Source organism: Molossus molossus, unplaced genomic scaffold, assembly GCF_014108415.1.
Source record: "Molossus molossus isolate mMolMol1 unplaced genomic scaffold, mMolMol1.p scaffold_m16_p_2, whole genome shotgun sequence".
NCBI lineage: Eukaryota > Metazoa > Chordata > Mammalia > Chiroptera > Molossidae > Molossus > Molossus molossus.
The window spans coordinates 11155855-11444212 of record NW_023425355.1 but is presented as its reverse complement, the minus strand read 5'-3'; the positions used below and the strand labels follow the sequence as shown (position 1 = coordinate 11444212).

Here is a 288358-nt window from a genome sequence, read left to right as displayed (position 1 = left end):
TTAATGGTAATAACTGAAGATAAGATCAAAGTAGAAGAATTGAAATCTGATATTGAGCACTGTCATCATTCCAGTCCCTCATTAGTAATTACTGCATTGTAGTAGATACCTAACACAACTGGGAGAATGTGACTTTGATCTCAAGTCTTAGGATTCATTGAGAATATGGGCAAATAATAGAAATGTATAGAACTATGAGAAAGAATTGAAATCCCTAAGTTATTTTGTACCCATTTTTCTATATAGATTCTTGACATTACTGAAGACTTAAATAGTTTGTCAACTTATTTTCATAGTAGTTTTATTGTTTGGAAAGAGGGAAGAAAAACTTATGAAAATGGACATAGACCACTCCATGGCGAGTAACTATATGTTAGCTATAGCCTGAAAAATAGTGAACACTAATCTGTCACTGGCTTCATTCTTCCACTCTACACCCTGTGATTACTTGTCTCTCCAGTAGTCTTTCAGTTTTGCATTATTTTCAATTCATTCTGATGATATATAAAATCCAACCTTAACATGAATTTAACTTGCAAAATCAAAATCATAAGAGAAACTTTCTCTACAGTAAAAGAGAAAATATGGAAAAGAAACATGGAGATCAAGCTCAGTTCTGTTTAGTATCAGGTCAAGTTTCATGTAATAAAGACAAGTAGATTATTTATAATTCATTGTGGCATTAAAACAAATACTTTTTTAAGTACCATATTCACTGCCTTAAACATTTTTTTATCTCCAATGTTGTCAGGTATTAAAATGTTTATTGTGTCTTATGAATTCATTGTTGTGCATTTTTAAAACCCTGGAAAACAACAGATAAGTAGAATAATGATCCACTATAACACATGCTAATAATTGTAATTAATTGAATGCAATTAATTAATGAGCATTGTAATGCATTAACATAGCTGTATGTATATGGTGACACCACTGAATACTGTGTATGCCAGACAGAATTATGGTAAACATATGAACATTAAATGTTTTCATGCTTATGATCTCAATTAATGTTCCATATTCCATATTTCTTTAAATTCATTTCTTAGCTTTATGAAAAATGTACATTGGAGAAGCTTTGGAAGAAGAAAATAACTGCAGAAAATTATGCACTAGTATTTGTATATGCCATAGAGAAGATACCATAAACTCATTGGGTCTTAAAAGAATAAAATGCATGATTAGCATGAAAGAATCTTCATTACTCAAAATGTCAACACACACATACATTGAAAGGTGTCCATGTCATGTATCCAAATGAATTTATTTCTGAAGCTATTCACAGAGAAAAACACCTCTGATCTTTCAGTCTGTCCCATTTTTTCATGACTGTGGTCCTATTTTGTTTATCAGTTTATTTTGTTCATTAGACTGACAAATCTTTGAGGGAAGGTAGGAGGGAGTGCTGTAAGAGTTTAGTCAAATAACTTATATGCAGCCCTGGTCAGTTTGGATCAGTGGTTACAGCATTGGCCTGCGGACCAATGAGTCATGGGTTCGATTCCAATCAAGGACACATACCTCAATTACTGTTCAGCCCTGGCATTGGTCAGGGTCGTGCAGGAGGCAATCAGTCGATGTGTCCCCCTCACATCATTGTTTCTCTCTCCCTTTTCCTCCCTCCCTGCCATTCTATCTGAAGATAAATGAAAAAGATATCCTCAGGTGAGGATTAAAAAAAAAGAACTTATATACATATATGCATAGCCCATGGACACAGACAATAGGCAGATGAAGGCCTGGGATGGGGTGAGGGATTGGTGGAGGAGGGAAAATGGGGAAAAATGGGGTACATCTGTAATACTCTCAAAAATAAAATACATTAAACCCTGGCCGGTTTGGCTCAGCAGTTAGAGCATTGACCTGCGGTCCAGAGAGGCCTGGGTTCGGTTCCCGCTAAGGGCACGTACCTCGGTTGCGGTCTGTCCCCGGCCCTGGATGAGTCGTGCGGGTTGCAACCACTTGATGTGTCCCTTTCACATCGTTGTTTCTCTCTCTCTCTCCCTCCTACTCTATCTGAACAAAATATGAAATAATGCCCTCGGGTGAGGATTAAAAAATATAAAAATAAAAAAAAAATACATTAAAAAAAAAAGCACACATTCTGTGAGAGAGCCGCATTATTTTCAATTTCCTTGATTGTAACAAGTCATAATCTTTTGAGGATGAAATTGATTTTCATTTAAAATGCTATAAAAAACCGCCCTGGCTGGTTTGGCTCAGTAGTTAGAGCGCTGTCCCTTGGACCAGAGAGACCCGGGTTTGGTTCCCGCTAAGGGCATGTACCTTGGCTGCAGTTTGTCCCCAGCCCTGGTTGGGGTCCTGTGGATGGCAACCAGTTGATGTGTCTCTCTCACATTGATGTCTCTCTATCTCTTCCTCCCTCCCACTCTATCTGAAGATAAATGCAAAAATGTACTCAGGTGAGAATAAAAACAACAACAAATAAAATACTATAAAAAACCTGAAGAAGATAACTACAGTCCCGAATAAGTTGTCTAATACATTTTTAGGCTAACAAATGAAGTTTTCAAATACAGTAATATGGTTAACTTATAGTGTAGTTAATATTTATCCAATAAACATTTTACTGAGTGTGTGATATATATGACATACTTTGTTTCAGATGCTAGAGAGAATTGTTCTTAATGGATGTGCAATAAAATTAATTGAGAAGATTTTAAAATACTGAGTGCTGTTCCTATAAATGATTAATCTGAGGTGAGGTCTACATATCGATGTAAAATTTTTAAAAATAATCTCAGGTGATTGTGATGTGCACCATATTTATAAATAAAAGAGGTTAAAACTCTAGAGATAAGTAAAACAAATAGCAGAATACAACTTAGGGAAAATTGCTTCTGACTCCCAATTCTAATGAGCTTCCTTATGAGGTCACAATCTGTGGAGCAAGATTAAAGAATGAAAGTAAAGTACCGTTTACTGAGTGTTTACTCTGTACCAAGCATTTTACTTGAGTCTCTGTATGTTATCCAGTATTTAATCCTCACAACAATTATATGAAGTATATAATTGCTATGGTCTGAATGTTTGTGTGCTCAAAATTCATATTTTGAAAACCTAACCCTCAATGGTGACATTATTATTAAGTAGGGGCTTCAGGAGATGCTTAAATCATGAGGACAGAACCCTCATATTTGGGATTAGAGCTTTATAAAAGAGGCTCCAGAGAGATCTTTAGTAACTTTTACCTTGTGAGGACACAGCGAGAAGGTGTCATGGATAATTCTGAATGTGCTCATGCCTTGATTTTGGATTTTCAATCTCCAAAACTGAGAAATAAATTTCTCTTGCTTATAAACCACCAAGTCTGTGGTATTTTGTCAGTACTCTGAACATACTAAAATAATAATTGTCTCCCTTTTGTATTAATGAGAAAAAGAAACTTCAGATAGGTTATATGATTTGCATGCTGTTAAACAGATAGTAAATAGAAGAGCCAAGATTCAAACCCAGGCCTGTCTGGTTTCAAAACTCTTGTTCTTCGACTCTACAAAATTGCTTCAAGTAACAACAACAACAACAACAACAACAATAATAATATAAAGTTTGACATATTAAGTATTGGAGGAAAGGCACTTTCTTGCCGAGGATAGTAAATAAGACTTTGTAAAATATAACATTTAAGTTAGAGTTTAAAGATTGATAGGATTTTTATAGGTGAAAACGAAGAAACGGGTATTTCAAGTATGAGCAAAAGCATACAGAAAGGAAACCATGAAGTATATTTGAGTGATTAGTAATCATGCAGTTGCTTGTTTATTTGTTGTTTTCAGTTTTATACTACATTTATGAGTGAAATCATATAGTTCTTGACTTTTCCTGTCTGACTTATTTTGCTTAGCATGATATTCTCAAGGTGGATTCATCCTTGTTGACACAAATGGCAGTAGTTCATCTTTTCTTACAGCTGAGTAGTATTCCATTGTATATATGTACCACATCTTCTTTATCCAAACATCTGTCGAATGACACCAGTTATTTTTATGTCTTAGCCACAGTGGGGGTAGTCAAGGGTAAAGGGGTCAAATATATGGTGACGGAAGATGATTTGTCTTTGGGTGGTGGGCACACAATGCTATATACAGATCATGTATCATAGAATTGTACACTTGAAACCTATATATCTTATTAACCAATGCCATCCCAATAAATTTAATGGAAAGAAAATAAATGATCTAATTAAAAGTAATCATGGCAATAATGCTATGGTGTTTAAAAATGAGTGAGGATAACTTTGGTCCTCTCCAAATGAGGGAACTCTACAATACCCACAACAATCTTTCAAAATGAACAATACATTGAAAATAACAATAGTGCCTTCATTGAAATTTGTGCATGTGGTTTATGAGGAAAGTAGCAGGAGATAAGCCATGTTAGATAACACTAGTATGTACCAATACTTGCAGTCCCACTTTCTTTCTGGACACATGAGAAGATTGAATCTCCTTGCATCCTTGAAGCTAGGTGTAGCCAGTGAGAGATAAGTGTCATGATTTATTTGCTGGCAGAAGCATTTACAAGCAGGTATACAACTCTAATTTCTCTTCCCCTGCTGATTTAAACCCTGAAGCCCAGTAATAAAAAGGTGGTGCTGTAAAATCAAAGTACTCTATATGACTGAGCCATCACAGGGAAGACAGCTATCCTGAAGAGATGGCTGAGGTCATAAAATTATACCATATATTTTAGTTACTTTAAGCCACTGAGATTTAGGTATTTTTTCTTTGTCATAACCTAGCTTATATTGACTGATAATAAGGTTAGGTAGATGAGTTAAAAATTGTTTGCAAAAGTACTTGAATATTACAATATGGAGATTGGACATGGTTCTGAAAGCCCTTCAAATATAGAATTTCTGCCAATTTTCAGTGCATTGATAGCATAATTATATTACATGTGTAGACTTCCAATTTAAATGATTTGACGGATGGCATTCATTTAGAAGTACATATCTGGTATTTTAAAATAATCACTCTCATTTCCTTTTAGTCACAGAGCATGCAAATGATTAGAACACCTAGATATGTCTGATACTAGCCATCAAGAACAACTGTAATGGCGAATAAAGTAGAAAACTGCTATTGAGATGCAACTGAATCTTACCAGTAAATACAATTGTCCAGCACAAGGATAAGAAAGCTGGCCTTAATGCATGCTTGGAAGTGCTTAACAATTAGAAGCATTTATCACTATTGTATCCTTTATATAAAGAGCCAGCCTGGGTTTCTTTTTTAAAATAAAGTGTCCATCTTCTTAACAAACAGAGATGCTAACAGTCTGGCTTTCTACAGTAATGAGACATGCCAAGAAATGTTAAAGTGCTCATGTGCTCAGATACAGCCTTCTCTAGCTCTGGATTAAGTTAAGTAAAAATAAACTATAACTGTTTTAAGGCAATTTAGCAACATTTAATAAGGGATTATACAATGATTATATCTTTCAATTGAGTAATTCAATTTTAGGGAATTTAGCCTAGGAAAATAATAACAAAATACAAACAAAATTTAAACATAAAACTACTTAATGCAGCACTATTTATCATAGCAAAAGATTATAAGCATACTATATGTCTAGCAATAGAAATTTACTGAAGTACATTGTTATACATACATATTATAAAATATTATACAGCTATTGATATAATCTTAATAATTTTATTAAATATATACCCTTTTATATTTCTAAAACAAAAAATATAATACAGTGTATAATATACTATGCAATATAGATTTATTTGAAAAAGGTAAGATAGACGTTTATAAAAATTGTTAAGTGATCAATTTAGGATAGTAGGAGTTTGAGTCCTATTTACCATATTTAGTTTTTTCTATATTTTGTAAAGTTTTTATACTAAACATTATTTATTTTAAAACATTATAAATATCTTAAATGATGCAAAAGTTTCAGCCCAATCAAGAGCATCACAAGAAGAGAGAAAAGAGGTTTGTATAGTTCATCTAGCTCCATTTCTAAAATATATCACTCCACTTTACTCTAACTATCCATCTAGCATTTTATTTATAATTAGAATATTAAATAACACTGCTGCAATTCCAGACTATGTGATTTCATAAATGGCTACTCAGCACAAGGCTAGATTACTGACACTAACACACACACATATGAATTTGTAAATTATAAGAAATACTTCCTTTTATGTATACATATGTATGCATATTGAGTACAAATATAAACATATATGTATACATATATTTCTACACCAGGCACACATTCAAGAGAGAGAAATGGGAGATATATTATTCCATGCATCACTGCTTATCTGTGTCTAAATTTTTAATAGTCTTATGAGAACAAAATGGCTTTTTTCTCTTTTATAATGTTATACTTAAAGATTTATATTGAACGCTTCCCTTTTCTTCTCTTTGGTGTTAATTTTATTTGGTAAAGAAATTGTGTCAATATGTAGATGTTTTTCTTTTTTAAGTTTCTGTTTAGTAAAAATATAAACAACTCTATGTATGGGATCAGTAAAATTAACATTCTCTAGTATGGTCATTTATCTCTGCAGCGATATTTTAAAAAATGCATTTTGCCAAACAGAGAAAGACAAGTATCATATGATCTCACTTATTTGTGGAATATAATGAACATAACAGTCTGAGGAATGGGGTTGTCCCAGAGATGTGGAAGTGGGGTACAGACTGACAATTCTCAGTAGAGGGGGTGGTGGTGGGTGACAGATAAACCACAGAATTTATATGCATGTATGCATGAACAATGGACATGGACAACAAAGCTGGGGACAGGGTGGGGAGGGAGGGGGAGGGGGGAATCAGTGGGGGGAAAAGGAGAAACATCTGTAACAAAAATAAATTAATTAATTTAAAATAAATAAATAAATAAAAATTTAAAAAATGCATTTTGAAGCTAGAGAGTCTTTCTGATCCTTTTCCATTCAGATCTTGTAAGTATCTGCTTATATGAGACTGGCCTTGGCTAGAAGTCTTAGAAGGTAAAACTCATTTTTTTTAAGCAGGGTTTATAGCAGTATTAAAGTTCAAAAACAAAAGCAAGTTTCATATACTACCCTATTCCAATCTTATGCACAAAAAAGAACATCTTTCTCATTGGGGTCAGAGCCTTGGGAAATACGATGGAAATTAATAAAATGGGAAATCCAAGATGGCGGTGGAGTAAGTGGAAGCTACACTCACCTCCTCCCAGGACCAAACTGGAATTATAACTAAAATATACAACAATCAACCCAAATAACCAACTGAAGGCTGGCTGAAGAGAAATCTTATTAAAAATTATCTATAGAAGAAGCCACATTGAGGCTGGTAGAAAGTGTAGAGACCAAAAAAAAAAAAAAAGGTCTGGCCACACTCCTATGGGCAATGGCTGAGGTTCTGGAGGGATTTCTCAGCTGTAAAATTTCTCCCTGAGAAACATGGAATCTCACCCCAAGCCAGGCTCCCCAATCCAGGACTCTAGAGCCAGGAAGAGGTATCACATAGCATTATCATGTGAATATCTGTGGGGATTCTTTCCACAAAGAAAAGACAGGAGTCTGCAAGAGACAAAGGCACAATCTTAAAGCGCCAACATATTAAATCTTGCTATCTGCCACTCACCTTGGGGAGGGTGGAGCAGACTAGAGTTGTGAAAAGAGAGATTAGAGTTTCTGACTATGGGGAGAGAGCTGAGGGGAAAACTTCCAGGATTCCCTGTGCTGAGTCACTCTATAGCACAGCAGGCACCAGCTTTCTTAGGTGGATCACACCCCTCCTTACAACATTAGCCTGGGGAAATGTAGTAGCCCCACCCTCTGGACACCCTATAACCCACTCTGTGGAGCTTTCTCCCTGCTGAAGTATCAGCTGCCTGGGCCAATGTTTAGAAATATGGGCAAACTCAGGAGGTATCAGTGACTGAGTTGTGTGGATATGAGGTTTGAGCCATTCTCTCCACTTTCCTGTTAAACTGACATGCACCTTCTCTACACTGGAGACCCAATAGCCCCACTCTCTGGGGTCCCTGTAGCCCTGCCTTCTTGACTCTTGGTAACTTCACCTGGCAAGGTCTAGGCAGAATCCAGGACAGATTGAATTGTGGGGCTCTGGGGTGGGGTTCACATCATCACCTTTCCCCATGCCTGCCCAGCACCACCCTCTCTCCTGACTCCCAACTGTCCCAACCTGCTGATATTGGACTCCTGGCAGAATCTTGGAAAGACTGAGTTTTGTTGCTCTAAGATGAAGGAAATTTTTCTATCTTATGCCCGACTGTTGAAGAACCTTTTTTTCACCCTATGATATCTTGGTCTGTTTGGGTCTGATAAATTTCTGGCTTACTCTGATGGCTCTGTGAAACCCAGCTCAACCACAAAGTTGTGAAAGTACTCATAGTGTGGCAGCTAGACATGTAATACCCTGGGATATTTGCTGAGTGGCCTCAGACCCAGCACTGGCACCACGTTTGAATTTATATAGATCTGGTGAACACCTCTCAACCATACTTGGTGACTCACTGAGAATCTATCTCATAAAACTTGAGCACTATCAGAAACTCTTTCAGTGATGGAAGTAAAAGGCAGCAGGCAAGAGGAGACAGGTGAAGGCAGATCTCAGAGTTCTTTGTGACCTTTGCTGGCCTACCCTTGGGCCTAGTGCTGCTAAAGCCAATTTAGGTGCTCAGCTTGACCTTTCCTGAACACACACACAGAGCCAACAAAGACAAGCATAAACTATAGATTGCTTTGAAACTCTAAACCTGTTTTCTAGGGCCAGTCACAGGCAGCATTTGACATTGGCTTGTACCACAGTACCATTCAAGAAGCCCCAGAACCAACACACCCAGGGGCCAGTTTCAGACAACATCAGGTTAGGACCCAATTAGCTTCACAAGCTGTGTATGTAAAGGGAGATCTCACCAGGCACCAGACCCTACTAAAGGTAATCCTACACTGTGTGGTAAACACCTAAACAGGAGCTTATACACTGTGGTCAGCAATGATCCTCACAGTCAGCCAGCCTGAAGGTCAACCCTATATGTGTATGAGCCAATAGCAATCATGACTCAATTGCAACAGGAGTGCCAATACAACCCACACAAAGGACATTCCTGAAGCACCCAGGACAGGTGAACTAGGAGACTGAATCATGAGGCTTCACAGGACACCAACTACATAAGGCCACCTTATCAAGACTGGCACACAAAGCATATCTACCCAACACATAGAAACAAATATGAAGAGGCAAAACAAACAAAAAAAAATGTAAGAGACAAAGAAACATGCCCCAAATGAAAGCAGAGAAAAAATATCCAGGAAAAGATAAATAAAATGGAGGCAAGCAATTTACCAGATATAAAGTTCAAAAATTGGATATAAGAATGCTTGAGGAACTTAGTGAGAACTTCAACGGCATGAAATAACATAGAATCTATACAAAAGTACCAGTCATAAGTGAACAATACAATCACTGAAATGATGAATACACTAGAAGGAATAAATAGCAGGCTAAATGAACTAGAGAATCAAATCAGTGATTTGGAATGCAGGGTAGCAGAAAACACCAAAACAGAGAAGGAACTAGAAAAAAAAAAAATATGAGGATAATTTAAGGGACCTTTTGGACTACGTGAAGCATAACAACTTCTGCATCACAACAGTACCAGAAGAAGAGAGTGAGCAAAGGATTGAGAATTTATGTGAAGAAACAATGAATGAAAACTTTCCTAACTCATGAAGAAAACATAGATACAAGTCCAAGAAGCACAAAGTGTCCAAAACAAGGTGAACCCCAAAAGGCGTACACCTACTTCAAAACACATCCTAATTAAAATGGCAAAGGTTAAAGACAAAGAAAGAATCTTAAAAGCTGCAAGACAAAGGCAGTTAGTTACGAACAAGGGAGCTCCCATAAGGATGTCAGCTAACTTCTCAACAGAAATGTTACAGGCCAGAAGGGATTGGCATGACATATTCAAAGTGATGAAAAACAAGGACCTACAACCAAGACTATAATTTAAAACTAGAGGAGAAATAAAGAACTTTACAGGCAGGAAAAAGCTAAAGTTTGTTACCACCAAAGCAGCATTACAAGAAATGTAAAATGATCTCTAATGAGCAGGAAAAAAAGAAGAAGAAATAGAGGAACATAGTTAAAAGAATAAAATGGCAATAAATATGTGCCTTTCAAGAATCACTTTACATGTAAATGGCTTAAATGCTCGAATCAAAACACATAGGAAAGCTGAATGGAAGAAAAAAAAAAAAAAAACATATATATGCCATCTACACGAGACAGACCTCACAATGAAAGATGCACAGAGACCAAAAGTAAAAGAATGGAAAAAGATATTTCTTCTTCTTCTTTTTTTAATCCTCACCGGAGGACATTTTTCCATTTTTTGTTCAGATAGAGTGGAAGGGAGAGAGAGAGAGAGAGAAACATCGATGTGAAAGGGACACATCAAGTGGCTGCCACCCACACGACCAACCAGGGCTGGGGACAAACCGCAACCGAGGTATGCACCCTTAGTGGGAACCAAACCCGGATCTCTCTGGACCACAGGCCGACACTCTAACCGCTGAGCCAAACTGGCCAGGGCTATTTCTTCTTTTTTAAACAGTATTATTTTTAAAAAAATATATATATGTTTTTATTGATATTTTAGAGGAAGAAGGAGAGAGAGTGAAATTTTGATAAGAGAGAGAGAGACATTGATCAGCTGCTTCCTGCACTCTCCCTACTGGAGACTGAGCCTGCAACTTGGGCACATGCCTTGGTCTGGAATAGAACCAGTGACCTCTGGGTGCATAGGTCAATGCTCAACCAACTGAAACATGCCAGACAGGGAAACAATATTTTATGCAAATGAAAATTTTTTGAAAAAGCTAGAGTATAAATACATATAGCTGACAAAATAGACTTTGAAACAAGGGCTATAGTAAGAGACAAAGCAGGACACTACATAATGATAAAAGTAGCAATCCATTAAAAATATAACCCTTGTAATCATTTAGGCACCCAGAATAAGAGCACCTAAATATATCAAGAAAATCTTGATGGTCATAAAAGGAGAGATTGACAGTAATACCGCCATAGTAGGGAACTTTAACACCCCTTTGTTATAAATAGATAAATATTCCAGGCAGGAAATTAACAAGGAAATAGCAGCCTTAAATGTCACACTAGACCAAATGGATTTAATCGGTATCCTCAGAGCATTTCACACTGAAGAAGCAGAATATAGAATATTTTCAAGTGAACACGGGATATTTTCTAGCATAGACCACATGTTAGGCCACAGAATGAGTGTAAATAAGTTTAAGGAGATTGAAATCATATCAATTTTCTCTGACCACAACAGTATACAATCAGAAAACAATCACAAGTAAAAACCCCAAAACACACAAAGACATGAGGGCTAATTAATATGTTAACAAACAATGAATGGGTTAACAATGAGGTCAAGGAAGAAAACAAAGGATATATTGAAACAAATGAAAATGAGGACACAGCAATCCAAAATCTATGGGAAACAGCAAAAGCAGTCCAAAGAGGGAAATTCATAGCATTACAGACCTACATTAGGAAACAAAGAAAATCTCTAAAAATAATTTCACTTTACACTTAAAGGAAATAAAAAAGAAACAAAGAACAAAGTGAGTAGAAGAAAGAACATAATAAAGACCAGATCGGACATAAAAAAGAATATTAAAAAATCAATTTAATAAAGCCCTGGGAAGGAGATGGCAGTGGGCAGGAACAGAGGGAAGGTGAGTGTGTGAAAGAGTGAGTGAGTGTGTGAGAGAGTGTGAGTGGACGTGAAGGTGGACAATCAAACCTGAGCAGTGCAGAGGCATGGAACAGAAAGTTCCTGTGCTGTGGACATAAGCAGCCAGCTACCACAGTAAGCAGTCCTTCAGGGTGCTTCTCCCTGCACCACTGGGAAGTCTCATATTTTTGGAAGATCCCGGTCTTCCCTGGGAGGAGCAGTGGGAGCTGTTGGGCCCAGCAACCCCAGCCCACTAGCACACCTGGCACAATCAATACAGACCAGTGCACAGTAGTGGAGCTCCCAAGGTGCTGGTCTCAAAAGTCGCAGACAACCCGGAGCCCAGCACCATCCCTCATAGTAGCAGCCTGATCAGAGTCAAGATATACCCCCAGCAACAGAGGCTGGGGGGCAGACATCCATCCCCAGGCAACAGAAGCACAGACCAGCAGCTGAGACCCATCCCCCAAAATTACAGCAAAAGCAGAGCAGGAATTGAGCCCCATGGGGCAGCAGCAATCCCCAGCCACCAGTGGTGGGACCTGGGCTCCACAGAGGCCTGTTCAGTCCAGTAGCTTACAAGAGCAGTGGGAAGCCTGAGCCCTAGAGAGATTGGGGTGATCCAGCTGCTTGCCAATGGGAACTGCAGGGTGCAGGGGCACCAGAGAGCCCTGTGCAACCCAGCAGGGAATGTGCCATCCAATTACCCTCAGGAACAGGGGGGTGTTAAAGCACCAGAGAGGCCTGTGAGACCCAGCAGCACATAACATAGGCATAGAGCCAGGTCCCCAAAGGGACTGTGCAATCCAATTACCCACAGGACCTGCAGGGTGCAGAGGCACCAAAAAGGCCTGTGGGATCCAGCTGCACACAAGATAGGCATAGAGGATGTGAAAATAAATGCAGAGTGAATGAAAGCTACACAGACGATCTCCCAGGACCAAACAGAAATTACAACTAAAATAAAAACAAATCCTCAGAAAGAAAAAAAACAAAAAAACAGAAAAGCAGCAGGACAGAACCATATAACCAGGGAAACTGGTAGGATCTGCAGGGGCGCAAGAAGGTGGTGGGCTGGGAGCCCACGGACAGCAGCAGTCTCAGCTGTGAACAGCGCCCTTGGGGAATAAAGACCAAGCCAACTCTACAGCACAGAGAGCCTGGACAGAGCTCTAAAATAGTCACAGCCACTCACTTGGGGGCTATGGCACAGGGAGGGCAGACTAGGATGGAACTCTGTGGGGACACCTGGAATTTGGAAGGCACTCAGAGTTTTTGCTGAGTTGCAGCCACAAAGGACGGTGGCCAGTGTGCTCCTTTGCAGAGCTGTAGAGAAAAGCAGCAGCCACCCCCTTGGAGATTCAGCCTTTCCCAGGTGAAGCAAAGAAATGCAAATTGAGGCTCATTCATAACCAACATCTATCCCACCTTCTGGAAATCTTCTTATGCAGAACACCAGGGCTACTTTCCAAGGCACTGTGTAACTGAGACTAATAGCTTCCAGGAAAATGCAAGAGGATAATTGAACGTTTCCTGGGCTTGCAAATCTACCCAGAACAGTAATACTTGACAGTGGTGTTTAGCGTGGGCCCACCCAGGCCCATCCAAACCCAGTGGAGGGAGCCACAAACACTCACAGGGAAAATTTGGCAGACTCCAAAACCTACTAATATAGCCAAAATGGCGAAACAAAGAAAAAAAAAAAAAAAAAACAAATGAAAGAACAAGAGAACTCTATTGAAGATGAGATCAGTGAAATGCACCTAAGCAAATTATCAGAGGTAGAGTTCAGAGCCATGATCTTGAGGAAGCTAAACAGCATGAGTAAGAACATCAGCACCATGACTAAAGATATAGAAACATTGACAACCAACCAAGTGGAAATGAAGAATGACATAGCAGAAATTAAAACACATTGGAAGGACTAACCAGCAGAGTAGAGGAAGCTGAGGACTGGATCAGTGAATTAGAAGACAGAGTAGAAAAAAATCAACCAATCAGAAAACCAAAAGGAAAAAAAAACAATTAAAAAACAGGAAGACAGCTTAAGAATGTGGAACAACTGGAAATGCAATAACATTCACATCTTAGGAGTCCCCGAAGGGGAAGAAAATGGGCAAGAGTTAGAGAATATATTTGAAGAAATAGTGACAGAAAACTTTCCTAACTTGGTGAAGGAAGAAGGCATTCAGGTTCAAGAAGCACAGAGAGGCCCTGGCTGGTTTGGCTCAGCGGTTAGAGCGTCGGCCTGTGGTCCAGAGAGACCCGGGTTCGGTTCCCGCTAAGGGCACGTACCTCGGTTGCAGTTTGTCCCCGGCCCTGGTTGGTCGTGCGGGTGGCAGCCACTCGATGTGTCCCTTCACATCGATGTTTCTCTCTCTCTTTCTTCCTCTCTCTCCCTCCCGCTCTGTCTGAACAAAAAATGGAAAAATGTCCTCGGGTGAGGATAAAAAAAAAAGAAGCACAGAGAGCCCCAAGTAAGAAGAACCCAAACAGGCCCACAACAAGACACATAGTAATTAAAATGCCAAAAATTAGCCCTGGCCGGTTTGGCTCAGCGGTTAGAGCATTGGCCTGCAGTCTGGAGAGACCCAGGTTCAGTTCCCGCTAAGGGCACATACCTCGGTTGTGGTTTGTCCTCAGCCCTGGTTGGGTTGTGCAGGTGGCAGCCACTCGATGTGCCCCTTTCACATTGATTTTTCTCTTTCTCTCTCTCCCTCTCTTTCCCTCTCACTCTATTTGAACAAAAAATGGAAAAATGTTCTCGGGTAAGGATAAAAATAAATACATAAATACATAAATACATAAATACATAAATAAATAAATACATAAATACATAAATACATAAATACATAAATACATAAATATAAATAAGCAAAATGCCAAAAATTAAAGACAAAGAGAGAATCCTAAAGGCAGCAAGAGAAAAGCAACAGGTAACCCACAAAGGAAACCCCATAAGGCTCTCAGCTGATTTCTCAACAGAAACACTACAGGCCAGAAGAAAATGGCATGAGGTAATTAAGGTAATGAAAAACAGGGATCTGAATCCAAGACTACTCTACCCAGCAAGGCTATCATTCAAAATAGGTCAAATAAAGAGTTTTCCAGACAAAACAAAAGGCTAAGGAAATATATTAACACCAAAACAGCGCTGCAAGATATGCTAAATTGACTGCTGTAATTAGTAGAAGAAATAGGAAGAAGAATTGAACCACACTAAACAAAAATGGCAATAAATTAGAACATATCAATTATCACCTTTAATGTGAATGGTTTGAATGCTTCGATAAAAAGACATGGAGCAGCTGACTGGATAAGAAAGCATGACTCACATGTATGTTGTTTACAAGAGACCCACCTCACAACAAAAGACTCACATAGGTTGAAAGTGAAGGGATGGGAAAAAAATCTTTCAAGCAAATAGAAAGCATAAAAAAAAGCTGGAGTAGCAATACTCATATCTGATAAAGTAGATTTCAAAATGAAGTCCATAACTAGATACAAAGAAGGCCACCACATAATATTGAAAAGATCTATCCAATAGGAAGATATAACCTTGGTGAACATATATGCACCCAATTTAGGAGCACCAACATATATTAAAAATCTTTTGGAGAATTTCAAAGGAGAAATCTACAGCAATACAATCATAGCAGGGGACTTCAATACCCTGCTGACATCACTGGATATATCTTCTAGACAAAAAAATTAACAAGGAAACACAAACTCTAAATAAAGCGCTAGATCAAATGGATTTAATAGATATCTACAGAGAATACACCCCAAAACCGCAGAATTCACATTTTTCTCCAGTGCACATGGGACATTCTCAAAGATAGACCACATGTTAGGGCACAAACTAAGCCTCTACAAGTTCAAGAAGACTGAAATCATATCAAGCATGTTCTCAGATCACAATGGCATGAAACTAGAAATCAATTGCAACAAGAACATGCAAAGACATTTGAATACATGGAAGCTAAATAGCATGTTATTAAACAATGAATGGGTCACCGAGGAGATCAAGGAAGAAATTAAAAACTTCTGGGAAACCAATGAAAATGAAGTCAAAACAACACAAAATCTATGGAATGCAGAGAAAGCAGTTCTGAGAGGGAAGTTCATAGCACTACAGGCCTTCCTCAAAAAGCAAGAAAAATTTCCAATAGACTATCTAACCTCACAACTTAAAGAACTAGACAGCAAACAAAAAGAAAACCCCAGGGCAAGTAGAAGGAAGGAAATAGTACAGATCAGAGCAGAAATAAATGACATGGATCCCCAAAACACAATTCAAAGGATCAATGAAACAGCTGATTTTTTGAAAAGATAAACAAGATTGATGGACCCTTAGCTAGACTCACCAAGATACAAAGAGAGAGAACCCAAATACACAAAATCAGAAATGAAAAAGGAGAAATAATAACTGACACCACAGAAGTACAAAGGATTGTAAACAGATATTATGAACAATTATATGTCAACAAATTCGACAATCTAAGCAAAATGGACAAGTTTCTAGAAACACATAGTCTCCCAAAACTGGACCAGGAAGAGATAGCAAACTTGAACAGACCAATAAGAACAAAAAAAAATTGAAGATGTAATCAAAACTCTCCCAGCAAACAAAAGCACGGGCCCGGACGACTTCACGGGGAAATTTTACCGAACATGCAAAGAAGACCTAATACTCATTCTCCTCAAATAATTTCAAAAAATTGAAGAAGAAGGAAGATTTCCAAACTCGTTTTATGAGGCCAGCATAATTTGAGTTCCAAAACCAGAAAAAGACACAACAGAGAAAGAAAACTACAGGACAATATCCTTGAGGATCATAGATCATAGCAAATCGAATCCAGCAATACATCAAAAAAAAAAATTATTCACCATGACCAAGTGAGATTCATACCAGGGATGCAAGGTTGGTACAATAAATCAGTAATCAATAAATGTCATACACCACATAAACAAAATGAAAGATAAAATCATATGATCATATAAATAGACGCTTAAAAAGCATTCAGCAAAATCCAGCACCCATTTCTGATAAAAACACTCAGCAACCTGGGAATAGAGGGATCATACCTCGACATAATAAAAGCCATATATAAAAGATCTACAGCCAACATCATACTCAAAGGGCACACATTAAAAACATTTCTCTTAAAAACAGGAACAAGAAAAGGATGCCCTGTTTTGCCACTCTTATTTAACATAGTATTGGAAGTCTTAGCCACAGCAATCAGAGAGGAAGAAAAAATAAAAGGGATCCAATTTGGACAGGAGGAATTGACACTGTCCTTATTCACAGATGACATGATACTATATGTAGAAAACCCCCATAGACTCCCTCAAAAATGTACTAGACTTAATAAATGAATTTGGCAAAGTAGCGGGATACAAAGTTAACGTCAAGAAATGGATGGTATTCTTATACACCAATGATGAACTCACAGAAAGAGAAACTAAAAAAAAAAATCCCATTTACCATTCTGGCAAAAAATTAAGATACCTAGGAATAAACTTAAACAAAGAAATAAAGGACCTATTCGCAGAAAATTACAGGTCATTAAAAAAAAAGAAATAGAGAAAGATATAAAAAAAGTGGAAGCACATACCTTGTTCATGGATTGGAATAATTAACATCATTAAAATATCCATACTACCCAAAGCAATCTATATATTCAATGCAATCCACATCGAAATACCAACCACATACTTCACAGGACTAGATCAAATACTTCAAAAATTCATAAGGAACCAAAAAAGACCTCGAATAGCCACAGCAATCTTGAAAATGAAGAACTAACTTGGAGGGATCACATTACCAGATTTCAGATTATATTACAAAATCACTGTAATCAAAACAGCCTGGTAGTGGCATAAAAACAGGCATATAAACCAGTAAAACAGAACAGAGAACCCAGAAATGGACCCAAGGCAAAATGCTCAATTAATATTTGACAAAGGTGGCAACAGCATACGGTGGAGTAAAGACAGTCTCTTTAATAAATGGTGTTGGGGAAATTGGACAGCTACATGCAAAAAAATTAAACTAGACTATCAACTTAAACCACACAAGAAAAGACTCAAAATGAATAAAAGACTTAAATGTTTCTCATGAATCCATAAAAATCCTAGAAGAAAATGTAGGCAACAAAATTTTAGACACCAAACGCAGCAGAATTTTCACTGATACATCCCCAAAAAAGCAACAGAAACAAAGGAGAAAATGAACACATGGGACTACAGCAACCTCAAAGCTTCTGCACAGCAAAAGATACAATCATCAAAATAGAAAGGCAACCCACTGTATGGGAGGGCATAATTGCCAATGATATATCAGATAAGGGGTTAATTTCCAATATATATAGAGTGCTCATACAACTCAACAAAAGAAAAACAAAGAACCCAATTAAAAAATGGGCAGAGGAACTAAATAGATACCTCTCCAAATAGGACATACAAAAGGCTAAGAGACATATGAAAGAAATACCCAATATCACTAATCATCAGAGAGATGCAAATTAAAACAACAATGAGGTATCACCTCACACCTGTCAGAATGGCCGCCATCAACAAATCATCAAACAAGAGTTGGCGAGGGTGTAGAGAAAAGGGGCCTCTAGTACACTGCTGGTGGGAATGCAGACTGGTGCAGCCACTATGGAAAACAATATGGTGTTACCTCACAAAAGTAAAAATTGAACTTCCATTTGACCCAGTGATCCCACTTCTAAGAATATACCCTAAGTAGCTTGACACACCAATCAGAAAGAATATATGTACCCCCATGTTCATAGCAGCACTATTTACAATAACTAAGATCTGGAAACAGCCCAAATGTCCATCACTAGGTGAATGGATAAAAAAGTGGTGGTGCATATACACAATGCAGTACTATATAGCTGTAAGAAAGAAAGACCTCTTATCCTTTGAGATGAGATGGAGGACCTGGAAAGTATTATTCTAAGTGAAACAAGCTAAACAGAGAAAGGCAAGTATCATATGATGTCACTTATTTGTGGAATATAATGAACATTGTCTGAGGAATGGGGTAGTCCCAGCGATGTGGAAGTGGTAACTTCCTAGATTGATAACTCCTAGAAGAGGGGGTGGTGAGGGAGTGATAAACCACAGAAATTATATGCATGGATGCATGAACAATGGACATGGACAACAAAGCTGGGGACAGGGCTGGAAGGGAGGGAGATGGGGAAATCAGTGGGAGAAAAGGAGAAACATCTGTAACACAAATAATAAATTAATTGATAAAAAGATAAATAAAAAATCAATTTAAAATTTCAATGAAGCCAAAAGCTGGTTATTTTAAGTTAAATAAGATTGTCAAATGTTTACCCAGATTCCTGAGGAAAAATAAATGAATCCAAATTAGTAAATCTGAAATGAAAAGGAGAAAGAATTACTGAATCTACATAAATACAAGGAATTGTATGAAAATATTATGACCAACTACATGGCAACAAACTGGACAATCTGAAAAATGTGGATAAATTTCTGGAATCATAAAATCTTTCAAAACTGAATTAGGAAGATTCAGAGAATCTGAATAGACATATTACAACAAGTGAGATTAAAACAGTAAAAAACAAACAAACAAAAAAACTCATAACAAACAAAATTCTTGGACTGGATGGTGTCAGAGGAAAACCTTACCAAAAAAAAAAAAAAATCAAGGAAGTAACACCTATCCATTTCAAACTATTTCAAAAAATTCAAAAGGAAGGAAGACTCACAAGCTTATTTTATGAGGCCAGTATTATCCTAAATCCAAAGCTAAGTAAAGACAGTACAAAAAGAAAATTATAGATCAATATCCATGATGAACATAGATGCTAAAATCCTGAAACAAATATTAATACTACAGATGCAGCAATAGATTAAAATGGTCAGACATAAGCCTAACCACTGTGGCTCATCTGGTTGAGCATTGTCCCATGCACTAGGAGGTTGCTGGTTTGATTCCCATTAAGGGCATATGCCTGGATTGTGGACTCGATCCCCAATAAGGGTTGTGCAGGAGGCAGCTGATTGATAGTTCTCTCTTATCCATGTTTCTGTCTCTCCCTTCCTCTCTCTGAAATCAATAAAAACATATTTAATGAAAAAAGATCATGTAACCTTTTCAAGTGTGATTATTTTAGGGATTCAAGGTTGGTACAATTTCTGCAAATCATTAAGCATAATACCACAGAAATAAAATGAAGGATAAAAGTCACATGATCATATCAATAGATAAAGAAAAATAATTTGAAAAAATTCAGTACACATTCATATTAAAACTTTCAGCACAGTGAGAATAGAGAAACATTCCTCAACATAATAAAGGCTATATTGACATACTAACAGCCAAAATCACACTCAGTGGGCCAATATTAAAAGTGTTTCTCTAAGATTGGGAACAAGACAGGGATGTCTGCTTTCACCACTCTTGTTCAGTGTGGTACTGGAATTCCTATCCATAGCATTCAGACAAGAAGAAGAAATAAAAGGCATTCAAATAGAAAGAAAGAAGTAAAATTGTTATTATTTGTAGATGACATGATAATGTATAGTGGGAACTCTAAAGTTTCCACCAAAAAACTACAAGAACTGATAACTGAATTCAGTAAGTGACAAGATATTAAATATATATCCAGAAATCAGTTGCATGTCTATGCACCAATAATGAGCTCTCAGGAAAATAAATATGCAAACAACACTATTTACAATTGCATAAAAGAATACTCGGAAATAAAATTAACCAAAGATGCAAAAGACCTGTGCATAGAAAATTATACAATGCTGAGCACACTGAAGAAGATACAAATTAGTAGAAGAATGTACCATGTTTATGGATAGGAAGAATTATCATCATTAAAAGGTCTGTACTACCTAAAGCAGTCTGTAGATTCAATGCAATTCCTGTCAAGATCCCAATGGTATATTTCACAGAACTATAAAAATGTTCCCAAAATATATATGGAACCACAAAAGACTCCAAATAGCCACAGCTATCTTGCGAAAGGAGACAATGTGAAGGAATCATGTTACCTGATATCAAACTATACTACAAGGCCATAGTCATTCAAACAACATGGTCATTAAAACATTGATATAAATCAATGAAACAGAATCAAGAGCCCAGAAATGAACCCACACCCTTACGGTAAATTAATATTTGACAAAGGAGGCAAGAACATACAATGGGTTAAAGAAAATCCATTCAATAAATGGTATTGAGATTATTAGACATATACATACAAAAATGAAGGTAGACCACCTTCTTACACCATACACAAGAATAAACTCAAAATGCATCAAAGGCTTAAATGTTAGACTCAAAACTATAAAAATTCTAGAGGAAAACATAAGCGATTCAATCTTGGACATTTCTCATAGCAATATATTTTCTAATATAGCTCCTTGGGCAAGGGAAACACAAGAAAAAATAAACAAATGGGAATATATGGAACTGAAAAGTTTTTACATGGCAAATAAAACCATCAACAAAATGAAAAGACAACTCACTGAATGGGAGAACATGTTTGCTAATGATACATCTGATAAGGAGTTAATATCTAACATTTATAAAATACCTATAAAACTGAACACAAAAATCCCCCAACAATTCAATTATAAAATTGGCAAAGTATCTTAACAGACACTTCTCCATAAAGGACCTACAGATGGCCAATAAGCACATGAAAAGATGCTCAATGTCACTAGTCATCAGAGAAATGCAAATTAAAACCACAATGAGATCTTACCCTACAACTGTCAAAATGGCTATCATCAATAAACCAGCAAACAAGTACTGGGGTGGATGTGGATAGAAGGGAACCTTCCTGCACTATTGGTTGGAATGCAGATTGTTGCAGCCACTGTGAAGAGCAGTGTGGAATTTCCTTAAAAATTAAAAATAGAACTGACTTATGACCCAGTGAATATATTTCTGGGAATATATCTGAAAAAACTGAAAACACTAATTCAAAAGAATATATGTAGCCCTATGTTCATTGCAGTATTATATATAATAGCCAAGATTTGGAAGCAGGCAAAGTGCTGATCAGTAGATGAGTGGCTAAAAGACCTGTGATACATCTACACAATGGAATACTATTCAGCCACAAAAAAGAAAAGAAATCTTACCTTTTGTGAGAGCATGGATGGACGTGGAGAGTATTATACTAAGTGAAATAAGCCGTCAGATAAAGACAAATACCATGTGATTTCACACATATATGGTATCTAATGAACAAAATTAACTAACAAATGAAATGAAAACAGAGAACAGACTGACAGCTGTCAGATGGGAGGGATAGTGGGGCTGGGAAACAAAGGTAAAGGGCTGAAACACACACACACACACACACACACAAACCTGATAGACAGCAGTATGTTCATTTCGAGAAGGAAATATGCATGGTAGGGTAGGAGAGGGTAAAGGAGGTATAAATGGTGATGGAAGGAGACTTGAGTTGAATTGATGAACACACAATACAATATACAGATGATGTATTATAAAATTGTACCACTGAAACTTATATAATATTTTCAACCAATGTAACCCCATTAATTTAATTTAAAAAATAAATCGAGGAGAGAACCAAGTTTGAACAGTGAACAATTAGTACTGCAAACAATAGCCACCTATTTTCTGGGGGCTTCTGAATTTGAGTAATAAAGTGTGTTCTTCTCACCCCTCACCCCAACACATACAGGGCGGGGCAGAAGTAGGTTTACAGTTGTGAGTAAACAAAACAGAATTTATTCTTGTATTATTATTATTATATATTTTTAAAAATATTTTTATTGAAGTTTTAGAGAGAGAGGGAGAGGGAGAAAGATAGAAACATCAATGTAAGAGAGAGACATCAATCGGCTGCCTCCTGCACACCCCCTACTGGGGATCGAGCCCACAACCCAGGCATGTGGCCTGACAGGGAATCGAACTGGGTCCTCTCAGTCCATGGGATGACGCTTAATCTACTGATCCACACCAGCTGGGCAAGAGTGCTAATTTTATTCATGACCTAATAACTTCCCAAAAAATCTCACATCCTGATACCATTATATTGGGACTTCAGTACATAACACCTGGCCTTTTTTAAGAGTCTTCTGGTTCTATTCCCAGAAAGAGCTTAGTAAGTCTAAGTTTGAACACATGCTTCTGACTTGACACCTCAGTTCTCTTTGTCTGCTGGCCATGGAGCCAAGGGCAATCGTAGGTAGCAACTGTAGTTGTGGCATCTGGAAGAAAATCAGGGGCTTAACTAATTTGGCTTCTTTCCTTATGTGACACAGCCAATCTTCGTTTCATTTATTTTTCAATATTGACATTAGTAGAAAACACCACCAAAAGAAAAAAGAAGGAAAAATATTTTATGTCATCCCCATCGTGTGCTAGGCAAAGAAAACATTGTGCTCAGTTATTTTGGCAAAGGGCAACTGGCCATGCTCTGTTTGAAAGAAATTGACACAAACAAAATACACATAAATGACACAGGCTATATATGGCAAGCCGAACACACCCAATGTCTGTGTGGTTGCTGGTTCCAGTAAGGCAAGACTTGGGGGCTGCTGTTGTGGGTGTGAAATGTGAGAAAAATGGGCAAGGCCACAGGCCTTTAAATGCTCTTTTTCTGCAAGTAAAATTGAGGCTTTTCAGGAAAAAGGAGCCTCTTTGTCTGATTAATAAGGGTTTATTCCCCCTCCTTTGGTCATAAAAATTACTTCTTGTTACCAACTCTAATTTTAGGACCTACTTCTAATACTATACTTCTAACTCTTGCCACGTTGTGGGGAATAGAGGCTTCTATACATTTTATTTAACCAAGTCTTGGGTCGGTGACACTCAAACCCTTGCATCATGTATGCTTATGAACAGAACACAGGGCTTTGATAGTGATCAACTCCTATTTCTGGCTCATTGCCACTCAGACAATGAATATGTGGGCAAGAAGCAGAGAAAATGACTTCTATGGCTGAGAGTGGACACTGTAACAGCTGGGGCTCTATATTGCTCACATTAGAGGAGAAAGGATACTGCACATAGGCGATTTCCTTCAAATATACAAACTCACTAGAAGGTGAATTTCTGTGGAAATGCAACTGGACTTTAATATATATTATGAAACTTACTGGCTTTTTCAGACATTATTTTTTTTTATTTTATTTAAAGTGATAGTGCCCTCATGATATCACTCGAGAAAAGAGAAAAATATGATTTTTTAATTTAAAAAAATGTTTTCTTTATTGATTTGAGAGAGAGAGGAAGGGAAAGGGAGAGAGAGATAGAAACATTGATGAGAACATTGATTGGCCCACAACCTCGGCATGTGCCCTGACCAGGAATCGAACCGGGAACCTTTTGGTGCATAGGTTAAAGCTCAACCACTGAGCCACGCCGGCCATGTGAGAAAAATATGATTTTTATTTGAGGTGTTCATATAATCAACGGATTCATTGCCATCTCTGATATCCAATTATTACTTATTGAAAATAAAGTAAAACTATTTTAGTCTAGTAATTTGACTACTTTGTTATGTTTCATAAGATATGCCTAATATTCCAGTTTATTTTTTGTGAAAGTATTTTATCCCATCAACTCTTAAATGATTTTTCTAAAGCAAAGTAAACACGACTATTCTCTTTTTCACAAATTTAATACAAATCATAAATATGTCATTGAAATACTTAATACTGGAAATCGGAGACATTGTTAAACATTTCCAAATGATTTTACTTGTCAAGTTGTGACATTTATGCTTATGCTATAATTTAGTATATGTCAACTCTACTTAAATTACAGTATCACAGAATTAACAGAGGATATTTCAAAATTTATTTCTCCCAAAATAAGTAAGTATGAGATCTTAGCAATCACCCAATGTTTATATGCTGATAAGCACCACTGTGTTTACTTTCTACTAAAATTTTGTGATTAGATACTACAGGAATAATTATAGAGAGGATTTTTGTGCTAAGACCGAATATCAACAATATATTTTAATGGCGCTGTTCAACTTTGCAGGGTAAAAAAGAAAAATATCCATTGATTTATTTTTTTCTAAAATTGATTTAAAGAAACTTTGGATTATCTGTACATATTATTTTTGAATTTCAAACACTTGAAACTATTCACATTTTCTACCTCACAACTCTAATAAATTAACTCTGCCAAAGATAAACCAAAGAACCAAGTTTTAAACAAAGGCCTTCTCCCTCTAGTGGCTACATGGGAAAACTAAAAAGTTTAATAATTTCACCTGTAAGAACTGGGCGTCTTATAAGATTACCATGCAAAAAATTGGTAATTGTTAATGGAAGCCTTTAAATATACTCAGGTGAACAAAATAAAATGAGTTTGTAGATTGGAAGAATATAGATTACCTATTTGCAGGGACCAAAAGCATTGGTTTTTTCTTAAATACTTTATGTACTTCATATACTTTGACTGAAAAAGGAAATACTATTCATTCTTTGTTGACTTCAGAGACAAGTTACTTATTTCCCATAACAAAAAAGATACTTTGATTCATTTTCCTGAACAACCTTCTTTCCTTTTCTCAGCCTTTGTCTATGTGTATGAATTTGAAAAGGCCCAATTAACCCTTATTATCATCATCAAATTTCCCATTAGATCAGTATAACTTCCATTTTCTACAATCTTTTGTTGATGTTATATTAAACTTTTCAATTAAAATATATTAACTATCCAATAAAATTATAAATACTTTGAAGCTAAGGGATCTTAGAAATGACAAACCTCAGGCCCTGGCCGGTTTGGCTAAGCGGTAGAGCGGCAGCCTGAGGTCCAGAGAGACCAGGGTTCAGTCCCCGCTAAGGGCGCATACCTCGGTTGCGGTTTGTCCCCGGCCCTGGTTGGGTCGTGCGGGTGGCAACTCTCGATGTGTCCCTTTCAGGTCGATGTTTCTCTCTCTCTCTCTCTCCCTCCCCACTCTATCTGAACAAAAAATGGAAAAATGTCCTCTGGTGAGGATGAAAAAAAAAAAAAGAAGAAATGACACACCTCAGAGGGAAGGGGGTTGGGGGGTGGGAAGAGATAAACAAAATAACTTATATGTATATATGCATAATCAATAGACATAGACAACAATACTGTGAAGGTAAAGTGGGAAAGGGGAGGAGGATGCCAATGGGCGAAAAAGGAGAAACATCTGAAACAAAAATAAATTAATTAAGAAAAAATAAAATAAATGTCTTTATATCTTTTCACATATGCTTTCTGGGCTCTTTATTTATAAATATTTATGAACAAAGAGCCCAGAAATAAACCTTCACATATAGGGTCAATTGATTTTTAAAAAGGGCACCAAGATTATTCAATGGGTAAAAACTCTCTTGGAAACAAATAAAGCTGGAAAAGCTGGATATTCAATATAACATGAAGTTGGACTGTTATGTTTTTCCATATACAAAAATTTAACTCAGAATAGAGCAAAGACCTAAACTTAGTAGCTAAAACAAACAGTCTTTGAAGACAACATAGGGAGAAATTTCATAACATTGGAATTGGAAACAATTCATTGGATATGACACCAAAAGTACAGGAAACAAACCAAAAATAAATTAGACTTCATTGAAATTAAATTTTTTGCCTCTGAGGACACAGTCAACAAAGTGAAAAGTTCATCCATAGAATGGAAGAAACCATTTGTAAATTTTGTATCTGATAAGGGATTAATATCCAGAATGTATAAATAACTCTTACAACTCAACAGCAACAACAAAACTACATATATATATATATATATATATATATGCTATGTATATTTTATAAAAATAAAAAAAGACATGCATTAGACTGAAACAATATTATATCAAAATTTATTTGATAAACCAGTTAAATTATGTGGCTGACATGTTTTACTGTCCCAAATTTGGCACCGTATGAAGGCACTAAATTAGCTTTGTTCCTGTCTCTTCGTTTTTCTTTTTATTATATTTTCATCCTGCTCCCCTAGTACTACTTCACAGAAGTTACCCTCAGCTCATGAGGGAATATCTCAATTGCAGAATATCAGACTAAACAATCCTAATAAAACATGTAATCCAAACTTACTTTAAAGATTAGGAAATTAAGATAAAGAAAGGCTGAGAGTTTGTCAACATTTTCAGAGCTACCTGGAAACACGGGAAGGACTGGAAAGCAATTAACGTAGGATGTATCAGTAGTAAGATACACAAGAGTATTGATAGTTTCAGATGGAATGGCTTAAATGCAGTTTAAGTTTTATGCTGAGGTTTTTACTTTCAAGCAGTTGCATGACAGTCCATGCATAATCTCCAATCCAGGTCATCCAACAGCAAACAAAACAACCATTTCTTGGATCTAGATTTATTCAGAATGGTGAAGTGTAACAAATATATATTTTTTGAAAGAGAAATTCACATGGCTTCATAGCTAACTCTTTCCTCTTTAAATCGCATCCAAAATGTCCTCCCTTCACACAACTCTTCTTGGCTTTACTAAACTATCCCCATGGCTTTATATTATATTATCTTCTTTATTTTCTTCATAGTACACATTGTACTCAGAAACTTAAATTACTTACTTATTGTTCTTCTCTCCCTATTGGAACATACAATACTCCTAGTTTACTTTTTTCACCATTATGTACCTGGTTCCTAATATGGCATCTGGTACAGAAAAGCATTCAGTAGATGTCTGAATAAGTAGATACAGCCAAATCCAGATAGCAAGTGGAAGGAAATGAAATGGAATGCCTATAGAAAACTGCTGCATTTATATAGGAGGGTGAGGAAGGCAGAGCATTAAATTGGCCTTTCTGACAATGAGGCAAAAACCTAATGGAATATGAGAAGTTGAGAAAAGGATAGCAGCAGAAGGCAGCATTATGGGTGGACTGAACACACACAGAGTGAAATATGGGCCAGTACAAAGCCTCATGTGGAAGGCCTGTGAGCTGAACTTTTCCTGATTCAATTGGGTGCATTTCGTCTAGGGAAATGTTATGCAGTTTGATCTTCATTTAGACTATAAGTAAAAATGTTTTGGGACCATCAAGAAAGATCCCACATCACCTGTTATATATAGACAGATAACAACAGTCACATATTCTCTTTGCTGTGATGTACAATTGACCTCAGACCTAAGAAGTCTGGTAATTAATAACGGAAAATGATTATTTGAATGTATATAATAACTTCTCCAAAAAATGAAGTAATAGACTTTCTCACACTGACAAGGAGTGGGAGAATGCAAACAAGTAATTGGTGGTGTGTCTTGGTGAAATTATTGTCTTCAGATATTGTGGATCCAGGTACCAGATTGGTGAAGTTTACGACAATCCCACTGGGGCAATCTGTAAACTAACTACGAATCAGAAAAGCTCACAGTGGTGCCCTGGAGACAAATAGCATGGCTTTATTATTCAAGCTCTGTTAAAGCAGATATAAAAATATGTATGAAGTCTTGAGGCCCTAACTCTTCTTTAGATGTGGGAGCCTAGAATTTGGTCCCTATTCTGTGCATAGAAAATGAAATCCTATTGACAGAGATGACACAGAATGTGACAGAAGCGTGCATTTCTTCTCTAAGCATATGCATTTCCAAAAAGTCCAAACTTTGGTATATTTTGTATTATGTTCATTTCTTCTGTTGTCACAGTATTGTCCAAAACATTGTCTATTTGAATAAGGAAAGATCATAAATTTTCCTTTCCTGATTTTCCTTTTTCTATTTTTCTTTTAACATTGTAAAAAGAGAAGGGACTTCTGGTCAACATGGTGGCATAGGTAAACACGGTATTGCCTCCTCCCACAACCACATCAAAATTACATCTAAACTACAGAACCACCATCATACAGAACTACCTGAAATCGAGCTGAAGGGAAGTCCTACGACTATGAGATTAAACAAGAAGCCACATGGAGCCCTGGCTGGTTTGGTTCAGCGGTTAGAGCATCGGCCTGCGGTCCTGAGAGACCCGGGTTCAGTTCCCACTAAGGGCGCGTACCTCGGTTGCAGTTTGTCCCCAGCCCTGGTCGGTTGTGCAGGTGGCAGCCACTCGATGTGTTCCTTTCACATCGATGTTTCTCTCTCTCTCTCTGTTCCTCTCTCTCCCTCCCACTCTACCTGAACAAAACATGGAAAAATGTCCTTGGGTGAGGATAAAAAAAAAAAAAAAAAGAAGCCACATGGAGACTGGTAGTGGTAGGAGAGGTGGAGGCAGACGGGCTGGTCCCACACCCACGTATGGCAGATAAAATCAGGAAGATACCTGGACTGGGAAGGTCCACCCTGAGGAGTGAGGGGTCCCTGTACCACACCAGCCTCTCAGCTCAGGGTTCCAGTGCCAGGAAGAGAAATCCACATAACTTCTGCCTGCTGAGTCCACTTCTTCAATGTGTCCTTTATAGAGGTGGTTAGGTGTTGCCTTGAGATGGTCTGACTCTGTCCACTGGGTACTGGCTCTGGAGCCTCCTGAGAGGTACAAGTCAAGGTCAACTCCCACCTGTGCCCTGCCCAGGGCCACCTGAAATGAACAACAAAGTGATCTGCAGATGGCTGCTTCTTGTGTTGGGCTTGTAGGTGGCCAAGATAGGCCAACCTGTGAACCAAAGCTGGTTACTGCTAATGCTGGGCCTGAAGCCACTTAGGAAAAGGTACATGGCATGCTGAGGCCAGATGCTGCTTGTTTGAGAGATTTGGGGAAAGTCTGGAGCAGGAGCCCAACCAGAATTTTTGTAAGGAGAAGCCACTGGAAACAGCTTGGGTGGTTCCAAAATATGGGTGAAGTGGGATTTCAGGGAATCATCAGGGCAAGGTAAATAGTGTTAGCCAGATTGATGGAGAACCAGATATGTTGTCTGCCTGCTGGCTCTGCGGGGAGGGACCAGAAACGGAGCAATGGACTCCTCCAACACTTTAGTCTGGGAGAAAGCTGCCCCTCCAGCTCCAAGCCCAATGCCAGACAACTCAATTACTTCCAGTATGTCCCTTGTGCCCCAGCAATGGAATTTAGAGTTTGTCCCAATAAATCTGTGCATGAGCCCTATTAGAGGGACTCAGGGAATCCAGAAGCCCTCTATTTCCTTCAGCCACATTCTGAGCTGGGTTTTACAGCCAAAACTTATGGGGATGTCTATTCGTGCCACTGAAACCCAGTTACTAGGGGCCTGGTGAGAGCCTGGGACCCTTTCTTCCTCAGGGGGAACCTCTGTATCTAAAATATCCTTCCTGCTTTTTAACAGCTAGTGTGGGGCCAGGCCATTCTGTGTCTTTGCGCTTACTGCTATTCTTGATGTGACTTCTTCTTTATATCTTTGTTTTTAGGACTTCTGTTCAGATAGATTTCAGGTGGTTCTGAATTATGTGTTTTTTTTTTCCATAGTTTAGTTGTAATTTTGATGTGGTTGGGAGAGGATTCAAGTACTAGATGTACCTATACCACCATCTTGAATGGAACCCCCTGCATTTAATATTTTATGTTACTTTAACTGAAGAACATGAAGAAAATATGGGCTCATGCAGATATGTAATTTGAAAATGGAGGAATATTCTTTTTTGATACTACACCAAAATTGGATAGTAGTATTTTCTTAAGGATTACTTAAAGTTTGGAATTTGAAATTCTCAGTGTAATTTTTTACATCTGTTATTTCAAATTTTATTTCTCTATCTTGCACTTAAGGTAGAAGTTTGTTACTGCGTGAGTTTCTATATCATACAGTGGTCATTTGAAAAATATAATTTTTCACAGAATTAAGCAGCACTCCTAAAATACAAATTTCATTACAGAATATAAAATAATGTTATTATCACCCTGAAGTTATTTTAAAAGTCTTTATGTAGGGCAAGTTATCATGTTCATGGTAAAATGTGCAAGTTCTGCTAAATTCTAACTTTTCTTGAATTTTTGTCGATGGGTAAACATAGTCTCAATTGTTTTTCTTTGAAGTGAAAGACTCACTGTAATTTTTGAGACTATATCTGCAATATGCCCACACTGAATGATTGTAGTCTCATTGTTAGTCAGTCCCTTAAGGAAAAATGATTTCATGAAAAACAGTGCATCTTTGTTTTCTTTCTAACTGGACAGCATTGCCTTTTTCCTAATATTTAAGAAAAAAGCTTTCATCTTTTCATTGTTGTGTATGTTAGCTATAGGCTTCTCATATGTGATGTTTGTTATGTTGAATTATATATATTCTATATCTACTTTGTTGAGAGATTTTTTTTATCATAAAAAGATTTTTTATATTTTCAAATTCTATTTCTGTATCTACTGAGGTGATAATATGATGTTATCCTTTGTATTGTTATTGTAGTGTGTTATATTGATTAATTTGCACATGTTGAACCATTTGTGCGTCAGTGGGATAAGTTCCGCTTGATAATAGTGTATGATCTTTTAAATATATTGTTGAATTTAATTTGCCATTATTTTGTTGAGAAATTTTACATCTATATTCACCAAGGATATTGGCCTGTAATTTTCTTGTAGTGTCTTTTTTCTGACTTTAATATCAGAGTAATGCTGGACTCATAAAATGAAATTGAAAATGTTCTCTTTGCTTAAATTTTCTTGAATTGTTTCAGAAAGATTGCTGATATCTCTTATTTTATTTATTTTATTGTAGTCTTCTCTGTTTTTGTCTTAGTCGGTCTAGCAAAAAGTTTTTCAGTTTTGTTTATCTTTCAAACAACCATCTCTTAATTTTCTTGATTTGTTTTTTTTTTTTTTTTGATTTTATTATTTATGCTCTGATCCTAGTTATTTACTTCCTTCTGTTAACTTTGGGTTTAATATATTCTTCTTTCTGCAGTTCCTTGAGGTAAGAAGTTAATTTATTTGAGATATTTCTTTTTTCTAAATCTAGTATTTTATGACAATAAACTTCCCTTTTAAAATTGTTTGGCAGACTAGTTGGTGTGGCTCAGTGGTTGAGCATTGACCCATGCACCAGGAGGTTGCAGGGCCCGATCCCCATTGGGGGGCATGCAGGAGGGAGCCAATTGCTGTTCTCTCTCTTCAATGCTTCTATCTTTCTCTCCTTCTCCCTTCTTCTCTCTCTAAAATTAATAAAGAAAAAAATTAAAAATATAAAATAAAATTGTTTTGCAGCATTTAGTAGGTACTGTTATGTTGTGTTTTCATTTTTGTTTGTTTCAAGACATTTTTTGGTTTCTATTTTGAGCTATTGATTGTGAAGGAGCAAGTTGTTTAATTTCCACGTATTTATAAAATTTTCAGCTTTCTTTCAGTTATTGATTTGTATTTTAATTGTCATTATGTTCTGAAAAGGTATTTGGTATAATTTCAATCTTGTTAAATTTATTGACTTGTTTTTACTATCTTTATTGTTGAAAGTATTACAGATGTACCCCTTTTTCTCCCATTGACCCCTTCCTTCCTGCTCTAACATATGATCTATCCTGGAGAATTTTTCATTGGTGCTTGAGAAGAATGTGTATTCTGCAGCTGTTGGATGGCATATTGTGTATATATCTATTAAGTTCATATGGACTAAAGTATGCTTCTTATGGTTCTAATCCTATTTATTTATTTATTTTACTGATTTTCTGTCTAGCTTATCTCTCCACTGCTGAAATTGGATTATTAAAGTTGTTCACTAGTACAGTTCTCTGTATCTTCCCTCAAATCTGTTAGTATTAGCTTAGCACACTTTAGGGGCTCCAATTTTGGAGATATATACATATATAGATATAGAGATAGATATATATATACATACACACACTTAACAGTTATATATACATAATGAATGTATAATATATTACATATATATTATATAATATATTATATATATTATATGATATATAACATACACCTCATATAACATACACATCATATAATATATAACATACACATTATATACTATAAACTATAGTTATACACATATTTATGTGTATGTGGAAATATATATATGTATATACGTAATAGGCACATCTTCTTCATGGATTCACACTTTTATCTTTACATATTGACCTTATTTTATTCTTGTTAATGTTTTTGGCTTATCATGTATTTTTTTCTGATTTAAGTACATCTTTCCTTGCTCACCTGTTGGTTTCCACTTGCATGAAGTATGTTTCTCCATCTCTTCATTTTGAACCTACTCTTGTCTTTAAAGCTGAAGTGAACCTCTTATAGGTAGCATATAGTTGGGCCATATTTTTTTTTTATCCATCTACCAACTCAATGTCTTTTGATTAGAGTATTCAATCAATTTACATTTAAGGTAGTTATTGACAGTAAAGGACTTACTTAAGCTATAGTAGTATTTGTTATCTGGATATTTTGTAGAACTTATATTTTCTTTCTTTCTCTCCTGTTGCCTTCCTTTTAAAATCAATTATTTTCTATAGTGGTATGTTTTATTTTTTCTATATGTTTTATTAATTTAGTTAATGTTTTAGCTTTATGGTTGCCATTAGGCTCACATAAAACATCTTATAGATATAATAGTCTATTTTATGTTGATAAAAATGTAACTTGATCATATTTTTTAAATTACCCTTTTATTACCCCTGTGGCTTGTTTGGTTTACAATTTATTTTTTAATTTGTATAATTATTAACACATTTTATATCTATGGTTATTTTTAGTGCTCCTGTCCTTTAATAATTTAACTAGATTTGCATGGTTAATATTCTACCATACTACAGTATTAAATTATTCTGAATTTGACTATATACTTACCTTTACCAGGGTGTTTTGTATTTCCAGGTGAGTAATTAACATCCTTTCATTTTAGCTTCAATAACTCCTTTTAGAAATTCTTGTAAGGCTGCTTTAGTGATAATGAATTCCCTCAGCTTTAGTAATTCAGGGAAAGTCTTTATCTCTCCTTCATTTTTGAAAGACAGCTTTACTGTGTAAAGTATTCTTAGGAGATTTTTTTTCACTAAGCACGTTGAATATAGCATCCTACTGTCTTTTGTTCTTTAAGGTTTCTACTGAGAAATCCACTAATAGCATTTTGGAGGTTCCCTTATAATTTACCAACTTTTTTTCTTCTTGCTGATCTTAAGATTCTAACAGTTTTATAGTGTGTCTTGGAGTGAATCTTTTTACGTTGATTTAGTTTGGTGATTCTTGAGTGTCATAAACTGACATATCCAAATATCTTCCCAGATTTGAGAATTTCTCAGCCAATTTTAATTTAAATAAGCTTTCTGCCCCCTTTGTCTGTCCTTTTTCTGGAACTCAATGATTCACAAATTAGTTCTTTAAATGATATCTCAGAGCCCATGTGAGCTTTCTTCATCTTTTTTTTTTCTTTGTTATCCTCTGCATAATTCCAGAGTCCCTGTGTTCAATCTCACTGATTCTTCTATTGATATTCTCTATTGTACTTTTCATATCATTCATTTTATTATTTATCTCTAGAATTTTGTTTGATTCTGTTTTATGATTTTTATCTTTTAAAGTCACTCATTACATGTACTGTTTTCCTAATTTTTTTGAATTATTTTTCTGTGTCTTTTGTAATTCATGGAGTTTTCTTAAAACAGATATTTAAAACTAGTTTGCTGTTAAGTTGGATATCTCCATGTCTTTGAGTCTGGTTCAAGATTATTTGTGATCTTTTTAGTTTAATGGTTCTTTATTTTGTTCATGTTCCACGGTGTTTTGTGTAGATTTTTGTACCTTTAAAGTACCAGCCATCTCCTTCAGTTTCTACCAACTACCATCAAGGGAGAAATATACACCTGATCCACACTTCTTTCTTCCTTTTATGGCAGAGTTCTTAAGATTGTATGACTTCTCTGAAACACATCAGGCTTAAGGCTGACAGCCTCTATGTATTTACTTACTTACTTATTTTTTTTACTAAATCATGATAAATCTTAAGTTTATGTTCTCTCCCTGGACCACAGATTTGGCTGACTTTCTGCATGTACTCATAGCCTTTTGCCAAAGTCTGCTCATGCCACAGTTGGAAGCATGCACAGGGAGATAGTTACAGAGTGTGAGAATATTTGGGTGAGTAATGTTAGGCATTGGAGTTGCCCATGAACCAGATGAATGGATGTTTGGAAGAGGTATTTCAACTGACTCGGGGGTGGGCTTCCTGATGGAATCCATAACTTAGTTAGGATCCATGTCCATTAAATGCCTTCCAAAATCCCTTTCTGCCATTCTCTCAGACACTTGTTTGCTCCACAGTATTAAAACTTCTGATTTAGAGCTCTAAATGGGGAAAGAAACAAATGAGGATACTGCCAAAGGAGATTCTGGGGGCTAACTCACACTATCTCCCTTCTCCCCTCAAAATGAACCACAAGTCAGAAAATATCTTTCTTACCTAAGCTATGCCATCTTGGAGGGTGGTTGATGCAGGTAAAGTTAAATTGTTCCGTTTAACAACTCCAATGCATCAAAACTTATATCTTTTAAAAAAGTGCTGGAATTGTCCTTTGTATTCTTGGACTTCCACAGAGGCAGGTGGAAGTGATTGTCTAAGTTAGTGTTTTCTTGGCACTCCCAGACAATGGCCAAAAGAGAATTGAGCCAGTTAATGGGCCACTCCAGGGTCTACAGCCAGGAAAAAAGTATGTTTGCCTGTTACCTAATGCATGGAAGGACACAGCTTCTCTCTGACCGCTGGGCATATAGTACTATATTTACAACTCCCTTACAATCACTTTTGTTCACATATGTTATATATGTCATTGAGCATAAAGACAAAAATGAAGAATAACTTATGGCACCATGATACTAACCTCACACCACTCTGTAGTTTTTAACTTTCAAACTTGTTCACATGAAGACTCCAGAACTTCATCAACTGCAGTTCAACATTTTTCTACCCCACAAATTGTTCCCATGACAGTTGCCACTTTTGAGTCTCTGCTTGGGTAAGTCATAGGTTTCTGTATTCACCTGTCTCTCTCTAAACTTGATTGCCCTGTGTCCTCTCTTCTCTTGCAGATATAAGAAGAATATTTAATTTTAAAAATTCTATTCAGCTTTATCATGTTGTTAGCTTGGAGTGACCACATTAAAGTTCTTTTATGCAGAACCAGAAATCAAATGTGATTGAGTTAAATCTTTACCAATACATAATGTCTTTATTTATTTCATGTAACAATTCCTTACACAAATTAGATTTAGTCTGATATTAGTACAGCCACCCCAGCTCCCTTGGTTATGATTTGCTCATAGTATCTTTTTATATACTTTTTTTCTTTCAATCTACTTATGTTCTTATATGTAAAGTGAGTCTCTAATGAACAGGATATAGTTGTATTATCTTAAATTAAATTTATTCAATATATACATTTTATTAAGTAGTTTAATTAATTTCAATTTAAAATAAATACCAACATATAGGGGTTTGCTTTTGCCACTTGTTATTTTGTTCATGTGAGTTTTTAACTTTTTTGAGCCTTATCTCTTCCGTTATAGTCTTCCATTGTGTTTAGTTGAATTTTTGGAGTGATACAGTTTTCTCCCCTTCACACTCACTTACTTTTGTGTATATCCCATAAGTATTTGGGCAGTTACTATGGAGATAACTTACAGTATTAAAAAACATAACAAAATAATTAGAATTGATATTTAATTCCAATCACATGCAAAAGTTCTACTAAACATCTCAGTTCCCCTTTCTTTATTTTTTATTAAGTCATAGTATGGGACTTTAACACACTGCTGACAGTGGTTAGATCTTCCAGACAAAAAAAAAAAAAAATCAACAAGGAAACACTGGCCTTAAATGACACACTAGATGAGATGGGTCTAATTCAGTGGTTCTCAACCTTCCTAATGCCGTGACCCTTTAATACAGTTCCTCATATTGTGGTGACCTCCAACCATAAAACTATTTTCATTGCTACTTCATAACTGTAATTTTGCTACTGTTATGAATCACCATTGGAAATATGTGTTTTTCTATGGCCTTAGGTTACCCCTGTGAAAGGGTTGTCCGACCCCCAAAGGGGTCAGGACCCACAGGTTGAGAACCACTGGTCTAATCGATATTTACCAAACATTTCACCTCAAAGCAGCAGAATATACTTTCTTCTCAGGTGCACATAAAACATTCCCAAAAATAGACCATATATCAGGACACAAAGATGTCTGTACAAATTCAAGAAGTTCAATATCAAACCAAGCATCTTCATGATTCCCAATGGCATGAAATTTGAAATCAAAGACAATAAAACAACGCAAATACATGGAAGCTACTAGATTTAATAAATGAATTCAGCACACTAACAGGATAAACATCCAGAAATTGATGACATTTTTATACACCAATATTGAACTCCAAGAAAGAGAAACTAAAAAAAAAAAAAGTCCCATTTACCACTGTAACATCAAAAGAGATTCCTAGAAATAAACTTAACAAGGAGGTAAAAGACCTGTACTTGGAAAACTAGAACTACAGGACATTAAAAAAAGAGAGAGATAGGGGAAGATATAAGCAAGAAAGAGATAGGGGAAAATATAAACAAGTGGGAGTATATACCATGTTCATGGATTGGAAGAATTAACATCATTAAAATGTCCATACTACCCAAAGCAATCTATAGATTGAATGCAATCCCTATTAAAATACAAACTACATACTTCACAGAATTGGAACTAATACTAAAAAAAGGTGTAGGTAACCAAAAAATACCCCAAATAACTGCAGAAATGTTGAAAAGAATAAAGTTTGAGGGATCACAATACTAGATAGAAAACTACAAAAGCATTGTGATCAAAACAGTCTGGTTCTGACACAAAAACAGGTATATAGATCAATAGAACAGAACAGAGACCCCAGAAATAGACCCACACCATTACAGTCAATTAATATTTAACAAAGGAGACAAGAGCATACAATGAAGTAAAGACAGTCTCTTCAACAAATGGTGTTGGGAAAACTGGACAAGCCCATGCAAATATTTAATACTAGACCACCAACTTGCACCATACACAAGAATGAACTGAAAATGGATAAAATACTTAAAGGTAAGTTATGAAACCATAAAAATCCTAGAATAAAACATAAGCAGTAAAATCTCAGACATCTCACATGCAGAATTTTCACTGATACATCTTCTAAGGCCAGAGAAACAAAAGAAATAATAAACAATAATGCATTAAGAAAAATAAACAATGATAAACAAATGAGACTATATCAACAGCTTCTGGACAGCAAAATTAACCACTCTCAAAATGAAAAAGGAAGTAATTGTATGGGAGAACATATTTGCCAATGGTAGATCTAATAATGTGTTAATTCCCAAAATACATAAAGTTTTCATACAACTCAACAAAAAGGCAAACAATCCAATTATATAATGGGCAAAAGACCTGAATAAACACTTCTCCAAAAAGGACATACCGATGGCCAATAGACATATATAAAAAAAAAGCTCAATGTCACTAATCATCAGAAAAATTCAAATTAAAAGCACAATGGGATATCTCCTCACACCTGTCAGAATGGCTACCATCAATAAATCAGCAAACAACAAGTGATGGGCAGGATGTAGAGAAAAGAGAACAGTATTTCACTGCTGGTAGGAATGCAGACTTATTTAGCCACTGTGGAGAACAGTTTGGAATTTTCTCAAAAAATTCAAAAAAATGAAACTTTCATTTGACCCAATAATCCCACTTCTTGGAATATATCCTAAAAACCCTGAAATACCAATCATAAACTATATGTGCACCCCTATGTTTGTAGCAGCATGATTTACAATACCTAAGATTTAAAAACAGCCCAAGTGCCCATCAGTAGATGAATGGATAAAAAAGCTGTGGTACATATATACAATAAAATACTATGCAGCTGTAAGAAAGAAAGATATCTTATCCTTTGAGACAACATGGAGGAACCTGGAGAGCATTATGCTAAACAAAATAAGCCAATCAGAGAAAGATAAATGTCACACTATTTAAGTTATTTGTGGAATATAATGAAAAAAATGTATTGAACAACAAAATAGTTCCAAAGCATAGAGGCATGGAACAGACTGCTATATATCAGGGGGCAGTGTGGGATGAGAAGAGATAAACCAAAGAACTCATATACTTATTTGCATAGCCCACGGACACAGAGATAGTGTGATGATGACCTGGGGATTAAGAAAAAGAGACTACATAAAACTAAAAATGAAAACAGAATACCCTTGTCCTGGCCAGTGTGGCTCAGTTGGTTGGAGTATTGTCCTATACACCAAAAGGTGGCAGGTTAGATTTTTGGTGAGGGCACAATCCCAAATTCCAGTTATCATCCCAGGTCTGGGCATGTGCGGGAGGCAACTGATCAATGTTTCTCTCTCACGTTGAAGTTTCTTCTCTCTGTCTCTTTCCCTCCCCCCCTTTCAACCTCCTTTCTTCTCTGTAAGACTTTAAAAAGAAAGAAAAAGGTTAAACTGTGTGAGAGAACATATTTGCAGTGATATATCTGAAAGAGGTTAATTTCCAAAATGTATAAAGAATTTACGTAACCCAACACTAGGAAATAATCCAATGGAAAAAAATTGCAAAGGATCTGAATAGATACTTCTCTATATAGGACATACAGATGACCAATAGACATATGACAAAATGCTCAACCTCACTAATCATTAGAGAGATGCAAATTAAAACCAAAATGACATATCACCTCACACCTTCCAGAAATACTACCATCTATAAATTAACAAACAAGTGCTGGCGAGGATGCGGAAAAAAGGGAACCTTAGTGCACTGATGGTAGAAATGTGGACTGGTGCAGCCACTGTAGAAAATATTATGTAGTTTCCTGAAAAAATTTAAAATGGACTGCCTTATGACCCAGATACTCCACTTCTTGCAATATATCTTAAGAATCATGAAACATCAATTTAAAAGAATATATGCAACCCTGTGTTCGTAGCATCGTTAATTACGGTAGCAAAAATTTGGCAATGGCCGAAGTGCCCATTGGTAGATGAGTGGATTAAAACCCTGTGGCACATTTACACAATGGAATAATATGTGGCCTTAAAAAGAAGGAAATTGTACCTTTTGTGACAACATGGGTTTATCTTGAGATTATTATGCTAAGTGAAATAAGCCAGTCAGAAAAAGAAAATTTCCTTATGATCTCACTTATATATGGAACCTAATGAACAAAATAAACTGAATAACAAAATAGTAACAGAGGCATGTATACATAGAACAGCCTGACAGCTGTCAGGTGGGTGTGGGAAGGGGGGAGTAGATGACAGAAGGGAAGGGATTAGCTAAAGAATATTCATGCATAACCTATAGACACAAACAACATTGTGGTAATGTCCAAAGGGTAGAGGGGCAAGGGTTGGGTGGAGGTGGAAAAATTGAGGGGAAAATGGGACATCTGTAATAGTGTAAATAATAAAAATAAAGTTAATTTTTAAAAATATGTTTAATACATGAGAAATTTATCACTAAGACTTCGTATGTTTGTTTTGTTTTGTTTTTGTCCAGCAGTAAGAAGCGTAGAAATTGACATTCCATTCTAACAACAATGAAGAAGTTCAGCAACTTGTAAAATCAACTCCTCTTAGGTCCTTCTGAGAAGACAAATGATCGGGCTGATCACTGCTCTCAAAATTGGAAAGCCAGACAGGTTAGTACAGAGAATCCAAAGTATCAGAGCAAAATTTTATGTGCAGAAATATCCACAGGAACTAATAACAAGGAAGGATAACTTAAGCCGTACTTGACCAATTTCTAGAGGCTCAGTATGAACAAACCTAATAGTTACTGGCATAAAAACAATCAAATATACCAGAGGAATAGAATAGAGAGAACATAAATAAAGCCTTGCATTCACAGTCAAATGGTCTTTGACAAGATGGCCAACGCCTCTATGTAGGCAAAGTACAATATCTTCTACAAATTTTGAAAAAGTAGATATCCTCATGTAAAAAAGTGAAGTTGAACTCTTATATTTTAATAAAAAATTAACTCAGAATGGATTAAAGACAATAAATCAAAACATATTGTTATACTTCTTACACCCATTGGTAGGATTGTAAAATGGTGTAACCACTATGGAAAACAGTATGCAAGTTTCTAAATAAACTAATAGTAGAACTATCATATGTTCCAGCAATCTCACTTCTGGGTACATATCCAAAATAATTAAAAGCTGGATATTGGAGAGATATTTATACACCCATTTTTATAACAGCCAAAAGGAGGAAAAAATCAAATGCTCAATAATGTATGAATAAATAAATAAAATGTAGTATATACAAACAATAGAAATATCTTCAGCCTTAAAATGAAGGAAAACCAGTCATATGCTACATGGATAAACATTGCAGACATTATGCTAAATGAATAAGTTGGTCACAGAAAACATACTGTATTTATCTACTTATATGAAATATCTGAAGTAGTCAAATTTATAGACTACGTTTTACAACTCCAAATTACAATGTTGCTTACCAGGTGATAGGTGTTGGGGAAAATGAGGAGTTGTTGTAAAATGGGTATACGGTTCCTGATTTCAAGATAAAAAATATTTGGAAATTTGTTTCAATACAATGTGAATATACTTTACATGACTAAATTGTATACTTACACTTACAAATTTTTTAAGTGGTAAATTTTTTGTTATATATGTTTAACATAACAATAGAAAAATGGGACTACTCTCATTCTTGACTACTAGGGACAAACTTTGTAAAATATTTTCTGTTGCTGTCTTCTATTTGATCCTTTCATAGATACCATGTGCATTTTGTACCTAAACACTGACCTTTAGAATCCTATGGAACATTGCAAGGTTCTGTTAGATACTTCTCTGTGTACCCTTCTTATGGTATAAAGCACCATAATAATATCAGAATAGAAAAAAATTAGAAGAAGAATACATTTGGAAAACATTCAAGTAAATTTATTTCATTTGAATAGATGAGTAAACTGAGGACTTAACATTGGAAAGAGTAGTGAATAATTCAAGGTCACCCAACAAATTAAAGGTAAAGCTAGAAAAGGTATCTACATCTCCTGACAACAAATGTTATCATTAGGACTCTAGTAGCCTAAACGCTGGCTCGTCAAAATAAGTGTTCACATCATAATTCTTATAAATTATAAATGTTACCATGTTTAAAAAATATTATTTTCAGATTAATTTAGGGATCTTGAAATGAGGAGGCCTTCCTGGATTATCTTGACTATCCTTATATCCAATAACATAAATCTTTATGAGAGACATGCAGATAAGGCACAGATACACAGAAGAAACAATGATGTTAAGACAGAGGCAGAGACTGGAGTGATATAGCTACCAGCCAAGATACATCAGTGATTGTCAGCATCCACAGTAACCTAGGAGAGAAGCAAGGAACAGAGTGAGCACAGCTTTGCTGTTTGTTTGGACTTCTTGTCTCAAGAACTCTGAAAGAATAAATTGGTGTTGCTTTAGGCCACCAAGTTGGTGAAAAGTTGTGTCATGGCAGTAATCAAAAGCTAATATAAGGACACACATCACATTGTTGACTAATAAAATAAAGATTTTGCCATCCATTAGTGATACAGAAAGAGTTATAAAAAGATTGCCAAAATTGTCAGGCACTGTTTCTAAAAATCATTATGATTATTAAAACTGAAATAGGCAAGTAAATTAGACAACAAAAACAAAAGGATTTATCACACAAAGGAAATCCAGAGGTAGGATAACAACAGTATTGGTTAATTCAGCTACTCAATGATGCCATCAGGGAGTCAATGGCTTTTCTTCTTTCCACTCTCTCCTCAGTAGTGTGAATAATGTGTTAGCTTAGCTCATCTCATAATCATAAGATATAGTCACAATTCCAGTCTTCACATACAGAGAAGATATTATTTAGCCAGATAGGGTTGACTCTTTCTTCCATGATCTTTTTAAGTGAAAAGCAACCATTCTCAGAAACCCTGAAGCAGATTTCCTCTCAGGTTTATGTGTCTATAACTGGATAATATAGTATTGCATCAACCAATTTCTGGTAATTAAAATGAGACTAATATGATTGATTTAGAGTAATAAGTATTTATTTTTAATATTTTATTATAGTTAACATACATTATTATATTAATTTCAGGTGTACACCCCAGTGATTAGACATTATATAACTTACTAAGTGATTATCCCAATAAATCTTATACCCATCTGATACCACACATAGTTATTAGAATATAATTGACTATATTCCCTATGCTATATTTAACATCCCCATGACTATTCTATAGCAACCAATTTGTACTTCTTAATCTCTTCACCTTTTCACTCATCCCACCAATAACCCTTCCATCTGGCAACCATTAAAATGCTCTCTGTATCTGGGTCTGTTTTTGTTCTGCTTGTTCATTATTTTGTTTCTTAGATTCAATTGTTAATAAATATGTTTTTATTGCCATTTTATTGTTTATATTTTTTTATCTTTTTTTTTTTTTTTTTTACTTCGTATTCTTTTTAAAGAAGACCTTTTACCATTTCATGTAACATTGGTTTGGTGGTAATGAATTCCTTTAGGTTTTTCTTCTCTCAGAAGTTATTTATCTGTCCCTCAATTCTAAATGGTAGCTTTGCTGGATAGAGTAATCTCAGTTGTAGGTTCTTGGCTTTCATCACTTTGAATATTTCTTGCCAATCCCTTCTGGCCTGCAAAATTTCTGTTGAGAAATCAGCTATCAGTCTTATGGGAGGAAGCTCCCTTTTAGGTAAGTAGCTGTTTTTCTCTTGCTGCTTTTAAGATTCTCTCATTGTTTTTAACCTTTTTCATTTGAATTATAGTGTGTCTTAGTATAGGCCTCTTTGTGTTCATCTTATTTGGGATTCTCTGTGCTTCTTGGACTTGCATGTCTGTCATCATGTTTTCAAATACGTTTTCAATTTCTTGCTCTTTTTCTTCTTCCAGCATTCCATGATGCAAATATTGGCACACTTGAGGTTGTCCTGGATGCTCCTACACTATATTCATTTTTTGGATAAATTTTGTTTTCTTTCTGCTGTTCTGGTTGTATGATTTTTGTTTTCTTATTTTCCAAATTGTGATTTGATTCTCAGCTTGATTTACTCTACTGTTGATTCTCTGTAAATTAATCTTCATTTCAGTTAGCGTATCCATCATTTCTGAATAGTTCTTTTTGTTTATTCACTTGATTTCTGTGTACTTTTTCATGCTGTGGATGTTCTCACTAAGTTTCTTGAAGTTCACACTAAGTTCTTTGAGCATTCTTATAATAATTGTTTTGAACTCTGCTTGCCTACATTCTAGTTAGTTCTTTTTCTGGAGATTTCTCCAATTCTTTCATTTGGGACCTGTTTCTTTGTCTAACTGCTTCCCTATGTTTGTTCCCATGTATTAGGTGGGCTGCTATATATTCCAGACTTGATGGCATGGCCTTGGGCAGTAGGTGTCCTTTAAGTAGTGCAGCCCTGGCTGGTTTGGCTCAGCGATTAGAGCGTCGGCCTGTGGACCAGAGAGTCCTGGGTTCGGTTCCCACTAAGGGAACATACCTCGGTTGCAGTTTGTCCCTAGCCCCAGTTAGGGTCATGTGGGTGGCAGCCACTCGATGTGTCTCTCTCACATTGATGTTTCTCTCTCCCTCTCTTCCTCCCTCTCTCCTTCCCACTCTATCTGACGATAAATGCAAAACATGTCCTCTGGTGAGGATAAAATAAAAATAAAAAAAAGACATAATAGTGCAGTCTTACCAAGCCCCTTAAGATGGACACCCCAGGAGCCCCCCCCACCCCTTATAGGCTATGTGCACTGTACTATTGTAGATGACCCTTGATTAATGTTGGTGTCACTGTAAGTGATTGACTCCCAGGCCTATCAGCTGCAAGGACCAGCTGCAACTGCAGTGAAGGAGCTGCTGTGCAGGAGCTGATCCTGCAGAATAAGACTTGCTTCAAATAAGGTTTGGTGCTCACTGAATCCTCCCCTTGAGTCTTACTCATGGAGGTGGTAGGATTGTAACCAGCATGGTCTGAAGGATGCACTGGCATAGAGACCTCCCAGGAGGTGCAAGGTCAGTCACCACCTGTGCTCTGACTGGGGCCACTGGGCATGAGCTACAGAGCAATCTGGGGATGGCTGCTACTTGTGCTGGGATTCAAGATAACCAGGAGAGGCCAAGCTGTGAACCAAGATTGGCTGCCACTTGTGGTGGGCCTTTGGTCACATAGCAAATGGTGTATGTATTATGCAGAGGCCTGATGCTGCTTGTTTGAGTGATGTTAAGAAAGTCCAAAGCATGAAGCAAGAGAGGCCATTCGTATGGAAAAGCCACTGGAAATTGCTTGGGTGGGTACACATATTGAGTGTTGCAGAGTCTCACAGAATCATCAGGGTGTGACAAACAGTGTTAGTCAGGTTGGAGACAGACATATAGTGCCTGATTGTGGGCTTTTGGGGGCTCTTAGAAGAGGAACAATGGCCTCTGCCAGCACTTATGTCTGGGAGAAAGCTGACCCCCAACTCTCATGATGCCAGATAATTCAGTTGCTCCCTGTATGACTGTGGTTCCTTTCAAGCTGATGTCCCAGTGCTGGAGCTCAGAGGGAATAAGCCCAAGTAAGTCTGTGCATTGACCCTTTAAGAGAAACTGCTTGGGACTCTAGAAATACTCCTCATCAGCCTCAATCACCACTTGTTTTACAGCCCAAAGTTATGAGGACTTCTCTTTCTGGCTCTGGAACCCTGGACTGGGAGGCCTGATGTGGGGCTGCAAACCCTCGGTCCTCGGGGAGGTACCTCCAAAGCTGAGATATTTCTCCTGATTTTTATCTGGCACACATAGGTGTGGGACCAGCCTGTTCCCTGTCTCCACCCCTTTGACCACTCTAGATGTGGCTTACTTTTTTTTTTTCCTTCACTGATTTTTTTTAGAGAGAGAAGAAGGGAGAGGGAGAGGGAGATAGGAACATCTATGAGAGAGAACATTGATTGGCTGCCTCCTACAAGCTTCCCACTGAGGATTTGGCCCACAACCTGGGCATGTGCCTTGACCAGGAATTAAACTAGCGACCTCTTGGTGCATGGGCTAGATGTGGCTCGTTTTTAAATCCTCAGTTGTAGGACTTCCATTCAGCTAGATTTCAGACACTTCTGAATGATGGTTGTTCTGTAATTTAGTTGTAATTTGATGTGGTTGTGGGAAGACTCAAGTATCACATTTATCTACCACACCACCTTCATTGGACATCGCCTAATCAATGTTTATTAATTAGATATTAGAACAAATTTAAGATTCAGCTAACACAAAATAAATGGAAATTGAATATTGATAGGCAATCAAATGAACTATCTACTCTGTTTGAATAAACTTGAAGAAAGGAAAAAAAGAAGAAAGACTATATAAATCCTAATAAGTAACGACAGAAATCACAAGTCATTCTGAATATGGATTGAACTATTTTCTGATCTAAAATTTATAGTCTCAACAGAACCATAAACTTGGCCTACTTCATTGTTTCTCAAACCTCACTGACCAGTAGAATAACCCATGAAGATTGTGAAAATATAGATTTTGTAGCTTATCTCTACATTTTCCGAATAAAAATATCTAGGAGTGGGCACCAGTTAACTGCATTTCTATGTTTACTGGATGGTTTCACTGATCTAATAAGTTTGGGCACTACTCACATAATCATTTCTCTAGTTCTTTTTGAAGTGAAAATATATAAGAAAATGCGCGGTACATATTTCCTCATATTGAAACACAATACATGAAGGATATTAGAAAGAGAAAACCAGATTATTATATAATTCTAATTTTAATTAAGGAATAAGTATTTATGTGAACCTGCTTGTTTCATATATATTTTGTCTTGCATTAATATTCTTTCTAGGAAGCTGGGATATTTTATTATTCGGGTGAAGTATCCAAAATGTGAGCATTATCAATTTGTATGCATTTTGCTTTGTTTTGATGCTCCATCTGGGGAGCAGAAAGGTTAATTTGCCACAGAAGGTCAACCTGCTCCATCATCACACACTACAGTCTAAAGCTGACATGGGCTCAAATGCTTAGGCTTAATGAAAAAATCAATACACAATGTTAAATTTGTACTGTGGAATTTTTGCAAAGGTCTTTCTGCTTTAAGCTTTAAAATAATGTACAGCACATATGTTCCAAAGGTGAAGCTCATAAGGTCATCTACACTATCATTAATACCACTGTAACTAGGCTTCATAGATTGAACAGGATCAGATTATTCTTATTGATTGCATTTTGACAAACTTCTTAACTCTTTTCAAAGTAGTATGTTCTAGAAAATGAGTATTAGTTGAAGCAAATTACAACTGAATTCTTTCTAATATTGTATGTACCCTGAAAAAATGTTTTATTACATGCTGTATTTCAGAATGTTATAACATAGCATTCCCAATCTTAAAAACAAAACTCAACAGAAATATTTAGTCTGATAATTATTAAATTATTTTCCAAGTTTTATAAATACATTAAAATCACAATTTTTAAAAGGATAGGTCTTGACTCAAATTTGGGAAAAATCTATAATCGTTTTGTCAGTCATATAGGGTCTGGTAGTTCTTGGCCTGATGAATTGCTTATAAAAGGAATAGTAGAAAAAGCATGATTATGGAACCATTTGTAAATCCCACCATTTTAAGTAACTTAAAGCTAAAATTAGAAGAGCTCTATGTATTAATCTAGATTAAACATCCAAATGGGATATTTTGTCCATACCACAGTAAAATGAAAGCTATGTACCACAACTGAGAGAAACATATATGTTATGGATTTCAAAATGTCCTTATATAAGGCAAAATTTCAATGAACACAACATAAATATTTGTATTGCTTTAGACAACATGATCTATTATTGGTTAGGCATTTAGACTGCAGTAACATAAACTCAGTTCAAAGCAGTTCCATTTTGAAAATGTCTTCACAACCAATGTGCTCTGCATAAAGCCTATGCCCTTTTGGACTAATAATTATAACTATCAAAAAGCTCTGTAAGAAGGTGGCATTACGTATTTGAGCTAAGAACTTGAAAGGAATATATCTAAGCAAGAGAGTGGTTGTTTGAATGGCTGCTGTTCCTAGAAGAAATGGTGACAGAAAAAAATGTATACTGTTCTGCTCTCTGTTGAACATTACTTGAGTATTTTTATGACAGTCATTTTGCTAAGTACTTTGCAATGTGAGGCACAATATAAAAATACATACCGTGTACATTGTCTTCCAGGAGGTGACTATCTAAAAAAAAAAAAAATTGAAATTTGATTGAGGTCAACTTTATATGTTTTTTCTGATATTCTAATATTATTAAACACTTTTCTATAGAATCAAAATGTATTTCTTCTTTAGTTATTAATGCATCTTTTAAAATACTGTCCATGACTATTATCATTTAGATGCAGGTGTGCTGTTGTCATATAAGGGACAAAAGCTTAAACTGAGCATTAATAAAATTCTTACTTCTTTTTATACCCATAATATTTTCACTTTTTATTATCTTGCACTATGAAAGGTAAATTTTAGGGTGATGGCTAAGCCTAGTTTAATACTATCAACCATGTTTTGCAATAGAGTGAATGCTCTGCCAGTGAAATCTGAAAGCATCTCAAAGTTAGGTGAAAGGACTTTTATAGGGAGTGATAGGAAAGGCTACAAAGAATTGAGTGTGGGGAAGTTGTATGGTGGGATTAACAGGTCTAGGAGTTTTCAGGAGACAGATAAGAGAAAGTTTACCCTGAGTTCAACCTGTTCACTGTAAGGATCATTATGGAGGGATTGGAGGTGGGATTAGGCTGAGAACAAACCAAAATTTAGGGGCATGGGTGAAGTAGAGAATCTTAACCAAGTTTGGTTGATAAGTATTTTGTTCCAATTCAACAGTCAGGACCAGCACTTCAACTAATTATTTATGAGGCAAATAGAATTTAGACACTGGGTTTAGATATAAAAAATAATCAGATGACTCTACAAACAACATTTTACTTTAATGAAGTACTATACATGTGTAATGAAGTAGGTAATATATATAGGTAAAAACTTAGAGGTGGAAACATATTAAAAAGGCCTATTAGTTTTCTTTGTTTCTCTTATTTGTTTATCTGTTGCTTTTGGTTTTATATCCTATATATGACTGAAATCATACGGTTCATAACTTTCCCTGTTTGACTTACTTTACTTAGCATGATATTCTCAAGATCCATCTATGTTTTCACAAATGTCAGTATTTCATCTCTTCTTATAGCTGAGTAGTATTCCACTGTATGCAAGTACCACATTTTCTTTATCCAATCATCTATGGGAGGACCCTTCAGTTGTTTCCGTGTCTTGGCCACCATGAATAATCTTCAATGAACATAGGGGTGCATATACCTTTGCGAATAAGTGTTTTCAAAATTTTTAGGCAGATAACTAGGAGAAAGATTGCTGGGTTAAATGGTAACTGTATTCTTACTTTGTAAGGAATCTCCATACTGTTTTCCATAGTAGCTGTACTAGTTGACATTCCCACAAACAGTAACAAAGGTTCCTTTTTCTCCAACACTTGTTAGTAATTTTCTTCTTGATAATTGCCATTCTAATATGAGTGAGATGGCATCTCATTGTATTTTTGAATTGCATTTTCTTACTAACAAGTGAAGTTGATTGTATGTATAAATAATCTGTTGGCCATTTGCATGTCTTCTTGGGAGAAGTGTCTGTTCAGGTCCTCTGCCCATTCTTAAATTGGATATTTTTTGATGTTTATTTGCATGAATTATTTATATAGAGCTCTTGTTTGCAAATATTTCCTGCCATTCAGTTGGTTGCTTTTTTGTTTGCTGGCAGTTTCTTTTGCTGGACAGATACTTTTTAGTTTGATATAGTCCCATTCATTTAATTTTGCCTTTACTTCCTTCGCCTTTGAAGTCAAATTCATAAAATTCACTTTAGCACAAAGGCCCATTAGTTTCGTACCTATGTTTTCTTCTAAGTATTGTATTGTTTCAGGTCTCATATTTAGGTCTGTGATTCACTTTTTAATATGTTTTCATTGATTCTTTAGATAAAGAGGAATGGAGAGAATGACAGAAACATCGATGTGACAGACGTTCGTGGATCGGCTGCCTCCTGTATGTCCCCTACTGGGGATCAAGCCCTCAAACCAGGCATGTGTCCTGAGGGGGAATCAAACCAGGACCTCTCAGTCCATGGGACGATGCTCAATCCATTGAGACACACTGGTGAGGCCATTTTTAGTTAATGTTTAAATATAGGACACACAATGTTATAGTTTTATTATTTTACATGTATCTTTCCAATTTTCCCTGCACCATTTATTGAAAATGCTTTTTTTCCCTCTATTGCATGTTTTTGACATCTTTGTCAAAAATTATTTGCCCATATACAAGTGGGTTTCTTTCTTGGTTCTCATTTCTGTTCCACTGGTCTGTGTGTCTGTTTTTCTGCCAATAACATAATGTGTTTTTGTTTGTTTGTTTGTTTGTTTTTTGGCACGTGCTCCTAGTGGGAACCAAACCCAGGACTCTCTGGTCCGCAGGCCGATGTTCCAACTGCTGAGCCAAACCGTCCAGGGCAACATGATGTTTTATTTATTGTAATATAATTTGAAGAGAGGTAGTATGATATCTCTAGCTTTATTCTTTTTTCTCATAACTGCTTTGGATATGTGTGGTCTTTTGTGGTTCTATACAAATCTGATAACTTTTTCCTCCATTTCTTTAAGAAATTTCATTGAGATTTTTATAGGAATTGCATGAAATCTGTACCTTGCTATCATTACAGGCCTATCTTAAGAAATAAGAAAAATCCCAAGTAAACAACCTAGCATTACATCATAAATAACCAGAAAAAAAAAGCAGCTCAAAGTTAGCAGAAGAAAATTAATAATACAAATTAGAACAGAATTAAATTAAAGTTTGTAAAATAAAACTAATGCAACAAGAGCTGCTTTTTAAAAAAGTAATAAAATTGAAAAAAACCTCTGGCTAGATTAAGAAAAGGAGAAAAAACTCAAATAAATAAAATCAGAAAAGAGAGAGAAGAAGTTACCACAGACATCACAGAACTAAAAAGATCATACAAGAATATTATGAAAGATTATAAGCCACCAATTTCAATAACCTAGAAGAATAAATAATTTACTAGAAATATATAACTTCCCTAGACTATATAATGAAGATTTGGGAAATCAAAGTAGAGAAATCATCAGTGAGAAAATTGAAGCAATCATCAAAAACCTTCCAAAAAGTAAGAGTCTATGGTCAATGGCCTCACTAGTGAATTCTACCAAATATTCAAAAATAACTGATACCTATCCTTCTCAAACTCTTCAAAAAATTGAAGAAGCAGTACTTTCTAACACATTTTGTGAGTCCAGCATAACTTTGATACCAAAACCTGGCAAGGATAACACACACACACTATGGACCAGTATCTTTGGTGAAAATAGATGTAAAAATTTTAAACAAAATATTAATAAATCAAAATAAAGTATAAAAGCATGTGATCTTATCAAAAGATGAAGAAAAAGCATTTGATATGATACAACATCCATTTATAGTTAAACATTCAATAAAATGGTTATAGAAGGAAAGTATGTCAAAAAATGAAAGGTCATATATGACAACCCCTCAGCTAATATCATACTCAATGGTATAAATTGAAAGGATTTCCTCTAAGATTTGAAACAAGACAAGGATGTCCACTCTCACCACTGTTATTCAACATAGAACTGAAAGTCCTTAACAGAACAATTAGACAAGAGAAATAAATAAATAGCTTTTTGATAAAAGCTATTAAAATTGGGAATGAAGAAGTAAAATTGTCAGTTTTTGAAGATGACATGATTCTTTATATAGAAAATCCTAAAGACTCTACTAAAAAAAATTAGAAACAATAAACAAATACAGTAAAATTTTAGGATACAAAATCAATGTTCAAAAATCCATTGCACTCTTATATACTAACAATAATATTTCAGAAAAAGAAATGGAAAAATGAATTTCTCTTGCAATTGCAACAAAAATAATAAAATACCTAAGAATAAAGTCCACAAATTGTATAAAAGATCTATATACTGAAAGCTACAAAACATTATTAAAAGATTGAAAAAGGTGCAATGAAATGGAAAAATATTCCATGTTCAACATACATAAAAATATACTTATTACCCAAAGCAATATAAAGATCAAAAATTTTGTTTGCATTTCTCTAATTATTATTGATGTTCAGCACCTTTCATTTACCAGTTGGCCATTGGAGTATAATTTTCGGGGGGGTAAACACATGTCTAGGCAGGTTCTTTGCTCATTTTTAATTGGATTTTTATTTCTTAGCTGTTGAATTGTATGAATTCCTCATATATTTTTAATATAAACCTCTCAACAGATATGTGGTTTGCAATAAATTTATCTCATTCTGTATGTTGCCTTTTTATTTAGTTTCTTGTTTCTTTTGTTTTGCAGAAAATTTTTAGTGCCAAGTAAGTCCCAATGTTTGATTTTTTACTGATGTTTCTTGTGCTTTTGTTGTCCTATAAATAAATTAATTTCTAACACACATATCAAGGAGCTTTCTTCCTATTTTTAAGGAGTTTTGTGGTATGAGGTCTTACATTTAGGTCTGTAATCAACTTTGAGTTAAAATCTATGAATGTGGTAAGTTAAATGTTCAGGTGTGTTTATTTTCATGTGGATATCAAGTATTCCTAGCACCATTTATTGATGAAGTCATTCATTTCCCATTGAATATTCTTGGCTCCCTTGTAAAACTCAAACATTAAGAGACTATGTGTGTGTGTATATATTTCTGAGCTCTTGATTCTGTCCCATTGTTATATATGGAACAATGTCTGTTTTTATGCCAATACCATATTACTTTGATTATTATAGCTTTGTAATATATATTGCAATCAGGAAGTATGATGCCTCCAGCTTTGTATTTTTTTCTCCAGATTGTTCTGGCTATTTGGGGTCTTCTCTGCTTCCATACAAATTTTAGGGTTTGTTCTTTCTACATTTGTTTTTTTTTTATAATTTATCTTTATTGTTGAAAGTTTTACAGATATACCCCACTTTTTCTCCATTGACCCCTCCATCCTGCTCCTGCCCCCCCTCCTGCCTTCCCCACATTATCGTCTACATGCATTGATTATGCATATATGCATATTAGATCTTTGGTGTATCTCTTCCTGCCACCCCCCCTTCCCTCTGAGGTTCATCAGTCTAACAACCAATTTGTACTTCTTAATTCTTTCACTTGTTTCACCCATCTCCCAACCACCCTCCTATCTGGCAACCAACAAGAAGTTCTCTGTATCTATGTGTCTGTTTCTGTTTTGCTTGTTCATTTGGTTTGTACATTCAATTGTTGATAGATATGCATTTATTGCCATTTTATTGTTCATATATTTTTATCTTATTCTTCAAGAAAAACCCTCAACATTTCATATAATACTGGTTTGGTGGTGATGAACTCCTTTAGCTTTTCTGTCTGGGAAGCTATTTACATGTCTATCCATTCTAAATGATGGATTTATATAACAGAATAATCTTGGTTGTAGGGCTTTGTGAAAAATGCCAAAGGGATCTTTATAGGGATTGCATTAAATCTATGGATGACTTTGGGTAGTATGGATATTTTAACAATATGAATTCTAATCTGTGAACACAAGATATCAATTTGTATCTTCTTCATTTACTTCATTGATATCTTATAGTTTTCAGTATACAAATCTTTCACCTCTTGGTGAATTTTTTTCCTAAGTAATGTAAATGGAAATTATTTTAAATTTATTTTTCAGATACATTGTTGCCAGTATATAAATCATAATTTATTTTAGTATGATGATTTTATTTTCTGTAACTTTACTGGATTTATTTGTTCTAGCAGCCTCTTGGTGCCATCTTTACAATTTTATAAATTATATGACCTGTAAACATAAACAGTTGCACTTTTTTCTATTTTGTATAATTTTTTTGACTTGCCAGATTGCTCTGGCTAAGATTTTCATTACTATGTTGAATAGGAAGGTGAGAGTGGGTTCTCTTGTCTTGTTCCTCATCTTAGATATAAAATTTTCCAATTTTTACTATTGAGTATAATGTTCTCTGTGGGTTTGTCATATGCAGGTTTCTTTTATTTGTTGAGATATGTTTCTTCTACATTCAATTTGTTGAAACTTTTATCATGAAATAACATTGAATTGTATTAAATGCTTTTAGTATATCTATTGAGATGATAGTATGTTTTTTATATTTTATTCTATTAATTTTATATATCACATTTATCAATTTTTACATGTTAAACCGTCCTTGCATACCTGAAATAAATCCCACTGTATTACAGTGTGTGATACTTTTAGTGTGCCGTTGAATTCAGTTTGCCAGTATTTGGTAGAAAAGTTTTACATCTATATTAATTAAATATGTTGTCTTGTGGTTGTTTTTCTTCTTCTTCTTTTTTTTTTTTATCTAGCTTTTTTAAGTCAGAGAAATCCTAGCCCCATAAAAATAATATTGAAGGTGTTTGTTTATTTTATTTAAATGTCTGGTAGAATTTACCAATTAAACCATCTTGTCCTGGGCTTTTATTTATTGAGAGGTTTTTGATTACTGAATTATTCCTTTTACTCATTATAGCTCTGTACAGATTTCTCTTTCTTTGTGTTTGAATCTAATTGATTGTGAGATTCTAGGAATTTATCCATTGTTACTAAGTAGTTCAATATGTTCCATGTAATTGTTCATAGTAGTTTTTTATAATCTTTTTTATTGCTGTGATATCAGATGTAATATTTCCTCCTTCATTTTTAATTTTATTTATTTGGGTCGTCTCTTTTTTCTTAAAATTAATAATCATTTTGTTTTTCTCTTTCTCATTTATTTATTTTTGATCAATTTTATTATGTTCTTTCTTTTGTTAATTTTATGTCTAGTTCCACTATTTGTAAATTTAGTTGTTTGAAATCTTTCTCTTTTTTCAATATACACATTTATCACTATAAACTTCCATCTTAGAACTGCTATTGCTACATCTCATAAGTTTTGATATGTTATGTTTTAATTTTCTTTTCTTATGATATTGATTTTTTATTTTACTTTTTCTTTGATCCTTTGGTGATTCGGAAGTGTATTGTATAATTTCCATGTATTTGTGCATTTTTCAACTTTTCTATTATTATTGTGTTTTTTTTTTATTTCATCCCACTGTGGTCAGAAAAGTTATTTGATATAATTTCTATCTTCTTTAGCTTGTTGAAACATGTTTCATGATCTAATATATGATGTATTCTAAAAATTTTTTATATTTTCAGTTGAGAATGTGTATTCCTCTGCTGCTTAATAAAATGTTCTATGTATGGTTGTTAGGTACATTTAGTCTATAATGTTTCTCAAATTCACTGTTTTCTTATTGATTCTCCATCTAGATGATCTTTCTATTTTTGAGAGTTGGTAATTAACAGTCCCAATTATTACTGTATTGTTCTTTATCTCTTTTCGTTCTGTTAATACATACTTTATTTACTTAGGTCCTGTGATATTGGGTTCATAAAAATTTATAATTGATTTGTCTTCTTGATGGATTTAACTTTTATCATTATATAATAATCTTTATTTCTTTTTATCATTTTTACCTCTAAGTCTACTTGCCTGATATAAGTATAAGCTACCCTTGCTTTCTTTTGATTACTATTTACATGAAATATTGTTTACAATGTCTTCACTCTCAGTCTATATGCATCTTGAAGCTAAATTGAAAATTATTTTATTTGATTTATTAATTTATTTTTGTTACAGATGTTTCTCTTTCTCGCCCACTGATGCCCCCTCCCCCTCCCTCCTTGCCCTGTCTTCGGCTTTGTTGTCCATGTCCATTGTTCATGCAAACATGCATATAACTTCTGTGGTTAATCTCTCCCTCAACACACCCTCTTCTGGGGATTGTCACTCTGTACCCCACTTCCATGTCTCTGGGACAACCCCATTCTTCAGACTGTTATGTTCATTATATTCTACAAATAAGTAAGATCATATGATACTTGTCTTTCTCTTTTTGGCTTGTTTCACTTAGGATGACACTTTCCAGGTCCCTCCGTGTCACCTCAAAGGTAAAGAGATATTTCTTTCTTACAGCAGCATAATACTCCATTGTGTATATGTACCACCGCTTTTTTATCCATTTGTCTACTGATGGACATTTGGGCTGTTTCCAGATCTCAGCTATTGTAAGTAGTGCTGCTACAATCATGGGGGTACATATATTCTTTTGGATTGGTGTTTCAGGCTTCTTAGGGTATATTCTTAGAAACAAAATCACTGGGTCGAATGGAAGTTCAATTTTTAATTTGTTGAGGTAACACCATAGTTTTCCATAGTGGCTGCACCAGTCTGCATTTCCACCAGCAGTGTACTAGAGTCCCCTTTTCTTCACACCCTCGCCAACACTTGTTGTTTGATGATTTGTTGATGGCAGCCATCCTGACAGGTGTGAGGTGATACCTCATAGTTGTTTTAATTTGCATCTCTCTGATGATTAGTGATGTTGAGCATTTCTTCATATGTCTCTTAGCCATTTGTATGTCCTGTTTGCAGAGGTGTCTATTTAGTTCCTCTGCCCATTTTTTAATTGGGTTCTTTGTCTTCCTTTTGTTGAGTTGTATGAGCACTCTATATATATTGGAAATTAACCCCTTATCTGATATATCATTGGCAATTATGCTTGTCCATACAATGGGTAGCTTTTCCGTTTTCATGATTGTATCTTTTGCTGTGCGGAAGGTTTTGAGTTTGATGTAGTTCCATGTGTTCATTTTCTCCTTTGTTTCTGTTGCCTTAGGGGATGTATCAATAAAAATTTTTCTGCATATAATGTCTGAAATTTTGTTGCCTACAGTTTCATCTAGGATTTTTATGGATTCATAAGTCACATTTAAGTCTTTTATCCATTTTGAGTTTCTTCTTGTGTATGGTGTAAGTTGATAGTCTACTTTCATTTCTTTGCATATAATTGTGCAATTTTCCCAACACCATTTATTAAAGAGGCTGTCTGTATTCCACAGTATGTTCTTGCCATCTTTGTCAAATATTAATTGAGCCTTGGGTCCATTTCTGGTTTCTCTGTTCTGTTCCACTGGTCTATATACCTGTTCTTTATCCAGTACCAGGCTGTTTTGATTACAGTGGCTTTGTAGTATAACCTGAAATCTGGCAATGTGATCCCTCCTACTTTGTTCTTCTTTTTCAAGATTGCTGTGGCTATTTCAGGTGTTTTTTTTGTTCCATATGAACTTTTGAAGTATTTGTTCCAGTTCTGTGAAGTATGTCATTGGTATTTTGATGGGGATTGCAATGAAAATATAGACTGTTTTGGGTAGTATGGACATTTTAATGATGTTAATTCTTCCAATCCATGAACAAGGTATGTGCTTCCATGTTTTTATAACTTCTATTTCTTTTTTCAATGACTTTTAGTTTTCTGAGAATAGGTCCTTTATTTTTTTTTTGGTTAAGTTTATTCCTAGGTATCTTGAGGTTTTTTGCCACAATGGTAAATGGGATTGTTTTCTTAGTTTGTCTTTATGTGACTTCATCATTGCTGTATAAGAATGCCATTGATTTCTTCACATTAATTTTGTATCCTGTTACTTAGCCAAATTCATTTATTAAGTCTATTAAATTTTTCATGGCGTCTTTGGGGTTTTCTGTGTATAGTATCATATCATCTGCAAATAATGACAGTTTCACTTCCTCCTTTCCAATTTGCATCCCTTTTATTTTTTCTTCCTGTCTGATTGCTGTGGCAAAGACTTCCAGTACTATATTAAATAAGAGTGGTGAAAGTGGGCATCTTTGTCTTGTTCCTGTTTTTAAGGGAAATGCTTTAATTTTTGCCCATTGAGTATGATGTTGGCTGTAGGTCTCTCATATATGGCCTGTATTCTGTCGGGATATAATCCCTCTATTCCCACATTGCTGAGAGTTTTTATCAGAAATGGATGCTGGATTTTGATGAAGGTTTTTTCATCATCTACTAATATGATCATGCGGTTTTTATTCTTTATTTTATTTATGTGGTGTATCACATTTATTGATTTGCACACATTGTACCAGCCTTGCATCCCTGGGATGCATCCCACTTGGTCATGGTGAATAATTTTTTTGATGTATTGTTGTATTTGATTTTTAGTATTTTGTTCAGGATTTTGGCATCTATGTTCATCAGGGATATTGGCCTGTAGTTTTCTTTCTTTTTAATGTCTTTTTCTGGTTTTAAAATAAGAATTATTCTGGCTTCATAAAACGAGTTTGGAAGTCTGCTTTCTTCTTGAAATTTTTGAAATAGTTTGAGGAGAATGGGTGTTAGTTCTTCTTTGAACGTTCAGTAAAACTCCCCCATGAAGCCATCTCGGCCTGGGCTTTTGTTTGCTGGGAGAGTCTTGATTACATCTTCAATTTCCTTAGTTGTTATTGGTCTGTTCAAGTTCTCATCCAGGTCCATTTTTGGGAGACTATGTGTTTCTAGAAATTTGTCCATTTTGTTTAGATTGTCGAATTTGTTGCCATATTATTGTTGATGGTACTTGTTAACAATCTTTTGTATTTCTGTGGTGTCAGCTGTTACTTCTCTTTCATTTCTGATTTTGTGTACTTGAATTCTTTCTCTTTGTTTCTTGGTAACTCTAACTAAGGGTCCATCAATCTTCTTTACCTTTTGGAAAAACGAGCTCTTTGTTTCATTGATACTTTGAATTGTTTTTTGGTCTCTATGTCATTCATTTCTGCTCTGATCTTTACTATTTTCTTCCTTCTACTTGCTCTGTGGTTTTCTTTTTGTTTGCTCTATAGTTCTTTAAGTTGTGAGGTTAGATAGTCTATTAGAGATTTTTCTTGTTTCTTGAGATAGGCCTGTAGTGCTATGAACTTCCCTCTCAGAACTGCTTTCGCTGCATTCTATAGATTTTGTGTTGTTGTGTGTTCATTTTCATTGGTTTCCAGGAAGTTTTTAATTTCTTCCTTGATCTCCTCGGTAACCAATTCATTGTTTCATAACATGCTATTTAGCTTCCATGTGTTCAAATGTCTTTGCATGTTCTTGTTGCAATTGACTTCTAGTTTCATCCCATTGTGATCTGAGAAGATGCTTGATATGATTTCAGTCTTCTTGAACTTGTAGAGGCTTAGTTTGTGCCCTAACATGTGGTCTATCTTTGAGAATGTCCCATGTGCACTTGAAAAGAATGTGAATTCTGTGGTTTTGTGGTGTAATTCTCTGTAGATATCTATTAAATCCATTTGGTCTAGTGCTTCATTTACAGTCTCTGTTTTATTGTTAATTTTTTTGTCTAGAGTATTTATCCATTGATGTCAGCGGGGTGTTGAATTCCCCTGCTATGATTGTATTGCTGTATGGTTTCTCCTTTGAAGTCTTCCTGAAGATTTTTAATATATTTTGGTGCTCCTATATTGGGTGCATATATGTTTACCAAGGTTATATCTTCCTGTTGGATAGATCCTTTCAATATTATGTAGTGGCCTTCTTTGTCTCTAGTTATGGCATTCATTTTGAAATCTATTTCATCAGATATGAGTATTGCTACCACAGCTTTTTTTTTTTTTCCTTTCCATTTGCTTGGAAGATTTTTTTCCATCCCTTCACTTTCAACCTATGTGAGTCATTTGTTGTGAATTGTGTCTCTTGTAAACAACATATAGATGAGTCATTCTTTCTTATCCAATCAGCTACTCTGTGTTTTTTTATTGGAGCATTCAATCCATTTTTATTTAAGGTGATTATTGATATGTACTTATTTATTGCCATTTTTGCTTAGTGTGGTTCTATTTTTCTTCCTATTTCTCCTGCTAATGACAGCAGTCCTTTTAACATTTGTTGCAGTGCTGGTTTTGTGCTAATGTATTCCCTTAGCCTTTTTTGTCTGAGAAGTTTTTTATTGACCTTCTATTTTGAATAATAGCCTTGCTGGGTAGAGTAGTCTTGGATTCAGATCCTTGTTTTTCATGACCTTGATTACCTTATGCCATTCCCTTCTGGCCTGTATTGTTTCTGTTAAGAAGCAAGCTGGGAGCCTAATGGAGTTTCCTTTGTAGGTAACCTGTTGCTTATCTCTTGCTGCTTTTAGGATTCTCTCTTTGTCTTTATTTTTTGGGATTTTGATTACTCTGTGTCTTGGTGTGGGCCTGTTTGGGTTCTTCTTACTTGGGGCCCTCTGTGCTTCTTGAACTTGAATGCCTTCTTCCTTCACCAAATTAGGGAAGTTTTCTGTCACTACTTCTTCAAATACATTCTCTAACCCTTGCTCATTTTCTTCTTCTTCAGGGACTCCTATGATGCAAATGTTATTACGTTTCCAGTTGTCCCACAGTTCTCTTAAGCTGTCTTCCTGTTTTTTAATTATTTTTCCTTTGGTTTTCTGATTGGTTAATTTTTTTCTACCCTATCTTCTAACTCGCTGATCCAGTGCTCAGCTTTCTCTACTCTGCTATTTAGACCTTCCCATGTGATCTTTATTTCTCATATGTCATTCTTCATTTCTTCTTGTTTTTTGTTTTTTGTTTTTTAATTTCCAACTGGTTGATTTTCAACATTTCTTTGTCTTTACTCATGGTGCTCATGTCCTTACACATGTTGTTGAGCTCTGAATTCTAGTTCTGTTATCTTGCTTAAATGCACCTCATTTATCTCACCTTTGGTAGAGTCCTCTTGTTGTTTCATTTGGCTTTTGTTTCTGTGTTTCACCATTTTGGCTATCACAGTGGGCTTTGAAGCCTGCCAAATTTTCCTTGTTGGTGTTGGTGTTCTGTTGTTTGTGGCTCCCTCTCCTGGGTTTGGATGAGCCAGGGAGGACCCATGTTAAACACCACTGTCAAGTCTTACTTTCTTGGTTAGAATTGCTAGCCCAGGGATGGTACTGTTATCCTCTAGCTTTTTGCCTGGAGGCTATCAGTTGAGGTTACCTGAAGAGCCTTGGTTTCTCAGTTGAATGAAAAACTCCCTCAGGTTTTCAGTGTAAGGGGATTTCCTGAGGGGTGGGGCAAATGCTGGTTGTTAATGGGCCTCAATTTGCATTTCAATGGCCACCAGGTGGGGTTGAATCTCTGAGGGAGGGGCAACCACCTGTCCCCAGAGCCCTGGGGAGCAGTAAGATGACCACTGTCCTGTGTGGCTGTAACTCAACAAAAGCTCTGAGTGCCCTCCAAATCCTGAGTGTCCCCACACAATTCCAGTCTTGTCTTCCCTCCCTGTGCCAGAGGCCAAGGTGAGTGGCTGTGGCTATTTTAGCCTCTGTCCCTGCTCTGCGCTGTGGAGTCGCTTGGGACTTTAACCCGAGGGTGCTGCTCATAGCTAAGGCCGCTGCTCACATTTAAGGCCTCTGTTCACAGTTAAGGCTGCTGCTGACCATGGTCTCCCAGCCCCAGTCTCCGCAAGCCTACCAGGATTGAGTCAGTATCCCTGGTTATGTAGTTCTCCAAGCTGTTTTTCTGTTGCTTTTTCCCGATGGTTTATTTTTATTTTTGTTGTAATTCCAGTTTGGTCCTGGGAGATGGTCTGTGTAGCTTCCATTCACTCTACCGCCATTTTGGAATTCTTCTAAATTAAATATCTTGTAAACAGTGTATTTCTGGTTCTTGGTGTTACATTCATTCAGCTTATCCATGTTTCTTTATTGAAAAATGTAATTAAATTATATTTGAAGTCATTACTATTATTCTATAATGAATTACTATTGTCTTTTTATTTTTCTTACTGGTTTTTGTATCTTTGCTTTTTTGCTTCCTCTCTTGTCCTCATTTGTGATTTGATTAATTTTTGTGGCAGTATGTATTCACAACTTCATATAAATATGTTGTATATCTATTACTCTGCAATTGGGCTCTGGGTTGAGCTCCATAGTTGTTCCTTGTTGGGTGAGGACTTAGGTTATGCTCTTTGACTGGATGATGATGCTGGCTAGACTTCATGTTTAAGCATGGATGAAGGTAGTACTGTGATCAGACGGCTTCAGGCAGTACTCTGTGTTCACATGGAGGTATAGACTGTGACTTAAAATTGGGAGGAGTGGTTTCCAGTTGGGCTTCCCAATCATGTAGGTTACTGTCTGTGCTCTGCTGTTGGTCAAGGTGGCTGGTATAAAGGGACATACAATTATATCTAAAAGTTGAGTGGGAATAGAGGCTGTTTTATGGTTGGGTTTAAAGCACAGGCTATGTATGCTCCAAGATAAAGAATGGTTAATGGCTTGTTTTCATGCCCGCATGAGGCTGAATGCTGTGTTCAGCTATTGGTATGGGCCATAGGCTGAGCTCTGCTATGTGGTGGGGCTCCACATCTGGTCAGTACTGTAGGCTTGGCTCCAAGGCTGTCCATTGTCACTATTCAGGTACCCGATTATGTGAAGCCAGATGTTACCCTTAACAATTGGTCCGGACTGCCGATTTGAATCCCTGTTTAAGTGGAGTCGTGAGATGGACTCCACAGATTCCCAGGCTATCTGGTCATGCTGTCTATTCTTGCAGGACTGGAGGCTATACTCAGCCACTGGGTAAGGCTGAGAATGTACTTTCCACTGTGGTAGGGGCTATAGAATGGGTTCCGTGGCTGGTATGGCTCATTGGCTAAGGACCGAACTCAGATAGAAGTGCCAGCTGAATCCATGGCCAGAAAAGGCCCATGACTTGGCTGTGAATTTGGAAAATATGCTGGTTGGTGTTTCTGCTTGGGTGTTGCTAAAAGAAGGAATTTGGTTTCATGGTATCTGAGCCCTGGTTGCTCATTATCCATCTCAGTCTGAACCCCACAGATTGTCCCTGTGATCCCCATAAAGTGAGACCTGAGTGGCTTCCCAGGAAGCTTTACACAATGCTAGGGGAGCTGAAAGTCCACCTGGAGCTCCCTTGTTATGACTAGAGAAATGATATGCCCAGGGTGTACCTCTTGCATTTTCATTCTGCCAGCAAGAGTGGGGTAAAGTGATCAGAGTGCATTCACTTATTTTACCACTGTAATGCAGTATTTCTTGGTCTCTTTGGTCTAGGGATATGCATTAGCCCTTAATTCTTGGATTTTCACAGTGATGTCTTGTCTATGGATAGTTACTAGTTGGTCTTCTTGTGATAGAGACTAAAATAGGGAACAATGTAAGTCGCCATCTTAATGATGTTATTCCTTTACAATCTTTTAAAACTAATCTTAAAATAAATGAATTTTCATTGAGAGAGCACCTAATTTGGTCCTAGGAATATTATTTTTGAATGCTATTCTTAATTCAAACCATGGGAGTGGATATTATGAAAATTGCTAGGGCTTATTAAATTATGTTTATGGCCCAGCCAGTGTAGCTCAGTGGATTGAGCATTGTTCCATGGACTGAAATGTCCTGGTTTGATTCTCGGTCAGAGTACATGCCCAGATTGCAGGCTCCATCCCCAGTAGGGGGTACAAGAGGCAGCTGATTGATGTTTCTTTCTCACATTGATGTTTCTGTCTCTCTCTGCCTTTCTCTTTCTCTAAAAATATTAATGAAACATTTTTAAAAAATTATGTTTATGATGGCTAAGATCTAGTTCTGTATACAATGCACCTGAGATTATCCTCTGGTCCTATGTTCAAATTGTGTACCTGTCTTATAAAAGTTAATAAAATCCACATTTTGAAATGAACTTTATAAAATATTTTAATCTAATTAGGTTCTTAATTAGTTTATCAGTTTTTCCTGCCAAAATATCTTATGACGATCCTCAAAGTATGGAAAGGTACATTTTTCCCACTGCAAAAATTATTTTCTTTGCCCATATTTCAATATTATTGGGTCTGGTCTTGGCAATAGGTGAGTTTTAATTATATATAACTCTAAATGGAGGGATGTTTTATTAGTATATTGCTTTAAGTCTGCCTAATATGATGTTTTGCATTGTATTTGATCAACAATTGTGCCCTCCCAAAGAAAGTACACAAAAATGCTTATAAAGAAACTGCAGCTCAGTGTAATGAGGTGAGTATAGAGTTTGTTAATGTGGCCCAAATATAACAGCAAATGATTCAATGCAAGGAAAGTGTTCGGTAAGAGTAAAGGGATGATTAAATTGAAGACTAGAAAAAATGATTTTTGAAAAAGAAACAGGACCCTAAGAAAATAATTTCAAGGGTAAGAAATGGTCCAAATTATTCTCTTAAAAAGATGAAAAATGAGCCCTCTTAACTCTTGATATATCATGATATGAGCAATTATCTATCTAACTTTCATCTCTATATCTAGCAAATAATTTATCTATTAGCTTTTCTTAGCAGATTGTGAGTTCTCTAAGAACAGAACTAATCACTTTGTGTGTGTGCATGTGTTTCATATATATATATATATATATATATATATATATATATATATATATAGATATAATGTCATATATATTTATATACATATAATTATATATATATAGATATATATCTACATATATCTATATATATATATAATTTCAGTCCTAAAAAAGGAAATATAGCCATTATTAACATCTGAATAAACCTTACGGTTATTAAACTCAGTACAATATGTCAGGTGTTGAAAGATAAATACCGTATGCTTTTATTTATATGTAAATCTAAAAAAATTTCTACCATACAAAAAAATTGTAACTATGTGACAAGATGAATGTGATAACTGAAACTATTTCCTAATTATTTCACAATATATGCATATATTAAATTATTGCATTGTACAAATTAAAATTACACACTTTTATTTGTCAATTATATATCAATAAATATGCTAAAATATTGAGGGAATGAAATACTATAGTAATAGAATAAAAACTTTATAGAAAACATATGGTAATAAAAATCTATTAACAAAATTAGAGGTGTAATAAGGAGATATTTACCTTTTCTATGGTAAATATTACCATAAACATATTTAAAAGATTCAATTTTACCAATATATAGAAAATGTAAATCATATCTTTCTTGAAAAAAGAAGACCTTATCATGTATGTTTACTACAAGCAAAAAGGATGATTAATAATAATTATGATGTAAGGTAATATTACTTCATGACCCATACTCTTTTCCAAAATAGAGATGAAAATGCTGACCCTGAATTACATCATTTGTTGTGGCAGGTGAAAAAGTAAGATAATTACTAACAACTTTCCACATTTAAAGCCATCAATGAAAAATGATGAAAATATTGCTTATTCCATTTTTTCCTGATTTACCTGGTTTTCATTAATGTAAATAAGAGGGAACTTTAAAATTATATCTTGTTTAGTTAAAAAGCTAAGGCCAGGAGTCAGAACTTTTGGACATATTTTAGACTCTGTGCCTTGCTGTCCATGAATATCTGGCTATCTCTCTTTTCTAGGTTTCAGTTTTCTTAGTATAAAATAAATTATGAGCACGTAGGATGTTATCTTAGTGATTAGAGAGGAACTTGAAAGAATCAAATCATTTTAAATTTATTCTATGAAATAATTTATTCTATCAAGCATTCCATTTTAGTTATACCTACATAAAATTTCTTTTCAGTTAATATAATGGCATTTGTATATAAATAATCCACTAATAAATCTACATAAACCCAAGCCTAAAAGGAATATTAAACATTAAATGTGGAAAACTGAGAGTTCCTCTCCCTGTTGTGATTTAATGATGAAATATATTACAGTGAATGAAAGGAAGTTGAACAACTGTGTTTTAATTTGGTTAGTCTTATCCTTTGCATGTCAGTGATACTCAGCCCCCTTGCATTCCTGAGTCTTTAGGAAAGCACTGAAGGTAATTCCTACTGCTGTTGCATAACTTTTCTCTGCCTATTTTAAACATAGTAGTACTGTTCTTTACTTTTTAACAATTTGATGATATAGACATATTACATGTATGCATGACCAATGTCCATGGACAACAAAGCTGGGGACAGGGTGGAGGAGGAGGATGTCAATGGGGGGAAAAGGAGAAACATCTGTAACAAAAATAAATAAATTATAATAATTAAAAATATTTTTATTAATTTGTTTTTGTTATGGATGTTTCTCCTTTTTCCTCCATTGATACCCTCTTCCTCATCCCCCCCATTCCCAGCTTTGTTGTCTATGTCCATTGGTTATGCATACATGCATATAAGCTCTGTGGTTTAGCTCTCCCCAAAAAAACCCCCTTTTCTGAGGTTTATCAGTCTGTACCCTACCTCTATGTCTCTGGGTCAATTTTGTTCATCAGTTTGTTTAGTTCTTTATATTCCACAAATAAGTGAGATCATGTGATATCTTTCTTTCTCTGCTTGGCTTGTTTCACTTAGCATAATACTCTCCAGGTCCCTCCATGTCATCTCAAAGGATAAGAGATCTTTCTTTCTTACAGCTGCATAGTATTCCATTGTGTACATGTACCAGGGCTTTTTTATCCACACTTGGGTTTTTTCCAGATCTTAACTATAGTAAATAGTGCTAATATTAACATAGGGGTATGTATATGTTTTCTGATTGCTATTTCAGGCTTCTTAGGGTATATTCCTAGAAGTGGGATCACTGGGTCAAATGGCAGTTCAATTTTTAATTTTTTGAAGAAGTGCCATATTGTTTTCCATAGTGGCTACACCAATCTGCATTCCCACCAGCAGTGTACTAGAGGTCCCTTTTCTCTACAACTTCGCCAACACTTGTTGTTTGATGATTTGTTGATGGCGGCTATTCTGACAGGTGTGAAGTGATACCTCATTGTTGTTTTAATTTGCATCTCTCTGATGATTATTGACGTTGAGCATTTGTTTATATGTCTCTTGGCTATTTGTATGTCCTGTTTGGAGAGGTGTCTATTTATGTCCTGTTCCCATTTTTTAATTGAGTTCTTTGTCTTCCTTTTGTTGAGTTTTACTATTTCTCTACACTTTTTAAATGGATGTTTATATTTATAGCTACATGTGATTTAAAAAAAAAACCTCTGCTATCTTTCTTCATGTATTTTCTGTGCCATATTATTATTATTATTTTTTGACACCATTACAAAAGTTTTTCATTACCCCCCCCCCCACATCCCTACCCTCTTTACCCACCTCCATCTAACCAAACTGCACCTACCTCTGGCCATCACCACACTGTTGGCTGTGTCCATTGACTATGCATACATGATCTTTAGTTAATCTCTTTCCCTCCTTTCATCCAAACCCTGCATTACACTCCCTTCCGACCACTGTTAGTCTGTTTCATGTATCTATGCCTCTGGTTCTATTTTTTTCATCAGTTTTTTTGTTCATTAGATTCCACATATAAGTGAGATCATATGGCATTTGTCTTTCTCTGACTGGTTTGTTTCACTTAGCACAATAATCTCCAGGTCCATCCATGCTGTTACAGAAGGTAAGAGTTCCTTCATTTTTACAGCTATGTAGTTTTCCATTGTGTAAATGTACAACAGCATCTTTATCCACTAATCTACAGATGGGCACTTGGGTTGTTCCAATTCTTGGCTATTGTAAATAATGCTGCTATGAACATAAGGGTGCATATATTTCTTCTGATGGGTATTTCAGGGTACTTAGGATATATTTCCAGAAGTGGAATTACTGGGTCAAAAGGCAGTTCCATTTATTAATATTTGAGGAAACTTCATATTGTTTTCCACAGTGGCTGCACCAGGCTGCTTGCCCACAAAAAGTGCACCAGGGTTCCCTTTTCTGCATATCATCACCAGCACTTGTTGTTTGTCAGTTTATTGATTGTAGTCATTCTGACAGGTGTGGGGAAATATCTCCTTGTGGTTTTTGCTAGCATCTCTCTGATGATTAGAGACATTGAGCAGTTTTTGATATGTCTATTGGCCATCTGTCTGTCCTCCATGGAGAAATGTTTATTCAGGTACTTTGCCAATTTTTTACTTGGATTGTTTGTCTTCATGGTGTTGAGTGCTATAAATTATTCATATATTTTGCAAATTAACTCCTTATAGAATGTATCATTGACAAATAGTTTCTTCCATCAAGTGGGTTCACTTTTCATTTTGTTATGGTATTTTTTTCTGTGCAGAAGCTTTCTGTTTGATGTAGTCCCATTTGTTAATTTTTTTTCCTTTGTTTCTCTTGCCCTAAGAGATATATCGGCAAAATTATTTCTGTAAGAGATGTGTGAGATTTTACTGCCTATGTTTGTTTTGTCAGCTTTTTATGGTTTTACAAGTTATATGTAAGTCTTTTATCCATTTTGAGTTTATTCTTGTGTATGGTATAAGTTGGTGGTCCAGTTTCATTTTTTTACATGTGCCTCACCAGTTATTCCAACACCATTTATTGAAGAGACTCTCTTTATTCCAGTGTATGCTCTTGTGTTGTTTGTCAAATATTAATTGACCATAAAGACATGGGTTGATTTCTGGGCTCTCCATTCTGTTCTATTGATATGCCTGTTTTTATGCCAGTCACAGGTTGTTTTGATTAAAATGGCTTTGTAGTATAGTTTCATATCAAGTATTGTGATACCTCCAACTTTGTTCTTCTATCACAATATTGCTGAAGATATTTGGGTCTTTTTGGGTTCCATAAAATTTTTGGTATATTTGTTCTAGATCTGTGAAATATGTCATGGTATATTAATAGAAAATGTACTGAATTCAAATAATTTATATACATATATGCATTGCCCATGGACACAGAAAATAGGATAGTCAAGGCCTGGGACAGGGTGGGAACCAGTTAGAGAAAGGTAATAGGGGAAAAAAGACAGATAACTGTAATATTCTCAACAATAAAGATAAAAATGCATTGAACTTATAGGTTACTTTGGGTAGTATGGACATTGTAATTATGTTAATTATTCCAGTACGTGAACACTGTATATGCTTCCACTTATTTGTATCTTCCTCAATTTCTTTCTTCATTGTCAGAAAGATTTCTGAGTGTAGGTCTTTTACCTTCTTGGTTAAATTTATTCTTAGGTATCTTTTTTTTTTATGTAATAGTAAATGGGATTATTTTCTTTGTTTCTCTTTCTGATAGTTCATTATCAATGTATAAATATGCCACTGATTTTTTATTACCCATTTTGTATCCTGATAATTTGCTGAATTTATTTATTAGTTCTGGTAGTTTTTGGGTGGAGTCTACAGTTTTCTGTGTACAATATCGTGTCATTTGTGAATAATGACAGAGTTACTATTTCTAATTTGGATACCTTTTATTTTTTCTTCTTTCCAATTGCTATGCCTAGAACTTCCAGTACTATGTTGAATAAGAATGGTGAAAGCAGACATCCCAGTCTTGTTTCAGATCTTAAGGGAAACACTTTTAGCTTTTCCCCGTTGATTATGATGTCAGCTGTAGGTATTTCATATATGGCCTTTATTAAGTTAAGGTATGGTCCCTCTATTTCAACTTTGCTGAGAGATTCTATAATAAATGAGTGCTGTATTTTATTGAATGATTTTTCTGTATCTATTGATATGATCATGTGATATTTATCATTCATTTTGTTTAAGTGGTGTATCACATTTATTGATTTGCAAATATTGTACTAACCTAGCATCCCTGGAATGAATCCCACTTGGTCTTGGTGTATGATTTTTTTAATGCATCGCTGGCTCCAATTTGCTAATGTTTTTTAGGATTTATCATCTATTTTCATCAAAAATATTGGTCTATAATTTTCTTTCTTTGTAGTGTCTTTATCTGGTTTTGGAATCAGGATAATGCTGGCCTCATAAAAAGAGCTTGGAAGTCTACCAAAATCTTGAATTTTTTGGAATATTTTGAGTAGGATAGGTGTTACTTATTTTATTTATTTATTTATTTTTAATGAATGTTTTGTAAAATTTGTCTATGAAGCCATCCAGACCAGGACTAGGACCAGGACTTTTGTTTGCTAGGAGGTTTTTATTTTTTTAAAATACATATTTTATTGATTTAGAGTGAGAGATCAATGTGAGAGAGATACATCTATTGGCCTCTTCCTGCATGCCCCCCACTGGAGATTGAGACCTCAATCTGAGCATGTGGCTTGACCAGGAATTGAACTGGAACTTCTCAGTCCATACTGGCCAGGCTATGGTTTTATTGTTTATATTTGAAAGATTTTACAATATGAGCAGGGAAGTCACTGTCACAGAAATTATTTGGACCATCAATGTTATTTACAAATAAAGACAGCTTATTCACCTGCTTTTTGTTTATGCTGCTAATTATCAGAACTAATTGAGACTTTTTTCTTTACACATCTCCTGATTCCCAAGTCTCCTGTGGGCAGATTTTGAATACCAGAAATTTTTTCCAGCAACTATAAGAATAAAGAATTTAGCTTAATTTTTAACTACTGTATTGCGATTCCTGCCCCCACCCCCATCTTTCCCTAATCTCATAGAATCAACATAAAATATAAGAACATTTTAAATCCAATCGAACAAACACTAGATAAGTTCATGTGCCAGGTCTGTGCTAGCCATTTAGAGTATAAAAAATAAATACAGTCTCTGGTCTATTTGGAGATGAAAGGAAACCAGGGGGCTCACAGATGTTGGCCTCTAAAAATCAAAACAATTGTTAAGAGTAGACAACCATGAAGAATGAAAGAAGGTTCAAGAAGGGGACATAAGAAGTGAAGCACAGTTTAGCATTTGCCATTAAGAGAAAGTTAGCATTAATTATTATGTGTTCTGGGAGTTTTTTGATTATTTCTTCAATTTCCATAGTTTTTATTCCATGCCATATTCTTATGTTGACTGTAGTTTTATTGTCAGTTTGGTTTTTAATCCTTTACACTCATACACAAATCTATCTTACATGTGCACTACCTTGTGGCTACTCTGGGACGTGGGTAATGATCTGCTTAGTGAGTCATTTCTCAAAATTATTTATATGCTATTTTTGCTCATATGCCCAACATCTGCAGCTAGGGAATGATTTCAGTTTATATATCACTCTTTGAGATTGCTGTCTTTACATTTTTTTTCTTGGATAGTTTCTGATTTCCTAAAACCCATTTCATAGTCTTCCAAAAATAGCCAGGATTGTTTTATGCCACTTTTGCATGCAATTCCTGTGACTGCATCTGCATTCTGGAAAAACTTGGGAGGATATAAATGAAAAATGCAGCAACTGGGATTCCTCCATATTTTCCTTGGGCTCACACCTTCTTCAATTCAAGTGAAAATTTTGCATCCTTCCGAGATTTAGGCATCTAACCAGACACCACTGCTCCTACATCATCATAAGATTTCTTGGTAACTGGAGAAAGAAAGAATTATGATGCCATCTGGGTACTTGAAATATTAGGGAATCATTCTGTAAAGTAAATGACTATCTAACCACTATGCTGTATATCTGAAACTAATATAATAATACTAATATAATAAATTGCAATTGATACCAAAATTTAAAAGGAAAGAATACAAGGGATAAGGATATTTTTCACTGCCTTTAAAAATTGTCTTTAAAAATTCTAAGGTCTTTAAATTCTAAGGTCTTTAAATTCTAAAATTCTAAGGTCAGAAAATGAGAGCTTTTTTAGAAGCAATTTTGTCCACACCCCTTTTATACATCTGAATTTCTGACTGCTTGTGAGTCTACTATGAATGATACCAAAAAAGAAAAATGGTAAATTCACCACCATCTGATGTTACTTCAATTCAGCTCTTTTTCCCTGATGAGACTGTTCACTATTTACTTTTATTATTTCTTTGGTAGCTTTCCCTGTATTCGGTCCAGATTTGTATTTTATTTATTAGCTTTAAGACCTTGTGCACATGTATAATGCTATTTTTATTAGTCTTATCTGTATTATAAGAATAATGATAATATCTTCTTCCATAGGAGTATTGTACATATTAAAGAGAAATTCAATAGGGTCAGCAAAAGTCTGAATATTAAGTAATACATACTTGTTGGATGATTACATTTATATGTATTCCTAACAATGCTATCACCAGAGAACAATCATCAATATTTTCATATAGTCATTTAAAATACATTTTTCTATGCATACATATTTATAAGGAAACCATACTGTACATACTGTTTAACACCCTGCTTTATTACCTTAAATATCCTTACATGTCAATAAATATAATACAATTTTAGTTTATTAAAAAAAAAATTTTCTTTATTGATTTTTATAGAGAGAGGAAGGGAGAGGGAGAGAGAAAGAAGCATCGATGAGAGAGAACATCAATTGGCCGCCTCCTGCACGCCCCCCACTGGGGATCGGGCCCACAACTTGGACATGTGCCTTGACTGGGAATAGAACCGGTAACCTCTTGATGCATGGGTCATAGCTCTACCACCGAACCACGCCGGTAGGGCATAATATTTATTTTTAAACCTTGTATTCCACACTAGAAGTGTGCCATCATTAATTTAACTTGTTATTTATATTTTTGAAAATATTATAACAACAATGAATATCATTGTAAAACATCACTGCTATCCTACTTTTTATTATCTTTTTTTTTAGAGGTTTTATTTATTTTCTTTTCTATTAATTAATTTTTGTTACAGATATTTCTCCTTTTTCCCCCACTATTCCTCCCTCCCCCTCACTCCCTGCCCTTTCCCCAGATTTTTGTCCATGTCCACTGTTCATGCATACATGCATATAAGTTCTGTGGTTTATCTTTCCCCCACCACCCCCCTCTTTAGGGGATTGATAGTCTGTAACCCACTTCCACATCTCTGGGACTACCCCATTCCTCAGACTGTTATGTTCATTATATTCCACAAATAAGTAAGATCATACAAAACTTGTCTTTCTCTGTTTGGCTTGTTTCACTTAGGATGATACTTTTCAGGTCCATCCATGTCATCTCAAAGGATAAGAGATCTTTCTTTCATACAGCTGCGTAGTACTCCATTGTGTATATGTACCACAGCTTTTTTATCCATTCATCTACTGATGGACATTTGGGCTGTTTCCAGATCTTAGCGATTGTAAATAGTGCTGCTACAAACATGGGGGTACATATATTCTTTCTGATCGGTGTTTTAGGCTTCTTAGGGTATATTCCTAGTAGTGGGATCACAGGGTTAAATGGAAGTTGAATTTTTAATTTTTTGAGATAACACCATATTGTTTTCCATAGTGGCTGCACCAGTCTGCATTCCCACCAGCAGTGCACTAGAGTCCCCTTACCAACACTTGTTGTTTGATGATTTGTTGATGGCGGCCATTCTGACAGTTGTGAGGTGATACCTCATTGTTGTTTTAATTTGCATCTCTCTAATGATTAGTGATGATGAGCATTTCTTCATATGTTTCTTAGCCATTTGTATGTCCTGTTTGGAGAGGTGTCTATTTAGTTCCTCTGCCTATTTTTTTATTGGATTATTTGTCTTCCTTTTGTGGAGTTGTATGAGCACTCTATATGTATTGGAAATTAACCCTTTATCTGATATATCATTGGCAATTATGCTCTCCCATACAGTGGGTAGCCTTTCCGTTTTGATGATTGTATCTTTCGCTGTGCAGAAGCTTTTGAGTTTGATGTAGTCCCATGTGTTCATTTTCTCCTTTGTTTCTATTGCCTTAGGTGATGTGTCAGTAAAAATCCAGCTGCATATGATGTCTGAAATTTTGTTGCCTACAGTCTCTTCTAGGATTTTTATGAATTCATGAGTTACATTTAAGCCTTTTATCCATTTTGAGTTTATTCTCGTGTACGGTGTAAGTTGATGGTCTAGTTGCATTTTTCTGCAAGTAGCTGTCCAATTTTCCCAGCACCATTTATTAAAGAGGCTGTCCTTACTCCACTGTATGCTCTCGCCACCTTTGTCAAATATTAATTGAGCATATTGCCTTGGCTCCATTTCTGGGTTCTCTGTTCTGTTCCACTGGTCTTGATGCCTGTTCTTGTGCCAGTACCAGGCTGTTTTGATTACAGTGGCTTTGTAGTATTACCTGAAATCTGGTATTGTGATCCCTCCAACTTTGTTCTTTCTTTTCAAGATTGCTGTGGCTATTCGAGGCCTTTTTTGGTTCCATATGAACTTTTGAAGTAATTGTTCTAATTCTGTGAAGTATGCCATTGGTATTTTGATGGGTATTGCGTTGAATCTATAGATTGCTTTGGGTAATATGGACATTTTAATGATGTTAATTCTCCCAATCCATGAACAGGGTATGTGCTTCCACTTTTTTATATCTTCCTCTATTTCTTTTTACAATGACCTATAGTTTTCTGCAAATAGGTCCTTTATTTCTTTGGTTAAGTTCATTCCTAGGTATCTTAATTTTTTTGCCGCAATGGTAAATGGGATGTTTTCTTAGTTTCTCTTTCTGTGAGTTCATCATTGGTGTATAAGAATACCATCGATTTCTTAACGTTAATTTTGTATCCTGCTACTTTGCCAAATTCATTTATTAAGTCTAGTAAACGTTTGATGGAGTCTTTGGGGTTTTCTATTTATAGTATCATGTCATCTGCAAATAATGACAATTTCACTTCCTTCTTTCCAATTTGGATCCCTTTTATTTTTTCTTCCTGTCTGATTGCTGTGGCTAAGACTTCCAGTACTATGTTAAATAGGAGTGGCGAAAGTGGGCATCCTTGCCTTGTTCCTGTTCTTAAGGGAAATGCTTTTAGTTTTTGCCCATTGAGTATGATGTTGGCTGTAGGTCTTTCATATGTGGCCTTTATTATGTCTAGATATGATCCCTCTATTCCCACACTGCTGAGCGTTTTTATCAGAAATGGATGCTGGATTTTGTCAACGGCTTTTTCAGCATCTATTGATATTATCATGTGGTTTTTATTCCTCATTTTATTTATGTGGTGTATCACATTCATGGATTTGCGAATATTGTACCAGCCTTGTATCCCTGGGATGAATCCCACTTGGTCATGGTGGATCATTTTTTTGGTGTATTGCTGGATTCGATTTGCTAGTATTTTGTTCAGGATTTTGGTATCTATGTTCATCAGGGATATTGGCCTGTAGTTTTCTTTCTTTGTTGTGTCTTTTTCTGGTTTTGGAATTAGAATTATGCTGGCTTCATAAAACTAGTTTGGAAGTCTTCCTTCTTCTTGAATTTTTTGAAATAGTTTGAGGAGAGTGGGTATTAGTTCTTCTTTGAATGTTCGGTAAAACTCCCCTGTGAAGCCACCCGGGCCTGGGCTTTTGTTTGTTGGGAGAGTCTTGATTACATCTTCAATTTCTTCTGTTGTTTTTGGTCTGTTCAAGTTTTCTATCTCTTCCTGATCCAGTTTTGGGAGACTATGTGTTTCTAGAAATTTGTCCATTTCGATTACATTGTTGAATTTGTTGCCATATAATTGCATAGTAGTTGTTAATGATCTTTTGTATTTCTGTGGTGTCAGTTGTTATCTCTTCCCTGTCATTTCTGATTTTGTGTATTTGGGTTCTCTCTCTTTGTTTCATGGTGAGTCTAGCTTAGGGTCCATCAATCTTATTTATCTTTTCAAAAAACCAACTCTTTGTTTTATTGATCCTTTGAAATGTTTTTTTGGTCTCTATGTCATTCATTTCTGCTCTGATCCTTACTATTTCCTTCCTCCTACTTGCTCTGGGGTTTTCTTTTTGTTTGCTCTAGTTCTTTAAGTTGTGAGGTTAGATAGTCTATTAGAGATTTTTCTTCTTTTTTGACGTAGGCCTGTAGTGCTATCAACTTCCCTCTCAGATCTGCTTTCGCTGCATCCCATAGATTTTTTTTTGTTCTGTCTTCATTTTCATTGGTTTCCAGGAAGTTTTTGATTTCTTCCTTGATCTCCTCGGTGACCCATTCATTGTTTAATAACATGCTATTTAGCTTCCATGTGTTGAAATGTCTTTGTATGTTCTTCTTGCAATTGATTTCTAGTTTCATGCCATTGTGATCTGAGAAGATGCTTCATATAATTTCACTCTTCTTGAACTTGTAGAGACTTAGTTTGTACCTTAACATGTGGTCTATCTTTGAGAATGTCCCATGTGCACTTGAGAAGAATGTGAATTCTGTAGTTTTGAGGTGTAGTTCTCTGTAGATATCTATTAAATCTATTTGGTCTAGTGCTTCATTTAGCGTCTCTGTTTCTTTGCTAATTTTTTATCTACAGGATCTATCCAGTGATGTCAGCGGGGTGTTGAAGTCCCCTGCTATGATTGCATTGCTATCGATTTCTCCTTTGAAGTCCTCCAGTAGTTTTTTAATATATTTTGGTGCTCCTATATTGGGGGCATATATGTTAATCAAGGTTATATCTTTCTGTTGGATAGATCCTTCCAATATTACGTAGTGGCCTTCTTTGTCTCTAATTATGGCCTTCATTCTGAAATCTATTTTATCAGATATGAGTATTGCTACCCCAGCTTTTTTTTTCTTTTCCATTTGCTTGGAAGTTTTTCCATCCCTTCTCTTTCAATCTATGTGAGTCTTTTGTTGTGAGTTGTGTCTCTTGTAAACAACATATAGATGAGTCATGCTTTCTTATCCAATCAGTTACTCTGTGTCTTTTTATGGGAGTATTCCGTCCCTTTGCATTTAAGGTGATTATTGATATGTACTTATTTATTGCCATTTTTGTTTACTGTGGTTCTATTTTCCTTCCCATTTCTCCTGGTAATTACAGCAGTCCTTTTAACATTTCTTGCAGTGCTGGTTTGGTGCTAATGTATTCCCTTAGCCTTTTTTTGTCTGGGAAGCTCTTTATTTGACCTTCTATTTTGAATGTTAGCCTCCCTGGGTAGAGTAGTCTTGGATTCAGATCCTTGTTTTTCATGACCTTCATTACTTCATGCCATTCCCTTCTGGCCTGTAGTGTTTCTTGTGAGAAGTCAGCTGAGAGCCTTATGGGGTTTCCTTTGTAGGTAACCTGTTGCTTATCTCTTGCTGCTTTTAGGATTCTCTCTTTGTCTTTAATTTTTGGCAGTTTGATTACTATGTATCTTGGTGTGGGCCTGTTTTGGTTCTTCTTACATGGGGCCTTCTGTGCTTCTTGAACTTGAATGCCTTCTTCCTTCACCAAATTAGGGAAGTTTTCTGTCACTCTTTCTATGAATATATTCTCTAACCCTTGCTTATTTTCTTCTTCTTCAGAGACTCCTATGATGCGAATAGAATTCCGTTTTCAGTTGTCCCACAGTTCTCTTAAGCTGTCTTCCTGTTTTTTAATCATTTTTTCCTTTTGGTTTCCCGATTGGTTGATTTCTTCTAGCCTGTCTTCTAATTCACTGAACCGGTCCTCAGCTTCCTCTACTCTGATTTTTAGACCTTCTAATGTGTTTTTCATTTCTGATATGTCATTCTTCATTTCTTACTGTTGGTTTTTAATTTCCAACTGGTTGATTTTCAACATTTCTATGTGTTTCCTCATGGTGCTCATATCCTTACACATGCTTTTGAGCCTCCTCCACATGATGGCTCTAAATTCTAGTTCTGTTAACTTGCTTAACTGCACCTTATTTATCTCATCTTCTGTAGAGGTCTCTTGTTCTTTTATTTGGCTTTTGTTTCTGTTTTTCACCATTTCGACTATCACAGTGGGCTTTGGAGTCTGCCAAAGTTTCCCTGTGGGTGTTGGTGTTCTGCTGTTTGTGGCTCCCTCTCCTGGGTTTGGATTAGGCAGGGAGGACCCACTTTAAACCCCACTGTCAAGTCTTAGCTTTTCTGGTTAGTGTTGCTAGCCCAGGGAATGGTAGTTATCCTCTAGCTTTTTTTTGCCTGGAGGCTATTAGTAGAGGTCACCTGAAGAACCTTGGTTTCTGAGTTGCCTGAAAAACTCCCTCTGGTGCTCAGTGTAAGAGGATTTCCCTAGGGTGGGTCAGCTGATGGTTGTTAATGGGCCTCAATTAGCATTTCAATGGCCACCAGGTGGGGTTGAATCTCTGAGGGAGGGGCCACAGCATCTCCCCAGGGCCCTGGGAAGGAGTAAAATGACCACAGTCCTGTGTGACTGCACTCAGAGGAAGCTCTTAGCACCCTCCAAAACCCGAGTGTCCCCATACAGTTCTAGTCCAGACTGCCTTCCCTATGCCGGAGCCCAACGTGAGTGGCTGCTGCCAATTTAACCTCTGTCCGGACTCTGCGTCGTCGAGACGCCTGGGACTTTTAACACGAGGGCGCTTCTTCCAGCCAAGGGCGGCCCAGCTGTAGGTGTAGCTAAGGGCGTTGCACTCAGCAGAAAACCCAGGACTGAGCCGCAGTAGCGGGACACTGCAGAGGTGGCAGCAGCTTCTAGCAGAGTCCCCTGGTCCCTGCGAGTTAGTGTGGCACCAGCCGAGGGCTTAGCACGCAGAGTTCGCAGTACTCAGCCTTGGTAGCAGCATCCCGCCGAGTCCCTTGGTCCCAGCCAGTCCGTGCCAGTCCATGTGGCACCAACCAAGGGCTTAGCAGGCAACAGAGTTCCCAGGACCTGTTCAGGGTCGCAAGGGAGGTGGTAACAGCAACTTCCCGACGAGCCCCCTGGTCCCGCTGACTCCCCTGGTCCCAGAGAGTCCATGCGGCACCAGCGGATGGCTTAGCGGGCAACAGAGTTTGCAGGACTCATGTTGGGTCTCAGGGGAGGCGGTAGCAGCAACTTCCTGCGGAGTCCCCTGGTCCTGCCGAGTCCCCTGGTCCCAGTGAGTCTGTGCGGCACCAGCCGAGGGCTTAGCAGGCAACAGAGTTCACAGGACTCAGGCGGGGTTGCAAGGGAGGCGGTAGCAGCAACTTCCTGCCGAGTTCCCTGGTCCCTTCCCAGGCCCCTGTGGACTGTGGGCTCCCGGCTCCCTCTCGGGTCCTCGCAAGCCTACCAGGATTGAGTCGGTGTTTCTGGTTATGTGGTCCTCCAAGGTTTCTTTTGGTTGCCCTTTCCTGACGATTTGCCTTTATTTTCGTTGTAGATCCAGTTTGATCCTGGGAGATGGTCTGTGTAGCTCCATTCACTTTGCCGTCATTTCCCTCTATCTCCTACTTTGTTATTTTCATAAAAATTATTTTAGCCTAATTTTTGACATTATATTATTTATTCATTTAAAACTTATTAAATGCTTATATATATTTAGAGATTGTTTTTTGTTTACTTAGTTTAAAGTATTTTTTCATTGTGGTAAAATATACCATCATAACAATTTTTAACTGCACAACTAATTGACATTTGTCACATTTACACGGTTGTGCAATTATTATTACTGTCAATTTCTAGAAAGTTATCATCATCCTAAATAGAAACTTTGTACCCATTAAAGAATAAATTCCCATTTTCCCCTTCTTCTGTCCCTTGATAACCTCTATTCCATGTTCATTATTTGTGAATGTTTTATTATTCTAGGTACCTTATATAAATAAAACTATGAAATATATTTATATATTTATCTGGCTTATTTCATTTAGCATAATGCTTTAAAGGTTTATCTATGTTGTAATATGTAAAAATATTTCATTTCTTTCTATGTTGAATTATATTCTATTATATGTAGATAAACCATTTTGTTTATCTGTTCATCTACTGATAAATATTTTTATTGTTTTTACCTTTTGGCTTTTATAAATAATGTTGCTATAAGCATTAGTATACAAATATCTGTTTAATTTTATGCATCCAGTTCTTTTATGTTTATACCTAGAAACTGAATTGCTAAATCATATGGTAATTCTATTTAAATTTTTACTAAATGCAAACTATTTTCTACAATAGTTACATTATTTGCATCTCTGCTAGCAATTCACAATGCTCCTAATTTCTCAACATTTTAGCCAACATTTACTATTATCTTTTTTTTTTATAGTATCGGTCTACTGTGATATTCTAATGACTAGCGATGTTGAACATCTTTTTATGTGTTTATTAACCATTTGTACATTGTCTTGGAGAAACATCTATTCAAATTCTTTCTCTACTTTAGACTTTGATGGTGCTGGTTATTGGTTTTTCAGTTGTAGAAATTTTTCTATATAGTCTGGATATAAATTTCTTATCAGATATATGATTTGAAAATATTTTCTTTCATTCTGTATGTTTTCTCTTCATTCTCTTGATTGTAAACTTTGATTTATACAAGTTTTTCATTTAAATAAAATTTAATTTACCTATTTTCTTTTTTGTTGCTTGTGCTTTTGGTTTCATATCCAAGAAACTGCCAAATTCAATGACGTAAAAAGTTTTCTCCTATACTTTTTACTTAGTTTAGGAGTTTTGCCTCTCATATTTAGATCTTAGATCAATTTTGAATTAGCTTTTCTATATGGTGTGAGGAAAGAGTTGTTTCACCTTTTTTTGTATGTATATATCCAGTTGTTCCAGTATTACTTATTGAATTGTCTATTATTTCCTCTGTTAAATGATCTTGTCAAAATTTGAGGCATCTTTGTTAAAAATCAATGTCACAGATGTATTGGTTTATTTATGGGCTCTCAATTATAGTTCACTGGTCTATATTGCTATCTTTATACTAGTGACACATCAGGTTGATTGATGTAGCTTTATAATAAGTTTTGAAATCAAGAAGAGTGCATCTTCCAAAATTTGCTCTCTTTTAAGACTGTTTTGGCTATTTGGTATCACTTGAAATTCCATATGGATTTTAAGATTTGTTTTTCTTTTGCTGTAGATTACTTTTGGTAATATTACTATCGTAACATTATGAGATCTTCCAATCGATAAACACTGGATCTTTTTCCATTTGTTAAAGTCATCTTTAATTTCTTTTAGTAGTGTTTTACAATTTTTGTGTATTAGTTATTCATCTTATTGGTTAGAATAGTGCTAAATATTTTATTTTGTTTTATTTATACCTATTATAAATAAAATTATTCTAATTTACTTTGTGGATTATTCATTTCTGGTATATAGAAATGTAACTTACTTATTATACATTGGCTTTATGTGGTTAAGGTTAATATAAAGAATGATGATAAATCATGTATGTACCTTTGCTCTGATGTGATAAGAATGGGACTTTACCTTTCTAGTCTTACTTCCAAAAAAGCCATAACTTCCATTTAATCATGAAAAAATACCAGATAAACACCAGTTGAAGGATATGCATAATACAAAATGCCTCATCATTTCTACTTAAAACTCTTACAGTCATAAAAAAAACAAGGAGAGTCTGAGATATTATCACAGCCATGGGCAGCCTAAAGATACATAACTACTAAATATAATGTGGTTCCTAGTAGGGAAGTCTGGAACAGTAAAAGAGCATTAGATCAAAACTAAGGCAATCTGAATAAAATATGGAATAGTTAATAATAATGCACAAATATTAGATCATTAGTTCTGACAAATATACAGAACTAATTTAAGATATTTAGATAACTGAATATGGGTTATATGGGAATTCTGTATTATCTTTACAAATTTTATGTAAATCTAAAACTATTCTAAAATTTAAAAATATGTTAACTCATCTACTGATAGACATTTGAGTTGCTTCTAAATCTTGGCTATTGTAAATAATGCTGTAATAAACATAGGGGTGCATATATTCTTTCAAATTAGTGTTTCAGGTTTCTTTCGATATGTTCCAAGAAGTGGAATTGTGTACCTGAAACCTGTATAATTTTTTTAACCATCATCTCCCAAATAAATTCTATTATAAGAAAAAAATATATAGTGATGAATTAAAAAATTAAAGTGTAAATTAAATCACTCCCTTCTTAAAACTCTTTACAAAAAAAGTATATTAACTAATAGTTATGAAAATTGGTATATCTGTATTATTACTGATAACCTGGACGACTTGATGTAAGTTCCAGATAAATCATCACTAAAGCTCATGCATGAACAATCTTTATGTCTGTTGTTTATGTGGCCACTCAGAAAGGTCACCACAGACATTCAAATTACTAACCAGGGAAATTTGTTTGATTGCCACTATTTGTCCTAACTCCATCTGAAGATCCTCTGAATCTGACATCTAGAAATTTTCTCAAGTGGCTGCTCTCCAACTCAGAAAATAAAAGTACAATTTGCTTGAACTATTAACTTTTGTTTTTTCTTTTGTTTCCATAGAAATGTTTTTCATTAAATTATTTAAATTGTTCACACCATTAGAAGTCTAATCTAGATAGAAGTTTACCTACAACACCACATTCTGAAATAAAACATCCTTGCATTTATCCTATCCTAAATCATCATGAAAATATGTTTGCTAATCCATCATGTACTTATGTAAATAGCAAAAAAGGAGAGAGAGAGAGAGAGAGAGAGAGAGAGAGAGAGAGAGAGAGAGAGAACTATTTGATTTATTTAAGTGGTTAAATCATGGTTCATGAGAATCTCTGTTCTGGGGAATTATTTAATCCTTGGCTATTGTTCTTATAGTCATTATATTAACTTCTCTAGTGCATTATATAATCTCAAGGGTTTTAAATGCCTGTCAGCATCCACTCATATGCCAAAAAGTATCTATCAGACAACTGGATTAAACAAAAAATAACCACATAAATGTTGAAGATAGTGACTACATGGCTCTCCAGTCTGACAATTTAATGGAAAAAAGGAATATGTGACTCTTCATCCTGACTGCATTAATGATGATAACAAAGAATAATGCTATTCTGGTTAAACAGGTTGAAAGTATTATTAAAAGGGGGAAATTATGAAAATAAAAAATAAATGGAACATGGACAACAAAGCCGGGGACAGGACGGGGGTGGGGGATGGGGAGGAGGGTGTCAATGGGGCAAAAAAGGAGAAACATCTGTAACACAAATAAAATTTAAAAATAAATAAATAAATAAAAATAAAATAAAAGGAAACTGGCCTTGAAAATTCCCTGCGCAGATACAACTGGTTTAGTCATACAAGGAAAGCTTAATTTAGCTTATTTTGCAAAACTAACATAACCTCAGTCATTTTTTGCTTATTGCAGTTTATATTTGCTTTGGGTTTAACATAGATAGACTTTATAATTGTTAAAATATTTTTTGTGTTATGTACACTCTTTCTAATGTTGCTGTTTTGTAGTAATAATAGATTTTGGAATTTTGATATGCCCTTTATAAAACCATAGTTATTTTAATGGTGATTTGCTGAATTAAATATATCTGCCTAGTTCCACATGTAGCAGCCTATTTCATGTTTGACACTCAGTAGGTGTTCAATAAATGTGGACTGAATTTAAATATTTATGAATAACGTGTTTGAACACAGGAAGATGACAAATAAAGTGTTTGAACACAGTCAGTTTTCTTTTAGAGAACTAAACTCTGATTAACTTTAACATCTTCTTTGGCAACTTTCCCTGTTCAAAGGACAGAGAAACAATGCAAAAAAGAATTGCTGTTGTATATTGAAAATACCTAATTTATGTAGATGCAGACTCTCTCTACATCACCAATAATAAAGATCAGTAAGTATTAATAACTTATCTTTCCCCCAAATTGAATAAATTCTCTATTAGCAGGCCTGGAGTTCTTTACTAGCCAGAACTTCTGCATATCCAGTGTTAAATTGAAATACAGGCTCATAATGAAGACATTTCAAGAGCCTTTTGAAATACTGAATTATTGCTGTATGATAAATCTACATTAGCAAAATATTTTATTAAACAGAACTTCTCATTCTGAAGTATGTCAGACAGTTTCATGTGCCTCAATAACTAAATATTAATTGAGCGCTCTAGGTGTGTTAATCTTCATGAAAATTATAATGTATTTTGTGTCAGAAAAAAAATTTACCATAAGCAAATGGGAAAGATTCGGTCTTATATTTTGGTATAATTATATTAATATTTGCATAATTTGATTTTAAATAATGTCACCAAAAGATTATTACCACCCTGGCTGTTTTGGCTTGGTGGTTAGATCATCAGCCCACAGACCTGAGAGTCCTGGGTTTGGTTCCTGCTAAGGGCACGTACCCCGGTTGCAGTTTGTTCCTGACCCTGATTGGGGTAGTGTGGGTGGCAAGCAATCAATATGTCTCTCTCACATCGATGTTTCTCTCTCTCTCTCTTCTTCCCTTCCTCTCTCCCACTGTATCTGAAGATAAATGCAAAAATGTCCTTGGGTGAGGATTTTACAAAAAGATCATTACCAAGGTGATAATATAAAAATAGAAAAAACATCAGGTAGTTCCCGTCAAGATGGAGGCGTAGGTAAGCATGGTACATGGAACCTCCCACAACCACATTAAAATTACAAAATAAATTACAGAACAACCATTATTCATAAGTGTCTGGAATCTCGTTGAACTGAAGTCTTACAACTAAAGATATACAGAAGAATTCACCTCAAGACTGGTAGGACAGGTAGAGACAGGGAATGAGCTGGTCATGTGTGGGTGTTAAAAAAACAGGAGGTAAATTTTGAATACAGAGGTCCCCCCTAAGGAATGAAGAGTCCCAGCCCCACAACAGAATCCCCAGCCCAGGATTCTGTTGCCATGAAGAGAAGTCCCCATAACTTCTGGCTGTAAAAACCAGCAGGGGATTTGGCTGAGTAAGACAGAGTGCTCTTGTGTCCCAGGCAGCTCCTCTTAAAGGACCTGCATGTGAACTTACTCAGATTCACTCACTCTGAACTCCAGCACTGAGGCAGCAGCTAGAAAGACACTAGGAACCTACAGGGAGGAACTGAATAGTCTGGCTTCATGATTAAGGCTTGAGAATTAGCTTTCTCCCAGATAGAAGTAATGGCAGAAGTTGTTGTTCCTTTGCTGAGCCCTTCCCCACAGAGCTAGCAGGCAGGCTCCATATCTCAGTCTCCATCAACTTGGCTAACACTGTTAGCCCCACCCTGATGATTCCCTGAAAAGCCACTTCTCCAACTAGAGGGCCCACCCAAGCCATTTCCAGAGGCTTTTCCATACAAATGGCCTCTCTTACCTCATGCTCCAGACTTTCCTAAAATATTTCAAACAAGCAACATCTGGACTCAGTGTGCCCCATACCTCTTACTTAGTGGCCCCAGGCTTGGGCCTAGCAGCAACTGGCCTTGGTTTATATCTATGCCTATCCTAAACATCTCAAAGCCTGGCACAAGTTGCAGATATCTGAAGATTGCTCTGTAGCTTGTGCCAGGTGGCCCCAGACAGAGCAGAGGTGGTGGCTGACATTGTACTTCCTGAGAGGTCCCAGAGCCAGTGCACTCGGTGGAACGCGTCAGACCACACCGAATTGCAACTTTACCAACTCCAGAGTGACGTATTCAAGGGGTGGACTCGGTGATCACCAAAGCCTCACTGAAGCAAGTCTTGCTAAATAAGGTTAACCCCTGCATAGCAGTTCCTCTGTTATAGTCACACCCAGTCCTTACAGCCCACTTGCCTAGAGGGCAATCCTTCCCACTGATGAGCCAACAACAGTCACGGGTCAAATATAACAGGACAGTGTACACAACCCACACATGGGTGACAAATGAAGCACCGCCTCAAGTGACTGGGGAGGCTGTGCTTCTGGGCCTATAGGACACATAGAATATAAGGCCACTATTTTAAGATTGGAAGATTGAGTATTTTTCCCTAACACACAGAAACAAACTCAGGAAAACATCCCAAATGAAGAGGCAAAGAAACACATCCCAAATGAAAGATCAGGAGAAATCTTGAGAAAAAGAACTAAGTAAAATGGAGGCAAACAAACTACCAGATATAGATGTCAAAACTATGGTTATAAGGATGCTCAAGGAACTTAGTGAGAACTTCAATAGCATAAAAAAATGACATGGAAACTATACAAAAAAAGACCAGTTAAAAATAAAGAATCTACTAACTAAAATGGAGAATAAATTACAGGAAATCAATAGTAGAGTAGATGAAGCAGATAATAAAATCAGTGACTTAGAATGTAAAAAAAGAAAAGCAGAAAAAATCAGAACAACAAAAAGAAAAAATAATTTTAAAAATTAGGATAGTATAAGGAGCCTCTGGGACAATTTCAAACACATCTACATTCACATCATATGGATGCCAGAAGGAGAAGAGAGAGAGCAAGGAACTGAAAATCAATTTGAAAAACAAAAACAGAAAACTTCCCTAACCTGGTGAAAGAAATAAATATATAAGCCCAGGAAGCACAAAGCATCCTAAACAAGATGAACACAGAGAGATTCACACCAAGACACACTGTACTTCAAATGCAAAAGATTAAAGACAAAGACATAATTTAAAAATGGCAAAAGAGCCCTGGCTGGTTTGGCTCAGCAGTTAGAACATCGGCAGCAGACCAGAGAGCCCCGGGTTCGGTTCCCACTAAGGGCACATACCTGGGTTGTGGTTCGTCCCTGGCCCCAGTTGGGGTAGTGTGGGTGGCAGCTAGTCAATGTGTCTCTCTCACATTGATGCTCCTCTCTTCTTCCTGCTCTATCTGAAGATAAATGCAAAAAATGTCCTTGGGTGAAGATAACAAAATAAATATAAATAGCAAAAGAAAAGCAGTTAGTTATCTGCAAGGGAGTTACCATTAGACTACAAGGTAATTTATGACAGAAACTTTTCAGGCCAGAAGGCATCGGCACAAATTATTCAAAATGATGAAAAACAAAGACCTACGACCAAGATTATTCTACCTAGTAAAGCTATCATTTAGAATTGAAGGACAGATAAAGTCCTTCCCAGCCAAGAAAAACCTAAAGGTGTTTATCATCACCAAGCAGTATTATAAGAAATGGTAAAGGGTCTTTTTTTAAGAAAACAAAAAATAAAAGATAAAAAATATGAGTAATAAACAGTCATCAAAAAAATGAAATCTTACCACTTGCAACAGCATGGATGGAGCCAAGGGGGTATATTGCTAAGTGAAATAATCAGTCAGAGAAAGACAAATACCATATGATTTCACTTATATGTGGAATTTCAAGAACAACATAAAGGACCAAACAAAACAGAAACAGACCCATAGTTACAAAGATCAGAGGAAAAAAGGGGGTGGGGAATTGGGTGGAAAAGGTAAAGAAATTGAGAAGTACAGTTTACAAAATAGTCATGGGAATGTAAAGCACAGCATAGGGAGTATAGTCAATAATATTGTAATAACTATGTATAGGGACAGGATGGTTCTTAAAATATCAGGGGGAACATTTTGTAAAGTAGGTTATTGTCTAACCACTATGCTGTACACTTTAAACTAATAAAGACTAATACTGACTATAAACTGTTACTGAAAAAAATTAAATATAAAAATATAAAATAAAAATAGAAAACATCACTGTTGTAAATTTTTATTTTTGATTTCAAAGACTTGAAATTACATTCTTCAAAAAATGATTAATTATAGATGCAAAGAAGGACTATCTCTCAAGTATAATCTTTTATCAAGAGATCAATTTAAACTTTCAACAAAAAGAGGCAGAAGTCTGTTTACTCAGTCCAGGGATGTCGGGGAAGATTTTAATGGAAGGTAAAACATGAGCAGAGAGCTTTAAAAAGAATCTATGTCTTGGAGAATCCCTTTTCCCTCAACAATGGAATTCCCAACCAACTGTCGAAAACAATTGAATTACTGGCATCCTGGCAACAACATTTGATAGTACAGACTGGTTAGCAAAAGTGTAGCAATTAGTTTAGTAATTGACCCAGTAAATTAAGGAAATCATTTGAACATGCTAATTATAAAATACTTAGATTTTTATTTAATCTAAAGCAAATTTTATTTGTACAGTAGCTGAAAATTCTCCTTAATATTTTTTCATCATTGAGTAAGCATTTATTAATTACCTATTGTATGAATATCTGTGTACTGAATCAATACAATATGTCAAAACACAAGTACCCAAGGGACTGGGAGTGTCTATAAAGATAAATTTTTTAAGTATTATTAATAAAATTAGTGTATAATTTCTAGAAAAAAGTGGGAAATCTAGAAAGGCAACATAATTATAATCAGGATAATATCAATCATAACCATATATACTAACTGAAAATGTATTTCTTTGAATAAATTTATTTATACCATTTCAGGAAATAAAGGTACTGCAATCAAACAAAAAAGACTAATTTATGGGAAGATAAGGGAAGCCTTAGGAAGTGATGTGATTTGATGATGAACACTGAGGAAGTCTTTATGAAAAATACCTTCTTGTTCTTAAAATATTAGAATTAGAAATATGTCTTTTATTCTCTGTCTTAAAACTCAAGTGCAGCTGAAAATTAATATAGTGTGGCACTCTTCATAATTTACATCTTAGTATGGTTGGTTTTGTCAACTCTCATACAAGATTAGGCTTGGAAAAGGTTAATGGTGAAAGGTCATCTAAATAAGAGATAAAAATAAAGAGAAAGAAATTGAGATGGTGACCGTTAAACTCACATCCTTATTTTGCTTAGAATTAGCATTATGAATAGGTTATAAGATTTGATTATTATATTTTTAGCACTTAGCATCCATTTCTACATCCATTGCCCAGACATACCTTATGGGACCACTGCATACAAATTTGAAGTGATGTTGGCTCTCAAGGAAACCTCCAAACTCCATTATTCACCTCTTCTCTGAAATCAATTTTCTATCTTATGGGTCTTTCCATGTCTTCTTTATCTAACATGCAAGCCCATCCAGCTCTGAGAAAATCTATGCTATTAAATATCAGTTATCTAAACCCCCTTAAGTTATTTACTTCACCTAGAAGACAGATGGTGAGGATAGGGGCAAGGGGCAAGAAACAGGGAGGAGAAAGGAAAAGAGGTCAGCTTCTAGGAACCAAGATTGGTCTCTTCTTCCTGAATAGGGGAATAAAAGTTAAAGGAGATAGTGAGTGTACAGGAACAAGTGAGTTTTCTTTTCTGTTGAATTTATTGGAGTGACACTGGTTAATAAAGTTTTATAGGTTTCAGGTGTGCAATTCTATAATAAAACATCTATTTATAATGTATTGCGTGTTCACCATCCCAAGTAGTCTCCTTCCATCACCATTTATCCTCCCTTTACCCCTCTACCTTCCTCAACCTACCATTTCCCTAGGTAATCACCATACTCTTGTTTTCATCTATGAGTTGTTGTTTTTTGCTTAAGCCCTTCACCTTTTATATGCAGCCCAGCAAACCCCTCCCCTCCAAGAAATGTCAGTCTGCTCTCTATCGGTCTGTTTCTGTTTTGTTTTTTATATATTTAGTTTATTTTTTTCCATTAGAGTCCACATATAAGTGAAATTGTATGGTACTTGTCTTTCTCTGACTGGCTTATTTCACTTAGCATAATATTCTCCACGTCCACCCATGCTGTCAAAAAGGGTAAGATTTCCTTCTTTTTTTTATGGCAGAGTCATATTCTATTGTGTAAATGTACAACAGTTTTCTTATCCAATGCAGATTGGTGCAGGCATTGTGAAAGGCAGTATGGAGTTACTTTATTTTTTCCAATAATTCACCTATTGCATATGATATTTGAGAAAGGAGAATTTGGTCTTCTAGTCCATGGGGAATGATTCTGAAATTTTGAATTAAATGTACATTATTTAAATTAGTCTCATTTATTTTATAATTTGAGATATAATTGAGATATATTATAAATATTTTTCTTCATTGATTTTAGAAAGAGAAGGGAGAGGAAAAGGGATGAAAACATTTATGAGAGAGAACATTGACTGGCCACCTCCTGCATGCCCCATACTGGGGATTTGGCCCAAAACCTGGGCATGTGCCCTGACTGGGAATCGAACTCACGACCTCTTGGTTCATGGGTGGATACTCAACCACTGAGTGACACTGGCCGGCCTATAGTCAAGATTTATCATTGTATAGTTTTAAGTGTGCAAAATGATGATTTGAATTGTGTATATATTATGAATCAATTGCCACAAGTTTATTTAATATCCATCAATAAACATACAGTTACCAATATTTCCCTCTTGTGAAGAAAAATTTTAAGATTTACTTTTTAAATAACTTTCAAATACTCAATATAGATGTTTAACTACAGTTACCAGGATTTATATAATATGCCCAGGACATAATTATCTTATAATTACAATTATCTTACAATTGGAATTATTTTATAATTATTACCTTCACCTATTTTATGCCCCATTTCACCTCTGGAATCTACCAATCTGTCTTCTTTATCTATGAAGTTTTACATGGTGATGGAAAATGATTTGACTTTGGGTGATGAGCACACAATGTAATATAAAGATTATGTATCATAGAAACGTACACTTGAACCTATATAAGCTTATTAACCAATGTCACCTCAGTAAACTTAATAAAAATAAAATCTATGTGTTCAGATTCTACACATAAGCTCATACAATATTTGTTTCTCTGCCTGATTTACCTTGCTTAGCATAATGCCGCTCAAAGTCTATCCAGGTTGTCACAAAGGGAAGGATTTATTTCTTTTTATATATATTGCAATTTATTTATCACTTTATCTGTTAATGGACAAATAGGTTGTTTCCATGTCTAAGCTGTAGTAAATAATACTGCAATGAACAAAGGGGTCCAGAGATCATTTCAAGATAATAATTTTGATTCCTTTGGATAAATACACAAAAGTGAAATTTCTGGATCATAAGAAATTTGTTTTTTTTTAATTTTTGAAAAACTTGCATACTGTTTCTCATAGTGGCTATTCTGATTTACATTTCCCCCTACAGTGTACCAGGATTTTTTTTGTCCACATTTTAAACAATATATGCTGTTGTTGTTGTTGTTGTTTTCTTTTGATCATAGTCATTCTGACAGGTATGAGGGGATATATCATTGTGAATTTAGTTTGCACTTCTCAGATATTAGTAATGTTGAGCACATTTTCATGTACTTGTTGACCATTTGTATGCCTGCTTTGAAAAAATATCTATTCAGCTTCTCTACCTATATTTTATTGAAATTTTTCTTATTGAATTATTATATATTTTGTATATTTAAACTCATTAAATATGTGATTTGAAAATATTTCTCCCATTCCATACATTTTTTATTTTCTTTATGATGAGCCAACAGCAATTAAATATCAAATACAACATGAGGGCACACAACCTACAGAATGAACACTCCTGGAGCACACATTTCATGTAAAAAGTAAAATGTGCCACTGGATCCACAGAATACCTACTATATAAGGCTACTATGCTAAGACTAAGGGTAGCAGCATATCTACCTAATCCATAGGGACACAAAGACACAGGCAAAATTGGGAGACAAGAAAATATGTCCCAAATGAAAGATTAGGAGAAAACTACAAAAATAAATAAATCAATAACTAAACAAAATTATGGAATGCAATCTATCAGATACATAGTTAAAAATCACTGTTTATGAGGATATTAAAGGAAATTAGTAAGAATGTCAACAAAGAGATAGTGAGCATAAAAAAAGGATGCAGAAAACATAAAGAACAAATCAGAAATAGAGAATACAATAACTGAAGTGAAGAATACAGCTAATTAGATGAAGCAGATGACCTAATCATAAATTTGGAAGACAAGGTACTAAAAAACACATTTGGAAGAGCAAACAGAAAAATAAAATTAAAAATAATAACTTAAGATGCCTCTGGGACAACATCAAGTGTAAAAGTATTCACATCATACAAGTACCAGACGAAGAAGAGAAAGAGTAAAGGATTGGGAATGTATTTCAAGAAATAATGACTGAAAACTTCCCTAACCTGGCAAACATAATAGACATACAAGGCCAGAAAGACAAGAGAGTTACCCAAAAGGATAAAACCAAATAGGCCCACACCAAGATACATCATAATTAAAATGGCATAGTTTAAAGACAAAGAAAGAATCTTTAATGTAGCAAGAAAAAGACAGTTATCTAAAAGGAAGCTCCAATAAGACTGTTAGTAGATTTCTCGTCATAAACTTGGCAAGCCAGAAGAGATTGGCATAAAACATTCCAAGCGATTAGAAGCAATGCTCTACTCTATGCAGCAAAACTATCATTTAGAATTGAAGGAGTGATAAACAGCGTCAAGTACAAGAAAAATCTCAAGGAGTTAATCACCACCAAACCAGTATTACAAGAAAGGTGAGAGGAACTTCTATAAGAATAAAAAGGGAAGAAATAACATAAATATGAATAATAAAAGAACATGTTCTATGTACCTGCCCATATTGATTTCAAACAGAATGTTCCGATTAAATGACATACTATAACTGAATGAATATGGAAATAAGACCCATATATATGGTGTCTACAATAGAACAACTTAATTCAGACCAAAAGACAAAAAAAAAAAAAAAAATGAAAATAAAGGGATGGGAAAACTATTTAATGCAACTGGCAATTTAAAAAAAAAAGCTGAGGTAGCAATACTTATATCCAATAAAATAGAATTTAAAACAAAAGCTATAATAAGAGACATTAAATAAAGATAAATGTATCAATGCAACAAGTGGGCATAACCATTGTAAATATGTATGCATACAACTTAGAAGCACATAAATATGAATGACAAAAATGGAATAATTAGCAGTAATACAGCCATAGCAGGAGTCATTAATACCGCATTGACATCAAAAGATATAACTTCCAGACAGAAAATCAACAAGGAAACAGTTGCCATAAATGATACATTGATCAGAAAGATTTAGTTGATCTTTTACCCCAAAGCAGTAGAATATGTATTGTTTTCAAGTGCACAGGGAAGATTATTGAAGACAGACCATACGTTCTGCCACAAAATGAATCTCCATGACTCTAAGAGGTTTGAAATCATCAAGTATTTTTTTTTCTGACCACAAAGGTATGAAACTAGAAACCAATTACATGAAAAACAAAACAAAACAAAAAACACATAAAAGTTGAGGCTAAATATCTTGCTACTAAGCAATGGACAGGTTAACAATGAGATCAATGAAGAAATAAAAAGATGTCTTGAGACAAATAAAAATGAAAACACAAAAATCTAGGAGACACAGCAATGGCAGTTCTAGCGGTGAAATTTGTAACAAAACAGGCCTACACAAGAAACAAGAAAAATCTGAAAAAAACAATATAACCTTACACCAAAGAGAACTAGAAATAGAAGAAAAGCCCAAATTAAGTAGAAGGAAGGGAATAATAAAAATCAGAGTAGAAATATATGGAACAGTATCTAAAAAATTTAAAAAATATATAATGAACAAAATAAGCTGTGGAACAAAATAGACCCAGAGACATGGAAGTAGGGAACAGACTGACAAACCTCAGAGGGAAGGGAGGTGGAGGTGAGAAGAGATAACCAAAGAACTTATATGCATATATGTATAACCAGTGGACACAGACAACAGGGTGATGAAGAGGGGTTACTGGGGGGCTTGGAGGGCGGGAGGAGGATGTCAATGAGGGAAAAACTGAGGGACATCTGTAATGCTTTCAACAATAAAGATAAATCCTAAAAATATTAATTAAATCAAAAGCCGGTTCTTTGAAAAAATAAACAAGATTGATAAACCCTTAAGCAGACTCATTAAGAAACAGAGAGGACCTAAATAAATAAAATCAGAAATGAGAGTAGAAATTATAACTGACACCAAAAAAAAATGATTATAAGAAAATGTGAAATATATTTGCCAACACATTATACAATTTGAAAGATATGAATAAATTCCTAGAAAAATATAGTCTTCCAAGAATAAATCAAGAAGAAACAAAAACCTAAACAGACTGATTACTACTAACAATATCAAATCGGTAATGAAAAAAACTCCCAAATAACAAAAGTGTTGTATAAGATGGCTTCACAGGTGAATTTTCCAAAATATTCAAAGAAGAATTAACATGTGTTCTTCTCTAACAATTCCAAAATATTAAAGAGGAAAGAAGGCTCCTGAGCACATTTTAAGAGATCAGAATTATACTAAATTCCAAATCCTGGCAAAGACAGTACCAAAAAAAGAAAATTATAGGCCAATATCCTTGATGAACAGAGATGCAAACTTCATTAACAAAATATTAGCCACATGAATCCAGCAATATATTAAAATGGTCATACACCATGACCAAAGGGGATTCATTCCTGGTTCGCAGATTGGTTCACTGTCTGTAAATCAATTAACATGATACACCACATAAACAAACTAAAGGACAAAAATCATATGATCTTATCAATATATGGAGAAAAGGCAATTGAAAAAAATCCAGCACCTATTATTGATTTTTAACAATATCTCTCCAAAGTGAGACTAGAAGGAACATTCTGTAATATAAAGGCCATATATGTCAAATCTATAGCTAACATCATACATAAAAAGGTAATGTAAAAGCATTTCCCTTGAGATCAGGTACAAAACAAAGGTGTCCACTTTCATCACTCTTATTTAATATAGTACTGAAGTCTTAGCCATAACAACCAGAGAAAAAGAAGAAATAAAAGACATCCAAATTGGAAATGAAGAAATAAAACTGTCATTATTTGCAGATGACATGGCACTATATATAAAGAATCCTAAAGATCCCACCAAAATACTGCTAAAGCTGATAAATGAATTCAGTAAAATAGCAGAATATGTAATTAATATTCAGAAATTGGTTGCATTTTTATACACCAATAACAAACTATCAGAAAGATAAATTAAGAAAACAATCACATTTACAATTGCATCAAAAGAATGCCTAAGAATAAACTTAACCAGGGAGGTAAAATTGACTCCAAAATCATAAGACACTGAAGAAAGAATTTAAAGATACAAATAAATAAAAGTATAGATCATGCTCATGGATAGAAAGAATGAATACCATTAAAATGTCCATACCACCCAAAGAAATCCATAGATTTCATGCAATTCCTTAAAAATACCACTGGCATTTTCCACAGAACTAAAACAAATAATTCTAAAATTAATATGGATCTACAAAAGAATCCAAATAACCACAGTATCTTGAGAAGGAAAAACAAAATTGGAGGTATCACACCACCTAATATCTAACTATATTACAAGGCTATAATAATGAAAACAGCATGGTACTGGCATAAAAACAGATAGATCAGTGGAACAGAATAGAGAGCACAGAAATAAATCCATGCCTATACTGTCTGTTAATCTATGACAAAAGAGACAAGAATATACAATGAGGTTTAAACAGTCTATTCAATAAGTTATTTGGGGAAAATTGAACAGATACAAGCAAAAAAATAAAACTAGACCACTTCCTTCCACCATATACAAGAATAAACTCAGAATGAATTAAGTACCTAAGTATAAGGCTCAAAATTATGAAACTTCTAAAGAAAACATAGGCAATAAACTTTCTGACATTGGGCTCAGTAATGTTTTTATCTGTAATATATTTTTAGGCAGGGGAAGCAAAAGAAAAAATAAACAAAAGAGACTCCAACAAACTAAAATGTTTTGCACAGCAAAGTAAATTATTTACAAAACTAAAAACACAACCTATCAATTAGGAAAATATATTTACCAATGATATATTCAATAAGGGGTTTATATTTAAAGTTTATAAAGAACTCATACAACTCAAGAGCAAATAAACAAGCAATCCAATTTAAAAATGGGCAGAAGACCTGAATAGTCATTTCTCCAAAGAGAATATACAGATGGCCAGTAGATACATGAAAAGATGCTCAATGTAACTAATTATCAGAGCAAAGCAAATTAAAACCACAATGAGATATCACCTCACACCTGTCAGAATGGCTATCGTCAATAACTCAACAAACCACAAATGTCAACAAGGATGTGGACAAAAGGAGACTCTCACACATTTTTGCTGGGAATGCAAATTTGTGTAACCACTATGGAAAACAGTATGGAGGTTCCTCCAAAAACTAAAAACAAAGCTACTTTATGACCCAGCAGTTCCACTTACTGGTATTTATCTAAAGAATTCCAAACACTAATTTGGAAAGGCATGTGTACCCCTATGTTAATTGCAACTATATTTGAAATAACCAAGATATATAAGCAACTTAAGTGCCCATCCATAGAAGATTGGATAAATAAGTGGTATATATTTACAATGGAATATTACTCAGCCATAAAAAATGAAGTCTTATGATTTGTGACAACATAAATAAACCTAGAGAGTATTATGATAAGTGAAATATGTCATACAAAGAAAGACAAATGCCGTATGATTTCATCTGTGTGGAATCTGAAGAATAAAATTTAGGAAGAAGCTAAACTGAATCAGACTCATAGATACAGAGAACAAACTGATGTTTACCAGACGGGTGGGGGGAATTGGGGCTTGGTAAAACAATTTTGAAGGGATTAAGAAGTACAAATTGGCACTTACAAAATATTCACAAAGTTGTAAAGTATAGCATAATAAATATAGTCAATAATATTTTAATAACTATGTATGGTGTCAGCTGGGTACTAGACTTATCAAGAGGAAAACTTCATAAATGATATAATTATTTAATCACTGTGCTGTACATCTGAAACAAATATGATATTAAATGTCAACTGCGATTTGAAATACAAAATATTTAAAAGGATGTTATTTGGTCAGGTTTGTGTAATAGAAAGATTACCCTGGTGTCAGTGTGAGCATATAAGACACTGTCAAGAATGCATATTGAAGGAATAGTTAGAAAGGTAATGTAATAGTAACGAAGAGTGATAAAGAGGATTTGAAATACAGAAAACATTTTAAGAATAGACTCAAAAGATTTTATGAATGTAGAAGCAGTAAGACACAGTGATTAATTAGATGTAGAAAACTACAGAGAGAAAGAGTCAGAGGTTATATTCTCAGTTTACTTGAGTTATAGAATAGAATAGGAAGGGCAATTTCAGGTAAAGGAGTAGAGAAAATAACATTCAGTTTTAGACAAGGAGATTAGCAAGTTCCTGTTGACATTAATAGTTTCCATTGACTATCATATAAAGGTTTAAGCGAGAGAAGACTTGAACATTCACCTGGTTGACACATTTCACCTATGAAAACTTTGAGGCCCAGATAAAACAAAATCATACAAATCATATACCTAGGTAGTGACAACAAAGACTAAAATCTTAAATTAGTAACTTCCAAATTTTTCATCATAACACGCTGCCAACAGTTTTGACCTTTAGGGATATTAAATTTCGTAAGTAATAATGAAGACAGATATTTCAGGATTCACTTTTTATTTTTAGTTTAGTTTTTCTTTATTGATTTTTGAGAGAGAGGAAAGGACAAGGAGAGAGAGATAGAAACATCAATGAGGGAGAACATCGATTGGCTGCCTCCTCCATGCACCCCACTGGGGATCTGACCCACAACTTGAGCATATGCCCAGACCGGGAATCAAACTGTTAAACTCTTGGTGCATGGGTCGATGCTCAACCACTGAGCCACATTGGCCAGGCTCAGGATTCACTTTTGCATTTACTTTGTATTCAGAAAATATTCCAAATAATCTAATAATAATAATAAATTAATTTTAAAAGTAAATTAGCATAGTACTAGAAGATAGTGACTTCCCTTTTTAACTTACCTAATAACCTTTCCACTGGAATTCATCCCTATGATTTTAGTGAGAAGATTTTAAATTTCATCTGTTATCTAGCTTGTGTGTGTGTGTGTGTGTTGTTTCCTTCCTCAATTAAGTATTTGATCTCTGATGAGAGGCATTGTTGTAAGCAGTATAGAGCACAGATTAAGGAATAAAAACATCAATATCTGCACCATATTAGGTATGAAATAACTAAAATGGAGATAATAACATCATCTTTTTCATAGAAAAATCATGAGTATTAAGTGAAATAGTATACACAAAGTGGTTAGCACCATACCTAGCACAGAGTAAATCTTCCTATTAGTAGCTATTACTGTTCGTGGATGCTTGGCAAATATCTGTTGATAGTAAATAAATAATTTTCAAATTAAAATAAAGTTATAAGACAGTCTTGCTCAGCTATTTTATCACTTGCAGCCTGTGAATACCACTTCTATAAAATGAAATGCAGCCCTGGTTGGTATGGTTCAGATGGTTGAGCATCTTTCTGTGAACCAAGAAGTTGCCAGTTCTATTCCAGATCAGGGTACATGCCCAGGTTGTGGGCCAAATCCCCAATTGGGGGCATGCAGGAGGTGGCTAATTGATGTTCTCTCTCATTGATGTTTCTACTTTTCTCTCTCTGTATCCCGTCCTCTCTTTCTAAAACCAATAAAGAACAAAAATGCATTTAATTGGACAAAAGACATTACATTCAAATGTAAAGTCTAATACAAACAAAAATTATCTTTAAAAGTATAGGTTTCAAAGTTGACAGTGATGCTTAAACAGAAAATTCAATATGTTGTTTTCTTAAACCATTTTGAAATTGTTATAGGAATAAGCTTATTTTAAAGAATGTTAACATTGCCATGACCTGGTGGCTCAATAGGTTGGAGCATCATCCCATACACCAAAATCTTGTGGGTTTGATGCCTGGCCAGAGCATATACCTAGGTTCCAGGTTTGATCCCCATAACAGAGCAGGCGGGAGGCAACCAATAGATGTTCTTCTCTCACATAGATGTTTCCCTCTCTCTCTAATTAATGAACATATCTTCGGGTGAGGCTAAAAAAAACATGTTAGCATAATCAATTGCAATATTGTTATTAGGAAAACATGCTCTAATTCTTAAGACAACATATTATCAGTTCATAAATCAGAAAATCATATTGCAATAATAACAATTTTTCTTGAAAGTTGATGTTAAAAATAGTCTAGCATCAAATATTAATCTGTTATGTATATGCTGGAAACTCCATTACAAGTTGTAAAAGCACAACTGATTGTCATGAAATTGGTAAATGATTAGGAGAATGTTTAGTCTTCTGAGGTATCCTTGCTGGCTCATGGTAATGGCCACTGAGGAAACAGGGCTATGTTTCAGGTAAAAATGTCTCATGGTATCGTGAGGAATCTTTATCAAATAAACAGCAATCTAGTAGTCCAGTGTTCTAAGTAAGGTATATGGTGGAGTAAAGAAAGGTTTATCTAGATGAAAATATTCTGAGAGAAATGAAGTACAAATTGGTAGTCACAAAATAGTCATGGGGATGTAACGTATACCATAGGGAATAAGGTAAATACTATTGTGATAATTATGTATGGTCCAGGTGGATACTGAAAATATTGGGAGGGGAATGGATTGTGAAGTATATAATTGTATAACTGGAAAAGTATATAACTGTATAACCAGCATTTTGCAAACTGAAACTATAACAAAATAATATTGAATGTAAAATGTAATTGAAAAATAAAAAATAGTGTAACATATGTATTACAAGAAGATATATAGTGTATTTTACTACTATTGTTCCTTCCAACACAAAAATACAGCTTTGAATTTTCAGTGAATACTTGAGAAGAGTGGTAAAGATACCCTAGAGTGGTTAGTAAATGAACTAACTTGACTAATATAAAGCGAACATATTTACCATAGCCAACTTTCCAGTTCTTAAAGACTTGTAATACAATGACATACAATTAAAACAAAATCTATACTGAATGTAAATGAGCCTTGCTTGGATTATTCTGAAGACACTTCAAGGCTTTCAGTGTTCCAGGATCATTATTATGAACATCAGTTCTTATTAATATGTAGAAGTACCAGTTAATAAAGTTTTCCAATTAATACAAGGCTGGACAGATAATACATAACTAGATTTAGGTATCTAAACAGCAGACATATTATTTCTATACTTTTTCCTGTGCTGGATCTAATAGGAGAACGATTTTGTGAAGGACATGGTTTTGTTAAATAAACAAATGTAATTATTTAATTATTCAAATAGATTTCCTGAGAACTCACTATGTGTCAGTTTCTGTGACAATAGTAGAGTAATAAAAATGAGTCTTTGTAATGTGTGCACTCAGACTAGCCCAAAATAAGTAAAATAGTATGTTGCAAGAAAGACTGCTTATTTGTTTATTTAATCTGTTCTAGGCACAGGAATTTTGGCTTTGATTTAATTAGGAAAGATCTGCCTGTTCTAGGGAACAAAATATCATTGGGACTTTATGAAAACTGCAAAAATGTCTGTTATGGTTGATAAAAAATTGTTTTAAGGTTGATAATTTTTTTATCTTTGCCACAGAAAATATACTCTATGTACCATATGATTAATCACAATATTAATATGAAATCTGTACAGTGAAGTTTTGAGATGAGCTTCCATTTACTTGTTTTCTTCTAAAGATCAAGAAAGAGTTTTATTTGACTATGTTGATAGGATCTGTTCTGTTACTTCATGGATAGGTTTCTTCTAGGTACTTCTAAGCTGTGTTATTGTCTCACACAATTTGTGCTCTGATACCTTTACTATTTATGGATCTTTATATAAATATTTACATTTCCAGTATTTAATTATGTCATTTCAAGTTTATTTCAACTATATATTGTATTACTAACTCCTGAGATTTTGTTTAACTTCAACAGCTCCTGCAAAACTTTAGTTTCCTTATCTTCTTGCTAAATATGGGAGTAGTTTTATTATTTGTTTTCTGGGTTTTGGAGTTTTTTGTCTTAACCAAATTACACCTTCTTGCTTGAGTTCTGTTTTTCTTTTTTAATATATTTGTATTCCTTCTCAAACATTTATAATATAGATTCCAGGGATTTATAGCTCTATTCTGTTCCCTTTGGTGATAAGGTACAAGTTGAAAACGGTTTCTAAATTTTAAAAGAAAAAAAAAATCTAAATAACCTCCACTTCTTATTGGCAAGACTTATTGTAAAGAGTTTACCTAATCTATTCCATGTTATTGCTGCCTCAGCAATGTAAGTTCCTGATATGACTTTCCCAACAGCCCTTGTGATCAGTAGTCTTTTTCATCTACCAGGGCCTTTCCCTTGTGTATACCTTAGAAAATACATGTAAACACTGGAGATAATGTACTTACTAAGAAAGACTACTTGTGGTTAAATGGGTCCAAATTCATAATCATTGTCTAGCAACCATTGTTTACAAAGGCCTTTTATGCTTGCTACATTTCAGTAAAAAGCCACAGACTGGGCTGCCAAGTCTCTTGCCAACTGAGCGAACCCTTATAAAGAAATTCATGGAATTGTATGTTGACCAGCAGGAATGAGACCTTCCTCATTTAACCAGAACTGTGCAACTATATCTACATTTGCATCTTTACTGACCCATCAGAGTGGCTCTACAAAATCCAATCAGAATATATGGAGCCTGCCAATAAAAACAGTTCTATTTGGACCAATTAAATTGTGTGAATTTGAAATCCACATTTGCATACAAATGAACTAATCAGGGACCCAGTGTGGGAACTTCTTTCTCTATAAGCCAGGCACCTATGTCTCGATGGAGTGAATTTTTAACTTCATGTTCCTGATTTGAGCTGTAATACAGACAATGGAGCTCTAGAGCTGTAGCACTGGAAATGTAGCACTTGAGCTACAACACTAACTAAAATTGTAACAGTTGGGCTGCATGAATTGAGCAGCTTTGCTTGTGCAATTTCACTTGAACTACTTTATTTGAGCCATATCACTTGAGCCATTTTACTCAAGCCATTTCACTTGAATAAAGTCTCTCCCTTAACCACTACCCAGATTGGGGACTCCTGGTGATAGTGAATTAGTGGTAGTGACCTTTTGTTGACATTAAAAGGTGGCAACAAGAAGGGATCCCAGATGGTGAAAGAGTGGATGAAAGTTACACTCACCTCCTCCCAGGACCAAATTGAAATTACAACTACATTATAAAACAATCAACCTGAATAAGAACTGAAGATGAATTGAACATAAGTCTTACAATCAAGGATGTACAAAAGAAGTCACATTGAGACTGGTAGGAAGGGCAAAGGTACCAAAAGGGCTGATCTTTCATACACATACAATGGTTGAGAATCCAGAGTAATACTTCACCTGCATAGAGACACCCTGCGAAGTGAAGGGCTAAACCCTATGCTAAACTCTTCATCTCTGAGCACCAGTGCTGGGAAGAAGAGCCCGCAAACATCTGCCTGTGAAAATCAACAGAAATTCTATCCGCCCAAGTGAGGAGGGACTCTGCTAGAAACCCAGGCACATTCTTAGAGGGCCAGGACAAAAAATCTTATTCATATCCACATACCATGGTTTCTGGTAGAGAAATGGCAGCTCAGAGGGAACTGACATCATACAGGGAGAGAGTGGGTTGTTTGGTTTTGTGGGGATGACTGGAGGGATAGCTGCCAATGTCCCTGTGCTGATACCATCTATCCTGGGTTCAGCACACCCCTCCATATTAAATCATCCTGAGGAGATACACTACCCCAAATTCCCATATCTCTGTGGTGTTGTCCTGCCAAGCTTATGTCCTATAAAGGAATCAGCTAGCTTTGGCCAGCCTGGGCACATGGTGCAGTCTTGAAAAGCTCTGAAAGAGGTCCAGGAAAACTACAGAGGTGTCAGGGACTGAGTTGTGTAGCTTTGAGACAAGGACCATTTTCCCAGTTGATTGACCAGTGCCTCCCTGACACAGTGTCAGTCTGGGGAGATACATAAACTTCACCTTGCTGAATCCCTGTGGCCTCACCTCATCAAGCTCTCACCCTGGGGAGGAATTAGCTAGCTGTGGCCAGCCTTAGCCTGTGGTGCAGACATCTTTGGAAGGTTCCTGCAGAGGTGCAGGCAAACCCAGGGAATGTGAGAGATGTACAGGAAGACACTTAGTTGTGAAGTCTAGGGCAACTGCCATTTTCTCTCATGCCCCCCAACTGGTGCCACCACTCCTGTGCAGAGTCAGTTGTCCACGCAGCAAAATCTTAATCTCTTTTAACCTGACATACTGTACTGGCTTCACCCTGATGAATCTAAGAGACTTTACTCCACCACAAAGGACCTCAAGCCCCAAGCAGGAGACAGATGGACTAGGTATTCCCTGAGACTTTTGCTGAGTGCCCTCAGACCCAGCACTAGTGCTGAGGTTGAACCTGTGTCAACCTGATGAATAACAATCAACCTTTCCTGGTGGCTCATGAGAATCAAACTCATTCACCTCACAGACTGCAAAGACTCTTTCAGTGATAGAACCTAATAGGCAGAAGGCAGCTGGAGATGGATCTCAGTGACCTTGGGCCTTTTTATGACTTGTACCAGGCTCAATACTGGTAGAAGCCAGTGTTGGTACTCAGCATGGGCCCTCCTCCATGCATCTAGGCCCAGTACAGGCAGCCACAAACTGGGGATCACTTTGTAGCTCTGAACAGGTAGACCAGGACCAGTCACAGTGAGCATCTGTTATTGACCTGAATCAGAGAATTTCCCAAGAGTCCCCAGAACAAACATAAATTGTGGAAGCCTTCAGAATGCTTCAGAGCACACACATCCCAATTAGTTTCCCAAGCAGCAAACCCAAAAGGAGATATTGAAAACCACTAAAGCATGGTTGGGCATGGGATCAGTCCCTGAAGAGCACCTCTTACATTGTGATTGGGGTCAATATTCACAGTTATCTAGCTTGAGTATTAATCCCAGCCACAAATGGGCCAACAGCAATCAAGACTTAACCACAACAGGAAGGTACACACAAACAACATAAGGTACATTCCTGAGCACCTAACTTATGTGATTGGAGAGACTATGCCACTGAAACCCACAGGACACCTAAAATATAAGACCACCATACCAAGGCTGGAAAACATAGCAAATCTATCTAACACACATGAAAAATATTGAGGCAGCCATAATAAATACATAAAAAAAATGACACAAATGCAAGAACAGAATACCCAGAAAAAGAACTAAATTAAATGGGACAAGCTATCTACCAGATGCAGAGTACAAATCAATGTTTATAAGGATGTTTAAAGAAGTTAGGAAAGGAATTTATGAAATCAGTGAGAAACTAAATACAGAAATAGCATTTAAAAATACATAGAAACAAACAAGCAAAAAAAAAAAAAGATGAAGCAGAAGATCAAAATAGTAAATTGGATTACAAGGTAGTAGAAAACATGCAATCAAAGCAGCAAAAAGGTTTTCTTTTTAAATAAAGATAGTTTAAGAGACCTCTAGAACAACATCAAGTGTGACAACATCTGCATCTTATAGGCACCAGAAGGAAGAGAGAGAGAGAGAGAGAGAGAGAGAGAGAGAGAGAGAGAGAGAGAGAGAAATGAGAACCTAGTTAAAGAAATAATGACTAAAATTTCCCCGAACCTTGTAAAGAAGAAAATCAAAAATTTCCAGAAAGCACACAGAATCCCAAGCAAGATGAAACCAAAAAGACCCACACTAAGACACATCATAATTAAAATGGCAAAGATTATAGACAAAGAGAGAATCTTAAAAGCAGCAAGAGAAAAACAGTGAATTACCTATAAGGGTGCTCCTATAAGACTATGAGATCATTTCTAAACAGGAACATTTCATGTCAGAAGGGATGGGCAGAGAGAGAATCTTAAAAGCAGCAAGAGAAAAGCAGTTAGTTAACTACAAGGGAGTTTCCATAAGGCTGTCAGCTGATTTCTCAAAAGAAACTTTGCAGGCCAGAAGGGAGTGGCAAGAAATATTTAGAGTGATGAAAAGCAAGAACCTACAACCAAGATTACTCTATCCTGCAAAGCTGTCATTTAGAATCAATGGCCATAAAAAGAGTTTCCCATACAAGGAAAAGCTAAAGGAGTTCATCACCACCAAACCATTATTATATGAAATGTTGAAGGGTCTTCTTGAAGAAAAATATAAAAAAATATGAACAAACAAAATGACAATGAATATATATCTATCGACAATTGAATCTACAAACAAAATGAACAAGCAGAACATAAACATTCTCATAGACACAGAGAACATTTTTTTGGTTGCCAGATGGGAGGGGGTTTGAGGGAATGTGTGAACAAGGTGAAGGTATTAAGAAGTACAAATTGGTTGCTAGACTGACAAACCTCAAAGGGAAGGGGGGTTGGAGGGTGGGAAGAAATAAACCAAATAACTTATATGCATATATGCATAACCAATGGACACAGACAACAGTGTGGGGAAAGGCAGGAGGGGGACGGGAGTGGGCAGGAGGGGGTCAATGGGGGGAAATGAGGAGCATCTGTAATACACTCAACAATAAAGATAAATAAATAAATACATAAATTAAAACTAATTAAAAAAAAAAAGAAATCTTTAAAGGGAACCTGTAACTTAGACTATAAGAACCTACAACCAAGACTATTTCATTCAGCAAGATATTCATTAAAATTGAGGTTAAGCCCAGTCAGTGTGGCTCAATGGTTGAACATCGACCCATGCACCAGGGGGTCCCTGGTTTGATTCCTGGTCAGGGCACATAACTAGGTTCTGGGCCCAATCCCCAGTTGGGGGCATGCAGGAGGCGGCCAGTAGATGTTCTCTCTCATTGATGTTTCTATATCTCTCTCCCTCTCCTTTCCTCTCTCTCTCTCAAATCAATAAAGAAAAAAAAAAGAAGATATTCATCCATAATTATTCCCATGAGGGGTTCATATCCAAAATTTATAAAGAACTCATAGCACTCAGCACTGAAAAAGCAAACAATTCAATTAAAACATGGGTTAAAGCCTGGCCAGATTGTTCAGTTAGTCGAGCGTCATCCTGTACACCACAAATTTTGCAGGACTGATTCTTGGTCAGGGAATATACCTAGGTTGTCAGTTTGATCCCCAATCGGGACTCTTACAGGAGGCAATCAATTGATATTTCTGTCGAACATCTCTCTCTCTCTCTCTCTCTCTCTCTCTCTCTCTCTCTCCCTCTCTCTGTCTCCCTCTCTCTCTCCCCTTTTCTCTCTCAAAAAGTCAATAAAATATATCCTCCATTGAGGATTAAAGAAGAAAAAAGTGGGCTGAGTAGACACTTCTCTAAAAAGGAAATATAGACAATAGACATATGAAAAGATACCCAGATACTCAATGCCACTAATCATCACAGAGATGCAAATTAAAACCACAATGAGATATCACTTCGCACATATCAGAACGGCTATCATCAATAAATCAACAAACAACTAGTGTTAATGAGGATAGGGTAAAAAGGGAACCTTAATACACAATTGGTAGAAATGCAGTTTAGTGCAGCCACTATGGAAACTATTATGGATCTTCCTCAAAAAATTAAAAATTAAAAATGGAACTTGCCTTATGACCCAGCTATTCTACTTCTGGGTATATATCCACAGAAACCCCAAACACTGATTCAAAAGAACATGTGCACTCCCTATGTTCATTGCAACATTATTTACAATAGCCAAAATATGGAAGCATCCCAAGTGGCCATTGATAGATGAGTGGATAAAATAGCTGTGGTATATATATACAATGGAATATTACTTGGCAATAAAAAAGAAGAAAATTTTACCATTTGCAACCACATGGATGGACTAGAAGGTATGATGTTCAGTGAAATAAATCAATCAGACAAAGACAAATACCATATGATTGCACTTATATGTGGAATCTATTGAACAGAATAAATGAACACACAATAGAAGCAGACTGATATACAGAGAACAGTGTGATTGTTACCAGAGTGAAGAGGTGTAGGAAGACTGGTTGAAAAACTGAAGAGATTACTAAGTACAGAATAGTAGTAACAAAATAGTCACAAGGCTGTAAAATACAGTATAGGGAATATAGTTAATAATAGTATAATAACTATGTATGGTACATTGTGGATACTGGAAATACCTGGTGGAACATTGTGAAAAGCATATGATTGTCTTACCCCTGTGTTGCACACCTGGAACTAACACAAAATAATTTTGAATGTAAACTGTGATTGAAAAATATAATTTATATTAAAGAAATAAAATATTTTAAATGTGAATGGTGGTAGCAGTAAGATCTGAAATGATAGCTCAGTATTTTTCCCCTGACACTTTCCTGAACCAATTCATCATTGCCTGCATCAGCCACTTGCACTCAGTTGTTTACTTGGAGGTGCCAGAATATTTCTGGTAGGTCCTCTCAGATCCATGATCTCTCATGCTATCCATCAGTTGATCCTTCAGAGACTTTTTTACTCTAGCTAGGGGACGTTCATTTAATTTTGGTTTTAGTCTGTATGGTTGGAATAGAAAAGGACCCTCCGTATGATTCATGTTTGGTACCAAGAGAAGATCTCCTCCACTTCAGAGAAAGATTCCTCCAAGGAGGGACTCCTCCAGGCACTTTGAAGTGTCACCCTGATAAAAGGAAGTTGCAGTGAAAAACCCATGTTCTAAATTCTCATGCTAATAAGCCACCTCCAGGGAGCAACAGTAGAGACATTGTTTGATTACATTCACAAAATGTACAGTCCAGAAATATGTAATTGGCTAGGTCTGTGGACAAAAACAGATCAGAGGAAATAGTGTACTTCCTAGAAATAATGGGAAATATTTTTATATTAATCAGTACTTATCTCTAAGTTAAAACAAACTCAAGTAACAATATAATTGATGAACAAAGGAAAAAATAAACACTTGTGACTACATCAAACTAAAAAGCTTTAGCACAGCAAAAAAAGAAAAAAAACCACAAAATTGTCAACAAAATAGAAAGGAAACCTACTGTACAGGAGAATATATTTGCCAATGATACATCTGACAATGGGTTAATATCTAAAATATTTAAAGTACTTATACAATTCCACACCAGGAAGACAAACAACCCAATTAAAAAATGGGCAGGTGACCTGAGTAGACACTTCTTTAAAAAGGACATACAAATGGCCAACAGACATATGAAAAATGCTCAACTTCACTAATCATCAGAGAAATGCCAGTTAAAACTACAATGAAGTATCACTTCACACCTGCCAGAATGGCTACCATCAATAAATTTAAAAATCAAGTACTTGAGAGGATGTGAAGAAGAGGAAACCCTCCTGTACTGTTAGTAGAAATGAAGATTGGTGCAGCCACTGTGGATAACAGTATGGATATTCCTCAAGAAAATTAAAAATAGAACTGCCTTTTGACCCAGTGATCTCACTTCTGGGACTATATTGTAAGAATCTCAAAAGACCAATCAGAAAAAATATATGCACCCCTATGTTCATACCAGCATTACTTGCACTAGCTAAGATCTGGAAACAGCCCAAGTGCCCATCTGAGTGAATAAAAAAGTCATGGTACAGTTATATAATGAAGTACCATGCAGCTGTAAAAAAGAAGGAACTCTTACCCTTTGAGACACCATGAATAAATCTGGAGACTATTATGCTCAGTGAGATAAGCCAGTCAGAGAAAGACACATACCATATGATGTCACTTATATGTGGTATATAATGCACACAATAAACTGATGAACAACATAGACCCAGAAGCATGGATACATGGAACAGACTGGCAGAGGGGAGGGGCTGTGGGGGACTGGAAGAGATTAGCCAAAGAACATACATGTATAGCCCAGGGACACAGACATAGGGTGGTGATGGCCAGGTGAGTGAGGGGCGGGGGGGGGGTGGAGGTGGGCAAACGAGGGATGGAAATGGTGGACATCTGTAATAGTGTCAACAATAATTTTTTTTTCAAAAAAGATATGATGTTAGAGTAGTTAATTAACCTTTGCTTGTATACAATAAGCTACAACCTGCAGATAGCTTCACTTATGTCTTAAATATTGCTGGATTTATTCTTAATAAATGTTAATATTAAAAAATTAAAGTGTACAATGAATTGTATTTATAATTGTACTTTAAACACACACACACACACACACACACACACACACACACATTGATGTACTAAGAAAAACCTGAATGGCATACATATTGTAAATGGCTTCTGTTGCATTTTCCTCCCCACTCCATCTCCGTTTTCTCTATCTCTGGGGGGGAGGAGGGCCTGCGGAATTCTTGAGCGCTGGATCCATCTTTCATGCCAGTTATTTTCTCTCAATCTCCAGGAACGTTTACATCCTTTATTTTTAAAAAATTTTTATTAATTAATTTATTTTTGTTATGGTTGTTTCTCCTTTTTCCCTGCAGACACTCTCCTCCCTATCCCGCCCTGCTCTCCTAAGCATTGTTGTCTATGTCCATTGGTTATGCATTCATGCATATAAGTCCTTTGGTTTACCTCTTTCCTCTCCCCTATCTCTATCCTTTGAGGTTTCCATCTGAACCTTACACATTTCTATGTCTCTGGGTCTGTTTTGTTCATCAGCTTTTTTTTGTTCATTATATTCCACAAATAAGTGAGATCATGTGGTATTTGTCTTTCTCTGATAGGCTTATTTCACTTAGCATAATACTCTCCTGGTCCCTCCATGTCATCTCAAAGGATAAGAGATCTTTCTTTTTTTATACCTGCATTGTGTTCCATTGTGTATACGTACCACGGTTTTTTTATCCACTCATCTACTGATAGACACTTGGGCTGTTTCCAGATCATAGAATTGTAAATAGTGCTGCTATGAACATAGCGGGACATATATTCATTCTGATTGGTGTTTCAGGCTTCTTAGGATATATTTATAGATGTGGGATCACTGGGTCAAATGGTAGTTCAATTTTTCATTTTTTGAGAAAATGCCATATTGTTTTCCATAGTGGCTGCACCAGTCTGCATTCCCACCAGCAGTGTGCCAGAGTCCCCTTAACTCCACACCCTCGCCAACACTTGTTTGATGATTTGTTGATAGCAGCCATTCTTGCAGGTGTGATGTGATACCTCATAGTCATTTTATTTTGCATCTCTGATGATTGGTGATGTTGAGCATTTTTTCACATGGCTCTTAGCCATTTTTTTAATTAATTATTTTCTTTATTTTTTATTGATTTTAGAGAGAGAGAAAGGGAGAGGAAGAAAGAGACAGAAATATCAATGAGAGAGAACATGAACTGGCCACCTCTTGCATGCCCCCACTAGGGATCGGATTGGCTGACAACCTGGGCATGTGCCCTGACTGGGAATCGAACCAAAGACCTCTTGGTGCATGGGTTCACGCCCAACCACTGAGCCACACCAGCCTGTGGCCCTTAGCCATTTGTATGTCCTGTTTGGAGAGGTATTTATTTAGGTCCTCTGCCCATTTTTTAATTGGGTTCTTTGCCTTTCTTTTCTTGCATTGTATGAGCATTCTATATATTTAGGAAATTAACCCCTTATCTGATGTATTGTTGACAATTATCCTCTCCCATACAATGGATTACCTTTCCATTTTGATGGTTGTTTCTTTTGCTGTGTAGAAGTTTTTGAGTTTGATGTAGTCCCATGTGTTCATTTTTTCCTCTGTTTCTGTTGCCTTTGGTGAAGTATCAGTGAAAATTCAGCTGCAGATGATTTCTGAAATTTTGTTGCCTACGTTTTCTTCTAAGATTTTTTTTTTTTTATCCTCACCCGAGGATATTTTTCCATTTTTTGTACAGATAGAGTGGGAGAGAGAGAGAGGAAGGGAGAGAGAGACAGAGAAACATCGACGTGAAGGGACACATCGAGTGGCTGCCACCCGCACGACCAACCAGGGCCGGGGACAAAGTGCAACCGAAGTACGTGCCCTTAGCGGGAACCGAACCCGGGTCTCTCCGGACCGCAGGCCGACGCTCTAACCACTGAGCCAAACTGGCCAGGGCTCTTCTAAGATTTTTATGGATTCACGAATCACATTTCAGTCTTTTATCTACTTTGAGTTTATTCTCATGTATGGCATAAGTCGGTTGTCTAGTTTCATTTTTTCTGCATGTAGCTTTCCAATTTTCCCAACACCATTTATTAAAGAGGCTGCCTTTACCCCACTGTATGCTCTTGCCACCTTTGTCAAATATTAATTGAGCATAATGTCTTGGGTCCATTTCTGGGTTCTCTGTTCTGTTCCATTGGTCTTGATGCCTGTTCTTGTGCCAGTACCAGGCTGTTTTGATTACAGTGGCTTTGTAGTATAACCTGATATCTGGTATCGTGATCCGTCTTACTTTTTTCTTCTTTTTCAAGACTGCTGTGGCTATTCCGGGTCTTTTTTGGTTCCATATGAACTTTTGAAGTATTTGTTCCAGTTCTATGAAATATGTCGTTGGTATTTTTATGGGGATTGCATTGAGTCTATAGATTGCTTTGGGTAGTATGTGCATGTTAATGAAGTTAATTTTTCCAATCCATGAGCAAAGTATATGCTTCCACTTTTCTTATATTTTCCTTCATTTCTTTTTTCAATGTCCTATAGTTTTTGTTAATAGGTCCTTTACTTCTTTGGTTAAGTTTATTCCTAGGTATCTTAATTTTTTTTTTTTTTTTCTGCAATGGTAAATGGGATTTTTTTTACGATCTCTTTCTGTAAGTTCATTGTTGGGATATAAGCATGCCATTAATTTCTTGATGTTAATTTTGTATCCTCCTACCTTGCCAAATTTGTTTATTAAATCTAGTAGGATTTTGATGGAGTCTTTAGGGTTTTCATGTATAATATCATGTCATCTGCAAATAATGACATTTTCACTTCCTCCTTTCCAATTTGGATCCCTTTTATTTTTTCTTCATGTCTGATTGCTGTGGCTAAGATTTCCAATACTGTGTTAAATTAAATAAGAGTGGTAAAAGTGGGCACTTCTATCTCGTTCCTGTTCTTAAAAAAATGCTTTCAATTTTGCCCATTGAGTATGCTTTTGCCTGTAGGCTTCTCATATATGGCCTTTATTATATCCCTCTATTCCCACATTGTTGAGCTTTTTTTTTTTTAATCAGAAATGGGTGCTGGATTTTGTTGAATGCTTTTTCAGCATCTACTGATATGATCACATGGTTTTTATCTTCCCTTTTTTTTTATGTGGTGTATCACATTTATTGTTTGTGGATATTGTACCAGCCTTGCTTCCCTAAGAAGAATCCCACTTAGTAATGGTGAATAAGTTTTTACTGTATTGCTGGATTCGATTTGTTAATATTTTGTTAAGGATTTTGGCATCTGTATTCATCAGGGATATTGGCCTGTAGTTTTCTCTCTTTGTAGTGTCTTTTTCTGGTTTTGAAATTAGAATTATGTTGGCCTCATAAAACAAGTTTAAAAATATTTCTACTTCTTGAATTACTTGGAATAGTTTGACGAGAATGGGTGTTAGCTCTTTTTTGAATGTTCGGTAAAACTCCCCCATGAGGCCGTTTGAGCCCAGGCTTTTGTTTGCTGGGAGAGTCTTGATTACATGTTCAGTTTTCTTAGTTGTTATTGGTCTGTTAAAGTATTCTATTTCTTCCAAGTTTAGTTTTGGGAGAGTATATGTTTCTAAAATTTGTCCATTTCACCTAGATTGTCCAAATTGTTCATAGTATTTATTAACAATCCTTTGTATTTCTCTGGTGTCAGTTGTTCCTTCCCCTCTTTCATTTCTGATTTTGTTTACTTGGGTCCTCTTTCTTTGTTTCTTGGTGAATCTAGCTAAAGGTTCATCAATCTTCTTTATCTTTTCAAAGAACCAGCTCCTAGTTTCATTGAGCTTTTGAATTGTTTGTTGTTGTTGTTGTTGTTGTTGTTGTTGTTGTTGTTGTTGTTAGCCTCTATGTCGATTATTTCTGCTCTGATATTTACTATTTATTTCCTTCTACTTGCTCTGGGGTTTTCCTTTTGTTTACTTTCCAGTTTTTTAAGTTGTGAGGTTATATAATCACTTAGAATTTTTTCTTGTTTCTTGAGGTAGGCCTGTAGTGCAATGAACTTCCCTTTCAGGATAACTTTCGCTGTGTCCCATAGATTTTGTATTGTTTTGTGTTCATTTTCATTGGTTTCCAGGAAGTTTTTATTTCTTCCTTGATCTCCTTGCTAACTAATTCATTGTTTAATAACATGCTATTTAGCCTCCATATGTTTAAATGTTTTTTATGTGTTTTTGTTGTAAGTGACTTCTAGTTTCATGCCATTGTGATCTGAGATGATGCTTGATATGATTTCAATCTTTTTAAACTTGTAGAGACTTAGTTTGTATCCTAACATGTGGTCTATCTTTGAGAATGTTCCATGAGCACTTAAGATAATTGTGAATTCTGTAGTTTTGGGGTGGAATTCTCTGTAGCTATCTACTAAATCCATTTTATCTAGTGCATCAATTAGAGTCTCAGTATCCTTGTTAATTTTTTGTCTAGAGAATCTATCCAGTGATGTCAGTGGGGTGTTGAAGTCCCCTGCTATGATTATAGGGTTGTTGATTTCTCCTTTGAATTCCTCCAGAAGTTTTTAAATATATTTTGGTGCTCCTATGTTCAGTGCATATATATTTACCAAGGTTATATCTTCCTGTTGGATAGATCATTTCAATATTCTATAGTGGCCTTCTTTGTCTCTAGTTATGACATTCATTTTGAAATCTATTTTATCAAATATGAGTATTGCTACACCAGCTTTTTTCTTTTTTGTTTTCTTGGAAATTTTTTTTTCCATCCCTTCACTTTCAACCTATGTGAGTCTTTTGTTGTAAGGTTGGTCTCTTGTGAGCAACATATATATGAGTCATGCTTTCTTATCCAGTCAGCTACTCTGTGTCTTTTGATCGAGTGTTCAATCCATTTACATTTAAGGTTATTTTTGATATGTAATTATTTATTGCCATTTTTGTGTATTGTGGTTATATTTGTCTTCCTATTTCTTCTACTAATTACAGCAGTGCTTTTAACATTTCTTGCAGGGTCAGTTTAGTGCTAATATATTTCCTTAGCCTTTTTTTTTTTTTTTTTTTTTTTTTTTTTTTTTTTTGTCTGTGAAGCTCTTTATTTGACCTTCTATTTTGGATGATAGCCTTGCTGGATAGAGTAGTCTTGGATTCAGATCCTTGTTTTTCATTACCTTAATTACTTCATGCCATTTCCTTCTGGCATGTAGTGTTTTTGTTGAGAAGTCAGCTCATAGCCTTATGAGGGTGCCTTTGTAGGTAACCTGTTGCTTATCTCTTGCTGCCTTTAGAATTCTTTCTTTGTCTTTAATTTTGGGCATTTTAAGTATTATGTGTCTCGGTGTGGGCCTATTTGGGTTCTTCTTACTTGAGGCTCTTTGTGCTTCTTGTACTTGTATGCCTTTTTCCTTCACCACATTAGGGAAGCTTTCTGTCACTATTTCTTCAAATATATTCTCTAACCTTTGCTCATTTTCTTCTTCTCATGGAAATCCTATGATGCAGATGTTGTTACGTTTCATATTGTCTCACAGTTCTCTTAAGCTGTCTTCTGTTTTTTAATTTTTTTTTCTCTTTGTTTCTCTGATTGGGCTATATTTTCTACCCTGTTTTTCCATTCACTGATCCAATCCTCAGCCTCCTCTACTCTGCTGATTATGCCTACCAATGTGTTCTTTGTTTCTGCTATGTCATTCTTTATGTCCAATTGGTTGGTTTTCAGTGCTTCCATATCTTTACTCATGCTGTTGAGCTTCCTCATGATTATTACTCTGAACTCTCCCTTTAATATCTTACTCAATTCCCTTTCATTTATTTTGTCGTCTGTTGAATTACCTTGTTCTTTCATTAGGATTTGTTTTTTTGTTTCACCTTTTTGGCTGCCTCAGTTGGTTTTGGAGCCTGCCAAGTTTTTCCTGTGGGTGTTGGTGTTCTGCTGTTTGTGGCTTCCTCTGCTGGTTTTGGAATAGTGTGGGAATACCCACGTTAAACACCACTGTCAAGTCCACTTTCCTGGGTAGAGTTGCAAGCCCAGGAAAGGTTCAGTTATCCTCTAGCTTTTTGCCTGGAGGCTATTAGTCTTGGTTACTTGATGAGCCTTGAGTTGTAGCCCTCAACTGAATGAAAAATTCCTCAGTTGTTCAGGGTAAAAAGATTTCCAGTGGCTGGGGTAGATGCTTGTTAATGAGCCTCAATTTGCATTTCTCTGGCCTCACAGCTGGTGTTAAATTCCTGAGGGAGGGGCTCTTTGAGTAATATGGCTGCTGTCCTGTGAGGGGGTGATTCAGCACAAAATTTCCATTGCCATCCCAGCACTCCAAATTCCCATGTCTCTCCACACAATTCCAGTGCAGTCTCCCTTCCCTCTGCCAGAGCCCAAGGTGAGTGGCTGTAGCTAATTTAGTGCTCTGTCCCAGACTTCTGTGCTATGGAGCTGGCTTGGGATTTTAACCCTGAGGGAGCTGCTCACAGCTAAAACAGCTGCTGTCCATGGGCTCACAGCCCACCCTCTCATGCCTCCACACTTCCTACCAGGCTTGATTTTGTGTCCTCTTTCTTACTGTGGTTATATGGGTCCTCTCCAGCTGTTTTTTTGTTGGTTTTTCCTGACAATTTGTCTTTATTTTAGTTGTAATTCTAGTTTGGTCCTGGGAGATGGTCAGTGTAGCTTCCATTCACACTGCTGCCATTTTGGAAAACGAAATTTTGCATCCTTTAAATTCAAGCTTTCTGAGGCTACCTTCACTGCTTCCTGAGGTTTTCAGTATTATTATGAACACTTACTTTCCATTTTCTTGTGTGTTTGTCAACAAGTCCACATTAAGGGGAATACTTAAAGAAAATGTTTTCAATCCTCTTGGAGATAATGGAATATATTCTTCAATTGATTATAAATTGGTTTCAAAAATTGCTTTAAAATTATTTTAGTGTACAAAATCTTTGAGCATGAGATCAAAACTTTAACTTAGTCTATCTATTAAAATCATAATTTAGGTCTTGTTTTCCTTTTGAGTTTTGTGTTCTTGTGCCTGGGATATAAAATCTAACATTTTAAAATTAAAGCTATGCAATTTCTCTGTGTGTTTATCTCTATGTTTATGTCTCTCTAGGTGTGTATGTTATAAACATAATGTATTTCTACTGCTGGTAGTATTGCAAAGATTGAATTATATTTTTAGAACTGAGTTTTAAAGGAATTTTTTGGATTAAAAGAAATGGGTACCTATATGAATCAGATAAGTAACAGAAACTAACTCAATTGTTTTTCAACTGCTCTTAATCTAGGATTAATTTCAGTGAATAAAAGCTAGCTTAAGGTTATTGGTTTAATTTAAAAAGATATAAGTTGTCCAGTGCTCTGCTATCTTTGGGGCTAGCAGACTAATAAAGAAAGCACACCAGGAAGTTTGAAAATCTTAGTGTGCTATTTTACAAGGCTAAAAAGGCACAAGCTATCTCAGGTTAAAATCCACCCTTTTGTGAAAATGCCTAAGTAGGCTGTTAAGGGAATTTAAAATGATTAGAAATAGAAAATAAGAGATGTGTGTTTGGTAAAAGAAGGTATGAGGAATTAAAATACATTTTGTTGAATGCTAAATGACTCTATTTTTAAGGGAAAAAAATGTGCTCGACGTATAGTCTCATTGGGTATAAGCATTCCCATGTGCAAGGTCTACAACAGCATTAGCTACTAAAATACTTTATACTTATTAAATGATAATTATTTTTTATGCTTTGAAAATCCTCAAAGAACTCCATAGCATCTGAGGGACCCATTTAACAAGGCAAATTCTACAGCAGGTATGAAAAATGTGGCTAATATTGCATCATTTTCATTGCACTTGTTATCCCCAGGCCTCTGGCTTTACAAACAAATTGCTGAAGTAGTTAAAATTCAGTTTGTAAAAATTATTAAATCTTGCTGTATAAAAAAAAAATATATTAAATCTTTTATTTACCTTGTCCAAAAGTATATCACTTGGTAAACATCAATTGTCTCCTTTTAAAATTGTTGCCAGAAGACCTATATGGCTAGACCAGAAAATGTACAAACCTGCCTTATGAAGAATTCCCAGCTTATTGCAAAGGAGTTATATATCTCTTGAAGTTATTTTACAGTTTGTTGAACAAGTTTTCCGTAGTGTGCTCCTGGAAAACAATAACCTCAAACATCATAGCCTGAAGATGGTCCTTTAAAAAGGATATCTCCACAAGGTCTCCCTCCAGCCTTGTTTAAAGGAGTTATACTATGTATTGTTGTTACTTAATCCCTGTGCCTTAGTTAAAAGGTATTGATTCACAGATTTATGTTTCTCATTTACAAAGCTTCTCATACTTGCACTTCCTTTACATAACTGTACATCTCAGCCTGTAGAAGACCTCAAATTAAAGTTATCCTGGGTGGACCACCACTTGGGCAAAAGGCAGGTGGCACTTGAATCAGAAGGTCTTTTTCAAGATCTGGAACCAGGCTAGTAAAGTCAATTAGTTACTGGCTATGCAAAATCCTTATGTTTATTTAATAGTTGTGATGGTGTTTATCTTCCTAGGTATATTAGTAATCTTAAATTTCTTGTAACAAATAAGTCACCATTCATATGCTTTAAATTGTATATTCTGGTTACTTCATATCATTAACCCTCAATTAACCTCAATTATACTTCCTGATTTTTGTTGTTTTCACCCTTGTAAAAGGAAAACCTTGTACATGTACGTATTACAATGCAATGTTTTCAAACCTTAGCCTCCTCAGGAAAACTGTCTGAATTCTGGATTTTTCATCTGATGCTTGCCTCTACCTTTTGTAAATCTTATGATGCCATAGTTATTCCTGTTAATAATTTCTTGACCATCATTAACCTTACTTTTGATTTTACAAAAACCCTCTTTCTGAGATAACTATAGCAGGAAACAGCCATATTTAACATGTACCTGCCTCTCTACAATTGAAGTTGATATTTTAGTAATTTCACATACAACCTAATGAAGGAATAAGTAGATATTAAAACTAGATCGTAGCCTCACATATCTTTGTATAAGTAGTTGGTTTGGACATACATGCATTTTCCCTTGTTTCTGACTTATCAATGAAGCCAAATGTGTTTGCACTGGTAGAATGAAGTCCTGCTGGTTTATGAAACATACAATTTTCAATGTTAATAATTCTTTTTATCTTGTTAAAAAGATTTTTAACTCCTATTTTGATATTCGATTAGTTATTCAACTAGAAATAACCTGTATATTAATAGAGATGATTTAGAACAACACAGTAAGATAAAAATTGATGGATGTGAAAAATTGATGTGTGAAATTTTTATGAATAATTTACAATATATATTGTTTTTCCCAAAGCCTTAAACTAAAATTAAGAAGGAATAATTTTAAACATAAGAAATATATAAGAAATACACCCTCATTCATGTTTAATATCCAGTAGTCAGTCTGCCAGCTTAAGGCTCTAACTTCACTTACTTCACTCTTGGGGCTAATTGTATTGAATAGAATTCAGTATTTTAAGGTAATTTCCCTTTGTGAGTTCCTTATCTTCACATCATGTCAGTGTTTAAAAACTGAAATGTGATGTACTTTAAGTGATATATTTTAAGCCTAACATATAAATCTCTATTAGTACGAATACCATCCTTCATAATTTTAAAACTTGGAGATTCTATAAATTGTCTTATAGTATTTAAAGTGTGCCATGTCATGTGTTAGTGTTTTCTTTGAGACAGAGATACTCTTTTCCAGTTATTATCCATCAAATGGTACCTATGTCCTCAACATTTTAATAGGTGCAAGAGACAATACAGTAAAATAATAAGAACTGGGCCCAGCTGGTGTGGCTCACTGGCTGAGCATCAACCCATGCACCAAGAGGTCGCCGGTTCAATTCCTGGTCAGGGCGCATGCCTGGGTTGTGGGCCCAATCCCCAGTGGGGGATGTGCAGGAGGCCGCCAATTAATGTTCTCTCTCATCAATGTTACTATCTCTCTCTCCCTCTCCCTTCCTCTCTCTCTAAAAAAAAATATAGAAAAGAAAAAAATAATAACTGGTTCTATTTCCTGAGAATTTTTAATTTTATAGAAAAAAAATCAAACTATTATCTGAAAATTGGAAAACAATCTGTCTTTATTTGACAGATGAACTTAGCCTTTCAATTGTTGATCAGAAAATGTTTCAGAGACATTGCTTTATGGCAAACAGGTTTATTGTACTTTACCAGCAACATTGTGGATTCTAGAAAAATCAATTAATTTGATTTTCTAAATCACCTAGTTTAGCCTAAATGCTGTAATATCAGATTAATTAATATAAGTAAAAGTGATAGAGAAATTGAATTGTTTTCTTTCCACCTCTGAAAGTATGATGATGTATTGGAAGGGGAATAATATTTAAAATTTTTCTTCTGATGGAATAACTTTTAGATGAAGTCAAGTTGACACTGACATAATGCTTAGACATTTAGGGATATTGGATTTTTACCTTTATAAATTTGAGCCGTTTGCTTAATTGATATAACTTGCCATATATCAGTACTGTGTTCATAAATATTTTGTATTATTTTCCATTACAAATTATACAAACTACTTGTTACAAATTATTATGCCTCATTGTAAACCTAAAAATAATTCTGGACTTCTGGGAAGTAAATGTTATTTTGTCTGAATTATAATAATAGTTTATATACAGAGCAAAAATCCAGTAATATACTTTTTAATTGCCATCAATAGAAAACATGTAAAGCATGTGAGATTATGTTTTCACTTATAACATCTCACTTCCATCAGTCCCATTCGTCTTAAGGTTTCTGAGATGTAGCTTAATCTTGGTCATTTCAAGATAAGGCCAGATAGAATTTTGAGATTAGTATGAGAACAGCTACCTCCTTAGAACTGTAGGTGAATAGACTGGTGTTGACATTACTCAGTTAGATAAATGATGTGAAATCTAACCAGAAGCATTAACAGAATAGACTGCTCTATTGCTAGAACCATTCAAGCACAACAAACATTTTTAGATTCCCTAGCTTTAGTAGTTTTTGACAACAAGATTGCTTGATTATTTGCTTGCAGCCCAAAAGGGAGTTTGTGCTATAGCTGTGCCTGGATAAAGACCTTTTTCCAAGTAGACTTAGAAACAACCAAACCCCTTATACTTGCAAATTCTCTTATGGGGCATTCCTATTGTGCCTCTAGCATCACTTACTGGTTAGAATCTAGATTTGCCAATATTTTTAGCTGGCTTCCAATTGGGCTTAGAGTTATTTTTAGGTCTGAATGGCAAATTACTTTACTCATTGCTATTCTAATTTGTTCAGTCTATTTCATTGTCAGGCTATTGTGTAATGTATAAACACATGTTTAAATTCCCCTACAAGAATTCAAGCAATGTTTTAAGGAAGGATGAAAATTATCTATAACATATCTGCATCTCTTCCATGTTTATAATTCGTAACAGTTAAAACCTTTACTCCTGATGTCAAATACCCTTTTTGTCAATTATGCCTCATTTCTCTATGTGGTACTAAATAAGTGCCTTTGTTTGCTCTTTAACTCTCCCCAAGTTGTTCAAGTTGTTTTGTAAGAGTAGAGACTGCAAATTTATTTAAATCTGGCAGGTGCCAGAGATAGCTCTTGTGAACAAATGGCCTAGTTGTTCCGTTGGCTTATTCTCAATCACAGGAGTTCCACTCAGGAACTAGATGGACCCAGAGCAGTTAACCAAATGACTCTAGCATGCACGAAGGACAAACTGACCTGATTGACTATTAATGATTTCTGTCAACATGTTTTGACAGAAAGGGGAAAATGCTAACCCTAAGAAAAAAAATGTACCTACTAAGAAGGACTCCTTGTGGCTAACTGGGACCAAATTAATAATCACAGTATGACAGTCATTGTTTATGGAAGCCACACACAGCACACTACATTTCACTAAAAAACCACAGATTGGGCTGCCAAGCCTCCTACTCTATGTTCCTGCCTCCTGAACTAACCTTTATAAAAGTAGTTACTGAAATAATACTTTAACCAATTGGATTGAGACTTTCTCTGTCCAGTTGAAACTCTGCAGTTATGCTATCATAGTTCATTTTCACTAACCAATCAGAGGGGTTACACAACAGCCAGACAACGTGTTGAGTTGGCTAATAAGGGCAGTGCTATTTGGACCCATAAAACTCTGTGGATTTGGAATTCTTATTTGCACAGAAATGGATCAGTCAGGGACCGAGGGTGGGAACTTCACCAAATGTAAGTTGGGGTCCCCTATATCTCAGTGGAGTTCACTTTCAGCTGTGTTTACCTAGCTTGAGCTGTAACACGGGAGCTGTAGCATTTGAGTTGCAACATTAAGAGCTACAACACTTGGGCTCCTTCACTTGTGCATCATCACCTGAGCCATTACACTAAAGCTGTTTTACTTGAAATAAGTTTCTGTCTTCACCACACCCCAAATTAGGGAGTCTTGATGACACTGAATTGTTGGCAGCAAACTTTGTTGACAAACACATAAATCATACCAATTTCATGCACTTTGGTTTGACTTCACCAATCTGGCCTTATCTCTGGAACCCCAAAGCACTCTACCCATATGAACGCCTGTGATGTAGATCCTGCCTCTCTTTCTGCCTTGACCTTCCTGCATGACCCCTTGAGGGATGTCATGTATTTTCTCAAGAACCTGTCAGTAATAAACTTATGTATTTCAATTTTTAGTAATTATTATTTATGAAAGTATAGTTGACATAAAATATGAGTTTAAGGTGTACAACATAAGGATTAGATATTTATATACCTTACAGTGTCATCACCATAATAATTTTACTAACCATCTGTCATTATACGAAGTTTTATGATTTTTTACTATTTTCACTATGCTGTATTTTACATCTAGATGACTCATTTTATAACTGGAAGTTTATACAAAAATTTAATGATAATTTATATTAAATATAATTTTATATTAGTTGCAGGTGTACAGAGTAGTGCTTAGACAAGTATATACTTTATAAGGTGATCCCCACAATATTTACCCACCAGGCAACTTACATAATTATTAAAGTATTATTTACAATATTCCTTATGCTGTACTTTACATCCCTGTGACTAGTTTGTGACTACCAATTTGTACTTCTTAATACCTTCATCTTTTTCACCCAGTCCCCAGGGGAAACTATCACTCTGATTTCTGTGTCTATGAAGCTGATTCTCTTTTTGTTTTTAGTCTATTTCTATTTTGTTTGCTTGCTCATTATATTCCATATATAAGTGAAATCATGTGGTATTTGTCTTTCTCTGACTGACTGATCTCACTGAGCATAATATTTTCTAGGTCCATTCATGCGGTTGGAAATGGTCAGATTTCATTCTTTTTTATGGCCAAGTAATATGCCAGTGCATAAATGTACCACTGTTTTTTGTTTTTTGTTTTTAAATCTAATCATCTATTGATGGGCACTAAGGTTGGTTCCATAGCTTGGCTATTGTAAATAATGCTACAATAAACATAAGGGTGCATATAGGGTGAGGCAAAGGTAGGTTCATAGTTGTGAATATGCAAAAAATAGAATATAGTCTTGAATTATTCATTAATTATTATATTACTTTCCATAGAAACAACTATAAACATACTTTTCCGCATTCTGTATATTCTTTGGAATTAGTGTTTTGGGTTTCTTTGGATATATATGCAAAAGTGGAATCACTGGGTTGTAAGGCATTTCCATTTTGAATATTTTGAGAAACCTTCATTCTGTTTTCCATAGTGGCTGCACCCATCTGCACTCGCACCAACAGTATTTGAGGGCTCCCTTCATCCACATTCTCACCAGTATTTATTGTGTATATATTTACTGATGATGACTATCCTGACAGGTGTAAGGTGATTTCTCATTGTGAATTTAATTTGCATTTCTCTAGTTATTAGTGTTATTGAGCATCTTTTCGTATGACTATTGGCCATCTCTGTTTATTCTTGTTAATATTGACTATTTGGGTCCTTCACTCACATTTATTTGGGTTTTTTGTATGTGTAAATAAAATTGTATGAGTGTTTTGAAATACAGTTTGGATATTAATTCCTTAACAGATGGATCATTGGTGAATTGTTCTTTCATTCAGTAAATTATCCTTACATTTTGTTGATGGTCTCAATTTTTAGTTTCATGTAGTCCCATTTGTTTAATTTTTCTTTTGTTTTACTTGCCTGATGAGATATATCAGAAAAAAATATTTCTAAAAGAATTGTCAGAGGTTTTACTGCCTATGTTTTTCTGTAGAAATTTTATAATTTTGAGCCTTATATTTAACTCTTTAATTCTTTTTAAATTTATTCTTGTATATGGTGTAAGAAGATGGTCTAGTTTCATTTTTTGCATGTATCTGTCCAATTATCCAACACCACTTACTAAATAAACTTTCTTTATCCCATTGTATGTTCTTACCACCATTGTTATATATTAATTAAACATATAGGCCTGGATTTATTTCTGGACTCTCTATTCTGTAATATTGATATATGTATCAGTTTTTATGCCAGTGCCAAACTGCTTTGATTATGATAGCCTTGTAGTATAGTTTGATAAATGGTAGCATGTTACCTCTGACTTTGTTATTTTTTCTCAAGAATTCTGTGTCTATTTGGGTTATTTTGTGGTTTCATATAAATTTTTGGATGATTTATTCCAGTTCTGTGAAAAACACTATTGCAATTTTGATTGGAATTGCATTGAATCTGTAATTTGTTTCGGGTAGTATGAACATTTTAATGATGCTAATTCTTTCTCTTCATGAGCACAGTTTATATTCTTCAATTTATTTGTATCTTCTTCAAATAAATTTGAATTTATTTTTGAATAAATTTGAATATATTTTATAATTTTTCCAGTATAGGTCTATTATGTTCTTGGTTATATATATTTCTAGGTATTTTATATGTATATGTATATGTATATGTATATGTGTATGTGTATGTGTATGTGTATGTATGTAGATATATGTGTATATATGTGTGTGTGTATATATATATATTTACATCTATGTTAATCAGGGTTATATGTATGTGTGTGTGTGTGTATTTGAAATATATATATATGTATATATATATGTATATGTATATATACATTTTAAACTTTAAATGGGATTATTTTCTTAGTTTCCCTTTCTGATAGCTCAATATATTTGTATAAAAATACAACCGATTTCAGAATATTTATTTTGTATCCTTCTACTTTATTGACTTCATTTATTAGTTCCAGTAGATTTTTAGTAAAATTATTAAGGTTCTCTATATAAGTATTATGTCATCTGTAAATAATAAGTTTTCTTTTTTTTTCCCCAATTTAGAAGTATTTTATTTCTTCTTCTGGTCTGATTGATGTGGCTAAGACTTACAGTACTATGTTGAATAAGAGTGGTGAAACGACTTGTATCTCTTGTGCCTGTTTTTAAGAAAACACTTTTAGTTTTGCCCATTGGTATGATGTTGACTGTAGGTCTGTCATATATGGCCTTTATTGTGTTGAGGTATATTCTCTTTATTCTGACTTTGCTGAGAGTTTTTCTCATAAATCGGTGCTGGATTTTATCAAATGCTTTTTCTACATCTATTGATATAATCATATGATTTTTATCCAACATTTGATTTGTGTGGCATATCACATTTATTGATTTGCAAATATTGTACTAGCCTTTCATCCCAGGTATAAATAACTCTTGATTATGATGTATGAACTTGTTAAAGTATTTGTGGAATTAGTTTTATAATATTTTGTTGAGGATTTTTACATCTATGTTTATCAGGGTTATTGGCCTGTAATCATTTTTTTGTAGTCCCTTTATATGGTTTTGGTATTAGAATAATGCTGGCCTTGTATAAATGAGTTTGGGAACCTTTCTTCTTTTTTAATTTCTTGGAATGGTTTGAGAAGAATCAGTTTTAGTGCCTCTTGGAATGATTTATATAATTCTCCTGTAAAGCCATCTGGTCCAAGACATTGTCAGTTTTTTATTTTTTATTTTTATTACTGCTTTAATTTATTTGGTTGTAATTAGTATGGTCAGATTTTTTTAATTGATTTATTTATTCTTAGAAGAAGGTATATGTCCTTGAATTAATCTGGTTCTTTTTCCAGATAGTCTAATTTGTTGGTGCATAGTTTTGTATGATTTCTTATTGTTTATTGTGTTTCTGTGGTGTCAGTTGTTACTTTGCATCCTTTAAGTTTTATTTATTGATTCCTCTTTGTTACTTTTCTTGATAAGTCTCGTTAAAGGTTTTTCAATCTTGGCTATTTTTTCAAAGAACCAGTTCTTGGTTTCATTGACCTTTTGTGTTTTTTACACTTTATTTTGATTATTTCCACTCTAATCTTTATTCTCATTTTTTCATTCTACTCAATTTAGACTTTTTTAGTGTTCTTTAGTAGTTCCTTTCAGTGTAAGGTTAGATTGTTTGTTCAAGTTTTTTCTTGTCTATTGAAGCAGCTCTGTAATGCTATGAATTTCCCTTTTAGAACTGCTTTTGTTGTGTTCTATGTATTTTAGGTTGTTATGTTTTCATTTTTCTCAAGGTATATTTCGATTTTTTCCTTGATATTATTGTTGTCATTCATTTTTAGTAAGATGTTCTTTAACCTTCATGTGTGTGTGTGTTTCTTATAACTGATTTTTACTTTGATATAATTGTGGTTGGAGAAGATGCTTAGCATGATTTCAATCTTCTAAAATTTGTTGAGATCTGTTTTGTGTTCCAACATGTGGTCTCTCATAGAAAATGTTCCATGTGCATTAAAAAATGTATAATCTTCTGCTTTGGGGCAAAATGCTCTGAAACTTTTAATTGACTTTAATTGGTCTATTGTGTTACTTGAAAATTGTTATTTCTTGTTGATACACTTTTAAAATATCTATCCATTGATGTCTATGGGGTGTTAAAATCTCATATTATGATTGTATTTTTTTTTATGTTCACTTGAGGACATTTTTTTTTGCATTTATCTTCAGATAGAGTGGGAGGGAGAGAGGGAGAAAGAGAGAGAGAGAACGTCGATGTGAGAGAGACACATTGGGTGGTTGCCACCGACACGACCCCAACCGGGGCCGGGAACAAACTGCAACTGAGATATGTGCCCTTAATGGGAACTGAACCCAGGACTCTCTGGTTCATGGGCCAATGCTCTAACCACTGAGGTCAACTGGCCAAGGTGATTGTATTATTTTTATCTCCCCTTTATGTCCATCAATTACTGATTTATATATTTAGGTGGTGCTATATTGGGTGCATACATTTTTACAATATTTATATACTCCTTTTTGTCTCTGAAAATAGTATTTGTTTTAAATCTATTTTGGAGTAACATCAGAGAAAGTGTGGCATAAAATATTTCCTTGTACTCTCCCCCAGAACTTACAACAATCTGTACAGTCATATCTAAACAAAGGATTCCCTGCTCAATGCACACATATTCCTGAGAGATCTGTGCATTAAAACATATAAAGGTAAATAAGCAGATCAAAAGGGGCAGGCAAAAGGGGAGTGGGGTTGATATGAGCCAGAAACACAGCCCAGCAGCCTGGAGCTCATGGGGGGCTCAGCATAGGAAGGGAAGGAATCTGCTTATCTCTGACAGCCACGTCAGGGATATTAGGTGGGCACTCCTACAGGAGTGAGCAGCAATAGCTGAGACTGAGCTCAGTGACCTGAGCAAGAACACATCATGGGAGAGTGACCACAATTGTCAAGCATTTGGTCTGCAATTCAGACAATGAAATAAAGCCAAAAACCCTGGCTGCCTCCCCTTAACCTCCCAAAGATTGCCTCACTTTGCCCTTGATGTGAGGTTGTGGACCACATTAACTATATGTCTAAGAACTTGTGCCTGATATCTAATACTGCAGAATCATATCTCTCCCTGAGCAAAGTATATGTTCTGTGACTGGAACACAGGGAGGACTCTGGTGGAGAACCAAGGCCAACATTACCAAGCATATAACAATGAAGAACCTGGAGGGATCCCATGGCTCAGCCCCACCTGGACATATCACAGCTACACTGACTGCAGAGGCCACAGGAGACAGCACTGAGATATCATAGAGTTCAGAGCAAAACAAAACAAAAACAAAACAAAAAACAACTTGTGATTCAACTCCACCTACTGGAAAATAATAGAAAGACCTCTTCATGTTAATCTGCTAGGGAAGTGCAATATACACAGTGATGCCTAGACATGGGAATCCATGAATAATCAGGGTAAAGAGGCAGCTCAAAAGGGGAATTGAAAATCTTCAGAAAACAAACTTAGAGACATGGAACTATGTGAGATAAATAACAGAAATTCAAGTTTGCAGTTCTGAAAATACTCAGCAAAATATGAGAAAATACAGACAGGCAATTTGTCAAACTCATAAATCAACAAACAAAGTAAGTACTTTATCAAAGGGATTAAAACTTTAAACAAAAGACCAAACAGAAGTAATAGAGATGAAGACTTCAATTAAAGTGATGAAAAAAAAAATGAACGAATGAACATAAGAAACAGAGCAAACCAAATAGAGGAAAGGATCAGTGATATCAAAGAGAAAAATCTAGAAATGATGCAGAGGGAAGAAGATAGACACTTAAGCATAAAAAATTGAAAGATCTCTATGAAAAGTATCTGACTCTATCAGAACGTAATATAAGAATAATAGGCACACCATGAGAAGAAGAGAGGGAGAAGGAAGTGGAGAACCTATTCAAAAAAAAAATTGATAAGAACTTCCCAAAGCTATGGAAATAACTAGATCATTGAATCCTGGAAGCAAACAGAACACCTAGTTACCTTAATCCAAAAAGGCCCTCTCTAAGGCATATTGTATTAAAACTGTCCAAAATTAATGACCAAGAAAGAATCCTCAAAACAGTCAGGAAAAAAAGTAATCTATAAAGTAAAACTCATTAGGTTATCATCAGACTTCTCAACAGAAACTGAAGATAATGGAATCAAATATTCAAACAACCGAAAGAGAGAAATTACCAGCCAAGAATAATATGTCCAGAAAAATTATTCTTTGAATATGAAGGAGAAATAAAGACTTCTTCAGACACAAAATGTTGAAGGAATTCATCTTCAGAAGACCTCATTGTCCAAAATACTCAGAGAGGTCATTCTACCTGAAACAAAGAACAAATCAAATAGTAAGATTACCAACAAACTTAGAGCATAAACAGAAATAATTTGTGACAACCAAAACATAAAAGGGGAGGGGAAATCATCTCAATTGGCAAAGGAGGATGGAGGCCAGATTCATTCAAAAGAAAAAGGATCACCGTATATATGAACCTTTCTATTTCATAAATCTGATTGAAATCACACACACACACACACACACAAACTGAGACACTTAGTATAAAAAATGGATAAACAGAGGAAAGAAGTTTGGAATACCACAAAACAAAAAACAACAGACAGAAAGACAAGAGGAAAGAACCAATGGAGGCACAGAGCTACCAGAAAACAGAAGATAAAAAGGATATAGGAAATCTTCATACATCAATAATTACATTAAATGTAAATGGACTGAATTCACCAATAAAGAGGCACAGAGTAGCAGATTATATTAAAAATCAAAACCCAACTATATACTGCCTTTGGGAGACAAATCTAAGCTGCAAAGACAAAAGTAGATTTAAAGTGAAAGGGTGGAAAATGATTCTCCAAGAAAATAATATCCACAAAAAAGCAGGAATAGCCATAGTTATGTCTGACAAAACAGATCTCAATATAACAAAGGTATCAGGAGACAAATGTAGACATTTTATAATGGTAAAGGGGTCACTACATCAAGAAGATACAACAATTCTCAGTATATATGCACCCAATCAGGAAGCATCAAAATAGGTAAAACAACTACTCACAGAACTAAAGAGAGAATCAGAGAAAAACACAATCATAGTTGGAGACCTTGATACACCATTGACAGCTCTAGATAGATCATCTAAACAGAAAATCAATAAAGAAATATTGGTCTTAAATGCCACATTAAACCAAATAGACATAATTCACATTTACAGAGCCTTTCATTGCAGAACATCAGATTATACATTCTTTTCTAGTGCACATGGAACATTCTCAAGGATAGGCCATATGTTGGGTCACAAAACTAACCTTAACAAATTCAAGAAGATTGAAATTATACAAAGCATATTTTCTGACCATGGTGTCCTGAAGTTAGAAATCACCTGTAAAAAGGAAGTAAAGAAACCTACGAATGTGTGGATATTCAACAACATGCTGTTAAAAAAATAAGTGAGTAAAGAGGAAATAAAAGGTGAGATCAAACGATATATAGAGACAAGTGAGAATGACATATGACATATATAAACTTCTGGGATGCAGAAAAGGGAGTAATAAGAGGAAAGTTTATATCATTACAGGTGTATCTCAAGAAACAAAAGAAATCCCAAGTAAACAACTTAACATTATATCTTAAAGAACTAGAAAAAGAACAAAAGCAACCCAAAGTCAGAAAGAGAAAGGAAATAATGAAAATAAGAGCAGAATAGAATGAGATAGAAAACTAAAAAGCTATACAGAAAGTTAATACAACAAAGAAGTAGTTCTTTGAAAAGACTAATAAAATTGACAAAACCCTGGCTAGGTCACTAAGAAAAAAAAAAGACTCATATAAACAATAAAAAGTGAAAGAATAGTTACCACATACATAACACATATACAAAAGATTATACTAGAAAACTATGGTAGACTACATGCCACCAAATTCAATAACCTAGAAGAATAAGTTCCTAGAAATATACAACCTTCGTAGAATGAATCTGGAACAACTGGAAAATCTAAATAGACTGATCAACAATGAGGAAATTAAAACAAACTTCCATAACTTCACCAAAAATAAAAGTCCAGGACCAGATGGTTTCACCAGTGAATTCTATCAAACCTCCAAAAAAGATTTTGAAACCTATCCTTTTCGATCTTTAAAAAAAAAAAAAAAAAAAAATGAAGAGGTAATACTTCCTAACACATTTAATGAGGCCAACATAATCCTGATACAAAAATCTGAGAAGGATAACACATACAAAAGAAAACTCTAGACCAATGTATTGGATGAATACAGATGCAAAAATCCTAAACAAAACACTAGAAAATCTAATACAACAATACATTTAAAAAATAATACATCACGATCAAGGGGAGTTCATTCCAGGGGCACAAGGTCAGTACCACATACTCAAATTGATCAATGTAATACACCACATTAACAAAATAAAGGATACAAATTATATGATCAATAGATACATAAAAAGCATTTTATAAGATACAACATCCATTCATGATCAAAACAGTCAATAAAATAGGTATAGAAGCAAAATATTTCGAAGCAAAATATTTCAACATAATAAAGGCCATATATGACAAACTTTTGACTAATATACTCAATGATAAAAAACTGAAAGCTTTTCCTCTAACATCAGGAAAAAGACAAGGATGTGTACTCTCACGACTCTTATTCCACATGGTTTTGGAAGTCCTAGCCAGAGCAATCAAGCAAGAGAACAAAATAAAAGGCATCCAAATTGGGAAGGCAGTACAAGTGTCACTATTTGCAGATGACATGATTCTGTACATAGAAAACCCTAAAGACGTTATTTTTTTAAAAAGTATTAGAAACAATAAACAAATACAGTAAAGTTGCAGGGTATAATATCAATGTGCAAAAATCCATTGCTTTTCTATATATTAAAAACAAAGCTTCAGAAAAAAAAATTTAATTACATTTACAATTGCAACCAAAAGAATTAAATGCCTAGGAATAAACTTAACAAAGGATGTGACAGACCTATATACTGAAAACTTCAAAACATTGATAAAAGAGATTGAAGAAGACACAACAACATTGAAAGATATTCTGAGTTCACAGATTGGAAGAATCAACATAATTAATATAGCCATATTATCCAAAGTAATATACAGATTCAATGCAGTCCCCATCAAAATTCCAATGTCATTTTAATATTTTTTCCCTTTATCAATTTTAAAAAGAAAGGAAGGGAGAGGGAGAGAGAGAGAGAAACATCAATGAGAGAGAACATTGATTGGCCACCTCCTGCATGCCCCCCACTGGGGATTTGGCCCACAACCTGGGCATGTGCTCTGACTGGGAATTGAACCAGTGACCTCTTGGTGCATGGGTTGATGCTCAACCACTGAGCCATATAGACTGGGCCCAAAGTCATTTTATAAAAAAGAACAAAAAATCATCAGAATTGTATGGAACCACAAAAGACCTGAAAAGCCAAAATAATCTTGAGAAAAGATAACGAAGCCAGAGGTATCACACTACCTGACTTCACATTATACCACAAAACTACGATACTCAAAACTACATGGCATTCACAGAAAAAAACAGATACATCAATCAATGGAACAGAATTGAGAGACCAGAAATAAAACCACATGTGTATAGGCAGATGATTTTCAACAAAGGAGCCAAAAATATACAATGGAGAAAAAAAAAAAAAAAAAAAAAAAACTTCTTCAATAAATGCTATTGGGAAATTTGGGAATCCACATGCAAAAGATTGAAAATAGATTATAATTTGTCCCCATGTACCAAACTTAATTCAAAATGGATCAAAGACCTAAATATAAGATCTAAAACAATAAATTATGTAGAAGAAAACATAGGTACTAAAGTTACGAACCTTGATCACAGAGAATATTTTATGAATTGACCCTAAGGGCAAGAGAAATAAAGGCAAAAATAATTGAATGGGCCTATATCAAAGTACAAATCTTCTGCATAGCAAAAGAAACAACAAAACAAAAAGGCAACCAATCAAATGGGAGATGATATTTGCAGAACGAGGTGAGTAGTGTAAGCCAAGTTGATACAGATTTAAACTCAGTATAATTGTTGAGTCAGAAGCTACTCAGCAAGAGTCTTAGGATGCACTAAGGTCAACCACTATCCACCTGGGTCCTGTGGGAAATTTACAGTGGAGCATGTTCTCAGGGAGTCATAATGGTGGGGCCAGTAGAATTCATCAAGCTAAAACAGATTAAATTTGGCTCTGTCCAGGGATAGCACTACACAGAAATGTTGCACCAATCTGGTCATGTGGAGAAATATGGCTCTTTCCCCAAAGCTACACATCTCAGTCTCTACTTGTGTGTCTCTTACACTTTCTGTGTCTGTCTGGACCTCCTTCACATCTTTACAAGAAGTACTGCAAAGAAGCCTAAGGCTGGTTACAACCAGCAGACCACTCTGCAATGTTTGAGCTTGGTGTTGTGGGGCCATAGTGAGTTGGGAGTGTGGAGCTAGTTCATCTCCTAAGGGCTATGCTGTGGGAAGGGGAGCTGGCAGTGCTCATGAGAAAATTGACCCTTTTTTCTAAAGCCACTTCATTTAGTCTCTCCTTGTGCATTTCGGACACTTCCTGAGTCTGCCTGGACCTCCTTGAAAGTTTTCCAAGAAAGACTGCAATGCAGGGCAAGGCTGGCCACAGCTAGAAGACTCCTCTGCAGGGCATGAGATTGACAGGGTGGGATCACAATGAGTCAAGAAGGTAGGGCTATTGCACCTCCTCCAGCAGATACTGTGATACAGAAGCACCAATCAGATGCATGGGAAAATTGGCCCTTGTCTAAAGCTATCCCCCCTTCTTTCTTTGTGTATGTCTGACACCCTGTGAGTCTACCCAGACCTCCTGGAGAGTTTTCCGAGAAATTCTGCAGTGTAGTCTCAGGATGTCCATTGTTGATTCCTCCACATGCTAGGAGCTTGAAAGGGTGGGGCCGCAGGTTGTAGTTTGGTGGAGCTAGTGCATTTCCCAGGCTGATGCCTTATGGAGGTGTATGTACAACCCAGGAAAGATGGCATATATGTGCAGTGGGGCAGAAAGACTCAGCACAGGAAATTTGGTGACTGTTTCTCCAGCCTTCTCCTTGAAGCCACAAATCCAATCTCTCTCTATGTGACTCCGGGCTGCTCTGACCCAAACTTCCTCTGCCAGATCCCCGGGTGAGTGAAAACAAATGAGATTTTGTGTGTTGCCCCTTTCAAAGAGTGCCTGCATTTCTAGCAGACTCTCTCCTCACCCAGGCAGATATATTCCCTACTGACTTTCACAGTCAGATATTATGATGGCTCCTTTCATAGGCACTGAATTTCTGGGCTAGGGACCCAGCATGGGGTTGAGACCCCTTGCTCCTCAGGGGGAACTTTGCAGCTGAGATATTCTTCTGGATTCTCAACAGCCACACATGGATTTGGGCTAGCCATTTTTGAGTGTCTCTGCCCTTCCTAGGAGACTTGATATGGCTTCTTCTGCATATCCTTTATTATAAGACTTGTATTCAGCTAGTCTTCAGTTGGTTATTAAGATTGACTGTTCTACAATTTAGTTGTAATTTTGGTTTGGTCCTGAAAGGACATGAGTGTAACTTCCACCTACTCTGACGTTATCTTGAATCTTGAAATTTGTAAATCTTATTCTTTTCACCATTTTCACCCATTTGGATACCCCTCATGTGGATACCCTCAGTTTATTCTCTATATGCATGAATGTGTTTCTTTTTTTTTTTTTTTTTTGGTTTGTTTATTTGGTTTGTTTTCTAGATTCCACATGTAAGTTAAATCATATGATATTTGTCTTTCTCTGTCTCATTTACTTACTTAGCATAATACCCTCTAGGTCTATCCATATTGTGAATGGCAATATTTTATATTTTTTGTCTGAGTAATATGCCATTGTGTGTGTGTGTGTGTGTGTGTGTATCAATCACATGTTTTATCCATTCATCTACTATTGGATACCTAGGTTGTTTCCATATGTTGGCTGTTGTAAATATAAGATGCAATGAACATAGGGTTGCATATATCTTTTTGAATTAGTGCTTTTGTTTTCTTTGTATAAATACCCAGAAGTGGAACCGCTGGGTCATATGGTAGTTAAGTTTTCCAATTTTTTGAGTAATTGTCATCCTGTATTCCATGGTGGTAACACCAATTTACAATCCCACCAACAGAGCACAAGAGTTTCGATTTCTCCACATCCCTGCCGACTCTTGTTACTTGTAGACATTTTGATAATAGACATTCTGAGAATTGTGAGGTGACATCTCATTGATTTGATTTGAATTTCCCTGATGATGATTTTGAGCATCTTTTTATATATCTGTTAGTCATCTATATGACTTCCGTGGAGAAATGTTTATTCTAGCCCTCTGCCCATACTATAATAGGGTAGTTTGTTTTTGGTTTTTCATTTGTTTGATATTGAGTTGTATGTATTCTTTATATATGTTTTGATATTAGCCCCTTATGGTTTATACCATTTGCAAACAACTTGCTCCATTCAGTTGGTCATCTTTTTATTTGTTGATGGTTTCCTTCAACAGATGTAGTATCATTTGTTTATTTCTGCATTTGTTGCTTTTGCTTGAGAAGTTATATCAAAAATAAATATGTATTGTTAAGACCAATATCAAAAAGTTTACTGGCTATGTTTTCTTTTAGGACTTTTATAGTTTTAGATTTTACATTTCAGTATTAATTCCATTTTGAGTTTATTTCTATATATGGTGTAAGAAAGTACTCCAGCTTTATTTTTTGTCACTGCAGTCTATTGTTGAACTGTGACTTACATCTGGCACACTATGCTCTAGTTAACAAATGTCAATTTAATAAAGTCATAATGCTTATCTTCTGCATCACACAATTAAATATTAAGTTGTAGCTCAGTACATTCCTATGTAACCATGTCACTTTGAAAACAATGTATGATTTATATGACTGTTCTTTTATTCTAAGAAAGAATAAAATTTATATCTAATATTAGTTGTAGTTAGCTACTTTGAGTACATACAGATAGATGTAAAAGTGAATCTTATTTTTTACCTAATAAAGCATGATATGATAAAGAAAATTCTTTTTAGTTTCCTTATTAGTAAAAACATGAGTAATACTAGTATTACTTCATAAGATAATTTGATTTATCTTGAAAGAAATCAAGGTAGAAAACTGTGGAATAAATATATTTTTTGGATTGATTTATAAACTGTCCTGTAGTAGTTGATTTACCATTGATCACAGAGAAACATGGGATGTTACAAAACTTTTTGTTCATTAACAAGTTCTGGGACACTGCCCAAGTCAAAGGAATTCACAGTGAGACTTATACTATAAGAGTTAAAAGCACACATTCTGAAGTCAGACTTTATTTGGATTCTAAAACTGCCACTTACTGTGGGACCTGTACTTAACTCTCCGTAAAAAAGAAGAAATAATATTTTCCACATAGGATTTTCGAAATGATTCAATTACTTAATATAAACAAAGTAATTTGCACATTGATAAACATTTAGTTGTTGCTCAATAAATAGTAACTGTATTATTCCTATGTAGTCAATAAGGAATGAGATTTAAAATGATAAAAAGAAAAGTTTGTCATTTTGCTTTTACTACAGACCCAAAGCATAGGGATCGGAACAAGTAAAATGGGAAATTTCAGCCTACAAGGAGAGAGTAGTATGACCCCAAAATTATTCCCTTCCAATTGTCTGCTTTTGTGTCATAAAAACAAAGAATGTATTTATGTATGTAAGTATTGGTTCACTCATTAATTCACTTTTTTACTCATTTAGGAAATATTTATTAAGAATATACTTTGTGTATATATATGCATAACCAGTGGACACAGACAACAGTGCGGTGAAGGTGAGGAGGTTGGACAGGAGCGAGGAGGAGGGTAACAATGTGGGGAAATTTTTTTTTAAATCTGTAATAAAAAATAAATTAGTAAAAGTAAAATAAAAAGAAAAGAATATACTTTGGGAAACTACTATACTTGGTATAAACACCTAGCCTGTAGCAGCACAAGACCAGTATTATCATTACTATCATAAAACTTAGAGTCTACTGAGAGAAAATATATTAGAACTTAGAATATTTTAAAAGATTTATCTAGGCTAATATTTTCCAAACTATATGTGACAAAATTCTGGTTCCACATGAGATATTAATATATATTTAATTTAAAATATGTTTTAATGATCAAATTGAGAAATGTTATATATTATATGACACTAATTAAAAGTATATAAAGCATATTAATATATTAAATATGCCAAGAATACATGCAGTAAACATATATGTCTACCTTGGTTTACTCCAGAATTTTCAGTGTATTTGACCACAGAAACCCTTCTTTATGCAAAATTGTTAAAATCACATCAGATGTAATAGACCCATGGAACACAATTTGAGAGACTCTGGTCTAATTCAACCTTCTTGTTTTGCAGATGAAGATCAGAGAACAAAACTAACCTCTTTTATATTACAGTTTCTCATCAGATAATTAAAGGATGAGAGGCTCACTCAAGTGTTTTTTCTACCTCACCATGAAGGTTTCAAGGAATGGAATTATCTTTATTTTTCTCTCTTAAAGACTATTGGAAACAGATTGTACAATGTTATGATGTATTTTGTGAATGCTCAAACCACAAGTTTAGCTTTAAATGATTTAGAGGATAAATTTCATAATCACATCATATTTGTATTGAAATCCATAAAGGTATCAATTACCATTTATGCATATAGATTTGTTATAGTTTGATTAATAAACTTTATTTTATGATAATATAATTATAAAGTATCACAATAGCTTGATCAATAATCCCATACTAATATTCCTATACAGATCACCTGGCCATCTAAAATATGGGTTTATAAACCAAACAAAAGTAGTTTTTTGTCTTATTATTTTGAGATGAAATCCTTTCTGCACGTTATTGTTTTTAGTTATCTTAATGAGGACTTAGCAAAAGTCATCACCTCTCACAGTACTCCCCCAAGTACAAGTAGAGTTACTAGTAAAGGGAATTTGTTTACTTTAGTTTTTATTTTGTTCTTTTATAGACAGTGGAGAGAAAATATAAATGGTAGCTACTGGGTGCAAAGGTGCACAACTGAGTTATTTTCCCTTCTTTGTTTTCTGACCTCCTTCTACAAATACTAGTTAAAAAGGACAAAAATAATTTGGTTAACTTCTTATTTATAAATACCAAAAATATAGAAAATAAAATAAAATAGAATGGGAATATAAAATATCTCAGTAATAAAGAGAACAGAACAAACTGTTACTGCTCTTTGGAATGAGTAGTTTTAACAAAGTATGCAAGAATCATTTTCTCTGGTTGAGTGTTGATTCCCCAGTGTGCTCTCAGTAAGTAATTAGAATGGCCCAGTGAATGTCAGCATCAGCTTGTTTATTCTCATTATTTTATCATTTTAAAAACCCTCTAGGTGATGAGACATGCAGTATAGAACATAATTACCATTATTAGCATACTAATTGGACACAAAAATAGGCCAACTACAAGGTAGCCAACTGAATAATTTCACATTAATCAAACACCATAGTGAATAAGCCTATTGTTAAATTGACAGCTTCCATAATTGGCAATATTTTGCAGTGAAATATCAGAATTTTCTTCTAATATCTCTCTAGTGTCAGATAATTTAGTAAATTTCCATGTTCTCATCTTCAAGTGTAAGCACCTAGCTCAAGTTAAAAAAATTATAATGAAAATGCTAGTGTTTTTAACAACTGGTCTATGTATTTAAAGAGAAGTCTGTTGGCCATCAGCAAGAGGTGTGAATGACAACCAAAAAAAAAAAAAAAAGCTATCAATTTACTCACTTGTTGCTGTGCATTGTGTTTTATTTATAAATATATATTCTGCTGAACTTAAAAGACAATTGACTGTGCTAACAGTCTCTTGGAGCCGGTCTACCTTATAAGAGTACAAATATGACACCCTGCGGTAATCCCCTCCTTAACGATGTAATTTTTTATGCATAGGCAGTTATAAACTCTAACTGTTCCATGCCAGCAGTGTTTTTGTTTTCTTTTGTTTTTCTTTTCTGCAGGTATGTAGAGCTAGTCTAGAGTGAAATTCTTTTTCAGTAAAAAAAGAATCATTAAGAAATCTCAGTGATGCCCTTTTTCTGACTTTCGTTATATTACCTGCCTATTTAAAAATCACAATTGACCACCAGCTGCCCTCAAGATCCAACTCTCAAGTGAGAACCATTTTAAGGTTTTCTACTATCTGACTTCAGCAGGTCTTTTTTACTGATCTCCAAAATAATTCTGTCCCAGGCAGTCAGTGTCCTCTGTGTCACGTATCCATGCCATTTATAATTCTCTTTGGCATGTTTTCTACTCCTAGATTACCTGCTCTTTCTTTAACACTTATCCCTTCTTTCATACTTATAACTTTTCTAAAAATGTAAACTCAAATCTCTCTTTCATGAAGTTTTTCTTGACTATTGCAACTGAAGTTAGTTCTCCTCTTGCTAAGTTTATATTATGTTTACTATTTACTTTGAACATATTCACTTTCTCTGTTAACACTGAACACATATTAAATGCCAGTCCATCATTTGACAACAAATAGACAAAGATGACCCTAACATGGTTCCCCCTTAAAACTTCATAGTTATGGCTCTATCACATAACTATATTGTATGTTTTTGAGAGTAGAAATCCTGAGCTTTATTCTTGTTGTGTACCTCATTAGTAAGCACATAATAGATCATCTAGAAAAAATTAATGGAATAATTTATGTTACCTTTCCTTTCGTATCAGTCTTATTAAAGATACATGTCATTGTCTTTCAGAGCCCCCTTGTACTTATTTCAAATTCACTAATTTTATTTTCTCAGATATAATACTCTTGTCTAGTAACACTTTCACTGACTTTTCTATAGCATGTTAGAATGAAGTAAGTGATGAACTAGGAAATCAATTTCTATATGGACTTCTAGATCTGGGCCTTTCACCTAACTTGATTTCATTACTTAATTTATCTGTATCTTCATTTTGTTATCTATAGAACAAAGAGGATGGACTACATTAATAATCCATATAAGTAGCATTAGGCAAGTACTATTTTTAACACACAACTATGGGTTGGATTAGATCACTGGTTCCCAAGCATGATTGCACATTAGAGTTCTATGAGAAGCTTTCAAAAATTGCTGCTAACTCACCTTTCTTCTACAAAGCAATGTACTCACTTTCTGATGGTGTAGATTAGATATTAGTATTGATAAAAGCCTACCCAGTGAATATAATGTACTGCCAGAGTTGAAAACAGCTGAATTTTCCAACTCTGATTTTATATGACTTTATAGTTTAGAAACGTCATAAAAGTGACTTTTAGAAAGACAGAAACATTTACATCAAGACATTTTTAAGAATCTAATTTAAGACTTGGTGAAAATATAATCTATGATAATTTAGAAAGAGGTAAATTCAACATTACGTGTATCAGCAGCTTGAATTGGAATGGCACTTTTTACAGTTCATACATGATTTGCTTCAGTTAGAGGAATAAATAGAGACAGAACAATGAATTATTGCTTATGAAGGTAAAAAAAGATAGGACTTTTGAATAAGCACATGTCCCAATCCTATCAGAGAGGATGAGAACTTTGCAACATTTCACTCTTGTGTTTTTCTTTTTGTTATCTGTTTGTGCTGTATCAAGAGAGTCCTTAGCCCTTTAGCTCTGCAACTAGAGCAATTTAACGTGTGAGCCTCAGATGAGAGAACTCTGGAATGCAGCCCAAAGCTAGCTGTGGAAAGTGTACTAATTACAATACTGCTTCCCCTACTATAATAGAGATCAAAAATCAAAATAATAGTCGATTAACAGCAATAGAAGTTTGCTTTAATCTCACACAAAATCTGGGTTGTAATTCAGGATTGATATGGTAACTCCACAACTATCAGGAAGCCAACATACTTCTACATTGTTGCATTAACATCTTCAAAATGCAAGTTTCATCTTTTGATCAAAAATGGCTACATCACCCTGGCCACTTTGCTCAGCGGTTAGAGCATCGGCCTGCGGTCCAGAGAGACCGTGGTTTGGTTCCCACTAAGGGCAGGTACCTCGGTTGTAGTTTGTCCCTGGCCCTGGTTGGGTTGTGCGAGTGGCAACCACTCGATGTGTCCCTTTCACATCAATATTTTTCTCTATCTCTCCCTCCCATTCTATCTGAACAAAAAATGGAAAAATGTCCTCGGGTGAGAATAAAAATGAAAAGATACCAGGAATGTTTTTATAGTTAAGTGGAAAACCCTAGGTAATGCACACACCACTTTTCTCACACTCTATTAGCCAATACTTAACCATATGGCCACAGCTTGCTGCAAGTTATGCTTGGAACTATAATCTTCAGCTAAGATATGTAGTCTTCAGAAAATACCAACAAGTTTGTTAGTACATTGAAAAGGCTACTTTTATGAGGAAAGCTATCAGTGATTGTCAAAGGTAGGATGCTGTGATAACCTGCCAAATTCTCTTCCTTTACTAAGGTCCTTCAGTGTCCATGGGTGAAGAAAAACTAATTCTGCCTTCCCTTCCCAACTGTGCTTTCAACTCTCCACATCTATATTAATATCATCTGTAGAATCAATTCCACTCCAGTTGCTGAGACTAATCTTAAATCAGGCTGAAGAGGAGTGGACAACTTTAACCTTTTTTTGTTTTAGCTACTTACTTATCAAACTCTTTTCTTCTCTGGTGCAATTCAGTATTGTGTATGCCACTCTACCTTGTATTATTGAAGCTATCAACTCTAAATATCTTGCCATGTTTCTTGTTTTTCTTGGTTTGGCTTCAGCCCTTTATCATACCTTGGTAATGGAAAGTTATATTTTAATGGATACAGTTTTTCAGTTTTACTGTTACGGAAAAGACTCAGACCAAACACCGGAGGAAGCGAAGAGGTTCCTTCATTCATGCATGCGGACCCAGAGGACACAGTCTCCAAATTCTGGGCCTCGAGTTGAAGGGTGCACCTGGGCAGACATTCTTTAGATGGGAGAGTGGTAAGCAGCTTACAGAAGCAGGAAGCAAAAAGGTCTGGTTATCTCCTGGGAAGCAAAAGGGTCTGATTATCTCCTGGGTGCTTGCTTTTTCTAAAATGGCAGTTTACTTTCTCTATCATTCCCCCCTTTTGTTGCTATTAGCTGCTATTGCTGCCAATTGCATCATGATACAAATCTCTATAATCTGGGTCTTCAGATCTTTGTAGGAGTTGATATCTATACTGATACTGTTGGAGGGCCAATATTTTGGCTTTGGCCTGCCTGGTTACAGTGGACTCTAAAGTTTGGACGATGGTCTGTATTATGCATGGTCCGAGGCTTATTCCTAGGAGAATAATGGCTAACAGTCCAATTAGTGGAAGTAGCCATTGGAACCAGCCCTGTGAGTCTGTTCCCCAATTCCAAGTTTCTAATTCTTTGGCTCCGCATTTTATGTTTTCTCTGAGTTCTTTGATCTTTTGTGTTGATTCCAGACTGGTTTACAAAGTAGCAGCATTCTTCCCCTAAGAACATGCAAGTTCCTCCTTTTTCTGCTGTTACAGGTCTAGAGCCCAGGGGTTCTGTAAGGTTACTTCTGCTAGTGAATTAATCCGTTGTTGGGTGGCGGTCAAGGAGTCTGCTACTGTAGTCATGTCTGCATTAAGTTAGGCAGACAACTTATAATAGGTAGAGGCAGAGAACCCTAGGCCCCCTACTCCTGTCCCTATCCCAGCTGCAATGCCACTTCTGGCTGCAACTGTTATGTCTACCCCCTTTTGATTCGGATAGGTCCCTTTTGGCTCAGTCAGAGTAGGAATAGGGTCAATATTTCCTGGGGGGTTCAGATGCTGAGGCTAGGGGTAAGGAAGACCTCTAGACATCTCTCAGTCCAGTTGGTAGGGAGGCACCTATAGGCCTCCCGTCTACACAGGAGGAATAATCCTGGATCAGTACATAAACTGCTGTTATTGGGGATACTGAGGTTACTGGCACAAAGCTCTGGGTTAAGAGACCCTACTGGGTTTCCTTCTGGGGAGACCTTCTCTGGCTCTAGGCAGGTTACATTTGATCCTCTAGTGTCTATGAATACATTGGCTGTTATGGGCCATTGGGCTAGGGTCTGACTGGGACCAGGATGTGCCCTAGTATGACCCCAGGTACATGGAACAGGTATTCCTAGGAGTCCTTTCCCCTGGAACAACAAAAAAAAAGTATCATATTATCTCACTTTTTTGTGGAATATAATTAACATAACAGTCTGAGGAACGGGGTAGTCCCAGAGATGTGGAAGTGGGGTACAGACTAACAATCCCCAGAAGAGGGGGTGGGGGGGGAATAAACCACAGAACTTATATGCATGTGTGCATGAACAATGGACATGGACAACAAAGCTGGGGACAGGGTGGGGAGGGAGGGGGAGGAAGAAATCAGGGGTGGAAAAAGGAGAAAGATCTGTAACAAAAATAAATTAATTAATAAAAAAAAAAAAAGGCAAATCCAACATTCCTGAGTGGAGTTGCTAATATTCTGGTATGCTGAGTACATGGTTTGTACTAGTTCCTGAACCTGTACTATGGGGTTGATTTTCTGTAGTGCCTCCTGGAAAGTAGTAAGTTTGGCACCCTTATATATTATCTTTTCCTCCTGTTTCCTCAGCCGTCTGGCTATTTCTCTAACAGCTTATTCCCGGACCATCTCAAATTCTTCCTGGGTTAAATCACTTAATTGGCGGTAGGTACTCCAACAAACCTGTCTACCCAGGGGCCCGTATGCCTGACACTTTTGACTCTAGTATCCAATGGTCCCTCTCAATTTCCCCGTCATGTATAATTTATTGTCTCAGACACATGTAGGGGGCCCAGCCTGGTCACTACCTGGGAGACAGCATTGTAGGCATTCCGCGGGCATAGCAGTGGCATATGTGAAGGGCGATGCAAAGAATCTATAGGTTGTTACTCCTCCTGCAAGTTGTATCCTTTCTGCAGGTGTGCTACGTTTACATGCAGGGGCTTGAATCGGGTCAGGGTCTGTTAAGCAAAGCACACTAAGTATCCAAAAGCACAGACAAGCCCAAGATATGTTCCTTCGAGAGCCAGTCACTCCAAGGTGTTTCATTAGTTGGGCCTACAGTCATCAGTCCAATTCCTAAGAATGTAGCAAAACTTCCCACTGCAGTCAGGTACCATCCTGGGCAATTGTCCATTCCTCTGAGCCTCCATAAATGCCTGGTTTCCTTTTCATCTTCAGGGTCAGCAACTGTGGCGGCTGGTCCTCTGGGTCCCTGTCCACCCTCCTAGAATCCGCTGGGTCTGTTGCTCTCTTGGCTCAGCTGTGATGGATCCAGGGGTTGATTCCTGCAACCTTAAGTGCAGTAGGGGTTGTTAGTATGACAAGGTGGGGCTCAGTCCATGTGGGTTGGAGGGGTTCCTTTTCCCAGTCTTTAATCCCCTGGTTTACGTGAGTGGGCTGGCCCCCCTTGTGGTAAGTGTTCTTGGCCTAATCCAGCCTGATGTATCTGGCTGAGTGTTTACCCTAACTTCTGGAGGGACTCAGTCTGCCCTGCTTCCCTTATAATCCAAAGCTCTCCTCTAGGTAGGAGTAGTATGGCTGGCGGCCTACCATAAAGTAACTCAAACGGTGTATACCCTGTGGCATTAAGGGCATTTCATACCCTGAATAATGCTAAGGTAGCAGGTCTGGCCAGGGCAGGTCGGTCTCCTGATGGAACTTTGCAAGAGTTTCTTTTAAAGTTCAATTCATGCGTTCTACTTTTCCTGAGCTCTGAGGGTGCTAGGCAGTGTGTAGCTTCCAAGTAATTTATAATTGTGCTGCTAGTTCCTGGAGCACTTTTGCAACAAACACTGGCCGGTTGTTGCTGCCAGTGGTCATAGGCAACCCAAAGAGGGGGATAATTTCTCTGAGGAGGGTTTTCACTACCTCTGCTTTTTTCTGTCCTGGTGGGGAATGCTTCTACCCATCCAGAGAAAGTACAGCCTAATACGAGTAAGTATCTGTATCCTCAGCTTGGCCTGATCTCAGTAAAATCAATCTGTATGTCCTCAAAAGGCTGTTGCCCCCTATGTTGTATTCCGGGAAGCCTTTTCGAGTGACCTTCAGCATTGTTCCTGGCACAGGCCAGACATTGAGTAGCTGCTGCTGCACATAGTTCAAACATGTTAGGGAAGTAGTAACACCTCCCGAGTGAGGCCTCTAGAGTTGTTTCCCCTAGGTGTGTTAGGGCCTTTCATTGCCTGACGAGACTGCTGGCCTGTCCTTGGGTATGTAGAGCCGTTCATCCGGCAGTTTCCATATGCCGGTGGGCTTTCGGAAGCAGTTTTCTTGTATGGCCCATTTCTGTTCTTCCGGGGTGTAGTCTGGCTGATTGAGGTTCAGTTCTAATAGGATACCTTCTATACCTGGGGTATTTGTTAGGACCTCCCTTTCTTGTTTTTAATTTCTTTCCCCTCAGCTGTTAAGAGTCCTCTCTCAGTAGATTTCCCCATGGATATGTATAGTGGTGAAGGCATATCAAGAGTCTGTGTAAATATTGACCCTTTTCCCCTCTGCTATTTTGAGCGCCCTAATTAATGCCCAGAGTTCTGCCCTTTGGGTGGACCAGCCAGTTGGCAGGGACTTTGCTTCAATTATTTTCTCATTGTCCACGACAGCGTACCCCACCATTAATTTTCCCTCAGTCATGTAACTGCTCCCATTGGTGTAGAGCGGTAGGTCTGGCTTGTCCAGAGGCTGGTCCCGCAGGTCTGGGCGGCTGGCAGGCACCTCTGCAGCTATCTCGGGGCAGTCGTGGTCTGGTTCTCCCAGCTCAGCAGGGAGGAACGTAACCAGGTTTATTCGCCGGGGAGTACTGACTTTCACTCAGGGATTCTCATGGAAAAGCCCCTGGTACTGTGCCAGTCTCAGGTTGGAGAGCCATTTGTGACCCTGTCCAGCCAGAAGGCCAGATATCGTGTGGGGAACAAATATGTTGATCTCTTGCCCAAGTATTAGTTTGTCTGCCTCCTGTAAGAGAGTGACAGCTGCAGCTATGGCCCTCAGGCAGGGCAGCCATCCTGCTGCTACGTTGTCCAGTTGCTTAGACAGGTATGCAACTGGCCTTTGCCATGGTCCCCTTGGTTGCGTAAGTACCCCCTAATGCTATTTTCGGCCTTTCATGTAGAGATCGAAAGACCGACTACGGTCTAGCAGCCCTAGGGCCAGCACGCATGCCCAAGATGATCTTTTATGGCCTGGAAGGCTTTCTCCTGTTCAGTTTCCCATAGGACGGGTGCTGTGTCTGGGCCTTTCAGCACTTGGTAAGTTGGTTTAGCTAATGCTGCATACTCCAGTATCCAGATTCAGCAGAACCTAGCCGCCCCTAAGAACTCTCTAAGTTTTCTCCATGTGGCTGGAGTTGGTAGGGCCATTATGACCTGCTTCCTTTCCTGGCCCAGAACCCATTTCCCTTGAAGAGTGAGGAATCCCGGATATTTTACCTGGGCCTGGCATACCTGTGCTTTCTTCCATGAGTCCCAGTACTCTGCCTTTGATAGCAGTTCAAGGAGCTGGCAGGTACCCTCCCAGCACCGGTCCAATGTGGGGGCGGCTAATAGGAGATCATCTACATATTGTAGCAGCACTAGGTCTATTTCTGTATCAGTAAACAGTTTTAAGTCTCTGGCCAGGGCCTCTCCGAAGAGAGTGGACAAATTTTTAAATCCAGTGGCAATCTGTTCTCATTTAGCTGGGTCTTCACCACAGTGTGGGGGGCTTCCCATTCGAAAGCAAAGAGTGGCTGGCTTGCCTTCACAAATCAGAGGCAGAAAAAGGTGTCCTTTGAGTCCAAACAGGTGAACTGGCCGCCTCTGGTGGGAGCTGGCTAAGGAGCGTGTATGGGTTTGGTACCAGGGGGTGCAGTGCGATTGTTGCCTCGTTCACTGCTTGCAGGTCCTGTACTGGTCTGTGTCCGCGCCCATCTGGTTTCTTCACTGGCAGTAAGGGAGTGTTCCAGGGGGACTGGAATGGAACAAGTATACCTTCCCTCAGATGCTCTGGATGACCTCTGTGATGCCTAGCCTGGCCTTCCTGGGTGTGGGGTACTGGCGGATCTGTTTCAATCTGGCTCCCAGCTTCAGTTCAATAATTATAGGTGGATGGTTCCATGCCAATCCTAGGGGGTTGTCTTCTGCTCAGACCTTTGGGTATCTCTTTCAAAGGTCACTCCTACTTCCCTTTGTGGGCTCCCGTTGGCTTTTCTCTGCTTCCTTATATAGTCGATATTCTTCTTCTTGGGGAACTAAGACTGATATGAGGTGTGGGGTGCCAACATATAAGTGAGCCTCTCCCAATGGGCGAAAGGAGATCTGGGCTCCTAGCTTAGAAAGCAGGTCGCATCCCAGGAGCAGAACTGGGCACTCTGGCATGTACAATAATCCGTGCTTTACCTGGTGGCCCCCGAGTTCTGCAGTTCAGGCTTGACAAAACTATTTGGGGCCACTAGGCTGTCCAATGGCGCCAATGATAGAGATCTTGCACCCGGAGGGAGGTGCAACCACAGTCATTACTATTGAATGTTCTGCCCAAGTATCTACCAAAAAGGGGAGGATTTGGCCCCCTACTGTCATTTGAACCATGGGCGCATGGGAGCCGAGGTGTAGTGAGCCCAGTCTTCCCTAGTCTGAGTCTAGGCCTGTCAGACTGAGGATGGTCGGCGCCTGGGTCTCAGGTCCTGATTGCCTATCGGCCTGCCTTTTCTTCTTTTGGTTGGGACATTCTCTTTTCCAGTGTCCCCTTTCTTTGCACTATGCACTTTGGTCTGATTCCACACTCCAGTGTGTAGGCTTGTTTTTTCCTTCTGACCACTGGCCTTTCCTGGGTGGCAGGGGCTTTCCTTGTACAGCTGCTAGGAGGGCTGCCTTTTTCTCCATTCTTTTTCGAGCCTCCCGCTCAGCCGCCTCCTCTCTGTTATTGTATACCTTGTTGACAATCTCTGTTAGTTCGCTTATGTTCATTCTGGCAAAACCCTCAAGTTTCTGAAGCTTCTTCCTGATGTCCAAGGCCAATTGGAAGATGAATGCTGTGTTGACCATTCTCTGGTTGTCTGGCCCTTCAGGATCAAATGGAGTGTATATCTGATAGGCCTCACAGAGACATTCATAAAAATCCCCAGGTCATTCATCAAGCTGCTGAGTCACATTAGCTACCTTTGACATGTCAGTAGGCCGTTGGGGCCCCACCCGGATTCTGCGGAGAAAGGCATCCCTGTATCTCTGAAGCACAGCCCTTCCTTCTTCTGAGTGGTGGTCCCAGTCAGGTTGGGCCTCAAGTGCTGTTGCTCTTGCCCATTGGGCTGAGTCTGAAGTACCCATGGGCGCCATGGTCTCTAGATATTGGTGGGCTTCCTGCAGAATGCACCTTCGCTCCTCGGTGTTGAATAGTGCGAGGAGTAGCTGTAAGCAGTTGTACCAGGTGGGATGATGTATCTGCATGATAGATTCCATTAGGTCAATCAGGGCCTACTCTCCAAGTAGGACGAAGTATGGTGCTTCAAGTATAAGAGATCAGTGGTGGTGAATGATTGGTTATAAACGATGCTCCATCCTGACTGCTTGATACCAACTGGCCCAATTTGTGGCAGGGCCTCAGTCTTCCTGAGAGGCATCTGGTGTGGCTGCTGTTGCCAGCACCTCGTCAAGACAGGGGAGGCCGGGGGCATTTCTGGGGCTGGTGCTGGCAAGACAGATGGTGATAGTGTTTCAATTTTGGGGGACCATCTCAGGTGCACATGGTGGGGGGTAAGTGGAGTAAGTGGACGGGCAGTTCTTCCTCTGGGTCACATTTCAGAATGGGGGGTCAGCATGCTTCCTTAGATTGAGCCAGGAGGATGTGGGCAGGGACTGCCCACATATGGCAAGGTGAGGTCTATTTCTTTGTTCCAGTCACCCCTGCAAATTTCGGCTTCTGCCCAGCACAGCGTTGGAGCCACTTTGGCATGTCCTGAGCTAGTTCCTGCCATCTACCTATGTAGATGTACTGGTCTGGGTGTCCTGGCCTCCCTGTTACTATCAGATGTACTACCCATATGATTCCTAGGTTGAGGGTTCCCTCAGGGGGCCAGCCTACCCCAAAACTAGGACATTCAGCTAAATAGAAGGTTTCCGATTGGCTCAGGGTCATGCTCAGATCCTGGCCCTAAAACCGATCAAAGTTCTGCAACGCAGTTGAGTACTGTTGATGGGCCTCCTCCCATGGTTTCTCCTCCCAATGGTGCAGACAGACAAAGGGTGGGGATTTTCAGTTTGCCCACCTGGCCACTCCCCTCATGGGTATTTAGGTGCCTCTTAGCTTTGGCAGGTCAGTACAAACCCCTGACTCAGATCAGGTTCACAGGGAGGGACTGTGTCCCCAGAACCTGATACTTCCCTGAGCCATATGAGGTCACCATGGTACCACAGGTTGGGGACCACTCAGACTCTGTAGTTTTGCACTGGTGGAGCCACACAGACATTCACACTCATTTACGCACTGGCATTCAAATGAGTTTAAACATTCCCTCCCGTTAGGGCTTGTCCTACCTGGAAGCCAGAAGGCCTGAGAGGTGATTGCTCTCTCCTTCCACCACAAGGGTAGGCCTGTACTTGGGTTCCCGGTAGGCCCGGGGCACTCACCAGTCCTGAAGCTGTGCAGTCCCTGACTGGTTCATTTCCCATTGCTGCCCAGGTGGGGCATGAACCTCATCTACAGCTGTCTGCAGAGCTCAGAACAGGCAAGAACCCGAAATCACCAGGCTGTCCGCTTCCCTCTGTCACAGAGCTCCATGGAACACCCGCGGGGCCACCTCATTGGTGGCAATCGCCTGCTCGTGTGAATCGATTCCTGGTCAGGGAACCAAAATGTTACGGAAAAGACTCAGACCGAACACTGGAGGAAGTGAAGAGGTTTCTTTATTCATGCATGTGGACCCAGAGGAGGCAGTCTCCAAATTCTGGGCCCTGAGTTACAGGGTGTGCCTAGCTTTATAGTAGGCTCGGTGGACATTCTTTAGATGTGAGAGCAGTAAACAGCTTATAGAAGCAGGAAGCAAAAAGGCCTGGTTATCTCTAGGAAGCAGAAGGATCTGCTTATCTCCTGGGAAGCAAAAGGGTCTGGTTATCTCTTGGGTGCTTGCTTTTCCTAAAATGGCAGTTTACTTCCTCTATCATTACAAGATGAAAAGACAAGATGAATGGTGGTAATGGATGTTTAGCAATGTAAATATACTTATTGCACTACATTGCACACTTTAAAAAGTTAATTGCTAAATGTTATATGTATTTTACCACCTTTAAAAAATATGTTTTTATTTGATTTTTTGAGAGGAAGGGATAGAGAGAGAGAAACATTGATGTGAGAGAGAAACATCAGTCTGCTCCCTCTTGCATGCCCCCTACTTGGAATCAAACCTGCAATCCGGGCATATACCCTGACCAAGAATGGAACCAGAACCTCTCAACCCATGAGACAATGCTCAATTCACTGAGCCACACCAGCTGGGATATTTTACCACATTTTTTTTTTTAAACAATGGAGAAAGTAAGACATTCTCAGATAAAACTTGAAAGAATTTTTTACCAATCAACCATTTCAAAAAAAAAAAAAAAAAATGTTACAGTCCTTGAAGTTTAAATGAATGGATACCAGACAGTAACTCTGCAAAAAATAAAAATGTTCACTAGAGGTAACTACATAAGTAAATACAAAAGCCACTATTACTGTACTTTTGGTTTATAACTCCACTTTTTATTTTTTACACACGATATAAAAGTCAAACATACAAAAAATCATAATGAATCTATGTTATTGGGCATATAATGTATAGAGACACAATTTGTGACAAAAAGAAGAACATAATGATGATCAAAGGTGATGAGGATTAAAGTGTTTGTATGCTATTGAAGCAATGTTGATAATCAACTTAACATGGATAGTTGTAAATTTAGGATGTTAATTGTAAACCTCAGGCAACTATAAAGAAAATATCTGAAAATATATACTCAAAAGGAAAAGTTAAAAGACAATAAAAATATTACACTGCAAAAAGTCAGTTAAACAACAATAAAACAAGCCATAATTAAAGGAATGAGGAACTAAATAAAAGTACAACACTCAGAAAACAAAAAGCAAAAGAGTGAAAGTAAACTCTTCCTCCTTATAATTTATTTATTTATTTAGATATTAAGAAATTAAATTATCCAGTCAAAATGCACAAACTAGCATAAGATATTACTAAATACATATGATTCAACTACATGTTGTCTATGAGTTACTAACTTTAAATACTAGGTATAAATACTGAAAGTGAAAGAATGTGAAAAGTAGTCCAAGAAAATGGCCATCAAAAGAAAACTGGAATACTCTATTAATATCAGATAAAAAGACTTTAAGCCAAAAGCAGTTGCAAGAGCAAAGAATAACATTATATATTATAAAAGGGTCATACACTAAGAAGATATAATGGTTATAAACATATACATCAAAAATCAGAACCCCAAATTATGGGAAGTAAAAATTGACAAGATCAAAGGGAGAAAAGTCAATTCTACAATAATAGCTGGAGATTTCAATGTCCCATTTTTCATAATGGATAAAACATTCATATAGAAAATCAAAGAGGAAATAGCATATTTATTTATTTATTTATTTATTTATTTTTTAATCCTCACCCGAGGATATTTTTCCATTTTTTGTACAGATAGAGTGGGAGGGAGAGAGAGGAAGGGAGAGAGAGAGAGAAACATCGATGTGAAGGGACACATCTAGTGGCTGCCACCCGCACGACCAACTAGGGCCAGGGACAAACTGCAACCGAAGTACGTGCCCTTAGCGGGAACCGAACCCGGGTCTCTCCGGACCGCAGCCCGACGCTCTAACCGCTGAGCCAAACTGGCCAAGGCGGAAATAGAATATTTAAACAACATTATAAACTAATCAGATCTAAAAGACATATCACTTATCAAACAATAGAAGATACACAATATTAGATGCATATTAGATATTCTCTAAGACAAGCTATATGTTAGGCCAAAGAAAAGTCTGATTAGATTTTAAATAGTAAATATAAAAGAAAGTATCTTCTACCATGATGAAATGAATCTAGAAATTGAATACGAAGAAAAACTTGAAAATTCTTAAGTATGTGGAAATTAGACAACATACTCTTGAAAACCAATGGATCAAAGAAGTTATCATAAGTGAAATTAGAAAAAACTTAGAGATAAATAAAAACTAAAACACAACATACCAAAACTTATGAGACATAGTTGAAGGCAGTGGGCAGAGGGAATTTAAAACAGTAAACTCCTACTTTAAGCAAGTATAAAGATCTCAAATCAATAACCAACTATGCAGCTTACAAAACTAGAAAAGAGCAAAGTAGACACAAAGTTATGGGCAGGGAAAATTTAAAATTAAAATAAATGAAATAAATAAAATAAAAATGATTTAAAAAATAAATGTAACCAAAAGTTGTTTCTTAAAAACTTCAATAAAATTCGCAAATTTCTAGCTAAACTGAAGGAGAAAAAGATAGAGAAGACACAGACAAATAAAAATCAGAAATAAATGTGCGAACAATACTATTGACCTTATAGAAATGGAAAGGAATTTAAGAATAGATTATATACAGATATGCATGAACTAATTAGATAACCTAGATGAAATGTACTCATTCCTTGAAACACACCATTACCGAAACTGACTCAAGGAGAAATAGAAATCTGAGCATAAAATTTTTTTTTTTTAATAAATAACAACTGCTCATTGCAAAAGAAAAGTTCAAGACCATGTGGCTTCACTGGTGAATTCAAAGAATGGACATCAATCCTTCTTAATCTCTTGCAAAAATTAGAAAGGGGGATACTTCGAACTTAATTCTACGAAACTAATGTTACCTTGGTTCAAAAACCAGATAAGGTGGTTATAAGACAGAAAAAAAAAAAAAAATTACACGGTAGTATCCCTTACAAATAGAGATAAAAATTCTTCAAAAAAAAAGAAACCATTAAAGAGGATCCTACACCATAATCAAGTTAGATGTATCCCAAGAATACAGTGGTGTTTCAATATGAGAAAATTAATCAATTCCTGGTTGAAGGAAACAAAACAGGATCATTTTGACTGATGGGAAAAAGAAAATAAAAACATTCGACAGCATCCAACACATTTTAATGATAAAGATACTCAGAAGGAAATTTTTTCAACATAATAAATGCCTTTATGAAACCCCACATCTAACATAATATTCAAAGTTGAAATAGAGAAAGTATTCCTTAGATCAGGAATAAGACAAGGATGTCCACTTTTACCATTGTAATTCAACATTTCACTTAAAGTACTAGACAGAAAATTAGATAAGACAGAGACATGAAAGGTCTTCTAAATCAAAATAGAAGTAATATTATCATATGTACTTATAAATCTGATTTCAAAGTATACACAAAAAAAGCCACTAAGACTAATTAAGAAAATATGCAAATTTGCGAGATGCAAGAAAAACACACAAAAATTAGTCATGTTTCTATACACTAATAAAGAACAATAAAAAATAGTTTTGTAAAAATTACATTTACAATAGCACCCAAAGAAGAAAATACCTAAGAAAAAATGTAACCACAAAGTTGAAATATTTGTACACATAAAACAACAAAATATTGCAGAAAAAAATTTACAAAGAATTAAAGGTGCCCAAAGAATTCTACATATTTAACCTAATGGTTTTAAAAATCCTGTTGGCCCTATCCCAGAAATTAAAAAAAAAACACACAAAAAACTGATCTTCAAATTCATATGTAATTATGGTGGTCCATGAATAACAAAAACAATCTTGAAAAAAGGTTAAAATTTTGGAGGATCCATACTCCCCAACTTCAAAACTTACCTTAAAGTTACAGTATTTTAAAAAAATATGTGCGCTGCCATAAGGAAGACATCTCAACTCACGGAATATAATTGAGTGTCCAGAAACAAATCCATATATTTATAGCCACTGACTTTTGACAAGAATGCCAAGTTCATTAAATGGAGAAATTTCTATGCAATGAGTTTTTACATGAAAACTCAATATCCACATGATGCAATACATTGGACATTTATGCCATATTATATACATATATTAATTCAAAATGTATAAATGATCCAAACTTAAGAGTTAAACAATAAAAATCTTAGAAGAAAACATAGGGATATATCTTAATAACCTTGGTTTTGACAATGGATTCTTAAATATGACACTAGAAGCACTGGCAACAAAATAATTAAGTATATAATTTTGACTTTATAAAACATTAAAATCATTGTGTATCAAAGGATATTATTAAGAAAGTGAAAAGACAACCTAATGATTGAAGATATTTTCAAATCATGTATCTCTTACGAGTCTAGTAGCAAAAATATATAAAAATATACTTACAAAGCAACAATAAAACAACCCAATTTATTTTTTTTTCTTTTTATTGGATTTATTGGGATGATACTAGTTAACAAAACTATACAGAATTCAAATGCACAATTTCACAACATATCATCTGTTCACTGTGTTTTCACTATCCTAAGTCAAGTCTTCTATCACCACTTGTCCCCCCATATAATCCTCCCATTTAAATGTGCAAATATTTAAATAGAAATTTATTTTTAAAAGATATACAAATTGCTAATGAACACATGATGAGATGCTCAACATCATTAATCATCAGAGAAATGCAAATCACAACCAAAGTAGGTATTACTTCACTTCCACTAGGATGGCTATAATGAAAAAATAAAAATAGAAAGGTATTGGTAAGGATGTGGAAATAGAACACTCATGAATTCTTGTTAGGAATGTAAAAAGGTTTAGCCACTGTGGAAAACAATTTGTCAGTTCTTCAAAAAAATAAACATACAATTACCATATGACCACGTAATTCCACTCCTAGATATATACCAAAATAATTTTTAAAGGTACTCAAATGAGTACATATACATGCATGTTCATATCAACACTATTTACAATCGCCAATATGAGAAAACATCCCAAATGTCCATTAACTGAAGAATAAAAAACTAATTGTTATATACACACAATGAGATGTTATTCAGCCATATAAATTAGTTAAATACTGACACCTGCTACAACATGAATGAACCTCCAAAAAACTATGCCATGTGATAGAAGTCAGGCCAAAATGGTCATACATTGTAGTATTCATTTGTTATAAAATATCAATAATAGATAAATCCATAGACAAAACATTATTTTTGGTTGCTAGGGTTTGGGGAAAGAAGGAATGAAGAGAAACTACTTAATGGATAAGATATTTACATTTGGAGTGGAGGAAATATTTTGGTAGTAAAAGTGGTGGTTGCACATGGTGAATTGTGCTTGATGCCATGGAGTCATTGTTTAAAATTATTAATTTTATGTTATGTGTATTTAATCTCAAATTATTTTAAGAAATGACTTAATATTTACAGGAAGAGATCTTCCACCATTATTTATAATAACAATTCCATTGAATTGGAAGAGAAAAATTCCACCTGAATATTTCAGGCTTCCCATGTCACTGGGTTAAGTAAGCAGGTAAAACCAAGTATTCTGATATTGCCTAAAATAATTGACCTTGAGTATCAATAGATACTTGAATTGCTACTGCTTAATGAATGCAAGAAGTATGATTGGAATGCAAATGATATCATGTAGAATTTTATTTTATTTAAATTTTTTTCTTTATTGATTTTAGAGAGAGAGGAAGGGAGAGATAGAAACATCGATGAGAGAGAACATCGATTGGCCGCCTCCTGAATGCCTTGCACTGGGGATTGGGCCCACAACCTGGGCATGTGCCCTGACTGGGAATTGAACCAGAGACCTTTTGGTGCATGGGTGGACACTCAACTGATGAGCTACACTGGCCGGGCTAGAATTTTATTTTAGAAAGTCACAACCAGTGATAAAAAAAATAGTGGAAAATGACTCTAACAATACAAGTCCTATGAAAATACAGTGATATAAAAAGTACGAAAAATGTATGATTCATTTCAGCGTTAAAGAACACATAATGCAGTATTTAACAACAGTAGCAGTGGCACCCTAAACATACTGTTTAAATGGTATGACATAGCCTGGCCAATGTGACTCACTGGTTGAGCATTGACCCATGCACCAAGAGGTCGCCGGTTGATTCCTGGCCAGGGTAAATGCCCAGGTTATGGGCCCAGTCCTCAGTGGGGGGCATGAAGAAGGCAGCCAATCAATGTTCTCTCTCTCTCCCCCCTTTCTTCTGTCTCTAAAATCAATAAAGAAAAAATATTAAAAATAAATATATAAATAAATAAGTGGTATGACCTAGCCTATAGTTCCTGTCACCTTTCCTCTTTTGGTACCTACCTCTTCTTCTAAGTATAATTCCTCAATCTTTAAAATGTTTTTTGCTTACAATGGCCAAAACAACTTTCTATTGTTTACCACGAAGCAATCTGATTGATAAATAGTACCTCCACTTTGGACACTAGCCTTACATCAAACTGTGGATTTGGGGTTTAACTTCCCTCATTGCATTTCCTTTAGTCAGTTACCCACTTTCCTTCCTTACACACACATTTCCCATTATACCCTTATATCCTTACTTTTATATGAGCACTGTTCAAATAATTTTTTTAAATTTCTTTCTTCAATTTTTATTGAATTAATTACAGTGATAGTAGTTAGTAAAATTACATAGGTTTCAAGGGTACAATTCTACAATACATCATTTGTATATTGAAATAATTTATTTTATGTCCTCTGGTCCTCCTAAGTGAGCAGAAGGTAGTATGGTAGTGAATATAGAAACATAGATCCCTTCCTTCCTACATGCAATCCTACACAGCAGAAAAGCTACTGATCTGTACTTCTCCAACATACATATATATTTTTGAGGGTATTTTGTACACTGTCCAAACTCTATTAAAAGAATTATGTGTCTTTCAAATAACTATTAGTTGTCACAGAAGGCTGGCAATATTTTAAACACTTAAGATCCATTACAATAAAGCAATGCCATTAAAAAAAGAGCAAAAACAGTTCTAAAAACAGTGCCTCATCCATTTATAGACTGAAACTTAGATCTAACCAACACATGAGCAGATCACAGAAAAATTACTTACTTAGTTATCTTGGTGTAAAGAAAACTATGTCTATATCAGGGTCTCCCCCAAAGAGTGGTGTTCTGCAAAATGTTGATTGGTGTATAAAAGGAAAAAAAAGTGGTAAGTCTCAAACTTTTTAAAGAAATTTTGGGTTAAATACTTAAAACACATTTTATTCTGTATTGATTTTAGAAAAAGAGGAAGGGAGAAACAGATAGAAACATCAATGAGAGAGAACATTGATTGGCTGCCTCCTGCATGCCCCCCCCCCCCACTGGGGATTGGGCCCACAACCTGAGCATGTGCCCTAACTGGGAATTGAACCAGTGACCTCTTGGTGCATGGGTTGATGTTCAACCAGTGAGCCACACCGGCCAGGCAAAACAGTTATTTTTGTAGTACTTCCTTGAGCCTTTAACATATAAATCTATAATGTAAATACCAAAAATGGAAGCATAATATCCAGCTATTTTTTTAGTGTATTTGGGAATATTTTTATTCCACAGAAAAATTATTGAGATCTATTGAAAACATCTCTGGTCTAAGGAATATTATTTGTAAATATTTTGCCTATGTTGTTTTAAAACACCTAGACAGTATGTTTCTATATTGAAATAAATTTCTCTCTCTCTCTCTTGCAACTAGGGAGAAACAAATTTAGAGCTTTATTTAAGTTTTCCCCTTTAACAGATGAAACAGAGCCAGGTCCTCCACTCTGAGTATCTCCCTTGATCTACTGCACTCAGAGGTTACTGTGGTGGAATTTCTGCAAAAAATAAAAAATAATAATAAAATATCTTCCATTTCTATATTCTCATATTGTTCCTCCTATCAAGTTGTAGAGTCTTATCTCCCTTTTTATACTTTAGGTCCCCTTTTCACTTTCTGTACCCAATAGAACATAGTGTAAGTAATTGCTGTACCAGTTATGAACCTAAATATTAAGAGGCCCGCTAGCTCTGCTTTCCCTCTCTTGGAAGCTAACTATTATTAAGAGAAGTCACCCTGGCCAGTTTGGCTCAGTGGTTAGAGCGTCACCTGTGGTCCCGAGAGACCTGGGTTCGGTTCCCGCTAAGGGCATGTACCTCAGTTGCCGTTTGTCCCCAGCCCTGGTTCGGTCGTGCAGGTGGCAGCCACTCGATGTGTCCCTTTCACGTCCATGTTTTTCTCTCTTCCTCACTCTCCCTCCCACTCTGTCTGAAGAAAAAAAAAAAAGAGAGAAGTCATAGGACATTGTTAAAGAGAGAAGGTAGTTCAGGAAAAATAAGCCCTTGAGGATTAGAGACTACAGTGGAAGAGTGAGAGTCCCAGGCAGTCTCCAGACATGCTATCCAGCTCAGCTGAGGCACCAAATATATGGGTAAGACCATCTTGAATCTTCCATCTAAAATTGAGCTGTATAGCCGATACCATGTGAACAGAGACAAATTATTCCTGAGCTCTGCCCAAAATCCAGAATCATAAGTAACCAAATATATGTTGTTTTAAGATACTAAATTTTAGGTTAAATTTTTATGCAATACATAGCTGAGATAGTTACCTTTTCTTAAAATTAAGTGGACTCACCAGCAGCGAGCCCTTTATAATATTCACTATTTTACCTGAGATTACCTAACTTAGTGTTTTGTCATATAATGACTAAAATTTAAATATTATGAGGAGTAATATGCTTCTTTAATAGAAAGTAACAATGTCCAATGACAAATAAAATCTTTAAGTGAAAATATTGAAAACAGGCATAGGAACATGTATTTGTCTGTATGTTTTTCATCTTTAAAGAGCTTAGCAGTTATGTGTGGTCTAGAACAAAGAAAACATTTAAATGCCATTTCACATAACATTTAAGTCCATAAGAAACAAAAAATTCACAAGAACCATGTCCTCAGAAAATTCAAAAATATGTGCACTAACAAAAAATCCAGAAGGAAAATAATACTCTTTTAAGTAAATGCTTTTCCCATGTCAGGATATTCCTAAGATCTGTGCTAAATTTATAAAATCAATCTCCTTCATTATTTTAGTATGTAGGTTGACCCACAGTGTAAAATCTAGAAACATCAATGAGATTCTCAAATTTGGGCAAGAAAAGCCATCACAATTCTTTTACTGTCCCACTGTCAGTAGGAAGCTCATGAAAAGTTAAGTCAAATCTCTCCAAAATGCTAAGTAAAAATTTATTTAGCTAATGGGAGAAATAAGGACTCGTGGACTTGGAAAAAGATAATAGGACATATAAGGTTAACCTCAGAGAGATGGCAGATCATTTTTTCCATGAAGAGGAAATATGAGCTTATGAGGGTGTTCATCTCTTTTTATAAACTAAGTTAATCAAAGGTCCCTTGTTCAAGACTTTCACCAATGTAAATGCCATCTCTGGAGATGGAGAGTTGTTCAAGGTGCTATAGGAATTAACTTGTTTAAGCAAGTGAATCAGTTGGCTTTCTTAGACCAATTGTTTCTGTTCCACAGTACTTTACATAGTTGGTAGTCAGTGGGGAACTACTTGCTAGAAAAATGTACATATAAACATGCCCAATTTTTATTTGATTGTAGAAAATTCACAGATTATAAGAACTCCATCCATAGACCCCTTTAGTTATCCATGGAACTTGGGAGGGTTTATGAACAATAAATTAGAGCCCCTTTCGAAGTTTCAAGGGGAATCTTACTTAAGTATATTTTTATAAATTAAAACAAAATGAGAAAACATGAACATGTTAAGTGGAACAATTCTTACAGAAGATAATTGACAATATACATAAAAATTTTTAGAATTTCTAGTAATAAATACAGTTCTGAAAATCAATACTGTACGTGCAATTAGTAATTTCATAAAAATTTATATAAAACAAACATCACAAGCCCAAAATGTTGAAAATGTAGTAAATATTCAATAAAATGCAAATAAAAGGTATCTATATGAGGTGATAAATGTGTTCATTAGCTTAATTGTGGTGACCATTTTGTAATGTACATGTATATCAAAATATGAAGTACACTTAAAAATAAATAATTTTTATTTGTCAGATATACTTCAATAAGCTTAAAAGAGTATGAAAAAAGAAGAACAGCAAGAGAAATAAAGGAAAAAAATGAACACATGGGACTACATAAAAAAAAAAAAAGCTTCTGCACAGCAAAATAAACAATCATCAAAATGGAAAGGGAACCCACCATATGGGATACTATAATTGCCAATGATGCATCAGATAAGAGATTAATTTCCAAAATATGTAGAGTACTCATATAAGTCAACAAAAGGAAAACAAAGAACCCAATTAAAAAATAGGCAGAGGACTTAAATAGACACCTCTCCAAACAGGACATACAAATGGCCAAGAGACATATGAAAAAATGTTCAACGTCACTAATCATCAGAGAGATAAAAATTAAAAGAACTATGTAGAGTCACTTTAAATCTGTCAGAATGGCCACCATGAACAATTCATCAAACAACAAGTGTTGGCGAGGGTGTGGAGAAAAGGGGCCTTTAGTACACTGCTGGTGGGAATGCAGACTGGTGCAGCCACTATGGAAAACACTATGGTGTTACGTCAAAACGTTAAAAATTGAACTGCCATTTGACCCAGTGATCCCACTTCTAGGAATATACCCTAAGAATCCTGAAACACCAATCAGAAAGAATATATGTACCCCTACATTTATAGCAGCACTATTTACAATAGCTGAGATCTGGAAACAGCCCATGTTCATCAACAGATGAGTGGATAAAAAAAGCTGTGGTACATGTACACAGTGGATTACTATGCAGCTATAAGAAAGAAAGTTCTCCTACTCTTTAAGACAACATGGAGGGACATGGAGAGCAGTATGCTAAGCGAAACAAGCCAAGCAGAGAAAGACAAATATCACATGATCTCACTTACTTGTGGAATATTATGAACTAAACAAACTGATGATCAAAATTGATTCAGAGACATAGAGGTAGGGTACAGACTGATAAACCCAGAAGAGGGGATGTTGGGGAGGAAGAGATAAACCACAGAACTTATATGCATGTATGCATAACCAACGGACATAGACAAAGCTGGGGAAAGGGTGATAGGAATGGGGAGGAGGGTGTCAATGGGAGAAAAAGGAGAAACATCTGTAACAAAAACAAATTAATAAAAATAATAAAAAGAAAAACAATACAATTGCTTCAACAAATTATGACATATTTACACCATGAATTATAACATAGCCATTAAAGTAATACTTTGTGAAGTATTTTAAATATCATGGGGAAAATATTTACAATATATTGTTAAGTGAATAAAGACATAAAAATTTAAATGTGTTATAATGTACACTATGATATATGTATTATTTTTTTCTTCACCTGTAACTCTTTTATTTTTTATTTTTTTATTTAATCAATTCATTTACTTTTGTTACATATGTTTCTCCTTTTTCACCCAACAATACCCCCCTCTCCCTCCCTCCTGCCCTTTGCCCAGCTTTGTTGTCCATGTCCATTGTTCATGCATACATGCATGTAAGTTTTGTGGTTTATCTCCCCCCACCCCCTCTTCTGGGGATTGTCAGTCTGTACCCCACTTCCACATCTCTGGGACTACCCCATTCCTCAGACTATTATGTTGATTATATTCTACAAATAAGTGAGATCATGTGATATTTGTCTTTCTCTACTTGGCTTGTTTCACTTAGGATAATCCCTCCATGTCGTCTCAAAGGATAGGAGATCTTTCTTTCTTACAGCTGCATAGTACTCCATTGTGTATATATACCACTGCTTTTTTATCCATTTGTCTATTGATGGGCATTTGGGCTGTTTCCAGATCTTAGCTATTGTAAATAGTGCTGCTATGAACATGAGGGTACATATATTCTTTCTGATTGGTGTTTCATGCTTCTTAGGGTATATTCCTAGAAGTGGTACATCACCTAAGGCAACAGAAACAAAGGAGAAAATGAACACATGGGACTACATCAAACTCAAAAGCTTCTGCACAGCAAAAGAAACAACCACCAAAATGGAAAGACAACTCACTTCATGGGAGAGCATAATTGCCAATGATATATCAGATAAGGGGTTAATTTCCAAAATATATAGAGTACTCATACAACTCAACAAAACGAAGACAAAGAACCCAATTAAAAAATGGGCAGAGGAACTAAATAGACCCCTCTCCAAACAGGACATACAAATGGCTAAGAGACATAAGAAAAAATGCTCAACATCACTAATCATCAGAGAGATGCAAATTAAAACAACAATGAGGCATCACCTCACACCTGTCAGAACGGCCACCATCAACAAATCTTCAAACAACAAGTGTTGGCGAGGGTGTGGACAAAAGGGGACTCTAGTACATTGCTGGTGGGCATCAGGCAGGATTTAGTCCATCAGTTCACTGTATGGGTCCCACATGACTTTAAGCTATGTGGGCAAATGCAAGCACAGGAGCCCTATAAACCAGGAGTCTGGCAAAGGCAGCAAGGGAGAGGGCCAAGAGAGTAAGAAAGAGCCTTCCTTTGTTCAGGAGATTAAATAGTCAGGCAACGCATGCTTACAGTGGCCACACTTATTCTGGCCACTTACTCGCTCCCAGGTGTGACTGACAAGCAAACAGCTCCCCATGTCACTCGTACCTTACTAGGCATACATCGAATCTGCCTTCGTCCAGAACCTTCCCCCATTGGTTTGTAGGATCTAGAGTGTTAAAATGATAGTCTCTACTTTACTCCTTTCCTGTTAAATAATAAGCAGATTATTCCAAGTGTATCATTCCCCCCTGAGAAAAATGGAACCTTTTCATAATCATATAAAGGAGAAATGGGCAAAGGTCTCTATCTTCTGTAACTGCTTCCTGCTATTAAGGGGCATAAACCTGCCCATCCCAAGGCTTAGAGATTTTCTCTATTTGACAGAGGAAATGGAAAAAAAAAAAGAAATGTAGTCTTTATGTAGGGAAGAGGGAATTTGCAAAGTCCAGGGCAATCTGATGTCCCTGAAGGGTGATGTAGTTAATGTCCAGAAGGATGAGGCATCAGACAAGCACCCTTGTTGTATTCTAAAATGACAAACTTGACAAGAAGATTAAAAGGCACAACTCAAAAGTGAGGAGACTTATAACAACTAAAGATCTAGTGAGAGGCAATAACCCATGTGATAAAGGGATGATTAACTTACAGTGTCCCCAATTAGGACGCAAGAGTGGCTTTTCTGGAGGTAGGTGTGTCACACCTATTAGAAGCCCTTTTGTCTACCATACCTCAACTAAATTAAGGTAAGGGAAATCTTTTAAGATTTTCCCCAAGAGAAACTGTGGGCCTTTTATGTCTGACCTGTTTGGGCAGAAAAGGAAAAGCAGTTTCCAGTGAAGCCGATAGACCATCCACATCTCATTGACTCGACCATAAGTCCAAGCTATTGAGTCTCATTTTGGAAGACCAGAAAATGGTAATGCAGATGGCTTATATAATGAGGCCTATATGGTATGTACTAGCAATCAAGTAAGCAAGGACTTAGACATACATTCTATGGAAATAGAAGCAAACAAAAAATAAAGGTTAATGTACTTAGCAAATCATAAACCAATTGAGAAGACTTTTAAATGTAAGGCCTTAGCTGGAATGAGAGCAACCAGCACTCTGATAAGTCAGCAGCCATCAACATTGAGGCAAGATCCTCCACTGGAAGAATGATTATGAATCACTGAAATCTCAGATGACAGCAATTTATAGCAATAAAGTTCTTCTAATTAAGGTTTGCACATTGTCTTTTATATATAATTTTATTGCACACTTAAAAAACTATACCATAATGTAAATATAACTCTTATATGCATTTGGGGGAAAAAAAAGTGTGACTTACTTTATTGTGATTATTTGCTTTATTGCAGTGGTTTAGAACCAAACCTGCAATATCTCTGCAGTATTATTGTAATCTGTATGTTTCTCTTCATCTTACATGCTAACTCAGTTAAATCCAGACTGGAATTTAAGACTTGAAACCTGGAATGTATGTTTGCTTCACCCCAGGTATTTAGACACATGATAAGTGTAGATATTTATCCTTTTTTTCCCCCAACATAGTAAGAATGGCATTCTTAACATCACTTTTTATCATAGCATTGCAATCATGGGAGACAGCTTTAGGCAGTGGAGAATTTGTTCATTAATATATTCTGTTACAAGAAATGTGTTTTATTTAACAATCAAGTAAATTCAACTATTTTATTACTTTTTGGAAAATATTGAAAGGCTCTAGATTCTGCAAGCTTTCTCTTTTTTTCTGAAGGAGATAAGTCAATTTCAAATATATTAAAATCTTTAAAATTAAAATACTTCATTTGACTTATGCTGATGCATAATTTTATATATAGCCTAGAAAACTATACATCATCTATAATATATGTATGTGATCTGGTTCATTTGTAGATTCATTTTTTTTCTTTGATATTTTTACCTTTTTTCTTCTCAGAAACATGCATCAAAAAAGTAAATTAAATGCCTTAGAAAAAAAAAGACCAACCTCTGTGATAAAAGTGATGGCAGCCTGTGTAGAATTTGATGGACTCAAAAACAGACACAATATGCCTTGATGTACTTTCTGACTTCAAAGTCTTTCAGGGAGTTTGAGCATTAAAGGATTCTGTTTTGCAGATAGTCATACTGTGCCTATGCCCCTCCAAATTTTCTCCTTCCCCAAACAGATCAATTGTTCTAGAGCAACTATCTAAATGCACAAAATCTTGTGTCCTATATTTTGGCCTAAAAGGACTATATCCCCCAGTCTCCCTTACAGTTACGCTGAGATAATGTGACTAACTTCTGGCCTATGAACTCTACAGGCAGTATTCAAAATGGATAGAGCCATGAAATGGAATAAGTTCTTCGAGGCAAGGCTGGAAGAGCTGAACAAGAGAGACTCCCCATCTGATGTGAGGAAGAAACACATTGTTATATTAAGTCCCTGAGATTTGTTCAAATGATTTTAAAGACTCACAAGTCTGAAATTTGTAGTGCTAGCTGATTGGAAACTCAAACAGGAATTGGTGCTTCAAACTTGAGCAAGAATATTTCTTCTATGAAAAAAACTGTTTTTGTCATCAAGCATTTGAAATGCGTGGATGTGGCCTATCCACATTACCCAGGGTAATCTCCTTTACTTACAGTGAACTGATTGTAGATTTTAACACAAAACTACAAAATACCTTCATAGCAACATTTGGATTAGTGCTTGGTAAATAACTGGGAACTATAGGCTAGCCTAGTTGACACAAAACTAATTATCACATCCCACTCCCCAACAAACTGATAGTTCTTTAAGGTCTGAATATGTAGCTTGGTATGCAATTTTTTAATGTTAAATATTTTATTACTTTAGGTACAGCTACACTAATAGCCATAGGGCAATGACCAAGATATAGATCTTAAATCTTGTTCAGTTGTGCTTTATTTATTTATTTATTTATTTATTTATTTATTTTTAAATGTTTTTATTAATTATTATTTTTTAGAGGGTGAAGAAGGACGAGGGGGAGAGAGAGAGAAAAATCAATGAGAAAGAAACATCAATTGGCTGCCTCCTTCATGCCCCATACTGGGGATCAAGCGTGCAACCTGGGTATTTGTCCTGACTGGGAATTGAACCTGTGACCTCCTGGTTCCTGGAACAGAGCCACATCAGCTAGCCACGTGTGCTGTATTTAAACCACACCCATCTCTTACTAACCTCATAAAATACAGAATTCTGTCATCCTGAATATCACAATGATAAAGCATGCTTACCCCACAGCCCCACAGGGATATCACACATATTTTAATATGCCAGGACTCTAATTTTTGTGTAGATAGGGAATAAAATTACAGAACAGTTCACAATTTCTAAGCATTTGTATTTTTTGCATCATTGACATTTATTTCTAAAAAAATATTTAAGCTGGATAGACTTTTTACAAAGCACCATTATCACTCCAATTTGGACATAAATATTTATTTTCCATTGTCATGATTCTTTTGTTGTTGTTGTTGTTATTCCTCATTTAAGAATATGTTTTTCATTGATTTTTAGAGAGATTGGAAGGGAGGGAGAGAGACAGAGACAGAGACATCCATGTGAGAGAGACACATAGGTCCCACACATGCCCCGACCAGGGCTGGGGATCAAACCTGCAACCCAGGTATGTGCCTTGACCAGGAATCAAACCCATGACCCTTTGGTCTGTGGGTCCATGCTCTAACCACTAGGCCATACCAGCCAGGACCATTGTCATGATTCTTTTTCCTCTTCTCCAATCATCAAAGTTTACATGCTTATTATTAATATGAGAAAAATTTGAAAGTTATCAATTATTTTGGGGTTTATTCTAACAACAAAGTCTGATCCAAGTGTCATTTGATTATAAGGACTGACTAGAACATAAAATAATTTTTTGTAAAACCATGGCTTTTCAAAGTAATTTTAATTGTTAAGTAATTATTTAATTTACCATTTTGCCAATGCACTTTGGAAAATCGGTTCTCTAAGAATAAGTGTAGGAATGAACCATGTTGATTCTCTACTTCACCAGTCACAACTTTTCTGAGAAGGATGCTAAATATCAATATATTTTACTTAATAAATTATATTTTTCTGAAAATTATTTAATACTCATTCATAGAAAAAAAATCAGCACTTACAAGTCAGTACAAAACTACAGCAAGAATTGAGTGTAGCTAATTAATATGTTGTTGCAACATCAACCAAAATGTTTTATTATTTACAAATAAGAAACTAAAAAGATAAAGGAACCCAGAATTTTTCCAGGGAGAACAACCTAATAAGGAAAGAATTTGACTGAATACTAAGTAACAATCTCATACTTATTTTGAAGAGGAAAAAATTAAATCATTTCTTTCAGCCCGGGCCAGTTAGAGTATCGACCCATGAACCAGAGGGCCGTGGGTTTGATTCCCACTCAAGCGCACATTCCTGGGTTGTACAGGAGGTAACTGATCGATGTGTCTCTCTCACATTGATGTCTCTCTCTCTCTCTCTTTCTCTCTCTCTCTCTCTCTCTCTCGCTCTCTCCTTCTCCCTTCCTCTCTATCTAAAACTCAATAGAAAAATATCCTCAGGTGAGGATTAACAGGAAAAAAAACATTGTTTTCACACATTCATATAATAGTCAATCACATAGAGAAGTGGCAAATTAAATCTTTTTTTCCATTAGTTGTATTTCCTGCTATTGCTTCTTTTTGAAGTATGTTTGAATAAGTGCAAAATCTATATGAAATTCAGCTTTTATATTATTCGGTCATTCAAATAATAAAATAGAAAAGTCCAAGCATTATTTTAATATTTTTATATATGTGATTCTTTTAGAAAAAGTAAGTAATATATATTTTAACTTTTAAATTAAGATAAAATTAACATACATTATATTTGTTTCAGTTATACAACCTAATGATTTGATTTTTGTATATATGGTAAAATGACTACCACAAAAGTCCAGTTAAAATCTGTCACTATACATACTCACGATTTCTTACTTCTGTGATTAGAATTTTACAATGTACTCTCTTAGCCATTTACTAATATACAATATACTGTCATTGACTATTTTTATGATACTGAACATGATATCTTCACAACTTACATGTTTTATAACTGGAAGTTTATATATTTTGATCACCTATAACTATTTTGCCCACCGAACACCCCATGCCTCTGACAACAACCATTTTTAAATTAAATTTATTGAGGTGACATTAGTGATGACATTGTATACATTTCAAGTGTACAATTCCATAATACATCATCTGTATATTACGCTGTGTGCTCACCACCCAACATCTAGTCTCCTTCTATCATCATACATTTTACCCTTTTACTATTTTCAATCTCCCCCGACCCCTCTTTCTTTCTCATAACCACCATATAGAACAATCACCAATTTTTTCTCTGTATCTGAGTTCAGTTTTCTTCTTTTTATTTCATATATAAGGGAGATCATACATTACTTGTCTTCCACTGTCTGACTTATTTCACTTGGCATAATACAGTCAAAGCCCATCAATATTGTCACAAATGGCAAAGTGTATATATATTTGACACAAAACTAACCACCACATCCCATTTTCTGTATTTATTCATTCTTTGATGGACACCTTGTGTTCCTTCATGTTTTGGCTATTGTAAATAATGCTGGAATAAATGTACCAATAAATAAAACCCAGAAGTGAAAATAACAGATCATATGGTAGGCCTATCTTTAAATATTCAAGGTCCCTCCATACAGTTTTTCATAATGGTTGTACCAATTTAGGTGCCCTCCACCAGTGCACAAGGGTTTCTTTTTTCTCCACATCCCTGCCAAAAATTGATATTGCTTTTACTTTTTATAATAGGCATTGTAACAGGCTTGGAGTGATGGCACGTTGTGGTTTTGATTGGCATTTTCCTGATTATTACAAATATTGAGCATCTTTTCATATAACTGTTGACCATCTCTATATCTTTTTGAAAAACTGTATATTTAGATCCATATCCTCTGCCTGCTTTTTAATTAGGTTGTTTGTTTTTTACTTATTGAGTTGTATGAGTTCTTTACATATATTTTGTGTGTGTGTGTGTGTATATATAAGTATTATATATAAGTGTGTGTGTATATATATATATATATAATTTGAAATAATTTTTTTTCACCTGGTAGGTGGTCTTTTTATTTTATTGATAGTTTTGTTTTCTGTGAAAAAGCTTTTGAGTTTTATGTAGTTCCATTCATTTATTTTTGACTTTGTTGCCTTTGATTTAGGTGTCAAAAAAAAAAAAGCCAAGATTCATGTCAAGAAGCTTACTACATATATGTTCTTCTAGGTAGTTTATGCTTTTAGTAGGTACATTTAAGTCTTTCATTCATTTTGAGTTAATTGTTTTAAGTTTGTTTTTTATTGTTGACATTATTACAGATGTCACCTCTCTTCCCCACTCTTCCCACCTCCATCCAGCTCCCACCACATTCCTGTCTTCACCACACTATTGTCTGTGACCCTTGGCTATGGATATATGGATATAAGTTATTTGGTTAATCTCTTCCTCTCCCCGCCCCAACCCTCCCCTCTGAGATCTGTCAGTCTGTCCCATGCATCCATGGCTCTGGACCTATTTTGTTTGACAGTTTATTTTGTTCATTAGATTCCACATATAATTGAGATCTTGTGATATTTGCCTTTCTCTGACTGGCTTGTTTCACTTAGCAAAACAGTCTCCAGGGCCATCCATTCTATTACAGAGGGTAAGAGATCCTTCAACTCTAGAGGCACATAGTATTCCATTGTGTAAAGGTACCACAACTTTTTTATCCACTCTTCTACTGATAGGCAATTAAGCCGTTTCCAGACCTTAGCTTTGTAAATAACAGTGCTTTGAAATTAGGGTGCATATATTCTTTCTTATTGGTGTTTCGGGAAATATTACCAGAAGTGGTAATACTGGGTCACAAGACAGTGCCATTTTTAATTTTTTGAGGAGAACCCATACTGTTTTCCATAGTAGCTGCACCAGTCTGCATTCCCACAAGCAGTGTACTAGGGTTCTCTGTTCACATCCTCTCCAGCACTTGTTTGATGATTTGTTGATGGCAGCCATTCTGGCAGGTGTGAGGTGATACGTTATTTACATCTCTGATGATTAGTGACATTAAACATTTTTTTCATATGTCTGGTGGCCATGTATATGTCCTCTTTGGATAAGTGTTTATTCAGGTCCTTTGCCCTCTTAATTAGATTGTCTTCCTTTTGTTTAGTTGTATGAATTCTTTATATATTTTGGAAATTAATCCCTTATCAGATGTATCATTGCTGAATATCTTCTACCATGCTGTGGGTTCTCTTTTCATGTTTGTGATGGTTTATTTTGCTGTGCAGAAACGTTTTAGTTTGATGTAGTCCCATTTGTTTATTTTTTTCCTTTGTTTTTCTTGCCCTAGGCGATGTATCCATGAAAATTCTGCTAAGTGAGATATCTGAGATTTTACTGCCTATGTTTTATTCTAAAACTTTTCTGGTTTCACAAGTTACATTTAAGTATTTTATTCATTTTAAGTTTATTCTTGTGTGTGGTATAAGTTGGTATGGCCCCTCCCACAGACACCAGCCATGGTAAACTTTCCAGGCTGGTGTTGTAACCAAACACTCACTTTTTGCCTGGAATATTGTACTCTGAGTTTTCCAGGTGAACCGAATCACCATTGATTCCCACTGCATGATGTTACTTAAGTAGGCACCCCTTCTCTTCTCCCTTGCTCTGCTTTGGTGATCCCTGCATGTGGTTGAGATCCCATGCTCCATGGGCACATGGGTTGTGCTGCCACAATTTCCTTCCAGCTTTCCAGCCACTTTGCACAGCTGTGGGAGTTCATGTGGGCTCCTGTCTCCTCTCTGCTCTACCCACTTACAATATTTCAGATCAGCTATTTTAAGGCTGTTTTTCAAGTTGAATGTTCTTCAGTTTAGCCACAGATCCGTTCCAGTGCTGGGAGCAAGTGGATGGAACTTCCTTAGACTGCAGCCATCTTGCCTCTCTCCATTTTGAGTTAATTTTTGTGTATGGTGTAAGATAGTGTTCTAGTTTCATTCTTTTGTATGTGGCTGTCCAGTTATTCCAACAGCATTTATTGAACTAACTGTTCTCCATTGTATGTTTTTGGCTCTTGTGTCATAAATTAATTAACCATGTAGGTGTTGGTTTATTTCTGGGTTCTCAATTCTGTACTCTGTTCCATTGACCTGTGTGCCTATTTGTATGCAATTATCATTGTGATATAATTAGTATAGCTTTGTAGAAGAGTTTCAAATCAGGGAGTGTTATATCTCTGGCTTGGTTCTTTTCTCTCAAGATTGATTTGGTTATTTGGGGTCTATTGTGATTCCATTCAAATTTTAAGATTGTTTGTTTTAGTTTGTGAAAAGTGTCATTGAAATTTTTATATGGATTTTAATGAATCTGTAGAGGACTTTGTGTAGTATGGAAAATTTAAGAATATTAATTCTTCAAATTTATGAGCATGAAATAGCTTTCCATTTATTCGTGACTTCTTCCATTTGTTTTGATAAATTTTTTAAAGTTTTTCAATTACAGTTTACATTTAATACTATTATGTATTATTATTGGGTGTCCAGCATAGAGATTATACAATTATATACTTTACAAAGTATTCCCCCCAATATTTCTGGTACACACCTGGCACCATACACAGTTATTACAATATATTGACTATATTTCCTATGCTCTACTTTGCATCCCCATGACTATTTTGTAACTACCAATACGTACTTCACAATCCCTTTACCTTTTTTACCCAGTCTCCATCCCATTCCTCTCTGGCAACCATCAGACTGTTCTCTCTATCTATGTGTAAAAGTATTTCATCTCCTTAATTAAATATATTTTGAAGTATTTTATTTTAATACTCCTATAAATAAGATAGTTTCTAAAATTTTCTTTCTGATAGTTTATTGTTAGTGTGTAAAAACACACTGATATTTGTGTGTTGATTTTGTATCCTGAAAATTTTCTGAATCTATTTATTGTCTCTAACAGATTTTGCTGGAGTCTTTAATATCTAGGTAGGTAGGTAGATAGATAGATAGATAGATGATATAGATAGATGATAGATAGATAGATAGATAGATAGATAGATAGATAGATAGATAGATAGATAGATGATCACTAGCTAGATAGATCACTATGGCCAATGTTGGGTACATAAATATTAGCAAATGTTATATCCTTTTGTTGGATTGACATCTTTATCATTAGTAATACTATATATAGAGAGAGATATATACATATTATAATAGTAATATACAATGTGGCGCAAAAAGAGGTTTACAGTTGTTTGTATGGAAAATAATACAATAACTAATTAATAATAATAGAAGAATAAATTCTGCATTTTATCTACTCACAACTGTAAATCTACTTTTGCTCCATGTTGCATATACATATAATCATGCCACCTTTAATAGAGACAGTTTTTCATCCTCATTTCCAATTTGAATGACTTTGATTTCTCTGTCTTGCCTAATTGAACTGTTTGCACGTCCAATATTATATTTAATAAAAGTAGCAAGAGTAGGCATCCTTGTATTGTTTCTGAATTTAGAAAGCTTTCAGCTTTTTACCTTTGGATATAATTTTAGCCATGGCTTTGCTGTATATGGCTTTTATTATGTTTAAAGGTGTTCCTCTATACACACTTTGCTGAGAGATTTGACATGAGTGGATGTTGAATTTTATCAAATGCTTTTTCTGCATCTATTGAGATGATTATATAATTTTATCTTTTTTTGTTAATATGAAGTGTCACAGTGATTGACTTGTTGATGTTGAACCACCCTTGTATCACTGGAATAAACCAGGGTTCATCATGGTACATGAACTTTTTAAAGTATTCTTGAATTTACTATACTAATATTTTGTTAAATTTTTTTGCAAATGATTTAACAAAATTTTATTTTCTTTATTCATTTTAGAGAGAGAGGAAGGCAGAGGGAGATAGAGATAGAAACATCGATGAGAGATAGCATCGACTGGCTGCCTCCTGCATGCCCCCGACTGGGGATTTGGCTCACAACTTGGGCATATGCTTGCCCTGATTGAGAATCAAACTGGCAACCTCTTGGTGCATGAGTAGACACTCAACCACTGAGCCACACTGACCGGGCTATAGATGATTTTTTAAACTTTATTTTTATTGTTGACCTATAGGGCTTTTTATGATGGTATACTTAATTATCGTATTATATAGAAGATTCTGGTAGCATGCAATGTAAATAAGATATAGAATCAAACAGACTTGAGGTTAAATGTAAGTACCAACTCTTATTTACATAAGTTTAGACATATTTATTAAAGTTGCTACTTCTAAAATGTTGCATATATAATTGTAAAAGTTGTGGTTAATGTTTTCATTAATCTTAGATGACATTGAATGCAAGCTTCATACAGGGGTCCAATTATTCATTTCACATAGATCAAAGTATTCTCATGTTTCTTATGTTTCTCTTAGTTAATTTCTGCTTCTGAATTCCTCCTTCTACTGAATTTGTTCAATTTCCAGATCATTTCACTTTTCTGTGTTGTTCCTTTTGTGTGCAGTTTGTGTCCATGGTAGATTGTATCTTAATTTATTTGCTCCCTAAAATAAGTTTATACAATTTGTACAAGGGAAGAACATATATTCTGAAGTGTAATAAGAAACTTAAAATTGAATTAAAGATATTTCCATTCTTACCAAATCTTTGGTTATTCCAGTCACAGCAATTTCTTACTGGATATTTTACTTTATCTCTGGCTCAGCCTGTTACCTTATTGCTAAATCTTGACTATGCCTTCACTGATTCTTTCCCTCTCTTGTGCCTTGCTCCACAAAATACTTGTTGGTAGTGCTAAAAAAAGGCACCACATGTTAAACCAGTGGAGTCAGACTAGACCTCGGTTCAGCAAACTTAATGCTTGTGTTTGGCTATCAGAGCCAAGACTCAAACTATCAGAGAAAGTTTATCTAGAATATCACAGAGGGAGAAGAAGTGAATTATAGAAAATATGGACTCAGGAAACAAGTTACAGAGGCAAAAGAAGAGGCCCTGGGAGCTTAGGAGATAGAAGAGTAAAGATAACTTGCCTGGGGGGAAGAGGAGTGGAACAGGAAAGGTGCAGACATGCTCCCTATAGGGAGAGTCCCACTGGGTCCTGTGTCTTGAGGGTATTTATCTGTAGGTTGCAGGGTAGAATTCAAATAGAGTATTCATCATTTTCCTGGTGTGTCCTTTCAGAGTTATGGTCTGGTCATGCTCACCACTGATGAGTTGGTGTCAGGAAAAGGGTTCATTAGTCTCTTTCTTTGATTTTGGTGCTTTTCTGGGCCTAGAGCTGAAACACAACAGAGGTGTAGATGTATTTGATGCAGGTCAGAACCTCATTGTCCTGGAGGATAAATGCTTAATGGCTATTCTCCTGTCCCCTTGTATTTTCCACTCTAAGGGGTCTAACACGTGTGATAAGCAACATGCCAGGGGAAGAAAGGTCAGGGGAGGGTCTGAGCCACATGACCAGCTTTATGAAAGGTCAAGGGGTGCAAACCACATGAATAGCAATATGCTAGGGGAGGAAAGTTCACCCTGGAGTCAAGGTCTCACCCTACAATTGTCCTTTGCTGGGCACCCAAGGCTTTCCTCCCTGGTGATGTTCTGTACCTGGCTCATCCCCCTTGCTCTGCTCATGTCTGTCTAGCTGCCTTCCACATACTGAAGATTTTTAAGAGAAATAATTGCTCATTTTTCTCTTTCTCTTTAGGGCTTTATTTTCTATCTCTAATCCTGACTATCAAGTTATTTTCCCAAGTAAACAGTTCTATCAGAGGAAGAAATATTTTCAGTAGCTATTAAAATAACACTTTTTACTATCTATGTAATAATATTAATCCATACTTGTGAAATGATATTTTAGTTAGGATTAAACAAAATACATATGGAAGTATTTTGTAAGGCATTTAATAAACTGTAAGACATTGTATGAAGTTAGATATTGAGGGGAATCTTGTCTTAATGCCAATGGTTGTTTATCAATGTTTTTAACCCTTTATCCAAAATATGTCTTTAGAATTTAGTTTACCTTGCCAGGTCAGGTAATGTCTTCGGGTGTCCAAGAGTTTAAGAATAGAAATTCTTAATTTTTTATCTTTTGGGTGAAAGAAAGAATCCCCTCATTTGGAAAGAATAGGTCTTGTAAAGCTCCATGAATAAACACATCTCAGCATATCTGTTTCAAAACAAAATGCTCTCACAGCTGCCCACTCTTTCTTTGCCTTTCACTTCTTTTCAGTTCTCCTGATTACATATGGAGGAGAGAGGCATTTAAGTGCAAATGATATAAATCACCACCTTTTATCTATTGTTAATTTCCCTTGTGACTGGAAGGGTAAATGGAAGCATCAGTAGAAACAGGCAGGAGATAGGGTCACAAAAGGGCAGTGCTATGGTTATTGAAAACTAAGAATTTGAATTTTCAAACAGTAGCATTGCCAAGAGTGCTCACCATTTCTTTGGCATAAAAAGGTTTGGACAATCATATACGTTACAAAGTTTTCCCCCTGATACTTCCAGTACTCTATTGCCACCATACATAGTTATTACAGTATTATTCACTGTATTTCCTATGCCGTACTTTATATTCCCCTGACTGTTTTGTAACTACCAGTCTGTACTTCTTGATTCCTTCACCTTTTTCACTTACTCTCCCTCTCCTCCTCCCCTCTGGAAACCATCAGTCTGCATTTATGGACTGTTTCTATTTTGTTTGTTCATTTATATTGTTCTTTATATGCCACATATAACCTATAGGCTGTACACCTGAAACCAATCCAAATAATATCAAATATAAAGTGTAACTGAAAGAAAGTTTTAAAAATTTTTAAAAAGGTTCAATGAGTAGATTTCAGTAAAAGATCACAAAGACACAGTTTGTATCATATTAGCTTGAGTTAATAAACTATGTCTAAAAACATACAGAAAGTATAGAACCATCTTAATAATTGTATACATCATAAACTTGCAAAGATTAAAAAATCTACCAAAATTCATAAAATTCTACCACTCAAATGTTCTTGTGAACAGCTATGGGGATCTCAAAGCCACACAATATTGCTAGTTCCTTAAGAGACTAGTTTGAGACTTTGGATAGAGAACACTATCAGTTCATTTGGCTCTATGTGCACCCAGGGAAACGAAGCTAAAAAGAGAATGGTAACAAAGGCTGTCATCTGTTATTCTTACTTTTCTACCATTACTTTTACCAATTCTCCAGGCAGAACAAAACCACCTGAGCCATTGGGTCATTAAAGCTTGGGAGCACCCTCCAAAAACAGAATGTTGTGTGGTACAGAAAAAATATCATAAACTTTGAAACTAGACAGCCATATGTTTCACCCTTGGATCAAATAAGTGTTAGTGGTATAACCTTAGATAAGTGGTTTAACTGAGACTTTATTTCACAATTTGAATAATAATACTTCAGCCTTAGGCTCATAGCATGTACCAATAAACAAAATTATCTTCTCTCATTTATATATATTAGGGATCTCCCTTTTACATACTCTTTATTTATTAGCTCTATGATAATTTGTGTATGTTCATTTCTTAATTTCAATTTCTAAAATTGTTTTGAGTCAATATACTTTATTCTTGTGTTTTCAATTATAGTTTGTGTGGCTTTAATCTTCTTGTTTTTCTCTTTAATTTCTTGAACTCTTCCAGTTTGATTTTATTATTTTACATTTTTAAGTCCTTTTTGGAGCTAATTTTGAGGGAGACAATGCTATGCATAATTTCTTTGAGACTGTGAAGGATTGTCAAGATTCTTGCATTGTCTTGGGCAGGTTCTTTTACAGTGCATGTTCGTATGCTTATTTTCTCATGCTTTCTTTTTTCTTTATCTATGCAGTTTGTGAGTAAATGTTATATATCTCATGTATTCTATGCATACTTCTAAATTCACTCAGTCAAGTAAATATATATATATAATCTTTCAGTATGATTTCTAAGTTTGGAAACATCTGTGTTTCCTCTTTGAGGTCCAAGAAGGCATTTTTCTTAATGGCAGCAACAAGGTCAATTTTTTTTTCACCATATTCTTAGCCACTATCATAGTGCCTGATGAAAAACAGATACTCAATATGTAATTTTAAGTGAATGAATAATTAAGTGTGTCATTGCTCAGTATGCTACATTTTCAACGTAGATGTCCTCTTATTTGTTAGTTATTTCATATTTATGGCTTGAGCTTTTACCAGTTTCATTGTTTAAGTGAAGGTGAACTTTATTTTTTCAGAATGTTTCTATTTTACTCAATGTATTTCAAAAGAAAAAAATTTTGTAAAAAAACACCTTTACTCCTTCATTTTTAGCCAGAAGTTTCACCCATTTTTTAATATCAAAATGTTATCAGGCATTAAATGCTACTCTACATGCATTATCATTTTTAATATTTATAACTCTATTGGGTAGATACTATTTTTGGGGAAACTAAGCCCAAAAGAGGCTAAGCAATTTGCTAAATGTTGCAGTATTAGTAAGCTTTGAAACCAAAATTCAAACTTACATTTGCTTGTTTCTAAACATTCAGTCCTACACTTATGCCTAGTAGGACATTGCTATGCTGCCTCTTTTAATCAACTTCATCAAAGAGCATAGGAAGCTGAAGATGGCAGCAAGCAGGACCGGAGGGAGGTAAGAATGTGAGACAGTGAGCGAGTGTGAGAGAGTTTGTGAGAGGACATGAAGGTGGACAACCAAACCCAAGAAATACAGAGCCATGGAGCAGAAAGTTCCTGTGCTGTGGACTGGAGCAGCCTGCTACCTCTGTAAGTGGCCATTCTGGGCGCTTCTCCCTGCATCTCAGGGAGGTCCCATCATTTTGGAAGATCCCTGGTCTTCCTGGAAAGAGGCAGTGGGAGCAGCTAGGGCCCAGCAACCTTAGTCCACCAGCACACTTGGCACCATCATACAAGTGGACGCTCTGTGTCAACACAGCCCACCAGCACACCTGAAACACCAATCAGAAAGAATATATATACCCCATGTTCGTAGTAGCACTATCTACAATAGCTAAGATCTGGAAACAGCCCAAATGTCCATCAGTAGACAAATGGATAAAAAATCTGTGGTACATATACACAGTGGAGTACTATGCAGCTGTAAAAAGGAAAGATCTCTTATCCTTTGAGACTACATGGAGGGACCTGGAAAGTATCATCCTAAGTGAAACAAACCAAACAGAAAAAGACAAGTATCATATGATCTCACTTATCTGTGGAATATAATGAACATAACAGTCTGAGGAATGGGGTAGTCCCAGAGACGTGGAAGTAGGGTACAGACTGACAATCCCCAGAAGAGGGGGTGGGAGGGAGAGATAAACCACAGAACTTATATGCATGTATGCATGAACAATGGACACGGACAACAGAGCTGGGGACAGGGCGGGAGAGAGGGGAATCAGTGGGGGGAAAAGGAGAAACATCTGTAACAAAAATAAATAAATTAATTTTAAATAAAATAGCATAGGAAGCATGGAATCATGAGAAAGACACCCTTTCCTCTAAGAACTTATAACCTAGTTAAAGAGATAAGCATCTTTGTTCAGAATGAACTAAGCTACAAAACAGTAGATGTCCATTGACATAAGAACAGTGCTATGTAAATTCTCTAGACAACATGATCACTTCCAAATGAAGTAGTCCAGAAAAGCCCATTAAAGAGAAAGGATGCTTAAACTATAGCTTAGTTGCAAAGCAAGTACCAGGTACAAGCACAGTGTACTTTGTCAGCTTAAAGTTATCTGAAACCACTAGAAGAATGTAGTTCTTATTTTGAGGGAAGGGGATTGTTGTGAGATAAAAAGTATAAGTATAATTATGTTTTTCTCTTAAACTGAGTGTGTGTGTGTGTGTGTGTGTGTGTGTGTATGTGTATGAAATATTTCTGCATTTATATTAAAATGCTTAGGGAAATTTGCATAGTTATGACATAAAAGCAATGATATTTGAATGTCAGCAGTAATTGTCAGTACAACTGTAATAGAAGCTTGGATCTCTTTGAGTGATTATTTTTTTCTCCACTTAGATTGCCTGAATTTAGATATGGCATGTATGTTTGTCTCCATGTTGGATGCTTGGAACTTAAAGCCTTCAGATTCCATTTTCCTAGGAATATAGAAATGATCACAGAATACAAAAGAATACTCTACTTCCAGTAGTGAAGCTGTTTGAAACCATTAAATTTTGTGTCAGTTAACATGGACGCTAATTCTAGTAACATATCATGGAATGTATGGTGATTTCAGATGACCTTAGGTTATAAATATCACTGAGCCTTGGCTTCCTCAGCTATGCAATGATAAGAATACCTGCTTTTCATTGTCATTATAAATGAAATAATTTATAAGTCAATATTTAGCATTATGACTAGGTCATAGGTATTGAATGTGTCAGTTTTCTTCTTTTCTTGGCTTGTTCAGTCTCTTTTGTACCACTATTTTCATCCCCTTAATTATAATATTTTAATTCTTTTAACATAGATATATAACATAATACTTATAATTTTATCTATTTGTAAGTGTATTATTTAGTGACATAAAATGCATTTCAAAATTTTGTGTAACTGTCATTATTATCTATTTTCAAAACATTTAATCAACTACAGTAAAAATTCCATACCCATAAAATAATGCATTTCACTTTCCCCATCCTCCCAGGCCCTGGAAATCTCTATTTTATTTTCTGACTATAAAATTACCATTTTATTTATTTTTATTTTTAATTAATTAATTTACTTTTGTGACAGATGTTTCTCCTTTTTCCCCCCACTGATTCCCCTCTCCCCCTCCCTCCCTGCCATGTCCCCAGCTTTGTTGTCCATGTTCATTGTTCATGCATACATGCATATAAGTTCTGTGGTTTATCTCTCCCTCCCACCCCCTCTTCTGGGGATTGTCAGCCTGTACCCCACTTCCACATCTCTGGGAGTACCCCATTCCTCAGACTGTTATGTTCATTATATTCCACAGATAAGTGAGATCATATGATACTTGTCTTTCTCGATTTGGCTTGTTTTGCTTATGATAATACTTTCCAGGTCCCTCTATGTCATCTCAAAGGATAAGAGATCTTTCTTTTTACAGCTGCATAGTACTCCATTGTGTATATGTACCACTGCTTTTTTATCCATTCGTCTACTGATGGATATTTGGGCTGTTTCCAGATCTTAGCTATTGTAAATAGTACTGCTACAAACATGGGAGTACATATATTCTTTCTGATTGGTGTTTCAGGCTTCTTAGGGTACATTACTAGAAGTGGGATCACTAGGTCAAATGGCAGTTCAATTTTTAATTTTTTGAGGTAACACCATATTGTTTTCCATAGTGGCTGCACCAGTCTGCATTCCCACAAGCAATGTACTAGAGTCCCCTTTTGTCCACACCCTCACCAACATTTGTTGTTTGATGATTTGTTGATGGTGGCCATTCTGACAGGTATGAGGTGATACCTCAGTGTTGTTTTAATTTACATCTCTCTGATGATTAGTGATGTTGAGCATTTCTTCATGTCTCTTAACCATTTGTGTGTCCTGTTTGGAGAGGTGTCTATTTAGTTCCTCTGCCCATTTTTTAATTGGGTTCTTTGTCTTCGTTTTGTTGAGTTGTATGAGCACTCTATATATTTTGGAAATTAACCCCTTATCTGATGTATCATTGGCAATGAAATTATCATTTTAGGCATATCATAAGTAGATTCACACAATATGAGACCTTCTGTTCCTGGCCTATTTAATGAAACTTAATGTTTGTCAGGTCCATCTATTTTGTAACATATATTTCACTTTTCTATTTTTAAAGAAAGAGGCATGTTACATGACATTGCTTACTGTGTGATTATCTGTGTATATGTAGTAGTAGTAGCATTAGTTAGAGTGGATAAATGAAGGTAAAAACATTAACCCTTATTATCTGGGTAGTGAGATTATGGGAGAGTTTTATTTATTAATATTTTAAATTTTATTTTTAAAAATGTTTTTTATCACCATTTATCCCTCCTCAAAATTTCACTTTTTTAAGACTAAAGAATATTCCATTGTGTATGTGTGTGTCACATTTTGTTCATCCATTTATCTTGGATAAGTGGGTTGTATTTACCTTTGGTTATTATGAATAATGTTACTATTATAAAGATAGCTGTTCAAGTATCTGTTTGAGTCCCTGTTTCCAATTCTTTTGCATTTATATACCAAAGAATAAAATTGTTAGGTCATTTGGTAGTAAACAATTTTACATAAATTTTACATAATTTTATTCAACTTGTTTGATTTGTAGATTTCTATATGTGAGCAAATTTTGGAAATTTCAACTATTATTTTTGAAGTATTCTTTTTGCCCTTTTATCTCCTCTCCTCCTCATATCTTTTTCTTTTTGTAACTTAGACTCAATTATTTCAATTTTCCTTCTTCAAGTTCACCAATTTCTTTGTTCTGCTTGCTTAAATCTTCTTTTGTGCCCTCTATTGTAATTTTCATTCAAGTTATTGTACTTTTCAGCTCCAGAATTTATTTATGATTCATTTTTATGAAACCTACCTCTTTACTGGTATTCTAATTTTTTCATACATTGTTTTCCTGTCTTTGTCTATGTCTTCCTTTCACTCTCTGAGAATCTTTTAGTTAGTTATTTTAAATTTGCATTCTGTAACTCTAATATATTGTCTTCCTCAGGTATATTTTTCCTCAATTTACTTTGTTTCTTTGAGTGGACTGTACTTTACTGTTTCTTTGTATACCTCATGATTTTGTTGTTGTAAACAAAGCATTTGCGTTTTATAACATATTAATTCTTAGAACCAGATTCTTTCCTTTCACTAGAGTTTGTTGCTGTTACTGTTGTCATTCTTGCTATTATTGTAGTGTGTTACTGTGCCAAAGATCAACCTGAGGTTAAAACTTTGTATCTTTTCAGATCTTTTTTGAGTTTATGTTTTTCCAGAGCATATTTGGTAGAGTCTCTAAATACCCCCATATATACAATTGTTTTTTATAGTTAAAAAAAAAAAAGCAAAACAACAATATCGATAAACAGATACATCTACTTTAAATTCCCTGGATGCTTCTTTAGCAACTTGGGGATGAAACTATATCAAGCAGTCAGTTTTTGTGTCTGCATTTCAAGGAATAGAATCAGGAATCCTTAATCAGAACACAGAACCGAAGTATCTGTAGGACAAGGTCCTTCATTCCTACTATGGCTTTGGCAAGACACACCAGAACTATGTGTCATTATCGTCACTGCTGCCTGGCACAGGCCGAGGGAGAGATAGGTAGCCACTGAGGGTTAAAACTGACCAACATTAAACCATAATTTGCCAGTCAAGCTTTCCCTTGAGAACTGCATGGATTCAAGTAAATGCCAAAATTTCAAAATAGTTGTTCCAGAAGATTGTGCCAGTACAATTGTCTTTGTGGAGAGACAGATTCCTGGTTCTTTCTACTTGCCATCTTCCATAGTGTCACCTCCTGTGTCACACTGTAATTATCTTAATTCTTCTTGCTTCTTCATTATAACTAAAAAAATAAAATCTACAAGGCTGTATTTCAAGAGCTCCCTGTAATTACGATCATGTGCTCTTATCTTAAATCAGCTCTTTCTCACCTACATATTGTCATAACTATTACTTACATGCATATGGTCTTGTATTTTATAAAGCTTTAACACATGAATTATGGTTCTCCTATTAACTTTTTCCTGTATATATAAAAACTTCTATCTCATAGGGCAGAAACTGAAGTTTAGAGAGTAATGATTTGTTCAATATAATATAACCAATAAGAGTGCAAGGCAGGCTAGAGGGAATATCAGTTATTGCTTAAACAAGGGCTTGACAAATGGAGAAGGATTCAGATTTTACCTATTAAACCACAGTCTATAACTAGGATGAATGGGAGAAGTTGCAGATTTATCAGATATAACTGGTCATCCCTAAATACACTGTCCTCCCTCAAACCTCTGCTGGGCTTTTCCATAGATTTATATAATTACCTTAGCTACCTTATTCACTGAAAAATCTTCTACTCCTCCTTCAAGACTGAGGTCTCATATCATATAGTTTATCAAACTTTTTTTGAAATACAGAAGAATTTGTTTTCTTCTTTATACTCCTCATTGTTATTTTTGCAATTTGTTTTTCAGATTATATCATATTTTATGATAATTATCTGTCACATGTCTGTCCTCCTACTATATAGTAAAATTCTTGAGAGCAGCAACAATGTCTTACTCATCTTTGAATCTTCAATGCTTATTGTTGTGTCTTGTATGTAATATATGGTGAATAAATAATTAATGTGTCTTAGTTTCCTCATCTATATATAGGGATTAAAATTGTACATACATTTTATGACTACTGTGAAGAATAAATAAAATAATGTGTATGCAAAGTGCTTAGAACAGTGCCTAAATTATAGTTATCGAATAACAAATTTTAAATGTTATTTTAATAAATTTTAACATAATTATTTAATTGATGTCCAATTATGCTGTAAAAGTAAAGTAGAATTTTATTCTTAAAGTTTGATGTGAATTCTATTATTTCAGCTTCCTGAGCTATCTCTAGCTGCCCATGGCTATTTAATCTTCCCATCACTACTCTCTTGTGATACCTTAGCTGAGTACAGTCTCTTTAGGCAATGCATCATGTTCAAAATCTTTCTTAATTATGTTGTCTCTATTAATTAAGCCAAGATCAATCTCATTTACTCAAAGTTTTTATCTCTATTAAGAAAAATGGATATCAATAAGACTTATTGTATCAAAAATAATGTGACTATAAGACATTGTTGAAAGAAGTTAAAGAAGACAAGAAGAAATACTCTGTGCTCAAGGATTGAAAGAATTAACATTGTTAAATGTCCATATTATCTAAAGTAATCTACAGATTTAATACAATCTCTATAAAAATCTCAATGGCATTTTTTTCCACACAAGTACAAAAAAAAAAAAAAATTAAAATATATATAAACCTACAAAAGACCCAAGATAGCCACAATAGTCCTGAGGAAAAAATTAACAAAAGGTATTATACTCCCTGATATTGTAACCAAAACGCACGTTTAACTACCTGTTACAAGAAAAGCCAAACTCGTGAGACAGGTGCTGATGCAAAAAGAAAGATGTTTTATTCATGTGCTGCAACCTGAGAGAATGGTGGACTCCTGTCTCAAAGACCATCTCCCCTTCCTGATCAAGTCCACAGTTTTTATAGTGATAGGGAGGGGTAAGCTTTTTTTTTCTATCCAATTATCTTGCTAGCTTTTGTCACTCTCAGGCTATGTCCTTTCCCCTTTCTAGCTTTTGGCATGCTTGGGCTCTATCTATTTATTTTTCTAGCTTTTGGCATGTGCTCAGTATAAAAACCTCCCTCTATGCTGTCTTGGCAAATGGGGGAGACTCTTAGTACTCCCTGAATATCTATGGTAGTAGACACAGCCAGACTGCAGGGTCCTCCATCAGAAAACCTGGAGATGCTGTATCTGTCAGCCCACCTCTTGATGTTTGACATGCAGGAGAGGTGGTTGGAGTCTGTGGGGCACCCCTGTATCCCAGCTTGCCACCGTCCTCTGCACAGCTTTCATGCATCTGCCCCTCTGAAGTAGACAACTGGGCCTACCCTCTGACTGATGAATAGCTAAGGTAACAACTTCAGACTATGCTACAAAGCTATAATAATCAAAACAGAATTTTATTTCTATAAAACTGACACTAAAATTATCCTCACCCGAGGACATTTTTTTCCATTTTTTGTTCATATAGAATGGGGAGGGGGAGAGAGAGAGAGAAACATTGACGTGAAAGGGACACATCGGGTGGTTGCCACCCTCACGACCCAACCAGAGCTGGGGACAAACTTCAACCAAGGTACATGCCCTTAGCGGGAACCAAACCCTGGTCTCTCTGGACCGCAGGCCAACGCTCTACCACTGAGCCAAACTGGCCAGGGCCTGACACTAAAATTAATAGAACAGAATTGAGAGCCAGAAATAAACCCACAAACATATGGGCAACTAACTTACAACAAAGGAGCCAAAGGCATACAATGGAAAATAAGAAGACCCTTTAATAAATTGTGTTGATAAAACTAGATTGCCACATGCAAAACAATGAGACTAAACCACTGACACCATATAGGAAGATTAACTCAAAATGGATCAAAGACTTGAATGTAAGACCTAAAACCATAAATCTAGGAGAAAAAAAATAGGTGGTAAGCTCCTTGACATCAGCATTAGAAATGTTTTATGGACTTGACACAAAGGAAAAGTAAACAATGGCAAAATAAACAGATGGGACTATATCAAACTAAAAAGCATTGCACAGCAAAAGAAACCATCAATAAAATGAAAGGCAACCAACTGAGTAAGAAGATATTTGCATTTGATACTTCTGATAAGGGGTTAGTATCCAAAATATATACATACAACTCAACAAGAAGAACACAACCCAATTTAAAAATGGGCAGAAGACCTGAATAAACATTTCCCAAAGTTTGCATACAGATGGTCAATAGGCACATGAAAATAATGTTCAATATCACTGATTATTACGAAAATGCAAATCAAAACCACGAGGTATCACCTCACAAGATTAGAATATTTATTATAAAGAAAAAAGAATTAAGAAGTTTTAGTGGGAATGGGGAGAAAAGGAAAATTTAGCACACTATAGTTGGGAATGTAAATTGGTGCAACCACTATGGAAAGCAATATGGATGTTCTTCAAAATTAAGTAAAAAACTACCATTTGATCCAACTATTTTACTTCAGCTTATTTATCCAAAGAATACAAAAACACAAATTGAAAATATATATGTACTTTTATGCCTATTGCAGCATTATTTACAATAGCCAAGTTACAGAAACAACCTAAATGTTTGTTGGCAGAAAAATGGATAAAGATAATGTGGTACATATAAACAATGAGATACTACTTAGCCATAAAAAGGAAATACTGTCATTTACAACAACATGGGTGGAACTTGAAGGTATTTTGCTAGGTTAAATAAGTGTGGCAGAAAAGTACAAAAATCTTATGATTTCACTCATATATGGAATACAAAAAGCAAAAAAAGCAAACATAAACCAACAAAACAAAAAATAAACTAATAGATGAAAATAACATATCGGTGCTTATCAGTGGAGAAGAATGGTGTAGGGATGGCAATATGAGTGAAGGCGGTTAAATGTATGGTGACTAATGGGAACTAGACTTTGGGATGTGAGTGTGATATGGTGTATAAAGTTATTGAATTATAATGTTGTACACCTGACACATATAATATTATAAGCCAATGTCACCTAAATAAAATGTCATAAAAAAAGAAACAGCGATATCAATTAGGCTTTATCAGCTAAAGAGTATCTCTTCATTAGCCCTTATTCATTTATTTATTTTTATCAACAGCAACATGTAAAATGACATGATACTTTGACCTAGAAAGCACAGTTCCTCCAGAAGACCCATTGGGACAAAATATCAAATAGAAAATTTATAAAATATTTAAAAAATTAGATTCCCCAGCCCCCCAGTTCAGGGGCTTTGAAAGTTTTTTTTTACAGCATTACTCACTATAAAATATATGTACCCACTATACAATATGAAGATGCATGTGTAGTTAAAAAAAAAAAAAGAGGTTTCACAAAATTGTATAATCTTCAATCTTGATGTCTTATTTTCAACTCAATTCTATTTTGTTAAAAAAAATGCCAGTCATTCCTTCTTATACAAAATGTTATGACTCAGTGTTGTATGGCTGTCTGTTTCTCAAAAGAATGCTGTTCTTTTTTAATCACATTAACCTCTGTTATATATATAATAAAACTGAGTCCAAGGATATTAGTTTATTATTGAACAACTAATAATAGTAGAATCATGTCAATATATCAGAACAGTAAATTCTGATCACTTCCCTAAGATGTGGGAACCCTTGTCTAATACTTTGATTAAATATTTAAAATGTGTTTAATGTCTAACATAGTTGTCACTTAATAACTGAATGCCTTTTTGAATCAATGAATACTGTGTAGGTAACCACTTGCTAACACTACTAACAGAGTAAGGCATACTGGGGAGAACTGGAACAGGAGTTTCATGAAATTTAATGAAAGGAGTAATTATTAGAAGTATGATTAGAAAACACTGCGGTGGATCCCAATTTCAATACAACATAAATCGTGTGTGCAAAATCTGGAAGTCATCAAAAACAACTTTGTTAAATCCAGGGAGGTGGAAAACAGAAATGTAGAATGTTAATGGATATTGAAATGTTACACATTTTGGAGGAATTTAGAGTACCCCAGAAGTACTGCCTAAAAGACATCTTTATTTTTTGAGGCTTCATCACAAGTGTTATAGGTTTTCAGTTTATGGTTTCCTCATTTTCAGTATTGCATCAACTGCTTCTGTCATAGAAGTGTTTCCCTTGTTTTTATGGCATTTACACCACAAAAAAAATTATCCCAGGGTTCAGTGTCTGGGACCAGGTTGCAAGGTTTTTAATACTTAAAATATAACAATGGCAGTGACTAACAGGTAAGAACTTGTTTTAGTCAACTCATCTTTTGGAATTTTGTTTTATACATTTGACTGGATTATTTATTATGTTGAAATGTTTTAAATATTTCTAATGGGCAACTTAGTTACTTAAAATAAGTAGTTGTTTGCAAGATATGACAGAGTTTTTGTTGTGATGATATTTTTTGTGTGTGAAAGTAAACATGAAGATGCCTCTAACAGACTGAGTTAAATGATTAAATTAACTTTTTAAAAAATATGTTTTTATTGATTTTTTTAGAGGGAGAGAGAGATAGAAACATTGATGTGAGCCATCCCATGTGGCTCAGTGGATTGAGCATCATCCCATGGACTGAGAGGTACTGTTTCAATTCCTGGTCAGGACACGCACCCGGGTTGCAACTGGATCCCCAGTGGCGGGTGTGCAGGAGGGAGCAAATCAATGTTTCTCCCTCATATTGATGTTTCTTTTTTCTTCTTCTTCCTTTATTAATTTATTTTTGTTACAGATGTTTCCTCTTTTTCCCCACAGACACTCTTCTTAAAAGTCACTGAATATTAATTTTTCACAATAATGTAGCACTCAACAAACTCCCAAGAAAATTAATTTATCTAAAAATAATAAATGAGAACAATTCATTGAGAATGGTGTGCCTGTGAAAATGGCCACTAAGCCAGAATATTCAGATGTTTCTGGATGCCAACTGCACCTAGGGAGAACTTTTTAAATCTCCTAGTGCCTGTATGTTCTTAGTTCAGCACTTATAATCTTTTCTTTATAATAATTTCTACTTGTATATAATCTGCATCTTTTCATCTTAAAAAAGAAAACAACACTTCTCTTTCAAATCATATTTCAAAAAGGATTTCATGATAAAACTAAAAGTGGACTTGGTGAATGACATATGGGAAAGGAAGTATAAATAATCATAATAATGGCAACCGAATTAATTTCCTTGTGTGATTGTCTGATTTTTTTAAATTTTTCTTTGTGATACATGTCTAGAGCTGAACCTATCTCCCTGCATGTTTCCAAGAGCAGAGACAGCATAATTTTGAATTAGCCAGTGTATTTTTACATTTTTTTTATTAATTTATTTTTGTTACAGATGTTTCTCCTTTTTTTCCCCATTGACAGCCTCCTCCCCATCCTCCCCACTCCATACTTGGCAATGTTGTCCCTGTCCATCAGTTATGCATACATGCATATAAGTTCTGTGGTTTATTTCTTCCCTCCCCCCCACTACCCCCTCTTCTGAGAGTTGTCACTCTATACCCTACTTCCATGTCTCTGGGTCTACCCAATTCCTCAGACTGTTATGTTCATTATATTCCACAAATTAGTGAGATCATGTGATATTTCTTTCTCTGCTTGGTTTGTTTTGCTTAGGATAATACACTCCAGGTCCCTGATGTCGTCTCAAAGGATAAGAGATTTTTCTTTTTTACAACTGCATAGTACTCCATTGTGTATATGTACCACTGCTTTTTTATCCATTCATCTACTGATGGACACTTAGGCTTTCTCCAGATCTTAGCTATTGTAAATAGTGCTGCTATGAGCATGAGGGCACATACATTCTTTCTGATTGGTGTTTCAGGCTTCTTAGGGTATATTCCTAGAAATGGGATCACTGAATCAAATGGCAATTCAATTTTTAATTTTTTGAGGTAACACCATATTGTTTTCCATAGTGGCTGCACCAGTCTGCATTCCCACCAGCAGTGTACTAGAGTCCCCTTTTCTCCACACCCTCGCCAACACTTGTTGTTTGATGATTTGTTGATGGCGGTCATTCTGACAGGTGTGAGGTGATACCTCATTGTTGTTTTAACTTGCATCTCTCTGATGATTAGTGATGTTGAGCATTTCTTCATATGTCCCTTGGCCATTTGTATACCCTATTTGGAGAGGTGTCTATTTAGCTCCTCTGCCCATTTTTCAATTAGGTTCCTTGTCTTCCTTTTGTTGAGTTGTATGAGCCCTCTATATATTTTGGAAATTAACCCCTTATCTGATATATCATTGGCAATTATGTTCTCCCATACAGTGGATTGCCTTTCCATTTTGATGATTGTATGTTTTGCTGTGCAGAAGCTTTTAGTTTGATGTAGTCCCATGTGTTCATTTTTTCCTTTGTTTCTGTTGCCTTAGGTGATGTATCAGTGAAAATTCTGCTGCATATGATTTCTGAAATTTTGTTGCCTACATTTTCTTCTAGGATTTTTATGGATTCATGAGTAACATTTAAGTCTTTTATCTATTTTGGGTTTATTCTTGTGTATGATGTAAGTTGATGGTCTAGTTTCATATTTTTGCATGTAGCTGTCCAATTTTCCCAACACCATTTGTAAAAGAGGCTGTCTGTACCCCACTGTATGCTCTTGCCACCTTTGTCAAATATTAATTGAGCATAGGGTTCATTTCTGGGTTCTCTGTTCTGTTCCACTGTTCCATATGCCTGTTCTTGTGCCAGCACCATGCTGTTTTGATTACAGTCACTCTGTAGTATAACCTGATATCTGGTATTGTGATCCTACCCACTTTGTTCATCTTTTTCAAGATTGTTGTGGCTACTAGAGGTCTTTTTTGTTTCCATATGAACTTTTGAAGTATTTGTTCCAGTTCTATGAAGTATGTCATTGGTATTTTGGATGCGGATTGCATTGGATCTATAGATTGCTTTGGGTAGTATGGATATTTTAATGATGTTAATTCTTCCAATCTATAAACAAGGTATGTGTTTCCAGTTTTTTATATCTTCCTCTATTTCTTTTTTCAATGACCTGTAGTTTTCTGCAAATAGGTCCTTTACTTCTTTGGTTAACTTTATTCCTAAATATCTTAATTTATCAATAGACACTGGAAAAGCATTCCACAAAATCCAGCACCCATTTCTGATAAAAACGCTCAGCAATGTGGGAATAGAGGGGTCATCTCTCAACATAATAAAAGCTATATATGAAGGACCTACAGCCAACATCATACTCAATAGCCAGTGTATTTTTATATACATTATTTAGGAGAAAATCTTAGAAGATTTTACATATCTTTATTTCAGTCATTTTTTATAGATTTTATTAAGAAATAAAGATCCATGAAATAATCATTGTATCATATGTTTATGATCCTAAAGATACACCGTGCTTAATCAGAACAAGGTTTCTTCAAGGTATTTGTAGGCAAAATTTACTGTGTCCTGGAATCATCAAATTAGAGTCAAGAAGCTACAACCTTTCAAATTTAAAATTCAGCAATTTTCCAAGTAGAGGAGGCTTCCCTATACATCATAGAGAATCATTTTATGATTGGGAAGTTAGATGTTATTGGTATCTTTATCTTTATTGCTTCATAAGTTTATAAATTTTAGAGTTTATGAAAGTCTGCAAATATGTTATAATATGAGTAAAGAAATTTTGTAAATCAAAGAGGGTTTTGTATATCAAGTAATGGGAAGATAAATATTTTTTAAAATTGAGATAAGAAGTATGACCATAGAAGGAAAGAAAAAAAAAAAGGTATACAGAAGGAATAGAACTATGGAAGAAAAAGAATAATCGAGAGAGAAAAAAGGAAGCCTAACAAAAGAAAGAAGGCAAGAGAGAGACAGAGACATTTAAAAAAAAAAGGAGTAAATAAATAAATAAAAGTTAGAAAGGAGGGTGAAGAAATTAGTAGATAACTATTCTTCATTCTATCAAACTATATGTCTAGTTCTACTATTATATTGGCAAATAAAATCATTATTATTCTTTTTTTTTATTTTAACACAATTTGAGATATCCCCAATCCCCCCCCCCTTTGCCCACCTCCATCTAGCTCCACATTCCCTCCCTCTAGCCATCACTACACTGTAGTCTGTGTCCATGGGTTATGTATATCTGTTCTTTGGCTAATCCCTTCAGCATATTTCATCCAGTCCCCTCCTTCATGCTCCCCTTTGACAACTCTCAGTTCATTCAATGCATCCATGCCTTTGGTTTTATTTTGATCATCAGTGTATTTTGTTCATTACTTTCCACATTTAAGTGAGATCATGTGGTATTTATCTTTCTCTGGCTTATTTCACTTAATACATGCCGTCACAAAATGTAAAAGTTCTTTCTTTTCCATAGCCACCTAGTCTTCTACTGTGTAAATGTACCACAGCTTTTTTATCCACTCATCTCCTGATGGGCTCTTGGGCTGTTTCCAGATCTTGGCTATTGTGAATAATGCTTCTATGAACATAGGGGAACATCTATTCTTTATGATTGGTAGTTTGGGATTCTTAGGATACATACACAGAAGTGGGATAGCTGAGTCAAAAGTCAGTCCCTTTTAAACTTTTTGTAGAAACTCTATACTGTTTTCTACAATGTCTGCACCAGTCTGCATTCCCAGCAACAGTGCACCAGAGTTCCCTTTTCTCCACATCCTCACCAATGCTCTATCTTTGAAAATGTTCCATGTACACTTGAGAAGAATATATATTCTGCTAATGAAATGTTCTCTAAATATCAATTAAATCCAGCTGATCTAGTGTGTCATTTAATGTCATCATTATTTTCTTATCGATTTTTTTGTATGGAAGATTTATCCAGTGATGTCAGTGTCATATTAAAATCCCCTACTATGACTATATTGCTGTTGATCTCACCCTTAAAGTCCACTAAGAGTTTCTTAATATATATGTATATTTAGGTGCTCCTATATTGGGTGCATATATGTTTACAAGGACTATATCTGCGTGTGTTTTGTAATGAATTATGTCTCCCATTATGGCTTTTTTAAAGTCTATTTTTTCATACTTTGCTACCACAGGTTTTTGTTTTGTTTTGTTTTTGTTTTTGTTTTTGTATGGAATATTTCTTTTCCATCTCTGTATGTTCAGCCTGTGTGACTCTTTTATTCTGCAGTAGGTCTCTTGTAGACAGCATATATATAGGTCATGTTTTCTTATCCATTTGTCTACCTATTTCTTTTGATTGGAACATTTAATCTACATACATTTAAGTTTATTACTGATAAGTACTTGTTTATTGCATTTTTTCTTTATGCCTCTGTTCCTCTCTCTCTCTCTCTCTCTCTCTCTCTCTCTCTCTCTCTCTCTCTCATTTCTTGTTCGTTCTTAAGCAGTCCCTATAGCATTTCTTACAATGCTGGTTCAGCAGTAATGAACTCCTTTAGCCACCACTCCCCCCTTTTTTGATTGGGGTAGCTATTTGGCCTTCAATTGTAAGTGATTACTTTGCTTTATAGAGTAGACTTGGTTGCAAGTATTTACTATTAATTATTTTAAATACTTCATGCCAATTCTTTCTGGCATGCAGTTTTTCTGTTGAGAACTCAGTGGAGAGCCTTATGGAAACTCCTTTGTAGGTAACTAACTGTCCCTCTTTTGCTGCCTTTAATATTCTCTCTTTGTCTTTAACATTTACCATTTTATTTTTTATGTGCCTTGGTGTGGGTCTCTTTGGTTTCATCTTGATTGGCACTCTCTGTGCTTCCTGAACTTGCGTGACTTATTCCTTCACCAGGTTAGTAAAGATTTCTGCCATTTTTTTTTTTTTCAAATAATTTTTCTTTCCCTTGCTCACTTTCTTCTTTTTCTTGGAACACTATGATGCAGATGTTGTTATAGTTCACGTTGTTTCAGTGTTCCTTAAACTATCCTTACTCTTTTTCATCCTTTTTCCTTCTTGCTGCTGTAATTGTTTTATGTTTTTTCCTACCTTGTCTTCCAAATTGCTGTTTTGATCCTTGCTTCATCCACCCTACTTTTTATTCCTGTCAATGTATTATTGATATAATATATGGTATTCTTCAGTTCTGACTGGTTATATTTATGGTTTCTATGTCCTTTTTCATGTGGTTGTAGTTCTAAATTCCCTGAGTATCCTTATAACCATTACTTTGAATTCCATATCTGAACATTTGCTTTCCTCTATTTCATTAGCTCTTTTTCTGAAAATTTGTCCTATTCTTCATTTGGGGTGTGTTTCTTTTTCTCTCCACTTGGGCTGTCTCTTTGTGTTTGTTTCTATGTATTGGGTAGAGCTGCTATGACTCCCAGTCTTTGTATGGTTGCCTTAAGTAGTAAGTGTCCTGTGAGACCCAGTGGTTCAGTCTCTTTGATCTCTTGAGGGGGGTACTCTGGGAATTTTCCCTCTGTGAGTTATGTGAGCCTTTCTGTTGTAACTGGTCCTTGGTTTATGTTGGCCATTTCATGAGTGGGATTGCCCCTCAAGCTCATAGACTGTGAGGTTTTACCTTGTCACCATGTGTAAGCTGCTGTGCAGATACAATCTCAAGGTCTCTTCCTGAAATCAGTAGCATACTTTTTCAGATTACCTGAGGTCATGCTCCAGGACGTTCTCTTGTGGTTTATATTCACCCACTGTTGTAGTTGAGGCTTGTTTTCTGTTGGCCCTTTTGTAGGTTGAAGTAACTTTCCAGGTTGGGTGACTATAATGGATCACTGTGATGAGACACTTTGTAGGGTATTCACCACCACCACCCCAGCAGAGTTGTTCCCAGCAAGGTCATGTGTGTACTGGTATCTTCTATTGGGTGTGCCACATATGTGGTTAGTTGAGTCAAGTTTTGGTGTGGTTTGAAGCCCACCACTGGTTATGTTTGTTCTTGGTCCACTTGGGTGGGTTCAGGTACATGTCGCTGTCAGGTATTGTGTGTAACCAGCCTTGGGCTGCCTGTCTGAAGCTACCGTGTTCTTCATTTTTTGTGTCTGCATCTACTGGACCTAAGTGTGTGTTGGTGGGGCCAGCCTGTGTAAAAGTGTTGGCTTCCTCCAGCTTAGAGTTTGGGGCCAATCTGTAAAAAGTACCAAAGCTTTGTAATGTCTGCCTCCACCTATCATCTCCTCTGCCTCCCTTCTGAGGTTGCCTGGTCTGCCTCCAGAACCGTTTGAAGACAGATTGTAGGATGAACTCAGGCTAGCCAAGATCCCCATACTTGGGTATCACATAGTCAGGTACTCAATGAGGGGAAATTAGTCCTTTCTTCTAAGTCAAAGTCCTCAGTCTCTGCCAGAGTCTCCAACTCTACTTCCCCTGGAGGAGCTCGCTGCAGGTTCAGTTTGGGTACATCCATCCATCCCCTCTTCAGAAGTAAGATCAGCTGCTACAATTTTAGGGGGATAGAGCTAAAGAGTCTCCAATTGAGGTTGATGCTGTCTCAGCCTGCAGGAGGGGTCTAAGCACTCCCTCCTGGTCCCAGATAATAGCCTCCAAAGGTCTCACACTTTGAATGTCTTGCCCTGAGCTGCTTTCCCTTCTCCTCACAAAACTGCACCCAGTGGTGGTATCTGGGATTTGGCAGGGTTGATCAAAAAAATCTCTGTGCCCTGGCCGGTTTTGCTCAGCGGTTAGAGCATCAACCTGCGGTCCAGAGAGACCTGGGTTTGGTTCCCACCAAGGGCACATACCTCGGTTGCAGTTTGTCTCTAGCCCCAGTTGGGGTTGTGCAGGAGGCAGCCACTCTATGTGTCCCTTTCTCATTGGTATCTTTCTCTCTCTCTCTCTCTCTCTCTCTCTCTCTCTCTCTCTCTCTCTCCCCCTCCTCCCTCCCACTTTATCTGAACAAAAGTGGAAGAATGTCCTGGAGTGAGCATTAAAAAATATATATCTTGTTAGAGTGGTGCCCACAACCTCTAGGAAGGAGTGGGCACTTCTCCTTTCTAAGGTAATGGAGGCTGAATTCACAGGGGACCTTGGCTTTGTGCCCCTGCAATGTAGCCACAAAGCCCAGCATTTGCCTGTCTTGCTCCTGAAAAGAAGCCTCTCCAGAAGACCATCTGAAAAAACCAGCTCTGAGTGGCTCCCTGCCACCACTATGCTGCAGAACCAAGCAGCATAGGCCGAAAGTCAACCTTGCCCAGTACAGGCCCTTTGATCTCTATATGGATGGTCTCAGCAGGGTAGGACCAATAAAATACCAGTTCTACTTGGGCTCCAAACTTAGCAGGATGATTAGAAAGTCTGGTTACCTTGTGCCATTAAACCCAGCAGGAGAGGCCAAACTCCCAGCCTTGTGCCATTCCCCTGTGTCCCAGAACACAGCAGGATGGGGCAGGGCAAGCAACTCAACAGGTAGGGAGAATGTGCATTTGAGGTGTGGGAGATTGTTTCTCTTTCCCAAGCTGCACAGTTTAGTCACTGTCTTGATCTCTGTACAAAGCCTTCCCAAGCAATAGAGGGCACCATAAAGTCACTGCTGGGTGTAGCCAGCAGACCTGTCTGCAAAACCTGAGTATGGCAGCATGGCCTCTCCAGCATTTGGAATCCAGAGTGAACTCCCCAACTGGTGTTGTTACAATAGGAGTATTCCTCTCTGTGGTGGTGCATTCAAAATCTCTCAGGGGGACAGAATCCTCACTGATTCTCACTGCCAGATGCTATTCAGGCTCTTCTTCAGTCTTTGCTGCTCTGAGTGGGGGAATCTCTGTGTGTGGTTGAGACTCCACACTCCTAAGGACAAGGTGAGGGTTCTGCAGCTTAGATATCCTTGGCTTTTCAGAAGCCTCAGCACCTGCGTGAGGGGCTCTCCTTTTCTGTGTCTCTGCCCTTCTTGCCAGTCACTATATGGCTTCTTCTGTACTCCTTGGTTATAATATGTCAGATCATCTATCCTTCAAATGGTTTTTCAAGTCGATTGCTCTGTAATTTAGCTGTAACTCTGATTTGGGGCTGGGAACAAGTGGGCACAGCTTCCAGCTACTCTGCAGCCCTCTCAGGCTTACCCATTACTATTATTCCTTAAAGAAAATCTTATTCAATTTATTTTCATCTCTCTGATGATTAGTGACATCGAGCATTTTTTTCATGTCTGTTGGCCATCTGTATGTTCTCTTTGGAGAAGTGTGTATTCAAGTCCTTTGCCCATTTTTTAATTGGATTGTTTGTATTCCTGGTGTTGAGTTGTATAACTTCTTTATATATTTTGAAGATTAACCTCTTATTAGGCACTTCTCCAAAGAGGACATACAGATGGCCAATAGCCTTATGGAAAAATATTCAATATCACTAATCATCAGAGAGATGCAAATTAAAACCACAATGAGCTAACACGTCACACCTGCCAGAGTGGCTACTATCAATAAATCAACAAACAATAAGTGCTGGTGATGATGTGGAGAAAGAGAACCCTAGTGCACTGTTGGTGGGAATGCAGACTGGTGGAGCCACTGTGGAAAACAGTATGGAGGTTTCTCAAGAAAATTGAAAATGGAACTGCTTTTTGACCCAACAATCTAACTTCTAGGGATATATCATAAGAATCTTGAAACACCAATCAAAAAGTATATATGCACCCCATGTTCATAGCAGCATTATTTGCAATAGCCTTGATCTGTAAATAGCCCAAGTGCCCATTGGTAGATGAGTGGATAAGAAAAGTGTGGTAGCCCTGGCCGGTTTGGCTCAGCGGTTAGAGCGTCCGCCTGCGGTCCGGAGAGACCCGGGTTCGGTTCCCGCTAAGGGCATGTACCTTGGTTGCAGTGTGTCCCCGGCCCTGGTTGGTCGTGCGGGTGGCAGCCACTCGATGTGTCCCTTTCGCATCGATGTTTCCCTCTCTCTCTCTTCCTCTCTCTCCCTCCCACACTGTCTGTACAAAAAATGGAAAAATGTCCTCGGATGAGGATTAAAAAAAAAAAAAAAAAAAAGTGTGGTACATTTACACAATAGAATACTATGCAGCTATAAAAAGGAAGAAACTCTTACCTTTTGTGACAGCATAGATGGGCCTGGAGATTATAAGGCTAAGCAAAATAAGCCATCAGAGAAAGACAAACACCATATGATCTCACTTATATGTGGAATATAATGAACAAAAAGAACCTGATGAACAAAATAGAACCACAGTTATGGATACCTGGTGCAGAATGATAAATGTCATAAGGGAGGTGTGGGTAGGACAGGATGAAAGGTGAAGAGAATAGCCAAAGTACATGTATGCATATCCCATGGATACAGACAACAATGTGGTTACACCCAGACAGAGGGGATGATGGGGTCAGGGTGGAGAGGGGAAAAGGAGGTATAAATGTGGGACATCTGTAGTAATGTCAAAAATTTTTTAAAATATATTTCCATCCCAAATGTATATTTTAAAAATCTTGATCTTAATATTGTATAATATTTTATATATAATTTACAAGAATTCTCTTTATAAATCAATCTATAATTATCTAGTTTTAGATTGTTAAAGTGGATAACTATGCCTTAATTATAAAAATGGCAAGGGTTTTAAATATAATGTCAGCTTTCATATAAAAGGTTATCACTAATACTATAGTTTACAATATATGATAAGAATCATTAATTAAATACTCCAGAGTTAAGAGTGGAAGAAGAGCTGTCAATTCACAGGAGATATCAATGATGTAAGACAGTAATAAAGATCACTAGAATTATTTACTCTTACTTTATGGGTTACAAGGAATAGTTACAAAGAAGTCAAGAGGTAAAAGATAAATATGATTAAAGGACAAAGATTCCACTTAAGTTTTCAGCCTCTCTTTTCCTTCCAAATATGATGTGTATGACATCTAGGGTATAAATTATATTTTTTTCCTACAGATTAGCAATTTTCCATTCTGATCGTTATTCTCCTCATTGAAATAAGTACTGAAACTTTGTTCCAACTTCCAGCTAAGATAAATGTTATTTTTAAAACAGGTAGTTTTTATGGAATATGTCAAAGGAAACATAAATAGCATCTAAAAGAGCAGGCTATAAGTTTAGTAACACAGCACCAGAAACTAAGAACTGTAAAACTGTTGTTTTCTAACTATTGGCTAACTAAGATGACTAAGCTGAGTAAATATATAAACATTTTTATTGGAAGTAAAAACTATTAACAAAGGTATTTTATTGTGATGGCCACGCATAAACTTGGCTATTCTAGGCAACTCAGCTTCTCTCCTGAAGGATATCTTACCCTTATGTGTTTTGGCAGATCTCCAGGGTCCCCTGGGAGAAAGCAATATCACCATTTACATATCAAAGCAAATCCCATTAGACCTCTCTGGGGATATAAAAGTACTTTATGAATTAGAAGTCTCAAAAAATTTCCTTCCAAAACCAGACTGCCTATGTTGTCACACAATGCTTAGCACACTGCAACCAAGATAAGCCTAAAAAAGAGTTAAAGATGCAATGCAAATGTCTTTTGAATTAGTTTAAATAACCATTTGGAGTTAAGTTATAGGGGAGGAAGAAGTCAGTCTAAGGATCTGGGCCCATTTTAAGAATTTTACTTTTCCAGACATCAACAGAATTACCCGGAGAAGTTGCTAATTGCAGTTCTACACTACATGAAAATAAAAAATGATGAATGCCCCATAAACAAAAGGTACACATCTTGATTCTTCTGATCATTGAAGAATATTATTAAGGACCCTCTCAACTTATGCATATTTACTGGAATGCAATTTCCATTTTGTACAATGTTTTAGTTTTCTGCTGTTTGTGCAGCCCGGTATATATAGTATGGTATGCAGAAACAAACGTTAAGCTTAGGCGGAGTTCAAAAGCCAGCTTACTCTAGATGCTTGAGCAAGGCTCTCTTGCTTATATAACACTGAATGCTTTCTATGAAGATATAATAAATAAAGAAAGCTAAAGTATGAATTAAAACAGTACACAAAGCACTCATTAGAGTTTTATGTCTTTTTTTCAGATACTTGTTCAAAAGGACTCCAGAAATATTCAAAATTTTTCTTTCACAAACAAATGTGTCATCTGTCAACTTTTAACCATTCTAAAAATGCATTTTTCCTTCACTGCATTTATTTAACAAGAAATCAGGATTATTTTTTAATTCAATTTTCAATTGAAAACACCCTTCCTCAGTTAAATTATATTCATAGTAGTAATCATGATGATACCTCATGTTTATAAAAATTATTTTGCTTTCTGTTAAAATTCTTTTGAAGAAGGCAGAGAAGGGACAAACAACAGTCACTTCAGACCAGACTGAGATTGAACTCTTGCTTTCCCTTCCATCAAAGACACTTTTATTTGTTATCCCCACCTCCTCCTCCTTCTCACTCTCCCTCTACCTTGTCCTCTCCCTCTGACCCCACCTTGTCTCCCTCCCTCCCTCCCTCTCTCTCTGTCTCCTTGCAAACATTGAACGAGTTCTGGGGGGATTTTTCATACATTAACTTCCTATATAGTCACAATCTTGTACTGCAGTGATGTAGTCAAGTGTTAAGAATCTCAGGACCATGTCAGAGTTTGTTTCTTTTGTTATTGCTACAAACATTTCTTGAGCAAAAATTATGTGTAGGGCCAATTGCTAGGTATTCAAAATTACCTGCAACTTTTGGTAAGTGGATAGCACATACAATATCAATGTTTTCTGTTTTTGTTTACACACTCCTAAATTTTTGTGACTTAACACAATACAGCCCAGAGTACAGTGTCAAAGTCCCAAAGGCACTTAAATATGTCCTTGAAGTTGTTTAAAATAGTTGATGTATATTCCTTTAATGAATATTTATTGAGCATCTACCATGTGCCAAGCACTGTGCTGTATGCTGCAGATATAAATGATTTAGAAAATAAACACAATTTCAAGAAATTAATCTTAATAAAAAAATTGAATAATCTAAAACAATGATAAATTTGATAGTAAAGGAAGAACAGAGTGTTATGGGAGAGACAAGGAAAAGAACACAATTTTGGGTAGATGATGAATCAATAAAAGATTCACAGAAGAAGTGAGTTTTAATGATGAAAGACTTTTCCAGGTAGATAATAATAATTACTATATTTTTAATTGAACCTCTACTAGGCCTCAGTCAATAGGCTGTGTATTGTATTCATTATCTCCATTTCATAAGTAAGGTAGCTGAGCTCAGACGTTTGAGTACATTTTCTAAGGTTCTACAGCAAGTAAGTAGCACAGGCATAATCCAAACTCAGTTTTATCTTACTCCATCTGCATCATGCTACCATATTGGTCATCGTTTTATAGTGCTCCTTCTAATGTAGTCTTGTGAAATTATATATTTTTAACCTGTGATCATCTATTTGTCAATTTTTTAAATTTATATTGTGCTTTTTTTGTAAGTTGCTCAACCCAAAATCACTTGTTTTGTATATGTACATTATGTTCAATAAATATAATGATGCCAACACCACTTATCTTACAAGGTGGTTTTGAGGATCAAATGATATAAAGGGTTTAGAAAATTCTTTGCAAACTTGACAGACAAAAAAAGTGCAAGTTGTTATTTATAATAGGTATTTTCAGCTCCAGAAGTTAGCTAAGATTTCGGTAGTTTAACTTTTGCTTTCACTTCAAGTATGATTTCCTTGTGTCTATTGATTTTCTCTTTTCATGTGTAGAAGTTTTTATGTTGTGTTTCTCTGCAATTATATATAATTGATTTATAGTTAGTATTCTGATTTGGCAATAATTACATGACCATCTGTGGATAATATCAATCAAATTAATTATTTGTAAACTAGCTACCATTAGTTACTTTCATTTTCCACTCCTATAATTTTGTAGATGCATGTGTTCATATATCTGTGTATGGAGAGCTATAATATATTACACACGTACTAAAGTCAAATTTAACTAACCTGAACTTCATTTTAGGTCCATAACATGCACATGCAATAAATTTTGACTTAAAGATTCATTAAATTTTTAAAATGGTTGTGACACCAGTAATTTCTTTCCACATTTCTTCTTATTTTGAATCCCATTTTCCAACAAGTGGTTATTTTGGGGATATTTTTCTACGAAATTTACCAATAATTAATCATGTCTTTGTGCATTATTAATTTTATATTGAACTGTTTATTTCTGCATTATTGATGAGCATATTGTTCTCAGTCTACCATCTAAATTCTAAGAATTTAAGTTACTTCATTTACTTAAAAAATAATAAATATTTTAGGATTTCATTAATAATTATAATGAAGTTATTATTTCTCTATGTTATAATTTTTATATTTACCTCAAAAAATACATAATGACTGTTAACTCCAAATATCTTGAAATTTAAAAAAATGTTAGATATTTTAATTATACATTTATCTTTTTCTCTATATTTCTTAGTATTTTAAAATTTTAAATATTAGAATTTTAGAGAATTATAGCCATAGCCTTTATTGGCCCTGCCTGATAGCAAGATGATGACCACACTATATGCAGGCTGAGGATGGAGTGATCTATACTTTTCAATCTATGTGTTAATTTTCATTAAGTAATTTTAAAACACTACCCTGATTTAGTATTAGTATTTCCATTATAATTCTTAGTTGAACTTAGGATTTTTTCTAATTAATAGACAAAAATAAAAATTGGCAAAATGGATGATTATTTTTATTCACCATGGATATTTTCAGTTAGATAATAGCACGATCTATGTTTGAGCAATAAACTGTAGGCTAGAAAGTGAAGTTTTAGAATACTTTACTAGGTTGTGTACAGTTAAGAGTATAAAGAGTCTTGACTTACAATATTCTCCTTCTCCTGCACCCTTAGATCTTAAAATAAAGATGAGAATAATAAAACCTGGTATGCATGCCCCTTTGTGAAATACAAAAGTAATAAAAAAAGAAAGAAAGAAAAAACAACTTTATCAAGTATTTTAAAAGTGCTCTCAACATTCCCTTTCAACATGTCCTGGCAATTTTATCTAAATTAACTAGATTCAAACACAGTCAAGGAAATGTGTCATAATAATTTCCATTTTAACTTCATGGTGAATTTCCAATTCTTATATTGTGGGAACTCAGCTCATTCCAGCACTGTTCACGATAGAATGGAATTTGCTGTGTTATATCCACATCAGAGCTGCTCCAAAAAAACATAGTTCTTAAAATATCTGAAACACCTCATCATATCATAGTCTAGCCTACAAGGATGCCTGTGGACATCTTTTGAAGAAAGCAACAGCAGATGGCTTGCTATCTTATAGTAAGTGCTCCTAAGGAAGTTTGGATTGATCATTTCCATTATAACCCAAGAATTCTACAGTTTAAAAACAATATGTAGGTGAAAAGGGGTGTTAATTGTTTTAGTTAAAATTGAACACAAACAGAAAATGCCAATGATGAGCAAGCCTTTGATTTGTATAAACCCATGTAGCATTTTTTCTAAATTTCCAGTTGAAAATAAAGAGAAGATAAAATATGTGTAACGATATTTTCTATTTTGGGCTCATAACCACCACCACCACATGGTACATTGTCATATATATATGAATCATATATATATATATATATATATACACACACACACACACACACACACACACACACACACACACACACATATATCCCTAAGATTTAATTTGAGTTTCTATCCGCAGATATGTATTCCAAGCTTTCCAGTGTCCACCCTTCATGGTAACATTCCAGAAAATGCATAGATAAATAAATAGTAAATAGTTTTGGCAAATTAAGAAAAAGGGGGGTACTTTGTGCCCACATTATTACTACGAGGAAACTGAAAATTAATCAAAAAACAAGATCCTAGTTATCAACTAACATGTTAGATTTAAAAAATTTAAACAATATTTTCATCTGATAACATGCCATTTATTCCACATCCATTTAACACAGATTTACTAAGTGAACACCACAAGCAAGTTCCTGACCTAGCTGCTGCAGGACCCAAAGATCCATGTAATATGAATTCTTTCTTATGGTACTTCACCATAAGTAAAGAGACAAGATACATATGCATTGATAGCTCCTGAACAATTCATGAATCAGTATAAGCCAACACCACAAGTCACATTGTTATATTAAAAATCAAATGCAAAGCTTAGATGATGGCGTATGTGTTAAAAGAAGAGAGAGCCATGTGGGTTGAAATAATCAAGGAAGCGTTCCTGCAAGAAGTGGGACTTGAACTGAGACAAGAAGTGGTTCTAAATAGTAAGGTATTGTATAAATAAATGTAAGGAGTGAATATTACTGCACGTTTGAAGAAAAGTAAATACTAGTTTTCCAATATGTAATTAATAGTTGTAGGATTGCTTTTTTGGAAAGAAACATTAGCAAAGATCAGTGATAGACTAGCTGCCACGGACCCCTGGTTTAAGGCTTATGTTACCCTGGCTTGACCATGGATTGATCCTATCATCATAATTCCTGCATTCTCAATTTGCTCTGCTGGGCCAGTTTTATTATTTTCTATTCCCAAATCATTATTAGTTGATCAATTACCATGTGGCATGTTTTACAAATTAACAAAAGCATTACAACTGAGCATATATAATATGGCACAGAGGACTTTCATCTTATGTTTGTGAACTAACTAGCCTGATTTAAAAGGATCACCCACAGATGTTTCCCAGAAGGAGATGGGAAAGAAAAAGAAATAATTCCACCCAATGAGAATACATTCAATTGTCCTTACCAGGTCATCTGTGTGAATGACGCAAATTGTGCAAAAATATTAATTTTAAATTGCACAATCTGTACAAGTCTATATAAAAATAAAAAAATAAAAGACACAGGCAGGCCAGTGAATGAAACAGATAGACATTGGAAATTATTTGTCACCTCATTGCTTTCAAGGTGTTCCTCCATAGGTTATGGGTGGTTGGTGAGGTCAATTTTGTACTGCCTAAAATGTCAGAGGTGAACTTTTCCCCCTTATATTGTGAATAGAGAGGTGCATATCCCCAAAAGTCCTCCAAGCTAAAATAATTGATCTGACAGTAGCCTTTTGTTTCCTGGAATTTATAATAAAACATTAAATAGAGGAAAAAAATGTTTCAAGTTTTCATTTCCTCAGACTGAAAAAATAGATTCATTAGTCTTTTTCCTCTGTGCCCACTGCCTAGCTTCTCTATCAAAGGAAGCTAGAGTTTCAGAATTTTCCTAGATGGATCTAGTTTTAATCCTGTCTGTTTATGAAGGCCCCTGACATGTTCCAGGCTAGCAAAAAGGGAGGACGTTGACTCTTGAGAAAGACTAAGTCTGGGTCATCTCTGAAAAAGGATCATTTACTCTAAGGGTTTCTCTAATGATGCTGGAAGGTGAACAAGAAACACGTAGAAAAATATGCATTTTGATCTTCCAAAAATTGCCTTGGCTTTTGTTTTCTAAATCCTCTTCATCTTAGATTATAAACCTCTAAATTTTTCTTCACTCATAGTGGTTAAATAACCTTTAATAGTGAGTAAAATAAACCTTTCCAAAATTAAGTGACCTTTGAAGGGAAAAAAAATGTATTGAACATTTACTTTATAGTAGGTTTATTCTAGATATTCTAACATATTTTCTTATTGAATTCTTAAAACATCTTGGGACTCATACCTGGAACTTATTAACCTTTAACCATATTACACATAAAAATTAATTCAGCAAGCACACTGTGATGAGGTTATGTATAGTAATGTCCATTCTAACAAGGTGGACTCACCCAGAAGCACTATGAATTTATCAATTTTCCAGAATGTGGAAAACGCAAAAGTGATCTGCCTTTCAGAAAACTAAACGTTATTAGAATTTTCCCAAATACTTTGTAGAAGTCATTTGTCTCAGCCTTCTGAACTTAGAGATTACTTTTTTCAGTGTAGGTATATGGATAGTATTTTTATTTCTTTTTTTTATTTATTTATTTATTTTTTTGTTACAGATATTTTACCTTTTTTACCCCATTGGCACCCCCTCCCCACCCCTTTAGAAGACTTTTACCTTTTTCGTGTTTTCTTACTAACCGTGATTGTAAAGCTGTTTGTTGTTATAAAAATCTGTTAAGTATAAAGAACATTGAGTTGTAGTATTTACAACTTCCTGCTAAGCAGATGTTTTGGCATCCTTTGTTTCTGGAGTCACATCAGAATTTTTTGGCTGGCACACATGAGAGACTGTATTCTCTGAGTGTAGAAGTTAGCTATACTGTATATTTTATATAACATAATATTATATAATGTGTATGTGTGTGTGGTTGAGTGTGTGTTAATGCTTCTTCCCAAAAAAGCAATACCTTCAACTTCTAATCCAAACTTCTAAACCTCTGCAAGTGTCATGTAGACAGTTCCCTGCATTCAATTTTGTTAATGTGGAAACTTAATGGGATAAATTTTAAGTTGGAGTTATAAAAGTCCTGCCTTTTTACTTTTGTTCTTATTCAAATCAGTCAACACAAAAAATTCAGAAAACCTGCGGGCTATCTGTCTTTTTCTTTACTTCTATTGTGGTTTTCTAATATCAGTAGCCAGAGAAAACACATAATGTATTATCTACCCAGGAGAGAGCTTCTGGGAAGGTTTCCTTCTGGCCTGAGCTATGGGAAACTAGCTTTGCTCATCATAACTTGTATGGACTACCGCAGCACAATCATCATTAAAATTTAGCTCAGTGACTCTCATTTTCCATTGCAAAAAGCAAATAAATGTGGTTTTTTCCTAATCAATTGCACACATTGACTTCATGCATAATTTTTATAATAAACCAGTAAATGATGGGAAAAAAAAACATGTATACATCAATGATAAATGGTCTTTGTGCACATATACATAAATGTCAGTGGCCTGTGAATACTGGCTTTCTTATAACACACAATCAAATGCAACAGATAAATCTCAAAATCTTGCTGATTTTGTATTTTGCTTATTGGATATTATTTTCCATCATAGAACCTAGAGAATGGAATAACTAAAAAGCAAGAGTGAAGCTTAAAGAGTTTAATTGTGGTGAACTCACAACATTTTATAAGCCTTCTTTGTACCAGCTTTGTATTATTTCCATAATCTTTTGGAATGATGATTTTAACATTTTTATTTGCTTTTTTCAACATTAATTCTGCTCTTCTGAATTTTATTATAGTAATTTAACTGTTGTTATATGCCAAATACTTTAAAACACATTGTCTTATTTAATACTCAAAAGAAGTTCTAAGGCACCATAGTAGACATTGTTGACTACACTTTTCCCCTTTCTCTTCTCTAATTTTTGTTTAGGTATCACTCTTCTCCTTAAGGTTTTATATTTTAAAAAAACAATACCTTTTCTAATACAGAGGATGAATGACAATGTCTAGGTAAAATTAGTGATATGATTTTCCTGGCCAGAAATTGATTTAGTTATAGGCATAGGATGCACTTATGACCAATGAGACCTGAGAAGATGTCTGTTTGGGAGCATCCAGGAACAACTTTCCATAATGACTAAATAAAATAAAATATATACATGCTAGAAACAGGACCTCTTGTTCTTCTTCTGGCTATGTTTATGTCTGTACCTGATTCTTGTTTCAGCTATATTACCCCCATGCTTAGAATTGCAGAGTAAAACCTTAGCAAGAACCATGGTCTTTCATGATTTCACAAAGTCATTGAATAAACTAATCCTAGAAACACTTTACTGCCGGATTTCTTATTATGTCAGATAATACATATCACAATGTTTAAGCTGTTTGAGTCAAGGTTTTCTGTTACCTTCAAGCAAAAGTAATTTAAACTGTCATAAATACATATTAAGTTCATTTTTTTCCTTTTTTAAATATGTTTTCATTGATTTTCTAAAGAGAGAGGAAGGAAGAGAGAGAAAAAAACATCAATGTAAGAGAAACATCTATCAGCTGCTTCCTACATGTCCTCTATTGGGGATCGAGCCAGCAACTTCCAACCTGAGCACGTGCCCCGACAAGAAATTGAAACGGGACCTGTCAGTCTGTGTGACAATGCTCAGTTCACTGAACCACAGTGGTCGGGTGTGTTCATTTTTTCTCATAAAGAATGTGAGATATAGAGAAACTAATTGAGTTTCCCAGTGTTAGAGCTAAAATTTGGGGGGGAGATAAAGTTGGATGAATATATTTTCTGTTATTTTCCACAACACACAGATTCCCGTGGTATAATGCAGTATTCATATATTAAGTACTGTTTCTGTTATCCCTCTTATTTAATATTTAAGTAATAAAATCTGGAGAAAATGCTACCCAAATTTGTCAGCTAATATGATATCTATTGTAATTAAGACTCTGATTTGCTAAGATACTTTCTTTTTTTTTTTAATCCTCATCCGAGGACATTTTTCCATTTTTTGTACAGATAGAGTAGGAGGGAGAGAGAGGAAGAGAGAGAGAGAGAAACATCGACGTGAAAGGAACACATGGAGTGGCTGCCACCCGCACGACCAACCAGGGCCGGGGACAAACTGCAACCGAGGTACATGCCCTTAGCGGGAACCAAACCCGGGTCTCTCCGGACTGCAGGCGGACGCTCTAACCGCTGAGCCAAACTGGCCAGGGTGCTAAGATACTTTCTTTATCAGAGTCTAGATCTTATAAATTTCACACTGTACTTCCAACAGCATATTGGTCCAATATTGAAATCACCATTTTTATCAAAATCTGTTACACATTCTATATTTACATCTTTATTAATTATATCATATTTTGTCATGGACCTACCTGGAAATCACTCTCAACATGTCTCTTGCTCCTTATATCTGATTCATAATGAGATTTTGTCATTTTTAACCTGTAAATAAATATTTCCCACCTTGTTCAATTCTACAACCCTTAGGCATTGAGATCTATTCTTTGGAGTTTCTTCCATATTCAAAACACAATAAGAAATGTATTAAAGAATATATGGACCTCACTATCACTCAGGATTCAATCCTCAGAAGGGACATGCCATGACTGATAATTCCAAACATTCAATCTTACAGCTGGAATTATTCAGGCCCCAGGCAAAGTCTCCTTCACATTCCTTACCTTAAGTCCATGACCACATTCAAATGCCATGAAGGTTTATGCATTCTACCAATGTTAGAGAAGGGTACTTCTTTGGAGTGTGAGGAAAAATTAGGCAGCGGCGACACTTAAATAAATGAAAATGTTACTTGTCACATACTTTCTCTCGGATGTAATAATTGTCATAGATACTTGCCTAGCCCAGTACAAATTATTCGTGGTACTGAACATCCATTTTTTTGTTTGTTTCATGTTCCAATCCATGTTTCTAGACATACTCATGAATTGTCATGGTATGCACATTTGTCAGCTAAGGAATATTTTGCAATAAACAGGCCAGTGTAATTTGTTGCATAATTCATATTACTCATGTATTTAGATATGTAGTTCTAGACCTCACATGAATCAAGCATGATACTAAATTTTTGGCAACTAAATAAATATTAGAATGCTAGAAATACAAAAAGTTTTACTTTATAAAATAATCTGATAAAATTTAGTTTCAGAAAATTAAATAAAATATTTCAGTTACTTGAGTATCCTTGAACTTATAACTTTGATATTCATTAAATAATTTATATTTCCCTTGTAAATTCAATACATTATTTTAATATTTTAGAAGCAAATTATTTAATGTTTGTATTTTATATTTGCTAAAATTTACATTTTTACTGAAATATGTAAAATTTTATACCCTTTGAGTACACCTATATTTTTTAATCTTTTAAATTACTAACATAAGGAAATATTCAGAAAATAAAAACAGATAATATTGAAGTGTAACATAAAATATAAGTAAAGACAGCCCTGGCCAGTTTGGCTCAGCTGTTTGAGCATCGACCCATGCCAGTTCAATTCCAGTCAAGGGCACGTACCTCAGTTGCAGTTCTGTCTCCAGCCCTGGTCAGGGTCATGCGGGTGGCAACCAGTCAATGTCTCTGTCTCTCTCATCGATGTTTCTCTTTCCCCACCACCAACTCTATCTGAAGATAAATGGAAAAATATCCTCGGGTGAGGAGAAAGAAAGCAAGAAAGAGAGAGAGAGAGAGAGAGAGAGAGAGAGAGAGAGAGAGAGAGAAAGGAAGGAAAGGAGGGAGGGAGGGAGGGAGGGAGGGAGGGAGGAAGGAAGGGAGGGAGGGAGGGAGGGAGGAAGGAAGGGAGGAAGGAAGGGAGGGAGGGAGGGAAATAGACTTTGTGTAATTAAAAAAAAAATAGAGCCCTGGCCAATGTGGCTCAGTGGTTGACGTCGAAGCATGCACCAAGAGGTCACCGGTTTGATTCTTGGTCAGGGCACATGCCCAGGTCATGGGCCAAATCCCCAGGAGGGCATGTAGGAAGTGGCCAATCGATATTCTCTCTCATCGATGTTTGTGTCCCTCTCTCCCTCTTCTTTCTTCTCTCTATAAAATCGATAAAGAAAAAAATAATTTAAAAATTTGTAGTAAAGTATACAACATAAAATTTACAATAATAAAAATATAGATACAATGACAGTGAGCAGATTTATGGTTACTATGATTCCCATAAAGTTCATTAACAAGACAGGAGGCTACTAGACATTCTTTATGTAATATAGAGTTAATTCCTGATCAAAACAAGGACTTTGAGCAAGGTAATTATTCTCATTAAGTCCACAATTCAAATAGGTCAGATGAAATACCTGAATACTTTTCATCTATATGGAGAGTTAATTATTGATCAAAACAATGAAAAAAGTAAAAGTACTATCAAATTCACAACTCAGAAGCAATGAAAGCAACTCTATTCACAATATTAAATGATGAAGAAAATTTTATTCATAAAATCCAGAAAAATTGAAAGATGAAATCTCTGAATCTTTCTTACATTTATTGGATTATGGTCATGGAAAATGGCTGTCGCTTCCTTAGGACAACATGAGAATATTTCTAAAAAAGCATAATACCATTTTAATTAATGTATTTTTCCACAATTGGATGAGCATAGCAGAACATTTATTATTTCATTTTGCACCAAAATTCTTTTGAGTGGATAAATAAACTGTGAAAAGTGAATTTTGTATCCTGAATTCAAAAACAATGTGTTTTGTCACTCTTACTGCAATAAATTCACAATTAAAAGAACACAAAATGTCACTTGCATAAATATAATTACGGGAACTGAGAAAAAACATTTCAGTAAATAGTATTAATTAGTGTGCAACAAAGAAAAGTAGAGACAAATACAGAACGTTATCATGATGTTGTTAAAATAATGTGTCCAACATTTAGCAAGCATAATAGTGCACAGTATTGACAGAAAACAAAAAAAAAAAAATGGTTTTAGATGCTATTTTTAAATATCTTCGTTAAACCTGTAAAATGGATAAAAATCAATAAAATAAATGATTATTAGCCAGGATGGAAAATTGAAAATGAGATTTTTAATTTAATAGATTGAAAAGTAAGAAAATAAAGCATATGCAACTTAAAAAATAAATTTTATTCAGTGCTACTGAATTATAGCAAGGAAATAATGTTGAATAAATAACAATATAAAAAGTATAGGTTTTGATTTTATGAGACTAAACAATAAACCATTTTTGATTATTGGTTTGAATGTAAAAGACTGTTGAGGATGAGATACAGACAAGTCTGGTTAAAATAAAAAATGGTGTGTAAGACAAAATTGTAGCTGAAAATACAGAAGCAGTTTTGTGTATGAGCTATGTACAGAGCACATATTGAACATATTACATTTCATACTGGGAGAGATGGCCTTCACTGTGTTGATAGTAATGACATTTTCATTTAAATTTTGAGAAGTTATATATGATAATTTCTGGGCCACCCAAAGATAGAATATCTTAATTTAACAGATATTAATTTTATCCTTACAACCATTCTTAGACACATGGTGGGATGACAACTAAATGATGTTAAAATAATTACATTTAATTTCGATAAAATAGAAATTCACTATAAGAATTAAGTGAGAAAAACAGAAGATCCTTGAAGATCAGCTAATTGTCTCTAGTGGAAAACAAAACTAATTTTAAATTTATAATATCTACTGTTATTTAGTAGCAAACCAGTGATTTTTATTAATAATGTTAAAGGGAACTTAAAATATATAGATCTAAACTTGACTATTTCATACTTAAAAGGATTAAACTTTTAAAATAGAGAAAATGTTTCCTCTTTATAAAAAGAAATGCATGAAATATACAATAAAAGTGACATTCCAAAAATAATTATTTTGAGAAAAAGGAAAATAATTTCACAATTACAAGGAAAAATATTCACTTGAAAATATTGCCAAAGCTAATATCTATGGAGACTATTCTGAAGAAAGATATATGTGGTATTTAAGGTCCAAGTATAGACTTGATTGAAAGAAATTTGAACAAGTTGCACAAGATAGTGCTATAATCCATTGTATTATAACAGAGCAGCAATGAAAATCTTGAAAGAAGAAATTATGAAATATTCTATGGATTTAGATATTGCACTGAAAATAGTAAAAATTACAATATAAGACATTGAGGTTTATGTGATAAAATTAAAATATTTTGTAATATACTATATGATATCCATGCTCTATGTGATCTTATGTGATGTCATAAAAGTGTTTGTCCATGATATGTGAAATATACAATTATGGTTGATTGAAAATATTGATAAAATCAGAGAATGAAGTAAGGTGGAGAATATTAGAAGAATATTAAAATATTGAAGTTGAGAGACAATTACATGTTTGAAAATAAGGCAGTGGCAGTGAAGATGGATAAAAGGCTATATCCCCAAACTCATAAGAGGTTGGGACAAATTATAATAATTTTTAAATTATTTATTTATTGATTTTATTGCTCATCAAAACAGGACCACCTCTTCAAGAGAACACCCATACCTGTACAACAATAATTAAATTCAGTCATCTCTTTATATGTGCCATCCTCAGAAAATTAGGAAAATGTAAAAATCTTATGATACTCCCCTGCTTAAAGTTCTTTAATGCTTTGTTTTGTTTTCATAATACTTTTTAGTAGAGCATATGATAACTTTCATGAATGGGCCCATGACTACCATATTTCCAGCTTCTATTTTCAACATTCTCCTCATAGACACCTTTCAGTGTGTCCCTGTCTAGCTATGCAATTTATGGGGCCAGTGTAAAACTTTAAAAAATATTAATAATTTCAAAAATAATGATGACAGATCATTAAATCAAGTATGGGGTCCTTCTAAGTGGGGAGTTGTGTGAAATGACACAGGCAACATGCCCATGAAACATACCCTGACTTCAGCCACCACCAAATAGTTTACAGTTTCTTAAATATCCTATTCCTTTCTCACATATCTACCTTTGCATATCCTGTTCCTTATGCTGGAATGTACCTTTCCATATTTCTTTCAAGAATTTTCATCCAAGTAAAAAATGGTTTCCTCCTCTGGAGTTTCATAACACATGAAGAATACTTTCCACATTGCTACTATACCTTTACATATCTTTGCAAATTTGCCTCATTCACCTGTCTCTGAAAACCTCTAGGACAGGGATCATATCTTGATTCATCTCTGTGTCTTCCCCCTTAGGATCTACTACAGAAGAGGTGCTCTGCATGGTAAAAGACAATTTTTATGTGGTTTAGTTTCTCCAGTATGTAAAATTGAGATGTCTTCTTCCTATTTAACTTGGAGAAATTAAAGAATTGATTAAGCTGCACAGTTACTTCAGTGGTGGTACCAACCTATCATGAAAAAACTGTGTACTATATCACTAAGCTTTGCTCAGTGTCATTTGCAGACGAAATGATTTTTATTGGATCAATGGGAAAAATAATATAATGGCTTATGCCCTATCTTTTGGTTAAACAAACAAGGTGACAATATTTGAAAGTAGGTGTCTATCATGTTACTCCCTATGCTCACTATTTAATAACATTTTATTTGTTAAGGTGAGAAAATCTAGTTCCCAGTTTGTACACACCTTGTGACTATCAATACTAAAAAGTTATTTATGAAAAACACTTTAAATGTTATTTTTTAGAAGCAAAACAGTCTAAATGATTTAAAATGCAAAAGTTAGTGAGAGGAAAATTCAATAAGTGTTGTAAAGTACAGATAACTACTAGAATCTAGAGCAATAAGGCTTACTGTCAGAAAGGCCTTTGGCTTTTATACCACTTAAATTAAAATGCATGTGTTTTTTTGGTTGTTGGTTTTGTATTGTTTTTTTATCCTCACCCGAGGACATTTTTGCATGTGTTTTCAGATAGAATGGGAGGGAGAGAGGGAGGAAGAGAGAGAGAGAAACATCGATGTGAGAGAGACACATCGACTGGTTGCCCCGGGGACAAACTGCAACCGAGGTACGTGCCCTTCGTGGGCATTGAACCTGGGACTCTCTGGTCCGTGGGCCAACGTACTAACTGCTGAGCCAAACCAGCCAGGTCAAAATGCATGTGTTTTACAATACGATTAGCTTTTGACTCATACCAAGGCAGAAAGACTGGAATAACAGAGTTCTTTTTTTTTTTTTTTCATGGTTGAGTCCTGCCTCTCTTTTTTTTTTTTTTTTAGCAGATAAATTTGAATATTTTAATTTAAATTTTTTTTAATGAATTTTTATTTATTTTTTTTGTTACAGATATTTTACCTTTTTACCCCATTGGCACCCCCCCTCCACCCTGTCCCCGGCTTAGTTGAATCATCAGAGTTCTTTTGGTATGTGTTTTTGTTGGATATTTTGTCCTAGTATATTTTTACAAGAATCTCAGATTACTAGGAGTATCTGAAAGAAGTATTATTGCTTTTAAGAATACTCCCACATATCTAAATTAAATTCTAGTCTATAGTGATTATCAGGAAATGCATTTGCCATGATTTGAAAGGGCAATATTATAAATCTACTTGTGAAGGCCTTCAGGAGATACGCTCATATGTATACAGTGTGTAGACATATAACCCTGGATATCTGTGCTTTAACTGATATGTACTCTACTATACTTATTAACACTGGTTAGCTATTTCTTTCATTTGGATCCATTTTAGAGGGGTTGCTGATACTACACAATTTCTGTGTCCTGTGTTTAAATTTTATATTAAAGAAAATATTGTGTCTCACCTAATAACAACAATAAAAATCATTAGCCCGGCCGGTGTGGCTCACTGGTGGAGCCTCAACCCATGCACCAGGAGGTTGCTGGTTCAATTCCCAGTCAGGGCACATGCCCAGGTTGCGGGACCAATCCCCAGTGGGGGGCATGCAGGAAGCACCTAGTCGATGTTCTCTCTCATCTATGTTTCTATCTCTCTCTCCCTCTCCCTTCCTCTCTGTCTAAAATTAATAAAGAAAAAATATTTTTTAAAACATCATTGTAATCCAAAGTCCGTGATGCAAACTACAATGATTCCACTTTCTCATCATAAGCTCCTGTTGGGATCTGATGGATAAAGGATAGTTCTCCCAATCTTAAACAATTTCTCTGCCCAGCTATGTTTCTAGAATATGACTCATGAGTTTGAATTAAAGTATTACCAACTAATGGACTTTTTTCTTTCAAAGGAATAAATAAAATAATTTGTTTCACCCTAAACAAATAAATGAAATTACTATATCATTAACAGTTTAGTGTGAAACAGATAATCACATGCCTTTCAGATTTAACTAGTATCATTTGGGTATACACGATATTGTAGACACTGGGTCAGATGTACACATCACAGTATTGAGAGACAAATAATCAAATAAAAATAATTAACATTTACAAAGTATATATTATATGCCAAACAATTCAGGCAATTTTTATATTTTTTAAAATTTAATTATCTGAACAACTTTGTGAACTGACTACCTCGATAAACAAATGAAGATATTGAGCATCAGAAAAAATTAGATATTTCTCTGAGGTCACAAAAGTAGGATGTTGTGAGGACTGTGCTTTATTCTAAAGCTCATAGCCTTGTTCCCTAAACTATGGTGTGGGTCAGCATTGCTGTTTTGGCTCTGATTGAGTTTATGTATGTGTATAATGTGGCAATTTAAGGTGATGTTAATTCAGCAGCTTTACCCCAGCAGATGTTTTCTTCACAGCTCCAAACATATGAAAGCAACATGATCTAAACACTTTCTAACACCATCTTGTTCGGAGTCAGACAGATTATTCAAAATGAGGAGATGGGGGTTGACAATTCACAAACAAATTTTCTTTCAGCTTTTGCACACTTTAGCCTTTCACAGAACTACTGTGTACATTCTTCCCATCTGCTGCCCTTCATCTTTATTGTAAATAATAATGCAAAATTATACAGGTAAATTTCAGCTTTTTATCTTAATCCTGAAATGTATGTGAAGGGTAAAGAAAGATGTGTAATTTAATACTCTTTAGAAAAAAAAAAAAAAGACTTTTAGAGAGACCACTGAATATAACAAAATAATGCAGCATTCTTCACATTCCTGAAATTGAGTGCCTTGCCTACTAGTTTAGTTGCATTAAAATTAGTTTGCATTCATCTATTGAATGAATTATTGAAATTTTCTAGGGAAATAAAGCTGCATCCACTTTTCTCAAAGCTTATTGTTTTGGCAAATATATTGAGAATCAGTTAAGTAATTTCAACCTCTAATTTATTTAATGTATTACAGATAGATATCTATTTAAGTCATATGGGTCATTTCTGCCAACAGGCAAGCCCTTCAGAGTTTAACAGAGGGAAATACATGCATGCTTCCTCTATCCTTAATTTAGTGTGAGAACCTCCATCTTTTATTTCTGGAAAACAGTTCAGTCAGCGGGATGAACTTCTCTGTGAGGAAACAAATTAGTTTGAGTATAGCAGAAATCCCACTATCCAATGCTTATTGTCTCTCCCAATCCTGAAGCAACATACTACACCACAAAAGAGAAAATCTAAGTTAATGCCACCTTAAACACCCTTTAGCAATAATTCTGACCATTCATTTACAATTAGATGCACACAATTTTTCTTTAACTATCTGGTGTAAGTAGTCTTTTTTGTCTTCCTCTTCCCCACATTCATGATTCTAACCAAAGTTTACTTTGTTTAGTTTACTTTATCATGTGGTTCCACATTTCACAAATTTTGGCTAAATCTATCCTAATAAGTAACTGAATTAAAATGGATCCATCATGCATATATTTAAATAATTGCTTTTTTCCTTTGCTAAAATTTTGAAACAATTTTCATAATATCTTTGAGATCAGAGAATGATTTGGTCATACTTCATTCACAAATCTGGCTTTCTTAGTATGGTTATTATAAAGGATCTAGAACAAAATATAGGCAATGTATTATAATCCTGGACTCGTTAAGGCTTTTAAAAGTAACACATAAAACATAAAAACAATTAAAAATGTGAATTTGTAACATTTTATAATACATGCATTGAATAATGAAATATAAAAATGCAAATGACAAGGTGAAAAGAGAATGTAAAAATACCTGTTAAAAGATCTATATGAATAAAACCCCTTTCACAACTCTCATTCTGTGGCACATTTCTTTTCATAAATCCCCCCTCTTTTCAGGACCTGCAATTAGCAAAGGTGTTTGACTCCATTCTGAACTGCCTTGCAACCCTTGATTGGCTGTATAGGGGAAGCCACTGACAGAATGCACATGTTTTATCTGTTAGGATAAAGCAATTAACCCATTATAACCCACTTTGCTTGCATTATTGTCTGAATTGCAAGCACCTGAAGGAATAGGAAACAAGACTAGGGAAGAAGTCTAAGAAAGGAACAGAGCATGAGGTCTGTCAGGGGAGACCTAAGCTCCTAGTGGTGGGTGAGGAGAGAGTGAGGTTTCTGGGCAGTGGATGATAACAATGAAAGAGATATCAGCAGAAGAAAGGAGCACTGAAAAATACGATGGATTACCTTCACAATTTTGCACAGGAACACACCCAACTTTCCAGGTCTTTGAATGCCTGGGGCCCAGGAATTTGTGTATAGATTTAGAATAAGAAGGGGCATTTGAGACTTGTTACAGACTGGATGTTCGTTTCCTCCCCAAATTCATATGTTTAAACCTAATCCTAGATGTAATTATATTTGGAGGTGGGGTCATTGGGAAGTATTTAGGTTATGAGGGCAGAGTGCATATGAATGGGATTAGTGTCTTTGTAAAAGACCCAAAGAGCTCCATTGCCCCTTTTGTATTAGAGGGCACAGAGAGAAGGCACCATCTATGAACCAGAAAGATATCCTTCACTAGACACTGAATATACTGGAAACGTAATCTTAGATTTATAGCCGTAAGAACTTTGAGAAATACATTTGTATTGTTGAAGCCATCTAGTCTAGGGTATGCTGTTATAGCAGCCTGAACTGGACTGAAAGAAGACCCTTCAGTACCTTCCTCCAAAGCTTGAGTCTCTTCTAGAGCATTTTAAACATGTGAATGTACATTATCATTGCTTGATCACTTTCATTGACAGAAAACTCATTAATTTCCCAGGCAATAAATTCTACATTTGTTCTCCTCATGAACACTATTTTTTTTTTCATTTTATTGGTGGTAATATAGATTTTATCACTTTCATGTAACAGTTCTTTAGCTATCTAAATATGGAAATTAAAAGCACTTGGGTTTATTAGCATTCTGAGTTCCAAGTTCTATCAACTTGTCCTAGTCTGCCATGCTTTCACACCCCTATGCTATTCCAGACATTTTCTTATAAATAAACTCTTATTTGTTAATATCCTGTGTGGTGCCCATAACTAAACATAGTTTTCCAGATAGGTACATTAATATAAAATAGCACAAGACGATCAGCTTCTTTCTTTTAGATAATTTTATTTTATTAAAATTTACTTTAGCATCTTAGAAGCCATGGTAAGCCCTTTTTCTTGCTCACATCGTACTTAATAAACACCCCTCACTTTTGCCACAGGTATTACAGCTAAACTATGCTTCACATCTTTTACTCAGAACACCTGAACAAAGGGCACTTTATTTTCATATATTCCTGGAAAATAACAGAAAGACACCATACTATTTAGTAAATATGTTGTAGTGGCTGAGATCTTGAGTTCTAGAATCAGATAGCCTATCTATGAAAGTCACTAGTTTTGTAATCCAGATTAAGTTATTTAACCTCACTCTGTGCTTTCATTTTTCAACATCTGTTAAATGTAAGATATTTATATAATCTGCCTCATGATGTTATTGTCAAGATTAAATGAACTAATACAAGTGAAGTTCTTACACTAGTACCTACAACATAGTAAGCCCTCAACAAATTATTATAATTATAATAATTATTAATATACTATTGGAATTTGAACTGTGTATAATGGAACATACAACATTTGGATTCTCTAAGATATGAACTATTTTACACGTTTTTGGTGGTTATGGACCTTGGTCATCGAGAAGTACTCCAAATACGTACGTGCACTTTCCATCTTTTAATATACAATAGTATATTTCACTACTCCTTTTCTTTCCTCCCTCTCTCCCTCCCTTCCTTCCTTCCTTCCTTCCTTCCTTCCTTCCTTCCTTCCTTCCTTCCTTCCTTCCTTCCTTCCTTCCTTCCTTTCCTCCTTCTTTCCTCTCATTTTTTTTATCTTTCTAAGTTTCTTGATTTATTTCTTTCTAATTCATGTTGTTTAAAACACATAATTTTTATTTTGAGATGAATATGGTACATACACTTTTGACTTCACTGTATTCAGAAGACTAGATACTTCTAACTTTCTCAACAGTGTGCGCACCAGTCATACTCTTAGAAATATCATGCAAACTGGATAACTTTTGATTTTTTTTTCTTTTCTACACTTGCATATCAAGACATCAATGAAAGAGCCGATGGTATTTCTTTCCTTACAGTTTCTAACTTCAAGTAGAAGCAGTAGTTCAAAGAGAAAAGTGATCAAAATGTTTTGGAGTTTAAGAGAAAAAAAAAAAAAACACTCCAAACAATCTAGTTTCCACTAATGATGATTTATATTCTTTAAAAGCTTCTTTTAAGCTCATTTGAAGACTGGCAGGCATAGCACAGTGTATAATCTCCACTTAAGATCAAATCATCCTATTCATGTTCAGTCGCAAAAAGGATTGGTGGTGAGGATAATTAGGACTTCCTACTTCTTTGGGGTGGTCTAGCCAGAAATGAAGCTGTCTAAGACAACCCAACTCAAATAGTTTACTGAATTTAGCACAAAAGATTTGAAGTTCTTTTATTTTTGTCCTTGTATCCAACCTAGTCCAAATATCAACATAGATTTTAGAACTCCCACAATGGTTTCTAACATTTGACCTATTTCATTTTCATTTTCTGTGTGGTCTAAATGAAGCAGTGTGGGCATGTGTAAGAGCATTGGACTGACAATTAGGGGATTTGTTTCACAGCCTCCAGGGGTTTTTAGAGCTGAAATATATTTGAAGGCTTGAATTCCCCTCCACTAATCTTAGTGGGTAGGCTTAGGAAGATTTCACTTTCCTGAGTTTCCATTGCCTGTACTAAAATACCAGCATTATTACACAATTAGATGATAACGTTTAAAATATATGAACTCTGTATAATACTTGGTTATAGAAATTTAACCTCTATCATAACACCTTATGCTCAGCAGGCCAACGGAAAATATTTGCATTTAAAAATACTTCCCCTACCTTTTTCAAAAGATTGTTATAAAGATAAATTAAGATAGTAGATATAAAAGTGCTTTGAATAAAATTATATAACTGACATTTTAACCCACAATGATTTCACTCATATGTGGAATGTAATGAACAAAATAAACTAACAAATGAAAAAGAAACAGACTCTTAAATACAGAGAACAGACTGATGGCTGTCAGAGGAGAGGGAGTGGAGACTGTGTGAAAAAGATGAAGGGATTAAGAAAAAAAAATCCCATAGGCAGACAACAGTATGGTGATTGCCAGAGGGAAATGGGGGTAAATGGGGGATAAACTGTGATGCAAGGAGACTTGACTTTGGTGGTGAACACACAATACAATATATAGATAATGTATTATAGAATTGTACACCTGAAAATTATGTGCTTTTATTAACAAATGTCACCTCAATAAATTCAATAGAAAAACATTTAAATAAATAATACTAATTTTGCTTCTTAAAGTACTTTCACGTAGCTTATTTCTTGATCCTGACAATGATCCTGTTAGGTAGATGTTCTTATATTAGTTTATAAGATAGGTAAATTAGGACTGAGTGGATCACTGAGTTGCTAATGAATTGAATGGAGACTCTAATGTAGGATTTCTAAGATTGCTTAAAATTTGCATTTTGATTGTTAAATATTTTGGTAAATTTTATACTTAAAGAAACACATGGATATGTAATACCTGGCTCAAAAGATGAAGTTCCATCTATACTAAAGGAAGTATGTAATTTTATTGTTTCCCCTTTGCTTTAACTACACATCATTTGCGAAAGTAATTGTTAAAGCCAAAATCTTCTTATTAAAGATGCAGCTCCTGATTTGCAGGGCCAGGATTGCAAACTGACAAGGTAATCAAAACTGATCAAGGGTTAAATTCTTAACAGTAAAGGGAGAACAAAAAAACATTTCTTGCTTTAACATGTAAACAACATGACTCTCGTAAGTTTCTCAAAACTTTTGGAAAAAAATTTAATATCAAGTTTTCAAATTGAGTATACTTGTGTCTCTTACCTGAATTCAAAAGGAAAAAAATATATATTAAGTTCACATAAACTAAAGTTTTTAATTTATCATTATTACTTTTTAATGGCTAGGGACTTGTACTTAATGGCCTCTGAAGTAGTGTCTTTTAATTTCATAGTGTACACTACCCTCTTTTACTTACCATCTTGGGACAAGCAAAACAGAATAGCATTTTTTGCAAGTCAAGGACAAAACACATGCTTGATGGTGAATGATTCTAAAAGACTGTTGTTTCATTCAGTGCTTCTTTATTTCTCTTGAACCCGGTAGGCATCTCATGTCACTCTTGGGTAAAACATTCCTTTTCTCCAGCAAGGTTACTCTTTGCAATGAGCATTAAAAGATATCTTTAAAGCCATCCACAATTATGACCTTGACTAGGAAAATGTAAGTTAATAAGGCTTCAACAAATTATGGTCTTTTTGGTCGATTTGCCTAGTGAAGTGTTAATTGTAAAACTGAAAGACATTATGTTCAGCTTTCTCTATCACATCTTTTGTGTTTTAACAGTGACACTTCATTGAGTGCAATTAACAAAGCCTAGGAGATTTATTAACACACTTCTTCATGGCCAATGATCCATTCCACTTAAGACATAACACTGTAAAACGCACATTATCTCCTTTTGGCACTTACAATAATGCTTCATGAACTAGGAAGGCATATGTTAAAGCAGATAAAATAGCATTATTAGCTGACAAATCTTACAATTTATTAGACAGTTAATTTATCAGCTTAAAAGACACTTAAAACAGCTGTGCATTTAATGTCTTTTTAATGTATCCAGTAAAACTTGCATAATTGCCTGTAGTGCAATTTATTTTTAGCTATGTTGCAAAATGTCTGCATTTACTGTTTACATCTTCTTTAATTTCTCCTGCAAGGCTCATCACATCCCTGCCTGCGCCCTAACGGCCAGGGCCAATAATCAGACAAAAAGCCTCCTCAAACAAATGGTTCTCTGTGAATGAACTATTCAAAAGTGAATGCTGCTTGGAACTCAAGGAGTGTTTGCATTGTATCTCCACCCCAAGGGCAAAGGAAGAGGTTCAAAATAAATAAATAAATAAAACTGGGGTGACTCACATCAGTAAGGCTGTTTCAAACATTCACATCAGAATCAGACAACAGCAGCCTTTTCTAATCGTTTGAATTTGGAGCCCATTCAGAACTACCAGTCTGGAGTGGGAACTAACAAGGCTTTCAGACTTCATTAGCAAGGTTGTTTCATTTTATAATTAATGTAACAGCTCCCTGCTGATCAATTGGTTTATACCTAAGTATTGTACTAGAGGAACAGGAGCAAAGGAGAAAAGTGTGAAAGATAAAACACATTCCATTCCATAGTTCTGGCTTGTCATTTGGTTTACTTTGTTTGTTGCCCTTTGATTGAATGGAAGCTTTGTTAAAGCTTTCTATTTTCTACAGAATCTTTCCCAGTAATGATGTTAGGGGGAAAGGAAGGTAGTTTCTATTAAAGCAAAAAGTCAAACAGTGCACGTGCAAGTTGTCCCTAATGAAATGACAATTTAAGATTTGATCTCTGGACTTTAGAGAGTTTTCAGTAGCCTACTAAGAGAGATTACTTCCCTCATTCTAAAATTTAAGGTTTCACCTCCCTGCCATCTGATGTGAGTGTTCCCATAGCTGGAAGTCAGAGGCATGTGTTCATTTTTAAGATAATGAGTGGTGCCCAATTTCAACTTTTCCTTTCTACTGCTTTAAATATTTCTTATAATTTCTGAGCTTAATCTAAGTTTTTTAAGATGTTTTCAGAACTTAATATTACAATGAGTGTGGGGGGTCAGTATGCATGCTCACACACAATGTTAAAATAACTTGCAAGATTATAAACTTATAGGGATGAGAAAAAGCATTTTTCACAAAGATCGGCCAGGATCTCAGGTAGCAGGTGCAGCAGGTGTAATGAGAGCTGGACTTAATTTTGAGTCCCCATTTATTCAATATCAAGGCCAAAGTAAATTCAGCAGGTATTTGAAAAGAGAAATTTCATGCATTTTGTCTTTCATTTTCTAATTTGTTTTCCATTGATGTGTATTCTTCTCTAGGAGTGTGCATGCTGTACGGAAATATTTATATTCTCAAAGCTTGGTGAAAGAAGAAGCTAGAAATAGCTAAGGAGAGAAGTGACTATACTGAAATCCACATGAGTCAATATTGTGGGCAAGATAGACTTTCAAGTCTAAAATAAATTGCTCTGGTAAAATTCTTAACTAATTGAGAAGCAAGTACAGATGAGGCTCAGAAATCATGCCATATGGATACTAACTTTATTATACAGCCAGAATAATCAAAATTGTTTCACTTAATTTATACTTTTTTAAAACAGGCCTGATTGTTAGAAAAATAAAGGCCTTTCGTGTGTATAAATTTACATCTTTGCATCTTACATGACATACTCACAATAGAGCTGTGGGATATTATTATTACCAATAGAGGAAACTCAGAATCAAGGTAACTTATCATATAAACCTCAGAGCTGGGGTAAAAACTCACAACTGCCTCAAATCTAATTTATTTTTCTGCACCATTGCTGCCTTAGACTGGCCTCTTAGACCAATAGAAAAATACTACTGAGACCTAAGTTCAGGCTCAAGATAAAACAAAACTATACACACACACACACACACACACACACACACACACACAGAGTGTCACATCATTACCTCTACAAAAGATCTCTAGTCACATTACATAAGAAAATGGATTATACACTCATCTAACTCTGCAAAAATGCATACTTATTTGATCACTTTGAAAAAATCAAAATAATCATTTTTATTTCTGAATCTGTTCTCCAAGACCACGTTGAAATATTTCACCAAATTTTGGCCAAAAAACACAGGTCTACATCATCCTTATGATATAATATTTTATTTTTCTATTGAACACTTCCCCAATATTTACAGGAATTGGGTAAAAACCATACCAACAGCAAATGTCTTCTTCATTTGTAATTTCTAACGAGATATCTTATACATCTACTTGTTTTGAGTTTCAAGTTTTCAAAAGCCATAAACTACTGAGTCCCAAATACTTGTTACTCTGTCTCCTTTATTCTAGGCATGTAGATGTACTGGTTATTTAAAGGATGTATATTAGGGACAGTATGATCATGTCTATGTGTCTGTGTGTGTGTGCACATTCACATACAAATAATAATGTATGGAGTTTAACAACAATATTTATGCCCCTTACCTACAGACACTAAAAGAAGGCCTTTATCTGATTCATTTTTAATTAATTATAAACATTTAATAGCATATCCATCACAAAGACGATAGTCTGCTAATGATAATTGCTTTAACATCTGATTAGGCCAGCATTGTGGACAAATTTACTGCTACAGTGAAAATGGTAAAGGTGTCATCATTTTCCTCATTGTAGTCTAATTACAATTTGATTTAGATATTTTCTTTAAGGGAAACCAATCTGCCCATTAATGACTCTAATAGGGATATTTTAATGAAGGGAATTAAGTTTTAAAGAAATGTACCAACCCACATAATATTGGCACCATAATCCTTTCATTTACTGAGTTTAAAGCTAATACTTTTCATAGCGTTTCAATTACACACCAAAATTTTCTGTCTTTGACATAGCAACCAAGCAAAGTAATGAATTAATATCTCATGTCAAGTGAAAGTAATGTATTTTTACTTTTCTGTATTTTGAAGAAAATAATTTTTTTCTTCAATGAAAAGACAAGCTCCAAACATACAGTTGACTTTAAGTGCTATGTGTTCATGAGAAAATCATATACCCTCCCTTGTCTTTGTGTTGAATGAATTTAGAATGAGAACATCTGTTAAAACTTGTAGTTCTTGAGAATCAAGATTTCTCATAATAGTGAAATCATCAGTGAACACTGAAAGAATGTAGGGCTGACTTGTCAAGGGACCTGGGTTCTGGCCCCAGTTTAACTTTGAAAGAGAAAATGATTTAAATTCTCAACCAGTATATTTAGCTATCAAAATGTGAGGACCAAATGGAAAGGATTTGAAAATTTTTTAAATGAACATAAATAAATATATTTAGATGAATAATTTCAATTGCCTAAATTACTTCAATGCATTTTAAGTTTAACTTTAAAATGATTTTAACACATATAATTGTATTGACTCATTATATCCACATTATTATGCGTTTTTATTAACAAGTTATCTGTGGTTATTTATACTCAAATAACATAGATACCAAATATTGTTCTGGACAAATTTTAGATACTGGTTTTAGACTCTAGACCTTTAAATATTATGGATGCATTCTGAATATGATGTTTGTGATATCATAGTTTGTCTTTATATTCCAATCTTTATTTATAAAAACACAAAATAAAGTAAATAATATGACTATTTGGCAGTTTCTTACAAAACTAAACATGCTTTTAGCATATAATCCAGCAATTATATATCTTGGGTTTAATCCAAATGAGTTGAAAATTTATGTCCATACAAAAGTCTGCACATGGATGTTTACAGCAACTTTATTTATAATTGCCAAAACTTGGAAACAACCAAGATGTCTTTCTGTTGGTAAATGGATTGGTTTATCCAAGAAAAGAGATGAAAACCTTAAATCAATGTTACTAAGTGAAAGAATCCAATCTTAAAAGGGTACATACTATATAATTTCAAGTATATAACATTGTGGAGAAGTAAAAATTATGGAGACAGTAAAAAATAAGTGGTTGTTAGTGGTTAGAGGGAAGGAGAGATGACTAGGTAGAGCACAGAGGATTTTTAGGGAAGTGAAACTATTCTGTACGATACTATAATGGTGTATATAAGACATTATGCATTTGTTAAAACTTGTAGAATGTCCAATGCCAAGAATGAGCCCTAGATAAACTTTAGATTTGGGGTGATAATTATATGTCCATGTAGGTTGATTGATTGTAACAAATGTATCATTCTGGTGCAAGGCGTTGATAGTGAGGGGAGCCAGGTGGGAGGTGCGATGGAGAGGAATATGTGGAAACTCTCCCTAGATTTCTTTCAGTTTTTCTGTGAAACTAAATATTCTAAAAAGTAAAATCCATTTAAAACAAACAATACAGCCCAGCCAGTGTGGCTCAATAGTTGAGCATTGACTCATGTGCCAAAAGTCACTGGTTTGATTCCCAGGCAGGGCACATGCCCAGGTTGTGGGCCCGATCCCCAGTGAGGGGCATGCAGGAGGCAGCCAACCGATGTTCTCTCTCATTGATGTTTCTATCTTTCTCTCTATCTTCCTTCCTATCTAATATCAATTAAGAAAAAAAATTAAAACAAAGAAAGAGAATAAAATTATTACAAAATATATGATTTGCTCAATGGCATTCTGGGACAAATCAAACATGGGTTATTTATTCTAACATTATTGTTTTATTCCAATGGTAGATTCATGCAGTGATAACCAGCATTGTGTTTATAGAAGATAACATGTATTTTTGCCAAGATGCAAAAAAAAAAGCTTCCTTCATCTAAATTATGTTCTATGTTCTTGTCTTCTAAGCAATGTAAAAGAATAGGAATCATAAACCAATGAACTACACTTTTGTTGGTTTTTATGGGCTGCATTGTGTTCCCTGCATTATTCATACCTTGAAGCCTTAAGCCACAATACCCCAGAATGTGACTGTATTTGGAGACAGGGTCTTTAAAAAGGTGATTAAATTAAAATTAGACTATTTTTTTTAAGTCAGTTTACTTTGTTCATTAGATTCCATATATAAGTGAAATCATAAGGTATTTGTCTTTCTTTTAATCCCTTATTTTATTTAATGTTTTAATTTTTCATAGATTTTAGAGAGAGAGGAAAGGATGAGAGAGAACAATTTATTGGCTGCCTCCTGCATGCCTCCCCCTGGGAATCGGGCCCACAACCTGGGCATGTGCCCTGACCTGGAATTGAACCGATGACCTCTAGGTGCATGAGTCAATGCTCAACCACTGAGCTACACCAGCTGGGCCTCACTTATTTTATTTAGAATAATTCTTTCTAGGCCCATCCATGCTATCTCAAAGAGTAAAATTTCCTTCTTTTTTATGGCCAAGTAGTATTCCATCATTTAAATGTACCACGGCATTTTTTAAATTAATTAATTTATTTTTGTTACAGATGTTTCTCCTTTTTCCCCCACTGATTCCCCCTTCCCCCTCCCTCCCTGCCCTGTCCCCAGCTTTGTTGTCCATGTCCATTGTTCATACATACATGCATATAAGTTCTGGGGTTTATCTCTCCCCCACCACACCCTCTTCTGGGGATTGTCAGTCTGTACCTCACTTCCACATCTCTGGGGCTACCCCATTCCTCAAACTGTTATGTTCATTATATTCCACAAATAAGTGAGATCATATGATACTTGTCTTTTTCTGTTTGGCTTGTTTCGTTTAGGATAATACTTTCCAGGTCCCTCCATGTCATCTCAAAGGATAAGAGAACTTTCATCCTTTTATTTGTGTGTGTGTGTGTGTGTTACGTGCCCTAGCAGGAACCGAACCTGGGACTCTCTGGTCCACAGGCTGACACTCAACCACAGAGCCTAACTGGCCAGGGCAGAGATCTTTCTTTCTTACAGCTGCATAGTATTCCATTGTGTATATGTACCACAGCTTTTTTATCCATTCATGTACTGATGGACACTTGGGCTGTTTCCAGATCTTAGCTATTGTAAATAGTGCTGCTACGAACATGGGAGTACATATATTCTTTCTGATCGGTGTTTCAGGCTTCTTAGGGTATATTGCTAAAAGTGGGATCACTGGGTCAAAAGGCAGTTCAATTTTTAATTTTTTGAGGTAACACCATATTGTTTTCCATAGTGGCTGCACCAGTCTGCATTCCCACCAGCAGTGTTCTAGAGTCCCCTTTTCTCCACACCCTCGTCAACACTTGTTGTTTGATGATTTGTTGATGGCAGCCATTCTGACAGGTGTGAGGTGATACCTCATTATTGTTTTAATTTGCATCTCTCTGATGATTAGTGATGTTGAGCATTTCTTCATATGTCTTTTAGGCATTTGTATGTCCTGTTTGGAGTGGTGTCTATTTAATTCCTCTGACCATTTTTTAATTGGGTTCCTTGTCTTCTTTTTGTTGAGTTGTATGAGCACTCTATATATATTGGAAATTAACCCCTTATCTGATGTATCATTGGCAATTATGCTCTCCCATACAGTGGGTTGCCTTTCCATTTTGATGATTGTATCTTTTGCTGTGCAGAAGTTTTTGAGTTTGATGTAGGCCCGTGTGTTCATTTTCTCCATTGTTTCTGTTGCCTTAGGTGATGTATCAGTGAAAATTCTGCTGCGTATGATGTCTGAAATTTTGTTGCCTACAGTCTCTTCTAGGATTTTTATGGATTCATGAGTCTCATTTAAGTCTTTTATCCATTTTGAGTTTATTCTTGTATATGGTGTAAGTTGATGGTCTAGTTTCATTTTTTTGCATGTAGCTATCCAATTTTTCCAACACCATTTATCAAAGAGGCTGTCTGTACTCCACTGTATGCTCTTGCCACCTTTGTCAAGTATTAATTGAGCATATTGCCTTGGGTCCATTTCTGGGTTCTCTATTCTGTTCCACTGGTCTATATGCCTGTTCTTGTGCCAGTAACAGGCTGTTTTGATTACAGTGGCTTTGTAGTATAACCTGATGTCTGGTAATGTGATCCCTCCAACTTTGTTCTTCTTTTTCAAGATTGCTGTGGCTATTCAGGGTCTTTTTTGGTTCCATATGAACTTTTGAAGTATTTGTTCTAGTTCTGTGAAGTATGTCATTGGTATTTTGTTGGGGATTGCACTGAATCTATAGATTGCTTTGGGTGGTATGGACATTTTAATGATGTTATTTCTTCCAATCCATGAACAAGTTATGTGCTTCTACTTTTTTATATCTTCCTCTATTTCTCTTTTCAATGACCTGTATCATAGAATTTTTATGCATTCGTCTACTGATGAACACTTGGACGTTTTCAGATCTTAGCTAATATAAATAATGCTTCAGTGAATTTAGGGGTGCATATATTTTTTCGAATCAACGTTTTGAGTTTCTTCAAATATTTTCTCAGAATTTAAATCACTCGGTCATAAGACATATAGATATAAAAAAAACAGACTGACAGCAGTTAGAAAGGAGTGGCGTTGGGGGACTGGGTGAAAGATGTGAATGCATTAAGCAAAGAAAAACTCATAGACACAAAGAACAGTATGATGTGCCCTAGCCGGTTTGGTTCAGCGGTTGGAGCGTCGGCCTGCGGTCCCGAGAGACCCGGGTTCGGTTCCCGCTAAGGGCATGTACCTCGGTTGCAGTTTGTCCCCGGCCCTGGTTGGTCATGCGGGTGGCAGCCACTGGATGTGTCCCTTTCACATCGATGTTTCTCTCTCTCTCTTCCTCTCTCCCCCTCCCACTCTACCTGAACAAAAAATGGAAAAGTGTCCTCAGGTGAGGATAAAAAAAAAGAACAGTATGGTGATTACCAGAGACAAAGAAGGAGTGAGGGAGGTAGAATAGGGTAAAGGAGAAATAAATGGTGATGGAAGGAGACTTGACTTCGGGTGGTTAACACAATATAGTATACACATGACAGGTTATAGAATTGTACCCCTGAAAGCTATATAACTTTATTAACCAATGTCACCCCAATACATTCAATAAAAATTTAAAAACAAAATCATTTAAAAATTATTCCTAAAAAAAAGTTAACATGACACTAAGTTGGAGCCTAATCTCTTACTACTGTCTTTATAAGCAGAAGAAATTGATTTTGGACTTCTAACCTTCATATCTGTGAGAAAATGCATTTCTGTTTAAGCCACTTAGTCTTTGGTATTTTGTGAAGGGAGAACTATCAAACTAATACAATGGTACTGGAGTTATCAGGTAAGTATGAGAGCATAAATGAGAGGGTTGAGAAACACAGAGGTAAATTATTCTTACAGAAAAGCAACAGACAAGAATAAATTTTGGAGTGCTGCATTGTAGATTAGAAGAAAAGCTCACCTACACATGGCAACTTTGCTACCAGAGTAGGATTTCAAATTGTGTTTTAGTAAGATTCAATTATTTTCTACCTCAAATACTTGAAAAAGACCTCTCCAGTACTGAACAAACTGCTGCAGTAGTGACTCAGAAACCCAAGCAGGTAGCAGAGCCTGCCAGAGAACAACATTCACTAAATCGTCTTTTAAAGTTTCTCATGTATTGTCTCTTGTGTACTTCAAGGTTGTATGCCTTGTTTTTTTGTTGTTGTTTGTTTGTTTGTTTTTTGTCCTTCTAAATGTTATTATAGGTGGGTACACTAAAAAAAAAAAAAGAGATAACAGTTATAGGACACTGTACTAACCAATTTATATGAATGATCTAATTTTACTAAGAAAACCCAATGAACTAAATATTTTCATATCCATTTACAGTTGAAGACACTGAGGCTTAGAGAGTTTAAGTGATTTCACTAAGGTTATATAACTACTATATGCCAAAGCAAGGGTATGAACTAGAGTCAGTCAAACACTAAAGCATGTGTTCTTACACATGATGCTACAATGCCACATTTTCCAATTCTACGATTGCCAGATACAGCAAATAAAAATACAGATTATCCTGTATCTTATCTGGCAAACTTAACTTTACTATATTTTCCAATTATACAATGGCCAGATACAGCAAGTAAAAATACAGATTATCCTGTATCTTATCTGGCAAACTTAACTTGACTATAGTTGTCTCTCGCCACTTCGCTTTTCAACTTTCGTGGCTTCACCCTATCGCAATTTTTTCAAATATATTTATTAAAAAGTTGATCGAGCCCATGAAAATGATACAGCATGCGCTCGGTTGTGTGAGTCAATTATACACCCCTGTATTACAATTAAAATTAAAATTACTGTACATGTGGACTGTAGGCCTATGTATTCAAGCACCCCAGAAATCCTTCAGTGCCAGGTGCAACCGCTAGAGTATGGACCAGATTAACCACGATAAACGAGGGATAACTGTAATAACTTTAATGTTATAATACATTGTATTTGGGCCCAAAATAAGAAATACTTTTAGAAAATCAGGTCGTATTTGGAAATGGTAAATTAATAGTTCATCCATAATCACTGATGAAAAGTAAAGGACTGATGAAGCTTATGGAATATAGTTGGAGACTAAACAATGATCCATCATTCTAATTTTCCACATTCTCAGGAGAGTCAACTTCAGCCAGAAGAGGCACATCCCTTCCTTTTTTTCCCAGATTGTTAAAATCTGGAGAGTATGAAGAAATCACATGATAGACAGTGATTCATTTTGTACTAAGTGAATATGACTGTTGTACCACATAGTAGCTGGGTGATTTTAATTTCTCTTCTTAAGTGCCTAGGGAATTACTTCAGAACATTGTTGTTAGTGTCATCTTTATTTTCATGACACGTGACAGGCATATATTGAATATTAACAGTATACTAGCAACTAATTAGAATCAATAAGATATTAAGATAATTTCAGGGAACAGTAAAGCTTAGTGAATATGGCCAAGAGTCATGGTATGATTTATATACACATCCATTTCAGGGGAAACAAGAGGTCATGGCAAGTCCAGGTTCTTAAATTTTTGATAAGAGAAATGGGGATATCTGAGAGATATAATGATGGTTTTCTTATACTGAAGAGTCATTTTTCACAGTAGTATGTGTGATAAAATATCAAAAAGCTAAAACAAAGTGCAAGACAGGTTACCTTGTTTGAAATTGGGTAGATATACATGTGATTCCACTATTGTGTATAGCAGATAAAGGAGGTAAATTTAACAAGAATAAATATCCCTTTTTTTCAGGGTTATAAAGTACTTGATGTGAATATTATAAAATGAGAACTAACATGGGACACAGAAGTATTTAGTTACCTTAAGAACTGTCATACTCGCCCAGCTGGTGTGGCTCACTGGTTGAGCATCGACCCATGCACCAAGAGGTTGCCGGTTCGAGTCCCCGTCAGGGCACATGCCCAAGTTGTGGGCCTGATCCCCAGTGAGGGATATGCAGGAGGCGGCCAATAGATGGTCTCTGTCATCGATGTTTCTATCTCTCTCTCCCTTTCCCTTCCTCTTTCCCTAAAATCAATACAGGGAAAAAAAAAAAAAGAGCTGTCATACTCAATGGCAGGCTGATCCCCAACTAGATTTATTAGGAAGGCCTAAAATTAACTGTGCATACCCTGTTATATTTTTAGGCATAGAACCATTATGTATAGAACCATTATGTTATCTAAAAAAATACTTCTCATTAATAATATATTCTGTAAACATTTGGGTAAGAGTAATAGGGGATAGAGTGAATAAAAAGTGGAATATAACAGGTTCTAGAATAGTGTCATTTTATTCAACATTGTTTTGTTATATATTTGATTAGATTAAAAATCAATTTCTGGTGGGGCTACCTTTTGTGTAGAGTTTGCATGTTCTTCCCATATCTGTGTGAGTTTATCCTTGTACTCTGGTTTCCTGCCATAACCCAAAGATGTGCATGTTTATGTTAATTATCTTGTCTAAATTATCTCAGTATAAATGAGTGTGGATATATGTTTCAGGATATCCTGCAGTGAAATCATGTCCTGTCCAGGGTTGATTCCTACCTTGTGCCTTGAACTGCCTAGATAAGCTTGGACTGCATGCAACCCTGAACTTTATATAGAAATTTGGTGACATTTCTTGACCAGAAATATTTTGTAGGAACTTAACTCTTGCTTATATCAATGAGCCTACGGCAAAATTGGTTTTCTTTGTGTTGTTTTGCTTAAACTCACAGTTTCTAAGAACTTGTGGACAACATTAATGGGGATGTATTGTACTCTAAAAATGGGACATTTAAAATTTGGTCTACAGTCTTAATACCCCAAGCAAAATTAAAATTTAGATTAGTAATTTCTGTTATCATTTCTGAAATCACCTATACTTTGCCTTCTAGGTGCCTAGAACACTCAGACTTTGAGTATATCCAGGTCGTAGTTCTCTGTCTCTATCTTCCATATTCCAGTCCTTCAATTTTGTCCTCATACTTTTAAATCTTTTATTCATTCAATGCCTTTGGCAGAGCTCATTTTTAGAAGGAATGCATTTGACTTAAAAGTAGAAGTTACTGATAACATTTTATAGTATGAGATTAACTTTCCAGAGGTATTTGAATTTTTATAGAATATTTGTTTTTAGCAGCAAGAAGTGAATTCCTCAATGGGAGAATCCTTAATGGAAGAATTTAAATAAGGACATACTGTATTCCAGGAGAGGGGTTTTACATGGTACTCTTCAAATCACAATACAAGCACATCTATGAAGATTCATGAGCAAGACCATTCCTGTTAATTACAATGGAAGGTTTTAAGTCTTTTAAAACTCAACAGCCAATATAGCATTTTAAGCAAACTATGTATGTAAATATCATGAGCAAAAATTCCATGATCTATGTTCATCTGCCTACTGAGTACCCAGAAAATGTCCACACAACTGGTTTTTAAATGCCAGTCCTCATCTAGATGCCAAAAGACCTGTGTCAAAGTGAAACACAAAAAATAGGAACAATGAAGTGAGTAATATTTTTACACGATATTGTGTCTATGTTATTTTTGTTGGTGTTAAAGGAACATTTCTTGTATCAAGTGTAGTAGATAACATTAACTATCTAATTATTTGACAGAACAAAAAATGAGCAACCTTATAACCTTCTGTTGGTCAAATAATCCTTTCTTGAACCTGAACTGATCAATGAAATCTCTAAGTCTGGGAATTATTCTTCTCCACAACTCTAAGGCAATTAATCAACTCTGGAAATTCCATAAGTGGTGCTAAGGGGTGCGAATGGGGTTCTCAATGGCAAACAGTGGGCAGAAGAACTGAGGAGGAGAAATTAATCAAACTGCCAAACTGACCAAGTGACTAAACTTTGCCTCAGGATTGAGTTTGGCTGTCCCAGTCTCTAAAAGATCCCTAGGGTGTCTGATTTTGGACTTTAGCACTAAAAGACAGTTGCAGTTCTCATCCTTCATTCGCACCATGCATTCTAAAGGCTTCTACATGCTGGAACATTTTTACCTTGAAAATGAAAAAAAAATCTATAAAAAAAAACACAGAGGGTATAAGAAAGAAAGAAAGAAACTGTGGGAAGAGGGAGAAAGCAGGCATCCCCTTTATCTCTGTTCAAAGAGAATGGAAAGAAAAGTCCATTTGACTTGGGATACAGACCCTTTATTAAAATAACCAGTCACTTCTATTGAGACTTGACTAGCCTACTGAATAACTCTTGTCATTGACTCACACAGCTTCTACTGAATTAGGAGTGGGGAGGGGATTCTGGTTTACAAATCTGAGACTGATCACTATAGGCTTATTCACCCCTCTTAGTAAATTCACCTTTGGGCAGTTTTCCAGCAGGCATTGCATAGAACAGAGGAGTAGTGGGAGGAAACATGTTGAAGCTATAGCCCACAGGGATGGTCCAAGCCAGATGTCTGTTGTGAATGTCTTGCTAGGTCCACCCACACAACTGTTTATTTTTGGCAACTAATCTGGGCATTTGACTTCTTATAGATTGGTGCCAAACACCTGCCTGCAGCCAATACAGACAGCTAGGCACAGAGGCAGAATAGCCAACCATCTATGTAAGTGTGTTTTCAGAGATGGCAGGAAATAGCCAATGACAGAAAAATATACACATATGTGTGTGCACATATATTTTATCCTTTACTATCAATCTAAGTTCCTTTGCCAGAGTCCTTTCATTTCACAGTGAAATATTAGCTGTTAACTGTAAATCCTTTATAACAGAGAGGACACATTTATACTAAGATGTAAATGACTAATAGCAGAACCTTTCCCCAAGATAGTATTTTGATAGGCAAGTGCTGATTAAACACTAAAAAGGGAGAAGTTTTAGTCTCAGAGGAAAAAAAAATAAAAGTATAATAGAGTTGTAGTAGAAAACTTTTAACTAGTTTGACAAGTATCAGCTTAATGAATAAAATGTGATTTAGTAGTATCTGGAGGTGGAAAGTATCTGGCCAATAAATATGGACTACTATGGGAAAGAAAAATGAAATATATTCAATTTATAATTAGCAATCCTGTACTCTAAAACAATAATTGTCAGCCATTTTCATCTCATGGCACACATAAACTTATTACTAAAATTCTTTGGCATACTAAAAAATATATTTTTGCCAATCTGACAAAAAAATAAGTATAATTTTGATTCATTCACACTGGGCAGCTATTGTTGTATTGGCTATTGTCATTATTTTATTTTGTTTTATTTTATTTTATTTTATTTTATTTTATTTTATTTTATTACTTCATTATGTATACACTCCAAGGGAAAATATTTCAGTGCCCCTGACTAAATTATCAGGTATTGCATGTTTTAAAAATTCTTGTGGCACACTTGTGTGCAAATCACTGATGTAAAATAACAATTTTATTTATTTCTCTATCTTCTTACCACATGGCACAAAAATTAAAAATCAACTTCACATTTGTATCATACTTCATAGTTTGCAAAGGTCTTTAATATTTATTCTCTCAATTAAAATAATTGGGGATATCACACTGCTAAAAACATAATGGAATTTTATTGAAAAATAACAAAACAAGATTAATTCTTTGTCTGAGAATGTTTCTAAACCAAGTAGATTATACAGCATCCTTTCTCTTGAAATAGTGGTACACTTTCTAAACTCTTGTCTGTGGTTTTAACTTGCAATCATAGATGATGAACCTGTTATTAAACTTGCTTACAGCTAATGTCAGTTTATCCCCAAGCATCAGATGCCAGATGTTTTCAGTGAGAAGAAAATTAATGGCCTAAATAATGAATCAATTGAGGAGCAGTGGCCATAATCCATCTGCTCTTTAAACCCAGGCCCTGAGTCAGGCTGGCTTCTGGCTACACAGAATATTAATCAGTTGAAGAGTTAAACGGAGAACTCAAAAGCCATTGATGTAAGATGCCTCCAGGCGCCCCCAAGCCACTCCTTCTATAGGCTGGGCTTTGTACAAGGAATGAATAGGAAACAAAAAGCAGGAGACAGAGAGAGAGCTATATAAGATGGGTAATTTGGATTGACTGCCCTTATGTACCCAAGGAGAGAATGACAAAATATGGACAGTTGGAAATCCAAACCAAACCTCCTCTATTTGGATGAAATAATATTCCCTACATACATAATCCATTTTGATGACAATTAAATAATTTATTTATTGGGTTTCATCTCATTTATCATTGTTGTCCTAATTCCTTTAACATTCCCTTCCAACGTACACACTGATCTTTTACTGTGGTTTGATGTGAGGAATCAGTTTGTATCAAACAAAAATTATACATAGTAATTTTCTAAGGATTTCAGGCTTCAGACTATGTCTTTTTGCTTTTTATTTCTACTTCTTTTGGATATTTGAAAAGCAAGCATAAGGAGGCAATGGATGACCTAATCGGGCACTTTCTGAAATGGTGATATGTGACCTAATCGTTTCCTTTTAAAATTGTTTCTTATTTCAGAAATAACTTATTTCATAGGCTTTAAAGAAACCACATAAAGTGGCTTTGATACTTCTTTTTAAAATTATAGGATTGATATTTGATGGAAAAAGGATAGCTTGCTAGTAAGCTAGCTAGATGATAGATAGATGATAGATAGATGATGATAGATAGATAGATAGATAGATAGATAGATAGATAGATAGATAGATGATAGACAGATTAGATGATAGATGATAGACAGATAGATGATTAGATATAGATGATAGATGATGATAGATAGATAGATAGATAGATAGATAGATAGATAGATAGATAGATAGATGATAGATAGATGATAGGTGATAGATAATAGATATATACATAGACAGATATGATAGATATAAATATAGAGTTCAAAATCTAAATAACTTGATCTCAACCTCTATTAAACTCAGATCTCTCAAAATTTCTGAGAAACATTTGAAATGGTGGTCCTGAGCATACTGGAAAAAAACATTTGCAACTAGTGCACACTTTACCTATTGCTGCTTCACTCTTGAACTGTTTAGGTAGCAAAAACAGAAGAATTAGAAAAAATACAACCAAGATTGCTAGAGAATGCAAAAATACATGATAATAAAAATTAATAGAAACACTTTTGCTTTTGTGGAGCCATTAGCCAGAAACATGAATGCGAAGTAAGTGACTGAGTGCACTGTGTGGGCACCCTGTCAAAACATGCAGAACGGGAAGCTAAGACCCGTGACCATTAGGATAGCTATATAGATTAATATGTGTATATTGCATGATGTCCTTAAGTGGAAATGATGCCCCGAGGTTCATGTAGTCATGAAGTCTGGTCATATGAGTGCTAATTTCTAAACTACAGCTAAGTTAAGCAGATATATATATAGTCAAGTCACCCCAAACCAGCAAGAATTTGTTGAGCTCCTTTGTACCGAAAAGGATAGTGCAACAGTATGCACTGATTGAAAGAGGTCATTTTGAAAGAGGTCATTTTAAATAAGACCAGTCTTGCATAAGGATCAGTCAATAGCCACTTATGCCTATGAGACATGGATTTTGGGAAACTTCAAATAAAATCTACAAAACCTATTACCTCATCGTTTTAGACCTTAATTGCCTTCACTCTCCTATTTTCTTCAGAAAGGGATCATACCTAGTAACCAATAATCTGTGATAATCAGAGAGTCCTTTCATATTAATTAATTGAGAAACAGCTGGGAATAAGAGAGAGAGACATAGATTAGGGAAAAGGAAGAAAAGCTCTGTAATAAATAAAGAGGCACTTAAATGGGAGGGTGCAAGACAAAAAATATTTTTGCTTCATTATCTAGCACTGTTCTAAGGAAGCATTGCATCTCTTACCTATACCTGTAATCCCCTGCTAAACTCAGAGAAATTAGGTCCAAAAAAAGGTAGTTCTCCTATGATTTTGTCCCTTGTTAGGAACACTGATGATAAATCAGCAGTCTCCTGTGCTACATAGCAGAAGTGAATGCCCCTTGCTCCCTCCTTGGTTCTTGACCTTGTCTAAGGATTGCCTAGCTCTCAGCTGAAACTGGACTATTTTCCTCAACTCGTGCTACTGAATGCCTGTGTGCACAAGCATGCATATGTGCGTGCACATGTGCACACGTGCACATATGTGAGCACACACATACACACACACACAAGCACACATCTTAACACAACAGTCACCAAAACTCTGCTGGCTGTGTTTAGGAATTTGGGATGCCAGTGAGTCCTGGAAAATTATCTGGGAGGAACTGGACCACATTCCATTGGCCTAAGGAAAGTGTTCTTAAAATAAGTCTACTCTGACCACTACTTAAGGGTGCAGGAATGTAGAACCACCACTTTCCACACACAGGAATTGTACCACCAGATAAAATAAACATACTCTTTAGCATCAGATTTCACGTATTTAGTTACCACTAGTACTTTTAAAAATATTTCTATTTAAAAGCCTTCTAAAATATCAGAAGCTTCAGACACTTTTTCAACTGGTTCAATATTTTGCAGGTTTGCTAAGTGAGAGGACAGAGAAAAAGAAATGATTTAGAAATATTGCTATATAAAAAAACTAGAACTCTGGAAGTTATTGTGAGATATGGAAAGCACAGTATGACTTGAAAAAGTGAGGCTAACTTCCTGAGTCCCTGAAACTGTTACCTTGACTTTCCGAAGAGGCAGCCTGCAATCAGAGCTCACTGTGACCTGTTCCCTATGGAATAAGAAGGTGTTTATTTGAAATGCATATGTACCATTTTCTCAGAGAAATAGGATCATGTATATTTGGGAAGCAGGAGTAGAGAGCAAGAAAGTTTTGATTATGATTATCTTCATCTCAGATATAATTAAGTCTTTCCTTTGAATTCGGAGATGTTTTTGTTTAGGTTATAAAATGAGTCTTAAGAATGGCTACAAATTGCATTGAGTAACTTTTCTTTCTTAAAATCCGGTCCAAAGGGCCCAAGTAAAATGTTCTCCCAAACCTTCTTTTAATCTTCATATTTTGCTTAGTTGTGTTGCATTTATTGTATATGTAATTCTAAGGACAATCATGAGCTGATTTATTTCGAATCCATTCCCCCTCAAAAAAACAAAACAACAACAAAAATATACCTGCTGTGACTTCCAAAGAGGGATTCTTGATGTTGAGTGTTTCTGTCACTATTCTTTATATCCATTAACATTTTCAAAACTTCAGTTAATGTATTTTCTTCATTTTAATCCTTTGTGCAAATTATCTTGTTCAACACTAATTTTAATGCTTTCAATTAAATATTTTCTGCTTTGTCTTCTTATCTTGACTCTTCAGGTAGTCTCTCATTTCAAGTTAATATTATTAATCTGAATTCCTTTGATTTTTAAAGTGAATAAGCTTCAGTTTCTCTCAGTTTATATTTTGAATATTTTTTGTGTGTGTTTTCAATTGGGTTGTGATCTGTTAAGTCGATCACAAAAATTTAAGTTGTCATCCTTCAGTTTCCTTCTATGCATCGAGACAAAAAAACAAATGAGAACTTCTCATCTGGATTTCTCACCCACTTTGACTTGATAGTTCTTATTTAGAAATCACATTTTCCTTTAGAATTTATCTTTATTTTGGTACACTGTAATGATGTTGAGTGATACAATGATTAAAAGACAAAATGCAAATTTTATCAGGAATCTATTTTTAAAATAAACACAAATTAAAAAGACATCTATTGGATCAAATCTGTGAGCACATTTACACTCTTGTTTGGGTATGTAATTTTATCAGCTTGCCTTTGTTTTATAAAGATTAAAAACTGAGCATACATTTATGACAAAAGGAATATGTAAAAATCTTCAATCCTAGAACCTGTTTTTGGTCTTTTTACCAAAAAGGGAAAAAAAACATATTTTTCTACTCATTTTGCTTATTTGAAATGTGATGTAAATGTTAAGTACTGTCCCAGAAGATAAAATAGTAGTATTTCCTTGTACCAAATAAAAAATTAAAATGGGACTATCAGTAGAGAACAAAATTGGTTCAATTATATTAGGGAGAAAAATTTAAGCTGTTTTAAAACTGAAGTCCATTTTTAAGGGTCATATAATTAGATTTTTTCCCTTTCATTCCCAACCCCTGATCCAGGGTACCCCTGACTAAGAGTTTTCTTCGTGTAATATTCTATGGGTCTAATCAGCCTAGGAAATGAAAAGTAAAAAGGTGCTTACAGACATCCATTTATTATTTCAGACCCTGAGATCACCAAGAGGCACTAAGTCCTTTTGATTTTACTCTTCTCTCTCTCCTCTTCAGAAGACGAGTTTATTTCTCACAAAAGAGTCTTGTTCGTTTTCCACTAGGCACTGTTCTCAGATATTTCAACCATTGCCATTGTTTTCCTATGAGTGGTTTATTATTGATCAGAACATAATGAAGCTAAGATTTCTATGTCAATTTCCTTCTGAGAAGACCTAACTACTTGTCCCACCTCTCAGCGAATATCCCTGTGAGAAGTGTGGTTTTCCTCAATCTGAAGACAGATAGAGAGGCACAGAAGAGTGGCTAGTGATAGGACTAACAATATGACCATAGGCTCCTAATCTCTTGGCCCGGGTACTTTTGTTAAGCAAGACTGCCAAAAATTAGAATTCCTGGAATTTATTTTCCCTTTTTCAAATTGTCAACTTTTCTACTAAAAATAAAACTCATTACCAGCCCTACGCATCTACAGAGGAATTGAATTTTATTTGTTATCCTGTGACAATATTTCCCCACACTTTCAAAATTAACAACTTCAGAAATAATTTTGTTTCAGTCCTTTCTGTGACTAGCCAGCGATCTCCTCTTTCTCTGCTCTAGTTTCACTGTACAGCAGTACCAAGCTCTGAGACAGGTTGTTTTCTCTCAGGTTTTGCACATTGACAACCCTATTTTAATTTCAGTGCCTTACATTGCAGTAGCCTTTAAGTGTCCTCTTTGCTCTAGACTCCTGCTATTCTAATGCTGCACAACAAACACGGACAAAAAATATATATTTCTAAGGCATAATTTTGATAATATGCTTCATTTACAAACCTCCAATTTCTCCTCTTTACTTACAATATAAGATCCAAATTTATCACCTGATACTCATAGCCTGTTCTTATAACACTGAGCTTACACCACAACCTCTAAACACATATAGCTATTATAAGATATTTGTGAAAGCATTTAACATTTTTTATTCCTAAAGGTCAGAGACTATGATTTCTTCAACTTCACATTTTACACAGCACCCAACATAGTGATGTGAACATCAGAGATGTATAAAGGACTATTTTAGAAAGAATATATGGAAGAATAACTAGAGATTTTCACTTCCACTTATTATCTATCTGTCTCACTATTCTCAAAACTGAATCTGAATGGTAAATTTTAAAAGAGTCAAATAGTGCATATATAGGGAAAAATTAGTATATGATAGTACCATACCTGCAAATTTAAAAAAATACAAAAACAAAAACAACTTTTGCTTCTCCTACTAATATATTTTACAAAATGCAGGAAATTCAAATAAGTATCAAGTACAAAGAGGTACATATAATTACTCAATGTTAACATTTTGGTGTCTAACATTCTATCCTCTTTTTTCTTCTACAACCAGGCAGTAACCTTGATAGAAAAATGCTCAAAAATTTATTGTTTAAGTGGGATAAATTGTCTATATTTAGGAATTTACTATCCAGTTGATTTATAGTAGAATAAAGGGTCTCTGGGTTTGAAACTATAAATATAATGAATATATTCTTATTATTTTAGATATAAATATCTACTATTTTTAATGTCACTAAAATAAATTAGATCTTCTGAGGAAACAAAAAAAGAACAGAAAGTTGTATTGACCCTTATTATTGCTAGTGGAAAATATTTAAATATGGAATTTTCCCCTACCCCTACCTCCCACAGGAAAGGAAATAACAATCTTAAATTTCATATAAAGATTGACTTTGGCAGGTTTTTCAGAGATGCTTCAAATAGACAGTAGCATTTGTATTATTTTATTTTCTTTTTAAAAATATTGGCAACTCTTACTGAAGTAAAATAAACATAATTCATTATTTCAAAAGGTTCTTTAGTGCTGCTTTAGGTGAGTTCCTCTTTGACTTGGTCTCTCTAAGTTAAAAAAAAAAAAAAAGTGCAACATTTTATTCTCCCAAGCAAAAAAGGAATGTTTTTCTTTAGTCATCTTGGGGCATAAATGTCAGACTATTGCAGTACGGGGAAAAGGGCACTCGGCTTGGAATTGAGTTTTTCCTCTGCCTCTGGCTATATGACGAAATTCCTTCTTTTCCTTTTTTCCTGTTTACAATTACAAAAAACATTCTTTTCATTCCAAATCCCAAAATAACAAGTTAATCCATTTACTCCATTTAATAAGCATTCCATTATTTGTCTTAAATTGAACTCCACATTAGTAGCAAGTTCCAAGGAACCTATAACATTGTTCCTGGTAAAATGAGCAGCAGTCTAGATCAATGGCACAGTTGTAATTCAAAAGTATTGCTGCCACAGGTAAACAAAAAGAACACCATGGTTTAAAATATTAGCACGTTTACTACTATCAAATTATAGGTTTATCTTCAGTGAGGGGTACTCATTATAAGTTATTGGCATCTGTTAAAATACATTTACGTTTTGTTAAATAATTTAAATCATAGGTATGATATAAAAGCAAGTTTTAATTCAGTGCAAAGGTATGAGGACTCATTTGCAAATAGTGTGTGTATTGGAGAGGTCTGTCCTAATTTCAAGGCTGCTTTTTTTCCTATTTGAATTATCAGGAAAGCAATATTTACTGTAAAAGAGGCAGGGGATGAATGGAAAGAAACGTTCTCTGTTACAGTTCAACCACAAGAGGCTAATTCTTGTATTACATGAGGAAATTGTTGCATTAAATACAATTTTAAAGAAATATTTCCTCTCTTAACATGACATGGGACTTGGATAGCATTTTATTGTGTTGCAATATTGGTTTTCATGTCATTTATTTTAAATGCTTAGGTGAAGCCTTTGTCTAAAATCTCACATTAAATCAAAGATTTAAAAACAAATTTATCTCCCCTAAACTTCCAGCCTTCCTTGAAACTTTTGTTAAAACGTTGTAAATTTAAATTTGTGGTTAACTCAAGATTTATATTTAAATCAAACCAAGAAGAACTGGGAAAATGTTCTCACAATCTGGACACTTCCTGGACCACAGTGTGTAAGGGGTTGGGAACAAACACACACAGTATAATGTATGTTACATAAGTATATTCATACTTGATGAGCACACATATGGCTGAAAAAATTAAATCCTTCCTCCTTGCAATCGAACTCCAACATTCTTTTTTTAAACTGACCTTACGATGCAATAATGATTCCGTTTCCTTCACATTGGTGACCTTGCTGGCCTATAACTATAATAGATAACGGTATGTGGCCAATTTTTTGAAGGTCTTTGAGACAGAGACCAAATGCTACTATCTTGTTTCCTGATATTTTGATATAAAAGGTATAGGTTTCAGATTTTTATTTTCATGGAAACTAGCATGTATGCTGAGGGAAAGAAGCTTTGAAGTTTACAGAAAGTTTTTTTAATCTAAATGATGTGGAGCAAAGTAGAGCTGTCTGTTAGTATTACCCAGAGTACTTAGCTGCTCTGTTTCCCTTGTGGGTCAAAATTCAGTGTAAATAACTTTATCCAGAAGCAACTATTTGGATGTGCCCCACATCTGTCAGTGAAGCATTTGGATCCAATCTAAACACAAGCCTGAAACAGGGTAGCTGCAGCACACATGAAACTTACCAAATTCTCATATTTTGAAAGCCTGGTTTTTGTTTTGGAATATACATGTGAAAGGAAAAAGCAGACATTTGACATTTTAGACTACGTTGTTTTTCTTCTCTTTGATCTGCTAAGCGACCAGTAATACTCAGGTGTCACTTGTCCCCATAGGTGAAAGCCAAGTCATTATATAGTAAACTGCATTGAAAGATTTTATTTCTCTCTTTGTCTCTCTGTTTCTCATACTCACACACACATCTGAAATATAAACCAGTCTCATATGCCACATGCCTTTGGTGATAATTTTTAATGTGGAGGATTAGAAGTCAAACTAACTAAATAATTTTCAGAAACTGAATATCTAAAAGCCTACTAATTCTTTTCACTGTATTATTTTTTTGTTTTATTAAGTAATCCAGTTATCCATATGCTGCTTTCAGAATCTTGCAGTTTTGTTCCATGACTCCTTCTGCTCAGTGATATATGGGAGTGTAGTGTTTTGAAATAATACTACAGAAGTGTCTGCAAATCTAATGTACATTTTTAAATTACAGCTCAAAAATTTAAACTATAAAAAACAATACAAATGACAACATTGCCCAACTTGAGGAAATATCAAACATTTTTTTTTTAAACATTCAATATGTATTTTCATGAGAAAGACAACTATATAAAAGCTGATATTCAAGATTCATGTTTCCTGACCCCTACCAAGTAGCTACTAAAATATGTCTTATAGAGCTGAGCAGTTTATTTCAAACTTAACAACCATTGGCTCTTAAAATTAAGAATTGAGGCTTAGAACAATGGCCCTGAGTTCTTGCATTGGGTCAAAAATAGTTATTTTATTAAATAACTTCCAATTATTTAGCCCATGGGATTTTTTGTCAATCTGCCAATCTTCTTATGTGTATCATATAATTTATTATACATGTAAGCAAAAGTAAATTACCTGATCAAGTAAATAGCAGAACCAGCATTTGCTCTTAGGAATGTCTGACTTTAAATGCCAATTCTTAAACACCACTCCACAGTGATATAGGTATCTAACACATCCTATGATATACTAAGTATATGAGGTTTATATACTAGGCTAAGCATTTTAATATGAAATGAGATAATGCCTGGGAAATCTGAGCATAATGACTGGCACATGTTAAGCATTCCCTAAAGGTTAAAATTTCACTACAAAATTTTATAAGTAAATAATAGCCCCCTTTACCAAAAACAAGTTTACATTCTAATGGGGACAGCAGGCAAAATAAGTAAAATTTTACATAACACAGGATTTAAAGCCATAATTCAAGATAACAATAGAGATAGGATAGGGAGTAAAAAACTTATTATATGGATTACATGTCTTTAAAATAGAGAATTTTAAAGTGAAAGGATCCACAAATATTCAAGAAATAAGTGGAATTTAAAATTATCTTGAGTGATGGCTATAATTTGCATAGAGAAGAGAAGAGATTATAGGTGGAAGGAATTGTGTGCTCAAAGGGAGAGAGGCTGTGTTGTTAAAATATTGAATTATGATGATAGCTTTAGAACTTTTATTTTCTCTGAAGATTGATGAATCATTTATAGCAGATATAGTAACCAATGACTGAATATACTCTTTAGTTCATTTAAGAGATCTGGTGGTGTAATAATAGGACATCATTATTGAGGCCAGAAGAACTTTCCCTAGGTGTTTTGTACAGTATTTAATCATTCAAATATTCTATTCAGCAAACAAAAAAATTGGACTTAATATTTGTCTGGAGGTATATGCTTTTCACTACCAAATTTTAAATCTACACAGATAAATGATGATCATACATCTTGATAAGTACTATCTACTGGATTATGTGTATACATGCTTGATGTGTGTATGACACACCACATTATAAGGTATAAAAATGTCAAATCACTATACTGTACATATGAAACTAATAATATAATTATTATATTGTATTAATATAATGTTATATAGTAACTATACTTTAAGAAAAGAAAGAGAGCCCGGCCGATGTGGCTCAGTGGTTGAGTGTTGACCTATGCACCAAGAGGTCACTGGTTCGATTCCTGGTCAGAGAACACACCCAGGTTGTGGGCCTGATTCCCAGTGGGGGACATGCAGGAAGCAGCCTACCGATGTTCTCCCTCTTCGATGTTTGTATCTCTCTTTCTCCCTCTCCCTTTCTCTCTTCCTAAAATCAATAAAGGGAAAAAAATTTTTAAAGGAAAGAAAGAGAGAAGGAGGAGCATACTAAATGAATTGAAATAATGGGGGTATTTTTTTTATTTCTATCAAATATGAAAGTTATTGTAAAAGTAGAAAGATTTCAGACAACATGAAGCAGAGAGGTGGCCATTAAGCCCTAACCTCCAAACACAAGCATGACATGTGACTTAATAAGTGCAAATATCTGTACAGTTAATGCTCTCAGAAACAAAGCTTTCTTATATGTATTTTAATTGCTCTTGCAAACAACTACAGTGCTATTAGGTCCTTCAGGTGAATTACTGTAGGGATTCTAGGCCTTAAAGAATGTCATAATCAATAGGTTGTCATAAATCTCCTCCTTCACACCTGGAACTCAACTGTAGCTATCCTTTTATCGTCAGTCCCAGTGTATGTTACACACTTGCAGCTGAGAATGTCAACATGATGGGATCTTAAACATTCCAGAACATTTTAATCATTACTACCAGGTGTGGGTCTTGTTTAAATGAATATCCCTGTGAACAGTGAAGCAGCTTTGAGGTCACAAAGTTGATTACCCACATGAATTTCAAGCTCCCTTTATTACAGAGCATCTGCATTTTATCTTCTAAAGTAGTGGTTGGGCTGTATTTTGTAATCTAACTGGGATTCCTATCTTAAAGGAATCAATTAATTTTCAAAGCAATTGATATTAAAACTAATCAAAATGGTGAAAAGGATGGTTTATTTATTTTGGGCTTAATATTTTCTATTTATTGACTTTTTAATTTATAATACAAATTTTAATACAACTACTACAGTTAAAGAATGAGACAGTAACAGAATTATAGTGACATGATTATCACAACATGGCAGGGAATGCATTTGACTGTGGTTTCTGGACTTTTCTGAAATGTGCTTCACTAATTTCCAATGGACAGCTAAACTGTTTAGCTATGAGAAGCATTAAAAAATAAACTAGTTACAACATATTTAATCCAAAAAGAACCACATAATCAAAACACAACCTTTACTTTCTATGGTGTTTTTTTCCTAATTCATTAGACAAAAAAAATTGTACATAAAACTAGAGGTAAATGAATCAAATCAAATTAAATAACTGCAATTATCCAAGTATATTAAGTACCTTTATTTTTATTTATTTATATTTTTGTTTACTATTTTTGGCAGGTAGTGACTTAAGATAAAATTGAGTCATAAAAGTCCCTCTGGGTTGCTGTGGCAAAACTAACAATAATATCATGCCAATACATAAATGACTCCCCTCCGACGACTTTCCCATGGAACCCAGTTTGGCCATGTTTACCCTCAACTGATATGACTGACAATAGACCCTATAATTCTGAACATGTTGAATCTGTTTAATATAGATTATGCAAAGTCTTCTTATTTGACAATACCTGAATTTTGTAAATTAAAACATTGTCAAACAGTTTATACAATGGCCAAAAGAAAAGGGACTTCTATTCTTGGCCTTCAAGCCAAATGTTAGTAAATTTCACTGTTCTTTGTATATAGAAATATTTTCAGATCCCAGCATAGAGAACAATCCATGTAAGCGTAATAGAGGCTTTTCTGAGGACAAAGCATTATCTACTCTTAAAAATATGGTCAGTATGGATCACTAGATTAGAAAAATTTTATCCAAATTTTAAACATATTTCAATCAACAGTATTTATTTTTAGTATATGCGCGGCCAAAATAAGCATAATATCTATTACTATAAATATGATTCTTTACTCTTTAATTTATTTATTCCAAACAATTTATATTGCTTCTTTAAGAAGACTAAAGCAAAAAAATAAAAATATCTGAGCTTGTATAAAATTGTCATCTGCTGATTTAAAAGATAAACGGAGGACAACAGCATCACAATACATGATTTAAACAAATCTGATTATCACTAATCAAGTCTATATCAACATAACATAGAACATGTATTACAGTCATCTTATCTTTAAATTAGTTTTTTTTTTTTTAATCCACACCCAAGTTCCAGCTGGTGTGGCTCAGTGGTTGAGCATCAACCCATATACCAAGAAGTCGCTGGTTCGATTCCCAGTCAGGACACGTGCCCAGGTTGTGGGCCAAATCCCCAGTGGGGGACATGCAGGAGGCAGCCAAGCAATTTTCTCTCTCATTTATGTTTCTATCTCTCTCCCTTTCACTTCTTCTCTCTCTAAAAAATCAAAAAAGAAAAAAATAATTTTTAAATAATAATCCACACCCGAGGATATTTTCCCATTTTTGTTCAGATAGAATGAGAGGGAGAGAGATGGAGAGAGAGAGAAACATTGATGTGAGGCACATCTACTGGTTGCCTCCTGCATGACCCCAACGAGGGCCGGGACAAACAGCAACTGACATAATTGCCCTTGCCCAGAATCAAACCCCCAACTCTTTGGTCTGTGGGCCGATGTTCCAACTGCTGAGCCAAACCGGCCAGGGCTAAACTAGTATTTTTTTTAGATGTTATTTACTTCCAAATGCTCATGCTAAAACTTCTTGTCAGGACCATCTTTGGTTTTTGATAGGTCTGTCACAATAAATATTGTTACATGATTTAAATATATGAACAGATCAAAGTGATTTTCTTGTAGAATGTTCTTAAAAACAACCCTTGCCTCCCTCTCCTCCCCAAACATGTAAAATAAGCTAACTTCAAATGCATGGTGTTGTGTATATATTTAAATACATAATTTTTTAAAGAAGAAAAAATGTAGTCTATGATGCAGACCCTCTCAAAACTTTTATACTTATACATGTTCTTTAATTTAAATCTGCTGAATTGAGGATTGCATATGCAAGCAATTTACATAAACAAGAAAGCATTCGTGCCCAATTAGTATAAGAAATTCAGTAGTGAATGGCTTTTGCTATTCTACAACTTGGTTACTATTGTTGGGAATCTGAGCTTGGAGAAGAGTAGGAAATAGCTATGAAAAGGATATTTCTTTTTAATTAACTCATTGAAGATCTGCTTTGAAATCCAAACAGAAGCACAAAGTGAATGTAGATTCCTCATAGTACTATGCCCATGATAATACTTTAAAAACATCTTGAAGAATCTTGACAGAGTGAAGTAACATTTCATTTACTTCAGGATGATTTCTCCATTTGTGCTCCATGTTACTTTTATTTTGAGCAGGCTCTCTTGAGAAAAACATCAAAAAACACAAAAACAAGTCATATATGAAAATTCAATTAAATCCTAACTATTCATATTATAAAACAAAAATTTTAATTTTCTAAGGTCCCCCACACCTCAATACACTTAGGACATCCATACACAGAGCATTTGTGCATGCATTTGTTTATCTGCATAGAAATATAGAACCTAAGAAACTTAGGATGAAAACTTAAGGAGCCTAAGAAATTTAGAACAAAAATTTAAAAAGCAACTGTCTGTTGAAGACTTGTCAGCTGGAATGATAAAACAGCTCTGCAATTGTAATGTGAGTTGATGAAAAATGGAATTTGATTTACTAAAACAACACTTTGACGTTGTATCATGCTTTAAAATTTTTTTAAGGTACTTGCACAAAATCCTCATAACTGCTCTATGAAGTTGATTGTAATTGCAAATACATAAAATATGAGAACTGAAAGAGTCTTGTGTGTGTGTGTGTGTTTTTTTACCTTGTCATCACTTCATATTAAAAATAAAGAAAACCAAGGTTCAGAGGTTGGGTGGCAAACATTAGGCCAAACTGGAATAATGGAAGGAGCACAAATTGTGACCAGATCATGGTGAACTTGATATCCAGATTTGCCCTCCTCAACTGTGCAAACTTCCTTGAGCAAATAATTTAACATTCTTAAGTCTCAGTTTTCTCGCCTGTAAAATACTGAATTCAGTACCTCATTTTCTGACTTATGTAGATTAAGTGAAAGTATGTTTGGAAAACACCTAACACACTATCTGACACATAATAGGTACTCAACTAAAGATACTTCTATTCCTGTAGGACAGTATACAATGCTCCCCCCACACACACACACGTGCACATCCTCAGAAATACACTTATTAGTTGAAGGAAGTTGTGCTAGTAAACAAATAAGGGAGACTGGTTAATTTTTTTTTTTAAACCATTACCAGCCTCAGATAATGAAACTAGGTTTAAGATCTGCTAGTCACCATATATGTTAGCATAAGCTGCCTTGTCTCTATGTATTTGACTAGATGCTATGACTTCAGAAGTGGGAGGTTCACCCCTTCTATACTGTATACTCATTTACCATCCTTATGTTAATGTACCTTTATTCTTCAGATTTAACATGCCTAGTATAATAAAATTATAATTTTTTCCTGATCACGAAACATGGTCTATGGAAAAACTGTGAAATAATATAAAGTAGAAAATAAATAAGGTCAGATAACCCACTTCTCAGAAAAAAACTAATGCAAATATTTTTATTTCCTTAGTCTTCTGTTTTTCATAATTTTCCATGTATTAGGATTGTAATATAGAGAGACTTGTATGAGAAACTTTTCAGCCTTCTCCTTATGAGAATTTCTCTATGCCATTAAATGTTCTTTGAAAACATAACTGTATTTTATTTTATTTTTTAACATTATTTTTTTGTCGACACTATTACAGATGTCTCCATCCCTCACCTTTGCCCACTTCCATCCAGCCCTCCACTACCCCTTCCCTCTGGCCTTCATCACACAGTTGTCTGTGTAAGGGTTATGTATATACATTATTTGGCTAATCCCCTCCATTCATTTCATCTAGCACCCCCTTCTCCCTCCCCTCTGATAGTTGCCACTGTGTTCTATGTATCCATTCTTCTGTTTCTATTTTGCTCGTCACTTTATTTTGTTCATTAGATTCCATATATAAGTGAGATCATGTGGTATTTTTCTTTCTCTGACTGGTTTATTTCCACTTACCATAATAATCTCTAGATCCATTCATGCTGTCACAAAAAGTAAGACTTCCTTCTTTTTTATGGCTGCATAGTATTCCAATGTGTAAAAATGCCACAGCTTTTTTACTCATTAATTTACTGATGGGCGCTTGGGCTGTTTCCAGATCTTGGCTATTACAAATAATTCTGAAATGAACATAAAGGTACATATATTCTTTCAGAATAATTTTCCAGATTCTTAGGATATATTCCCAGAAATGGGATGGCTGGGTCAAAGGGTAGTTCCATTTTTAATTTTTGAGGCAACTCCATACTATTTTCCACAGTGGCTGCACCAGTCTGCATTCCCATTAACAATGCATGAGGATTCCCTTTTCTTCACATCACCAACAACTGTTGTTTGTTGATTTATTGATGATAACCATTCTGGCAAGTGTGTGGTGATATCTCATTGCGGTTATAATTTGTATCTCTCTGATAATTAGTGACCTTAACCATTTTTTCATATCTATTGGCCATCTCTATGTCCTCTTTGGAGAAGTACCTATTCAGGACCTTTGCCCATTTTTTATTTATTTTATTTTATTGAGTTTTTATTTTTTTTTGGTTACACTTTGCTTCTTTATTTTTTTTTTAGTTCTTTTTATCCTTTTTTAATTAATTATATAATTTACTTCTGTTACAGATGTTTCTCCTTTTTCCCCCACTGACACCACCTTCTCTTCCCTCCCCGCCCTGTTCCCAGCTTTGTTGTCCATGTCCATTGTTCATACATATATGCGTATAAATTATGTGGTTTATCTCTCCCCCACCCCCTCTTCTAGGAATTGTCAGTCTGCACCCCACTTCCACATCTCTGGGACTACCCCATTCCTCAGACTGTTATGTTCATTATATTTCACAAATAAGTGAGATCATGTGATATTTGTCTTTCTCTGCTTTGCTTGTTTTGCTTAGGATAATACTCTCCAGGTTCCTCCATGTCATCTCCAAGGATAAGAGATTCTTTCTTTCTTTCTTTCTTTCTTTCTTTCTTTCTTTCTTTCTTTCTTTCTTTCTTTCTTTCTTTCTCTCTCTCTCTCTCTCTCTCTCTCTCTCTCTCTCTCTCTCTCTCTCTCTCTCTCTCTCTCTCTCTTTCTTTTTGTGTTACATGCCCCTAGCGGGAACTGAACCGGGACTCTCTGGTCCACAGGCTGATGCTCAACCACTGAGCCAAACTGCCCAGGGAAGAGATCTTTCTTTCTTACAGCTGCATAGTACTCCATTGTGTATATGTACCACTGATTTTTTATCCATTCATCTACTGATAGACATTTGGGCTCTTTTCAGATCTTAGCTATTGTAAATAGTGCTACTATGAACATGGGGGTACATATATTCTTTCTGATTGGTGTTTCAGGCTTCTTAGGGTATATTCCTAAAAGTGGGATCACTGGGTCAAAAGGCAGTTCAATTTTTAATTTTTTGAGGTAACACCATATTGTTTTCCATAGTGGCTGCACCAGTCTGCATTCCTACCAGGAGTGTACTAGAGTCCCCTTTTCTCCACTCCCTCACTAACACTTGTTGTTTGATGATTTGTTGATGGCGGCCATTCTGACAGGTGTGAGGTGATACCTCATTGTTGTTTTAATTTGCATCTCTCTGATTAGTGATGTTGAGCATTTCTTCATATGTTTCTTAGCCATTTGTATGTCCTGTTTGGAGAGGTGTCTATTTAGTTCTTCTGCCCATTTTTTAATTGGGCTCTTTGTCTTCCTTTTGTTGAGTTGTATGAGCACTCTATATATATTGGAAATTAACCCCTTATCTGATGTATCATTGGCAATTATGCTCTCCCATAAAGTGGGTTGCCTTTCCATTTGGGTGGTTGTTTCTTTTGCTGTGCAGAAGCTTTTGAGTTTGATGTAGTCCCATGTGTTCATTTTCTCCTTTGTTTCTGTTGCCTTAGCTGATGTATCAGTAAAAATTCTGCTGCATATAAAGTCTGAAATTTTGTTGCCTACATTTTCTTCTAGGATTTTTATGGATTCATGAGTCACATTTAAGTCTTTTGTCCATTTTATTGAGTTTTTAGAGATAGGGAAAGGGAGAGAGAGAAAGATCGATTGGCTGCCTCCTTCACTCCCCCTTCTGGGGATTGAGCCTGCAACCCTGGCATGTGCCCTGACTGGGAATTGAACCAGGGACTCTCAGTCCATGGGAAGATGCTCGATCCACTAAGCCACATGAACTGGGCCTTTGCCCATTTTTTAATTGAATTGTTTGTCTTCCTTGTGTTGAGTTGTATAAATTATTTTTATATCTTTGAAATCATTCCTTTATCAGATGTATCATTGGCTAACATATGGTCCCATACAGTGGGTTCCCTTTTCATTTTGTTGATGGTTTCTTTTGCTGTGCAGAAGCTTTTTAGTTATATGTAGTCCCATTTGTTTATTTTATCCTTTGTTTTCTTTGCCTTAGGAGAAAATATCAACACAAATATTGGTATGAGATGTCTGAGATTTTATTGCCTATGTTTTCTTCTAAGATTTTTATGAATTTCTAATTTACCTTCAAGTCTTTAATCCATTTTGAGATTATTCTTGTGTATGGCATAAGTTGGTGGTCTAGTTCCCTTTTTTTCCATATACCTGTCCAATTTCCCAGCACCATTTAATGAAGAGACTGTCTTTACTCCAATGTATTGTCTGTCCTCCTTTGTCAAATATCAATTGAATATATAGGTGTGGGTTCATTTCTGGGCTCTCTGTTCTGTTCCATTGATCTATATGCCTGTTCTTACGCTAATACCACCCTATTTTGATTACAATTGTTTGTAGTATAGTGTGATATCAGGTATTGTGTGCCCTTCATTATTGTGCTTCTTTCTCAAGATTGCTGAGGATATTGGGGGTCATTTTTGGTTCCATATAAGTTTTTGGAATATTTGTTCTAGATTTGTGAAATATACCATTGGTATTTTAATAGGAATTGATTTGAATCTATAGATTGCTTTGTGTAACACAGACACTTGAATGAGTTTAATTCTTGCAGTCCATGAATATGGTATATGCTTACATTTACTTGTATCTTCCCCAATTACTTTTATTCAATGTCCTATAGTTGTTCAAGTATAGGTCTTTTAACTCTTTGGTTAAACTTATTTCTAGGTACCTTACATTTTCTGTTATTGCAATAATATATGGGATTGTTTTCTTAGTTTCTCTTTCTGTATTTTATTATTGTTATATCAAAATGCCACCAAATTCTGAATATTAATTATGTATCCTGTTATTTTTCAGAATTTATATATTAGATCTAGTAGTTTTTTGGTAAAGTCTTTATGGTATTCTGTGAACAGTACCATATAATCTGAAAATACTGAGAATTTAAATTTCTTCTTTCCAATTTGGATGTCTTTTATTTCTCCTTGTTGTTGGATTGGTGTAATTAGGACTTCCAGTACTATGATGATAAAAAGCAGTGAAAGTGAACATCACTGTCTTGTTCATGAAATAAAGAGAAACATTTTTAGTTTTTTTTCTCAATGACTATGATGTTGGCTGTACATTTTTCCTATATGGCCTTTATTATGTTGAGGTATTATCCATATAGTCTAACTTTGCTGGGGCTTTTATCATAAAGGGGGTTCTAGGTTTTATCAAATGGCTTTTTTGCATTTATTAATATGAATGTGTGATTTATAGCATTCATTTTGCTTATGAGATGTATCACATTCATTTATTTGCAAATATTGTATTAACCTTACATTCCTGAGATAAATCCCACTTGATCATAATGTATGATCTTGTTAATGTATTGATAGATATGGTTTGCTAATATTTTGTTTAGGATTAGCATCTATATTCATCATGGATATTGGCCTAAATTTTATGCTATTTGTAGTGTCTTTATCTGGTTTTCAAGTCAGGATAATGCTGGCCTAGTTAAAAGAGATTGGAAGTATTCTCTCCTCTTGAATTTTTGGATTAGTTTGAGAAGGATAGGTATTAGTTCTCCATTGAATATTTTGTAAAATTTGTCTGTGAAGCCATCCAGTTCAGGACTTTTATTTGCTGGGTTTTTTTTAATTACTGCTTCAATTTCATTAGTTGCAAGCAGTCTATTCGGGTTTCTTGACTGAATTTGGAAGGTTGTATATTTTTAGGAAATTATCCATTTTGCCCATGTTTTCCCACTTTTGGCATATAGTTGTTCATAGTATTTTCTTACAGTCCTTTGTATTTCTGTGATGTCAGTTGTTACTTCTCTGCTTTAATTTCTAATTTTATTTATTTGGGTCATCTTTTTTATTTCTGGATGAGTCTGGTTTTAGGTTTCTTCATCTTGTTTATGTTTTCAAAATATCACTCTAAGTGATATTGATCTTTTGTACTTTTTTTTTTTAGACTCTATATCATTTATCTCTGCTCTGATCTTTATTATTTCCTTCCTTCTGCTTACTCTGGGCTTTGTTTGTTGTTCTTTTTCTAATTCTTTACATTTTAGGGTTAGATGGTATATTTGAGATTTTTCTTTCTTCCTGAGGTAGGCCTGTAATACTATCAACTTTTCTCTCAGGATGCTCTCACTGTGTGCCATACATTTTGGGTTGTTTTGTGTTCATTTTAATTTTCTCCAGGTAATTTTTAATTTCTTTCTTGATCTCACTGTTAAACCATTTTGATTTAATAACATGCTATTTAATTTTCATGTGTTTGAATGTTTTTGTGTTTTTTTCATTTTAGTTGATTTCTAGTTGTATGCCATTGTGTGTTGAGAAGATGGTAGATATATTTCAATCTCCATGAATTTGTTAAGACTTATTTTGTGTCCTAACATATGATCTATCCCTGAGAATGTTCCACGTGCACTTAAGACTGTATATTCTGCGGCTTTGGAGTGAAATGTTCTGTAAATATAATTTAAATCCATCCAATCCAGTGTGTCATTCAAGATGAATGTTTCCATGTTGATATTTTGTGTAAAAATCTAACCACTGATGTTTAAATCCCCTATTATGACTGCATTCCTGTGATTAATTCTTTAAAGTTCACCAAGATTTTCTTTACATATTTAGATGCTCCTACATCAGGCACATATATGTTTAAAATGGTTATGGCCCCTTGTTGAACAGATCATTTTAGTATTAGGTAGTGACCTTCTTGGTCTCTTGTTATGGCCTTTGTTTTGAAGTTTATTTTGTCAGATATAAGTAATGCTAACCTGTTTTTTTTGTTTTTATTTTCCATTTGCATGGATTTTTTTCCCATTCTTTCACTTTCAGCTTGTTTGTATCTTTTGTTCTGAGGTGGGTATCGTTTACACAGCATATATATAGGTCATGTTTTCTTAACTATTCAGCTACCTTATGTCTTAATTGGATCATTTAATACATTCACGATTATTATTGAGAAATTCTTATTTATTGCCTCTTTTTTTATATACCTATGTCCCCCTCTCTCTCTGTTTCTCCGTCTTAAGGCAGGCCCTTTATCATTTCTTGCAATACTGGTTTGGTTATAATGAACTTTCATAGCTTTTTTGGGGGGTGGGAGGAAGCTCTTTATTTGCTCTTCAATTTTAAATTATTGCCCTGTTGGGTAAAGTGGTTTGGGTTGTAGATCCTTGCTTTTTATCACTTGGAATATTTCATGCCAATCCATTTTGGCCTGAAATGTTTCTATTGAAAAATCAGCTGACAGCCTCATGGGAATTCACTGGTAGGTAACTAACTGTCTCTTTCTTGTTGCTTTTAAAATTCCCTCTTTGTTTTTAACCTTTGCGATTTTAATCATGATACATCTTGGTGTTAGTCTCTTTGGATTTAGTTAATTGGGACTCTGTGTTTCCTTAACTTGTTTTAGTTTTCTGTCATTATTTCTTCAAACAACTTCTCTATCCTTTACTCACTCTCTTCTCCTTCTGGTACCCCTATGATAGAGATGCTGGTAACGCTTGATATTGTTCCAGAGGTTTTTTTAGACTTTCCTCATTTGTTTTCATTATTGTGTGTGTGTTTTTGTTTTGTTTTGTTTTTGCTTAAGGTGTTTTTTTAAACCAAAGGGTTTAGAAAGTTATACACATCTGCGAATACAGTCATGCATCACTTAACAAGGGAGATATGTTCTGAATAATGCATAAGTGATACAGTCGTTCCTCATTTATCACAGTTAATCAATTCCAAACTCTACTGCAATAAATTAATTTCCGGGAAGTAGGATTTTTTATTTATATATAGTCATCCCTCACCACTTTGCGCTTCGACATTCTTGGCTTCACTCTATCCCAGTGAAGCCGTGAAAGTTGAAGCGCAAAGTAGGGAGGGACGACTGTACAAAAATACCATTGTGTTACAATTTCCTCCAGTATTCAATACAGTAACATGCTGTACAGGTTTGTAGCCTAGGAGAAATAAACTATACCCTAGAGCCTAGGTATGTAACAGATTATGCCACCTAGGTTTGTGTAAAGGTACTCTGTGATACTTTCACAATGGCAAAATCACTTAATTCTCTTTTCCTCTTGATGTTCTGCTTGAGTGCTTACAGTTGTCCTCTTATTCGCTGATTCGATCTTCTGTTTCATCTAGCCTGCTGTTGATTCTTTTTAGTGTGTTCTTTATTTCAGATATTGTATTCTTCATTGTATTCTGACTTGTCTCCTTTTATGTTTTCTATGCTTTTTGTAATGCTTACTATCTCTGTTTAAGTTGCCACTGAGATAATCCACTTTTCCCCTAAGGTATTTGAGCATCCTTCTAACCATCGATTTATACCCTACATCTGATATTTTGGTTGCCTATTTAATTTAATTATTTTTCTGGAGATTTATTTGTTAATTTTGGGGGTCATATTTCATTGTCTCCCCATTTTGTCTCTGTGTATTATGTAGATCTGCTATGACTCCCAAGCTTGATATGATGGCTTTATGATGAAGGTGTCTTGTTGAGCTCAATGTCACAATCTTACAGACCCCTGAGTTATGAGCTCCTGGGATGTTTCTAGTGGGTTATATGCACTCCCTGTTGTACTTGAGTCTTGAATACTGTTGGCCCTTTTGTGGGTGGAGTTAACCCTTCAGGCTGGGTGACTATAAGGATAAGCCTTGATCACCATATATAAGATACTGTGCAGGGGCTGCCCTCTGGGTCTGAGATGTTCTCAGCTAGGTCTGTGCTTGCTGGAATCCCCCTTTGGGTGTACCACTAGTGTGGAGAATTAGGTTGAGCTCTGGTGTGGTCTGAAGCCCACTGCTGGCTGTGTTGGTTCTGGGTCCACTTGAGTGTATTTCAGGTACAAGTCACTGTCAGACATTGTGTGTAACTGGCCTTATGATACCTGTCTGGAGGTATCACACTTTTTATTGTTTGTGTCTTTATATACTGGACATAGGTGTGCATGGATGAGTCCATTCTGTATAAAAGGGTAGGTTTCCTCTAAGTTTGAACTAGGGGCATATCTGTAAAGGTCCAGGGTTTTCTGAGGTTCACCTCCACCTGTCAGATATTTCATTTCCCCTTGAAGTTACTGGGACTTCCTCCAGAGCCTTTTAAAGAAAGTTTATAGGACGTGCCCAAGCTGGCTGAGATCCACAGTACCTTCCACAGGTTGCAAGTGTGGTAGAGTGGGGCAACTATATTCATGAAGACAGGGCTAGGGTGTCCACTAATTGGGTATCATACCATCAGGCACTCACTGAGGGGAAATTGGCCCCTGCTTCAAAGCCAAACCAATCAGTCTGTCAGAGTCTCTAACTCTAGTTCCCACTGGAAGGGCTCCTTGCAGATTCAGGTTAGATGTGGCCAGCCTTCGTCTCTGCAGGAGCAAGCTCAGCCACACCGGGTTTAGGGGAATAGATAAAAAGATTCTCCCATTGAGGATGATGCCAGCCCAGCTCATGGGAAGGGGCTAAGCAATTTGTCCTGATCCCAAACAATAACCTCTGAGAGTCTCACATTTTGAATGGGCTGGCTCTGAGCCTCTCTCCTTTCTACCCATAGAACTGAGTCTAGTAAGGTTATCTGGGACTTGGCAGGGTTGATCCAAACAGTCTCTTGTTGGGGGTGGTGACAACAAAATCTGTAGGAGGGGGACAAACACTTCTTCCCTTTGCCAGATTTGCATGGGCTGAACTCACAGGGGAGATTGGATTTGCTTCCCCATAATGTAGACACACAGCCCATCTGGTTCCAAAATCTTCCCCAGAAGCACAGTCTGAATATCCCAGTTCCCTACAGCTCTCCAGTACCCTGGTGCCACTGAACCCAGCAGGAATAGACCCAAAATTTTAAGTCTGCATGACTCTGGTCCCCTGTACTACTGAATTCTGCAGGGTGGGGCCCAAAATTCCAACTCTGTGTGGCCTGTGAGCTCCATATGGGTGAAATTATCCTTCTTTCCTTCGCCACACAGCCTAATCACTGGGTCTCCTTCAGAAGCCTATCCAGAAAAAAAGAGGGTCCCATAAAGTCACTGCTGAGTTTAGCAAGCAGACCCCTCTGCAGGACCTGAGTAAGGCAGTGTTGCCTCACCAGCAGTTGGAGTTTGAACCATGCATTCTACGGACTGGTGTTCTAAAAGAGGAGTGCTCATCTGTGGGAAGGGAAGGTCTGAGTCTCCAATGTGGACTGAATCCCCACTGATCTTTACCACCAGATGCTTAGCTGGATCCTTTTCCCATCTGTGTTGCTCTGAGTTAGGGTTCCTTCCTGAGGTTGAGGGAGTTTTGCAGCTATGATATCCCTTTGACTACTTAGCCTCTGCCACACCTGAATGTGGTGGCTATCCCTTTCTGCATCTCTGCCCTTCTTACCAGTCTCTATGTGGTTTCTTCTGTAAATCCTTGGTTATATTTCAGTTCATCTGGCCTTCAGTTGGTTATTCAGGTTGATTGCTCTGTAATTTAGTTGTGGATCCAGTTTGGGTCCAGGAGCTGGTGGGTGTAGCTTCCATCTACTCAGCAGCTACCTTGAAATCACTGAAAACATAACTTTTGATGACCCTATACTTTTTCCATAATATGCACATTCCAGGATGTATTTTAAACATCTTGATTAATTACAAACTTAGTTTAATTTGACTTAATGCAGCTGTCAAAATAGTTTTACTTTTCTGCGAATGCAACTCTGTCCCTAGCAATTTATAGTTTCTTTTCTTCCAGGAGTTCTGATATTCTAGACAGGTGAAAAACAATATATTGGTTGATAGAGCACATTAACATAATTGTAATTTAAAGCCTTTATGTAGGGTATGGTCACATACATTTTATCACAATCCTCACATCTTATCATTTAATTATCCATTAGGTTTCCTTACCTGCTTTTATGTGGAGGGTATTTGTTTATGGTGTCTGATAGAGCTATCACATGTTTAATCCATTAAACCTCTATTTATCTATTTCAGTAACTTCGTTCTCTATGAGTATGTGGAATCTTTAAAGACAGAGATCACAACTAAATTAATCTTTTTATGTTATGCAATGCCTTCAACCAGGACTGAATCCCAAAAACAACAGAAAAAGGTCTGATGTTTGTTATCTGCCCAGAGACAAATATGGTTAATAATTGGCATTTTGTCTAACATGAGGCCACAGACCTTTTTAAACTGATTTGTAACTTTTTTGCTTGCATTTCATTGACCTAAGTCAGTCAATGAAATTCAATTCACTCCTACTATGTATTATGTTCTCAGTTTAGTAATGAGGAGAAGTTAAAAAGGGAAGTTCACCCTATTACAAAATGAGTAGAGAAGGAAGACTTTACAGTGAAAAAAGTTCAAGCACTTATGGATGAACAATGCTTTCCTGTTATATGTAATCAGACCAGATAGGTACCCATTAAATGAACTTATGTATGAAGTTAAATCTTATCAAGAGTATAGTCACAAGTCTAAATTGAGAATGTAAAACCCAACTTCTTTCTGAAGTATATGAACCTTTACCCTTTTTCTTAGTTATTTTTTTTTCATATTTAAACAGAAGAGAATGTACTCTTAAAACAAAGAACAATAATCACCCATTGAAATGTTTTGAAACAGAATTGGTAAGGAAGACAGAGATGCAGACATCATGCAGATATCCCTAAGTACATCTTTTTCCTTATAGATTGCCAGTGAAGCCAGCTCTGGTGGGAAAATAGATGACCAGTTTTTACTACAGGCATTGCCAACACTTTGTCACACTATCTTTCTTTCAAATTCTTTGTATTAGAGGACATCCTTTGGAGAGGTTCAAAAATACTATCGAACTATAGCATTCATTCATGACCTCCATCACTAAATTAGCATATTTCCCCATCTTAGGGTCTCTGTAAAATCTAATGAAATTATGCATAAGGAGAAACATTGTAGAACCCCATGGAGTCAAAGTGAAAATTATCTTTTCATGTATCACTCTTATCTCCCTTTTTAGATATCACCTTCACAGAAGCAACAGCTTTATCTTCTCTTTCTGGTATTCTCTCTATCATTAAACCCATGATAGGGTATGCAAAGGAGTGCAGTGAGTTAATATTAACATATTTATCTCAGCAAGATAGAAGCAAAACCATTACAAATTACTTTAGAGAGGTCTGTGGCCCCATGTCAAACAAAATGTCAATTTGTAATGAACTGTGTCTTCAGGCTGATGACAAATATCAGGACTTTTCTATCATTCCTGGAATTTGATCCTTGTTAGAGACATTTTCAATGATTTCTTCTTGTATTTTAATTGTCCTGCTATTCCTGGCCCTGTTTTAAAACAACCAAACATTATCAGAAGTGTGCATTTATGCTTGATAGAACACAATAACTCTGACTGCTGTTTTATCAAAAGCAAAATTAAAATAGGTATTTAATCCTTAAATACCTCTTTTTACCCCTATTTATCCATGGAAGAAGGCTTATTAGAGCTCAGAGTGGCCAAGGTGTAGTCCATCTAAATATCAGTGGGAAACAAGTTTCTCACAGTTCATCCAAATTATTGGTCCAAAGTGCGTGGCTCTGAAGAGAATAGCTGGAGTCACAGCTGATGTTCCTGAAGATTATTATGTTACAGATTTGCAAGCCAGATCAATACTTTTCCCAGAAGGGTTGGAATAAAGGGCAGTAAATTTAGATATAGAAAGAAAAAGAGGGTGCTTAAGAAATCTCTGAAGAAGTATATTTAGGTATGATCTAACTGGGATGGCCTTCAATAAAATCCCTGGGATATGATCTCTAGGACTATTGGTACAATACTGAAGAGTTTTGGAGGGAATTCCAACTTGTCATTCAGTTCCAAGGCATCCTAACAATAGTTGCTACAAACTCTAGGATTGCAATATTTGAGAGACTTTCATTTGGTCTTTGTAAAACTATAAATCAAGGACAAACAAATAAAATCTACACTTTAGGTGTATTTTACTTGGCCTAACCAGTGTTTCTCAACAAATGAAGTTAATGTTATTTGGTGAGATATTTATTCATTATCTGGTTTTCTTCACTACTACTCTTATCTCACACTCCAGCATCTTCGTGAAATTATGACAACTTCTTGGCCCCTGAAAAAAATCTCTCAGGTCCTCTTTATATCTGATAAACCCATGATCTTCAATCTGAAGGAGTTAAGTCTCAGCATTGTCTCCAATATAATGCTAGTACATTGGACATCTATATTTATTTAACTCCTTTTTAGAAATTGCTGCCAGCATATTGAAGGCAAGATGAAATGAGTCTTTTGGAGAAGTAAGAAGTGGTATTTACAAACAGAGAGAATAGTTGACATGAGAGAAAGGAAAAAGGAGTAAATATAATGTGTCTTGGTAAAGATACATTTCTACTTGCCATATTTCACTATATGATTTTTTCTAATGGAGAACTGAGCCTGAGTGGAGGCCACTCATCTAGCTGTAAGCTATATAGTATCTTGGGTTATTGTGCTTTTAAAAACAATGTAAGGCAATTACTCATACAACCTAGGAAAGTGGTTTAGATGACTTGTCTACCTAGGGTTACTTGTCCTCAAGTGCTCTGGGTACTGAAGATATGAAAGTAGTTACTACTGACCAAAATTACCATAGGACTTCTGTGTAACCCAGATAAACATAGCCTGTAAATCGTATCTCAAAAAGCACAAGCAAAAGAAACTCATCACTGATGCAGCTAAAGGGATTCCAATGGAGAATTTCCTGTCCACTGTGGAAGCCACTCTACACACTAAGTTTTATTCTCATACGGAACATGATAATCTGGAAGGTCTTCAAGGGAAACTGATACACAATCAACTTCACAAAGGTATCTAGAAATGCTTTCATATGAACAGAGAAAATTCATAACAAATTAGAAAAGTTATGCCTCACTGGCTCTTCTCCTTTACTTTTTCTTTCTTTATTTCTTCTTTTATAGAAAAAAAATAGTATATAACATTATATAAGTTTAACATCTGTATGCACTACAAACTAATCACCACCAGAAGTTTAGTTACTATCTTTAACTACACAATTGACCCGTTTCATCCATTTTCCCTTCATCCATTCCCCTTCCCCTTTGGTAACCACCAATCATTCTCTGTATGCATGAGATTTTGTTTGTTGGTTTTGTTTTCAGATTCTGTATTTAAGTGAAATCATACAGTATTTTTCTTTCTCTGTTTGACATTTCACTTAGCATAATTCCCATAAGGTCTATTTATGCTATCACAAATGACAATATTTTATCATCTTTCTTTGTGGCTGAGTAGTATTCTATTGTATTCATACTACATATTTCTTTTTTAAATAAATTTTTATTGATGATATATAGAGAGGAAGGTTGAAAAGGAAAGAGAGAGAGAAACATCAATGAGAGAAAAAATCAAACAGCTTCCTCCTGTACGCCCCCTACTGGGGATTAATCTTACAACCCAGACATGTCCCCTGACCAGGAATCCAACCAATGACTTCTCAGTGCATGGGACAACGCTCAACAAACTGAGCCACACAAGCCAGGATACCACACATTTCTTATCCAGTTATCTATTGGTGGAAAACTAGGTTGATTCCATATCTTGGCTCTGGTAAACAATGCTGCAGTGTACATAGGGGAGCATATATCTCTTCAAATTAGTGTTTTTATATTCTTTAGAGAAATACTCAGAAATGGAATAGCTGGATCATATGGTACTTCTATTTTCAATTTTTTGAGAAATCTCTAATTTTTTCCTAACTGGCTGCACCAGTTTACATTCCCACCAACAGTAAAATGTTTCCTTTTCTGCACTTCTACAACACTGTTGAGATTCTTTTCTTTTTGATAATAGCCATTCTAACATGTGTAAAATAATAGCTGATTGAAGTTGTAATTTTCATTTTCCTAATAATTAGTGACATGGAACATCTTTTGTGTGCTTCTTGGTCATCTCTACCTTTTTTGTAAAAATGTCTTTTCAGATACTCTGCTCATTTATTAATTTGGTTTGTTAATTTTTGTTGTTGAGTTCTTTATATATTTTGAATATTAATCCCTGTTGGATATATGATTTGCAGTTATCTTCTCCCATTCAGTAGGTTGCCTTTTTGTTTTGATGATGGTGTCTTTCCCCATGTAGAAATTATATCGGACGATATAATTATTTTTGTATTTGTTTCCTTTGCCTTTGGATTAAGATGCATAAAAATCTAGTCAAGACCTATGTTAAGGAGCTTACTGCCTATGTTTTCTTCTAGGAATTTTATGATGAGAGTCTTTACATTCAGGTCTTTAATACATTTTGTGTTAAATTTGGTGTGTGGTATAAGATAATGGTCTAGTTCCTTTTTTTTACATATACCTGTCCAGTTTCCCCAACATTGTTTATTGAAGAGACTATCATTACTCAAATGGCCTTTAAAAATTGATTTATAGTTTCATATCATTATGTCAGAGAATATATTTAATATTATTTTAATTTTCTTTAATTTATTTAAGTTTGTTTTCTGTCCTAACATGATCAATTATGCAGAATGTCCCATGAGTACCTGAGAAGAGTATATACTTACTAATTACACTGGGCTAATATGTCATTTATCAATTTTCTATTGGGATATTCTATTCATTAATGTAAACAGGTTGTTAAAGTCCCCTGATATTTTTGTCTTGCTGACAGTTTCTCTCTTTAAGTCCATCAATATTTGCTTTATATATTTTGTTCTTCTATGTTTGGTGCATATACATTTACAAATGTTATATCTGCTTGCTGGATTGACACCTTTATTGTGTAATGCCCCTCATTATCTTTTATTGCAGACTTTTTAATATATATTTTAATTGTATTTAGTGGGATGCCATTGGTTAATAAAATTATATAGGTTTCAGGTATACAATTCTACAATACATCATCAGTATATTGTATTTTGTGTTCACCGCGCCACGTCAAATTTCCTTCCATTATCATTTGTCTCCTCTTTAACCGCTTCTACCTCCCCCCATACCCGCTTCCCTCTGGCAATCACCATACTGTTCTCTGTGTCCATGAGTTTTTGTTTCCAAGGCTATTTAGTTTAATATGAGTATAGCTGCATCATATTTCCATTTGTTTTCATTCACATGAACTATATTCTTCATCCCATAATTTTCAGACTGCGTGGGTCCTTACTTCTAGAGTGAATCTCTTGTAAGCAGCATATAGAAGGTCTTGTTTAAATATCCATTCACACACTCTATGTACTTTTACTGAAGAATTTAGTCCATTTACATTTAAAGTTATTATTTATAGGCGTTTGTTAATTGACATGTTGTTAATTGTTCTCTAGCTGTTTTTGTAGTTCCTCCCTATCCCTTTATTCTTTTCTTTCTTCCCGCATAGATTCATGGCTTTTTTAGTGTTATATTTAGATGGTTTATTTAATAATTCTCATTTTTTTATGTATTTACTATAAGTTTTTGCTTTTTGGTTACCATGAGGTTCTTATATAATATTTTATGTGCATAATGGTCTGTTTTCAGTTGGTAACAACTTAAATTTGAACACATTCCAAACCTTTAGATTTTTACTCCCCAATTTTATATTTTTAAAGTCACATTTTATATCTATTTATTTTATTCATTTAACTAATTATTGTAGTTTCAGTTATTTTTACTATTTTTGTCTTTTAACTTTCATAATTCCTTTATAAGCAGTTGATCTGCATTTACTTTATATATACCTTTATTCAGTGAGATTTTTACTTTTGTGTGTTTTCTTGTTATGAATCATTGCCTTTTTTTAGATGTACTTTTAACATTTATTGTAGAGAGAGTTTAGTGATAATGAACACTTTTAACTTTTGCTTATCTGAAAAACTATTATGTTTACTTTTTAAAAATTAATTTGAGAGGGAGACAGAGAGAGAGAGAGATTTGTTGTTCCACTTATTTATGAATGCATTGGTTGATTCTGGTAGGGGTCAACCCTGCAACCTTGGTGTATTGAGAAAATGCTCTAACCAATTGAGCTATCTGGCCAGGGCATTTATCTGGAAAACTCTTAATCTCTCTGTTCATTTTTGTTTTATCCTCACCTGAGGACTTTTTTTCAATTTTTTTTCAGATAGAGTGGGAGGGAAAGAGAGAGGAAGAGAGAGAGAGAAACATCGACGTGAAAGAGACACATCGCGTGGCTGCCACCCACACGACCAACCAGGGCCAGGGACAAACTAGGTACGTGCCCTTAGCGGGAACCGAACCCTGGTCTCTCTGGACCACAGACCGATGCTCTAACTGCTGAGCCAAACCGACCAGGGCTCTCTGTTAATTTTTAATTATAACCTTGCTGGGTGGAGAATTCTTGGTTGGAACATTTTCTTTTTTGCACTATGTATATGTCACATTAAAAGATTGAATGTTTCTGCTGCAAAATCTGCTGATTGCCTTATGGGGATTTCCTTTTTTTTATGGGGAACACTTTTTTTTCTTGCTGCTGTTTAGATTTTCTCTTTATATTTAACATTTGCAATTTTAATTATAATGCTACTTGGTGTGGATATCTTTGGGTTCATACTATTTGGAATTTTCTGGGCTTTCTGGACCTGGATGTCTATTTTATTCCCCAGATTAGGGAAGTTTTGAGTTATTAACTCTTCAAACAATTTTTCTGGCCCTTTCTGTCTTTCGTCACTGGGTTTCCTATAATGCAAACACTATTTTAGCTGGTGTTGTACCAAAGGTCCCTTAGTGTATCTTTACTTTTAAAAATTATTTTTCTTTTTGCTGTTCTGTATGAGTTTTCTGTTTTGTCTTCCAGTTCACTGACTGGTTCTTCTGTTTCATCCAGTTTGTTATTGAAAACCTCTAGTGTATTGTTCAGTTCAATTATTATATTCTTCAGCTCTGTAACTTCTGTTTGGAATGGAATATATATATATATCTTGTTAAAAATCTCATTGAGTTTCCATTCTTCCCCCACTTTGGTGAGCATTTTAATAACCATTACTTTGTACTCTTTATCAGGTAGATTGCTTATTTTCATTTCATTATGTCTTTTTTTTTAGTTTCTTTCTTGTTCATATTATCTTATCTCCTTATTTTCTCTGAATCTCTGTGTATGCTCCTATGTATTAGGAAAACCACCCACATCTGTCAGTCATGAAGGATAATCTTTGTGCAGTGAATGTCATGTGGGACCCAGAAGTGCAATCCTTCCTGACCACCAGAGCTAGGTGCTCAAGGGCTGGCCTCTGCATGACCTGTATGTGCCCACAATCAGTGGCAGAGACACAGCTTCAAGGAGGCAGTGAATTGGGCTGATATCTTGCCTGTCTATGACACAAGGCTGCTGTAATGTTGTGGTAGTGGAAAGGGCTTTTAGTAATATGATCTCACTGGATGTAGCAGGTTATAAAGAGAGTTCTAAAATAGAGCCTACCAGTCTGGCATTAGCAAGGTAAGAGGAGATCACAAAAATATTTTCTGCCAGTGTCTTTGTACCTGGATGGATTTCCAACAGTTTCCAACCTCTTTGACAGATGCCTTAAGATTAGTAAGTGGGTCTCCCTCATATATGGTTTAGGTGCTTTTCAAACTCATGCTTTAGTGCTGGGTCCAGGGGTGAGTGAATCAATATGTGAATCATTTAAGAGTGGGCTCTTTGTTTCCTACATTTCTATCATTTTCTTGGACACAATCCCTATAGTTTCTCAAAGCCAGATATTCTGGGGTTCAACTGTTCTGTGCCTGATATGGAATAAAAATCCCTCACATTTAAGGAAAAAAAATTGTGCCTTTGAAATCCCTTCTGAGTGTGGATATCTGCTCCCATTTTATAGAGGTGAATACTGATTTCTGAGAAGTTAAATAAATTGTTTATTTTTTAAGTAGCACAAATAGGAAGTGAGCCCATATCTGTCTTATACCAAAGCTTTTTGGGCTATGATATGCTGCATTGAACTTTTTCTCACAATGCTGCAATCAGTGAGACAGATAATCAGTTCCATGAATTTTCATTCAAGCACTAGGCATTAACTGTGGTGTTCCTAACAAAGAAATGGCATTTTCAGTACCTTTGAATGGAAAGATTCTCTGTTGATTCTTTTATCCAATAAAAATATTCTGTTGAAGCTCTAATGGACAATCACATAGCCTCTGCTTAACATGCCTAAATAATGAAGGGTTTACTACGTACTTCCTTGCTAGCCAAGAGCTGATATAAGTTTTCTCGTGGAGTCTTAAAAATATTTTCAGGAAGTTGTCACACTCTCAAGTCTTCTGTCCTTTATTCTGAACACTACCAATTTATACTGCCATTTCTACTGTTTTCAGATATTTGTTGCTTGATTTGTTTATCAATTCACATATTTAAAGATCTTCTGAGCACCTATTATGTGCTAAGTCCTATAGAAATAGTGTACTGTGCATTATTTTTCCCACAGAAGAAATTACAGTGTGAGCAAATGATTTTTTAATTTAAGATTCTGATTTTAAAAATAATAATAATAATGGGTCACAAATGAGTGACAAGCAAGGACAAAGTTTAACGCAAATGACCATCTCTGAAACCAGTGCCAGAGAGTATTGGGGATAATACAACCTTCTCAGTATTTGCATACTCTTTAATCTCTGCACATGTTATATCTGTTGTAGGTTAAATGGTTTTAATAATGCTTAAGATATTTGAATTAGTTAGCTATTAATGCATAGCAAACCATACCAAACCTTAGTGGTTTAAAACAACAAACATTTATTATTTTTTCTGAGTCTACTGGTTAGCCAGGAAGCTCTGTTGATCAGGGACAGGTTTGAGTGATCTCAATTGGTTTTTATGATGTGTCTTCAGTCATTATTTTAAAGTCACTTTGGATCTTGGTTAAGACTAATAACAGTCTTTCTAATGGTCTCTGAATTTCTATCAAATCAGCTTGAACATATTTTCACACAGAATCAGGGCTTTAAGAGAGAAAAGATAAATGAGCAAAGAGCCTAGACTTCAACCTGTTATATTGTTGCACTTCTTTCTTTCTTTTTTTTTTTTACCAAACCAAGTCAAAAGGACAGGTTATATTTAATGAATGGGAAAGTAGATTTTATCACTTGAAGTTATTTGGGCATAATCAGCTGTCAAGGGTAGGAATACAGGGAGGGAGGGATGTGTGAACGTTATTTTCTCCCCAATCAACATGCAAAAATATTAAATTAGGATGCTCTTCAAAGCAAAAACCATAGATTAGAGTTTTCCTGATTTCAAACAATAAGAAAAAAAACTTGCTCATAAAGCAGTTAATCAAACTGTCACCTTATATTTCTCATCGATCAAGATCTAGGGGTAGAACTACTTAATGTCGCAGCCTAGACAAATGCTATCCAAATACCAAACGGAGTTTGGTTAAAATTCTACAGCTACTTCTATAGAGAACAACTGAGTAGCAGGAAATCAGCTGTTTTCCATCATAGAAGCCCAATGAGGCTTAACACTACTTTTTGTCATAGTCTGAAATCTATGGAAGTTTAAGGACATCATCCATAATATGAGATTTAAAGGGGCAACAGGAAAGTCACCTAGCTCCAAAAGTCAATTTTCTGTGCATTGAGTTATGCCAGGACAACCCTCATGCCCAAATTTTGCAGTGCTAGAAATTGTACTGTTTGATATTTATTCTTTGGTTTCTTTATTTTGAGTTAATTGATTTTTTTCACAGTTGAATTTAAGGACCTGGAGGAAGAAAAAACTGTTAACCTAGGGGGAGAGGTAACTTTGACAACTTTGCAGAATTACTTAGATACAGTACCTCTCCATCCAGGTTGCATGTAAGACTTACTTCAGAGAAATGCCTATTCAGATCTTCTGCCCGTTTTTGTAGTTAGACTGTTGGATTTTTCTTGTTGAGGTGATCTCTTATAGGAGGTATTGTTTGCAAATATCTTCTCCATTTAGTTGGTTGCATTTTTGTTTTAACAGTTCCTATTGCTGTGCAGAAGTTTATTAGTATGATATAGTCCCATTCATTTATTTTTGCTTCCTTTGACTTTGAGTTAAATTCATAAAATCCTCTCAAAGACCAAGGTCTATAAATTTAGCACCAATGTTTTCTTCAATGTAATTTATTGTTTTATGTTTTATAATTAGCCTTTTATGTATATTGAGCTAATTTCTGTGTATGGTGACATATTGCCATCTAATTTTATTCTTTTGCTTATGGCTTTCCAATTTTCCAACACCATTTACTGAACAGGCTTTTTTTCCCACCATTGTAATCTTTTGTCCCCTTTGATGAAGATTATTTGCACACATACATGTCAATTTATTTCTAGGTTCTTGGTTCTGTTTCATTGGGCTGTGTGTCTGTTTTTCTGTAAATACCATGTTGTTTTGATTATTGTCAATTTGTAGTGTAATTTGAAGTGGAGAAGTGTGGTACCTCAGGTTTTATTATATAAGCGATTCAGGGTCTTTGTGGTTCCACACAAATACGATTATGTTTTTCTCTTTTTAAAATAAATGCCATTGGGATTTTCATGGGGATTGTATTAGATCTGTTTATTGCTTTTGGTTATAAGGTCAATTTAACAATGTTCATACTTCCAATTCATGAACACAAATATCGTTCTATTTCTGAGTGTCTTCTTCAATTTCTTTTAATAATGCCAACAGATATATGAAAAGATACTCAACTTCACTAACTAAGAAAATGCAAATCAAAACTATAATAAAGTACTACCTCATATCTGTTGGAATGGCTATTATCAACCAGACAAGCAATAATAACAGTTGGATAGTTTGTAGAGAAAAATGAACCCTTATTCACTGCTTTTTGAAATGTAAGCTGGTACAGCCACTGTGGAAAACAGCATAGAGGTTTCTATAAAATTAATAATCAAGTTACTATATGACTCAGCAACTCCTCTGGTTGGTGTCTACCTAAAATTTTGAAAACATTTATTCATAAGATGTATGTACCCCTATGTTCATTGCAGCATTATTCACACTGGCCTTGAAATGGAAACAACTAAAGTGTGCTTTGATAGATGACTGTATAAAGAAGATGTGATACATATAGAGAGTGGAATACTACTCAGCCATAAGAAAAGATGAAATACTGCCATTTGCAACAACATGGATGGATGTTGAGAATACCATGCTAAGCTAAATAAGTCAGACAGAAAAATAAAAAAAAACATAAGATTTTACTCATATATGGGATATAAAACTGAAAATATCAAATGAACAAGTTAACTTAAACTATTACTGGTGCTCAAGATACAGTTCTCAAATATTCTAATTTAATTGATGTGAATTAGAGTCAGAGAAACAATTTCTAAAGATGCCCAAGTGATTTTAACATTCAACTAGCACTTAGAATTACTATATATTCTATTTGATTTAAAGGTATTTAAATAAGACATCAGTTATATTGAGATTATTGTCTCTCTCTCTCTCTCTCTTTTTTATATTGTCTCTTTTCAATCCTCATGTCTGTATGTGCCCAACCTGGATTGATGACAGTTTCAGCATGATATACTAAGTGTTTATCTCACTGAACTAGACATCTACATTTTACTTTCTACTTGACAAGCTTTCACATTGTCTCCCATGTAACTCCTCAGATTTAGATTCTGTAAATCAATTGCTAATATCTTATCTAATCTTAAAAACAACTCAATATAGGATGGACATCACTTTCCTCATATTATTTCTGTGAAGAAACTGAGGAGACAAGAATAAAACAGAGAACAATGTCACAAAACTAATTAATGGGATTTGTAATTTAAATAAAAGAGAAGAGCCATCAGTATGTGGATTATAAAATGTACACTTTTTTTATTCATTCCAAGACAACAGCAAATTTTATGCAAACATCAATTAAGGGAGTGCCAATGTAGAGCTCTTTAAAATACACCAAGACAGTTTACTTTTCCAAAATATTTTCATTATTCTTCTGTTCTAGAATTTGAAATCATCACCACCAGTTATTAATATAATTTTAGAACAATACAGCTTAAGGAATAGCATGTTTTTTATTATTATTAATTTATTTCTCTTAAGTTGTGAGAAATGTGATTAAAATGTTACTGATAATAAATATTTACTGTTAATTGTTATTTTTTAAAATATGTTTTTTATGGATTTTTTTTTTTTTTAGTGAGTGAGGAAGGGAGAGAGAGAGAAACATCGATGTGAGAGAAAAACATTTATCGGCTGCCTCCTGCACACACCCTACTGGGGATCAAGCCTGAAACCCTCACATGTGCCCTGACTGGGACTCTAACTGGGACCTCTCAGTCAATGGGACAATGGTCAATTCACTGAGCCACAGAGACCAGGAGTTAATTGTTATTTTTAACAAGGTGAATGAATAGTTAACATACCCAATGAAATAGTTGTTTTTTTATACATTGGAGCAGACTCCAAGCTCTCCTATAAAATTGTTACTCTTATTTCTATTTCTATCTTTTTCTTGAGTCACACATTAGGACTTAAATAACACAGAACTCTATGAGTTCTAGTAAACATGATCCATAATAAATTTTGTATTCAAACATATCTTCACATTTTTCTATTGACTGACTCTCATCTGGCTATGTATATGTCCAGCAGGAAGCACCTCTCAGGGGTGGGGGGTGTTTCAAACTATCTCTAAGAGTTGTACCTCCTCCCACAATGTTATATACTTATCTCCTGTTGAGGCATGACAACCTCTATTGAAAATATCCAATATGGTTCAGTTTACACATGTGGGAGGGGCCTTATCCAAAGCCATATGGCAAAGACAGAACACAACTCAGAATACCTCCAGATTTCTTCTTACACTACCAACTGTTGTATTAAATCACAAATTACACTGAGAGTATAACATCAAATTTCATGCATCAGAATTAGAATCAACTTGAATAAATTACTTTAGGTACAGAAATAAGACAGGAAAATAACTTTCCAATATAAGTGTATGTTTAGGAAGAATAGGAATAAGCTGTCGATAAAAGAAGAGTAAAAACATCTTTTAAAAAGTGTCACATACTTCTCCAAAATGTCTAGATTATTCTCTGCATTTTTACTTAACATTGTCTGGAGATACCTCACCTCCATGCTTAGATACACTTAACCAAGAAAGATCTGGAGATACCTCACCTCCATGCTTAGATACACTTAACCAAGAAAGAATAGAATAAAAAATGAATCAAAAAATAAAAATTTCCATCCATAGATACAAAAAAAAAATAACATATGTATACATTTTCAAAATATCTCTCCACTGGAATTACATATTTATTAATATCAATAATATAAGAACATTGAAACATTAAAGGGAAAGTGATTCATTTGGTGCTTGAATGTATTTCTTTTCAAAAAGACTTTGGATCTCAGAATTAATCTCTATTTTAGCCAATATAGATGACAACAGTTGTTATATTGAGCATTTTTGTTTATCTTGTTTAATGAGTATAAGAATTAAATGAATAAATATTCCCATAAAAATGGATACAAATGGTAGTGTTTATGTTACCATAGACAGTCAGACCACCAGGGAGTCTCCCCCATTGGCCAAAATGGCAGCAGGGGGAGTTTCCTACACTGGGTGCACCAAAAGCTAGAAAGCTGAATGGACCGGGCCCCAAGCATGCCAAAAGCTAGCAAAATAATTGGATAGAAAAAAAGCCTTCACATTCTTATCTCTGTAAGAATGGTGGGCTTGAGCAAAAACATTGATTGGTCTTTTGAGACAGGAGTCCAGCATTCTACCAGGTAGTGTAGCTACTGAGTAAAACCTCTTTCCTTTTGCACCAGCACCTGCTTCACAAGTTTGACATTTCTTGTAGCAGGTAGCTGAACCTCTGGTTTGTTTTTTGTTTTGTTTTGTTGTTGTTTTTGTTCAGTTCAGTAAGTCCTGGGAGGTTCAGGCTGTGTTCCCAGCTGCCGTGTAAGGCTGACCCTGGGAGAGTAGGACTGTGGGGATTTCCCAGCAGCTGCTAGAAGCTTTATTCAGGGAATTTCCCTGCACTCCTCAACTGCCTGAAATGCTTGGCTAGTGAAAGGAAAGAAGTTTGGGGGGGAGTAGAAAAGTTCAAAGACTGGGTATGTCAAAATAGTGTGCACACTGGAGTTCCTCTATCCCTGGCATTTGGGTTTTGTGCCACTAAGGCTTTGTGCCACATGGGTCTATTTAGGACCATTTGTTATACCACTTGGCAAGCTATCCCTGCCTCTTGGGCTTTGTGCCACTTGGACTTTACGCCATTTGGGTCCAGTGTAGGACCATATGGGGTATAAGTGGACACAAGATAAGACAATAAGACTTGCTCATGAGCACTCTTTTGGAATAATTGAATTAATGATTCAAGTTTTGTTTATATGTCCCCACTTTGTCTGGAGTCTTGCTATGGTTATGATTTCAGGTTTGTATTTTTGTGCCATCAGGGTTGTATTGTTTCCACTCCTGAAGGGAGCTCACTAGGCCAAATTTTAGCAGATTGGTCCATGTATAGCTATGAGCCAATGATTAAGAAGGAACTGACTTTCTATTGTAACACTGCTTGCCCTATGTATTCTTTAGAAACTTGGAGAAATGGCTCCTAAATGGTTCCCTAAATTACTACACCAGTATACTATTGGAATTGTTTTGCCAATGGTTGTTGAAAATGGGATGAAACCCCTATGTCCAGGCATTTATGTCTTTACACAATAAGGATTTGGCGGGGGGGGGGGAAAGGACAATCTAATGAGTCAGTGAAGGGAATTTGCTTCAACGCTCCTCCTTGATAGTAAGACACAGCAAGAAAATTAAAATAAGAAAAAGAGTCTCTTTAATGCCCTGAACTCAGGGGATCCCCAAGATTAACAGCAGGAGGATTTTCCCTACCACCACACTGCTGCTAGATACCCCTGAAATATGGCCTGAAGGGCAACAGCCCTACTCCTGTGTAATGAAGGCATGGTCTCCCCCTCAAAGACCCAGCAGGGCACCCAATTTTATCAGGGATAATCCCTATCTGGATCAGGACAACTCCATTTGAAGTGATACCCTATAGGTGGAATAAACCAGGCTACTGTTGGGACCATACTCCATTTTCTACTTCAGATTTACTGAACTGGAAGAATTCCAACCCCTCATATAAGGAGACTCCTCAGAAAATGGTGAATTTTATTACCTCCATTTTTGCCCATCGCCATCCAAACTGGGCAAATATGCAGGTTCTCTTTAACATCCTGCAATGGCAGATGAAAGGCTGCTAGTTATAAATAAGGCTAATGAAAAGGCTCATTACCTCCATCAAGTCCCAACAAAAGCAATTCCCTTGACAGAACTCAACTGGGAATTGTACAGTGGGGACCTAGCCTTCCTACAACACTACAAAAGGTGCATATTGGATGGTCTTAAAAAAGGGATCCTTAAAAAAAAAGGACCTGAACATGATGTGTCATTCATCAGAAACCAAAAGAAGATCCTTCTGAATTTTTAGAAATCTATCAGGCCTATCAAAAATGTCTGGATGGTAAACATGGCTTTTCTTGGGCCAAGTGCTCCAGATATCAGAAGGAAGTTTCAAACTTTAGACAGAGCATTGGGAATAAATTTCTCCCAGCTGGTGTACATAGCCTTTAAAGTTTACCATGCCCAAAAAACAAGTAAATTAAAGCAGGCAACCATTTACTTATAAAACAGTGCCAGGAAACCAGAAAAAGAGGCAGGACCTGAAAGGAAAAGGGAAAGACCCTGTAGGAGCCAATAAATATACCTATTGCATAGAGGAAGGCTATTGGAGAAATAATTTCCTAGGACTCAAAAGGAAAAAAAAATAATGTAGAAAATCTCGCCAAGAATTGTTAGAAAGGAATGACAAATGTCATGAGAGTGAGGAGGCTCAGGGCCTCCTCTAGAAAACCAACCAACCAACCAACCAACCAAATAGCAATAAAAAACAGGTTCTATCCGGCTAGTGTGGCTCATTGGTTAAGCATGGACCCATGCACCAAGAGGTCATCGGTTCAATTCCTGATCAGGACACATGCCCAGGTTGTGGGCCCGATCCCCAGTGGGGGGCATGCAGGAGGCAGCCAATTGATATTCTCTTAATGTTTCTATCTTTCTCTCCCTCTCATTTTTTCTCTCTTTAACATCAATTTAAAAAAAATTTTAATAAAAACAAACAAACAGAAGTTCTGCTGCCCAGTACTACAAAAACCAATTTGTGTGGCAAGTGATGGTGAAAAAGAAAAGAGGTTTTATTCAGGAGGTATACAACCTGGGAGAATGGCAGATTCCTGTCTCAAAGGCCAATAAGTCTTTCTGCTCAAGTCTGTGGTTATCATAGAGATAGGGAGGGGAGGGCTTTTAAAACCCAATTATCATGATAGCTTTTCACATGCCCAGGTCCTGTCCATTGATCTTTCTTGCTTTCAATGTGCTTGAGTCCTATCCATTTATCTTTCTAGCTTTTGGTACACTCAGTGTAAGAACCTTCCCCTTTGCCATCTTGACCAATGTAATACTATACAGCCATAAAAAGGAAGGAAATCTTATATATTGTGACAGCATAAATGGACCTAAAGATTATTATGCTAAGTGAAATAAGTCAGTCAGAGAAAGACAAATACCATATGATCTCACTTATATTTGGAATCTAATGAACAAAATAAACTAATGAACAAAATAGAAACAGAAACATGGATACATGAGACAGATTAACAGCTGTCTGGGAGTGGGAGGAATGGATGAAAGAAGGTGAAAATATTAGCAAAAAAGCATATGTGCAAAACACATAGATCCAGAAAACAGTGTGGTGATAGCCAGAGGGCAAATTTGGTGAGGGCTAGGTGGAAGTGTGCAAAGTGGGGATAGAATGGTGTTGGAAAGAGATTTTGGGGCAACGGGCACACGATGAAGTATGAAGATGTTGGTTTATTGAGTTGTGCACTTAAAACTTATATGGTTTGGCAAATCAATATCACTCCAATAAATATAGGTAAGAAAATACCCCATAGATAATTTAACAGAAATACTCCTGAAAACTTCTCATGTATTCAGTCATCCAAATTGCCCAAAGATAGTCTTTTTTATTTAGTCATTATTTAACAAATGCAGTGCCTTTCAAAATGGTAAATACACAATCATTTTCAAAAGTAGTAAGTTGAAGACATCATACTTACTGTGCCCAAAGTAGGTTTTAAATTTACTTCCTAGATTTGAGGATGGTACAATCTTCATGTAGTGGTAACCTGAGGTACTGATTTTCTTAGTGAGAAATGGTGGGTGGTCATTACAATGACTATTTTTCTCAAACAGCTTTTAATATCTTCTCCTTTGGATTTTTTTCATTTGCCTAGTTATATTCTTTTTTTTGCCTCTAATATTCCCCCATCTTCACCTTGCATCCAGAATATTGTTGTATGTCTCTATGTATTTATGTGTATGTATATAAATATTTTTTCTGAACCATTTAAGAGTAATTTGCAGACATACTCTTTCTTTAACTTTAAATATTTAAGAGAGTTAACATCATGTTTAATATGAAAAACTGAAAGCTCTTACCCTAAAATTATGAACATGATAAGGATATACTTTCACAATTCCTATACAATATAGTACTGGAAGTCCTAGCTAAAGCAGTGAGGCAAGGAAAAGAAATAAAGACATCCAAATAGGAATCACAGAAGTAAATATGCCTAATATATAATACCCTTTCATTTGAAAATGAATGGGTATTATATATTTTAAAAAAATATTTCACAAAAAAACTGTTATAACTAATAAATGAATTTAGTCATGTAGGATACAAATTCTACTACAAAAATCAATTACACTTTGCAATAATCTCCAGGTCCATCCATAAAGTCGCAAAAGGTAAGACTCCCTTCTTTTTATGGCTGTATAGTATTCCATTGTGTATATGTACCACCATTTTTTTATCCACTTGTCTACTGATGGGCATTTGGTCAGTTTCCAGATCATGTTCAAATTATTGAGTAAAAATATAATGAGAAATAGGTTCATATGGCCTCAGAATTTTTCCATAAGATACTTACTGACAACAATGATATAAATAGTAATTACAATTGAGAACCTCTGTAGAAATCAGTTTAATCAAATGATTAATATTATGATCACCAGTAATGGGACAGGTAAATGCCATGTGTCACCTATATGATGAACTTAGAAGGATACATCATTACTTTTGAGACAGCATTTGAAGGACCAGGAGAATATTATGTTAAATGAAATAAGCCAGTCAGAAAAAAAAATGAAGTAGTATCACAGAATCTCACTTATATGTGGAATCTAATGAACAAAATAAACTGATAACCAAAATAGGTCTGGAGGCATGGAACCATGGCACAGACTGAGGAATCTCAGAAAGAAGTGGGGAGGGGTGTGGAAAGAGTTTAACCAAAAAATTTATATGCATATATGCATAGCCCAAGGACACAGACAATTTGGTGGTGAAGGCCTGCTTTTGAGAGGGAACCAGGTGGAGGGGGGCAATGGGGGAAAATGGGGGACATCTGTAATGCTGTCAACAATAAAGATAAATGAACAAAAATGTGATAATGACAACTAAAAGCAACAGATGATCCAAGGATTTTGCTGTAAGAAGAACATTATAAAGGCAATAATATCTTAATTTTTATTTTATGTTTGTTTTATTATGTTTACAATAATATTTTGATCCTTACAGATTGGAACACTTCCCACAATAATTATTCTTTTTTTTCTCTCTCCCTCATGTCAAAGTATTATAAGTGGTAACTCTAAAATTTCAGATACAAGAAATATAAATTTATTTTGTTAAATAAAAGAGTTAAATTGTTTTAGTTACCTTGGAATAGGCTGCCCATTTTCCAGAATATTGAGCACCTAAACATTTCAGAGGCAGTTTGGTATGAAAGAAATTCCTCACATTGCAGTCCAAGAATAAGGAATGACATAATTAGTGTTATCTGAAGGTCAGCAGTTTGTCAACCAGGGCCCAACTTCTTACTGCTTCCATTGAATGATATCTAAAATACTACTAGAAACCATTTATCATTTAGTTCAAGAAAATTTCCATTCAGATATTAGTTACCTAGGTCTCAGTTCCTTTTAACCTTACAATAAATGAATGGACTGCCCATGACTATAGCTTGGAGAGAAAGGAAAGAAATAATTAATGACTCTGAGCACATGAATAGAGATTTGTTTAGGAGATAATAGAGCTGAGGGTATAGGAACACAAAAGGAAGCAAGGGCTCAGTCATCAAATTTTATAGATGTTTCATTTATCCCAAGAAGGGCCCTGTCTTTGGAGTAGTAGAGACACAGTTCATTATTATGTTCTAAGTTTTCAGTTATTCTGAGAATCTCTAACGAAATGTAAATTGTAAGTAAGCTACAAATAGCTAAGATGTAGCAGATTCATTTTATAATTCTCAAAAAGAGGATTATACTTATCTTGTGAATAGAATGCAGTGGATTGGATTAGCTGGGTCACAACCTATATGTTGATTTTTAACATCAATTGGATTTAAAAATCAATGTTAGTCCATGAAGGAAGGTCATAAAACCAGATTTCTGTTTTTGATTTATTTATTATTTATTTGTTTATTTATTTAGATCAGTTATTTAATTAGGTTCTTTGTAAGAAATTTATAATACCATTTTATGAGAGCCCATTTATAATACCATTTATAAAGCCCGTTTGTGAGAGCAAACACAGAGCGGAGGTAGCCCTGGAGCTGAGGAACAGCTTTGACTTTTGGCAGAATTTGCAAGTCCACGGCTTTCTGGTCAACCTTACACTGCTCTGTAATCTCATATTTCTTTTCTCTGTGCCGAAGATCTCACCCTCCTGGTGCCTGAGCTTGTGCAGCTTCTTCTTCTTAAAGTAAGCATCAGTGAGATGTTTGCAGATTTTTCACACCACTGATATCAATTTTGGTGGAGGTGGCAATGACAAATTTCTGATGTGTTCTACCACAGAGGAACTCGATTAAGGGACAGAGGTCCAGTCACAAGTAGGAAGCCACTGCTCAGCTGCTTCAGGAAAATCACCCTTTTGCCTCTGTGGCGCCCAGTGAGGACGATTAGAATAGGCCCAGGGGTGATGCTGGTCCACGGTTTTCTCACGTGCTGACTGAAGGTTTCTTGCCATGGCTCAACAATTTTCGAGGCACATCTTTAGTAGGATAATATCTAGGCATTTTGTGAAGTTTAACCATTCAAGTACCACCATTCTTGATGCCACCAACTGGTTTTGTGACAGTAGCAAGAACTTTCTCCTTCTTTTTCTTTTCAATCCTGGACTTAGCTGCAGAATACTTCCTCTTGTACATGGCTTTTCAGGAATACATAGCCGACCGAGAATTTCTGCCAATTCCTCAGACTAGGACAGGGTTTCGGCTGCAGGGGGGCTTCCCCTACTTAGGTGTCTTGGCCTTGAGGTTACCTTTCCTTTTTTGTTTAATTAATAAATTTATTTTTATTACAGATGTTTCTTTTTTTCCCCCTTCCCCCCTACCCACCCTGTTCCAAGCTTTGTTGTCCATGTCCATTACTCATGCATACATGCACAAAAGTTCTGTGGTTTATACCTCCTTCCACCCCCTCTTTTGCGGATGGTCAGTCTGTACCCCACTTACACATCTCTGGGACTACCCCATTCCTCAGATTGTTATATTCATTATATTCCACAAATAAGTGAGATCATGTGATATTTGTCTTTTTCTGCTTGGCTTATTTCCAGGTCCCTCCATGTCATCTAAAAGGATAAGAGATTTTATTTTTTTTCTTACAGCTGCAGAGTAGTCCATTGTGTATACGTACCAACACTTTTTTATCCATTTGTCTACTGATGGACATTTGGGCTCTTTCCAGATCTTAGCTATTGTAAATAGTGCTGCTATGAACATAGGAGTACGTATATTCTTTCGGATTGTTTTTTCAGGCTTCCAAGGGTATGTTCCTAGAGGTGGGATCACTGGGTCAAATAGAAGGTCAATTTTTAATTTTTTGGGGCAACACCATATTGTTTTCCATAGTGGCTGCACCAGTCTGCATTCCCACCAACAGTGTACTAGAGTCCCCTTTTCTCCACAACCTCACCAACACTTGTTATTTGATGATTTGTTGATGGCGGCCATTCTGACAGGTGTGAGGTGATACCTCATCGTTGTTTTAATTTGCATCTCTCTGATGATTAGTGATGTTGAGCATTTCTTCATATGCCTCTTAGCCATTTGTATGTCCTGTTTGGAGAGGTGTCTATTTAGTTCCTCTGCCCATTTTTAATTGGGTTCTTTGTCTTCCTTTGGTTGAGTTGTATGAGCACTCCTTATATATTGGAAATTAACCCCTTTTATGATGCATCAATGGCAATTATGATCTCCCATAAAGCAGGTTCCCTTTCCATTTGGGTGGTTGTTTCTTTTGCACTGCAGAAGCTTTTGAGTTTGATGTAGTCCCATGTGTTAATTTTCTCCTTTGTTTCTGTTGCTTTATGTGATGTATCAGTGAAAATTCTGTTGTGAATAATCTCTGAAATTTTTTTGCCTAATTTTCTTCTAGGATTTTTATGGATTCATGAGTCACATTTAAGTTTTTTATATATTTTCAGTTTATTCTTTTGTATGGTGTAATTGATGGTCTAGTTTAATTTTTTTTGCATGTAGCTGTCCAATTTTCCCAACACCATTTATGTATGTATGTATGTATGTATGTATGTATGTATTTTGGTATGTTCCCCTAGCGGGAACCAAACCCAGGACAACTGGACTGGAGACCAATGCTATAACCACTGACCCAAACTGGCCAGGGCCCAACATCATTTATTGAAGAAGTTGTCTTTACTCCACTGTATGCTCTAGCCAACTTTGTCAAATATTAATTGAGCATATTGTCTTGGGTCCATTTCTGGGTTCTCTATTCGGTTCCATTTATCTATCTGCCTGTTCTTGTGCCAGTACCAGGTTGTTTTGATTACAGTGGCTTTGAAGTATAGCCTGAAATCTGGTATTGTGATCCCTCCAACTTTGTTCTTCCTTTTCCAGATTGCTGTGGCTATTTGAGGCCTTTTTTGGTTCCATATGAACTTCTGAAGTATTTGTTGTAGTTCTGTGAAGTACGTCGTTGGTATTTTGATGGAGATTGCATTGAATCTATAAATTGCTTTGGGTGGTATATATATTTTAATGATGTTAATTCTTCCAATCCATGAACAAGTTATGTGCTTCAACTTTTTAATATCTTCCTCTATTTCTTTTTTCAATGACCTATAGTTTTCTGCGAATAGGTCCTTTATTCTTTGGTTAAGTTTATTCCTAAGTATCTTAATATATTCGCTGCAATGTTAAATTGGATTATTTTTTTTTAGTTTCTCTTTCTGTGAGTTCATCATTGGTGTATAAGAATGCCATTGATTTCTTGACATTAATTTTGTATTCGGCTACTTTGCCAAATTCATTTATGAACTCTAGAACATTTTTGATGGAGTCTTTGGGCTTTTCTACCTATAATATCATGTCATCTGCCAATAATGACAGATTCACTTCCTCCTTTCCAATTTGGATTGATTTTATTTTTACTTTCTGTCTGATTGCTGTGGCTAAGACTTCGAGTACTGTGTTAAATAAGAGTGGCGAAAGTGGGCATCCTTGCCTTGTTCCTGTTCTTAAGGGAAATGTTTTTAGTTTTTACCCATTGAGTATGACATTGGCTGTAGGCCTTTCATATATGGCCTTTATTATGTCAAGATATGATCCCTCTATTCCCAGATTACTGAGCATTTTTATCAGAAATGGATGCTAGATTTTGTCGAATGCTTTCTCAGCGTCTTTGATATGATCATATGATGTTTATCTTTCATTTTTTTATGTGGTGTATCACATTTATTGACTTGTGAATATAATACCAGCCTTGCATCCCTGGGATGAATCCTACTTGGTCATGGTGAATAATTTTTTGGATGTATTGCTGGATTTGATTTGCTAGTATTTCCTTGTGGATTTTGGCATCTATGTTCATCAGGCATATTTGCCTGTAGTTTACTTTCTTTGTAGTATCTTTTATTTGTTTTGGAATTAGAATTATGCTGGCCTCATAAAACGAGTTTGGACATCTTCCTTCTTCTTGAATTTTTTGAAATAGTTTGAAGAGAATGGGTATTGGTTCTTCTTTGAATGTTCGATAAAATTCCCCTGTGAAGCCGTCCGGGCCTGTGCTTTTGTTTGCCGGGATCGTCTTGATTACATCTTCAATGTCTTTTGTAGTTATAGGTCTGTTCAAGTTTTCTATCTCTTCCCTGTTCAGTTTTGGAAGACTATGTCTTTCTAGAAATTTGTCCATTTCGCTTAGATTGTCGTATTTGTTGCCATATAATTGTTCATAATATGTGTTAACAATCCTTTGTATTTCTGTGGTGTCAGTTGTTACTTCTCTTTCATTTCTTATTTTGTGTATTTGGGTTCTCTCTGTTTCTTGGTGAGTCTAGCTAAGGGTCCATTAATCTTGTTTATCTTTTCAAAGAACCAGCTCTTTGTTTCATGGATCCTTTGAATTGTTTTTGTTTTTGTTTTTGTTTTTTTGATCTCCATGTCATGTATTTCTGCTCTGATCTTTATTATTTCCTTCCTTCTACTTTCTCTGGGGTTTCGTTTTGTTTGCGTTCTAGTTCTTTAACTTGTGAGGTTAGATTTTGTATTAGAATTTTTTGTTGTTTTTTTCTCGAGGTAGGCCTGTAGAGGTATGAACTTCCCTCTCAGAACTGCTTTCACTGCATCCCATATATTTTGTGTTTTTGTGTGTACATTTTCTTTGGTTTCCAGGAAGGTTTTAATTTCCACCATGATCTTCATGGTAACCCATTCATTGTTCAATAACATGCTATTTAGCCTCCATGTTTTCAAATGTCTTTGCATGTTTTTGGTGCAATTGATTTCTAGTTTCATGACATTGTGATCTGAGAAGACACTTGATATGATTTCAATCTTCTTGAACTTGTAGAGACTTGCTCTGTGTCCTAACATGTGGTCTATCTTTGAGAATGTCCCATGTGCACTTGAGAAGAATGTAAATTCTGCAGTTTTGGGGTGTAATTCTCTGTAGATATCTATGAAATCCATTTGATCTAGCCCATCATTTAGCGTCTGTTTCCTTGTTAATTTTTTGTCTAGAGGATCTATCCAGTGATGTCAGCGGGATGTTGAAGTCCCCTGCTATGATTGTATTGCTGTCGATTTCTCCTTTGAAGTCCTCCAGAAAATTTTGAATATATTTTGGTGCTCCTATATTGGGTGCATATATGTTTATCAAGGTTATATCTTCCTGTTGGATAGATCCTTTCAATATTATGTAGTGGCCTTCTTTGTCTCTAGGTATGGCCTTCATTTTGAAATCTACTTTATCAAATATGAGTATTGCTACCCCAACTTTTTTTGCTTTCCGTTTGCTGGAAGGATTTTTTCCCATCCCTTCACTTTCAACTTATGTGTATCTTTAGTTGTGAGGTGGGTCTCTTGTTAACAACATATATGTGAGTCATGCTTTCTTATCCAGTCAGCTACTCTGTGTCTTTTTATCAGAACATTCAGACTATTCACATTTAAGGTGATAATTGATATGTACTTATTTATTGCCATTTTTGTTTAGTGTGGTTTTATTTTTATTCCTATTTCTTCTACTAATTACAGCAGTCGGTTTAGCATATCTTGCAGTGTTGGTTTGGTGTTAATATATTCCCTTTGCCTTTTTTTTTTTTTTGTCTGGAAAGCTCTTTTATTTGACCTTCTATTTTGAATAATAGCCTTGCTGGGTAGAGTAATCTTGGATTCTGATCCTTGTTATTCATGACCTTGATTACTTCATGCAACTCCCTTCTGCCCTGCAGTGTTTCTGTTGAGAAGTCAGCTGAGAGCCTTATGGGGGTTCCTTTGTAGGTAACCTGTTGCTTATCCCTTGCTGCCTTTAGGATTCTCTTTTGTCTTTAATTTTTGGCATTTTAATTACTATGTGTCTTAGTGTGCGTATGTTTGGGTTCTTCTTACTTGGGGCTCTCTGTGCTTCTTGAAATTGAATGCCTTTTTCCTTCACCAAGTTAGGAAAGTTTTCTGTCACTATTTCTTCAAATATATTCTCTAAACCTTGCCCATTTTCTTTCTGTTTGGGGACTCCTATGATGTAAATTTTATTATGTTTTCTATTGTCCCACATTTCTCTTAAGCTATCTTCCTGTTTTTTCATTGTTTTTTCTTTTTGGTTTTCTGATTGTTTGATTTTTTTCTACCCTGTCTTCTAATTTACTGATCTGGTCCTCAGCTTCCTCTATTCTGCTGTTTAGTCCTTCCAATGTGTTCTTTATTTCTGCTATGTCATTCTTCATTTCCACTAGTTTGGTTTTCAATGTTTCTACATCTTTACTCATGGTGCTGATTTCTTTACTCATGCTGTTGATCTTCCTCAAAATCATGGCTCTGAACTCTACCTCTGATAATTTGCTTAGCTGCATTTCATAAATCTCATCTTCAATAGAGTTCTCTTTTTCTTTTATTTCAGATTTGTTTCTTTGTTTCACCATTTTGGCTATCTCAATGGATTTTGGAGCCTGCCAAATTTTTTCTATGGGTGTTGGGGTTCTGCTGTTTGTGGCTCCCTCTACTGGGTTTGGATGAGCCTGGGTGGGCCCACGTTAAACACCACTGTCAAGTCTTACTTTTCTGGGTAGATTTGCAAGCCCAGGAAAGGTTCAGTCATTCTCTTGTTTTTTCCCGTTGGCTAGAAGTCTCAGTTACTCAGTGCCTTGGAATGTAGCCCTGGTGTTCTGCATAAGAAGATTTCCAGAGGGTGGGATAGATGCTGGTTGTTAGTGAGCCTCAATTTGCATTTCTTTGCCTTACCTGGGAAAGGCTGACTCTCCAAGGTGTGGCGGCTGCTGCTTTGCCCCACAGTTCAGGAAAGGAGCACACTGGCCACTGTCCTTTGTGGCCGCAATTCAGCAAAACTCTGAGTTCCCTCCAAATCCTGGGTGTCCCCACAGAGTTCCAGCCCAGTCTGCGTTCCCTCTGCCATAGCCCCCAGGTTAGTGGCTGTGGCTATTTTAGTGCTCTCTCCTGGCTCTCTGCACTGTGGAGTGGGCTTGGTCTTCATTCCCCAAAGGTGCTGCTCACAACTAAGACTGCTGCTGTCTGGGCTCCCAGCCCACCACCCTCTCTCGCCTCCACAGATCCTACCTGTGTCCCTGGTTATATAGTCCTATCCTGCTGCTTTTCTGTTGCTTTTTCCCAAGGATTTGTCTTTATTTTGGTTGTAATTCCTTTTTGGTCCTGGGAGACCTTCTGTGTAGCTTCTGTTCACTCTGCCTCCATGTTCACATCCTCTGTGCTTTTCTGTGTGCAGCTGGGTCACACAGGCCTCTCTGGGCCCCTGAACCCTGCAGGTCCTGCAGGTAACTGGATTGTACAGTCCCTTTGGGGACCCAGCTCTATGCCTATGTTATGGGCTGCTGGGTCACACAGACCTCTCTGGTGCTTCAGCACCCTGCATATCCTGTGGGTAACTAGATCGCACAGTCCCTGCTGAGTCTCACAGGCCTATCTGGTGCTTCAGCACACTGCAGGTTCTGCAGGTAACTAGATCTCACAGTCCCTGCTGTGTTTCGCAGGCCTGTCTGGTGCTCCAGCACCCTGCAGTTCTGGAGGGCGGGAAGCTGGATCGCACCATTCTCTCTTGGGCTCTGGCTTCCCACTGCACTTGTAGGCTGCTTGACTGCACAGGCCTCTGTGGAGCCCCAGGTCCAGCTGCTGGCTTCTGGGGAGTGCTGCTGCCCTGTGGGGCTCCACTCTTGCTAAGCTGTTGCTGTAGTTTTGGGGGATGGGTCTCAGTTGCTGGTCTGTGCTTCTGATGCCTGGGGATGAATGTCTGCCCTTCAGTCTCTGTTGCTGTTGGTATATCTGGACTCTGATAGGGCTGCTACTATGGGGGATGGTGCTGGGCTCCAGGCTGTCCATGGCTTCAGTGACCGGCACCTTGGGAGCTCCACTACTGTGCACTGGTTTGTGCTGACACAGAGTGTCACTGGTCAGATAGTGCCAGGTTTGCTGGTGGGCTCAGGTTCCTGGGCCCTAGCTGCTCCCACTGCCTCCTCCCAGGGAAGAACCAGGATCTTCCAAAATGGTGGGACCTCCCCGTGGTGCAGGGAGAAGTGCCCTGAAGGGCTACTTACCATGATAGCCGGCTGCTCCTGTCCACAGCACAGGAACTTTCTGCTCCGCGGCTCTGCACTGCTCGGGTTTGGTCGTCCACCTTCACGTCCACTCACACTCTCTCACATACTTGCTCACTCTCTCACATACTCACTCACTCTCTCATACACTCACCCTCCCTCTGGTCTTGCCCACCACCAGCTTCTCTTAGATGTTACCCTTCTTAACCTTGTCATCAGCATCCGCCTTCTTGGCTCCAGGCTTCTTCTCCTTAGTATCAGGTTTCTTCTCCTTAGTATCAGGCTTCTCAGGTTTTTCCCCCGCCATCTTGCAAGATGGGCAAAAGACCCAAGGCCCTAACTTTCGATCCTGTTTTTGAGTTTTTTTATTAAACTTAGTAAGTAGTCTAATGAAAATAATGGATATTCAATTAACATATTGTCACTTGAATAATTTTTTTCTAGTAAACGATAATTTAAAACACCTTAAATGTTATCAGTCTTGTTAATGTAAATTTTATTTTTTATGTATCTACTGAAATCTTTATGCTTTCTTATTTGACAACGAAATACAGATTCATTAAGGCCTAGCACAGCAATGCATTTTTATAAGTTACTAATGTTGATGATGATTATGATAATAGCATTTTTTCTGATTTATCTATCAAATGAAAGTTTGCTGTAAGATACAGTGTCATAGGTATATAAGATTTAAAAAAAAACAAAACTATCTTAAACTGTATTTCGGATTTTCTCATTGCAACCGCACTGTTCTCTCTTCTTATAATCTCTTGCTTTTCCAGTATACAATGTACATATTAATTCATTTATTGATTCACCAACTCATTTTTACTAGTTTTTATTTGGTATCTCTTAAACATAAGGTACCATGGTCAGTGTTGTATAGAATACAGAAATGAGCAGGGCATTTCTCAAAATATTAAGAGTATATTAGTTAGTAGGGAAGATGTGATTGAAGCAAGATAGTAAGAAGCTAGGAAAATTTGTTGACAACTGGAATAAGGGAAACTAATAGAATATAATTAAATAAGGCCAAACAATCTGAGCAATTTTCTGCCAGCTAATGAATTATAAGGTTTCATCTTCCCAAACTAAGGACACCTAGGACCAAATGGTTTCCAAATTCCAGACCATCCTGGCACAAACCAGGCTCAGTCCTGGTCTCCCTTCAATGGTGTTCTTGATAACATTCTTTAAAAAGGAAATTAACCAGCCTTGGCCTGTGTGACTCAGTTGCTGGGAACATTTCCAATATGTTGGAAGTGATGAAAGGTCATGGATTTTATTTTTGTCAGGGCCTCTACCTAAGTTTTGGGTATGATCCTTGCCTGAGATGGGCACATGTGAGAGGCAACCAATTGATGTTCCTCTTTCATATCAATTTTTTTTCTCTCTATCTCCCTTCTCTTCTCTTTAAAAATCAGTGAACATGTCATTGGGTGAGAATTTAAAAATAAACAAACAAATAAGTAAATAAATAAATAAATAAAACTAACCAGAAAATAACCCCTGACACTTCTATGTATACTTTTTTTTTTTTTTTTTATCCTAACCCAAAAAGAAAGAGGGAAAGATATCAACATGAAAGAGAAACTTTGATCCACCTTCTCCAGTATGCGCCTTGATTGGGATCCCACCTGCCTACTAGGTATGTGCCCTGAATGAGAATCAAACCTGGGCCTTTCAGTGTATGGGAAAACACTCCAACTAACTGAGCCACACTGGCCAGTTCAGGAAGGACACTCCTGAAAAGCTAATGAATATTCTATTGATATCCTCTCCTGAGACCTCCCCTTGGATTACAGCCTACCAAGGAAAGATAAAAAGGCTCAAGACAAAGGATCCACAGGGCTCTATCTCTAAAATATGCCCATGCCTTGTATCTCTGTTCTCTTTCCCTAACAGTCCCCATGAGACCGGTAAGAGAGCAGTGGGCAGTGACAGCTTTTCCCAGGCTTATCCCCTTTACCTGTCTCCAAGACTCTCTTTTTCTTTCTCTTTTTACTTCTTCTATAATAAGCCCTTTCTTTTCTTCAGTGTCTCCAGCTTTAATAAACTTACTCTACTCAGGGTGTGCTCTCTCTAGACCATGCCCACACTTTCTACCTCTGCTGTATTTCTCCTAAACTCTAAGGAACCTGATAATATTTGCCACCAGAGGAACAGCAGGCAGTAGCAACTCATCCCAGACTTACCCCCTGAACCTGTCTCCAAAGCCCCTATTTTTCTGACTTCCCAGTGAACTCATTGCTTTTACTGTGACTTCAATTTTTCAGTGGGCCAAAGCAACTGTGCCTAGGCTTTCTCCTATTGCTTCTTCTATCTTAAACCCTTCCTTTATTTCACTGTTCCCAGCTTTAATAAACATACTTGCAAAATCACCTGGGCTTATATTGTGAAATCTTTCCTGCACGAAGTCAAGAATCCACACACTACTGGCAGGCCCAGTATAGACCGACTTTAGACCCAGTCCCCGTCCGGTAACATGGTGAGAATATGTAGATCATAAAATGACTTGGAGAAAAAAATGGTGGCGGAGTGAATGGAAGCTACACAGACCATCTCCCAGGACCAAACTGGATTTACAACAAAAATAAAAACAAATTGTCAGGAAGGGGCAACCGAAAGGCAGCTTGGAGGACCACATAACCATGGACACTGACTCAATCCTGGTAGGCTTGTGAGGATGCGAGAGGGGGCCGGGAACCAACGGTCCACAGTGGCCTGGGCTGGGACCAGGGGACTCTGCTGGAAGCTGCACCCTTGGCTGGGTCCTGTGACCTCAGCTGGGTGCTTCGCCCTCTGCTGGGTCTAGCTGCCTCGGCTGGAAGCTGCTGCCGACTTGGCTGCGTCTGGCAACCACGGCTGGGTCCTGTGGCCTTGGCTGGGTGCTACACCCTCGGCTGGGTCCTGCGAACTCGGCTGGGTGCTACGCCCACAGCTGGTACCGCAGCCTCAGACGCCCTTGGCTGGGAGCAGTGCCCTCAAGTTAAAAGTCCCAGGCTGATCCACGACGCAGAGTCCGGATAGAAGCTAAATTGGCACCAGCCACTCACCATGGGCTCTGGCAGAAGGAAGGCAGACTGGACTGGAACTGTGTGGGGACACTCGGGATTTGGAGGTGCTCAGACCTTTTGCTGAGTGCAGCCAAGCAGGACTGTGGTCATCTTAATTCTTCCCAGGGCCCTAGGGAGAGGCGGTCTGGTGGCCATTGAAATGCTAATTGAGGCCCATTAACAACCAGAATCTGCCCCAACCTCCTGAAATCTTCTTACACTGAGCACCTAAATGAGTTTCTCAGGCAACTCAGAAAACCAAGGTTCTTCCGGTGACCGCTACTAATAGCCTCCAGGCAAAAAAAGCTAGAGGATAACTACCATTCCCTGGGCTAGCAACTCTAACCAGGAAAGTTAAGACTTGACAGTGGTGTTTAAAGTGGGTCATCCCTGCCTCATCCAAACCCA

General features: G+C 35.7%; 1 pseudogene; it reads right to left on the bottom strand.

Moving 5' to 3' along the window:
- Window positions 1-146033: 146033 nt before the first annotated feature.
- On the bottom strand, window positions 146034-285201 carry LOC118636079 (annotated as a pseudogene).
- Between the last annotated feature and the right edge of the window lie 3157 nt (window positions 285202-288358).